This window comes from Bacillus rossius, chromosome 11 (genome assembly GCF_032445375.1).
Source record: "Bacillus rossius redtenbacheri isolate Brsri chromosome 11, Brsri_v3, whole genome shotgun sequence".
Lineage (NCBI taxonomy): Eukaryota > Metazoa > Arthropoda > Insecta > Phasmatodea > Bacillidae > Bacillus > Bacillus rossius.
Window position 1 is genome coordinate 33,030,192 of NC_086338.1, and position 225,769 is coordinate 33,255,960.

At 38.8% G+C, this 225,769-nt stretch overlaps 6 protein-coding genes and 1 long non-coding RNA gene across 22 annotated transcripts; 4 read left to right on the forward strand and 3 right to left on the reverse strand.

Annotated features, from left to right (window-relative positions):
* Positions 1 to 12,780: 12,780 nt before the first annotated feature.
* Positions 12,781 to 26,367, forward strand: LOC134536791 (pigment-dispersing hormone peptides). 2 transcript variants are annotated; one of them, XM_063376721.1, is made up of 4 exons: positions 12,781 to 12,821; positions 17,862 to 17,989; positions 20,459 to 20,616; positions 26,230 to 26,367. In XM_063376721.1, the coding sequence occupies exons 2-3, from the start codon at positions 17,864 to 17,866 to the stop codon at positions 20,597 to 20,599; spliced, it is 267 nt and encodes an 88-aa protein (XP_063232791.1). In that variant the 5' UTR covers positions 12,781 to 12,821; positions 17,862 to 17,863; the 3' UTR covers positions 20,600 to 20,616; positions 26,230 to 26,367. The 2 variants fall into 2 exon arrangements, with proteins under 2 accessions (XP_063232791.1, XP_063232790.1); XM_063376720.1 differs by lacking the exon at positions 12,781 to 12,821 and having other exon boundaries at positions 17,092 to 17,989.
* A 400-nt stretch (positions 26,368 to 26,767) lies between these two features.
* On the reverse strand, positions 26,768 to 69,511 carry LOC134536787 (cyclin-dependent kinase 11B-like). Of its 3 annotated transcripts, none has more exons than XM_063376706.1 (13): positions 69,204 to 69,511; positions 62,726 to 62,876; positions 61,796 to 61,905; positions 53,107 to 53,378; positions 44,625 to 44,894; positions 42,344 to 42,607; positions 40,555 to 40,867; positions 39,514 to 39,658; positions 35,530 to 35,674; positions 34,224 to 34,453; positions 31,327 to 31,443; positions 28,054 to 28,398; positions 26,768 to 27,100 (listed from the first exon to the last, which is right to left on the reverse strand). In XM_063376706.1, exons 1-13 carry the CDS (start codon positions 69,299 to 69,301, stop codon positions 27,002 to 27,004), a joined length of 2,559 nt encoding a protein of 852 aa, XP_063232776.1. In that variant the 5' UTR covers positions 69,302 to 69,511; the 3' UTR covers positions 26,768 to 27,001. The 3 variants fall into 3 exon arrangements, with proteins under 3 accessions (XP_063232776.1, XP_063232777.1, XP_063232774.1); XM_063376707.1 differs by having other exon boundaries at positions 44,625 to 44,843; positions 62,726 to 62,879; positions 69,204 to 69,505; XM_063376704.1 differs by having other exon boundaries at positions 62,726 to 62,879; positions 69,204 to 69,505.
* Positions 69,512 to 89,446: 19,935 nt separating this feature from the next.
* On the reverse strand, positions 89,447 to 110,355 carry LOC134536786 (uncharacterized). 2 transcript variants are annotated; one of them, XM_063376703.1, is made up of 4 exons: positions 110,195 to 110,355; positions 107,130 to 107,319; positions 105,785 to 105,997; positions 89,447 to 100,139 (listed from the first exon to the last, which is right to left on the reverse strand). In XM_063376703.1, exons 2-4 carry the CDS (start codon positions 107,314 to 107,316, stop codon positions 97,846 to 97,848), a joined length of 2,694 nt encoding a protein of 897 aa, XP_063232773.1. In that variant the 5' UTR covers positions 107,317 to 107,319; positions 110,195 to 110,355; the 3' UTR covers positions 89,447 to 97,845. The 2 variants fall into 2 exon arrangements, with proteins under 2 accessions (XP_063232773.1, XP_063232772.1); XM_063376702.1 differs by having other exon boundaries at positions 107,130 to 107,336; positions 110,195 to 110,330.
* Positions 110,356 to 110,596: 241 nt separating this feature from the next.
* On the forward strand, positions 110,597 to 195,514 carry LOC134536789 (protein tramtrack, beta isoform-like). Of its 11 annotated transcripts, none has more exons than XM_063376710.1 (7): positions 110,597 to 110,824; positions 121,663 to 121,868; positions 123,244 to 123,447; positions 124,915 to 125,344; positions 128,648 to 128,710; positions 159,633 to 159,764; positions 176,937 to 179,017. In XM_063376710.1, the coding sequence occupies exons 2-7, from the start codon at positions 121,683 to 121,685 to the stop codon at positions 177,152 to 177,154; spliced, it is 1,233 nt and encodes a 410-aa protein (XP_063232780.1). In that variant the 5' UTR covers positions 110,597 to 110,824; positions 121,663 to 121,682; the 3' UTR covers positions 177,155 to 179,017. The 11 variants fall into 11 exon arrangements, 9 of the variants coding, with proteins under 9 accessions (XP_063232780.1, XP_063232784.1, XP_063232788.1 ...); XR_010075879.1 differs by lacking the exon at positions 176,937 to 179,017 and adding an exon at positions 182,449 to 182,529 and having other exon boundaries at positions 110,621 to 110,824; positions 159,633 to 159,873; XR_010075878.1 differs by having other exon boundaries at positions 110,621 to 110,824; positions 159,633 to 159,873; positions 176,937 to 177,023.
* Positions 195,515 to 197,866: 2,352 nt separating this feature from the next.
* On the forward strand, positions 197,867 to 205,916 carry LOC134536788 (damage-control phosphatase ARMT1-like). Of its 2 annotated transcripts, XM_063376708.1 has the most exons (6): positions 197,867 to 198,149; positions 199,784 to 199,889; positions 202,133 to 202,368; positions 202,731 to 202,893; positions 203,579 to 203,750; positions 204,752 to 205,916. In XM_063376708.1, exons 1-6 carry the CDS (start codon positions 198,007 to 198,009, stop codon positions 205,333 to 205,335), a joined length of 1,404 nt encoding a protein of 467 aa, XP_063232778.1. In that variant the 5' UTR covers positions 197,867 to 198,006; the 3' UTR covers positions 205,336 to 205,916. The 2 variants fall into 2 exon arrangements, with proteins under 2 accessions (XP_063232778.1, XP_063232779.1); XM_063376709.1 differs by lacking the exons at positions 202,731 to 202,893; positions 204,752 to 205,916.
* Positions 205,917 to 209,037: 3,121 nt separating this feature from the next.
* Positions 209,038 to 219,767, forward strand: LOC134536779 (damage-control phosphatase ARMT1-like). Its single transcript, XM_063376694.1, has 6 exons — positions 209,038 to 209,996; positions 212,048 to 212,153; positions 215,661 to 215,896; positions 216,238 to 216,400; positions 218,293 to 218,464; positions 218,980 to 219,767. Exons 1-6 carry the CDS (start codon positions 209,908 to 209,910, stop codon positions 219,564 to 219,566), a joined length of 1,353 nt encoding a protein of 450 aa, XP_063232764.1. The 5' UTR covers positions 209,038 to 209,907; the 3' UTR covers positions 219,567 to 219,767.
* A 3,423-nt stretch (positions 219,768 to 223,190) lies between these two features.
* On the reverse strand, positions 223,191 to 225,146 carry LOC134536780 (uncharacterized). The gene is made up of 2 exons (XR_010075877.1): positions 225,007 to 225,146; positions 223,191 to 224,713 (listed from the first exon to the last, which is right to left on the reverse strand). It is a non-coding gene; the product is annotated as an uncharacterized LOC134536780 (long non-coding RNA).
* Between the last annotated feature and the right edge of the window lie 623 nt (positions 225,147 to 225,769).

Sequence of the window (225,769 nt, forward strand, 5' to 3'; positions counted from 1 at the left end):
TAGAGAGATAGATAGAGAGATAGAGAGAGAGATAGAGAGTTTAGATAGAGAGATAGAGAGAGAGATAGAGAGATAGAGAGAGATAGAGAGAGAGATATAGAGATAGATGAGATAGATAGAGAGATAGATAGAGAGAGATATAGAGAGAGATAGATAGAGAGAGATAGATATAGAGAGATAGATATAGAGAGATAGATATAGAGAGATAGATATAGAGAGATAGATAGAGAGAGATAGATATAGAGAGATAGATATATAGAGAGATAGAGATATAGAGAGATAGAGATATAGAGAGATAGAGATTATAGAGAGATAGATATAGAGAGATAGAGAGTATAGAGAGATAGAGATAGAGAGATAGAGATATATAGAGAGATAGAGATATATATAGAGAGATAGAGATATATATAGAGAGATAGAGATATATTATAGAGAGATAGATATATAGAGAGATAGATATATATATAGAGATAGATATATATAGAGAGATATAGAGATAGATATAGAGAGATATAGAGATAGATATATATAGAGAGATATAGAGATAGATATATATAGAGAGATATAGAGATAGATATATATAGAGAGATATAGAGATAGATATATATAGAGAGATAGATAGATAGATATAGAGAGATAGATAGATAGATATAGAGAGATAGATAGATAGATATAGAGAGATAGATAGAATAGATATAGAGAGATAGATAGATTAGATATAGAGAGATAGATAGATAGATATAGAGAGATAGATAGATAGATATAGAGAGATAGATATAGAGAGAGAGATATAGAGAGAGAGAGATATAGAGAGAGACAGAGAGACCCGCGCCTAAGTGCTGCACTTCTCCGTCCTCGCGAAGCCAAAGTAGCCCTTCTCGCCCTTGCAGCAACAGGCTTCCTGCAGCGATTCAGCTGTGTTCCCGAGACCAGAAGTAAGAAGGCGACAATGGTGGCACGCCACACGCGCATTAAGTGCTCCATCGTCTCTAAGGCACCAATCTGATGTGTCGCGTTGCAGCTACGAAACTCGTAGGCGGCGAACCCTCAGTTTTGTTTCACACGGCAAACGTAAAAAAAATAAAAAATTTAAAAAAAAAATTTCTTCTAAAAACCAATTTGTAAAAAAAAAATTAAGTCTTGGACTATTTTTTTAAAGCTTGAAAAATTTTCAACGAACAGTAAAGCCAGACATGAGAGCTTTTTTTAATGAAATTTTATGTATTTTTTATATTTTAAGTAATTCAAATTTATTGAATATATTATTATTTTTTCGAAATGTTTTTTTATTATATTTCGTTTTAACTTGCCTTCGTGTTCGAACGGGAACCTCAGACTCGAATCACGCACGCACGGCTATACTAATGGAAACAAATTAAGCCACATCTCCCATTTACAGTATTGGTAAATTTTAAAGAATCAGTGAAAATTTATTACAATGCTGTATAATGTACCGGAGAGAAAATGAATAGCACCGATGGTTTCCCGACTCGTGCACGCAACGTACAACTGATGTACCCGTACTTCGCTACGGCAGTCTACAGGCAGATCACTCTTGCGCCGCTCATTATACATGCCCCTCCTTGTGGGTACGCCACTGCCGCGCGATGCCCGTTGCCATGGAGACGCAGAAGGCATGAAGAATGCAAAATCCTGTTCTCATGCAGACAAAATACCCACTGTTGCCTGGTTTTAACCACCCATGGGATCTAATTTTCGGAAAATGTCATCCTGCGTAACATAAGGAACATTATTGTGAGGTTTCAAGTCTGTAAAATATATATACTTGAAAAAAGGGCAATTTTTTATATTTAAAGTACCCGCAAAATTTCAACGGTGCTGAGGACTGCACTAACAATGAAATAGTCGTTGCCATAGAGACGAATGAAGCATCAACAAAGCAACAGCCGTTGCCATGGTGATTTCCTACCAAAAAACTGGAAATTTTGATATATTACGCCCCCCAAAACTCCCCTTGGGATCGGATTTCCGCAGAATCCGTTCTTAGTGAGCGTCTACATCACATAAATGAGTAACTATGATAAATTTCAAGTCAATCGGGTGTATAGTTTTAGAGATCTCGTGATGAGGTGAGTCAGTGAGTGGTATTTCGCTTAATAAATTTCTAGCGCCTGCGGCATTGTCAACACACACTTCGTACGTGTACTGCATGTTGTATCTAACCCCCTCCAACGCATTTGATTCTAAATTGGACTTTTAGTAAGGATACCTAATGTCACTGATAATATAATATAGCCTAAAACCTTCCTCGATTAAATGTACTATCCAACACTGCAAGAATTTTTCAAATCGGACCAGTGGTTCCTCAAGATTAGCGCGTTCAAACAAACAAACAAATTCTTCAGCTTTATAATATTAGTGTGTGAATATATATATATATATATATATATATATATATATATATATATATGCCCTAGCCCAACAATATTCAAATCGTCGATTTTGAGGGGTGTTAGGCCTCGCCATCTTAGATTTTTCAAATTTGTTTTTGCAATAATTATAATTTTTTAAATTTTTATCCGAATTTTTTAGCATTTCAAGGCCAAAATAGAATATCCCAAAACTTATATACCTTGTATGCAAAAATATATATATTTACTTACAGGCTCTAGTCTGTAAGCGCAGGAAATAACTTGCGGCTACAACTATAGTCAGTTCGCAAGTGTCGACTTCAACAAGAAGCCAAAGCTGATTCCCGTGTCACGTCAACCAAAATAAAAATAATAATTTAGCAAGGAAGCTCTACTGCTAGTAGTGTCCGAATACTTAAAAATTGACAGATGGCAAGGCTTGATCCCCTCGTAGTTTTCTCATCGCCGCGCCGTTGCCAAGGCGTGTCAGGAGGCGGGGCCAACCGCGGCGCCAGCTCACGGCGACAACTGGATCGTAAAGCAGGGGGCGGGGAGGAGGGGGGCAGGCGAAAGCGAGAAGCCAGGAAGACCTGTTTCGGTTTGTCCGTGGTCGGTTCGACCGCCCGTTGTCCGGCGCCGAGCAGTGCTAATGGACGCCGGCTCTCAACCGGAGTCAAGTTCAAGGTCGCGCCGACCGGGGCGACCCTCGCGGGGCGGGGTTGGCGTCAAAACTTGTTGTGCGCGGTGTTTGCGGCGGTCTCGACTGCGCCGCGGTGCGACGGGAAGCCTTCTTCTCACAGACGAGAGAGCCAAACGCCCGATCGTGTATCTTCGGTTGTTTTTTTTTGTTCATTGTAACTCATGATAACTAATGGTCAATTAGGTTAGGTTAGCTACATTATAAATACTTTAAAACATTGTGGACGGTTGATTTGGTTAGGATAGCTACATTAAAGATAATGTGAAATCATGTAAACTGTTTCCTAGCCCTGGATAGCTACACATTAAAAAGTTATTTTCCAAGCAACCATAAAATGATTTTACAGTAGTTTTAATGTAGCTATACTTACCTAATATATCCAACCATCCACAATGTTTAAAGTGTTTATAATGTAGCTACCCTATCCTAATCGTCCGCAAACTTTAATGCCACACCGGTTTATACAATGAGACAGGACGGGAGGGGGGGGGGGAGGGAAAGCGAGCATGAACTTCGGGGAACTTCGGGGAACTTCGGGAGTGGCTCTCTCGTCTGTGAAATGAAGGCTTCCCCGGTGCGGACGGGACATCGGCCGTGCAATCAGCAACCGCCGTGCGGCACGTTTCGCAAGCTCTGACACGGAGTACGTTGTTGACGGGGTGAATCGGAGTTCGAAACTGCACACTTTCATTTTTTAAATCGATTTTAAATATTCCAAAACGTCGCTCACACGTCTGGCAACAATAACGATTTTTTTTTTCATGTGCAACACCTTATCTCTCGGTGCACGGTGTACGATATAAGTGATTTCGTGAATGTAACGGAAATGTGTGAACGCGGTGCTGCCATCTCTGGAAGTCTCAGAAATCTCGTAAACATGGCGGACCCGCGTGATTCTTCCGTGTATATTGATTTCGTGAACACCTAAGGTGAAACTTTATAATAGTACGAACAACCTTTAATTATTATGCTACAATGTATAGTCATAAAAATAAATAACGAAAACTCAAAAAAATACGTTAGAATAGGGCCAACTTTTGACAACCCTTAGTTAACATTGAAGTATGACGATAGTGCAGCGTTCATCGTACCGTAGGGTATACACCGTTAGAGCTTCATTTTTACTAACAGTGACTAATCCCCGGGTGATATAACTGATTACTTCACGTAACCAGCTACATCTGTCATTATCATGACATCAGGTTCTAATGAATGAGTGTCCAAAGAAGATAGGACCTATGCCATTTAGAGCCTTATAAGTAAATACCCCAAGATGGCATGGCTTTAGCTTCCTTTATCACACTAAGCATGGTCGCTGAAAGTTTACGTGGCTAAAACCAACATCGCTATTTCCGAACAAAAGACTAATCGTGTGCAATAGATGGGAACAAGCTGTAATACTGAATCAGCAAGAAACACAACGTGGCAACATTCATTCTTGACTCACAACTAAACGCAATGGGAAAACTGCCAGATAAAACATTTACAACAGGACACATTTTATTAGGTAGAGAATTGGTCAAATTTAAAAAAATGTTGATAGGTAATATTTTCTAAACAATTTTTTGAATTTTTTTCCAGTGTTTAATGAATTCTAACGAAATAATAAGTATTTTAATAAAACATTTTATCGAAAATTAGATACAAAGCGGGGATTAGTATTTTTTGAGTTTTTTTTTTTTTGCTTTTATCGGAGCCGTATCGTTATATAGTTTTATATTTCTGTCTGCAAATCGAATGATTCGAGAGTCGGCATAGCTGCTCCGGCAGCGAATTCTAGCGGAAACTTCGTGTGATTCGGGTCCATAAGTGTTGCTGAAACATGCAATTTGCTTATATTTATCGGCATTATTTTGAAGTTTTTTACGTTAAATTTCGTGTCCGAATTTCGAATAAATGTTTATTTGCAACACGAGGAAAAATGAATTTGTTCGTTGCGGAGCACATCACTGAGAGACTCGCTCGCCTTTTTTTTATTTTGACGTGACAACGTCTAATAAATCGATGAACGCCGACTGCACGCACGAGAAAGGATGACTCATTGTCCGGTTACGCACATTGTCCCGTTACGCTCCTTGTACGCTTGCGCCGCATCTATCTCTCTTCCACTCGATTGGGACAACCATCGATTTGACTTTTTCGAGGCACATTAAACTTGAAACACTCCCATTCGTTTCCTACTTTTCCTATCATCGTCCTATCCTTAACAGAATAACACAGATTGGAAGAAGTTAAATAGCAAACATGTATAAAAGTTATAGTTAAAATAATCACTTCGTTAAAGTAATAAACATATTTGAATTAATGAGTGCGAATAAAAGTAAATTTATCAATTAAATTGTAGATTTAATTTCACTCCTTCTTTGTATTCAAACAAAATAGTGATAATTCAATAAAAATGATTCAATTTTATTCATAAAAGTATGCAATCATTTCATCAATGTTTTCTTATGACGTTATCACGTAAGATTTTCGTCCGTAAACCGACTTTACAGACAACCACTTTTTTTCTAATTGTAAGGCGAAGTCGCACGTGCGAGCGGCGGGCCTCGGGCATGTTCGGGACTGCTCGGCGGTCGGCGGGTCACGTGGCTTCCGGCGCGGAGGGCCGGGCGGGATAAGACGGCGCCTGTCACCGCCAGACCGCCTCCTCCTCCGACCGCGGCCACGTGACAGGGATCCCAGGGCCTCCATGTTGGAGACCTCTGACGTCACCAGCGCGACCGCGTCAGTTTGACAAGTTTGGATGACTTGAGTTCCCTTCAAATATTTCGCATGCAGGACGGGTTCCAAAATAATATTGGACGTTGGATGCAATCTGCCAATCGAAATCGGGCGTAGCGAAAACGGAAATGACGTTTCCGTCACACACAACGAATTTTTTTTAAAATAGCTAAGAATAAAGTGGTTGTATAAGTAAACTAACTAAAATAATTTTAATGTGAATGTCGTTGAGAAAAAAAAATATGTGTGAAAAGAAAATGACATTTCTATAACTTAAAAAAAATAATCATTTAATATTTATTTATTAAACTCGAACACTAATTTTAATGTAGAATTCTTAAGAATAATGCCAAGCGTGATAAATTTACTAAATGTATTTATTTTTAAAACCTAACTATTATTCTGTTTAACAAGATGGTGCTATTGTTTTCACACGGCTAACCGAACAACAGGAGTACCGAACGTGGCGCATGTAAACATCTGAACGCTGAACCTGGTACATTTGCCCCTAGACCGGGATTATCATAGCCTGCGTTTTTTGAGGTTATACTTCTTTGGGCGTGTTGAGAGAGTGAAATTTCCGTACGCTCCAGAAATGCAATGAAATAAGCTCGCATTACACAACGTAAATTTGCCAGGTTGAAAGTCCAATGCTCATGCATGCAGAAACTGCCATAGCCACGGGCCGAAGTCATCAAGATGGCGGACCAACGTGAGGCAACATTCACCCGTGAATACAAACTTTTGCAATCACATGGGGGAATTACTAAGCGTATTGGTGTACCGAAGTAAACTATATGGTAGTGAAACCATCCTAAATACATTTTGTAAAATATAATTGCCATTTCAATATGTAATCGCAACCTTAAAAAATACCTATAATTTATTGGCCAGAAAAATGTTTTTGGAACAAACTTACACTATCTCCCAGTATTACATACAGCCTTCATTCATTATAATGAACTCGATGTCCACGAAGTGTACAATCCAAATTAATTCATTCATTCATACTCATACAAATGATTAAATTATGTTCCCTCTAAAGTAGACACTTTGGAATTCAACAACAACTCATAAAAATGTAGGATTATAGACTCTCCTTTTCTTGTCATTTGTTACTACCTTTTCAATAATATGTATACACATACAAAATAGAATCTCGATTAACCGAGCTTAGATTAACCGAGGTCCTTATTAGTCGAGTCGACCTAAAGCGCCATTACCGGCTTCAGGGCCTAGAAAATATTCTAACTGTTGTCGAAAGCCTAATGTAAATTAACCTCAAAGATGTTGAACAAGTCATGTTAACTTAATGAAAGATGGGGAAAAAACATCACCCAGAAAAATTATATAAACGGGAAAATTAAAACCAAGATTCCGAGGTTGACTCGGTCCACACTCTTACGTATTTTTGAAAGTGGCATTTCACGGTAAAGCGATTACAATCACGTGAAAGGGCAGTGGGTTATAATTCGTACCCTAACACGTCATAGTGATTCACTGTTCACGAGCACTGAGTCGGCGCACGAAACGGTCCCATCACACTTCAGTTATTTTGAGAAAAAAACGCGCGCCATTAAGAACACGGGGGCGCTAAGGGCGACATTGGCTCGTGTGTCAGGCGTCTTACAGTCTCTACGCGCCAGGAACAGACCTGGCACGCAGTCTTCGCTTGTGTGACGCACCTCTACGGGACTGTCAGTGGCGACCCTGTAACTTAATGCTGGAATTTTATCGTTAAAAGCTCCGTGCGATTCTCTATTCCAATTAAAATACTAGGTTTATAATCTTTTACTTAGACGCGTTCGTGAAAATATATAAGTTTTATTCTTAATCATTGTCCAAAAAAAAATTACATGTTAAAGACGGAACCATGAAACGAAACTTATATAGACAAGTGCAATGGCTCTTAAATGCTCTTCGTAATCAGGCACTTTCAATAAATTCAGGGTGGTTTCTAAGTGACGCGTCAACACCTGGAGATCTGCACTTATTTTGGCGACACGGTCTTCACAAACACTATCTCAACACGCTGTCTCCGCCTGCGACCACATCGAAACGCAACCCATATCTACACGGCGGCGTGAAGGCACCCGGCTTGCCTACCCACCAGGCGCTACCCCGGCACGTAGCAGGCTGACCAGTCACGCCTCTAATACTACATGTCTGTGACCGCAACTGGCACACCGTTTAGCTGGGCCCGCTGAAAGACATTATCATTTATAATGCTGTGTGCAAGCAGTCTTTTGACGTGACAACGTCTAATAAATCGATGAACGCCGGCTGCACGCACGAAAAAGTGTCCCGCAACGCACATTGTCCCGTTACGCTGTGTCCCGATATGCTCATTGTACGCTTGCGCCGCATCTATCTCTCTTCCACTCGATTGGAACAACCATCGATTTGACTTTTTCGAGGCACATTAAACTTGAAACACTCCCATTCGTTTCCTACTTTTCCTATCATCGTCCTGTCCTTAACAGAATAACACAGATTGGAAGAAGTTAAATAGCAAACATGTATAAAATTTATAGTTAAAATAATCTCTTCGTTAAAGTTATAAACATATTTGAATTAATGAGTGCAAATAAAAGTACATTTATCAATTAAATTGTAGATTTCATTTCACTCCTTCTTTGTATCCATACAAAATAGTGATAATTTAATAAAAAAGATTCAATTTTATTCATAAAAGTATGCAATCATTTCATCAATGTTTTTTATGACGTTGTCACGTTAAACTATCGTCCGTAAACCGACTTTACAGACAACCAATTGTTTTTATTCATATATTTAGAATACGTTGTCAGGAACAATTAAGGGTGCTTTTTCATAGGTTAAACATTTCTGACTTTTTGAGTGGCTGAACTTTCATAAAATAAATATATATCGCATACTTTTTTTTTTGCATAATTAATTGGCAAAGTTGCATTCTGAACGTTGCTCGTCCAGACAACACCACTGCATGGCGGGCCGCACACTGTATTGTCGTCACTGCGCTAACGGGTCCAGTGTCAAGAATGTGTCGCCAGGCAAGGAACGGCGAAGAGTCTCAGGCGACGCTACGGAGTGCCGCCAGCCACCTCTGTTGATGTAATTTGTGAGGCGTTATTGGTCTTGGTTTAATTTAACAGGGTATAAATGGAGGCTCGAAAACCGCTCTGTGTGGGTTAAAAATATGCCGTAAATTGTCTGACGCGGGGCGGAAAATAAACTAACGAGATTTGGGATGCGGTCGTGAATACTTTCAGTAGTTTCCTATTGAGAAAATTATTTCAAACACAGCGCCTTTTGCCAATTTTACTATCTAAGTTTTTTGTAAATACAACAGGAATATTCATGTACATTAACACTACAATATAGTGTTTGCAGTAGTACTGGGTTCGGATTCTGTCCAATGAATTATGCTTTGTGTTGTCCCAGTACCTCTGATAATTAAGGTTGTTTGTAAACCGTTATCTGAATAGCTTTCCAATATGAATTGCGCATATTAATAATAGAACAAAAATAAAATTATTAATATTCAATTATCTTTACCATAGTTTAAAAAAACTTATGCTTGAATAAAACATCAATTAAATTATAAAATTATACACCAATACTCAGTATTATCTTGAAGAAAAAAAGTATTTAAATATGCAAAAATAAGCATAGCTATGTGTTGTACAAAGTTACATCTTTCTTGTAGTATTAAAATCAAGTTCTTGGCCACTTTTGTAAAAGTTCAGATTTTTCTTCTTCTATGCGGTATCACACGTCATGTTGGTTATTTCATTTTCTTATCATTGCTATAATCATTGAATATATATAATGTTCAATGCTATAATTGAAGCGGTTTACTTGAATTTGTTGTTGGGACACAAATTTTCCCACAAGATATTATCATATCATAAAAATGAACACTTGCGTGAATTTATTTACAGCTTAGGCCCATTATGCAAAGGCACGCAGACGGAGACGGAACCGTACGGACTAGCTCCGCAATGCTCAGCTCTTCCGTTTACGTTGCCCCGTGCGACCAATAGAAGCCGAGTACTTGGCTGCGGCGGTAGCCATCTTTGTTTATATTCTAAATACGTTAAAATTTGTTTGAAGTAAACATATCTAGTGTTATACTTTTAATTTGTGGTTTATTTTTATGTTTGTGAAATTCCGCCCGCGCTATGGTCTGAAGCATAATATTGTTACCAGTATAATGTGGGGAAAATGGGTTAGTAAAGGATAGCCTAGTTAAATTTGATTACCATTTTATTAATTACTAATATTTACATTACTAATTAATAATTGTACTTAGAAATGTCTGATCACCAATTACTTGCACTTAAAAATGTTTGTTCGCAAGTCACTCAATGTCTGTCAACTTCAGATTCCTCACTGTAGCTAGGGTCTACAGTGGTTCACCCTTTAACTCGCGCCTGTCCTCACACACAGTCTCGCGCCACTCGGTCGCACTCTCACGGTCCCGTCGCTACTCGTCGCGCCACTCTCGAGGGGGTCTCTCACACCCTATCCGCCGATATAGCATTTCCCTTTATTCGTGGAATTCTCCGAACTCTCGGAACTCTCGTGGAGGCAGTCGTCGCTGCTTTTATACTCTTGGCAGACTTTCTGGAACCGACTTGGGAAAAGGGGGGGGGGGGGTTGGAAGTCTCACGTCACTTTGGGCCCACCCGACGCCAGAAAAGTCCAGAAATGAGGTTTTTATTTGCGCCATTCCACGCGAGGGCCTTTGGAAACCCGCAGAATTCCCAGGCGACTAAAAGGGTCATTTTTTGCTTAAAATATTTTGTTCTTTGGCACATGATTTTAAATAAACTCATAACAACCATATATACATGTTTATAAGTGTTTTTTTTTCACTACCCAAGTCATTATTTAGGGTTTTTATTAACTTTAAGGCACTTTTTTACGGCAGTCCTACCATGTACTGAAAACATGAAATCACGTGGTGTACTGTTTTGGATTAACCGTTCGTAAGTAGCCTTCGTTCTAAAACTCTTTATTTTTATATTATTCGTAAATAAATAAAAACTAGGTTTTTCAAATAAAACTGAGTGTTTGAGACTATGCTAAAACTAACATAAAAAAATTTGTTTTTAAGTTTAAAAAAATAAATAAGGACTTGTTTAATAGAAAAGGCCTTTTAGAAACAATTAAACATGGGAGTATAGTGAATTTATTTAAGATAATGGGCAAAAAAACACCAAAAATTTTAAGTAAAATAATTTTGATACTATCCCCTTAAAGCCCGTTCTACGATGGCACGGAAACAGAGATGGATCTCCCTGAACATTTCACTATCGCGTCTCGCGTCTGCTGCTTCCACAATGCGCGGAAACGTAACAAATGGCAACCAACGAAATATTAATTTACTAATAAAATAATATTAAGATTTAAGATCAGAGCATGGTAAGAATTTACATATATAATAATAAAAAATAAACAACAAAGAAATAACAGAACCCTAGATATTCTTGTAATTGAAACCATTTTTAACGTATTTAGAACATAAACAAGCATGGCTACCACCGCAGCCAAATATTCGGCTTCTATTGGTCGCACGAAGAAACGTAAACGAAAGAGCTCAGCATTACCGAGCTAATACGTACGGGTCCGTTTACGTCTGCGTGCTGTTGCTGAAACTCTGTTCCGTGAGATTCTCCCCCCCTCCCCTAACCTAACTAAAACTAAGTGTATTTGTTTGGAATGAGTCTGGGTTAGGGAAGACTGTGTGAGTCTCAGGCCGAAGCCTATACGCCTAGTCATGCTGGGTTTCAACCATGCAGAGATGTTAGCATGCATCATGTGCTTTGTTTGGGGACTGGCCAGCCATCTCCTATCTTGAATCTAGAATATTACTAGTTAAATTGGGTCCACAGGTAAAAACGAGCATAGACACAGGGAAAACCCTGGGCTCATTCATGCGGGGTTAAATTATCGCAAGCATTTAAGTGCCCCGTCTACCCGGGAACACATACGGTGTGCAGAGCTTCAAGAAAAACAAGGCGATTTGAAAACTACTCAGCATATCCGAGTGGGGTCTGTTTACGAAGAGCATTACAGAGTTCGCCGGTTGCCGATGGGTAGTTTTGTTTCCTGATCAAGTTTTTAAACGGTATTTTTTTTTAGAAAGAGTTGAAAAGGCTAAAAGGCGTGTTTTCAGAGTAATTTTTAAAACAACCAGTACAGATTCTTGAAAGCCCTCCAGGGACTTGCATTACACCTTTACCTTCATTTCTCGGCCATGTAATGTTAACGGTCACCGCTCGACTTTCATCGTTCTACGCACGCCGATAAGACCACAGCCTTGCGTCGCGCTTGTCATCCCGCCTCGCCGACACAGATTCACCCCTGATCAGACGGGCGCCGCGAGCAGGCAGGTTCAGTGCAGGACCATGCTGGGGTCGGGAGCTCATTGGTGTCAGTGCGAAACTGGATTGGCACCCCTGCGTTCAGGCACGCTAGCGGGCACGCACGTGCAACAGGACAAGTGGCCATGGTCGCGGCTGGACCGGAGACGCTGTGTACTTGCTACCACGTCTGTACGTGAGTAAGGCGGGGGAAACATTACCTGCTGCTAACCCAGCGTCGGAAAGTGCTAGCCGGGCACTACAGTGGCTGTCAGTCAGCACGTGTGCTTTAAGACGGTGTTGAGCGCATATTAATACTACTCATCGTAAATTAGTTTACGTTGATTAATCGCGGGCAGGCACATCGGGTCTCTCGCTCCAGAAGAGACACGGTGGCAGGTCGCCTGTCTGTGGGATCCGTCTCCGTGTCATTGTAGAACGGGCCTAAGCGTAACGGGGAGGAGCGGTGGGAGAGGGTCCAAGAAGATGAGCCCGGTTACGGCACCGTCGCGTCGCATTGATTACCTGTCCGCGACAACGACGGCCGCCGCGGGCCCTCGCCCCAGGGGGGGAGGGGGGGGGGGGACCCTGACGGCGGCTTATAAAGCGCGCGCCCGGCACAATCGGCGCGCGGACCGACCCTTCTCGACGACGAAACACGCGGCGAAGCAACAGGTGAGTGGCGCCGCTGGGGCCGCCGCTAGACGGTATTGTCAATATCTGCACAAAGTTCACGTGCCCACCCTTCACGTGTACGACACTGATTCCAATTTTCATCAAAACATTCACCACAAACAATACAGTCGACATTTTCACCATTCGCTAAGTCCGACGAACCTTAAAAATGAAAGTTATGCTGTTTTCTTTTCTTCTTTACCATCGTAAACACGTTTGATTTAGATTTTGCTCCTTTTGAATGTCCTGGCTGATCTCTCTGTTCTTTTTCCAATTTTAGTTGTTTCTTCTTATTCTGAGCTTCTTCTTTTCTGATTTCTGTGTTTTTCTTTTCTATAAGTGCATATTTCATTGGAGTTGAGGTCAATATCTCACATCTTTCTGCCTTCCTCTTACGACTTGTCAGTCTTTTATCACTACACCATGGTAGAAGAGACAATTTTTGGAGGTTTTTCACAAACTCGGAACAGCTAACACTAAGATGTGAATGTGTGTGTAGTTTCAAAGAAGTCTCGACAATTGGTAGAACAGCTGATACTTCAGGCACCCTCGATGTATCAGGAGAAAGCACAGCAGACATCGGAACAGCAGCTGCAGCAGAAGTTCCAGCAAGCGATGAAATTGCAGCTGGGTTGCCAGGCACCCTTGATGGATCAGGAAAAGACACTGCAGATGTTTTAACTGCAACTGTTGCAGAAGTTCCAGTAGTTGGTAGAACAGCTAATAGGCCTACGTCAGTCGTCCTCGATGGCTGAGGAGATGTCATGGTAGAGGTTTGGACAGCAACTGCAGCTGAAGTTTCAGGTGTGATTGATTTCGAGTGGCTGAGTGATATGTTGGTTAACTCACTGCCCATGAAGTCCAAATCAGTGAATATTTGTGAATTCAAGTGATATATTCCTGTGCATCTGAAGCCATTTTCTGCTATTTCCAAGCGGCTGACTTGCCTGTATGCATCTGCGACCAATTTTGCGATGTCATATTCGTTTATCCTGAGTCCAAGATTGGCCCTCATCCACAAACTGCAAGCGACTTGGTAGGCACTCTTAAATGGTTTCATGAAGGTCCTGTCCAAGGGCTGAAGTTTGTGATTGGTATGTGGGGGGATACTTAGCATATGAACATGGTTTTCACGTGCATACATGATGACATCTAGTTCTTTGTAGCTGCTGTGCCCATCCAGGATATAATTTGCAGTAGGCTTTGTAAATGAAACAAAATGTTTCAGCCATGGCAAAAATGCTGGACCATTCATCCATCCGGTGGGGTTTGGGAAATTCCTACTTTCTGTAGGAGCACCAATTATTAGTCGATCATTTATTCTCTTTCGGGGGAATATAAAAAGAGGTGGTATGAAATGACCTATTACACTCATACAAAACATGAGTGTTACTGTGCGACCATTCTCCCCCGAAGTCATTTTCCCAACTTGGCGCTTTCCTTTAACTGAAATCACCATCTCATTTTCGTGAACTCATGTAACCCCTGTTTCATCTGCGTTATACATTTTAGATGGACGAAAAGAATAGTCTTCTTGCAGCTTCATAAGTTGATTGAAAAATCTTTCAACTTGGGGTTTGTTGAAACCTACTGATCGCATTAAGCTAGTTGATTGTGGTTTTCGATAACTTAGCTCGGGGTGTCGTTTCATGAAACCCATATAAAAATCTTTCCCCGCAACTTTACTTTCCCTGTTGAATCTATGAGGCAACTTCAAACTTTCTGCTAGTTCGTAGGCAAGCTTTAGGAATTCATGTCTCAATAATGGCATAAGTCGTGCATCCAAATCTTTCATATGCCTTACAAGCTCGTTTTCATACATCTCATCAAAAGTTACTTTGAAGCTTCCAAGCTGAGGTTTCATTTACACTTGCGATTTTGTTCTTACAGCCAAAATTTTTCTTCGTAAAGTGGTTTTAGAAAATTATGACGTTCTGCTGCTGCCTGAACCGCTATTTTGTTTTCCAAAACATCTTGCACAGATAATTTCATTTCATTTTCAGACCATTCTCCTCGCCTTTCTCCAGCGGACTTCTTAAATTTAGGCATCGTCCCTGTAATGAATTAGGCCTAAATGAAATCAGCATGGGATATGAATAAACTCTGCCCGATACAAAAATTTTAAATTTTCTAACTTTTTCTAACTGCAATTTACCGAAAATTAATGTCTTATAAAATTTGTCGCCGAAATACTGAATCATTCTGCATATTATTTTTAAGACTTAATAAACCTTCTGAACAAAAAAAAAACTCTTAGGGACAAAAGAAAAACGTAGCCTGTAGTAAACCAAAAGCAAGGTAAAGATTTTCTTAATTCGGAACAGCCTTAATTTCGAAATAAAATACAAATTGCGCTCATCATTTAATGGGGGTCAAGATTTTGATATTAACTATTTTTGGTATAACTTGCAACTCTAAAATGTGTTTACATGTCCACAAACTTTGCTTATGCACTGAAATTTTAATGGCCCATACTACCCGCACATAGCATGATCCCGACCGACATTACTGGAAGAAAAATAGCGCTTAACTTAAAGGAACGAAAATATCTCTTTAAAAGTCTGGGGATATTCCCTACACATAGTACACTACAATCACAAGTTAAAGTGATTGTTAAAATCCTTACCTCTTTCCACTCAGTTAATCTCAAAAGTTATTCAAAACAGCAGCTGAAACGAGTAAAAAACACAAAAAAAAAAGTTTCTTCTGACGTACAGCAATGACCACTACCAACAGTTCGCAAACAGTACACAGGTGTGGGCTCTGCATACACACCTCTGTACCGTGCTGTTATCTAGCGGCAAGTGTGTGAACTAATGACTCGGCCATACTACCCGCCACTCCCCTAATGACTCACCATAAGAACAAAACTTGTATTTACTAACATAGCTCTTAGGAATGTGTGTTGGATGTAAATTTTAATATTTTTATTTCATAGTGGCAGTTGTATTTTTTGCAAGTTTAGTTTTGACAAACAACATAAAATCCCAACTTTAAAAGCCTAAGTTGATAGACTGCACTACACTAAAGGGATCTCACGGTTCCTGAAGGCTCTGCTCACAACACGTGTTGGTTATTTCAATTCCTTGCATGGCTATTATTTGAGGGCTTTTCCTGTAAATTTATTACAATAGAGCTCTTGGAAATTATGTTTCATCTCTAATGTTCTCAACAGACATTTACTAAAGGCTATCTAACAGCTGTGAAATGCCACGCAAGTGTTCACAACAATTGCAAGAGAGTTATCAGAGTAAATTTACAGGAATGCCCTTTAATTAAAACTCATAAGAAACTGAAAAAATCATCCAGCCATGAGAGATCAAGCCACGTGAAATTTGGGCACGGTGGAGAATGTGTCATAAAAGGCATGGGCATATCTGTATTTGTAAATACCAGTACAAATGTATTTGCAAACGTATATATTCTATGAATAAAATATTAATATTTGGATATATGTACAAATACACAATATGAATATAAAAATTTGAATATTTGTACATACAGCAAAACCGCATTAATAAAATCCCCGTAAATACAGAACTCTCATTAATACCAAGTGTTTTCACAGTCACTAGAAATTACATTGGAGTTTTAGTGCTAAGTAATTTGTTTAATACTAATAAAACAAATGTAAAAAAACAATGTGGAGTTAAAACTAAAATTACATGATGCTATTGCTTTCGTCCAGTGTAAGTTGGAGGAAAAAGCTTAGAAATTACATATTCTTCTTGAAGTAGTTTCTAGACTGTTGCTTTTTTCTTATTTCTTAAATCCTATTAAAATGTATGTAGCCATCCTAAAATTGTATCTTACAATCCCTAAAAAAAAAAAAAGTACTTTCGGTGCTCTATAAAATTGCGTGCAAGTTTCCGTGGAGCATACAAAATTATGGTTCCTTAAGGTTTGTATTATTTAAGGTTACATGAATGTGAATATTTTATTCATGTGTTCGTAATCACTCATATTCAAGTACGAATATTCTCACAAAAATATGAATACTAATGTATTCATATTCACACTTGCAAATCAAAATATATATTCATATTCACACCTGTAAATACAAATATATTCGTACTGGCATTCACAGGTAATGATTAGAGACCCGTGAATTTTGCGGATTCATTTCGTGTTATGCTAAAATTCAAATAATTATACCTTAGGGGTCGTCCATTAATCACGTGATGTTTTTATAGCAAATTTTTAACCCCCCCTCCCCCCTAGTGATTTGTGGTGAGGTTTCAGACTAACGCCCCCCCCCCCCCCCCCCTCCAATAAATCACGTGTATTTTTTTGGTACAAAATATTTTTAAAAATTTCAGAATATTATCTTTAAATATAGGTATAATCTAATTTAATTCTGGAAAATTAAGCACAGTGATAAAAATGTCCAGACACACATTAAGGTTGCAGGTTTATTCTCACTGGCATAAAAATAATAAAGGAAAGGCTTATATGTGATTTACGCATGTATTCGGCGCCAAAATCACAGTCTTGCTGGCGACTGGCAAGCCGAGCCGGGTGGTTCATGTTGCGGCGGGCGGGGATATTGTTGCCTGGCTACGGCGAGTCAAGGTCACGCGTCACTTTTGGGTTTAGTAGAAATCGGGCAAAAAAATTAATACACGTGATATCTATCTACACCCCCTCCCCCTTGTGATATTTCGTGATTTTTCCCAACCCCCCCCCCCCCCCCCCTTTTCGAGCCTCACGTGATTAATGGACGATCCCTTAGTGCTGCTTCTGTCATTGATTCTCTGTTAATCTGGAGGACTGAAGGCCAATTAGAGAGCCTCACTCATAGACGTGTCGAATCACAGGCCACCCAGTCGAGACGACTCACAAGTCAACAGCCAATGAACAGTTGGCATTTGTCCGAGTGTGTAGAGGATATTGGAGTCTATCCTGGAGGTCATTGAATCCGCGAAATTCACGAGTCTCTAGTAATGATTTTTTTTTTGCAAATGCGTCGGTACTTGTCACGAATGCAAATGCGAGCGAGCACTAGAGCGAGGGAGAGCAGGCCTGTCCCTGTGTCCCCAGGCATGAAGCACACGGCCCTCCTCGTCCTGTGCGTGGTCTTCCTGAGGCTGCTGCACCAGTCCGCGGGCGTGCAGTACGGCGAGGACCGCGGTCTGGACGGAGAGTCTGCCTGGCAGCGCCGCAACACGGTCAGTGCAGTCACCGCCCCACACAGGGGCGTAGCCAGGGGGGGAGGGGGGGCAAGGGTATGTTGCCCCCCTTCCCTTCTGAAACTTTGAAGTGGGGGCAAACGGGGGGCAAAGAAAGTGCTGTGTGTAATCAATTTTTTGATAGTAAAACTGGCTTAAATAGCACCATTTTTCCACCTTTAAATACAAATTTTTTGCGGACCCCCCCCCCCCCCCCCTCACGCTTCAATAGGGGGAGATCGATGATTCTTTATAAAAAGGTATATTGCCCCCCCCCCCCCCCCCTTGGAAATAAAGTTGTTGCGCCCCTGGTTAAACCAGGATGCCTTCAAGTACTACTTGGTCAACCAATTACAGCGAGTTTTCATCATGTTTTCTTTAAAACGTTCTCACATACACAACCAACAAAATTAAACATAGATATAAAATTGAAGCATTCGCAGGAATGTGCCGATTTCCACGTTAAAGAGCCGTAAAAATGTTCGTAGATGATTTCCACATGATTCAAGTGGATTAGAGACAAGATTTTGTTGTTGTTATTGTTTTTATTTTTATAATAAGCTGTATCGTAATACTCACCCCACCAAAATTTGTATGCTGCATTTTTAAGATTAAATAATTTGTTAAAAAATTGGTTTAAAACAGAATAAAAATAAACAAGCGAGAATTTGTGGTTTGAAAGTGATTCATAAAGAGATGCACAAAAAAAAGTATTGTTAAATTATTTTTTTACGATTCATGCTCTTTGGTATATTTTTTTGTCAGGAAATAACGATATTCCTTGACTTTCAAACATAAAAAGATTACTTTTCTTAGAATTTGAATTAAGATTTGGATAAATTATCAATTTTTATTTCTAAGGAGTCATAACTGAAAGATGCCATTTTGGTTTCAACTTTTCTTGTCAACAATTTTTTAATATCATTTACTATTTCAAGTTTTGGTTCTTTTTGAGCATAGCACATCATTTTATGGAACGCCGTGTTATTAATAGTTATCAAAAACTACAAATAGGTAGTTCGTCCTGGGAAATAATAATTGGTGTTTAGCACAAGATTTTTTTTTTTTTTCAGAATAACTACAACTGTATAATACTGTCAATAGACATTAATTTATGGTCTTAGAAAAATCAACAAATAGTAAAATTTTAAAAAGTGAGAGAATCTTTCAGTACTCACTAGTGGTGTGTAACATCTAATATATAATATCACAAACTATGTATTTTAATACAATACTTATAAAATTATTGAATTTGTATGATATACTATATATTATTATTTCACAATGTATTTATAAAGTATTCCAAAAGCCACATGGCAATGAGTTGTGCTGTTCAAGACTACTGTTAGCGGAACAATCGGTAAACAGCTGTCTCTTCTTTCTCTTTCTCCCTCTTTTCAAATGCCGTGGAAATGTTTGCGCTCGCTAACAAGCTGCAGAAAAAGCGCCAAAACTTAATGGCACGCGCTCTCCCTACTTCCTGTTACACATTTCCGTCTCATTCACAAAATCACTCCCACTAAATGCTTATACCAAAAGCTTAGATGTTACACATCAAAAAATAAAAACACTAACACTATTATAAAACACCAAGAATACTTAAACACTCTTAAATGTGCAAAGTAGAGCTCCTTACTTGGGTACAGTCTATAAATGGTCTTTATTGTGGGGTGTTTAATCCTTAAAGTTGATAAATATACATATATACTATCACATAGTTGTTCTGATAAAACCATCAATATTAATATTACACTATTACTGTACCTAAAAATATACAATTAGAACATATCCCAAACACCACCAAAAGCTTTTAAGTCCTCTTATCTTCTAAGGTATTCGTTTTAGGGGAAAACTGAGAAATTTTTTTTCCCTTCAAAAAAAAAATATATATATTTCTGTTTTACAGGATGGCACTGTTGGTTGTGATAAATAAATATGTACATCACTTTTGAAATGGTTTTGGTTCCATTTGGTTTGCTGATATTCTTGAAGGCCCTTATACCCTTTTTGCTTCTGGGGTGCACTTTGGATAAGGAGTTATTTAAAAATCTTCGGTGGCAGTGATGTCGTGCTCACATATCGAAGGTTGTGGGTTTGGATCCAACATCCCATCAATGACTCAAAATTTATCAGCTCAGGTTGTGTAACCATGTGTTTCAGACGCCACTAAAATTTTGAAGGTCCAGTTCGCTGCGCTCTCAACCTTGCAACATAATCTCGGCCATCACATCACTATGATTAACCATGCGTCATCATCTTGGGAGGTACCTCAACTGTGCTTAACCACGACGAGACACTGTTAGATAAGTCCTGTTCCTATACAAGTTCCCAGACAGTCAGCGTAATCTCGGACGTCCCATCGTTATGCTTGCGTGACTAATCTTGGGTGTACAGAGGGAACTCGGCGGTCCTGTACCTCCGCTCAGCCGTGCGACGTGCTGATCACGGAGTTGTGACGCGGTGCCGCAGGTGACCAGAGAGCTGGCCAGCTGGATCCTGCAGCTGCTGCACCGAGGCGAGCCCTCGCTCTGCACGCAGAAGCGCAACTCCGAGCTCATCAACTCCCTGCTGGCCCTGCCCAAGGTGCTCAATGACGCGGGCAGGAAGTAGCACGGCCCCCCGCGCAGGTTCGTGAAGCTGCCCCCCGCACCAGGTGGGTCGGGTCTTGCGACGAGCTCGCCTGCCCGCCGGGGCTCCGCTGCACAGCGGCCCAACAGAGCGAGGGGGTTCAGGGTCCCGGCGTTGCGAGAGGAACAGGCGTGAACTTGAAAAAATATATCGATGGCTTAGAATGAAAACCTCGTATCTAAATTTTTGGACGAAAATACGTTTTTTTTATGTTTTTTTGGCTGGAAAACCTCGTATCTCGCACAACGTTTGGCTGAAAGAAATAAAATGTGCATCCTACTGCTTTCTATTACATAAAAGAATTGTACAACCATTACTTGAGGGGGGGGGGGGGGGGGGGGGGCGAAAGAAACTGTCTTTTGTCACCGCTGTAAAATTTGCATTTTATGAGATACAAGGTTTTCTATCTAAGCCATCGATATTATGGCATCAAGATATGAAAAGAATTTCAAATAAGGATTAGTCTCTCTGGTTGTTGGTGTAAAGCTGTTGACAATATAACTTTAAAAACAAAACGGGGTAGGAGGGGGAAAATGTGTATGGTAAAGTCAGCTTCAAGCCACTTCAACTGAATTCCAACAGACGTGGCTAAACAGCATGTAAACAGCTACTACTCCGATCAGATCAGGTAACATCATGTCGCTGGTTGCATGCTGGTGGGTTGGCTGTAGTGCAAGACAATAGTGCCCGAAACCTAATTAAATAACTTCAGCATTTAATAAAAATCAAAACATTTCCATTTTTATTCATACTCAAATCCACACCTCAAATCGGAAGAAAGTTTCAAGTAAGTAATCAAAAATATATCTAGTTTACATGATCAGTATCTACGTATAATAAAAATAATTAAAAAAATATCACGAACGTTACCTACCAGGCACAACAAACATTCTGAGCCCACTTCTTTACTTTATTTGTAACTTTGTGCTACACACACTTAGTTTCTTGGATCTATATTGAAAATTATATAATAACACTACCCTTGAATAATAGTATCACTACAGTTACAATTATAAAACAATAAGGTCTAGATGTTAGTGTTTAATTTTTGGATTTTCCTTCTTATTCCTTCCTCAAATATCAATCCATTCATATGCTAAAAAAATTTGATGGTATTTGAAGATATGAGAATTCAACCAGCCCATCCCCAATATTAACTCATTCACATTTCTTTTATCGTAATGTTTCAAACACCTGCCACTACTTATTTAACAATAAAATTTTTAATTACTATCTACAGTGAAACGCTGTTGAGACGTTTTTCAAGGGACTGTCGAGAAGAAACTTCTTAGCTGGGAAAACTTCTTACAAGGGAAAAGGAAACTATACTCTTTTTCATAGCTTACTATCAGTATAATTGAACAAATTTACAAATGGTATCAATTTCTTGTGAAAAATAGAGCCTAAGACTATATAACGAAACAAAGATTAAATTTCCTATTTGTGAAACTAATTCCTACTTGCATTTACGTATATTGAAAAATTAATGTTTACACAAAACAGTACAATATTACATGTTCTAAATTAATTTATTGAAAAAAGTGATCCAGTGTTGTTTGCTTGGAGTTCTTCTCAGTTTGCTTCATTATGAAATTTTCAATGAGCCAGACACTTTGCCAAATATTGTCTGGCACGTTTGCAGTTCCTTGAACGAAGTCCCGCAGCCCTTCCAGATGCACTAAGGCATCAGAACAGGTTGGTTTTGATGGTGCTCTTGGTTCACTTTCCTCATCCTCTTCATCTTCGTCATCACCTTCTACTGCAGTCACATCACTGTTGCTGCTGCTGCTTGCTATTGCTTCAGCACTCTGAGGCTCACAAGGCAGAACGTCACTGTCAGCTTCAACATAATCATCAAAACTACAAGTGATTTGTAGTTTGCTTTGCAAACTTTTCCATGCATTATTGCACGCACCCTCATCGCCACCATCACCCTCATCAGTTGGGGCTACAGTGTCACCTCCAAAGCCTGCCTTCTTGAAGCAGTTGGCAATAATGGTTGGGTCCAACGAATCCCAAGAAGCCGCAAGGAAATGCAGTGCATCTAATATAGACACTTTGTAGGGTGGAGAGTTGGGTGTGTTATGGTTCATTTTTGTTATTAGTCTGCACACCAGTCTCTTGCGATAATACTGCTTTAGGACCTTGATCACACCCTGATCCATGGGTTGCAGAACTGATGTGGAATTAGCAGGAAGAAACTGTATTCTCACATTCCTCAAGTTCGCCACATTCTTCGGATGGGCAGGGCGATGGTCCATAAACACAATTATCTTTCTGTTTTTTACTCCCATTTTGGCATCCAGGGAGTGCAAATATTGTTCAAAGATGCTGCAAGTCATCCATGCAGTTTTATTATTTGTGTACCTACATGGTAAAGTTTTCACCTTTTTAAAACATCGTGGATGTTTTGCCTTCCCAATTACAAAAAGTGGAAGCTTCTCGGACCCATCCATGTTGGCCCCCACAAGAACAGTCAACCTCTCCTTGCTCTGTTTACCCCCATGACAAGCCTCTCTTTTTAAAACAAATGTTTTGTCAGGCAGCATTTGAAAAAAGAGGCCGAACTCGTCAACATTGAAGATGTCCTTTGGTTCATACTCGGATAGAATTTGAGGCAATAATATTTTCCAGGCATCTATTGATTATTCACTCACACTCTCAGACTCTCCACTTATTGCTCGGTACACAATGCCAGTTATATTCATAAATCGGTCAAGCCAACCATTCGATGCTCTAAACTCAACATTAAGTGTCAAAGCAATCTGTTCTGCTTTTTCTTTTAAAATCACACCACTCAATGGGATGTTTTGTGCACGTTGTTGTTTAAACCATTCAAGCAATGGTTTTTCTATCTCGTCATATTTTCCACTCTTCCTCTTCTTACAGGTCGATGAAATATTGCCAGCCTCGGAACGAATTTCTTCTTGTTTGGCAACAATGGTATTAAGTGTTGATGGTGGTATTCCCAACTCCTTAGCGATCGCCACTCGTGGAACCTTGGGATTAGAATTAACTTTGTTTATAATGTCCAGCTTTTCTTTTAATGACAACGCTTTGCGTTTGATTGCAATCTTATTTAACGCCATTATTATGAAACTAAAACATATTTTGTATCACCTTCAAATAAAAAGAAAATTAAAATTTAAAAAAAACGTAACACTCGTGCAAGACGACGCTAACGTAATTAGCGGGAATCTGTGGCGGTAATACTACTCGGCAGTCGGCAATAGACAGAATCGCGTGTTGCAGCAATCGGCGAGGGGAAGCCTACAACTCACGTAGTTTCGGTTCCCTCAGAAGATTTCCGAAGTATTGCGTTTTGGTATTAAGCCGCTAAATCATAAGTTTCCAATGAAAACAAGCATGTTGTGACTGACCTAATCTAACCCTTTGATTTTTTTAATTTCGATATTTGAGAGAAATCCGAAGTTGCACGAACGTGGTAAGGAACTGAAACTATGAGTTGTAGGCTACCGATCGGCGAGTTACCCATATCGATAGTCGGCTACAGGCGCGCACTCTATTCGGCCATCAACCTAACCAAAAATGATGCCAACCGGCGAGCAATCGACGTCAATAATCGACTTCGTGCGCGCACTCTGTACGGGCATCAACCAAACTACCACGGTGGCAACCAGCGCTTGCTACATGTTAATTTTTATACGCGACTGGCGTTAAATGTGAAACGACTAAACGAGTCCTAAAGAGAATATACTTGTCAACCAATTACTTATTTTTAACTTAAAAAATATAACGGTGATTTCCCAATAAATAATGCATTTAAACTTAAAAAAAAGATTGTTTCATACGGGAAACTAATTTTACAAGGATCGTCTTACACGGAAAATAATAACCTACATCATATGGAGAAAATGGCGGGACCGAAGCATTTGATCGTATGAAACGGGAAATCGTATTGTGCGAGATCGTTTTAAACGAGTTTCACTGTACTTAATAAAACCATAACACTAGCTGAATGACAGACAACACACAGCCCAAACCGGTGGACCTAGAGATTTGAAATTTGAAAGAAATATTCCTCGAGTTCCCTAGGGGTGCACTAAGAAGGAATTTTTTTAAATACTATTCTTAAAGGGATGAAAAGAGGTGGTAAGGATTATATGAAATACCACTCAATGACCCACTCAACATGAATTCTCAGGAACTATAAGACCTACAGACTTTAAATTTGGCAAGTGTATGGCTTTTGCTACGTAGACATCCATTTAAAAAGGATTATACGAAAATCAGCTCAAGTAGGGACTTGGGGTCATTAAAAATTACAATTTACCTATTTTTCAATACTGTTGCATTGTTGGTGCTTTCTTCATCTCATTGGCAACAGCTGCTGCATTGTTAATACCTTCTACCTCTCCTGGTGACATATTTTACATTTTAATCACTTTACTCACTTTCAGATCTTAAATCAACCACCAAGACTTTACAACTTGGCAGGGACTTTTTTTATTTACATCAACTGAGTACTGGGTTTCCCTAAAATCGGCCTCCAAGGTGGGTTATCGGGGCTCTCAAACTCAAATTTCCCATTTTGCAAGTATATATCTTAAGGACTTTAAATTCAGCAAAGATGTTCTTTGTACACTAATCCCTCACTTAGCACATCTTCATAATGTGCGAATTCATTTAGCGCAATGTTAATTTTACTCCGCCAGTCATGAATAGCACATTTGTAAATTTCAGTTAGCAAGAAATTGCCACAGGCAAAAAAAAAAATGTCAGGCATGACGCCATGAAGTCTGTTTCAACTCGGTAAACAACAGATGTATCATGGCACACAGCTAGCCATACGAGGGAGAAAGAGATATGCGCGCGGTATGACTATGTTATTGGCTGTTGTACAAACATCAGCTATGGCAAGTTAAGTTGCGACTATGGAGTGTAAAGGACCAAATGTTTTTACGTCCGTGCTTATGCCGCAGTTCAGCTAGTTAATATGTATATGGATTAACTAGTACTATTACATCAACCTAAAGTTTTAGCACTAATGTGACAGTTAATTGGTTAAATTTCTTCAGCCTGCTAATTTTTGTTACATAGTTTTTTACAGAAGTTTATTCTTAACTAAACTCAGTTAAAAAAATTTTCTTGACAGATTGAAATAAACATGATTAAGTTTTTAACCAATTAAACCATATTTAGCTAACCTGCTATCCAGCATGCAATAACAAAGTTAAATATTCTATTTAATTCATAGCAAATTTTAATTTTTTGAATTTTTCATGCAGGTTTATGCTACAGTTATGCGTGAAATCTGCAATTTCTACAACACCCCCACAATAACTGCAAGTCAAAAAGTTTCTTTAACAAAGGATAAATCAGTTAAGTTACTTATGTTGAGAAATTAGTTTCCGAACAAAAAATGCTTAGTATAAATAAGAATGATGCAAGATAACCATGTATGATAATTACAATTAGATGATAATATATTGCACACAAAGGAAAATGTCAAATTTAGTATTCTTGCATCTAATGAAACAATTTATTTTCTGAAGTTACCACTCTTAAGGATATTGGTCAGCTAAGCATGATACAACTTAATTTATCAAGAGTAATTTGTGTGTGTATAATATTACTGTTTGTTGATCTAGGGAGAGGAATGATAACATGGTTGTGATATAATGGACTCAACACCTTGGCAAGATGATGGAGCAACGAACCAGGACTTACTACATTCAAATAATGTAAACAAGCAAATAAAAACTAAATAAAATAAACTGTTAAAAAGACTGGTACCACAGCTGATGAACTATTTGTCCACCTTTCATCCAACAATCCTCTTTTTCAGTAGAGTGTAGAAATGATGAAACATGAAAACCTCATGTCTATTTTTACCATAGCATGAACACACATTTATTGTATGGTAAATATAGTAATAATTACCCACATCCAAAAAAAATTAACCTACTCTTTATTTGTTAGAAGATACTGTTGTTATCATAACCTTACTGTTTCACAATGTGAATGTTTCACAGTGTCTCATTTTCAACAGAAACATAGCATTGGATGCCGATATTATACCAAGTCATGTAGTGGTGTTTTGGTAATTTTGACTTACTCTAAGTCTGAATTGCAGGGTTGATTTCATTTTATCCAATACAGATCAATATTTTTAATAAAACACCTTAATAAGAGTTATGTTTACTTTCTGCACTCAAAACCTGTAAACAAGACTTCCATACAATCTGTCATGCGAAATGAAAAATATCTGCGATTACAGATTTAAGATTTGGTCCTAACAAGGAATTACAAAAAAAAATGAGTTCAAAAAAAAAAAAACATGTCACCGACTTGGCACCGGAGAGAAGAGGTGTAGACCATAAACTAACTAAACATTTTTTTTTCTTCTTTGTTCACTGGACTTCAAAACTTGAGGCTGAATCCCGGACCCAGGGCCACTCTCCCCTTCTCGACGACGCCCATGTGGAAGCCCATGGAGCCCATGTCCTCGTCGGTGTCACCCTGAAACAGAAAGTCGTCGTTCCGACTGCTCGTGTGGCTTCATCGCGCTTCTTAAAACACATGCAATTATACACACACAACCTGTATCTCCACGTGCTACACTACAAACTGATCCAAGCACTAAAGGAACTTGAAAGTGTAGCCCTACACTCAGTGGCGTAGTCAGGATTTGTGTATGGGGGGTGTTAAGAAGCATGACCCCCCCCCCCCCCCCCCCCTGTATTAAAGCGGGGGGGTCCGGGGGTCCTCCCCCGGGAAAATTTGGATTTTAAGGTGTAAAATAGTGCTATTTTAGCAGTTTTCGGTACTTAAAATTAAATATTGTAATGGTAAAACTTTTATTAATTTTAATATGAAATATATTTGAGTGATGAAGAAATTAATTAAATATTTGGTGCTAAGGGGGGGGGGGGGGGGTGTTTGAACCCCTAACCCCCTCCTCCCCTGGCTACGCCCCTGCCTACACTGTAAAATGAAAAAACCATTTTTTTTCTCTTTGGGCTTAACATCTTGTGGACAGTGAAATTAAGGTTTGTATTAATGAGGTTTAACTACTAGCAGAACAAAACTGGTTTGTTTTTAATGTTAAGATTCTGAAAAAAGGCCACTCGGAAGACGTGCAGGAGATGGCGATATATAAATAACTTTTTTTCTTAATTGCAATACTGATTATAAGCTATTTTCAGCCTAGTTTTCCTAAGTTTTAATTAAATATTTCCCGAATTATTATTTTTTTTATAAAACCATAGTTAAACTCCTTATCAAACCATTATTCAGGGTTCCCTTATTGTCGTCACGGAGATTTCTGAGAAGTGATGCACGCCTTGCTGAGCGAGCAAACAGGGCGGGAGCCGGGGAAGCTGGGCGTCCGGCTCTGTCCGAGCCTGACCACTGCCAGAGGGGGTGGAGGGGTGGGGCCCGCTCTACAGGCGAGACCTGACGGGGACACGCACCAGCTGCTTGTACTCCGCTCCGCCCGGGGGCGGCTTGGGGCTGGCGGCCGCCGCCTTGCGGTGCCCCAGCTCGCTCTTGGCCGGCCACGTGGGGAACATGGCCGGGTCGATGGGCAGCGGGGCCTCCCGGAAGTACTCGTGCTTGAGCGCCTCCTCCGCCGTGACGCGCTGGCTCGGGTCGTACGTCAGGAAGCGGTTCATCAGCTCCATGCCCGTGTCCGTGATCATGGTGGAGCCGAAGCGCTGCCGCAGCTGGTTCACGGGGTAGGCCGAGAAGTTCATCCTCTGGACGGCCGGCAGCCTGTCGTAGCCGGGCCACACTCTCTCGTTGGGCGTGCCCAGGTCCTGCACGTCAACCCATAACCAGTCAAACATCATTCATTAAAACCTGCATAATAATACAAAGTGTTTTCACACTCCATAGAAATTACATAGCAATTATACTGCTAAGTAATGTGTTTTAACACAAAAGTATTCTTATGATGTAATACAAAGTTTTTTATTACATGTAGTATACAGGATGGATAGTACAAATATCCCAGAATAACGTAAAGAAACAACGTGCAGTTCAAAATAAAATAATACTGATGCCATTGCTTTGGTTCATTGTAGGTTGAAGAAATGAGCTTGGAAATGTTATTCTACCAAATTGATGGTAGTACCTAAATGTAATTTCTTGAACTAAGCTTTATTCACGTTATTAATCCTTTTAAGAATGATACATTAGAAAACATTTTTCTGAGCCATAGGTGAAGCCATTCTAAAATTATATTTTACCATCCCTAAAAAAAATACATTTGGTATAGTATAAAATAGTGTGAAAATTTTTACTAGTATTTGATTTTTATTTAGAAATTCTATAAAAATTGAGTTTAAATTTTGTAATAGTTTGGTTAATACAAACCTCAATATTGCATAGTGACAAAAGTACAGTCCCTTCAGGTTGGTGTTATCGAGGTTTCGCTGTATACTTTTCCCCCAAATCCAAATCCCAAATCTGACCTCTCATAAAAATCACACCCCTACTTTCCAAACTTGATTTTAGTATAAAATGTGCAACGATTATGCGATAAAACACGGTACTGAGTTTTCAAATGAAATCATAAATTGGTAATACTGATGGTTCTATTTTACTTATTCACTTGACAATAATAACTAACACTTAGAAAACATATATGATCTTAAATATATTCTAATTTTTGGTACATTAACATAAACATCAGAACCGTAAATAATTTCTCAAAAAAATTTTTCATTACTTGAGCTTAACTGGCTTTTTTAATAACTCAAAAAATTAATGAAGTAATGAAGTAAGGACTCAGTTTCACTCAACTCGAAGGTATGAATACTGAACTCAGCTTGAATAAACGACCCAAAAATATGCATACTCATCCATCTAAAATGGGTGATGAGAAGAGAGTTGAGCCGTAACAAAATGAATGGGTGGGGAAAACAGAAGTACCCCAAAAAAAGCCACGGGCTCACAGCAACGTCCGAGTTATGAGAAAAAGACAGTATAGTCTTGTCATGTCAAGTACTATGAACTCGACTTTCGAGTCGAGCTAAGCTTTAGCTACTCTCTCGACTCGGCTCGAGTTTTGAGGTCATGGCCCATCTCTATCACCCGCCATATCTCTTACGACCTTGATGCTGATGAGACTTAAGCCCTAATTCCTTCATTTACTCACTCATTCATTGCACAAGTTGTCAGGCAAGTGATCTGACAACTCGGCCTTCGTCGTACCCCGAAAATTTGAGCGTATAACTGGTTTCTGTTGTTTTCTTGTGTTATATGTAGGGGTGTGCGAGATCCCGACGCTTCGGGAAAAAAGTCAGGAAAATAGGCTTCCCGAAATGCCGGGTGGGAATTTTATTACTCCCGAATTTTTCGGGAAATTGTTTAAAAATTTACAAATGTTTACTAATCATGTGAAAATGTTTTCTATCAATTCAAACTGTTTTACAACAATATTTTTTATGGATTCGTACATTTTTGAAGGGTTTCCGTACTATTTAAACGCAACACATCTTTTAAACGTATGCCGATCGTAGCGACAGCTGTGGTGTGCAGTGAATTATGATAATCGTTTACACATATCTAATTGGAATATAAAAAACGTACATGGAGTACCTTAAATATTGTATGCGTTCATTAATATATTTCTTCAAGGGTACAAATTTGCAAGGTACGTGAATAGTCAGTTATATAACATTATTGCCGTCACCATCGAATACTTAACCTAAAACCACTGTATGTCCTTAGACACAAACAAAACACATGTGTAATCCAACCTTTTCGCCAAAGATATAAGAAATACTAGACTTGCATTTCATAACAAAGCGTAATTGTTCTCATTACTTGATAGCAGTGGCGATGTAGAGAACTGTATTGGCACTTTGAAAAATATGAAATCACGTAGTTTTACACCACTGCTCACGAGTATCTAAACATCTATGATTTTGCTTTGGGAGAAAAAAATAGTTGTTTACTGTTTAGTCTGGCGGGCTTTGTCGGCTGACATTACGTTATTAAGGCTTGTGCAAAGTATCTGTTCCTATTTTCGATGCCGTTGTATATTAAAACAAACTAGCAGCCTACAAATAATGGAGGTCGCAATGATCAGCTTGTTACTTGTAAACCTAAAAGTGTTTGGAAGTATTTTGAATGTCTGACAGACAGTAAATCCCTGGCAAATTGTGTCTCGTGTTAAAAATTTTTGAGATGCAAGCATGGTAGCACGTCTGGATTACTAAGACTTCTCAATAAACATCCCTCTATAAAAAAAGAATTTGAGGATGCTAAAAAATATGAAGTCGCCGCTGAAAAAAGGGCAAGTGAAGCAGACAAAAGAAATAGCAGCAAAAAAACAACTAACTTTGCAAGAAACGTTTAAATGACCATCTTCTCATATTGGAATTAAAAATTTGCTTTTTTTTTTTTTTTTTTTTTTTTTTAAATTTTCCTGATCCCGTCCCGTTTCCTGCGGGAATAATTTATTTTTCCCAAAAATTTCCCACAGTACAAAAACCTATTCCCACACACCCCTAGTTATATGTACTTTTTTTAATGGCCCTTTTATTTTATGGTCTGCACTAGTGTTATAAATGTTATCATGCATAGTAGGTATCTCTTTTATATTTATTTATTCTCAAAACATGTTCATTAGTAAATATAACAATATTGTTTTTTTGTACACGACAGAAATTTGTGTTATCTCTTGTGTTATTATACAATATCAATTTTTCAGGTCAGATCAGGTCTAGACCACATACCTTAAATATTCTGTTCAGCTGGTCCACTTCCGACTTTCCAGGAAACAGGGCCTCCATTGTAATGAATTCACCGAAGATGCACCCCACTGACCACATGTCTATGGGTGTAGAGTACTCCTAAAGAAGATAATAAAAAGGCCTATGTAAAACCAAAAATTTTAAAAATTTTAATTTGAATAGAAAAGTATACTATCATTCTCATTTGAGAACATACTCAACAAGAGCAATGAAGAACTAGCATACAATTGTTTTGATGTGCATGCACTATGGATATTGAAAACAACCAGCCATCTGTTACATTAGTGGAATTGTGCGTAGCAATCAATAAATTGGTAATATTGGCCACAGTTTCCATTGTACATTTTCTATTTTTACTAAAATTTATTTTTATGAAAATTGTTTGAAACAAATATTCAATGCAATTATGGACTGACAAAAATTACTTAAGGGGTTTTGTAAAACTGACATAGAGAAATCTTTGATATTTAAGCTTCAAACTGAATGTAGATGAATACTGGTTTTTCTGAAAAACATAGGAAGGTATTTTCCCTGAAATGTCAGGCGGAAAATACTTTTTCCTGTTTCCCGAATTTGCGGTAGTTTACATGTCAATGTGCTGAATTTGTTATTAAAAAACCATTTTTAAAGTAATCATTGCACTTTAATGTAAATTGATACATGCATGCAATTGAAAATGCACCTTTTTCAGTAGTTCAAACCCAACTATTAATGGTGGCATACAAACTTTCACAGACATGGTATAAACAAGCACTTTATTCAGCATTTGAAACATACAATAAATAATCAAAGTTATTCACTACTTTCGTGAAACAGTAGCGGAATGAATCTCATCCACAATTGAAAATACAGATACTCATAAGAACTTAAGGGACTTTCATTACACCCAGGGGCGCAACAAAAGGGTAATTTGCCCCCCCCCCCCCCCCCTTCTGAAACCTTGAACAGGGTGTCCAGCAATCGGGAAATTCCGGGAAGTATTGGAAATGTACTTGTTTGTGTAAATGCTCGGGATTGTGCGGGAATGTACGGAATATTTACGTGGAAAACGGGAAACTGGTGTATGGCAATGCACGATCGCTTATGCCCATGGGCTACCGTGCATAGACGCTATATAGGGACAACATGTTAAATGTGTAAGAAACAATAGTTTGTTTTTTTCATAACAAAAACACATATCAGAAAAATTATAAATAAAATAGTTTAGACCATAGACAATCTCAACAAAAAACACAGGATGTGATATGTTATGGACAAAATATGAACACATAAGTTGAAACGATGATAAAATCAATGATTGCAATCAATTTACCACCATGTTCAGATAATAATAATTTACATGCTTTATTTATCTATATAATTAAAAGTACCAGATCCAATGGACATTCGCTGTAAATGTATTTATAATACATATTTCCCAATGGGTACTTGGGCATCGCAAATCAAATAACTAAAATGAACACATTATTTTAGTTAAATTAAAGTGTTAATATGAGATCTTTCATCTCAACTGCATAAATTAGGCTTTTTTTTAACATAAGTCATTTATCATAAAATTGAATGAATTTATTTATTTCATGGTAATTTGTGGTTCAAGAAAATCCTGCCTAACTATATTTGGGCCAAGACAGTAAAAATTTTAATCACTAGATTACACAGTAAAAACTATAAAATTATTCTTTAGTAAAATTATAGAAATTATTAAAATTTGTAACCTCAAATAATTCCCGATTCAGTCATGTTTCACATTGTTATGACACACACACAGTGCACAGGTGAGCAGGCCTCCCTGCGACACAAGCGTCAACACAGGCGTCAGCACAACACCATCGTCAGCACAAAAACGTGGGACAATGCTTCGTCGCTAGGCCGGCCTTCGTTGAGAAAAGGGGGGAGGAATGATATTTTTTCAACACGGCCGCGGACCCAAAGTTTCAAATACTGCAGCCACGCCCAAAAAGGGAGCTTTTGGGGAGGCCAAGACGATGGAGCTAGTACGCGCTGCGGTGACTCTCGCAACAGCATTCGGCCTCGTCGAGAGGTCAGCCGTGACCACGACAGAAGAACAGCGAAGGTAAGAAGGACTCATAAACGGTGTGATAGCAAGGCACTTAGGTTCTTAATGTAAGTGCTAGGCAGTACTTGAGGGTGATGACTTCGGCTCATGTAAGTAATGTAATCAAAATCAGACAGTAAAGTTAATGTCAGGCCTCTATTTAAAGGTCTTTGATTCCCCTCGAGACCCCAGTGGAAAGAGAGGGCAATACCAACAAGGTCAAGGCAGCGATATAACAACCAAAATCCCGTTCCTGCCCAGCTCACATAAAAAGGTAATTAAAACAGCAGAAACATAAAAATATGTATTTTAATTTCATATTAACTAAAGCCTAGGTCAGATATTTTGGACTGACCATCATTTTTATGTCTCTGACTGAAAAATGGGTGCTATGTATTTGAAAATTGAAATCCATATCCATTAAGCTTTATAAGATATATTCTGCATCTAAACTTCCATCTAATATAAATCAGCTGTAATGTCGATCTAGATACCAAGGCATATGCTGAGATAAGAGTTTTACATGCTTAATACTTCAATGCAAAATTCAAAAACTTTTCACAAAAACCTTAAACTTAAAAACTACAGTTATATTTTCAGTTCATTAATAAAAAAAACACTAATTGCCAAGTCTCAGTTGTGAGCCTGAGTCTATTTGAATAATGCAGGTTTATAACACAGAGAATTTATGAAATTGGTCCAGTAGTTTCGAGTTTACTTCTCAAAAACAATCAAACACAACCACAAACAAACTCACTCTCTCTCACTTGGGTATAATGTAAGTATAGACTGCAGCAGAAAGTAAGGGACAACTTGAATTCACCTTGGAGCAGAGCAGCAGCTCCGGGGCGCGGTACCACAGGGTGACCACGACGGGGGTGTAGTGCTTGAGGGGCGAGCCGTACTCCCGCGCCAGCCCGAAGTCGCCCACCTTCAGGATGCCCTTGTGGCTGAGCAGCAGGTTCGAGGTCTTGAGGTCGCGGTGCAGGATCCAGTTGTCGTGGAGGTGGGCGACCGCACGCAGCAGCTGCTGCATCAGGCACTTCACCTCTCCTGCCACATGCCACACACGCAGGAGCCCGTCACTGCCACGTGCCACTCACAGAGCCCAGCCACTGTCACGTGCCACACACGCAGGATCCCGTCACTGCCACGTGCCACACATGCAGGAGTATCAGAAACATGGGTTTTATGGTACATACTGACAATAGCACAGTGATGTGCAAATTTTGCAACTGTAAAGTTTCATGGGATAGAAAAGATTTCATTGACAAACACCTAAAGTCGGCTAAGCATGTGGCATTGACAGCCAAAAAAAAAAAAAAAAAAAAAAAAAATTTGTAGTTGCAAACATCTATAGCGTGTCTGTTTTGTGTAACTGTTTTGGATTTAATTGGCTGTTATTATGCATATTAGCCTATTCCTAGTATACATGGATTGTTTATTAAATATGTAAACTATTATATTCGATAACTGCACAATTTAGTCAACATTTAAAATACCGGTAAAATTTCCATTGCATAACGAAAATACCGACTTTAAACCACCGCTTTTCTAGTTTGAAAGTACCGCTTTTTGCATACTGAAAACACCGAAATTTTCCAGGCCCTACACATACCACACATCCAGGGCTCCCATCACTGCTTCACACAGAGCCCCATTTACTGCCTTCCATTCTTTCCTGAGAAACACATCTACATTGCATGCACTACTACAAATCCACAAAATTATGATTTAGCATCAAACATCCATCAACCTCAAGGCTGTTAGAGACAGACACGTGTTAAAACATGGAGCCACGATGGATTCCAGTGGCGGGAGGAACAGGAGTACCAAAAGAAAACCCAAGAGCCCATAGCAATGCTGGCCACATGTTTCCTTTGCAGAAAAATTCCAACTTTGGCCCAGATCGCTTTGGTGAAAGGCGAGTGATCTGATAACTTGACCACATTTGCTCGGCCTGGAAGCTGTTTTGAATCCCCAGTCATTGATGATGGCATGAATAGGGCTGTCTATGTGAGATGGTGAATGTAGCTTGCAAAAACACCACAGAGAACAATACTAACAAGAACATCTACTGCCACACATGCACACCAAGTGAATGGAAACAGTGGACAGGGTCGACTCACCAGGAATGAAAACCTGCTTCTTGGACTTCATGGTCTCCATGAGAGACTTGAGGTCGTGCTCCACGTAGTCCATCACAATGTATATCTTGTCCATGTTGCTGCCCACCACTATCTCCCTCACAGTCACTATGTTGGCGTGCTGAGCCTGAAACACCATCAACACATCGATCACCCCTTCGCAGCATCACACTTACTGCACAAGGGATGAGCCAATAAAATCCTTGATCCTTAGTACATAGCACCAGGTGCATGATGACTTGAAGATCGGAAGATGTCCAGCTTTATCATCTGTGGTGCATCTGGGTCTTCCTTGGTTTTCCTCTCTTCCCCTCCATCATCAGTTTGTTGTGCCCTTATCTTGTTATTGCCTGTTTCCCTTTCTGGTGTAGCGGTAGGACGTACGCAGGCACAACTAGCCTGCCTGGCACTCATAAATAGGGCTGGAGTCCCTAGCATCTGTCTTGTTCTTTGTTGTGCCCTCATATTGTTATTGCTAGTTTCCCTTTCTGGTGTAGCGGTAGGACGTATGCAGGCACAACTAGCTTGCCTGGCACTCATAAATAGGGCTGGAGTCCCTAGCATCTGTCTTGTTCTGTTAATCTCATGTCAAGACATTTAATTCTACCTGCATCACTGATGTACTACTGCGGTAAGATGTGGCAATTCTTAAATGTTTGTAACTTGTGTAGAGGTTCGTGGTAGTCGAACCAGGTTAACATACTTTAAAACTCTTTAAGTTTTGTGAAATTCTCCTTTTTAGCTTTCATCTTCCAATTTTGTTCGGCTTTGGTGTTTTCTGTCTGCTGTAATTTTTGTGTGCCTTTAGCCTTGCCAAATCTTACTTCACGAGGTACAGCAACAATCGCCATACTTTCAAGTCATTTCAAAGACTTACTTTAGCGTGTAATTACACAATTTAGTGTCTTAGCTTTCACCCTAAGTTCCTTATAAAAGTAATAGATCTTGTGTGCTGGGAAACAGTAACCTTTTTTGCTATTCATGGTTTTACATAATTTTTATGTATCTGTTTGGTGCTGATTTATCTAGTTAATTTAATTTTTTTTTCTCACTGCGCTCTCTCACTTAAACTTTTCTTGTCTAGTTTCCATATGTTTTCCCAGTGCCTTGGGTGGAGGATACAGCAGTCACTTGTTAGGTCAGCAAGGCTCACACATTTCCCCACGCCTCTGAGCACGTCTTTGGATGTAATTTCTCTCATCCACCGTGACCCTGGACGAGACTCCTCCTTGGATATACTGTGCTTGTCAGCCTCCCCTGGATAACGATCTTGCTAGGATGTGGTATGAACTCTGCAATTTTAGTCAGGTGTGAAGATCTTGTTCGCCATTGCCAGGACACGTTTGGGAAGCCAGTTTCGCCAAGTTTCCACTATGCCAGCCGCTTCCCCGCACCCTTGGACGCCGTGTTTTTTCTCCCTGGCTTACCAGCCAATAAGAGGAGTTGCCCTCATCCCAACTTCCATAGATCCACACCCCCTCCTTTTTTTTCCCCGAGGTTCCTGCTGGTCGTTTTAACTATGCAAGCTGCCCCTTGACATATGTGAGTCTACATGCTACCACCATCCAGACTCCTGCTCTCTCTAGACTTGTATCTATCGGTCCGAGGCCAAAAAGTCAAACAAGTATTGAGGTGATACTAAGATGTAGTTCCCGCAGATCCGGGATAGTTTACCCTCTACATGAGGAGTACTATCGGAAATTGTTACGTAGTGTTGTAGAAACGTTAATTTCTGGTTGCTCGGCATGTGTTTCTTCCGCGCTCGCAGCTACTCTGACTCCAACATATGGCAATTGTTGGATTATTCCAAATTATGTGTGGAGTCCCAATTTACTACTTTCGAGTTCTTACTTTCTTGAAAACAAGTTGAGAACCTGCATTCACCTATCTTCTACCCTTCTTGAAATAACTTTAAAAACAGCATAATTTGGTTTTTCATGCAAATTTCATGCATTATATTTTGGGGTCCCCAAATATTGCAATTATACATCTATATTCATTTTATAAACTAATTTTCAAGATCCGGTTCTTCATACACATATATTAAAAATAAAATATTTTGAGGAACGGTAAGAGAATAAGTACAATGATAAACATAAATAAGCTTAGTAATCTTAAATGTTGCCAGTATTGAATTGTTGGACTTCCTACATTCACTCCAATGTATTTTCTATGAATATTTTTTCTCAAATCTTTCAAATACTAAAGATTTACCTAGTAGGATCCAAGAATTCCAAAGGCCCATCCCTAAAAACAATATATCATAAGAATTTATTCCCTTTGTCAGTACTATAACTAACAATAAATTGGTATTAATAATATCTAAGACAATAAAATAAATACTTTTTGAATTAAAGAAATACAAGTAAAAACAATAAAGTCTTACTATTTTATGAATTTCATTCATATTGAAATAAAACTCAGAACTATTAGCAAAATAATTAAGGAAACTACCACTTCAACATGGTGTCAAAATAGATGTTATTAGAGACGATGAGAGGTGATAAGTAGGGACCCCAGAAAATGGTAAATAAAACTGGCTCATTTCGGTGTAAAAAAATGACAAAAGCGGTGCAAAAAATCGGTGTAAAAATAAGCAAGCGGTGCTAAAAATCGGTGTAAAAATTTGGTGAGATACATTAAATTAAAATTGAAATTGGCAAACGAGGATTGTTTTGCTTCAAACATTTTTAAATTTCAATATTAAACATAAAATGCACTCAGTTGGCAAACACTAAAAAGTTTTTAGTGTTTCTAGTTTTCTTCTTGGTCTTGTCTCCTTTACAGCAACCCTGTGTTCCCCTAGCCTGTTCTATTCCATCTATTTCTAACCAAATAAAAAATAATAAAATTTTTTTAAAAATGCAATAAAAATACTTAACCACAGTACCTTGAACATATTTACCTATTTATTTAACCAGGTCCTCATGTTTGGGTCATCTGCTTTTTCCAAAGGTATGTTTGCCCCCACCATCATTTCAACAAAGTCAATTATAAATTGTTGTTTGTTTACAACTATAGACGTCTGTTTTGCAGTACCGGTAGTCGACGTTGATGCCGCACATAATTTTTTTTTACGAGTTGCGTTAGAAACGTGTTTTAGGCATGTGTCTCGACGCATCCAGTCCACACGATCGTTGCAAAACTTACACATTATTATCTTATCCTTAACATCAAATATATAAAATCCTTCCAGCTTCATCTCTCGTTCTCGATCGAAAACCGTAAATATTTTCGGCATCTTAACACAAAAATAAGCACTACTAACTAGATGCTTGGAAATTAATACCGAGTAACCGAGACGTCATTAAAAAAACACTACTGCATTACTGCAAGCTGCACCGTAAAAACATTTATGCCGTAGTGGCACGCACACGAAAAAATATTGTGTTCGGCCAGAATGAACTATTATGTAACCGTAAATATTGAGTTCGCTTCTGTGCGCTAGAATTTTTGAGAACTAATACCAACTACACGAAAATTGTGTTCGTAACGCTGCTACATAGCGGCAACGTAAATATACACGTTTGCCGCCATGTTGGAACTACAATCGATTTCGTTACGCGATAGCAATACAATCGATGGTAAGATTATTTACAGTATCCGACCAATGTAAACATTCTTGGTAACGGAAATTACGTGGATTTCGCGCAAAGTTTCGTGTTTTGTGAAAAAATAGCAGATTTCGTGAAAACGGTGAAATAGTGCCCAATTTCGCGGTATTTCGTGTATTTCGCGGTTCACCATTTTCTGGGGTCCCTAGTGATAAGTACCACAAGTAAACCAACCAGCTCAATGCAATGTTTGCCCAATTTCCCATTTGCAACAAATCTGGGTTCAACCCCACAGAGAAATGAACCCGATCGCCTTGGTGGGAGGAAAGTGGTCTGACCAATCTACAACCGCGACCCCTTACGCTGATAATGAAGGTAAGGAGAAAGATAAAACATGTTTGTGCACCCTCACCTTGAGTAAAGTGTTTATTTCCCGCAGCGAAGTAATGGGAAAGCCTTCCTTTTCCTTTTCCATCTTGAGCCTTTTCAGTGCAACAACTTCCTGTGTACGCAGGTCTTTGGCCCTGTACACCACACCGTAGGTACCCTCTTCGATCCTGCACAATGCAACACAATGTACCCTCAGTACACATTCAACATTTAAGACTTGCAAAAAGGAGCATGCATAGACCCGGAAATTTCTCGAGTTGTAATCCTTAAAATTCTTGGGTATGGTTGGGAAAATTCTTGAATAAAACATAAAAAATATATATATATATCTTTAGGGAAAAAAAAAGTGGATACCAAATAATCTTGCTTCTACGCAAGTTTAGTTCAGCCGTCCGAGCTGTCCACTTGCCGCCTTATCTCGCGCAGTACACTAACTCATGTCCACTACAATGCTTATTATTCATTTACTGGAACAAGTCTACTGGTTACAATATTAGCATTCCGTTAATAAACATTTTATCGTAAGCTATGTTAACATTATCCCGTCTGTCGGATGCTGCACACTAGACTGAATCAGCATCATATATATTGCATTTTTTTATTGCATTAAACAGTACTACATGTGTCCCTTTTAAGGTATTAACTTAAATAATTTTTCACATAACATATCATTGAGCATGGGACATTCTTCTATGGACACCCTGCGGTTGCCCGCCTCTATTGCACGTGTGTTAATAATAAAAATTTTACGTGCTCAATCTCGCGTTTGCCTCTGGATTAGTTATACTTGGTCGTTTCTTGCCTAGCCCGTTTCCAGGGTTTTTTTACATTCACGAGGGGGTGAGGGTACACTTGTGGAACACTTGAGTTCCATGTTCAGTTCTGTGCATTAAATGCTCACATTACTAACATTACTACATGTGTCCCTTTTAAGATATTAACTTAAGTAATTTTCACATGACATATCACTGAACATGGGGGACAACTCAGCCTGCGGTTGCCCGCCGACGAGACGCGCACACCACTGCCGCACGGCACTGGAGGGATGAGAGCGGACGCCCACCTGTTGAGGCACTGGAACTCGTCCACGCTGCGGCAGCCCTGCACGGCGGGCAGGTACGGCGGCAGCAGCGCCTGCTTCTCGCTCAGGAGAGCGTCCTGGGGCCGGGGCGGGCTCGGCGGACCCTGCTTCTTCACCATGTCCTCCTCCTCCTCCTCCTCCTCCTCCTCCTCCTCCTCCTCTTCCTCCGGCCCGTGACGGTCCTTCCTCGCGACGGCCAGGGGCGAGTTCTCCCCGCTGCGCTCCCCCGACACCGACCGCACGTGGCTGTGGAAGTGCTGCTCCTCCTCCGAGCGCGGTCCCGAGACATCCGTGTCTGCCGGCACGCACACACACCGCCGTCGATACCTTCTCCCCCTGCGCTGTCGCATCACAGACACAGCACAACCACTACGTCTACATCACATATTACTATTACAACAAGCAGTACAGATACGCAGCCACTCACTATCCAAATTTTGACGCCCTAAAATAAAGGTGCGACGATTATGCGATAAAAGAGGGTAATTGAAGGTTGTCTTACATTCAAGGACTACTTATTTTCGGGTGAATACAGTAGTACTTGCGCCTCAAAATGGTTGTATGGTTTGTTTACTACGGGTGTATTAAGCTTTGGAAAGTCAAAGTTAAATCTAAGACTAATTATCTTCAATTTCTTCTTGGAGAAAATCAAAAAAACTTTTAAGTGTCTAAAAATTCTTTTCTTAGGGCAGAATATATTCAAAGCTGGATTTAACGCCGTTATTTAGGGTTATACCTTATACATAACATCAGACGTGTTGATTACCTGCCAATTTTACCGGGAAGAGAACTTGTCAAGCAGATAAATCAGCTAAAACCAACTAAACTGTGTTCAGGATGAGGTGAGATATTTTTGGCAAGTGTTCATTTTTGTAGCTAGATATTCTTATAATATCAACAAAGTAAATTATATTTATTCAAAAATGGTAATTCTGGTGAAAATATTGAGCTGTCAAAGTCTGAATGCTTCCTGAAGTACTGGTCAAAAATTATCATGCCTTCATGAAGCGTGTGTGTCTTTGTTTCCCCTAAAAGTTAAATAAAAAAAATTCATAAATACTGGATACTATATTGCATGATAACAGGATGTTCCATAACTCAATGACGAACAGAGACCAGTTTATAGGCCAACTAATGATGGTTCTGATAAAAATAATTGTCACTGCACCAAATTTTAGATACTGAAACTACAAATTTCCATATTACATGAATTAATTTTTTTTGGTTACACAATCCAGAATAACCCTACTGTTAGTAACAATTCAAAATATAAAAAAAAAATGGTTATTTTTGGTGGGAAAAATTTTTTTGCATGATATTATTATTGAGCAAAAAATTTTTATCTGGTGACTTTGACTATTCATACTGTAAAAAAAATGTACTATGCTAACATGGCAAGTTATTTTCAATGATGGCTTATTTCAGCAAGCTTTAAAAATGATACAACACTGTCAACATACATTTTTATACACTTTTTTTTTGCAAAATTACCCAATTTCAAATTTATTTCCGTACTGTTACCACTATGATAATGATTCATTAAACATCATGAGATATACTCTGTAGAGTGTGTACCTTAGTGCCACTATTACCTGTGTAGTAGAGCTTAAAAGAAAAAAGAAACAAAAAAAAATTATGCTGACTACGCCACTCACAAATACTGTATTTTTTGCACTGCTCGACTCGACTGGACATCAGATATGCTACTTGTGCACCCCCACTACTGCCGGGCCTGAAAGCAGCCCGCGGTAGATCTCGCGCCGGCACCCACCTCTGTCGTCGTTCTCGGTGTCGGAGCTGCTGGAGCTCTCCTCCTCCTCCTCGTCGTCGTCATCGTCATCGTCCTCCTCCTCCTCCTCCGCCTCCTCCTCCTCCGCCTCCTCCTCCTCGTCCTCGCCCTCCTCCCCGGGGCTCGCCCCGTCGTCCTGCTGCTTGCCCTCGGTCTCCGGGTCCGCCTCGTCCATCTCCGACTCGCTGGACACCACCACCAGCTGGCTGGCCAGGCTGCCCTCCTCCGCATTGTCCTTCTTCTCCTCTGGGCACACCGCCGGCCACAGCCCGGTCACACTCCACACTCCGCCCGCCACCAGGGCCGGCGCGTCCACACAGGCGAACCAGGCAACCGCCCAGGGCGCCAAGTAGCTGGGGGTGGCGCAGCACGACACATAACAGCTCATACAATATGTTTAACGATTACTGAAACTAGACGAAAATGGGTTTTTTGTAACAGTTTGGAATGTTTATATTGATATAAGTAATTATTTTAAGTCCACGGTGACCTGTTTATGATTTGTAATAAGTAAAAAAGTAAAAAAAAAAAAAAACAGAAGCCTGCTTACATTTGGTTGTTGACAAAATCATAGGCTTACGTGATGTATTTTGAGGCAAGGAAAATTTTTTTTGGGGTGTCCGGCGGGTTGGGGGCATTAAGGTTTTTCGCCTAGGGCGCCAATTTACCTTGCACCGGCCCTGCCCGCCACTCATGCAAGGTTACTCCTTGAGCAGGAGCGATACTAACTATTAATCTCAAATATCTCTAATGAACATACTATTGCATTTGGATCACCTCGACTCCACCGCTAGAATCTGTTTACAGGTCTAAAGGGTTAGAAATAAAATAACACACAAGAAATAAACAAATATTAACTACGTACAATGTTGAAACCAGGGGGCTGTCACTAGACAGGGCCTACGATGCGTTTATTGTACACTAAGAATTCCGTCTATACCAACATCAGAATGTAATTCACGTACAGAGCTAAATTATAAATAATTATTTATTAATGTTACTTGTGAATGATCTGCGATTTTACTTTCTTAGTATAATTATTTTGACTCTTACAACTTTTTAGTGTTGAGGAAACCACTTAACAAATTTTTTTTTTTTTAAATAAAGATGTGAATCAGGTTGGAGTCCTTGATTTGTTTAATTCGCGCTCATTAAAAGATAGTTTTTTTCATATACCTAATGCATGTATTAAAAGTAATATATAGAATTCATTACTATTTAATAATTTGTAGCACTTAAATGTAAAGGAATCAGGAGACATCGGTAAATGTTTATGTTTAAATATAAACATCTATGTTAATTTTGTGTAACCATGTGTGTTTGAATGTATTAGTTGACTCTTGAACGCATTTTCCTATTTGTGCATTTGCATTGATTGTTGCTACCACTTAAAATAAAGACAATATGTGTGTATTGCATTAGTTGGGCATTAATGTAAATTAATATCACGATTTTATGAGCCAAAGATGGTTATATATTTTGAAACAACTAAGTTTACCTAACATTGTTTTAGAATACCAACGAACACCACTTTCCTTCTCTAATAAAATATTATAAAATCTTTAATTTTTATGTCATTGAATATCAAGACACTAAAATAAAAATTAGACAATATTTAATCAAAAGTATAAATGTATTATAATGCACTACATCCTGAACCCAAAGATTTCTAAGTTTTTTATTTTATTTTTTTAATGCTAAGGGGATCATAGATCCTGATATAGTTCGGGACAAAACTAAATTTCTTGGGTTTTATGCTTTGTGGTTGGTAGTGTGAGAATCAGTAGTGACTGATTTCAGAGGAAAAAATAAGGAATTATGTTTAACCTGGGAGTGAAATCTCTGTTAGATTCTACACACATTGGTTGAATCATCAAAAACTTTAAATGTTCATTTTCCAAATTACGTTTCCCTAATCAACACACATCACAATTATGTTTACTTGATCACATACTGAAAGTAAAACATACACTGCAGAATGGTACTAAGATTTCACAGTTGTTTAGAGTTAAATTTTCTAATTTACTACATTTCTTCCAATTTTTTTTATTTGTATCTTTTATCCTTAAATATAAAATATTTTGAATATCACAGATTGACGACATTTTAGTAGAAATCAAAAGACAGAATCTTAGGTCCGACTATTTTTTTTCGACTAAAATAATTCATTGTAGTTTATAACAGAATTTTTACTTGGTGGGGCGTGGTAAGTTAACTGGCACGAAGAGAGAACCTGCCGGGGAGACTTCAGACCGCAACTCACCAGCGTCCCGGGCGTCCTCCCTGTCCTTGGCCTCCATCTCGTCGTCCTCCTCCTCCCCCTCCTCCAGGCGCCTCTTCTTGCGCTCCTGGCTGCGGCTGCGCTCCCGCCGCTTCTGGATCTCCCGCAGCGTGCGCTCCTTCTCCTTCTCCAGGTAGTGCCGCTCCCGCCGGGCCTCCAGCTCCCGCCGGTACACCTCCTTCTGCCGCACCATCTCCCGGTCTGCGACCACACCACGCCCCGCTACAGACCGGCCGGGGAAATGGGGGCCTCCTGGAACAAGCCGCGAGTCCACGGCGACGTCTGCCGCGTCTCCCGCTTGCAGACAGTCCCGGCCCGACGCCGTTCAAACACTGCGGCCCCTCCTCGGACAAGAACTACCAAGCACAGAGGGTGCACACCTTGTGCCCAGTCGTTTCTACGAACATGGCCGCGAGCAAGCACGCCAGTGACTTTATAGTTGTAAAAGCGTAAAATAGAGTTCAAAGCAGTCTCCTCGGGTGGTTTCGTACAGTAACATGAAAACTGCCTTTCTTGGTCTTGTTTATGGGGAGCTGGTCATTATTTTTTTATCAAATAAATTAAGCATCCTGAAATTGTTAAAACTTTTTTTGTGCAAAAATTGAATTGCCAATACATTCAGTGTAGGTATTTAAAACACCCTACTATGCAAATTGCACCAGATAGGCAAACCCCATGACGAACATAATCTATAAAATAGACACAAAAATGTTACGATATTTAAGTGACAATTTCTTTAGTTTAGTGTAGCCTACATGTAATCTAGTGTTGTGTCAATACCAATTCTGGAACTAGTCGATTCCATTGATTTCAATGATTTTGGAATTGAAGCTGGTGGATTCTTCTCCTATTGCACAATCTTGAAATTTGGAGTGACTTGTTATTTTAATAGATGCATCAAACTTGATTAGTCATTACTTTAAATAAGGATTTTTGTCTAACTAATCAAATGATGATCCAGAATTCAGCCAATACTGCCCTAACCTACTGACACACCACTAATTGTGTGGTACCTAAATAATCGGGCAATAGCACATTAATCTGGCAATGCTGTATTAAGCAGGTGATACCCCACTAATGTGGTGATTTTCAAATAATCAAGCTAGTTAAATTAATCAGGATTTGACATTTTTTTATTTTCTGATTTACCAGTTTTTTTACAGATTGATCAGGATACTGAACCAATTTATCAGAAGTCTATATAATGATTTAATAAGAATTAAATTCAGTGAATGGGAAAATACTAATTTTTTTTTATGATTACGGCCAAGTTTTGCAGTAGCAAGTGTTATTAAAACATTACATGACATCTTATTAAGTGATATTACCACAAAATTCCATGATTCAGTTTATGTTTTAACAAATATTCACTATTTTTTTTATTCAATGGTTAAATACAATCTTGGCACAGAATAAAAATACAGAAAATTTATGTACGTGAAATTATTGTGTTCTGTCTTTGTCAGCTGTTAATTAATTGCAAAAGTTGTAAGTAAACAATAAACAACATTATAGACTTCCAATACATTTGTAAATTAGAAAAAAAGGTTTTTGTATCTGAGTATACAAATCAGGAATAGTTTGATAAGTTATTATTGTAAAGAGTATAGAATCATGGATTCAGAATTGAAATCAAAGAATTGAATCCTAAATTTGAGAATAGAAATCAGTAACGTAATAGACATATTTTGGAATCAACCCAAAACTAATATAAACATTAAATACTGTGCAACACATTGAAAACAATAAAACTAGAGCATGAGAAGGGAAGTTATACCCTCTTTTATCGCATAATCGTCACACGCGCTTCATCGTCGTTCCCACATTTTAGGGCGTCAAATTTTGGATTTAAAAAAACTCTCGTGTAAACGTCGCATTATGTTTTTGGTCCCACTATTAGATTCCGAGCGCTTTATGTAGTTATCTTTTCCGTATAAAACATGTATTTTAAAGTATAAATCTATATTTATTCGGACAACACCACTTACTTATTTAATTAACGGAAATATGAAGACGTTTGTTGACGTCTGATGTGTAAATTTTCTTTTAAAGACTTTTTAAACATTATAACCTTTTTCTGTTCGTCTGCATCGCCACGGTGTTCCACTTATAAACATGTAGCCAGCGCTATTTGGCATCATTCATGTTTGGTTATGTTGCTTCCCGTATAGAGCGCGCACACATAGTCGAATATCCATATTGATAGCTCGCCAATTGCATGCAACGCGCGCGCTCTGTTGAGTGCTGAGACAACTACATTTGATGGCCCGCACACCGTGGTGTGTACTATTACAATAGTTATACATTAGTTCAGGCTCGCATTCGGATCACAGATTTTATTTTTCTATTTAAACATTATAAAGTTTGAACTTGTCAACTTTATATAACAAGATGGAGGAACTAATTTAATGTATCATATTTTATAATTCCACTTCTGAGCACATTTCTTTATTTCTCTATGAACCATAAGTCAGTAATTATGTATTTATATCTTTTAATGTAAAACTTCTTTGCTCAAGGAATGAGATATTTTGTTTAACCAATAAGGAGGGTATTTTCAAAGTTCATGTTTAATATTATATGACTAAGAGTTTGTAAAACAATCTGGTATTGGTCGAAAAGGTATAACAAAAACTATTGCTGGAAAATAAAAGTTTGTTTGGAATTTTAAGTGAGAAAACGAAAAGGAAGGATTGATATAGGAACCTTCGGATAAGCTAGACGTGACATTTTATTACTGCAGAAATTGGAATTATGACTGTTAGAATACGTTGAAGAATGGCAAGAAATAATAGTAGACATTGATAATATTGATAATTTGGAGATATTTATTGAATTGAAGAAGAATTATTATTTGTAAGAAGATTATAAGAAACATCGAGGCGTTCCCAGGATGAAGATTATGAAACCCGACTACGAAGATTGGAATTAATATTGAGGCGTTGCCAGGAAGAAGAATGAAATCTGAATAATTGACTGTACGAGATCATCCGGAAACAGCGAGAGGCGTTCCCAGGACGAAGGTTTGGAATCGATGACAGGTGTTCCCAGGACGAAGACGAAGAATTACTACGAGGCGTTCCCAGGACGAAGACATGAAACAGCGGAAGGGCGTTTCAAGGATGAAGACGTGGAATCTTCGTTGCTGAGTTCCCGTACATCGAAGACAGACATCGTAATGCATAGTTCGTTACTACTGAACTATACTAACAGGTCGGTCAGATATTTCAGGGTGGCCACCCATTTGACATTTTGAAATTCCTGGTTTTTTCCAGGTTTTCTCAACTCACTGAAATTGCATGGCAACAAACTTGAAAATTATAAATCACAACAAACAATGGCTGTAAAATATTTTTAACGCCGTAAAATTATTGAACTACATAGGAATTATTACAATTAGGTATATACACTTAGAAGATAACAGGAAATGGACAACTTACTTGTTACTTTCTTTTCATTGAAATCTCATCTTCAATTAATGCAGCTGCTTTTGCTGCATCTGCTAGCAGTTTAGCCTTCTTGGCTTCCAATTCCTTAATTTCTAAGGCTTTCCTTTTCTTTTCTTGGATAGCAACTGACTCTTCATGCTTTTGTTTTCGCTTGATTTCTGAGAGTTCCACATATTTCGCATGAGCATTCCGGCACGAATGGATAAGACTTTTATCAATTAGAACTTTTCCTATGCCCCCTAAAATTGATACAGAATCATACACCTGTCTTAATGCTATCAGGCTCTCTTCATGTTGATTTTCAACAAGGCGTTCTGCATTTACTGAAAAGCCCCTTTCCACCGATGCATTTCCATGGGACATAATCAGCATCATTTTAACCAACAATGTAAGATTTGGTGAAAGCTTATCAACATCAACCACTTGCATCCAAAATTTATCCAACCTTACTTCATTTCTTCTGTACGATTTTACAGATTCCAGCAGATATGGTAACTTGCATAGCTCCCTAAATTCACTTTTTATTTTGTCTGCTAACAAACCAGCCATCCACCTCTTCTCAACAAGTGCTTCTAAAAGTTTTTGCATCCTGTGTTGAGCTAATGTGGGACTAGCACAAATTACTGCTGGATCCAAGCAGGATACATTCTTTGATAACCTAAATGAGAGAGGCGACTTAGAAAGAATCTTTTGTACAAATGATTTGTAGAATTTGACACAATAATGTTTGAAATGAAGAATATCTACTTCTTTCACATGTAATTTAGAGTTCTTTAATGCATCTTTTGTGGAAAATCCCAAGTCAACATTCTTTGCAAATATAAGATTGTCACTGAGTGTTAGATCTATCTTCGTGATATCTTTGTTCTCAATTATATCTCCTTTCACAAACCTTTCCATTACAGATTTGACCATCAAATGAAGAGCACTATACAGAAAAGGAGCCATTGGAGCTTCATTCTGAAATTCCTTAAGGAAAGGCTCCACTTCTGCTGCCATGGCACTAAAAAAAGCTAATTTAGGCCCAAGAAGTTTGTCATTTAAAAATTCAGAAACAATTCTGTAGCTTTCACAATCTGGAACTTTCTTTTGTTTGGTAACATTGCTAGTGTACAAAAGTAAGTCAGGTAGCATAGCCTGAGCCCTGGATGCCACTTTAGCATTTTCCACCCATCTAACTGAACAGAACTTGTGGGGGAATCTGGATGAGTTTGTGTAACTTATAAAATCTCCTCTCCTAGAAGGTGAATTTTTGAACAAATTGTACAATGCCCTTAAAAACTGAACCAACTTCCAGCCTGTAGATGTAACACCTGTCTTAAAAGCATTATGCACAGTGTGCAGACCACATGTTCCTAATTGAAGAAAGTAAGGAGCATCAACATTCCCTTCATGTAAAACATATTCAAGGTCTTTAACTACTTTAAGATTTACATTTGGCCCATCCATAGAAATTTGTATGGTTTTCTCAAGAAGCTGAGGAGGGACTAATTCTTGAATAGCTCCCAGAAGGTCACTGGCACAGGCCTTATTAAGGAAAGCAGAAGTGAAGTATCTACTAGTTACCTCATTGTTATCATCGTCCCAAAATTTGACATGAATGTCCATTTGCTGACGTTGGGAGATTTTATTAAAGCTTTCATCAAATGCCAAAACAACATGAGGACAACTATTTAACTTATTTTTTAGTTTTTCAGTGAAATAAGGAGCTATTCCATGTACTACTGTGTAAGCTAACTTTGTTCTCTGTATCTGCAATTTACTAGCTATGGTACTGTCAGCAAACATGATGGGTAGCAAAGATGCCAAACCAGCAGCACTCCTAAATGACAAATGAAACATAACACTTGCTAAACACCATAAAATCTCTGCCTTGGACGTTTCTTCGTTAACAAGAAAAGTTTTTAATGCCGGAACTACACTGCTTGAGCAAGGCAAATCTAAAGATGGTGTAAGTGTTACAACCGAAGATGTAGGCTTTAAATCATTTTTTTTCTTAACGAACTTTCCACCCACTCAAATTCATCTTTGTACTTATCACTGTACGTGGTAACGGAACACTTCGGCATATTAATTACACACTGTTGCAGATCACATAACCTTACTGTACAGAAAATAGTTATATTTACATCATAAAACAAATAGTTGTTACATCAAACTCTTTCTGTTGTTCACGTAAATATGATATATTCATCATAAAACAAATATATGCAAAATCAAACTCAAATGCGGCGATTTATATTAAACGATTACTGTAAACATAAGACGGACTTGAGCCACGCACAAAAATACTTCAATTGATAAATCCTCAAATGCTGCGCGTATGGACTTCTAAACATAATATTCCAACATCTCACACACTTCACTTGCGTAGAAAATCGTATAACCTTGTCCGAGCACTAAAACTGTACAACAAAGATGGCGAAGCGCGCGTGCGAACGAGGAAGCAAACAAGTCATGTGACTTGACTGTTGACTGCTAGAATGCATGCTGGGAGAAATATCGATCGATTGCTGTGCGCGTGCGTACCTGCGCAAGCAGACTCGTCACATTTTTTTTAATAGACATCGAAAACTGGTTACTCGCCATCATAATGCGTTATTTTAACTTACATTTAATAAGATAATTATTATTTGAAGAGTTTATACAACAAATGTATTGGAAAGCTAAGGTTATTTACTGCTGATGCGTATACATTTCATGATGAAAAATCCCGCACATACACGTTCCCGACTCTCTACGAAAATTCCTGGCTTTTTCAAGGTATTCCCGGTGCTCACGAAAATTCACGGCTATTTCACGGATTTCCCGATTTCCCGGTTGAGTGGCCACCCTGTATTTGTAAAGGAATTTTACAAAACTTACCAGCTTTGCAAAAACTAACACCCCGGAATAGTAACATCACGAGAAATCCGTTTTCAATACTCTTTAAACCAATACCATACTGTTTAAGTCTAGTGACAACTTGAGTTAAAGTTAAAAAGTTTGTATGTCAACTAATCTAATGAACTTACGAATTATTCCACGAGATACCCAGCTCTACCTACTGAATAGTCAGGACAATAAATAAATTTGAATAAATTTTGTATAATAAACATTCGCTGAGTGAAGACTTGCAATAAAACAGGTTCAAAGAGTTTGATACTATTTTACTGGTATTAAACAAATTATGAATATCTGTTGATAATTATGGAATGTCACTGAAAACTGATAACGATTATTTCCCGATCACATTGCGAATATTGTGTAATTCATACTCAAGTCGAAATATCTAAATATTTTTTTAATGTTTATTCAGTTTTACAACTTCTTAAAAGTTGTTGGCGCCCACAAATTAATATAAAATGATTAGTTCTTTTGCTTTTATTCTATAAACACATTAGAACGAGTCTAATTACTTTCGAGTCATTCAAAGTCAAATCGATTTATAATAAGAAATAAACGTTTTGATAGAGAAGGCCCGTTTAACATGAAGAAAGGTTATTAATTTAAATTGTTTGGCGTGCACTTGTATTCACTCCACTTTTTAATTAAACGTACTTTCCATGAATGGGTTTTGTTTTTATGAAAAACTTTACCAAACAAAAAAAATGTTTTTTTGCATAAACATCGCACCCCTACATTTCAAACTTGATTTTAGTATAAAATATGCGACGATTATGCGATAAAACATGGTAATTAGAACAGCTGAGCTTCAATCGAAGAAATAGGTTTGGTGCAAGAGGTGTAGTCATAGCTTGCATTACAACAAAATAAATTAAAATCTTGTATAATGTTGCATAACCCCATGAAAACCAACACACTTATTGGAAATGGTTAGGCTGCTAGTTGTTTAAGTAAAATATTTCTTTTTGCATGACTAAACAGTAAATATCTGTTTTGAGTGACAAAAGTATTGATGTTTATGCATTGTATGAACAACTTTATAGAGCAGTGATTTGGTACTATGAATTTCCTATGATAAGAGAAGAATAATTCAATGAGTTTTACAGGTCTTTCCTTAAATCAAACACTCAACCTAACATTAATTGCAAAAAAAAAGTTACCTTCAACATTGAAAAACTAGATCTCCTGTATTTAGTACTCAATATACATATGACATTTGTAGGTTCATGTGTCAGACCACATCTGGCTACGCCGAACTGACATGTAACAAATGGCGCTCAATGTGGATTTATACACCCCCTGGAAACATTTATAACTGGTGAAAAATTATCTGATTCATTAGTGATTAGTGATGCTGTTCACACCAAAGTGACAAAGTGCAAAGTTTACACAAAGTGGGATCTATATGAGTGTAAAAGAATTTCCCAATACGTTAAAAAAATAAAAAAAATTACAAAATTTTGGAAAACCTTGAACAATTTCGGCAACATGGAACATCCTACCCAATGTTAGGGGCTATTCATTAATTACATAAGGACGATTTTGGCCATTTTTGACAAACCTGACCTCCCCCCTCCCCAAACCACCAACCATGTAAGGTCATGTAAAGGTTTTTTAAACCCCCACTCCTTATCTGGACTGTTATGTAATTAATGAACGGCTCCTTAACTACTAAAGTTGGGAGCATGGGTTGGACCGAATGGTGCAAATGTTAATATAAAATGCAGGACATGCCACAGCAATTGGAGCCAAACAAACAGAGCATGACACACAGTCAGTGGCGTAGCCAGGATTTGTGTATGGGGGGGTGTTAAGAAGCATGCCCCCCCCCCCCCCGTATTAAAGTGGGGGGTCCGTTGGGTCCTCCCCCGGGAAAATTTGGATTTTAAGGTGTAAAATAGTGCTATTTTAGCAGTTTTCGGTACTTAAATTTAAATATTGTAATGGTAAAAATTTTATTAATTTTATTATGAAATTTGTTTGAGTGATGAATAAGAAATTAATTAAAGATTTGGTGCTAAGGGGGGTGGTTGGAACCCCTAAACCCCCCCCCCCCTGGCTACGTCCCTGCACACAGTTCAGGAAATGGGAAAGAGAAGCGAGCGCAGGCAGCCGGACGAGTCCCTGACCTGCCTCCAGGAGCCTCTCGCGACGCATCTCGCGCTCCACGCGCTCCGCCTTCTCCCGCGGGGTCTCCCTCACGGCGGCTGCCATGGCCGCAGCCTCCTCCTCCTCCCCCCGGCGCTCACGCTCCCGCTCGCGACGCTCGTGCTTGCCGCCCGCGCGACGCTTGTCCAGCAGCCGCTCCCGCAGGTCCTCCAGCATGCGCTCCCCTCCGCTCTTCTCCTTGGCCTTGGCCCGCGGGGGGAAGTCGTGCTCCCGCGGGCCCTCGTGCCGCTGCCTGCGACACCCGGCACGCCACGCGCTTCCGTCACTCGACCGTGTCCGCCCTCCCTCGCTCCCTGAGCGCACTCACAGGCACTCCACTTTTAAACTGTGTTACTGTAATATTAAACAAAACTCGAAACTAACATGCTTATCGATGCACGTCACCAAAAAATACTGTAATATTTACACACTGCGATGCACGATGCTTTCTGTACTGGATTCAGCAGTAACTATTTAAGTTTAATACATTGGTTTGATGAATATTAAAAAAAAAAAAAATTCTGCGCCGGCTCAGCTACTTACGTTAACGAGCATGAGACCACTTACTTTCAGACCACTGAGTGAGTAACAAAACCTCCTTATTGATATAGTCTGGAACACCAAATTTATAACAATTTACACCTTTTATAAAATAATCGTCACAATTTCAAATGAACACACAATTTTTATTTTCTTCGGTTTATCCTCCTCTCCATTTCATGTAATATCAACCGTTTTCTTTTTTTCTTGACCAAAGATATATCATGTGCCATAGAGCAAAATTTGTTTTTACATATCACAGTACTAATTTTATACAATAAACATAATTACAATTTTGATGCTCATTAACCAAAACAATTAACATAAAATACTCTGTGTGAGTGTAACAGTACGTTTCATTATACGAAAAAATAATTTGTAATATGCATCTCAAGGAACAAAAAAAATAATAATTCTGCACGTATTTTGCGTGTTCGAAAAATTTTACCAACTTCAGTAATAAAAAAAAATGAGCACCGTTCATTCTGCTCTTCGATCGGAAATCCGATGATCTTGGCCCAAGAACGATACTCGGATGATTCCTCTAAACGTTGCGCCGCACAGCTGGGACTGTATCGTTGTCATTTGCGTGAACTTTAGTCCGTATATGTATTTCCGATCTGCGACAACAGGTAGGGTTTATTTCTATTGGTGGGCTGGAACAATACGTGTTCCTAAAATTGACTGTGATACGTCTAGCCAATGATTAATGCTGTTTACACGAGATAGCAGCGTGTACGGCCGCTGCATCAATTTTAATAACACTGAAAACACAGCAAAGCAGCCTTAAATATTAATATATTTTTACTTTTGACTAAAAAAAGCCTCTATTTGATATGGAAAGTAATTATAACAAAATAAAAAGCCTTATTAAATCACTATGCAAACTAATAGGCTTTTAAAACAATTAAAATAGGGTAATTCACATAAGAAGTGGTTGTACTTTAGAATAATTAGCAGTTTTGACACCTGTTTTATGAATAATCTGAAATTTTGTAAATAAGGATATAATATTTGTGTCTGATTAAATTAAACTGCATAAAGTCTGTAAAAATTACGGACATGTCTGTGCACACGGGGTTGATCCGAGATCATTGTCCATGAACCACTCCGAGTGACAGTTTATTTGGAAGTTCCTAATGATATTCGTTGAGCTTTCAAAACACAATGGTGCAACAGAAAATGTGGTCAAACCATGATATAAACAGTTTTTGACAGTAGATCACGCTTGAACTCGAATGGTGCAAATGGCCATAAGAAATTAAAAATCCATACAATGAAACCATACATTTTGGTACAGAGTCTACAGAGTCATGCTACGTAAATTACATTAATTTAAGTTAGTATTATAAAGGGTAACATTTTATGTGTTGGATTTGTAAATAGTGCTTACCCTAGATTTATGTTAACTAATTCAAGTGTTGGACGCTTCAAAATTCAAATATGGCGCCATTTCGCTGCCATTAACTCAAGCGATCCTGGTGGCCATCAGGAAAGACTCAGTGGTTCGTCTGGTACCGGCGTCATCGGACGTCCGGCTATCGTTTTTGACTTTCATGTTATCTGGTAACAGTTTCAGTACGAAACATTTGGTCCTCCGGGCCGGATCAATCCGCTAACCGCGATTACTGAGCTATCGGGCTCAGTTCTAGTTACGTGGAGAGATTCGGAGTGTTTGTTTGCGTCGTTCATTGTACCGAGTCTCCTTTGTCCGTCGTTGCCCCGCCATAAAAACGTGAACGGGTTATCATCTTAATGTGCTATTAGCTTCCAGTGGAAGGGAAGATAACAACTGAGTGCGTAAGGGAAGATAAGAACTGAGTGCGTAAGGGAAGATAAAAATTGCCTTTATCACACTGACGGTGTTGGTGCTGACGAAGCCTTTTGTGTCGTGCCGCACTATTATTTCTTATCTTTCCACGGTAACCAGATACTGATAATGACCGGTCTGCTATAAGATTGCGTGTTTTCTAAGACTGGCGGTGAAAATGACTTTGAATTATTAAGTAGACCGTTAACATAGATTTTGCCAAGTCTTTGTTCGGCATTACTACACATATCGATACAAAATCGATTCGCAGGACATTGAAAATCGATTATTTAAACACTACTCGGTTTAGAATCGATTTTAGTTATAAAATCGATTTTATAAACACCACTCGGTTCAGAATCGATTTTTTGCTGAAAAATCGTTTACATTTAAATTTTTAGTTGGTGCTTCCATTTTTGACTGAGTGTACTTAAGTAGAATAAACACAACCATGACTGACAGTGTTTCAGCTCTGGAGCGACGTCTGGAGCGTGCCGAAAACCGATTACAGCGTGCCGCGGATCTGGCCAAAAGGGTTACTACAGACACTTCCAAGCAGTCATTATTCTTTGCAACCTGTCGGGACTTATCTCAGCTTCGTAATGGGTTTGAAGATGACCATTTGACTTATGAATTGGCATGCAAGGAGCAAGTTGATTTTGATGACACAAGGCATACAAGTAGGCTAAATCACTTCGACGATCTTTATTATGAAGTTAATGCAATCTGGGACACATTAGTGCAGGATTCTAAGAACCGGAACAAGGAAACACGTAATCAATGTGCAGCTGGGTCGTCACCCCGTCTGCCAGCTATTGATTTATCCCACTTTCAGGGTAATCCAACAGAATGGCTCAGCTTCTCAAATCTGTTTGAGGCTCTAGTTGTAGACAACAGAAGTCTCACCAATGTAGAGAGACTATCTTACCTAAAGTCATCTTTGTCTGGTGACGCGTTGGCAGTAATTCAGGCATTACCCTTGACTGATTCGAACTATAGTATTGCTTGGGAACTACTGTCTAAGAGGTACAGTAACAAGCGCTTGATTGTTTCATTGCACATTGAAGCAATTATGCAAATACCATCTGTGTCATTAGAGGCCCCAGCATCAGTGAATAAGATGATGTCTCTTCTGGCAGAGCACATTGCGGCATTACGAGTGCTGGATGTCAATGTTGAAAAATGGGACCCGCTGTTGCTGCATATCATTGAAGCTAAGCTGGATAAGGTTTTGCGTAACCAGTGGGAGCTGTTTATTAATGACAAGGGAGCAGAGTTACCCAAGCTTACCGAGTTTTTGTTATTTTTAGAGGGTTATCGCCGTGCAGCTGAGTCACAGCTAGTGACGTCTGGGAAAACCTTTAAGAGCAAGTCGTCTATTTATTCTAAGCCAGCTTCTAGATATGTGCAACATCAGTCATTCGCAGGAAACACTGTTTCCAAGTCAGTGAAGTGTGTCATATGCAGTGGACCTCACGAAATCTACCAGTGCCCCAAGTTCCTTGAGTCATCTCCAAAGGAAAGGTATCAGATGGTGAGGTCAGGAAACCTCTGTTTGAACTGCTTGCGAACGTCTCATCATGCAAGTGCATGCCTTTCGTCTTCTCATTGTCGGTCTTGTGACTCTCGACATCACACACTACTTCATTTTAGTGACATGCGACCACAGTCACCAGACCATGATGGTGTGAATGCGTTGTGTGCTTCATCTCCTGGACAATATTTGGCTGCATCCGAACTGCATAATCAAGATAGTCCATCTACGATTTTGCTGTCCACTGCACTCATAGAAATTCCAGTCAGCTCTGGCAGGACTCACACAGTTCGAGCACTCTTGGACTCTGCCAGCCAATCCAGCTTCATGACAGAAGGTTGTGTGAAGAGGCTAGGCTTAATACGTCGAAAGGCAGCTCTGCCAGTCTACGGTGTTTCCCAGGTACCAGTGCATGTCGCTAGGGGAGTAGTTGACTGTTTAGTGAAACCAGTTGGTCAGGAGGGTCCGCGATTGTCACTCACTGCCTTCATTTTGCCTAAGATCACTGGCTCACTGCCTACAACACAACTGAACCCTCATTCATGGGATCATCTTTCCCATTTGCAACTAGCTGACCCTCACTATGCACAGCCTGGGCCTATTGATGTGCTAATTGGGGCAGATCTGTTTCCCTATGTGCTGAGCGGACGCACACTAAGTCTCAGTACCCAGGTCCCTGTAGCGATTGACACTGTCTTTGGATGGGTAGTGATGGGGAGAGTACCCACATCTGCAGTATCGCTCAGTTGTGTATCACTTCATTCTATTACACCAACACTTGACGACACAGTTCGGCAGTTTTGGGAGGTGGAAGAGGTTATTGTACCCCCAAAGCCTTCCTCTGAGGACATTCGATGTGAACAGATCTTTCTCGAGACTTGCAGAAGAGATGAGAATGGTAGATATAGTGTGGCCTTACCTTTCAAGGAGCCTTCACCTCATTTTGAGGAATCACGTGTTCAAGCACTAAAACGTTTTCACTACCTTGAACGCAAGATGAACAAAAACCCTCATTTTAAGGCATCCTATGTAGAATTTATGTCAGATTACATTGACCAGGGTCATATGTCAATGGTTCAAGAACCCCAGTTGACTACACCGTCGTTTTATATTCCGCATCACGGAGTTTTGAAACCAGACAGTAGTACAACAAAGTTACGTGTGGTCGTTGATGCATCGGCCAAGGACAGCAAAGGAACTTCTCTGAATGATCAATTACTTACGGGACCCAAACTGCAGAGAGACATAGCTGACATTCTTCTCTCATTTCGAGATCATGCAGTTGCATTTACTGCTGACATACGACAGATGTACCGTCAGATTCTAGTTCAAGAGGAATTCCGCGACTGTCAACGAATTCTGTGGCGACCATCTGATGATGATCCAGTTTGTGAGTACAGGCTCAACACTGTTACCTATGGCGTGTCATCTGCACCCTACCTTGCTATCCGCACACTCCATCAACTGGCTGCAGATGAGAAAGATAGATTCCCTCGGGCATCATCAGTCCTCCTAAAAGACACGTATGTTGATGATGTTGTAACTGGAGCACCCAATGCACGTGAGGCTATCTCATTGCAAAGAGAGTTAATTGACCTCCTCAAGGCTGGTGGTTTTCAGTTGCGAAAATTTGCCAGTAATGATTTATCTCTGCTCTCTTGGCTTTCCGAAGACTTGGTGCAGGGCAGCAAGGCTCTCCCCTTGGACAACACTTGTGGACTTCCCACCGTCAAAATATTGGGTCTGCAGTGGCAATCTGAAGTGGATGCATTCGCTTACAATGTTCAACCTACTTCCTCGACAGCTACGAAGCGGAGCATACTGTCCGACTTGGCGCGAATATTTGACCCTCTAGGTTGGCTGTCACCTGTGGTCCTGCTTGCAAAATGCCTCATTCAGCACTTGTGGATTCGATGCATAGATTGGGATGACCCTCCTCCTGCCGACATCCTTGCAACGTGGCAGCGGTTCCAGCGAGAGCTTCCTAGTCTGGCTAGCATCACTATTTCAAGATTTGTCCCAGTGACCCAAAGAGAACTCTTACTAGAGATCCATGGATTCTCTGATAGTTCGGAGCAAGGTTATGCGGCAGTTGTTTATCTCAGAGCCACTTCACCTGATGGCTCAGTATCTGTATACCTTCTGGTTGGAAGGTCAAAGGTAGCCCCAATTAAAAGAGTGTCATTGCCTCGCCTGGAACTCTGTGGTGCTTTGCTGCTTGCTCGCACAATGCATAGAATCTTGCAAAATTATGGACCTCATGTGAACCTAGACCAAATATTTGCCTGGACAGACTCTACAGTTGTCCTCCACTGGATCCGTGGATCACCTCATAAATGGAAAACTTTTGTTGCAAATCGTGTCGGCCAAATCCATGACCTTGTCCCAGCAAAGCACTGGAATCATGTGTTGTCAGACAGCAACCCGGCTGATTGTGCCTCTAGGGGCTTGTTTCCAAGTGAGATAGCTGACCACTCGCTGTGGTGGACCGGTCCATCATGGCTGTATAAGCCACCAGAGGAATGGCCACAACTCACCGGCTTGATGGACAGCATGGACGAAACAGTGATGGAACAACGGATCTTTACCTTGCATAGTGTCAACCCTCTGGCAGACACTACGCTGCTGGAAAGGTTCTCATCTTTAAGCAAGGTCAAACGCATTACGGCCTATTGTCTCCGCTTTGTGCAACGTTTGCGCTTCAAGAAACTTCCCCCCCGTAGTCCACCAGATGCTAATGAGCTTAAAGATGCCATGATGGTATGGGTTCGTTTAGCCCAGGCTTCAGCATTCGCATCTGATATCAAAGCTCTGCAAGCTAACCAACCATATCGGGGTCCACTCTTCAAGCTGTCTCCCTTCTTGGATCCTGCTGGCATTCTCAGGGTGGGCGGACGTTTGGAACTATCAGACTTGGCTTACAACCAACGACATCCAATTCTACTGCCCAAACACCACAGATTGACAGACCTTGTAATTGACCACCTTCACATCCATCTGATGCACTGTGGTCCCACCATACTACAGTCTGCTGTGCAACGTGACTTCTGGATTGTAGGTGCTCGGGGCCTCATTCGTCAACGGCTGAAGAAGTGTACTTTATGCTTTCGAGTTCGCCCTGTGCCTCGAAACCCACCCATGGGTAATCTTCCAGTCGATCGTGTCACACAAGCCAAGCCATTTCTCAAGACAGGAGTCGACTATGCTGGACCCTTTAAAATCACCATGTCCCGACTGCGGAAGGCCCGCATCCAGGATGCCTACTTGTGCCTGTTTGTATGCTTTGCCACCAAGGCAATCCACTTGGAGCTGGCCTCTGATCTGACGACAGATGCTTTCATAGCTGCCTTTCGCCGTTTCTTGTCTCGTCGGGGGCGATGCTCTGACCTTCACAGCGATTGCGGGACTAACTTTGTCGGTGCCAGTCGCTTGTTGACTGGACTAAGAGCCTTCATGTCAAGCAAGGATACACATGACTCCTTTGCTCAGTCGCTGGTTGAACACCAAGTTACCTGGCATTTCAATCCCCCATCAGCACCACATTTTGGAGGCCTGTGGGAGGCAGGTGTAAAGTCTGTGAAGTCTCTCCTCATAAAGAGTGTAGGTGCTCAGGTACTCACTTATGAAGAATTATACACTCTCATGACACAAGTGGAGGCCATTCTCAACTCACGGCCTCTGTGTGCTCTCTCAAATAATCCAAACGACATGGCTGCTCTGACACCCAGTCATTTTCTAGTCTTGGGGCCTCCTGCACTAGTGCCCGAACCAGATTTGTCCCACCTCAAGCTAAATCGTTTGTCTCGATGGCAACTCATCCAGCAAGCGCATCAGTCATTCTGGAAGCGCTGGCACCAGGATTATCTACAACAGCTGCAGCAACGACCCAAGAGCCTAACTGACCAAGACATCCTCAGTGTTGGCACCTTGGTTCTCATCAAAGATCCGAATCTACCACCATTGTGCTGGAAGTTAGGCCGTATTGTGAAGACTTTTCCTGGCTCAGATGGTGTCGTGAGAGTGGCTGAGGTGAAGACCCAACAAGGCACCTTTCTACGGCCTGTGGTGAAGCTGTGCCCGTTGCCCGCCCAATAAATGTTTAAAATATGCATTTTGGTGGGCGGTATGTTGGATTTGTAAATAGTGCTTACCCTAGATTTATGTTAACTAATTCAAGTGTTGGACGCTTCAAAATTCAAATATGGCGCCATTTCGCTGCCATAAACTCAAGCGATCCTGGTGGCCATCAGGAAAGACTCAGTGGTTCGTCTGGTACCGGCGTCATCGGACGTCCGGCTATCGTTTTTGACTTTCATGTTATCTGGTAACAGTTTCAGTACGAAACATTATGTAATTTGAAATTAATCTTCTTTAAAAAAAATGCTTATTTCATGAGTTTGGTTGCATTTTGATGCTATATGGTGTATTGCCATGTTTCTGGTGTTATTTTGGTTTTATTGAAATTTCCCATAAAATACTGTCCGCAGCTCTTGTTTAACAAATTATTTGCCAACAGTTTTTGAGGCACCTAAACGTTGGCGGGAATGGTATTTTTTTTTTTTTAATTTTGGTGTCTCACAGAAAAATTTACCAAAAATATTTAGTTATTTCCCTGACTTTTCCAGGTATTTCCTGACCATTTTAATTTCCCTGTTTTCTATACGCTATAGCACCACTGCAATTGTAGTACATTTCCAATCTGAAATCCTTTCGGAAAAAATCCCTATCAAAAACTACAAACATCTTTCTGTAGAACCAAATGCAGGAATACAAAAACGAGTCTCACCGATGATGTCTCTTCTCTCTGAACCGTTCTTCCCTGTGTTCTCTGTGAGACCTGTGGTGGCTTTTCCTGTGAGAGATGGACGTGGCCTCAGACTTGATGCTGGGGTGGACCTGCAACACAACATTACAGCTTCCATAATTACAGTAGCGCGGAGGGAAAAAATTTCATAAATTGTGTTTACTGGAATATAACAAATCATCGATTTTAATATGTAGGCCTCTTCCAAGCCTTAGTTTCTCCAAACAAGTTTACATACGAGTTTAATATCATCTTCAATTAAAGTAACAGACTACTTTGCTGAATGTGAATGTTAATACTGCTGCATTACTATTCTACGTAATTAACTAAACTGCCTGGAAGGGTTCTGCACAGGTTGTACCGGTTGATCCTTTCCATTTATTTGGTTGATTCAACCTTAAATGAAGGGATGTTCTTTGATGCATAAATTATTATTAATTTCTCTTTTAGATAAACACACACAAACACACATGTACACAAACATACAGAGATAGTATATAATTTGAATCCATAATGATATAAATATTGAATATGATTGTGGAAAGAGCATAATAGACTAGAAACATTATGCCTAAGTTTTAAGACTGTCCAGTCTTGTTTTTGTTTCTGTAGTTTTCTATTCGCTGTAAATTGATAGAAGTTAGACCAACTACCAAAAATAGCTTGTCCTTTCTGTAAATTCACTGCTAACCTCTGTATATTATCTAACGTCGAGCCGTCTTAGGTACGACACAAGTGACGGGGAGAGTTACGATGATGGGATCCACGTTTGCATTTTCACGCAGCAGTCGTAACTCGCCCGTCGTACCGGATACGTGTCGTCGCCATGACGGTGGCGAGCAAGAGAACCACACTTGACCTGCAGGCGTTCCTACGAACACTCGCACTGGAAGCCAGCCAAACAGGACGTACATGTTCGCGGAGAGAATCCTTGTGGTGCTTGTCACGCTCCCTCTTGGCGGCTCCGCGGGAACCAGTCTTGTGGTGGTGCGCCACGGCTGCCTGCGGGGGTTTGATGTCTAGAGAGTCCGCCGTGTCCTCGGCATCTTCGTCCTCGGAAACACTGCTGCGACACACCCACACCTAGGTCAAACTCAGCCATGATTCTCTGTTTGACACCATTTTCTCACTAGCCTTGAGATGCCCAGCAGTCATCGGTGGCCATGATCAGAAAGGCATCACACTTGAGTGATCTGTGAAAAATTGTGACAGGGATCGTGTCCACAAAATTGTGATGATTGCGAGTTTGACGATGGTTTTGGGGTCTATGGACTATGAAACAAAAAAACTATATTGAAATTTTCTGAAAGTCGCACCATGATAACGACTACAATAGGTAATATTTATTTGAAATCTACCTACCTAAAACCTTTGAATATATATACTGTATAGAAGTCGCGAGTGGATAGGATTTTCTCTACGTTTTTCAGAAGCGTTTGATGAGCAGCTTGGGAACTTCACCGCTGCAGTGCGCTGCCGTAACGCCCTGTATCGTCTTAGTTGTTATTTACACGTTAGAGTGCAGCGCTGTCGCCTGCTGTCATTCCCCGCACCCCTCATCCATCATTCACTGCAGCTCAACGTCGTTCAACAGGAGGGGGAAGGGGTGTTTGAAGAGTTCGAAACTTGTCCGCTAGGGACCACCACAAGTCGATGCCCTAGAGATGGTGGCGATTGCAGCGGTGAATGAACCAACTACCTCAAACCATATTAGAAATTTTAACCTGGGCTGGCGACTTCTATACAGTTTATATATTCAAAGCTAAAACACAGAAAAGTGAATGCATTTTGTTTTACAATAGTACTTAAAACTTTGGACTACACTTAATGTGCCCAACACAATACAAAAAAAAAAAATTCCTTCATGTGCTGGGACCATATAGAACATCACATAAGAAAATAACATTATTTCAATCATTCTTAATGTCAGATTGTGAGTTTTAGTAGGTTTAATATTATATTTACTAAGTGGTCATATTTCTTACTGCAATTTTAGCTCTATTTTGAAATAAAAGGTCTTACTCTGACACATTCATAGCTTAGAAATTTAAAATGTGTCACTTGTTGGGTTTTTTCCACCCTTAGGTATACCTGTACATGTTATTTATATGAAGCAGGTATCAAATTAGTTAATAAGTATAAGCCAATCAGAGCTTCTTGAGAGCTTGAAACTGTTACACAAGCAGCAGATATTGGTTTTAATGCTCTTTCCCAACGTTGGCGAGACGAAGGGATGCCTTGTTTACTTTTGGCCAAGAATTACGTGAATAGGTGTGATTAAAATTTTAATAAATGAGAAATCTAAATGATACCAGTATTAATTATCAGTTTGTAGCAATTGGCTACACTGTCGGTCGGTATAGGTAGCGCTCCCATCGTCTTCCTCCCCTTTTCCCCCTCCACCCTATAGTCTCCTTCCCTCCCTCCATCCCCACTCCCATCTACTCCCTCCATCCCCGCCGCGATTTTAGCGCGCCTAGTGGCGTAGTTTCAGAGGCCTATATAAACTCCAGAGTTTGCATGTTTTGCCACTGTCTGCTTGCTCTTCGGAGTGATCGACAGTCCGTCGGGCATTAGGCGATGTTAGGCTTAAACACGGTGAATCTATGCTAGTGGTAATATCGATGGGTCTTGCTCGCCGTCGTTACGTTTCGGAAGGTTATTATGTCTGAATGCGATCAGATGGTAGTAGGTTCAGTTACGGTTACCTACCGTGTCGCTTCGTTGTTATTTTTTGCAAACTTGAATACTAGATGTTTGAATTTCTCTCTTTTATGGCACTCGCGTCGCGCTCAGTAAGGCTGACTTACATCAAACGCTTGTCGGTAGTAGATGCGCCAGAGTTCGTGTTTCCGTGCTTATGATTGTAGCTTCATATACGTCACTGCCCGACGTACTTCCGTCTTATATATTTCAAGTCAGTACTAGGTTTAATGATATAGTTGTAGAATGGGCGTTTGGGCCATTTAAAGTTGTATAGCTCTGAAACCTATATATATATATATATATATATATATATATAGACATATACATATACATACATATACATATACATATATACATATACATACATACATATGTATATATATATGTATGTATATATATGTATATATATCTTATGTCGTTATTTCATAAAATCACGATAGGTATAAGAATATACTGACGTAAGCTGAAAGAATACGTTGTACCTTATATCATGTTTGTCATGAATAGCCAGCTGTTTAATACAGTTCAGAGGTCTTGCGCAAGTAACGTTCACCCAATTGGATAAAGTTGTGTGTATTTGATTTTTTCTGCACTATTATTTCAGCAGACTATTATCTTATGTTTTATACGAATGTTATGCTCGTAATCTAAACTGCGTATTATGTAAATTATTTGTATGTCATACCCTCTTTTTTTAACAGTAAGACTTCACGTGTATATGCAGTTGATTGCATATTCATCGGACTATGAAAATCTCGGAAATGAATCACGAAAACTACGTTATCATATTGTAAACACTTAAGTGAACGATTTAAGGCGATTGAAATATAGAAATATACAAAAATGTATAATGCAAAGAATTCTATGTTGGTGGCCATGTGCCAAATTGACTCATGAATAATTTATTATGCACGGAATTGTTACTACAGCCCAATTGGTATATTGAGCTATTGTGTGTGCAGCTATTATCATTAGTATTATTATTATTTATGTCCCTTATCTAAAAGTGTACTTTTATATATATACGCCTGTTTTCTATAATAAAATGTTATTTTTGGTAACTTTGGATTTAATTCAAAACCTTACTGCGCCTTAAATAAGGGTAATAGAACCCTTTATTTTTCCTCTTGTTTCACTCTGTATTGCAGTTAGGGATAGGTAGGGACAATCAATTCCCCCCCCCCCCCCCCCGGCTGCAAGTTAATATAAAGTAAATGAATGTACGATTTTGTTTGTGTGTTACCGTTTTCCAATTTATAAATTCTCATAGTTATGGCCGATCAGCCAGAGATTGAGTGAGTAGCATGAATGTGTCACTTGCCTGTAGTGATAATTCATAACTCTTTTGTGAAATGGCAGGTGAAACTAATCATATGTGATTCAGTGAAACAAACTTAAATCACAATTTTTAATTCTGGTAACCTCTAAACAATGACATAGAAGATTCATAAGCCAAATTCACAACAACCTGAGAACATAACGAAACCCAAGCTAATAACAGCATGGTGGGGCGACAAGAGAAGTTCTGGAACTGAATAGACCCACAGGGAGACATTAAAAATATCTTACTTATTTTTGTTTGACTCCTATCTGCTTACTGTTCATCCGTCATCAATTGTAAATGTTGAAAATGGCAACTGATTGGAACTAAGTGCGATAAACAGAACAAAATCTATTTTATATGAAATAAAAACTATGTTATTTGCCAAAGGGAGCATTGAATTTTTGCAGGTGGATTTGTTAACTGTAAAAACAAAAATAATGTACTTTATTTTTTACTTTTTTACACAACTGCTATAATGTAGATTCTGAACAATTGTAATAATTTTTTTTCACATTCTAATATAATTATCTTAATATCTGAATGTTTTTTTAATATAGCAAAGGTGAAAAGGATACGCCTAATTTTTTATGAGAAAGGATTTCGCACAAATATAAATGTATAAATTATTAAATTTTTTACATATTGAAAGAAAATATTTTTTTTTATTATGCATTTGACGTGTGCTCATATTTAACTGATAAAACTATTACACGAAGCCGCAACATCACATAGTTACTTACTCCAGCATAAAGGAATAATGATTTATTTCATTAAAATTTGTTTACAATGCTGACACGTGCGTACCGTCAAATTAGCGTTTTGTTGTGAATTCTAGCCATTCTCGTCTAGTTCTCCCGTTCTAGTTTCATTCCCGGGTATCGTGAATGAGGCTTTATACTGAAGTATGTATAATATATAATATAATTAAATGTAAATCTGCAAGTAGGCACATCCCTTCTCATTCCCGCTTATTTTTATTATTATTATTATTACTTAACCTGCAATTGGGCTTTCACCCGGTGGCAAGAACTCCCACTCACTCCCCTCTCCCCCCCCCCTCCATCAGCTTTCTCCTCAGCTCCCTCCCATCCCTGACCTCCACCATTTCCTCCCCCAGCCCATTCCACTCCCTCCCCGTCCTCACCAGGAAGGTGTTCCGCCCTCTCTCTGTCCGCCTCCACACCCTCTGGAGCTTACATCTGTGGTCTCTTCGTCCTCTGTACTCCCCTCTATGTACTTTGCTTCCCAATTGCCCCCATCCCCCTTCCCCCTTCAGCACCTTGAACATCCTGACCAACCTTTCCACTCTTCTTCTCCTCTGTAACGTTTCCCACCCCAACTCCTTAATCATTTCCGTTGGGCTATGCAGTTTCCCATCCTGCCCCTCCCTCCTTCTCCACATTCCCATCACCCACCTAGCCGCTCTGCGCTGCACCCCTTCCAGCTCCTTCACCTCAGTCACCAGGTAGGGGTCCCAGACCGCCGCCGCATACTCCAACATTGGCCTGACCAATGTGGAGTATGCCTTCTCCTTTGTCCTCCTCCCAGCTCCCTGCAGGGTCCTACCAAGCAACCCCAGCGCCTGCCTTCCCCTCCTGACCACCCCCTCTATGTGCTCCGCCCATCCTAGGTCATTTTTCAGTGTCACCCCCAGGTACTTATATCCTGCTGCCTCTCTTATCTCCTGCCCCTTCCAGTAATATACATTTCGTGTGACTTTCCTCCTCTTTGTAAATCTGACAACTTTTGTCTTACCAACATTCAAGGACATTCCATTTTTCTCCGTCCATTGCTCCAACCTTATCAAGTCCTCTGTTAAACATCCCCCTTCCCCCACAACCTCATACACTACACAGTCATCTGCAAATAGCCTCCATCTGGCTTTCATGCCCTCCCCCAGATCGTTTATCATAATTGTGAACAACAGAGGCCCCAGCACACTCCCCTGTGGCACCCCCGACGTCACTTCCCCCTCCTCGGAGCTTTCCTCACCCACTCTCACTCTTTGTCTTCTATTCCTCAGGAAATCACCCACCCAGTTTACCACCCTTCCATCCCTCACCAGCAACTCAACCTTTTCCATTAACCTCCTATGGGGGACCTTATCAAACGCCTTTTCAAAATCTATAAAGATTGCATCTATCTGCTTCCCCCCGTCCACCGCTTCCACCAGGTCTTCCAACAGCCCAGCCATCTGGGTCTCGCATGAGAACCCCATCCTGAATCCATGCTGCCTGTTATCCACCCACCCCAGATCTTCCATTTCCCCCTTTACGTACCTTCCTACCAACCTCTCCATCACTTTTCCTACACAGGACGTCAAACTGACCGGCCTGTAACTTCCTGGCTCCGCCTTATCATTTCCCCCCTTGTAGATGGGAACTACCACTGCCTCCTTCCATTCCATTGGTAGTTTCCCCTCCTCCAGAGACTGCTTGAAAACCTCCAACAGGTACTTCCCAATCTCCCTATCACCCAACTTCAAATGACTATTCCCTATACCATCTGGCCCAGCTGCCTTTCTCCCTTTCAACCTCCTGATCACCTTAATTACATCTGTCAGTCGCAGCTCAAAGGCCTTCCTGCCCATTAAACTGTCGTCCTCTTTACCCTCCCATGCCTCCCCCTTTGTAAATACTGCCAGATATTGCTCCTGCAGTAAGTCTGCCTTTTCCCTGTCCTCTGTATATTCCTGCCCCCCTCCTCCTCTGAGAACCCCTATTCCCTCCTCACCCTTCACTCTTCTTATGTATCTGTAGAGCTCCGCCCCATTTACCGTCCCCCCTTCCCCCATCAGCTGTTCCATGTAAGCATCCCTTGCTTCCCGCGATTTCCTCCCTAGTTCCTTCCCAAGCGCCTTCATTTCCGCCTCTATCTCCTCTCCCCCAAGCTTCCTTGCCCTCGCATGCAGCCTCCTACATTTCCTTTTCAACACTTTCAACTCCCTTCCATAGTAGGGAGGGTCACCTCCTTGGCCTACCCTCCTCTGAGGTACAAAACGTGTAGCCATCTGCAGCAGAATATTTCTTAAGGCAGCCCATCTACCTTCGAGGTCCTCTATATCTACCCATCTACTGTATTCCCCCTTCAGGAATGCCTCTGCCCCCACTCTATCAGCCTTACCCCAACAGTTTACCACGTTTCCCCTCCTTACCCTTTTCTCCCTCCAGCCCACGTCTAACTCCACTACTGGGATCCTGTGATCACTGATGCCCTCCATTACCACACTTCCCCTGACCGCCTCCATTGGTCTCACAAGTACCACATCCAACAGGTTCCCGTCATCCTGCTCTCCTCTCCTGGCACCTTTTCTGGTGCTTTCAGTCACCTAGTTCACTATAAATTATTATGCTGCCTTACGGAAAAGTTGACGGATCTTTAGATAGCTGTATCGGTGAATGTTTTGTAGGGCTCTTCACTAATTCCCCGTCTTCACTTATCTGTTCTTCAGTTTCCATTTCATGTAGATAATAAAATTACACTTGGCTTGAAACACCACAAATTATAAAAGTAGCAAGAACTTGTCATAACTTTGATCGATTTGCCACAACAAAAATTTACAGATCTAACATCAGCCTTTAAATCGTTGCAATATCAGTACATTTAATTGCGGTTAATATTTTGAACTGTGTTGTGACACAAACTGATGAAGAACAACACATGAAGGCTAATACAAAATCGCGGGTACCGTAGAGTTGGTAGTAGGGTAGAGGGCAAAATAATTATGTATTACTTAGGGCGGTATTCCAAGACATTTGAGTAAGGCAACGAATATTAACTGCATAGTTGGGCAACTGCCGTACCCTAACTCTCGGGTCATATTCCAAAACTTTGACGCCGATCGCCAAAGCACCTCTATGTCGCATAGACCGCTATTCCTCATCAACGTCTCGCAAAAGCGTGTGCACCGAACGCGCTCGTGCGCGCAACAAAGTGTAGTTCGTGCAACGAGGCGAACGCCATGCAACGAGTGCTACACCGGTAGAAGTATCCGGCCAGGTGTGGCATATCCCTCCGCTGCACTACAACAAATTAATTTATGTATATTTTTCCACAGGGTTTTATTAAACATTATTTTTCATCAATTAATATGCAGTCCTGTCAAAATTATGTCTCACTGTGCGTTTTGTCCCGAACCTGGCCGGTTCAGTTTCCCGCGAAATTAACACGTTTCCGCGGGAGGGCTAGCGGGGGAGGGGGGTCGCGCGCGGCGACACAGGCAGTGTCCTTCAGGAGCTCCGACAGGCCGGCAGCCTGCGCGCAACGCGGAACCATCAACCTTTGCTTTCACCGACATGTAATTTCAATAGTTTAATATTTTCATAATCGTTTACGTACAGTTCCACGACCGGCCTCAATCTACCATGAGGTATTTCACTTAATTAAATCAGTGCTCCAAGATGAGTGTTCTACATAATACGTAAGTACTGTGGGGAGTCTTCGAAACTTTATGTCGGCGCTTCACGCCCAACTTAGCTTACCAGCTACTTAGTTTTGGCCCGCACGGGGCAGCCAGAAGGCAACACGTGCCACCGAACGTACTAACGAATCAGTCCCTGGGACACATCTAGGTATCACGTAGAGTCGCCGGAGACACGGGCCTACGTGCCACTAGCCCAGTTTATTAAGTGTTATGTAGGAGTGAAATGTTTGCTCATCAAAGTGTAATCTGTCATGTTAGAGTTTAGGTATCTCCGCTGCACGGTATCATGCCACCGAATGTACAAACGAATCAGTCCCTGGGACACATCTAGGTATCATGTAGAGTCGCCGGAGACACGGGCCTACGTGCCGCTAGCCCAGTTTATTAAGTGTTAGGTAATAGTGAAGTGTATTGTTCGTCAAAATATCGTTCGTCATTTTAGAGTGTATTTTTGTAACTGTCGTATCACGTGTACAAGTCTGCCCCTCACGCGCATTAAAATCGTGAGCCGCCACTGAGGAAGTGAGCTGCGCGTGTGACTAGTCGCGTCGGGAAAACCATTACCGCCAGAACGGGCAGCACCCTGTATAGGGCTGCGCCGTAATAAATTCATCAAATATATTCCAGAAACTTTGTGTTATTCTTCAGGCGTCCCGAGTGGCCATAACAGCTCGGGGGGCCCTACTGCATTAACCCCTACCTCTAGCCACAAGGCCGAACCTTCCCTGAGATCTCGAACCCAAGCTAAAATCATGTAAAAATCATAGGAGGTAGCGGGGACGGCGTCAAAATGGTGCCCGACTAATGTGGCTTTCTTTTTTAAATAACTTTCAAATCTTCTAAATTCACAGTGCTTCAAAATTAGTGTACCAGTAAGGGCTTGTGTAGGAACAAAGGAATCGCACGGAAACGGTTGCGACGCGCAGACAACCAAAAAAGCGGGCACCTGGCGATAGGCGCGCGTCGAGTTACGTGCCAGGCGCGATAAAGGCGCTCATCAAATAACACGCCAGGCGCGATAACGGCTGTGGGAACGGAAGTCAGCGCGCCTCACACAGGGATCGGGTGGTGCAGCTGCGTAGCTGCTACGCGCATGAACATGAGCCAAGACGGAGCCGTGAGCATAGACATAGAAGGGGTATGCCATGCATGCCTTCTGCCAGACTTGCTGGTAAATCATGCCGCGGCGGGAACTTTCACCACCTGTACCTGCGACACAGAGAAGAAGCCCAAAACGGACATTGACGACGGAAAACCAGGGCCGACATTTACATTTAAGTGCGGGGCGAGGGGGTGTCATCGGTGGCCCGATGAGGTGGCGTTCTGCCATCAGTGCGGCACCGTGAGGCACCGCTCGTGCACCGAGGCCCAGGAGTTCCTCAACTTTAGGAATGGGCTGTTCATGTGCCGTGCGTGCGAGCTCGCGCTGGACAGACCGTCAGCGATGCCGGCGCCTCCTATCACATCGCGCCCCGGCGGCACTCCCAAACTACCGGAGTTCGGAGGGCAGGAGCATGAGGATCCCGCAAAGTTCCTACGGACATGCCGGGACAGGCTGGAACGATACGCGGTTCCTACAGATGAGTGGACGGAGAAGGTGTGCGATCAGCTGAGGGGGTGTGCTCTTGACTGGTGGGCCACAGCCGGAGAATACGGCATGGAGTATGGCGACTTCGCTAATGGACTGGAGGAACGTTTCAACGACGCCCGTATGTGGGCCCGGTGTCAACAATCACTGTTCTGCCGGCCTCAGGAAGCGGGGTAAAGCGCGGAAGCCTTCATCAGGTCCAAGGCGCGGCTCCACCGACGGCTGGTGGAAGGAGAGGACGACAGCAGCATGCTAGGGAAAGTCGTCCAGCTGATGCTGCCCGAACTGCGGCCATTCCTTAGGGCCGCCACCGACAGGGGACTGGAGACGTTCGTGCGGTTGGCCAACAAGGCGTAGCGCCACGTGCAAATCGTTCCACACGGCCGCGAGCCGTCTACCCGACGGACAGGAGCGTCACCACCGACGTTAACGGCACCCGAGGACTCCAGGGCTCTGGTACCGTATATGGCGCCAGTGCCGAGGAAACAGGGGGAGCAGCCGTCCCGACGCGCCACAACCAGGGAAACCACCGGGACACCAAACCAGAGGGCCCCGCGCTGTAAGTACTGCCGCGAGGAGCGGTACCACTGGCACGACGTCTGTCCCACGCAGGCAGCTGTTTGGCAAGCCCTGCGGGGCGGGCGGTCCCACATCGGGAAATGCCTGCTAGGGGGTAGTGCCATGGCTGGCCACTGTCCCTGGAACCCTAGCCCGGCCTCCACTGTTACCCTGGTGCGCCCCGTCAGGACGGATGGGCGCCGCTCACCTGACTCGTCAGCGGCCCGCACCCGCCGTCGGCGAGCCGCACCGGACACCAGGTGGCCTCGGCGACACCGGCAGCACCTGCGGAGTCTGCTGACACACCGGCACGCCCCGTCAGGACGGACGGGCGTGGCTCACCCGACTCGTCAGCGGCCCGCACCGGGTCGTCGGCGAGCCGCACCGGAACCAGGTGGCCCCGACGACAACGGCATAACCTGTGGCGTCTGCTGACACACCGGCACACCCTATCATGATGGACGGGCACAGCCCAACTGACTCGTCAACGGCCCGCACCGGGTCGTCGGCGAGCCGCACCGTACACCAGGTTGGCCCGGCGACACCGGCAGCACCTGCGGTGTCCGCTGACCCACCGGCACGCCCCGTCAGGACGGACGGGCGCGGCTCACCCGACTCGTCAGCGTCCCGCACCGGGTCGTCGGCGAGCCGCACCGGACACCAGGTGGCCCCGGCAACACCGGCAGCACCTGCGGACCGCCTAACGGCAGCGGCAGCAGCCCTGGAGCAGTGCGGTGAGTCGTTCCAATTAAGGCAGTTGGGACCTGGGGCTGGTCATTTACTCAGGATGTCCGTCAGGATGGATGGACAGCCAGTGCATGCCCTTGTCGACATGGCCGAAAGCCACACGTACGTGTCGGCTCAGTGCTTGAGCGTACGGGACATTGTCTCAGGTGCGGAGGAGGTACATTTAGCGACGAAGGGGGCAACAGCTTGTATTGTCGGTCGCACGAACATCATCCTCTCCATCAGCGATCATGTCAGCCACACAACAGCACTAGTAGTGGATGGGCTACGGGAGACGCTAATCCTAGGACTGCCTTAGCTAGCGCAGGAGGACGTCACTGTGGTGGTCAGGGAGGGGAGACTACACGTTGGCCATCACGAGCGGCGCACGGTTTACAGCCAGGGCTATCGGCCACCTGCCGAACAGGGGACACCCATCACGCTCGCGGACCTGAGGAATGGTGTACCCGCTGCCCATGTAGAGCTCATAAACAGTGTCCTGTCCCAACAGCCATAGGTGTTTGCGGCGACGGACATGCTCCGCCGTACCACAGCCACGGAACACACCATCCCCACCCGACCTCACCAACCCCAATTAGTAAAGCTGTACGGGTTCGGACCCACTGAGAGGCACGTCATCCAGACCCAGATCACAGAAATGCTACGCGATGTAGTCATCGAGCCCAGTGAGTCACCATACAACTGCCAGATAGTCATGGCGAACAAAAAAGATGGCTCCATGCGTTTTTGTGTTAATTTCAAACCAGTCAATTCAGTAACCATACCTGCCCCACCACCACTTTTCAACATAACGGATGCTTTGGCAGGGCTGGGCGATGCCCGCATCTTCACGTCCCTGGACCTCAAGTCCGGGTACTGGCAAGTGCCCGTATATCCAAAGGACCGCCCGAAGACCGCGTTCACTGCCCCGGACGACCGACATTTCCAGTTCTCTGCCATGCCATTCGGGCTGATGGACGCCCCCGCGAACTTCCAGGCTGTTTGATCGTGTATATATGTAATTAATGAAATTCAGTGTGTGACTTTTATGGTTCAGTGCGGTATGGTGCTCTGCAAGAAAACTATACTTAAGACTTCCTAGCTATTGATTCACACTAGTGCGTAGACGAGGACATTTCCTGTGTTTTAAATCTCCCGCCCTCACTGCATTCACTGTGTGAGTTGGCAACACATCCGGCTACCAAGTTTCTACAGTTGGTGTCCCTGGCGGCAGGCGGATGTAACCAGTCGTCATCATGGAGTCTGGCCGGTAAGACGTCGTTTCGGGTACACTCGGTACCAATCTGTTTTGCCGTACATGTGATGTTGGTCATCGGTGTAATACAGTCCATTTTTTCGTATGACCAAACATTTTGGTCCTCCGGGCCGGATATTTCCAGTGTTTTTCGTATCGTGCGCAAGTTATTGTGGTGCGTTTTATCGTTTGCCACGCGGGCATTTATTTGTATTATCGGCCCGCTGTTTCGTTAAATTCCGCTTCGTGTAAAGTTGTTTGGTATTCCACGCCGTCTACCGTTCAGATTCTCTGTTATGCTGTGTTAGTGAGGCTAATAATTTGCCGGTGCGTGTCTCGTGAATGAATTAACCTAACAAAGTGCGCGAGTGAGCACGTGTTTTCGAAATGTTGTTCGCATTCGCGGACATCTTGTTAAACATTGCCTAGTAGATTTTCGCCGATTTATTGCCTCGTGGATTGGTTTACTGTACTTAACCTCAATTATGGCTGGTGCTCAGGCGGCAGCATTGCGGTTACGTCTCGCAGAAGGTCGTATGAAACGTGCAAGCGATCTCTCAATTGCCTCGGCAAGTGATGTTTCAAAGGTGAAGTTATTGTTAGCTACCGTCCGGGATTTGCCTGCCGTGAAAACGTCGTATGATGCAGACTACATCACAGTGGAAGCAGCATCGGCTGACCTCGAGGATTATAATGCAGAACTGCACCTGCAGCGTATGATGACGTTTGAAGAGCAATACTACAGTGTGATGGCCGCTGTAGACGCTGTGGACAGTAAACCAGACCTGCTGGAGACCTCCGCTAGCGAGACTTCAAATGGCCGTAAGTTGAATGTTGCTTTGCCGAAGATTCATCTTCCTCATTTTGATGGTACTCCCCAGAAGTGGCCTAATTTTGCAAATTTATTTACGACACTTGTCACGGAGAACTCTCGGTTGTCCTCTGTTGAAAGGTTGGCATATTTAAAGGGTGCTGTCTCTGGTGAACCTCTTGGCATAATTCAGCCTTTAGAATTGTCAGAAGCAAACTTCGAAGTTGCATGGGACTTGCTTGTAAAGAGATATGATAACAAAAGGTTGATTGTGTCCGCTCATGTAGAGGCCCTGTTTAATGCACCTTCAGCATCTGTCGAAACCCCCAAGTCACTTCGCCAGCTACTTAATGTCATCTCAGAAAACCTTGCTGCTTTGAAGGCACTGGGAGCTCCAGTGGAGCATTGGGACATGATCCTTTTACCGATACTGTCAAGGCGGTTGGATCCCAAGTTGCAAGGAGAGTGGGAACTTAGTTTGAGCCATGAGTTTCCTAAACTTGAAAATTTTGAAGCATTCCTTGAAAAACACTGTAGGGCCCAGGAGTTGGTTGGTTCGTCTCGCTCCAAGCCTGTGCGGCCACAGTTACTGAACCAAAGGCCGCAGTCCTCTTCTATGCCTAAGAATCATAATTCATCCAGCTTTGTTGTCAATTCATATATATCACAGTGTTGTTTGTGCAACTCATCACATACCTTGCACCAGTGTCCTGAGTTCGGATGTATGACTCCCAGTGATCGCTTTGAAATAGTAAAGAAACATAGATTGTGTTTGAACTGTCTAGGAAAGTCTCACCAGTCAAAAAACTGCCCATCTACATCATGTCGCACTTGTGGTAAGAAACATCATACCCTGTTACACTTTGTACAGAAGACTTGTTCTGACAAAAATGACGTGTCGGCCACCTCATCACCAGATCAGTGTGTGTCTACTCTTCCAACAGTTATGTCAGCAGTTACTAACTCAGAACACACCATTCTGCTATCAACAGTTCAAGTTGCGGTTTTGGACTCTGCAGGGAATGCATGTACAGTTAGGGCCCTGTTGGATTCCGCTAGCCAAGCTAGTTTCATTTCAGAGAAGTGCATGCAGAGGCTACGTTTACCTCGTATTAAGGCGCACCTCCCAGTCACTGGCTTGTCAAGCACACCTGTCAATATCGCTCGAGCCTTTGCCTCCATTGTTATTGCTCCTGTTGGTGGGGTTGGGCCTCAATATGCCTTGGATGTCTTCGTCTTGCCTCGGATAACTGCGGATCTGCCTTGTGTAAAGTTGTCACCTGAAGTTAGCAGGGCAGTGTCTAACCTGAAACTTGCAGATCCTACGTTTGACACACCTGGCCCTGTCGATTTGCTCATCGGCGCTGACCTTTTTCCCCAACTGCTCACTGGAGGCAAGCTCAGTGGCCCACCTATGGCTCTTGACTCTGTATTCGGTTGGGTTTTAATGGGAAGGGTGCCCTCTGAGCCACCTCAGTGCTCTAAGTCATTTTGTGTTTCACTTTTCACATCATTCCCTCCGTTAGAGGACACCATGAGAAGATTCTGGGAGTTGGAAGAATTTCCGGCCACAAGGCATTGTTCTCCTGATGATGACATCTGTGAAAGGACATTCGTTGACAGCCATACCCGGAATGGCGAGGGTCGTTATACTGTGTGTCTGCCATTTCGTGCCTCGCAGCCGGAATTAGGTACCTCTCGTTCTCAAGCGGTTCGTCGTTTGATTGGGCTCGAAAGACGTCTCAGAGGAGACCCTCAACTGCGGAGCATGTATTTTGAGTTCATGACGGATTATCTGACAGCTGGGCATATGGAAAAGATTCCCCCCGAACAGGTGCATTCGAAACAGGCATACTACATACCGCATCACTCTGTCGTAAAACCAGAGAGCTCAACAACCAAATTACGTGTAGTCTTTGATGCGTCTGCAAAAACGTCCAATGGATTATCCCTGAACGACAACTTGCTGACTGGCCCAAAGTTGCAACGTGATATTGTTGAAATTTTGTCCAACTTCCGACTGCACATGGTTGCCTTTACAGCAGACATAAAACAGATGTACCGCCAAATCGGTGTTTGTATTGAGCATCAAGAGTACCAGCGTATTGTGTGGAGATTTGCTGACACAGACCCTATTGAAGATCATTGGCTGAAGACAGTAACGTTTGGTGTGTCTGCAGCTCCTTACTTGGCCCTTCGCACGTTGAAACAACTAGCTTGTGATGAATCTGTGGCATTTCCTTTGGCGTCTAAAGTTTTGCAGGCAGACATCTATGTTGATGACATCGTGACAGGCTCACAGTCTGTCAGCTCTGCATTGGAAATCCAGCGCGAATTGATTTCATGCCTTGAACGAGGTGGGTTCAGACTGCGAAAGTTTTTGAGTAATCACCCAGCTTTACTTGACTGGTTGCCAGCTGAAGATTTGGAAGTGCCACAGTTGTTTTGTCTTGACCCGGATAGTCAGTTGGCTGTAAAGGTGTTAGGGCTTCAGTGGAACCCAGTCTCTGACATGTTTGTGTACAAGATTAAGAGTAGCTCCATTCGTGCCACCAAACGCACCATATTGTCTACAGTTGCAAAAATCTTTGATCCTCTTGGCTGGCTTAGTCCGCTGTTAATGGTAGCTAAGCATCTGCTGCAAGTCCTGTGGTTGAAAACTGTTGACTGGGATAGTGATCTTCCTGAAGATCTGGCACATCGCTGGAACCTATTTCACAAGGATCTACCCCTGTTGTCATCCATAATGATTCCCAGATGTATAAGAGGGTCAAACTGTTGCCGTTACGAGTTGCATGGTTTTTCAGACAGCTCTGAGCTTGGCTACGCAGCAGTCGTCTACCTGCGTGTTCTTGGCCCTGATGAAGTTAAGATCCATCTGTTGATGGCGAAGTCAAAGGTAGCACCTCTAAAGGTTCAGTCACTCCCAAGATTGGAACTGTGTGGTGCCCTACTCCTTGCCCGGTTACTCAGCCATATCACTCAGAGTTATACAGAAAACATCACTGTGTCCTCGGTGACAGCCTGGACTGATTCGCAGGTAGTGTTGGCATGGGTAAGGTCATCTCCTCACAATTTGAAAACGTTTGTAGCGAATCGAGTGAGCGAACTTCAGAACCTCACTGATGCTGCCTGGTGGAGGCATGTACCGTCAGCGGAAAATCCAGCAGACTGTGCTTCACGAGGTCTACTACCAGCGCAGCTTCTGGAACATCACTTGTGGTGGACAGGCCCGGTGTGGCTGAAAGAGTCTGTTCACCACTGGCCTTCAAGCTCTCCAGGTGCTACTGAAGTGGATCCAGTCCTGCTGGAACAGAAGTCTGTGACCTTCACTACTGTTGCTTCAGGTCTGTCAATTTCTTATTTGCTGCTCCGTGTCAGTCGGTTGATCAAGCTGTTGAGAATCACTTCATTCATCTTTCGTTTCGTATTCAACTGTCGCACCTCCAGACAGAGCCGGATCGTTGATGAGTTTACCCAAAAGGACATGAACAAGGCATTGGAATTTTGGTTATTGTTTGTTCAGGCAAGTTTCTTTAGTAATGATATCATGGCTCTCAAGAAACAGCGTCGCCCTAGTCCTCAGCTTCGAAAGTTGGCCCCCTTCCTTGATGAGCATGGGCTGATAAGGGTGGGCGGCCGGCTGTCTGAGTCAAAGCTTCCCTTTGAGCAAAAGCATCCTGTGTTGTTGCCCAAGTCTAGTGCGTTGACTGACCTCCTTATTACCCACTACCACGAAAAGAATAACCATCCTGGTGTGCAGACGCTTAGAGGCATCCTCAGGGAACAATTTTGGATTCTCGGAGACAAGGATGCCATCACTCGTCGCCTGCGCCACTGTTTCCGTTGCTTCAGACAGAGACCGGCAACTTGGCAACCCCCTATGGGTAATCTTCCTGCTATGAGGGTACAACAAGTCAAGCCATTCGCTCATACCGGGGTGGATTATGCTGGTCCCGTTTTGATCAAAGCGGCTAAAGTCCGGCGGGCACCTGTGGTTAAGGCTTTTCTTTGTATATTCGTATGTTGTGCAACAAAGGCGGTGCATATAGAGTTGGCCTCAGATCTTTCCATTGATGTCTTCCTGGCAGCATATCGCAGGTTCATAGCCAGGCGAGGTAGATCCTCAGACATTTACTCTGACTGTGGTACCAATTTTGTCGGTGCTAATAATCATCTGAAAGAATTGGCCGAACTGTTGTCTTCTGCTGCACACCAACAAACCGTTGCAAACTCTATGTCCCAGTTCGGTGTTCGCTGGCACTTCAATCCCCCTGCGGCTCCTCACTTTGGAGGTCTCTGGGAGGCTGGAGTTAAATCCTTCAAGACACATTTACGACGAGTGATTGGGGAACAGGTACTGACTTTTGAAGAGATGTACACTGTCTTAGTACAGATCGAAGCCACCCTCAATTCAAGACCATTGTGCCCTGTGAGTAGCGATCCTAACGACCTTAATGCGCTAACCCCTGGCCATTTTCTTACTTTGGAGCCTTTAGTTGCCTTACCTGAACCTGATCTGAGAGATGTTCCACTTAATCGTCTACAGAGATGGCAACTAGTCGAGCGTCTCCAGCAGGACTTGTGGCATCGTTGGCATCGTGACTACCTCCATACCCTGCAGCAACGTCAGAAGTGGCATGAGCCGGGAAATGGTCCTGCTCTCGACCAGCTCGTACTGCTTAAAGAAGAAAGACTCCCACCCCTTCAGTGGCGTCTGGGGCGTGTCACGGAACTGCACCCTGGAAGGGACGGAGTGGTGAGAGTCGCTACTGTGCGCACGTCTAGCGGGCCAATCAAGCGTGCATTGGTAAAATTGTGCCCACTCCCATACATGTGTTGAAATGTATTATTTCAAGGTGGGCGGAAATGTTTGATCGTGTATATATGTAATTAATGAAATTCAGTGTGTGACTTTTATGGTTCAGTGCGGTATGGTGCTCTGCAAGAAAACTATACTTAAGACTTCCTAGCTATTGATTCACACTAGTGCGTAGACGAGGACATTTCCTGTGTTTTAAATCTCCCGCCCTCACTGCATTCACTGTGTGAGTTGGCAACACATCCGGCTACCAAGTTTCTACAGTTGGTGTCCCTGGCGGCAGGCGGATGTAACCAGTCGTCATCATGGAGTCTGGCCGGTAAGACGTCGTTTCGGGTACACTCGGTACCAATCTGTTTTGCCGTACATGTGATGTTGGTCATCGGTGTAATACAGTCCATTTTTTCGTATGACCAAACATTTTGACACAGGCCATGATGGTGCGTGTGTTAGACGAGTACGCGGGCGAGTTCTCCGCCGCATACTTGGATGATGTCATCATTTCGTCACGGTCGTGTGAGGACCACGCCTGGCACCTCGGCCTGGTCCTTGAGCTGCTGGCCAGACACGGCCTCACGTGCGGGCCCCCCCCCCAGAAATGCCACGTGGGCGCGGCTGAGCTGGAGTACTTGGGGCACATAGTGGACGCGGAGGGTTGCTGCCCCCTGCCAAAGCACCTGAAACTTATTGAGTCCAAACCTGCCCCATGAACCTGCAAGCATCTGCAGAAGTTGATGGGCCTTCTCAACTGGCTGCGCTCATTCATTCCGCATTTTGCCAGCATCACAGCCTCGATGACGGACTTGCTGTCACCCAAGCTCCGGTTTCAGTGGACCAGCGAGGCGGACGCCGCACTGGACACGGTAAAACGGCAGTTCCGCGAGTGCCACCAGCTCGCCTGTCTGCAGCCTGACCTTCCCCTGTTCCTTCAGACAGACGCCAGTCAGGAAGGGATGGGGGCCGTCCTGTACCAGGTGGGGGACAAAGGAGTGAGCCGGGTGGTGGAGTACGCCAGCGCCAAGTTCGGCCAGCTCAAACAGCGGTACAATGTGAATGAGCAGGAGTGCATGGCCGTCATTTGGGCTATGCGCCGCTACCGCCACCATCTGGAGGGCCACCGGTTCACGCTGCGGACGGACAGCCAGTGTCTCCGCTGGCTGGACTCCGCCCAGGGCCGCAAGTCGAAGTTCACGAGGTGGGCGCTGATGCTCCAGAACTTCGACTTCGTGGTCGAGCACGTCCCTGGACGGGACAACCAGATTGCCGACAAGCTGTCGCGCCATCCCTACCCACACAACACCTTTCAGGATGACCAGGACTGGGAGGGGCCGCCAGAGGGAGTCGCGTCGCCAGTCACTCTGGGGGAGGCGCCCGCCACCTTGTTTCACATCCCATGGGCCCCCGACCATCCCGCCATCTTGCCTGTGGAGACCCTGAGCGAATTAAAGGAATTCGTGAAACAGGCCCAGTGGACAGATGACCCCACACAGGTCGAGGTGCGGTCATGTGGAGAGCAGACTCACCCCTACCACAGGTGCATAGACGGGGTGTTGGAGACCCAAGTACCAGGGGTCATGGACGCCTGGCGCATTCATGTGCCGCTCTTGGCTGGCGTCCGTCTGGACGAAGATAGGTTCGTCTGGGTCCAGGTGCGATAGGGTGTGGCACTCTGAATCGCTGCTTGACCTCGGTCAGGGCCTGCTCGGCGGCGGTCGTCCACCGGAACTTTGACTTGGGTAATAGGAGGTCGGTCATGTGTGCTGTGATAGTGGCGAAATGGGGTATGAACGATCGCAACCAGTTGAGCAGCCATATCAGTTTCTGGAGCTGCTTCCTGGTGCGGGGTGCCTGTTTGCTGTCGATAAAGGTCGAGCTGGGCGGGAATGGGCCGGCATCCCTCGGCGCTGACAATATGCCCGAAGAATTCCAGCTCAGCGGCACCGATGTGACACTTGGGCAGCGAAGCGTGAGTCCGTGTGTGGCAAGCAGTTCAAGGACCAGTGCGAGATGGTGGGCATGGTCCTCCCACATCCGTGACCAGATGATCACGTCGTCCAGGTACACGGTGGCAAACTCGCCGATGTACCCGTCTAGGACATGGACCATCATGGTCTGGAACATCGCAGGGGCGTCCATAAGTCCGAACTGCATCGCACAGAACTGGAAGCGCTGCCCATCGGGGGCCGTGAATGCTCTCTTGGGGCGGTCCTCGGGACGTACTGGGACTTGCCAGTACCCCGACTTGAGTTCGAGAGACGAAAAGATGCAGGCATCCCCCAGCCCGGTGAATGCCTCAGTGATGTTAATGAGGGGTGGTGGATCTGGGATGATAATGTTGTTGACAGGCTTGAAGTTAATGCAAAAACGGAGAGATCCATCCTTTTTGAGCCATGACGATCCGGCAGTTGTATGGGGATTCTGTTGGCTCGATGACGCCATCCTCTAACATCTCTGATAGCAGGCCGCTCGCGAGGTCCAAACCCTAAAGGGCTTCTCGAAAGGGGGCAGGTGTGGTATGGTTGGTATGCAATGTTCTGTGATAGTGGTGCGGCGCAGTAGGTCCGCGGCGGAAAACACCTGGGGCTGCTGCCCCAAGACCGCATCAAATATGGGCAGATGTACGGGGGGTACACCATGGCGGAGGTCCACCAGCTTGGAGGGGTGGTGCCGACGCGAGGTAAGCGTTGCTCGCCGGTGACCTGGGGCAGGCTGCGAATGGGTGAGGAAGGCCACCCCCACCTGCACCAGGTGGGTGAGATAGCAGCTGAGTGGCCCCCGCAGCAGTATGTGGGGGCGGCGCCGACGCCAGGTGGGCGGCGTCGCTCGCCGGTGACCTAAGGCAGGCCGCGAACGGGTAAGGCGAGCAGCCCCACCAGCACCAAGTGGGTAGGTCGACAGCTGGGTGGCCCCTGCAGTAGCGTGCGGGGGCTGCGCCGATGCAGGTGGCTGGCATCAAATGCCGGCGACCTGGGGCAGGCCGTGAACGGGTGAGGCGAGCCGCCCCCAACTGCGCCAGGTGGGTGAGGCGACGGCTGGGTGGCCCCTGCAGTAGCTTGCGGGGGCCGCGTCGACGTTTTGTGGGCGGCGTCGCTCGGCGGCGACCTGGGGCAGGCCGCGAACGGGTGAGGCGAGCTGCCACCACCCGCGCCATGTGGGTGAGACAGCAACTGGGTGGCCCTCGCAGCAGCGTGCGGGGGCGGTGATGATGCCAGGTGGGCAGCGTCGCTCGCCGGCAACCTGGGGCAGGCCGCGAATGGTTGAGGTGGGTCACCCCCACCCGCGCCAGGTGGGTGAGACGGCAGCTGCATGGCCCCCACAGTAGCGTGCGGGAGTGGTGCCGACGCCAGGTGGGCGGCATCGTTCGCCGGCGACCTGGGGCAGGCCTGGAACATCGCGAAAAGGTGAGGCGGGCCCCCTACAGCTGTGATAGGTGGGCGGGGCGGCGGCTGGGTGGTCCTGCAGCACCGGGGATCGTCTTTCGGCGGAGCTGGGCTGTTAATTGGGGGGTGGTGGCCAGCTGCGTCACCGCCCCCTAGACGGAGTTTCCCGGGATTTTCACCTCGCCCCCTGCGTTCGCCAGACTGCCTCGCGGGTCGGGCACACTGTGTGCCAGTGGTACTGCTCTGTCGCGCAGTAGCGGCAGCGGGTTGGCCTTCTGTCCTGGGCGCCCTGTATTCCCCCGCGGTGGTCTTCCGACACATCTGTACCGCTCCACGGTGAGGCAGGCTTGGTAGGGGCATCCCATCCCCCATCGTGGATGGGTCGGTGGGCCGGTAGGTTCCCCTCGGCGGCAGCAGGCCCGTGTACGGCAGTACGGCACGTTCGTCCTCTGTACGCGCCGCCCCCTTGTAGGACGGGGCTGACCGGGGCATCGCGACGCCCTTGTGTGCTGCGAGCTGATTTGAGGTCATGCTGTACGGCTCGTGCTCGTGCGAGAAAAATGTCCAGCCCGCGAGTCACTGCTTCGCGCAAGAATGGGCGAATTTCGGGGGACACTAGCTCCACTATGAAGGGAAGTATGTCGCTAGTTTCACCCCCGGGTGTTAGGCGGAGGTATAGTCTGAGCTTGTTATAAACAAACGTCTACACCGCCTCCCCGTCCCCTTGGCAACGGCTGAACATCTCACTCCGACATGTGTTCAGGGCTCGGGTGTCATTGAAGCGCGCCTCCAGCTGGCGGGTGAAGTCCTCCCAGTCTGCGTCGTAGCTGCCCGCCTGGACCCACAACTCGCGCACCTCTCCGCGCAGCTGCACGCTCGCACCTTCCGCCCTCTCTTCCCACAGTATCTGGTGCCACACGAGGCTCGCCTTGCATGCTTGCAAAAACACGCGCGGATCCTCGTGGTTGAGGCCCGCGAACTCCGGGAGGGTAATAGGCCTGTTGGGGGGGCGGGACTCTGTAGCTAGCTGACCCCCTGGGTGCCCACGTGCGCGTCGCTCGCACCCCCCACACAGAATAAGTCCGTCCCGGAAATTTACGAATTCCAGCGCGTCTGCGCATGCGCTGTGTTTAATTGTTCCGCACTGCTGGCATCTCGCTATCTCGCCTCGATAACCGGGACAGTGGACAGCGGCGCACTGGGGACCCGCTTGGGTTCTGGGCTGCTCCTCCGTCTTGACGCGTACCGTTTCGCAGGTGCAGTACAGGTGGGGGTACTCACCGGTGCTGTAGCTGGTGGTGTGCGGCTTGCCGCACCCGGCGCATTAGCTCTCCATGGTGATGGCTATGTCCAGCCTCTTGTCCATGGGCGATCTGCGGCTGTCCGACCCGAGCGTCTGGTTGAAACGTCGGTGGCGGGCGCGTGCAGATCCGGGGGTGCGCCCCCTTGCGCTTACGACCGAGCGGTCTTGCCCGCACACACGCGCCTCGCGGTTGTTTACGCGGCCGCGACTTGTTACGTACTCATTTGTCCTCGGCGCGCGATTTGTCGGGGCAGTGTACTCTCTCGCGAGGGGTTTGGCGGGAGGGGGTGAGCGAACGATCTGCACGCGGGAGGGGGTGGTGTGGAACCTTGGAATGCGGGAGGGAGTGAGCTAACGATCTTAGGGCGGGAGGGGGGTGGTGTGGCCTGATTACCCCGGCGCGTCCCATTCCGTGGCGCCTGCACGTATGCGCGCACTTTCTCTCCCCCTTGTGCTGTCCCTACGCGTAACTCTTCCAGATTTTCTGCGATTCGGATGGTGTTCGCGGCGTTGTTATGTTGCCCCACGTTGGGCACCAGTTGACGCCTTCTGCCTTCTGCCGAGGTGATGTTAAGGTGTGGCTGTGCTTTTGGGCACCAACTAGCAATATTACCTACGTGCTAGTGCGTAGCCGAGACTCTTGACTCAGGGCGTGACGTCGCCACGTGGCGGGCAGGCAGTAAGGGTCGTTCCGACAGTTACCCCCGGCTGTTTTAGCCACCTGGGTCGCTATGATACGGACGTTGTAACAGATACGCGGAGGCTCAATTTAAAGTGTTTTATTATCAGGCACGCTATACATGCGCTGCGTCGTGCATGGCCCGCTTACTGGGAGCCGCGCTCTACAGGCCACGTTTCTGATGGGTTGAAAACTCACGCAATTCCGGTAGAGATGGCAAGGGCGGAGGTCGAGAGGCTCCGCGGGCGACTCGCGACTAGTCTCCTTGGAGGGCGGTGATTAACTGGAGATGGCTGTGACGTCCGCACGACTCCCCAGCCTCGCTCCCGCGAAAACGTGTCGTGTGCAAAAGTAATCCGGGGCCATGCACGCCGCCTGATCGCGCTAAAGTCCAGAATTACAAATAATATTTAAACATAGCCATTACTCAATTAATATTGTTTTTAAGAGTGCTGAAAGTTAATTTCAAAGTCCAGATAATCAGGTCACCTAACAGTACTCCCTCGGTCGACAGTCGATTAGGCGGGGCAGCTTATGTTCGAGGCGTTGCACCACCCTGCACCCAGGTGCGTTCACGTCGCACACGCTCGGGGCGATGCGCCATAGCGGTCTGTGCGGATTCGAGTAGCACTAATGGTTGGCGTCAATATTATGCGGGGCAGTTCATACGAAACGGGCCGACTCCCGCGACCAATAACTTTTTATTAAACACCACGTGCACAGGCACTGGCAACAATGACGCATAGACATTGCAACTAATTTAACTGCAAACTGCGGTCCACATAAGTGGACCCAAAGGCTGCCACATTAGCAATTTTCGGAATTGGCCGCCTCCAATCGACCTCCCCCTTAAGCTCGACTGGTGTGAGGGCTTAAGATTAGTGATAGTGCATCAGAGCACTCAGTGTTAATTTAATGTAATTTCATAGGGTAATTCAATGTACACCGTGTAAGTGTAAACTGTAATTGTAACTGTTCGAACCGATTAAACGTCCACTCCGCACACTCCGTGCCACCGACAGTACTGAACCGAATTTGTGTCTGTTGTTGTGCGAGTCTCCCTAACACAGCCAGGAATCAGCATGTTATGCTCTGCAGGGCCTGTGACATGTTAGCAGCCAGGGATTCCTCCAACCGCAACCATCGCCGAAGGTCCTAGCGGGCTACGCAGGGGCATTCGCACCCACCGACCCAACTTTTGGTTAGACACAGAGCTAGCCTGGCGCCCTCCCGGACACATTTTCATTAAGAACTAGTTTTCCCGCTAGGAACCACGCCCGATCTCGAACATGAGAACCCGGACGACGGCAACTTGGAGTATAGTACAAGTGAATTAGAAGGTAAAAAAAATTAAGACATTTGATTTTCATATGAAGGTAGGCTTATTGATACTAAATTGTAACGAGAGTTATGATTGTTCACCGCATATACATGGTCACAGCATAAGTGACTTCTGTTTTTTCAAAAAGGGACAAAAGCAATCTTAAGGGAACTCAACAGCTGGACATTCGATTGGAACCTTCAGTCAGAATCAGAACAGGAATATATAGTACACAGTTTTTGACAAACAATATGGTATATTTGAATAATTCTTGGTGAATAGTGAGCTGACTCAAGACTAATACTTTATTAATAACAATAACTTACACGAGTATTGAATGACAATAGATAAAGAAAGACGAATAATAATCTTCAAATGAATGTTACTGAGTTTTCGTACTACATAAGTTACTTATAGAAGATTAACTGGTAATGCAAATTCAATACCAGCGACTGATTGAAGAGTAGCTCGGAAAAATCTTGAAGTTACAACTATCTAAAACTATGAACAGTGATTGAATGAGGAATACAGGAGGCTGTTGTACAACATCGTTGAGAAATGTTGACTAAGGTTCCCGGAATGAATTTAGATCTGGCTCAGTAAAACACTTAGCTTTACTCAAATACAGGAACACCATCTCTATCTTTGGATCGGAGAAAGAACTGACAATATTTTCTCATTAAGCAGACGGTAGTCCAGAACTAAACAGTATTTCACTGGATTCTTTCTAACGACTAGAAATCAAGAGTGAGTGTGGACTAGTGTTTGAACTTTCAAATTACAACATTCAGAAAATTTCTTAAACCAATAGATATTGAAAGGCACATTATCAGAGACAAATATGGACTACAAAACAAGAAACTTTATGATTATTTCAATTGATGATTTATTTGCAAGTAGTTTTACTTCCAACAATTTTGAATAGAAATTGATGACAACTAATAATTTTCCCCTGAAAACTATAAGATATCCATCTGCACAGGAGACAAACACTTGTCAGGTATTAAATGTTTCAACAGTGGTTCCTTAGTGTTGCATCTTTGGTAGGGGTTAACTAACATTACAGCTATCACCAAACGTTTCAATGTCCTGGGACATATTGCGCCGCTCATTAGCTGGTTTTTCGGCACAATACATTTTATTTAGATTAAAAATATTTAAAGAGAACTTGGATAGGGCTTTGTCAAGTTCTATTAAAAAAAAAGATTCACTTTCCAGCACTGACTTTCCTCTGACCACTTTCCCAGGCCGTGGTAGCAGTATTTCATGATTACCTGCACATCTGCACATGCACTAGGCTCCTGGGCAAGTCGCAGTGTCCAGTAATCCTTTACAGATGTCATGTCCGGTTGACACCGGCATTGTAATCCAAGACATTTCTGCTCCACGCACTGTGCTGATGCACACATCCTGCTGTTCCCAGTGCACCCACCAACCTCTCTGTTGTTCTCAGAACCCGGTGCTGTGCTAAGACAGATGTCCTTCTCTTGTCCCCTCGCCTTCAGTCAGCCAAGCATCCTGGCACCTTAACACCTTCCTCCTCTTCCCCTCCGGGGATGACAAGTTTATGGCATACTCGTCACACTTCCTCTGCTCAATACCTGGTGGCCATTTTTTAAATACCTTCTCCAGTCCAATGTCTGCTTCTGAACTATGGCCAATTAAATTCTTAAACCCTCTCTAGTTTCCTAAGTTCGCCATGCAACATCACATTATAGGCCATGGCCATTTTATTTCCCCTTTCTTTTCATGCATACCAAAGGTAGTTCTACCTCAAGTGTTTTATTTCCCTTACTACACCTTTAACTATGCACTGCAACTATTCTTTGAGAAGTATCTTTTGGTGCGCGAGTTTGAGCAGACTTAACCCTATATAAGGTTTTTTTTTTTTTTTTTTTAAAGTTTGATTAAGGTCTGTGTCATGCAGTTGCATCATAGGGGAAGTGATCCCCTTTCTCTCTTTATTTCTTAAAATGTAGTATCAGCCAATTCTATCATTCAAGTTTTTCTGCTTTTCTTCCAGGTGTTATTCACCACTGCCCAGTATGCTTTGTATTCATTGCTACCCACTGCATATGGTGAGATTTCATTTTAATTTTGACAGTCATTTAGTTTTTATTTTTCCTGCCACAATTGAGTTATTACTCCCAATTTACTCACTACGCATGCCTATTATCTATGAATAGTGTAGTTTCAACTTTGCTACTTTGTTGAGCCACAGTCACCCACAACTATACTCTGATGGAGAAATATTGAACTTAACATATTTACACACTCGTGGCCTCGTAACTACAATAAGATGTGTGATTTAGTTAATCAAATAATAATGGGGATAGCACATGTCCACCCCCAAGAAACAACCATGCAAGTGCACGAGAGCGCAAATACACTGTGTCTTTTCTATTTTTCCCTGCCGTCTCCTCGGTTCCCCCACCCTGTACCTAACTATTTCCCTCCCCTCCTGGTTCCCCTACCACATATCTAGCTATTTGCCATCAGGCGATCGGCATAATTGTTAATCCCTCAGCAAAGAAGTATCACTTCAAAAATTTCTAAAATAAATAAATATATAATAATATTATTGAAAGAACAACACATTCTTCCTTTAATGGAAAAACAACAGTTACATGAATGGCATACAATAAGATTTTTATCTACAGAGGCCACCATAGAAGTTTCTCTAATAGAATAAACATTATTACATACAACATAGATGTGAAATAAAAGCAAACCTGACAACTTGGAACATTCTTAATAGTAATGTGATATAAACACTTCATAAACTAATTAAAGAACTTCCATGCCCTGACATGATGGACAATACATTCAAGATCACTAATCAAATCAAAAACCTTTATTTTCTTCAGACTGTAAATACAAAATAATCTATTCCTAACGCCCATTATCTGCAAGTCGCACACACAAAAAAAAAAATATCAAGCACTAGAGATGTTTTAGCAGGTTCATGCTAAAATGAACATTACAAGCTCTGCTTGGGATCTATTTTCAGTATCTATGAGCCACATTTCTAAATAGCATTGTCATGAGCCTAGTGACCCATAACATGGGTGTAGCCAGGAATTTTGGTAGAGCCCGAAGGAAGCTGTAAAAATAATTTTTTTAAAGACATTTCTGTGGGATGAGAAGGGGTTGGACGAGTATACAATACCCCTCGGACAAAAAATTATTTTTTTTATAGTTGATGCTTTAAAACATATTTTTAGACTACCTGAGGAACATCAAGTGCTTTATTCAAAACACAGAATTCTGAAACAAAAAGTACCACTTATGAAAGGTTGTCCTTACAATACCAATGCTTAAGATTATGTCCTAATACTTGATACATTCTAATTTTGCATATTATGTGGCCATAAATTGAGCCATACATTATTCATTTTAAGCGGGTTAATGAGTTGCTTCAGAAGGGGGGCCCATGCCCCTCCCTGACTACGCCCTTGACCTGAATGCATGCATAGAAACTGTTTCGTTGGTGGAAATATCACACAAAACTCAGATGATAAAGCTGCTGATGTGAATATGTGTATACCAGAGAGTAAACACGTTCTTTCATTCCTAGTTTACGGGCAGTGATTTTATTCATTGGTTGGTATCAAAAGTTTTCCAGGTATGCCCGAGCTGGATTTTATCAACCCCTACCTCTAATACAACTCTGGCATGAAAACCTAAATAAATATTCCCGAAAACACAGACTACGAATGTTAATCTTATTACCTCTACCATCAATAAATTGCTTTAAAGGCCTATCACAGCATGTGACATCTGTAGCATGAAAAGGTAAAGTTAAGATGCCTGAAAGCCAAGAGAATCTTAACAAAGAATGAATGTTGTCATGGAAATGTTCCTATGATTTGAAGTACAATGATATTTCAAATGTTCAATATGGCAAAGTAATTTACTACATACATATTAAGATAACACTATTCACCCATGTCAGAGTAATTTAACATAATTCTCAGATCAGCATACTACACAAACATTTGTTTAACACTAAACAACAGTAAACACCATGCTTTGGATTTATGAAAATTAGAGGTAGGCAACCAATTTTGATATGTTGAAATTTATAGTTAGTTTTTATATGATTTATTCAGAGCACATTTTTATATGATTTATTCACACACATAGCTGAAAGTAATGTTTTTAAAAAATATTTATGAGCATGCCAATTTGAAAAATAATGCTTTACTTTCTGTACAGATCATCTAATAATCACTTGGAAAATTAATTTCATTTTTTTTCTTTGTAAACTTTTTTGAACAAAATTTTCCTTTATTAATCATAAAATAAATGATTGAAATCATTTAAGGTAATATGACAGTCTAACTTGTATTTGAAGTGATCAAAAACTTTTCAAAAACAACCTTTTTCTCAGGACATGAACGAATCAGTAGACAGCTTGCTGTGCACAGCTACCAACTTGTCAATTAACCAATATTAACACCCACATCTACAATGGCAGATGCCAAAGATTTTCCAGCTAGACACACACATACCATACACGTATGACATGTGCTGACTGATTGGATTTCAAGTGCAATAATTTCTCTTCTAACTTCCTTGGGGGGAAGGGGGGGGGGAAGGTTACCTGATTGGTAGAGACCGGAAAAATTCGCGGATTCCTTTCGAGACAGGCTGGAATCCAAACTCGTTTAGCTTAATGCTGCGTCAGTGATTGGACCGCAATTTGCCTGAAGGACTCTGAGCCAATGGCAAACACTCAACAAAATAAGTATCGAATCATAAGAATCGCAGTAAACAGGTGTCCCGAGTCGGTAGCCAATGACCAGGTGATAGTTGCCAGAGTACATAGAGAATTGTGGAGTCTATCCTAGTGGTCACTGAAACCGCGAATTTTTCCAGTCCCTACTGATTGGCAACCAAACACCAGCCACAAGAATATAAACAGAAAAAATACACCACTGCCACAAACCACTTTTATCAAGCTGTAACCAATAAAAACTGATTTACCACTTACCATAATGAATATTGATTCGGAAGTAAATACAACCCCTAAAGACATCAAATCTCAACACACAAGCAGGTTTTTAGGTGATTGCTTGAAACATGAATACATGACAAAATGACTGAACAAATTTGTCTTTCAAACTTCAGCATTGCGCGTTTAACTGACACTCATATTTATCACTTTGCATGCATCTAAAGATAATTTTTTTTTGTCAGTTTACATATTTATCACAACAGCATATTTTAAATTAGATGATGTAATTACAAATACTAAATGTATTTTTATGATAGTTGGCAATTAAAAAAATATTTACTGACCTGCATTCTAATCTACCAGTAGCAAAAAAACTATTAATGTCTTGCAATACAGAATAGGAAGTATTGATACAATTGCTAGTAGCAACACTTAAAAATAATGTAACTGAAAAAATCACACAACGTAATATTCATATAAGCTCTACTTTTGTTACTGCAAAAATGATACAAATTTGGTAACTACTTGTGGAACTTTGCTTTAGCTGAGAAGTGGAAGGATAATTTTATTTATTTTACCATAAAAAAAAGGCTTAACACACCAGTCTATTTCCTGATCAAAAATTCAATTCTGTGGGACAGCACCAAAAAGAAAGTTGAAAGTTCCATAAAAATTTAGAAAACCATAATATGAGGGGTGAAGATGAAAAAAATACGAGACAATCTCATAAATATAATCTTAACATTAACTTGAAGCTCAATCAGATGCATGACTGTTTTACCTGGCATCAATCTCCTTATGGAGGTGCATGAAAAATAACTCCAATAACTGAAGATGACAAATCAAGGTAAACCCTGCCATAAATCCATAACTATTATTGAGGTTGTGAACATTTCAAGTAATTTCAGTGTACACTTTCATCTGAAGACAAATTCCCAACGTCTTAAAAATGTTTGGCAAGTTTCTGTCGTACATAAAGTTTTTTTTTTTAGTGAACGATCAATTAAAATAAACTGCTAGGCCATAAAATCAAAGTAACAGTCATTTCCTTCTGCATAAGCATATGTACAGAACAGGAAGAAAAATACAAAAAAAATTACTTTTAACAATATTTCTGTGTTGTCATTTTGCTTAATTTCATGGCAGTATAAAAATATTAAGCATTCCTTGTTATTCACCCACACGTATGAATCTGCTTGATTTTAGCTTTGAATATATATACTGTATAGAAGTCGCGAGTGGATAGGATTTACTCTACGTTTTTCAGAAGCGTATGAGGAGCAGCTTGGGAACTTCACCGCTGCAGTGCGCTGCCGTAACGCCCTGTATCGTCTTAGTTGTTATTTATACGTTAGAGCGCAGCACTGTCGCCCGCTGTCATTCCCCGCACCCCTCATCCATCATTCACTGCAGCTTGAGGTCGTTCAACGGGAGGGGGAAGGGGTGTTTGAAGAGTTGGACACTTGTCCGCTAGGGACCACCACAAGTCGATGCCCTAGAGATGGTGGCGATTGCGGCGGTGAATTAACCAACTACCTCAAAACCGTATTAGAATTTTTAACCTGGGCTGGCGACTTCTATACAGTATATATATTCAAAGATTTTAGTCCACACATTAGCATTGCTGGTAATTTCGAAAGATGGTTAATCTATATTTTTTGAACTAAACCGATAATTATTGCTTAGCTTCTGGGTTGAATAGGTAACTCTACCCTGATGATGGCAACTGCAATGTCAACCAAAACATCTGTGATATATTCGCCTTGGATGCGGCTACAACCCAGAAGCCAAGCAACTTCAGACAATGGCCGCGAAAGCTTACGATCTTTATTAAACCAATATTCCATTACAACAAAATTACCATCATACACAAATTGTTTTGAACGTTATCGGAATAAACCAATAAAGCACTCATCATAAAAGAAGTTCCACATGCTACACACACAGATATTGATGTTTGACGACTTCATCATCCAGGTGATTTGATACTTTTTTCAAAATAAATTACCAATATTAGATTATTTTTATTCATTACCAATGTAAAATTATTTTTATTTAATCTCATAACTTTTTAACATTGCTTTTAATAAAATTTTAAAGTTTAACAAATATATATTTTTCAAATTTTTATCTTAATAATATATACATTTACATAACACACAAGGATATAATGTTAACACACACTTAATTAGAAGTTTCTGCTAAGTATGATGAATGGCCTTACACTTTGCTAAACTTGACTTAATATTGAACCGGTCCACCAAATTTGTTGATTCTTTCTGTATTAATTGAAAAAAAAAAAAGAAAAAAAAATGCCACATATATCTAATGATAACTCATTTTTACACATGAGTGATCAAAATAACATAAACAGCATGGTTTGAATAACTGATGGATGGATATAAATCTATTACACCAATCCCTCACTTAGCACGACTAATTCGTTCCTAAAAATGTTCGTGTTAATCGAAATCGCGTATTCTGAAGCATTAGTCCCCATAAATATAAGGCTAAATTATTTAATGTGTTCCAAGATGTGTAGGGAAGTAATCTTTACATAATATAAATGCGCAGAATAATACTTGAAAATGCATATGTCATATCATTTATCTTTTTAAGCCTACCACCGAATACGTTAGATAAAGAAAACATGGCACAGTGTAACGGGAGATAAGTGGTAACATATTTACCGTCAGTCAGCAGGTTGGCTTGCCCGCCCAGGCGTGACCTTCAACACGCGCGCGCGTCTGTCTGCCTGCTGTTGCAAGCAGCTGGATCCCTTGTTATTACGTTTAAAACTTAACAAAATTAAAACACTTTTATGAAATTAAGAACTGGTTTTATATAACTTTAAAACACACAGCCATATGTAAACATTTAATTTGTTATGCACACCTCTTATAAAAGCGGCTATGTAAACAAATCAGTTAACAGATAAACAGATTTAGATTTTCCCTAGAGCACAAACATAACATTAAAATACGGGTACACTCCTACACTCCCTATTTAACGCGGTTGTCGGGGGACATAACTTTTACCCGCGTTGTTGCATAACCGCGATGTTTCGATGTGACCAAGGTCAAAAGGCATAAAACACCGCCTGTGTTCTAATAGGTCGGCAAGCACGCACAGTATAGACGGCCCGCCTTTGTGCGGACTTTGCATCCGCAGTTTCCACTAAACACGGGTGAAAAAATAAAAATAATAAATTTTAAAGATAAATATTAAATGTTGAATTGTTTTTATTTTTCCGTGTGCCGCGCACAGTTTGTCGCACGGCCTACGAGCGCGCCACACGCCGCCATACACATGTGCGGCACACAAGCTGCTGCTGCCAGTCTCGTGGTGTTAGCCACAGTATCTGCTTCGTCAGTGTCCGTAACAAAGTAAGTGCAGTGTGTGCGGTTACACACAATTCTGTGGTCAAAGTCTTCTAAAAAGAAAGGCCGTAGTGATACTTCAAACCGAATATGAATCGCAAAGTACCGAGTTTGATTGACAAAATAAAAATTCTAGATTTACTTACAGATAGCTTGTCTTTTGTAGAAGCAGGCCGCAAATACAGGAAAAAAACGATTCTAGCATTCGTACAATAAAAAATAAAGAATCGTCTATCGTGTCAAGTGGTTAAACTTTATTATCCATGCTTACAGCAAATTATAAATGGTCACATGTGGGAAACAAAAATTGCGCCAATTTAATTTTAGCGCAATCAGTGACGCCGTATTAAAAACCGTGTTAAACTTTGTCTTAACTTATTTCACCAAACGCTGTGTCGAGTTGCTGAGTGTGTGTGGCTCGGATCGGCAAGTGTTATATTCCCCAGCCTCTGTTTAAAGGTCGGGAGACCGCTACACATAAACATTTCCAGGACTTGTTTACTACCTCACGGCAAAAGTGGTACAGTATGGTTCACGTAAATATTGGACCACTGGGAATTCCTGGGCAAAAATTAAAAATACGCTAGCCGATTTACTTTACTATTTAATGTTAAAACATTATACCAAAGTAAAAAGATGAACTTGTATAATACAATGAATTACCCAATAATATTACGTCTGTAGGTTTAAGTTGTAACAAAACATTTATATACAGATGTCCAGTAAAGTACCAATTAAGATTCTGGAGTGGAATTTTAAACACCGGACTACCTGATTTTGCCTTGTACGCAGCGACGCTGCTCAGTCAAGTGACTCATGCTCTGCCTGTGTGCTGCGTGAACACATTCCCTCCCCCACTCCCCCTGGTGTTTCTGCCCGCTCTAATCTCTACCTCTCTCCATGTTCTCGGCTAGCCTCTCCCTACCCAGCGCTTGCCGACAACCAAGCCTATCCAACATCAATCCCTAGCCGAGTCACGCTGGACAATGTCGCTGGATGGTGGGCTTTATCAGGTCCCCTGTCCGATGCTTCATTTGTGAGATAAAGCGACGTTAAGAACTAGTGTTTCAGAAAATATCACTGGGCTGGATTGGACCATAATTTGAAAACCCTACAAGATAGAGGAATAATGTACGGAGATATCTTGTTTAGAATTTTACTGCGGACATTTTCTACGCCTAGGCTTTTTTCTGCCCGATGCTTAGTTTGTTAGTTACAACGCAAAATTATCCTAATCGGCTGTCAACCATTTATTCCATTATTATTATTCATTTCTGACTGGGGGACATGGTTTGACCCGCGATATACCCGATTCTGCGATCAATCGGGGCGCGATATACCGGGAGTTTACTGTATGTACAATATGTACATATACAAAACATAAAAGTTAGTTAAATATTTTCTGGGGTGAAATTAACACTATCATCTTGCTTTTTTTTTAAAAACGTGTCCAATTTCATCTGCTTTGGTTTCTGTACGGTACGGCCTGGTCTGCAGCCGGGCATCAACGGTAGGGCCTGGTCTGCGGCCGGGCATCAACAGTACGGCCCGGTGTTTGTTTATCTGCGTGCGCATCTCTTTCCCCTCGCATTCCAAACCACTCTTCCCCCCTCGAATTCCATACCTGACGTCGCGTCGTTTCCGAGATTTTTTTTAGCCTGTGGCGATTTCGTGCTAACTGAAATTTACAGACGTGCTATTCGAGACTAGGGCAGTAAAATTTACATCGTGCTAACTGAATTCGCATTAATTGAAGACGTGCTATGCGAGGGATTGGTGTACGCATATTTTATGAGTTGTTCCCTGTGAGATTCTTTTTATCATGATGAGTAAACTATTCTTTCAGCCAATCAAGAAACAAAAATTTTTAAATATTGCATCAGGTACTATGGGTATGGCATTACAAACCACCTTTAAACCAATCAAACCAATTTTATTTAGAATCCAAACAAAGTTGACAGTAGCAGTAATACTGGGGAAAAAAACCATCTTACCTGCCAGAATAAATTCTAATAAGCTCGCACCAGGGGTGCCAATTAACACCACCAGCCCTATCTCCCAGCTTCTCTTAACACCATCCCGATTTGGGTATTCTCTAAGCAACGTTGTTAACAAATCACAAGTAAAAGAGAGCTGTTTTGGCAAGCTAGTGGCAAGTTAATCCCACCTCCATCCCAGTCATTTTGAGGACAGTAAGTTGTGTGATAAATTGACAATGTAAAGTGAATTGCTCTGAAAATATTTAACAGTAGCATGGCTACTGACAATTAATGCAGAGATAGTCACCTTAAAAAGTAAGCGAATAGATTTCCAGATCAGGAAAAAATTTACACTTAAGTTTTATACAAACAGCCTCATGGATTCAAAAAAAGACACAGCTCTACACTTGTTTGCATGTTAAGTCACATCTTAGAAGATGAAAATCTAAAGCCATTCTCTAAATGATTTAGCACCAACTCCAGGCATAAGTGAAAATATTTGTTTAGAATCTGACAGTGTCAGCGATAAGCATGTGATTATTCTGAATATTTAGAAAAGAGCAATACATATGGTAGTTTTCAATTTAAGGAAAGTGGACGTTAATTTAAAACGACAAAATTGTATGCATTTTGTGACTTTTACAACACCACAATTCCCGCTGATGTAAAAATATCCCTAAAAGCGTGCACATCCTCCCAAAACATTTGTGTGCAATCCCATTTTGGTAACAAGCCTTAGGGGAGGACATTCTCCCAGCATGATACACCTTGAATACAAATTCTGTCAGGTAAGAAGCTACTACTAAATTAACACCATTCAGACATAGTGAAATTTATGTTGATTGTACTGATAGTAATTCATCTTCTGCTTAAATTCTTTGACAGTATTCTTCAGCCACTTTCCCGTCTTGGCAAATGGAGCAGATGGAATTTTTTTCGACCAAAACTTTGGTCTGAAATACTCATGCTGCTTGTTGTCATCATCCTCCTCGTCTTCGTCTTCGTCGTCGTCATTGTCAAAATGATCGTAGCTGTACTTGTTCTGGCCCTGCTCCGAACGCTTCATGCCGAGACACCAGTCCGACTGGGGGTTCAACCGGCAGTTATCGCGCCTCTGTGCTCTCTCGAAGAACCAGCCGGTGCGCTCGTGGTCCGTGTCCCTCCTCAGCTTGCGAGCCCTGGCGCGCTCAAACAGCCAGTCGCTCTTCTGGCCGTTCCTGCGCGACTCCGCACGTCCCTGCGACATCCTCAGCATCCAAATCCCAGACACGTTGCTGCTGTCTTTCCAACCAGCTGCCACCTTCCTGGCCAGCGTCCACTTTTCAGCCGGATCCTCGCGGTGCCCTTTCTCGCTTTCCAGTTTGCAATGCGGGGAACATTTCGTGCTGTGGTGCCGGAGTTTATCGAACGCTCCTTTCGAGCCCTTCCGAAAATCACGGGTTGCCGACTCGGGCGTATCCGTAGCATACCCGTAACTATCCGGACCCAAACCCTTGCCTTCAAATTTATTGTCAAGAGCACTTCCTTCACTTTTCTCACGTGTGGCTTCGTAATTACCATCATCACCCTTGTCAAATTTAATTTGGGTCTGTTTCTTTTCTCTGGTCTTTCCCAAACTTGGATGTGTCTGTTCCACACTGTTTACACTTCCAAGAATAGTGGGACCCATGTTTTCACTTGAAAATTTGATACTGTGTATGTTTTCATCTTTTCTGCAGCCTTGAAAGAGATTATTGTTAAGCCAACCAAACATATCTGTGTTTTGATGTTGGTACTGATCCTTCAAAGCACACCACTTTTCCTGTACTTTCGACTTCAGTTTCAACAGTCGATGATGTATTTTCTCTGTAGTCTTCATGCTCCAAAAACTTACATCTTTCTGTATACGTTCCATAGTTTCTTTCATTTTGTTGACAGACATTTTCATATTTTTCAAAAACTTTGGTGACTCATTAGTGACAATAGTTTCGTCCAACTCTACTATACTTTGCTTCAAACTGGTTAGCAAATCCACAACTGAAAATAATTTTTTATCTCCCTGGCTATATAAATGCTGAAAAGTGTCATAAAATCTTTTCAGCCAAGGTAATTGATCAGGAATTTTATTTTCTGATTCTGCAGTCGCTTCACCGTGATGAACAGTAAAATGAGCATCACTCTCACCAACAAACTGCTGCAATACCTCCTCCTCTCTTCTAACATTCAAATCATCACAATCTGGATCAGTTATTTCATCACTACCCACAGTAGTTTCATAATCTGAATCAACTTGGATGAAACTGTCATCCAAAGCATCTTTCACTATAACTACTGTCTTGCTGGTTTTGTCCAAGACATTTTTCTGTGTGTCTTCTTTCGCAGAAACTCTGTCTTGCCATTTTTGGAGTAATAATTCTTCTTGTGGCATACTTGTATCTTGGCTTAAAACTACAGCCATAGGAGTTCCATCTGAATCTTCTTCTGAAAATTTTCCATACAAATTTTGGTCGTCAGTGTGTTTCAACTCTGTTTTTTCTCCTCCACGATCTTTGAAATCAAATTTAACACCATCTTTTTGCCCTTCTTCAGTATCACTATATGAATCAGCATTAATAATTATGTTTTGAACCACATTTTCTAAATTCACAACTTCACTCATAACACTACCTTTAGAATCTTGGTGTAACAATTTTTCTTGCAGTAATGTTGTAGCTCCTTCTAAATGGGTATGTTCCATGCTGTTTTCACATTCCCTTGCTACTGCTTCACCCCCACTTCTTTCAATACAAATTCTTTTTTCAGAATCATCACAAGACATTTCAACCTTCTTCCTGGTATCTGTTTTTGAATCATCATTGTTATGGTTTTGGTTACAAAAGTTATTTATAGGTTTCTGGTCACTAAAACATTCTTCTTCAGAAACTTTATGATCTTTACTAAGAACACTATCTTTAAGCATTTTGTCATTGTTTTGAGTATGAACTATACCTTTGGCTTTCAAAAAATTACTTATTAAAGGTTCATGATATGAACTTAGGTCAAGTTTGGAGTTCTTTGGGAAGGTGCGATCGATAGGAACCAGAGGAATATCTGGCATGTTATTAGGTAATGATGGGCAGTTCTCTTGAGATCCTGAAAAAAATAAAATAAAATTAAGACAAATTACTCACAATGGTAGGTGTATTTATGAACTGCTAACAGTGATAGGATAAATACAAAATAAAACAGTAAACTAGTGCGTAATTAATAAGAATTGTCTCATTAGAGCTTTATAATTAAACATGATGTCATATCAATGAATAAGGTAGCTGAAAATATTTGCAGTCAAAAATGAGCAATTACTATCTAACCCAAAACTGTAGGGCTTTTATATAAAAGGAACCAAGCAACTTTTTTTTAAAGTTACTTACACTAAGTCATAAGAAACCTGTAACGTTTGTTTATATACAGAACCACACTTCCTGTATCTTGTGCTTCCATCTGCAATGCACTGAACCAACCGCCATCTAGCTAGATTTAATTTTAATACAACCGCACATAAATTTAAAACATGTTTTCTCGGTTTTATGCTTAGTTTTCTTGGTTTCCAATTATGGTTTACCTGTGATAAATTGTGAATTCCTCAAGTGAAAAGCACCACACTGTTAAGAAATATAACGATGAGAAGCTGAGAACCGTGGTGGCACTTGCAGTACTAGCACATTGCTGAAAATTACCTCAAAGTGTTAGTTGCATAATCATAATAATAATAATAATCTAAAAAGATAAAGAGATGTGATTTACATCAAACTCATCAACTCTTAGGTTACATATAGCAGGCTGTGACCAATGGGGTTTTGACTAATAGCTCACGATTTGAGTTTAAAGCCCTTTCCTCACCAAGTAAGCACTACGCCTCGATGATCATGGCCACCAAGGACCCATAACGGCCAGAGAGGAGTATTTAAATGTCATTCCAGAGGATGGATTCATTTATCCTGACTTATGACTTGTTGACCATCCATTGTTTTTGACAGACTAATACAACACGATCAACTAAGGGATGTTGGGGAAGGATTTTGCCCATGGTAATTAATCATCTCTATATTTGGCGGGCGTGATTTCAGGAAACCATGGTAAACAGAACTCAAGGTAGATGGACATGGATTTAAACCTGCAACTATGAAAACTATGCAGTGGTTTGACACTTGCTTCAGACAATTTCTCCGAGTTTTCCCTATTTGTAAAGTTCCATTGCTAGGGACACCATTATATGGTGAATTGCGATAAAATCAAAATAACACCGAAACGACTTACTACACCATTTTACACAGACATTTAACAAAAATCACGAAATCAATCAGCAATTTGTCAAAACTTAACTCAAATTATATAAAAAAAATTATCTTTAATCATTGTTAAAATGTTGAATGTAATTTATGTAACATGAATTTTGTACCAGAATGTTTGACCTAAATTTATTGGAATTAAATTATAAATTGTTTGCTCTTTCAAGGTTTATATTAATAACACGTTTTTACATTAATGATGACACATGTTTCAAACACACAAATATTTACCCATTTATTTTTATTTTTCAGAATACAGTACACTCCCGATTATCCCCAAAATTAAGTGGCAGGGCCGCCGCGGATAGTGAAAATCGCGGATAATCAGCAAAAGAGCCGAAAATGGGAAAAAAAAATGGAAACAATAATTTCAACTTAAAAATCTAAAAATTTATGTACAGTAAAAGTTACAAATAACAGTAAAAAATTTTAAATGATAATAAAATTATAGTATTTTACTGAATAATTAACATACAATACATTTCAGTAATGTAAACTTAAAAGTGCTCGGTACTTACTTCGTAACAAGGATACAGTACTGTACGTACTCAGAGACTTCATTAGACACTGCGTGAGTTTCGAGAAGGCCTGTGGCATTTACTGTATACTGCACACAATACAATCGTCAGTAGAGTTCAAATTTGCTCACTTGTAATAAAATACAGATTTACATACGTGCTGTATTTTTTCGTAGCATGTGCGGATAATAGAGAGTTTACTGTAGTTCTGTTCTAGACATGCTGATTATTATTATTATTAATATTACTACTAATGATTTTACTGTATATGTGCATCAGGTGCTAATCAAATAAGACTACTTTGGTGAAATACGATATGTATTGAGACTTAGTTTTGAGTATTTAGGTAGTCATAAGTTGGTAGCTAGTGTGTGCATATGTGGCAACATTGCAAACAAATTTTTGTGATGTGTATTTTCTTAAAGACCTGTATTAATTTCGCCAAAAGAAAAAGTTTAACCACAAATATAAGATACACTTCACTGAAGAAACTTATTTGCTTGTAATAGGTAAATGGCAATACCATTACCTAGTGCTTATAAGCAGTTTTTTTTAACCCTACAGCGCTGTCCAGCAGGCTTAGCAGAGGCTGTACTGATTGACCATGCATCTTGTCGCTTAGAGACAACACTGCCTAAATGACATTTTTTTTAAATTAGTTTTTTTGTTTCTCCATGGAAAATCCAACAGCATGTGCTGCTTTGGTCTTTTTTCTAACACTGGCTATCATTCAGTTCCAGCATGACACATACAGTTGTCAAGCTCTCCTGAAAAATTTGCGTTTTGTCACATAGGAGGTTTTGTTTCTTAAGCGACGAGTTATTTGGCTGTTAAACCTACGTAGGGAGAGTTAGTTTTTTTTACATGTTAAGTGCTTGGTGTCTGTCGGAAATAATTACGAGTCATTCGCTTACATCGTGTGTTTGAGATCATTATCATTTTTTATATGACTGTTTACTAAACACACAAATTATTTTTGGAACCCTACAAGCCTTTTATTTTAACCTTTTCCCCCCCTGCCTTACACTATTTCAACAATATTTCCTCAAGTACACAATAATACCATCAAAATAGCCACAAAATACACATAAATTGGGTAAACTCTTAGTAAAGCTGAAAATGTACTATTTATCTTGAACATTCTGATGCTATACGTAAAATGAATGCAAAACTATAATTAAAATATTTTTATTACAGACAAGCAACCCTCGTTTCCCCCCAGAATTCGCACGGATGTGATCAACTAATGTGGCGTCATTTAGATTAACAAGTAAGTGCTTATAAAGATGAAGTTCTCATAAGTGAGCGGTGTTTGAAAATTTAATTTACAGATAAAAAAAAGTATGTAGGATGCGCTAACAGCACCTAAATTCTAACTAACTACGTACTTTCAATTATACATTAGGCAGGTATAACAGCTAAACCAACAAAGATAATCAGGTACCTATTAAATAATATTATGCTAAAAAGCATGATATGATGAATCACATATGATCTAAATTAAATGCTTAAGGTAACTAACATAAATTAACTGGATAATGATTAATACTATGTCAGTAAAAAATTATTACTGTGAGTCATTCTTAGAACATACATATGCTATTGTGGACTATTCTGTAGGCCTTTTTAAGACCCACAATTTTGAAGTACATTAATTTTATGTAAGGTAAGTGCTCCGGTACTCGTCACTGCTCCAATGGTCGTCACTAGCAACTTCAAATGTAAATAATAGAGAAGTAGCTCAATATATCGCCAACTTAAATATTGACAAAAATTTGGTCGACGTTCTAGCTGAAATTACCACAATAGTTTTCGGAACAAACACTATTTTCAATCAAAAAAAGTCCGTGCATCAAAAGTTCATAGAGCAGTGAAGATAAATAGGGGAATTCCTATACTAAAACACTAAGGACGTAAGTGCACATTTTTACTTCTAATTCTGTAATTTTTCATGTTTATTCGTGATGTTTTGTGCTGAATGTGTTAGTTAAATGTTCTTGAAGAGGTGAAAGTGTTTATTTAAAAAAATTCGTTTTCTTTGTATGATTTAGTTAGGGTGACGAAAACTGGATCAATAAAAACCTTGTATTGCTAGTGTTCGTCATACCTGACGAGCACTGGTACATTTAATATTTTATTTAAAGTTGTGCTAAGTTACACCCTAGAGTTCTTAAATAATATTGGTTCTTTGTTGTTGATAGACAAAGTACATTATTATGATCAGATCCAGTAGTCGTCACCTATGACGACTTCCGATGCATGTGTATGACGACTTCTGGGTCGGAAATTACTTTACTTTATTGATTGCAGAAATTGTGTAGGCATTGTTGTTTACATTAATTTAGGGGTCATTCGATATATATATTGACATTTATAAGTAAATTAAACATTGTCATGTGTCTCGTTCTTTAATTACAGGGCAAAATGCCAAAACGGAAAATACTGTTGTATGAAGAGTCAGCCATGGAAGCTGCTCTTAAAGATGTAGCGAATGGTATGAGTATAAAACGAGCAGAGGAAAAAAAATAGTGTGCCAAGAAACACATTGTCCAATAAACACAAAGGCAAATCGCCCTTGGGTAGGAAGATGGGCCCCGATTCATTTTTAAATTTTACTGCTGATACCGCATAACATGCTATGTTATGTTGCAGCAACGAATCGAGTCGTATTGCGTACGCGGACAGTATGACGTCGCGTAAATAATAATAAATAGAATATAAACAATTAACAATATTTGATAATTAAACAGTTTTTGTTAACCAAGAAACAATTAAATCTCATTAGAGCGGCTTTATTATATCTCTTTTAAGATAAGAACAAAAAAAAACGTGAAAATACGCGATAGTGAAAAACAAAAACACACATATTTCTGATTTGTAAAAAAATACTTTGTTACGTTGTTTCTGTTCCAATCTCAAACTTTGTCTACACACATAATACCTTTAATAAACAGTAAAAAAACTTAGACGAGGAATTTCCAAATTATACTTTACTTAAGAAACAAACATCGTTCTTTGTAACGTAAATTCATCGAATATGCGCGCGCATGCGTAAAATATACGAGAAATGCGAGTAACAAAATGCAGCCGTGTGTAACGTTTCGTTACTCGTTACTAGACGGCGCACCCGTTACTCAGTAACGAATACATACGGTTTGCTGCAGCTCTATATATATTTTCATGAAAGTTGTGCTGTCTCTCTTTGTTCCGTGAGTGCTGTAAGTAAATTCAAAATTTAATGAGGATTATTCATTATATTACTAAACGATCTTTATGAATTGCCATTTTGATGTTTAAAATATAGTACCAAATAAAATTTGAAGCCCAAATAGTACAATACTATCATTCTGGATCCATGAATTAAAACTAATGCAGCCGAAATCGCACATGACGACTACTGGCACAAACATGTGACGAACACTGACAAACACGAAAATTTGCATGACGACTACTGGCTCGAAATCACACTTTTTTCAAAATTATAAATCTACAAAAATAATTTGTTTTTATCGAAGAGTGTTGGATAGCATTGTAGAGTAAAGTTTGAGGTTAAAAACAAACATGTAGGGGCAGTAATACACCTATGAGGTTATGTACACAATTTTTTTTTCTAAAACTCTTCTTAGCATGACGACTACTGGTACATTTACCTTATCAGTCTTGTATGTGTCAGCATAACTTTTAAAATTTAATATGAATGTATTATGTACATAAACCTTTCAGAAGAAATTCTCTAAATGATGTTGAAAGCTGCAGTAGTTTAGAAGAAGTAAGGGAACAGACAGATAAGATAGAAGAGAATAGCGACTTTGTTTTATGATATTTAATGATTCTGCCAGATAGGTCAATGCCTGGTAAGTGATGATCATAATAAACCGTATCATAACCGAATGATAAATAATAAAGTAAAACAAAACCAAAGGAAACTCACCAATGAAGTGGCCGATCCCCAAGCCTGCTACAGCTGCTACTGCAACCACGACGATGAAATTAAGTCTAGCATTGAGGAGGCCATTACGACGGTGCACATACGTTTGTAACTTGCTTGTATTCCACTCAATGCTATCTGCAGCAGCATTTTCCATTACCATACTGCTGCAATTACTTATTACAGAGAAGCAATCATTATCAACATCTGGAACACCTATAAGAAAAAAATATATTAGCATTCAAGAGTTGAATATTTTTTCAACACACATTTTGCAACCAAATTTTTACAATTTTCTTTTAGTTTGATTATAGGCCGACCTTATGTATATAAAAAAAAACTGTGGAAATTTATTTATAACCAAAACGTAGGTCATTGTTCTCCTATGATGATGCAAAATGGATTTATTAAACATATTGCAACGTTTGTGTCTATGATACTGCGTCTCAATGTACTTTTTAATGGGCATTAACTATGTTCTTCCAATACATAAATTCTGCCATTAGTGACATTCCAGTTTCAGATAGCATGGATGCCAGTTATAGACCACAGAGAAGAAAAATTTCATACATGCCTATGATGTTTCAAAATAATCTGAATGTGTAAGTAAGGTCACTGAATATTTCTGATATACATCTGAAACATTACCTCTAAGCAGGCTTCAACGGTGTTAAATTAGAAAAATTCAAATTCTGCATTTAATTTATTTTTGTATAGCATAAGATGTATCAAAGTTTATGCCATTTTATTTCAAAATTTTGCAAAATTTCCAATTGTTATTTTAGTTAAAAATTTGTATTTGTAAAGATGAATTTGGCCCTACATAACTACCTGTCTCATTAGATGGCAAAATAAGTGTATATTTTGGTCACTGATAATGTTACATGATTAATTTTATACTAATTGCATTGTAAGCTTATTCTTGTATTTATAAATTCATTTTACAATACATGCACATAATATTAATATTTTTAATGCGTATATATGTAAGTAAATATAGGTGCATTTATGCACAAACATTGCCAAAACTCGCATAAAGATGTGATCTTATTAAACATACCTAACCATATCCACTGAGGCCTACATAATTATTAATTTACTGCAAATAAACCATATCAAGGCACTGATCAACTAATCTAGTGCCTGGCAATACTAACATGAACACTGTGGGGTGTGGGCGTAATTTACTCTGTAGTGCAAACCACGCTTAAGACACTCTACAGCATTAGTTTAGGTACATCAGCATACTGAACTGCAATCACATCATTTAATAAAATTCTGGCACATGCCAGCTTACATTTTATAAATTTCATCCTCACAGCATAAAAGAGTAAATACGTAAACTTACTTTCAATAAACTGCTTTCGTTCGTCATCTTCTTCCTGAATAATTTCCAGCGACTCACCGTCGCTGGCATTGCAGTTGACGCTCTCGTTATCGGAGACGTCCTTTGCAGAGCCACTTTCGCTCGGGACAGCTGCGTCCACCATCGACCAGCCATCGGACACGTCAGAGTCGCTGTCCTTCATGTCCATTTTCTGCCAGCCACACCTTACTTTAAACAATGATCACCTAACTATCAATTGCAAGCATAACATGAGCATACGAGAAGATCTGATTTATGGAGTTGTTTCCCACTGAGACAGGGTCAAACTGGATAAGATGGGGCTGATACAATATGGCTGCCCTACCTGTGTGACAGACAGACAAGTATATTGATCTCAATTTTATTACAAACTATGTAGATCTGCTTCCTGGATCACAAGTGAAGCATACATGGAGGCCACTCTGTCAACCTTGAGCATAGTTAACATGGCGCTAATTAGGTATACATACAATTGATAGGAAATTGTTTAGGGTACTCTAATATTTAAAACACAAATAATAATGCTGTGAAAATAGACATTTATTTGCTAGTTCCTGTCCATGTCTTCAATGGAATCTAAGAATGAATAAATGGGTTTATGATAGATAATATATGATACATTACCCTATTGGAAAATTTCTATACAAATGTCAACATTCTAATGCTAACACTAGGATCCAAACTGAGTTGAGAGTTTAGATTTGCAAAAGTGTACAAAAAGTATGCAAAAGGATAAGAAAGAATATCAATGTTTACAATAGTTTTGGAAAATATGCAAAATCATTTCCTGCTAATGCCATCTGGGTAAATATGTAGTGTACAGATTAGCGCCAAAAAAAATCGTACAAATATAAAATAACTTTCATTATATGCTCTTTTACGTCCTCTTTTCATAACTGCCTGCGGAGATAAAAAATTCCAATTACTTTTGGAGATATCGCCGTTCTTATTTTGCAATACAAGCCCTATGTAATCATTCAACAGACGCCATTTTATATTTTGCCGTGTGTGCGTGAATGCCTAAATAACATAAATTTTCCATTAGGTAAGGTTAGTTACATTATAAATACTTCAAAATAAACGGAAATTAAAAATAATATCAATTAATTTTACTTGTATAGTTTTAAGTATTTATAATGTAACTGACCTGATCTAAAAAAACGGGACAAAGGTAGATTAGGTCAGGTCAGCTAAAGTATAAATACTTTGAAACTGAACGGACATTAAATATAATAAAACTTAATTTTAATGGTTGTTTAGTTTTTAAGTATTTATAATGTAGCTGACCTGACCTAACAAACCGGAAAAAAGGATGAACAGTAGGAACTCACGTAATTTTCTTTTTACGTGATGTAGTCGTTCAACTACGTCGCGAAAAAAAAAAAATCATACTTGTAAACAAGCAACAATGGTGAACGCGGGAAGCCTACGATTCACTCATCCTTCTGGACATACCCGAATACTCACGTTGGCAAGCCTTCTTTCAACAGACGAGAAGTAAACGCCCGACCGTGCATCTTTGGTTTTTTTTTTGTTTATTGTAAATCAATATGCAACTAATGAAAACTAATGGTCAATTAGGTTATGTTAGCTACATTATAAATACTTTAAAACATTGTGGATGGTTGATTTGGTTAGGATAGCTACATTAAAAATACTGTGAAATCATGTAAATGGTTTCCTAGTGCTGGATAGCTACATATTAAAAATTTATTTGCTAAGCAACCATAAAATGATTTTACAGTTTTTTTAATGTAGCTATACTTACCTAATATAACCAACCATCCACAATGTTTTAAAGTATTTTTAATTACTTCTTGCTAATTTTAAAAAAAGAAGGCTTGCCAACGTGAGTATTCGGGTATGTCCAGAAGGATGAGTGAATCGTAGGCTTCCCGCTGAACGCCGCATCAGTGCACAGCATGAAAATTAAAAAATTCCATATCTCCTAACGTATTTGGAATTTCTGATCTCCGCCTGGTTTAATGAAAAGAGGAAGTTAAAGAGCACAGAATAAAGGTATTTTTGGAATTTTAAATTTTTTTTTTTAAACAAATAGTGCCCAAATATGAAAATTAAAAAATTCGATATCTCCTAAAGTATTTGGAATTTCTTATCTCCGCAGGCGGTTATGAAAAGAGGACGTAAATGAGCATATAATGAAAGTTATTTTATATTTGTACGATTTTTTTTGGCGCTAATCCGTACACTACATACTTATTTACCGTCATCTGTAACTGGCTGTAAAAATATTTCAATTCAATTTTTTAACCCGCACCATTGAGCAATATATATATATATATTACATACATTATCTCCGTTACCAAATCACTTCCGTTACCCTCTGATTCTGATATTACTCTACCAGCTGTAAAAAAATTTCACTTCAAAAACCTGAAAACTATGTTTTTGGGAGGTGCAAATGATTGTTTCAGTTTGATTAGATATACAGCAAGGGACGTTCATATTTTTTTGGAAGATGAGGAAATAACACACAACACAGTTTTATCAAACTGTTCCAGAAACAGGAAACTAATATATGAATTTCCTTTTCATGATACAAGTCTAAGTGTTGTGCTGTCATTTCATCAACGGTTTACAGAATGAAATGGAAAACAATTGCTATTTTTATAAAAAATATTACTGTTTTTCAGTGATGTACGTAAATCTGTATTAGATACAAATAATTGATTTTTAGACGTGTTTGATTTCAATGTGTAATAAAACTCACGTCAAATGTATGAAAATAAAAATATAAATAAAAGAATAACTGCACAGAAATTCACAAACGTCATGATTCAGTATCACCTGGAGTAAAAGTTGTCAGGAATTTCCGCGACTTCAAAATTACTTAGCAATGAAATTAATTACCAAATAAATAAAAAGTTTACCTTTACCTAAACTCATAAGCAATAACTACTAAGTAATTTAAAATGCGGAAACAAATTGCAGCTCTAATAACACAAAAATTAATATTTTTCTTTACAAGAGTATCCACTTCACTATCATCTATCAGTGCTAGATTAAGTTTACAAAAAATAGCATACCTGATCGTTATCACTTATTACACGATTAAAAGTCTTTTCATTTATATCTGCAAAACTTCAATCATCTCAAACAATTTTCTTGTAGTAATAATAACCAAAATACTAATAGAAACAACTTCAAAATTAAACGCAATAAAAATTAAAATCCTATTGGATTTACGAAACAGCAATAATATTGTGAAAAATAAAGGCACAACATAAAAAGGTAAATGATTCTTTTTAAATATTTCTAATAGATTTAAATACTCTAGAAAACCAAGTGATTTAGAATTGTTGCAGCAAGAAAATTTTGACAAATATTTTGGCCAATTATTTTCAATTATTAGTATATTTGATTGCAAGCGCTACATGATGCATGCTGGTAAAAAAATATTATTGTTATGTTGCTAGTAATGTTTGTTTACACAGAAATCTATGCAGTTTACGTTTGTGTATGTATTTTTTTTATAAACTGCGTATTTATTTTATTTTTTATGTTAAAAAGCAGAACGTTTGGTATTGTTCTGTAAAAAAAATTTTTTGTTGAAGAAACATGCAATAAATTTACCGTTGAATTATATTAGAGTAATTCTCTATTTGTCAGTGTTTGTTAGTAAAATTCAAGCCCGAAGTTCAGCAGTACCTTTAGAGGTAAAAATAAAAACAACAAAAAACAACTGATTTCATAAAAGTAACGAGGGAGTATTCGCATTTCTTTAAAGAATTTGCTGTTGAATGGCTTGCCTGACTTATTGTATAACAGAAGCAGCCGAAGATAAGTTAAAAGCTGACGTACCCTGTCCTAGTTGTCATTCAATCTGTGGAATGCTAGGTTTTCTTGAATGAATGAATGAATATGTTTAAAGTGTCGTTGACTTCGAGGTCACTAGAGACGACGAGGAATGATGAAATGGGTGGGGGAAACGTAGTTACTACGAGAAAACCCAATGGTTCACAGTAACGTCCGCCACGTATCCCACTTCCGAAAAATCCTGGTTCGATCGCTCGCGTATTGTCTTGGTGGAAGGAAAGTGATCTGACCATTTTACCACCGTTACCCCTTACGTTGCGTTGCTTGATTAACCTTCTTAGGTAGGTACATTTTTCATTTTTAATTTTTAAATAAAATCATTAGTGGGGAGGTCTATGAATACCAGGGAAATAATGGGGGAGAAATCATTAAAAAAGGAAAATATTATAGTTAAAAGAGTCTATTAATTTTTTTAACGTAAATCTGCCTGATTGAAGTAGTTAAAAGAATGGTGAAATTTTCAAAATAAGTTTATTAAACATGAGATTGATGCAAGTTAGGAGTAATTTAGATCCTGATACCATAACAATATTGATATTACCATCATGGCAGTGCTCACATCATTACCACCCCTATATTTTTACAAAACAAGCATGGAAATACGGAGATTTTGGGTGGGGAATGTTCGTGTGTGTGGTTTGCTCAAAAGTTAATTCTGAAAGAAAGCCACTTTTCTGAAGGAATAAAAAAAATATAAAATGTTTTTTTTTAAATTCCTTAAATGATTGTGAATTATTTCCTAAGAGGGCGTTGTGTTGTTTAAAATAGTTTACAGTTTTAATAAGTGGTTAGGTATTAGTTCAATATTACAACTTTTGTAGAAAATTAATTTAAAACTTTTTAATGCATTTAATTACTTCCTAACACATTTTCTAATAATTCTGTAAAATAACTTAGCATTGAAACAAGTGGTTCCCCCTAGTAAACATTTTTAGTACAAGTTAGGTTGAGGGAGGCACATGTGAAAAAATATGTTCGGGTTAACGTTTGGCGTAAATTTATTGTAAATATATAATGGTCTAAATTTATGATGTGCTTTAGAAGCGTAGCTAAGACTGTTTTCGATGAGAAATCTTGCCATGATTGTCATCGCTGTAACTTGATCCTGTGTTTCTCCAAAGTTCCTTACGAATACAGCATAAACAACATTGTTTTCAATCTTAGTCAGTAGTTATGTTATGGCCAGGGTGAAAACTGTTTTTACCCTAATTTGTTTCGTGGAAATGTCTTGTGCATCACAATCACTAACACTACTGTCGTCAGATGAATAAACCTCGGAATACCTTACCTTCGAACCTTTACATACAGGAGATTTTAAGGCAGCAAGTGGTATTCTACCTATATTATAATGTGAACAGTCAATTCCAGGAGAGCATTCTGTGCAACTTAGTCGGTTGGCTTGTAAGAAGTCGGATCCTTTCTTCCAAGTTACTGAATGTAGTTTTCCAGTACCCTTAAATGTAGGAATACGTTCTGGTATGATGTTGTATACTTCATGAATCTCTTCATTTGAAACCACAAGCACTTTTACACCTTTGCAATTGTCAGTAAGTTGGTGAACAAGTTTGTTTAAATTAGGAATGTCCACACCCCGTGCAACTAAATTGTCTGCAGTTCTCTTCAAGCAACCACCAACTCCATCTGTGGCCCCCTTTCCATGTCCGCTCTCACTGTAGTGCCAACACATCTCCTCAACTCCAAATTCTTCTGACAAGCATTTACCAAACAACTGAAACATATTTCTGTTCTTGTACTGTGTGAATGGTCCATCGCTGAGCAAATGAACTGTTGTTAAATGTGGAACTCTCGACTTTATATTTTCAATAACTGGATGGAGATGTGCTACAATAGCAGCTGGATCATGGCGATTACGTTCTGACAATGTAACAAATGAGACAGGTTTGGTGATTACACCAGGATGGCAATACAATACTGAAGTATGCAATGTCACTTGAGGTTTGGATCCTCCAAAGTGGGCAGATTGAATCTCTTGGGCATATTTACATGTATAATTTTCTGAAAAGTCTATGTGAAATAGGATTTCAGTTTTGGCTAAATTTTTCTTGATGGGATCTATGGCTGCAAACTGATGCTGAATATTTGAAATATGCTGTATATATTTATAAATATGACTGTCGAAAACAGTTACTTCTTTGAGCATTCAATTGATTCCTAAACTGTCTTTTGACATAATTTGACTTTTCCTTTAATTTCAGTGGGAATTTTCTTGTTGTTCCATGTTTCATATGTGACTGGCCCCTCTACATAATCATTGAACCGCACCTTTTTGCAGCAAATTGAACTAACCAGCTCCTGTGGTGTTTTTTCATTTATGATTTGTAATGAATTAATATTCCTCACAATTAATGACATGTTCTCATGAGTTTTACACTAACAAGTTTCTCGAGACTTTGCATCAGGGAAAAGGATCCAGAATGGGCGTAAATGACAAAACACAGAATAGCTCATGTTTTTTATGTTCAGGGTACTCATTTTGAAACCTTCTGTGCAAGTTGTACAATCAGTCATTGAGGTAACGCTTCTGTCTCTTATCCTTGTTTTTGGTAATTGTCTCTTTCTTACCGGCACACATTCTACTACATTTATCATGGTCCAAGAACTGCACAACATCATTTCTGGCAATCTGGACTCTCACATGTACTGGTTTCCTGAATACATACATAATCTGCAGAGCAAATTTTTTATGACGTCAAAGACTTTATGTACGTTAGATATTTGTACTTTTTAACAATTCTTCCCGTTAGTAGTGACATTGTTTTTCTTTTCTTTCTAATTGATGTTTGTCGTATAAAGTTTTCTTTTAACTGAGTTGAAATGACTTCTCCAAAAAGTAACTTCTTGTAAATATTTTTGTTATCTTTTTTTATTTACTGACTGATCCTTAAGAGTGCGAAGGAGATAATATTTTCTCACGCGCGGTCAGTTGAAGTGGTTCGTTTTTTCCTCGTAGGATAAAGGAAACTTTACACCTTGCAAACGTGCTTTGTAATGCCTGCCCCGGTGTTTTTTATTTATTTTTAGCTTTTCAGGTGATAAAATGTGCTAAAACAGAAATGCAGTTATATTTATTGAAGGATGTTCATTACAACCTACGTATCTAGTGGTGAAAAATTTGTGTTCTACAAAATCTTCAGACGCAGTGCAAGTTATTCAAGAATAAGAAAATTTGATTATTGGAGGTTCAAAACTCTGAATCCATCTACGAGAAAAGTATGGTACACAGGTTTTCGTCTTGTATTTTCGCCAGGAATATTCTGCCAGAATTTGTCAGTATGTTTTAGATACACGTTGTATATAGAATACATTAGAAAGTTTACATATATATATATATTTATATGGAATACAGTAGAAAGTTTACACATACAATATAGGTATATAATACATTACTAACTTTAAAAATGTATATAGAATACTTTAGAAAGTTGACATTCCGTGTTCGGCCCTTGCAAGAATCGAAGTTCTACAAATCACATCCACAAAATAATAAGTAATGTGTGCAGAAAATATAAAAGATTATGGAGTACCTATATTTTAAGAAAATGATATGAAATGAATTTACAGTAGGATAGGTCCATGGGTGTCTATAAGGGTGGGGATTTTTGGCTCATTTGGGTATGTAGTAAAGTTCAAGGTCACATAGTCGTGTATGTATTAATAAAATGTCACGAAAATGAAATATTGTCAGTAACATTAAATTTGGGGGAAATACAATATTTCAAAAATGTTACGTGTTATGGGGTCAAAAGGTCAGGGTCTATTGGCGTAGTGAAGCATGTCTGTAATGGTGTAGGTGAAGCACCTTTATTGACTCAGTTTGCATGAGTCATTTTAGGCAGTCTCGGTTTTTCGCCAATAGAGCTCAAAATCCTCCATGTTGGTTAGCTAAGTATTAATAATGGTTCTTAAATTTCATTAAGATATTCGTGGTACCGAATTGCTTCGAAGCTGTAGGTTTTAACAAGTCTTTGAGCGATAAAATACATAAACTTTCAAATTATTTTCCACCAATAAGTTTTTTTTTTTAAATTTACTATATAAAGTATGTCAAGATTTATTTTGAAATAAAGCATAGTCTTAGTAGAAAACAACATATGATACCATAAATTAACGATTAATTGTTAAAGCTGGAATAGTACCTTAGTAGCCATTGCAATTTGTTTTCTATTCATCTGTTCATGCGTATTTATGAAATTTTTAGACACGTGAGATTTTTTACAATGTTCTCCAGTATCAGTCGCGGTGAAAATTACGATTATTGTAATGTACTCGCACAAAACAGAACAAGAGCACATAAAAGCTTCACCACCAAAAGTAGCACACATTAAATAATTGAAGCTATAGCAGCTCGTAAGATTCGTTTGCCGTGCCCAAAAGTTTGAAATACTCCTCACTTACAAATAAGTGTATTTATGTTACACCGCGTACTGATACAAACATTTCGGGACCAATAACATTTTACGATGTAATTATAATATTCTATTAAACTGTACTCCTCCCCCGTGTATCCGGCATCCAGTTATCCGGAACTACAGTTGAGGAAAACATCTGCTAGCCCGTACAACCTCACAACACGATGCCCTCCTTCCTTTCCTTTTTTCCCTCCGTCAAACCCATAACACCCATTCAATTGCCTTTTATGGTAGACGCGGTAGTTGCTTACAGCGCTACACCTTATCTTTCAGGTCGCACGTCGACCTCGGCCGGCCGCTAGTGCTAGATAGTGAATTGGCAATGCAGTTGTGCCCAGGGCCGGCGCGTCTATACAGGCGAACTAGGCAACCGCCTAGGGCGCCAAATAGCTGGGGGCGGCGCAGCACGACACACAACAGCTTATATAATATGTTTAAAGATTATTGAAACTAGATGAAAATGGGTTTTTGTAACACTTTGGAATGTTTATATTGATATAAGTAATTATTTAAAGTCCACGGTGACCTGTTTATGATTTGTAATAAGTAAAAAATTAAAAAAAAAACACAATCCTGCTTACATTTGATTGTTGACAAAATCTTAGGCTTACGTGATGTATTTTGAGGCAAGGAAATTTTTTTTTGGGGTGTCCGGCGGGGGGGGGGGGGATGGCAGGCATTAAGGTTTTTCGCCTAGGGCGCCAATTTACCTTGCACCGGCCCTGGTTGTGCTGTATATATTTTGGACGTTTAGTATTTGTTTATACTGTGTTATGTGATGTCCAGATGTAACAATAGAAAATATGTAATGACCAAAAAGAGTCCTGGATAGCCGTTTTTAAATCCTCTGAAATCATGTTTTTAATAGACGCGATATATAATTGCTATGCTACACTTATTTGATAACTTTCCATTCACGTGTGACATTTCAAGAGTAGTACAGTTAGAACACCCCTCAACCGTAATTCCCACAAGCGAAACTCCCGATATCCGGAACTAATTTTCCAAAAAAATTAAAACATTACAAAACCTCTCCAAAACATTTCCGCACTGGAACGAGGCGTTTTTGCTTTTGCCTGACTGTACATGTAGGCGAACGCGCGCACGTCTGTCAGAGAGCTAATTATAGCCTGTCTTTCCCACGCATTGCGTAAATACACCGCTGGTTTTCACGTCGGACGTGAATTACTATAAAGATGTTTATGCTATAAGTAGTTTTATTGATTCACTATGTCAAGTAAACGGAAAATTCCGGCCGGCCCGAGAGTCTGTACACTGACTCCCACTATACACGCTGACACACGTGATAGCGAGTAACATTTACTTCCAATGTGTGATGCTTTCAGTTTGTAGACAATAATTTAGTGTACAAATATGTATTATGTAAATATTTATACTTAAATATATGGTTAAACAGTATACATTTATCTGTATTTTCTATCTATGTGTTTTTAAACAAGATGCTTGAAGTGTTATTCTTGTGTATGTGAAATGTAAACTGTACGTGGCAGTGACTATACACTCTCCAGGAAGTGTGAATCACTAGCATGTCAACACAGAAGTAACACAACACTGCAGCTGCAGTCCTACTACCTCCCCCGAACCCTCTTCATCATCCTCTTCGCTCACGCACGCACCCACCCACAGCGATAAGAAACACCCGCTTGCCAGCTTGCTAGAATGAAGGTTATGCAACCAGCCCGGAGTTTTACGACCCGGTACGTTTTGAAAACTGTACTTGTAGATCTACATATTTTTTATTGTATGGTTTTATAACTGTGGAAAATATTAACAGTAGAACTTTGGCTATACATATAAGTTAATATGTGCAGCATGTAAAGGCCTTTTTATTTGCCTCCATACCGCAACTCTCCTTACCCGGAATTTTCCCATAACCGGAATAGACCTCCCCCCAGTGATTCCGGTTGAGGAATGCTCTACTGTATTGCATAAGGCTGTACGAACGTTCGAAATTTCTAACTCGAACCGAACTTTGAAATAGTTCGGTTCAAGTTCGTGTCAACAAATTTGGGTTCAAGTTCGTTTTTTGTGACAACACTAGAACTTGTTAGTTTCCGCATTTTAATAGTACTAGAACCACGATTTTACGTATGCTCACGGCAAGGGCGCCCATATGGTAGTTTGTAAGGGGGGCCAGACTATAAAATAGTTTGTAAGGGGAGGGGGCATACCTTCAAAAATTGACAAAAAGTGTCAAAAATTACAATTTGCCAAAAATCCTCAAAAACCCGTACATTTTTTCCTCTTCCTGAAAGCTGGGGGAGGGGGCCACGACCCTACCCTGCCCATGGATATGGGCGCCCTTGGCTCACGGTTCCAAGGATGGCATTCGTAAAATCGCTGCCTTTGTAAAATCGGGGCTGGCCCATTTGCCCCCCCCCCCCCTTCTCAGTATTTTATTTCTTTAACTTTTCAAACTAAATATATTTGGTATTACTTGTGTGTATTTTGTCATTATAAACAAGATATCATTAAATATTAACGACTATTACTGCAACGAGGGGAAAAAAAAAACCTCCGGCTGCAGCGTGAACGTGGAATGCGCACTGGCCCGCCCCACCAGCCCGGCGCCGCCCGCCCTCTCCCCGCTATCTTCCCACGCTGCGGCCAGTCTCGGATGCTACAGTCTCTGCTCTGCTGTTATTTGAAATATTCAGATACATGGAAAGTGTTATAAAATCGTTTTAAAGATTTTGGAATCAAAAACAAACTAATATCATCAATTTAAAAATAAGTTACCTAACTTTTATTTTTCCGCCTTGCAGAAAGAAGCAGGTTTCCTTTGTCACTACTATTTTTAAAACGCGTCTTATTGCCACCAATTGCAGCGTTTCCCACCTATTTCAATTTAAAAACGTGGATTCTTGGTAGCGCGATACAACAAAACAAGTAGTGACGACCTCCGACATGTGCGACATCTGTTATGTGTTACTGCAATGAACCTCTGCGTGCGGAGTGCCCGACATCTGTGTGTGGACGCTGAACTACGATGAGAAAAATTCGTTCTTCGTCTACCGATTACAAAGGTTACTGCGGAACAGATTTTTCAGCTGGTATTGCTTCTAAATGCATCCTGCTGTTTCTAACTCATGCACACATATGTGTTGTAAAATATTATTATTTTGTTTCCCATTTCCAATCAAATTATACTAGCATTCGTCTACTAAACTTCGCCGTTTTTAGGAATAATTAGTTAATAAAATAAGACGCATACCGGAATTTCGAGTAATAACATTTTTAAGATCCATCCTTACTCTGTAAATAATATTTTACCAAAATCCAATTTATGTCATGGTATTTCAGAATCTGCTCCGCCACAAACGTCGTTTTTTCTGTTCGGAACCACATGTATCGCGCACTCTTAAGAAGAGCATTTACTTTCTTTCTTGGTGTATCTTCAGCTTTGGTAGATTTTTGTTTCAGTCTTTGAATCCTCTTCTTGTATTTGTCTATACTTCTTTGAAGTTGCCTATTTTTTTCGTTCATACATTTAATTTCTTTCAGCATCTTCTTCCTGTGTTTATTTGCCCTTTTTCTACCACTTTCAACCCTGCTAGTGTTCTTACTCTTAATGTTTTCAGTACCTGGACTGTTCTTAAGTTCTGAAATATTTGTACATTGTGGAACATTTTCTTCTGCAAACTCTTCTGAAATTGTTCTCTTTTCTTTTGCTTGGCGATATTTTCTTGCTTTTTCTTTCCATACTTTTCTGGTAGCTCTTTGTTCTCTGCTATTCATTTCAGTGATGTTTTTTATTTCACCACTTTCCTTCCTTTTATGATACGTTTCTCTTTCCTTCTGCTTTTCTTTAGCGTGCAGTTCTGGACAGTCTCATATTTTTTGTCTTACTTAATTTCTTCTGCTCCCATCTTTTTTTCTTTTTTTTTATCAGAACCAGGTTTTTTCTTTTATAATTGTCCATTTTTCCTGTAAACAACTACAAATAATGTAAAATGTACATTATGGCTTTATTTTTAGTTTCAACGCTACAAAACAACCTTACAAATAGCTGCATGATATTCTGAGTTAGGCACCGTAGAACGGTAACTTGAATCACGTGGAGACACGCGAGACATTAATTTATATATATTAGTTTTTGTGTCGAAGGAACTGAACATTGAAAACAAAGTTGCGGAATGTTTTGAGGAAAAAAAATGCCTACAAATTGACCATGTTTTACAGTAACATTTATATCTTGTAATTTTTTTTACACAAATTGTACTTAAGGCTGCATTGCAGCTAGTGAAAGTGAGAAAATCTTGGGATCTCCTCCCAATGCATTTTTATGGTGAGGAGACCTCAAGATTTTCTCTCTTCGGCTCTCCAATCCAGCCTAATTCTGGCTGACTTTTAAATCAAACAGAATGAGTTATTTTTTAATACAGTATTTGTGAGAAGATCTAGGTGCATTACAAATTCACAACCAAAATGTTTTCCTTTTTTAAAAATAAACTGATACCCCCACGCTTACAAGAATGTGTTGATTGACATGTTAATGTGTTAATGTTATTAATAAAAACAAATGCTACAAAAAAGTTTAAATTTTTTGTTAAATAATAGGCCTTTGTTTATTTTTGTCTCTTCCGTAGACAATGTGTTCCTCTCCGTGGACAGCAAGTGTCCATTTTATTTCTTAGCTATTAATTTTAAGGTTAGTAAACTTAGTAAACAGTTGGTAAAATTCAACCAAAAAATAACTTGCCAAGTGAAGAAAACTATGACAAATATCCTTTTCTTTTCGTATTACAGTGGTCACGGAGGAGACACATTCATCTCAACACAAAACATCCATCAAACTTTACTGAATGATCTTGACACAATGGTCACATTTACTATTCAAACAGCAGTGATATCACAAAATGGTTACTTTGACATTCCATTTTCCTTAAAACGAAATATATTGTAGCACTAGAGTGGCTATACTGTGAACCAGTTATCTATCATAAATAAAATTTAATTTTTTTTTGGCTGGACATAGAAATGTCACTCTAATTTTACTTGTTATATTAAGTTAATACCAATATATAGATAACATTTTATTCATTTTTAAATGTTAAGGGACGTCAAATAATCCCTTTCATTGAGAATGACCCGGGTAATAATTTATTATTTATCACTTACATACAGTCTGCTTAATTAGAAGAGATGTGAGTTGAAACAGTAATATCAACTCTACCCAATTTTCTGCCCCCTTGTTTTTAAATTTGAAAAAAAAAAAAAAATGTTAACCATTAAAAATATTTTTTTCAAAATCTACTCATGTTTTCATACAATGTCAGACAGAAATACAAAAATTCTAAAAACTCTTAATTGTATGACTAGTTATTCTAAGTAGCTAGCATTTTACAGTTATTTTTTTTTCTTTAAATGTACTGAACAAATTTTAAGTTTTCAACTCATTTATTACAGTAATATCTCGACTTATGCTACTCAGTCTTACTCAAATCCATAGTTACACATTTTTGAAATCTTCTTGTCGATTGTTTGTCTTTTATTTTAATGTCTCGCGACTCCTGATTCTTTAATCCGTCCATGCTATTGTAAAGGTGCTACGTGGAAATATTGCTTGAGAAGAAAAATATCTTTGATCTGTCAGAATGACTTTGTTAGATTTAATGAAACCTACGTAAAAATAACATCGGCTTACGGTTTTGCAATTCTTAATAATATAATTTGTTGTATTGGTTAATATTTTATCACACATTTTTTTTTCTTCAAAATTATTGTTTTCTTTACTCTCCGGTCCCAACTAAACATAATTTGTATGTATGCAAAATTGGACCTCAACGTACACAAATTCGACTTAATCAGTTATCACTTGGTCCCACTTATTGCGTTATTTTAGGGTATTGCTGTATTAGTTTTGTTCAAGCACTTTTTATGGTATGACAAATTACCATATTTTTATTTGCATAATATAATATAGTATATTATAAATATATAAATAAATTTAAATATTAAATATTTTAAAATTCATCACTAGGTAGTTACCAAATGCATAATGATAGCTGGGCAACCACCTCCGTATGTAAAAAAGAAAGGAAAGAAGCGATGCACTGAACACTAATTTTAGAATGCCCAGCGATAATGTTACACATTTTTCGTTAGCATCGAAAGAATAGGAATAAAAACTTACTTGGCTCTACATTTGAAAAGCTGGCCCTTTTTCTTTTTACAGGACTACTTTACAAACTAGTAAACTAAATGGAATTTGTTTTTTGTTTCAGTTGTTGTTGCAGTCTCAACTATGAGTAGTGACCAGCAGTTCTCTCTTTGTTGGAATGATTATGTGAAGCATGTGAAAAATGCTTTCGACAAGTTGCGATGTGATGGAGATTTGGTCGATGTGACACTGAGCTGTGAAGGGAAACGTATCCGTGCTCACAAAATGCTTCTTTCCGCTTGTAGCACATACTTTAAGGATCTCTTTAAGGTAAGATCACCCCCAAAAATACTTTTTATATTTATTTTGCTGCTATAATATTGCACATGTTGCTGGCGGGAGGTTGAAACAGCCAATGGGAAGGTAGACTCTGATGGTTGAAGGGGGGAAACGGGGCAAAAAGGGGCGAGGTGCATCTGGCTCTTTGGACGGCATAGCCTGGATTGTCGACAAATTTAAAATATATTTAAATGTAGAAATTTTTATGTAGTTTGTAGTATGTGGTTTTTTTTAAGTATTCTTGGCAAGGAGAAGGTATATAAAAGCGGTCAATATATGATACATCAACAAGAAATATAGGAAGGAATTTTGGCTTCCATCTTTGCATATGGATATTTTTTATTAATTTTAAATTTTGTATTTATAAGACAGTGACAAAAAGTAATATTCAAAATCAAAATTATGTCAGCACTAGAAAGAAATTAAAGCTAGGTACCCCATAAATCTTATTAATCTTATTTTTTTTTTACCATGTACTGGGCTACTGCTAAAATGTACTGTAAATTTAGATGCTTCAAAACATGGGATCTTGTTTCGATATATAAATTGTTATATATGCAAAGTTTAAGTAATTTTATATATTTATATAAAATATTTAATGATGGGTGCAACAACCATTAAGATAAAAATGATTCCTACAATATCTTAATTTTTTTTACGACAAAAGTGGTTAAAATGTATAACTAAAAATCTGGGCTGTAATGATGAGTTAAAGTTCACATGGAGGTCATTGAAATGAATCAGGTGAAACATGATAGAGCAGTATGGTAATAGACCGTTTGGGGGGGGGGGGGGGGGGGACGAAAGCACTAGAGCACCCCGAAAAAACCCACAGTCTCACAGCAGCATCTGCTTGACTTCTCATTTGTAATAAGTCCACATTTTAGTTTTTTCGAAATCAACCCCTGGATCACCCTGGTGGACTGTAGTGGAATAGTTACAGTTTTTGATAAATTTTTATTTGGTAGAGTGAGGAATAAAGTTTATTTGTGAGTGACTGCTATTCTGTTGATTGGTCCATTTTGTACTGTTTCCTTGTTCTTATCTTCCAAGTAGTTAGGCAGTGAAATTATTTTTACATTCAAAAGTTGATAGACTAATTAATATAGGCCTATATGGAGGGGGGGGGGGGGGGGGAAGAGAGGGGTGTTTACAGGAAAATAAAATTTTCAAAAAAATTTTTTTTACACGTTTCTTTTATTTAGATTAATTAAAAATGTGTCAAAATGTTGCTTAGCAACATTTTAGCTTATTTTGAATTAATATAAAAGTTGTGGACAAAGAATTTGAAAATTTTTTCACAGCTGATTAACCCCATCCTAGTTTTTTGTGTAGTGGGTTCTGACAGAGGTTATCGATCTAACAGGAGAATCCGTGCCAGCACCCGGTGATAATCTTCAGGAACGTGAAGTTCGAGGACCTGTCGGCACTCGTGGACTTCATGTACCAAGGAGAAGTGAACGTCAGCCAAGACCAGCTGTCGTCGTTCCTCACCACGGCGGAGATGCTGGCGGTTCAGGGGCTGTCCGGCGGTGGCGGCGGGAAGCCTGGGACTGCCGAGGACAACCAGGTGTTGATTCTGTGCCTCGAGTTTATTTGGTTTGTTTTAGAATATTTTTATGTACCTACACCAGAAATCTCAAGAATTAACAAGAAAGATGAACACATAATGCACAGAAAAACAAGCCAGGATCAGCGAATGTCAAATGTATGAATGCGTAGACAGTGTGTTCCGTGAAAGGATTTAGTCGGAAAATACATCACGCCACAAACACAATGGGCTGTTGACAAATCAGTTTTAACAAGAACAGAAAATATAAACAACCACCTTGGACAGCACAGTGACAAGACATACAATCATACAAAAACAGAAAATCTGGACACCATGACTACAGCGATGCACAGGTGAACCCAGTTATGATGCTAAACAGACATTCTGGTCAACACAACGATGACAGCACAGATGAACACAGTAAGCATCCCAAGACAAACAATTGCAATGCTTCAGGAACTGACATCTGTTCCTTTCATTAGACACATCAGACTGGACCCTGGACCTTGGAAAAACATGGGTTTATATGTGTTTGACCACCTTTCCTGTCACAGTCAGTGATAGGCAAGCACTCACCTGATTGTTCGCTTAATTTAAGAGCTTATGTTGTTAGCTGTTTCTTGCCGCGAGTGTTTTAATTCTAGACAAACCGTGAAAACCAGCAGTGGTGTATGTTCATAAAAATGTTCTAAAACAATCTTTTCCATAGCAAGAATTGTTCAAATAACTTTGTTGTGTGTTGATGATGCTTATTTTCAGTGATGTCTCACCATACATTGGAATTCAAATTGAGTGCCAAGAATAATAGATCGAAATACCTGCTTCTAAACTTTATGGGCAATTAACTATTGAAAGTTAATGGAAATAGAAGGATGCCATCTTGGTTATAACAGTTTTTAGTTCATAACATTTTTTATTTATAACATATAAAATTATTGAATTTAGTAAGGCATCTAACCATTAAAATACAGGATGTTTTATTAGGAAAGTACAGAAACTGAAAGAGTGGTTACGAAAGACATGGAAAAGGAAATAAACCGTAGTGCTGCTGGAAGTCATGAAAGTTTAATAGTATAATTGTATAATATATTTTCTGAGTCTTAAAATAATAATTGTGTAAGGGCAATTTGTTAATTTGCTACGTATGGTGATTGATAAAAAATGATGTTGCATTCAAAATCTCGCGGGTGCATGGGAAAAAGGGGATATGTCAAAATGTCTGTAAATTACTTATCCCCTTTTTCACGCATGAAAACTGTCAGTTTGTGATGTAACTCCAAAAGTTCAGTGCCATAGAATAACACTCAATGGTGCTAGACTTAACCCATTTGGACCATTTTGTAGAGCTTGTTCTCCTTTATTCCATACCATAAAAAAAAACATTTTTGCCAACATTTGACACATCCCCTTATTCCCGCGATCTGTTTTCACACTGGTTTTGCATTGTAAGTATTAATGTGTGGACATGGTTGCTTCACTTCGCAGGCAGAGGAGATACCACCTGCAGCAGGGATTGAGCCACGCGCACGCGAGGCTGGCGCTGGCGTTGCTCCGCCCGTCCCGCACTTGTCGGAGACGCGCGGCTGCGAGTCTCCTCCCGCCAGCAAGCGCCGCAAGTGGGGCGGCGACAGGGAGCCACCGCACCTCGACCTGAAGCGAGGCTCGGAGCCCGCGGAGACGGTGGTCCCCGAGCTGCTGGCGGGCGTGAAGCTGGAGAGAGCAGACTACGACGAAGGCAGCCACGACGGAGGGGGCTACGCGGACTCCCGCTCGGACATGAAAGCGGCGGCCGAGGCGGACCGGGACCAGCTGGCCGCCGTCAACCGGTTGCTGGGCCGAGACTTGGAGATGTACGGCACCAACTCTCAGGACTCGATTCGGCAGCAACCGCCCGACAATATGGCTCTGGACATCAGTAAGTGGATGAACAGATCTCAGTTCCCGAAATGTCGCAGTTGTGTTCATCTGTGCTGTTGTGGTCGTGTTGTCAGAGTACCTGCTCAATTCCATCTGCATTGCTTTATTGTTGGTATGTTGTCTAGATTATGGGTTTATTATCATAGTTGGGTTCCTCTGTCTGTCACTGTGTTGTCCAAAGTTGTTGTTTGTCCGTATTTACTGTTTATTTGTGTCATCACCAGCGAAGTGTGTTCGTCTATGATGTGATATTGTGTGACCGATTCCTTTCATGGAATTCTCTGTGCTGTCTTTACATTTAACATTTGACATGGGCTTGTTGTTAAGTCCGGCTTTACTATATTATATGTCTTCTCAAAATTTACCTGGCCAGATGTAGCAAAAAAACTCCATGTAAATAAACCTAAAACATTACAAAAATCCTGTGGAAATTTTATCCCGAGAAAATCTTCTGTGATCCCGAAATTATTCCATACTTTCGAGATCCCGCATAGTCGTATTTGTAAACAACTGAATATTTGTTTTTTCGAAGTGTTAGTATTCAAAATAGAATCGAATACGATTAATAAAATATTCATTTTGATATTCAAATATTCGCACAGGCCTACTTAAAAGTAGTAAGATTATTAACCAGAAAACCCATTAAAATGTTGCTTCTTTTTAATATTCATAGAAATGGTGGAAAATTATAAACTGACTACGCAGGAAACATCTTTGGGAACTTCTTTATTGGGTTTCACTGTGTATATATAGTTAAAGGTGGTTCTGTCGAAAGATTTTACTGTTCCAACTAAAGGCATGGTACTATTATGTTACCCAAAAACCTAACATAAAAACAAATATATGTAATTGCAAAATACCATAGAATAATTTAAAAGCCAACCAATTTTTAATTAAAATGTGATTTTTTTTTAATTTTAAATACCAGCCAATTTGAAAATAGAGACAAAATGAGCTGTTATTTACATTTTAGACCATAGTTCTATACATAATTTGGTTGTTAGTAGCGACCACATAAACTTCATAAAACACAGTTAAGGAACTGTACAAACACATGTACTGCAAATTTCTTCTGTTTGTAACTTCTGTTTACATTTGTTTTTCGAGTCGCAACATCTATTTTTTCATAGACAAATTCAGCAAGTAAGCGGCTACTGTGTCATATGGTGGTAGATTGATCGTGATTGCAACTATCGTGGTCACTTCTTTTAATATTCTTGGAAAAATAGTGCCTGTGTTTTCTGTTGAGTTCCTCGGTGTAATTATTTATTACATTTTTTTTTTTGCTACTGGAACATGTGAGGAAACAAATAAAAATAATTAAGTAAGTGTTTGTTTTTAATATGTCAAAAATAGTCTGTGATATCAATCATTCATACTTTGAAAATTTGTGTGTTTAAAATAGTGAGTAGTATAATTCTTGTATTTGATCCATGAATGTTTTTATGCTATTGTTATTTGTTGTTTCTCAATCGTCCTGAAAAACGCTGTGTAGTAACATAATGTGCACAATATATTACAAATTACAGTATTTCAAATGTAGCAAACCTAACCTAAAAAACTGTTTTACACTATTTTACAATATTTTAAATTAGCTGACCTAACCAACCATTCAAACAGTAAACTACTCAGATATTGCAACAGAACCATTAATGATAAATAGAAGCATTTAAAAATACCATTTTCATAATTTTTAATATGCTTTTTTACACTTTAGCTACTCAAATAACATACCATAGTATAACATTACCACTTAGCCAAATATAAAATATAGTACAATAACCAAGTAATGCTGTTTAGAATATTCAAATATACTAACAAAAAAGTATATACCGTATTTACTCGTGTATAGCGCGCCCTCGTGTATAGTGCGCACCACGATTTTTGCAACAAATTCCAAAGAAAAAAAAATTGAAATTTTTTTTCCCCATAAATAAATTTTACTAACATTTTGTGGTACCTGATAATTTAAATTGATGTGTGGTGATGCGTCAGGAAAATACTTAAACTCTGCTGTGTAGACGGAAGATAATGAAGCGCTGTATTGTCACAACTGGTAGGTGTCCGGGAGGGAGGGAGGCGTGCCGCGCTACGTTGCTAAGCTGGCGCGGAGAACTAGATGACTCACCGGTCGCTGCTGGGACGAGGAATGGAGGAAGCGAAGAAACTTGCCGGGGGGGGGGGGGGGGGGGGAACTGGTGACAACATTCTCTCTCTCACTCTTTTTTTACTAGCTTCTGAGCTGGCTTTCTGTAAAGGGGGGAGGTCTAAAAATAAACAAGAGACCATGATGTGCGAGCGTGTGCTGTGAGCGTGTGTGTGTGCGAGAGACCAGGTTGTGAGTCTGTGTGTGAAACAGAGGCCTTGTTGCTTGTGCGTATGTGTGGGGGCTGGCCAGAAACGTCATCCGTCACCCGGCAGTTAACGACTTCCACTCCTCCCCGCCAACCCCCCCCCCCCCCCACCCCCAAATTTTATTTTTCCGTGTATAGCGCGCATCCTTATTTTTTTCCTTTACTTGAGGGGTAAAAGGGCGCGCTATACACGAGTATATACGGTAATTATTTACTTAAAATTTTTGACAAATGTGAGAAAATATTATCTGAAATTTTTTTATGAACTACCAATGCAGTAAAAATGAAGTGCATAATTAAGCTGCATTTTCTAAAAAAAAAAAAAAAAAATCGATACTTTTTTTTTTTGTGTGGTTCTTACACACTTCTGTAATCAGCAATGAATTCATTGTTTCATGCATAGCACCTAAACAAATTTAATCAATTAACTGACTAATAAAATGTGTTTTATCCATATTATCAAATGATAATTTGCTAGTTATGCTTATGAGTAAAATCTTGTACAACTAAGCCTAAATTGTTTTACCTTTTAAAACATGAGTAATACTTTTTTTGAACAAAATTTAATTTAATTACCATAAAAAAAGTATAATCATATGGTATGAAATGTTAATTATAAACCCATTCATGACTTTTATAATTACTTGAGATGATACATAGATATTTTGTTGCCAAAATTTCAATATTATGTCTTGTATTCATCATGACCATAAGTTGGTTTTGAAAGGCTGTCAAATTGTCAATTCTCAGAAAATATAATATGTTTGAGTATTGAAGCTATATATAGAAAATAAATTTTAATCCAGAATTTTATTTGCCTGTGATATATCCACTTAGATCTAATAACTATTATAGTTTTTATGAATTTGGTTTGATTTTCAGGTTGTAGAGTTTTGAAATGTTTTGAATTACAATAATTTTCAAATTGGATTGGGTTTTGATTATAGATCAAATGTTGCTGAAGCCTGGCCCATCTTCTGGTGATAACCTATCCCAGGATTCTTTGCAGGGTGAGTTTTACAAGTTTTTTTTTAAAATGACACTTTGCTTGAACTGTGGTGTTTCTTTCCTTGTGCTGTTCTTGCCTGTGAAGTTATGGTTGATCAATTATACTGTGATTAAGGAAGCCCTTCTGAAAAAAAAATCAAAAATGTTTTTCTTTAGTTACATAAGTGCAATTGAACTCAAATTTAGCTTGGTTCAAGTGTCTTGTCGCTTCCACTTATGGCTCGCAACTAGGCTGCAATCTTTTAGTCTGGGACTTTTTTTTTGCTGCGGGTGCTCCAAAAATCATTCTGAAGCTCCCAATTCTAGCCATTCACAAGTTAAAAAAACACATTCTCTTTAGAAAAATAAATCAACTATACAGGTAAGAACAGTTTCTTTACTACTTTTTAACAGGATGCTACTGAGAAATCATGAGCAGTTTTTAAGAAACGAACAACCAAGGAAGAACATCACTTCTTTGAGTTATATACGCTTTACTTTCGCCATGGAAATTACGCAACAATATATAGTGTGTCTGCAGATAAGTCTTGATACTCACAAAAAAGTAAGGAAACCGAAGTACTGGTCACAAAAGTTACGAAAAAGTAATACACTTGAAAGACTGGTCACAAAAGTCTCGAAAGCCACGTAAAAGTAAAGAAACTGAAGGTTTGGGCACGAGAGTCTCGAAAGTCGTGAAAAAGTGGAAATTGAAACTGAAGGGCTGGTCACGAAAGTCTCGAAAAAGTAAGTAAACTGAAGGACTGGCCACAAAAGTGTTAAAAGGCATGAAAAAGTAATAAAATTGAAGGACTGGGCACAAAATTCTCGAAAGTCATGAAAAGTAAGGAAACTAAAGGGCTGGTCTCGAAAGTCACAAAAAAGGTTAGGAAACTGAAGGACTAGTCACGAAAGTCTTGAGAGACATGAAAAAATAGGGAAAGTAAAGGACTGGTCATGAAAGTTGAAACCCGCCTTCCGGTCAAATTGGAAGGGAGGTCCCGTCCCCGACTCACCCTGGGTAACTATCAATACAAATACAGGGAAAACCAAAAAAAGGTAATTCACTCCAAAAAGTCGCACCCGGGCGGTCGAGCAATGAAAGGCAGAAAAACTACGAACGTATACAGCAAGACTTTGGCTCATTTCAACAATCAAACAGATTAAGGCTAATCAAAATTTTATTATTAATATCATTTTCAAATGATCCAAAATACCTATATACATAATCAGAAAATACAAATACTATAAAAATACTATATAATAAAAACAATTAATTATAAAAGTTCCAAAAAGAGTCCTACTGGGAGCCGGATTTATACACGTGCACGATCATGAATATTTGCACGTCTTGCTTCCAAGAATCAAACAGCTGATAACCGTGACCTTCAGAAAATGCGTAGATATAGTTCAGTCAAATGCGCCATGCAAAATATCACTCAGTCGCAATGAGGCGGCTGCACTAAAAATGTTTTTTTAGTTCTGAGGGCAAATCTCGCAGGTAAACATAATTTAAATAATAAATCTCTTCAGGGCATAGCAGCAATTTCTACACTCCACATTTATCATAGTTCAGCAAAGTAGCATTGACCCATTTTATAGAACGGGAAGGTCTAATCCATAAGCTTGCACAGTTATACGCAGTTCATATAAAAGTTCGCCTCGCAAAACTATGCTTCTTTTTAATAATAAATTTTGATCCACAACCCGCTACTGCCAAAGCTGTGTGTCGCCTCTTTACCTTAGCGTAGATTTCGAATATCTTGCCACTGAAGACGCCTCAGGGTAAGGCAACGCCCCATCTCAGCAGGCCCCGGCGAGGACTGGCCGGTGCGAAGTCGAAAAGCCGTTTTTCTTGCCTCGCGACACACGTCCGGTCGCGGCGACTCCAAAAAACCAACAGACCGCGGCCCACAGTTCAGTCTGGGCTCACCGGCACTCGAGCGCTCATGACGTCATTGGCGAAACGAACCCGCGCTCCCAGTAGCCAGCCATGAAAACTCAATCGATATATATATATATATTGAAAAACAATAAAACTAGAATACACCAAATCAGAATAAAACTATAAAAGGAAAAAATGACAATAATTAAATAATTAACCAAAAAAACATTAAATAAATTTTACAAAAAGAAATCCTTTAAAATGGAAATAATTCGTAAAGTCAATAATAACTAAAATAAATAAATAACATAAATGTGGCCTGGGGGCCACAAAGTTACAAAAAATACCTATCTAAATTAGGAGCATAATGCTGGAAGTCAAGAAACTTTAATTTCCAGCAGCGATTTGCTAACTCACAGTTAAGTTTTTGACGTCATACTTCAGTTTATAGTCGCACGTGGAAATTATATCAGAAAATGTTTTAGCTTTCTAACTTCAAATCAGTACTTTCCTGTGAACTGTAAAACATTGTGTATTACATTTGCTCATGTTTAATTTTAGTTATATATAAAATTGTCAAAATCACCCTTAGATAAAAAATTTGTAGGAAAATTTTTTTTATAAGGTTACGAAAGAGTCCTGAAATTGGTTCACAAGATATGATATTTATTCCTCTGTTAATCATTTTGATATTTGATATAGTTACAGGAAAAAGCTAAACAAATTCTCAGAGTGCTCAATTATCTGTGAATAGATTGAAGATTTAAAAAATAAATAATTAATTCAACAATGCTACTCATTGTTACGTTTTCGTTTATTGTTAATTTTGGTTTTGCAGAGAGAAACATTTTGCTATCTTTAATTGAAATGTTTTTATATTTTTTCTTGTACATCACATTGAAAGTGAGTTTCATAAACCAAAATCAAGGCATACATATTCCTTTGTGTGCTTTCACAGTAAGCTAGTGTGGGATTGAGTTACCTTTTCTTAATATCATTGAGGTTGGTTGAAAGTCATTGGTGTTGTTACATTGTGTTTTAGCTGTAGTTATAATGTACACACAACATCCAGTGATATAAATTTGGTTCTTTATCAATTTGGACTTTTTGTGACATTATTCCATCAGCCGATTCATGTTATTTTACTTTTTTGTAGTTGATAATACCTTTGTTTATGTAGCTTTGGTGATATGTGATTTACAGGTAGTAATTATTAATTCCGTTGGTTCTAAAATTTGTACTAAAATTATTATCCACCGTAAAATGTTGGATGCTATGTATCAAAAATAAAAGTAGAAGTATTTGACATTAATTTATATTGCTGAACTTGCAGTTGCGCTATTAAATACATATTATTTTATTTAACATGACATTCTATTAAAACTATAGCTAACATAGTTCACTTTATTTTGGTACACATTTACTGTTTAATATAATTTGCAAATTTGCAATATAATTTCAGTACTAGTTTTTACAATTGAAACCAAGTAGAAATATACTCTTTTTGTGGGGACAGTGGGAAGTCTATGTTACATTTGTTTACAGTGTTAGAAATAATAAATTAATCAAAGTTAAATTATTTTAATTGCTAGTGTTCTCAACACCTTAATTTATCTGTGAGATGAAAATGTTTGAGTTTTGTCTTTCACTTTTTGTAGCATATAATTATGTTTACTGTAATTTAATTTATGCTGCAGGTAACAGCTATTTTTCGTAAAAATAAGAAGCTGATGTAGATACAAAAAAATAAAATACACTACTTGACTGAATTAAATTTAAAAAAAAAAACTTAATCAAAAATAATGGATACGATGGTACTTGTACTATTTTGCTATTTAGAAAGTGATTTTACATACTTGATCAGCCAGGGGGTTCAGATCAAGGTTAGTATAAGGGGAGGTTGCCACAGATGTGCGCGCATATTTCTGCGCAGGCAGCGAAGTGACGTCACGTGCAGTCCACCGCCTCGACCTTGCTCCCGTCCCGTCCCCCAGTCAAGACGCGCGCGCTTTCACAAATTTATCTTTCCGTCCCGACAAAACTGGACACACTGTCATAGAGGCGATCTCATGACACGCGTACTTCTAGTTTCATCTTCATGTGCATGACGAATTCAGCTACTTTATGTGTACCTCGCGTGTGTGTTTAGAGTTTTATTTCCTAGCCTGATAAACGTCAACTTGTGCAGTGTTTGGCGTTTGAACGAATATTTTATAACATTAATGCAGCTTCAATACTAGTTTGCTGTGTGGTAAAATGCCCGGTACTGGGTGTGCTCTAGCTGTTTGTAAAAATCGTCGTGAAAAAAAACAAAAAATTTCATATACCACAGATTTCCAAAAGAAATTGTGTTCAAAAGCCAATGGGTGCAACGCTGCAAACGACAAGATAAATTCAATCCTGATACATCTTATGTTTGTTCAGATAATTTTATGGTCGAGGACTATGAAAGAGATCTACAGGCTGAACTGTTAAAAACTGAACCGAAGAAAGTTTTGAAGAAATCTGCTGTACCATCTCTAAAATTGTTGTCTAAGGATCATATTCACCGGGAGGATACAAATTCTGTAGAACGTAATTCTCGGTACAATTCAAGACAAAACAAAAAAGGTCAACAGAGCTTGTTCTTTATTTCAACGAATTTCTTCCGGAGGACCATAAATATATTAAAAGTCTGATTTAGTGAATACAAATATGACAACGAAACGATAGCCAAATACAAAACAAACGACCCGACTGCATGCGGCCCGCCATCTTGCCGAACTGTTTATACGACACGCTAAAGGGGCACAAGTAACACTTCACACAACAAGGACATAAGTCACAAAGTCCGAACATTCCGCCCCCGTTGTTAGCTCCAGGTAACAAACACAAAGGTATATACAGCAAGGAAAATAAAGCAATTTGTTACAGATTACATGATCTTGTTGAATTCTGTCCTAGATCATAACCATTGTCCACTGGCAAAGGGCACAGCTTAATCAGCGGACGTTGCAAGACTCTTGTAGCAGTCCGGATAGTAGCCACCCGGGTAATTCGGTCTGGTCCTGGGTGAAGAGCTTCAATTCGAGCGAGACCCCATTTGAGTGGAGGGGTGTGCTCATCTTTGATCACGACCAAATCTCCAATCTTGGGCTGACCACCTGGCTGTGTCCATTTGCTTCTCTGCTGGAGCGAGTACAAATATTCCTTTCTCCAGCGTTTCCAGAAATCTTGAATTATACGTTGGACCAGCTGCCAGCGATTTAATCGGTTAATGTTGAGGTGGGTGATGTCAGGTTCGGGTAATGATGTTATGGGCTGTAGAATCAAAAAATGAGCAGGTGTTAAGACATCAAGTTCTGACGGGTCTGAGCTGATCTCACAAAGAGGACGAGAGTTTAAGACCCCTTCGATGCGAATCAGGATGGTCGAGAGCTCTTCATAAGAAAGGATCTGTAAGCCAATGACTTTAGTTAAGTGGTTTTTAACAGACTTCATGCCAGCCTCCCATAACCCGTCAAAGTGCGGTGCTGCTGGGGGGTTGAAATGCCATGCAATTCCTTCCTGACTCAGCTTATTGATCACTTCAGTGTTATGGGTTGTCTGTCTTACAAACTGGTAGAGTACTTTGAGTTCTCGATGAGCTCCAACAAAATTAGTTCCACAATCACTGTAAACGTGGGCTGGCCTTCCCCTTCGAGAGATGAAGCGAGAAAATGCTGCCAAGAACAAACTGGTTGAGAGATCAGAAACCAATTCCAAATGTAGGGCTTTGGTGGCAAGACAAACAAACAAGCATAAGTATGCTTTTGTGGACTTGCAAAACAGTCTGAGCTAGGGTTCCACTGTACACCAAGAACTTTCACCACAGCTGGCTGTTCTTTGTCAAAAGACATAGATGCTGGGGATTGTAGCTGGTCTGGGGACAGCCATTCAAGCACTTCACTATGAGTGCTGGCAAACTTCCTGAGATGGAAGCCACTAAACGGGCCTTCTCTATCAAACGTTTATTTATTATTATAAATCAATTTGACTTTGAATGACTCGAAAGTAATTAGACTAGTTCTAATGTATTTATAGAATAAAAGCAAAAGAACTAATCATTTTATATTAATTTATGGGTGCCAACAACTTTTAAGAAGTTGTAAAACTGAGTAAACATTAAAATACTTAGCTATTTAGACTTGATTATGAATGACACAATATTCGCAACGTGATCGGGAAATAACCGTTATCAGTTTTCAGTGACATTCCATAATTATCAACAGATATTCATAATTTGTTTAATACCAGTAAAATAGTATCAAACTCTTTGAACCTGTTTTATTGCAAGTCTTCACTTAGCTAATGTTTACAATACAAAATTTATTCTAATTAATTTATTGTCCTGACTATTCAATAGGTAGAGCTGGGTATTTCGTGGAAAAATTCGTAAGTTCATTAGATTAGTTGACATACAAACTTTTTTACTTTAACTCAAGTTTTCACTAGACTTAAACAGTATGGTATTGGTTTAAAGAGTATTGAAAACGGATTTCTCGTGATGTTACTATTCCGGTGTGTTAGTTTTTGCAAAGCTGGTAAGTTTTGTAAAATTCCTTTACAAATATCTGACCGACCTGTTAGTATAGTTCAGTAGTAACGAACTATGCATTATGATGTCTGTCTTCGATGTACGGGAACTCAGCAACAAGGATTCCACGTCTTCATCCTTGAAACGCCCTTCAGCTGTTTCATGTCTTCGTCCTGGGAACGCCTCGTAGTGATTCTTCGTCTTCGTCCTGGGAACGCCTATCGTCGATTCCAAACCTTCGTCCTGGAAACGCCTCTCGTTGTTCGTCTTCGTCCTGGGAACGCCTCTCGTTGTTCGTCTTCGTCCTGGGAACGCCTCTTGTTAGTTGTCTTCGTCCTGGGAATGCCTCTTGCTGTTTCTGGATGATCTCGTACAGTCAATTATGCAGAATATTTCATTCTTCGTCCTGGGAACGCCTCAATATTACTTCAAATCTTCGTAGTCGGGTTTCATAATCTTCATCCTGGGAACGCCTCGATGTTTCTTATAATCTTCTTACAAATAATAATTATTCTTCAATTCAATAAATATCTCCAAATTATCAATATTATTAATGTCTACTATTATTTCTTGCCATTCTTCAAAGTATTCTAACAGTCTTAATTTCAATTTCTGCAGTAATAAAATGTCACGTCTAGCTTATCCGATGGTTCCTATATCAATCCTCCCTTTTCGTTTTCACTTCAAATTCCAAACCAACTTTTATTTTCCAGCAATAGTTTTTGTTATACCCTTTCGACCAATACCAGATTGTTTTACAAACTCTTAGTCATATAATATTAAACATGAACTTTTAAAATACCCTCCTTATTGGTAAAACAACATATCTCATTCCTTGAGCAAAGAAATTTTACATTAAAAGATATAAAAACAAAATTACTGACTTATGGTTCATAGAGAAATAAATAAATGTGCTCAGAAGTGAAATTATTAATATGATACATTAATTTAGTTCCTCCATCTTGTTATATAAAGTTGACAAGTTCAACCTTTATAGAATGCCCCTCCGAAGAATGTCTACACTGTGTATGGTGACACTATACACTGGAGGTATTCTTCCAATAACACTAATACATTATGGACAAAATTACACTTTAACACATATCATAGTTAAATATATACAATAATTACATACAATCAACACTCAAATAACGAAACAACAAAACAATTCTCCATTTAATATGTACATGTTTTCTATTTTAAATATAGTTAAACAATTGTATCATATTTTTGTTTTGTTTTGTACTCAGTACATACATTAACCTTTCACGTTATACAAATATTATGCATTCATATCATCAGTGCGTGTGTAAATAAAACAAATTTTCAAATAAACGATTACCTTGCCCCTCCAAACTTTAATTAATGGGATGCTTGTCAATCACGATGAAAATTTAACTCTTTATCATGTTAGGGTCTTTATAAATTCTTAATTGTGTTACATTGTAATGACCTATTATTTTCCCTGTGTCAATATCTGCTAATTCGTAACATTTTTCTCTTATAACCTTAGTTATGCGATACGGACCTTCATATAATAAGAAAAGTTTCTTTGTAACCAATTCCCAAAATTGACTGCTGTAATTAGTTCTCTTTAGTACTAAGTCGCCGCAAGATAAATTAATTTTGTTTGCAGATTTCAGTCCTCTTCTGCGCGCGTCGGCGGCAGCTATTAAACGAGCTTTTACCATGTCTTGAATTTCTTTCAGTGTTCCTTCCAGATACTTTTTCTCGTTACTAGGTAGTCCTGCAGTAGGTCTAGACAATATCACTTCAGGAATTAGAGTAGATCTCTGTCCAGTAAGTATTTCATGCGGTGTCAACCCTGATGAACTATGCACAGTATGGTTGATCACGCATTCAATGAAAGGAATTTTATTCCTCCAACCAATATGTGATTCGTGGCAAAACGACCTCAGCATGTTCCCTAACGTTCTCATTACGCGCTCTGCTGGGTTTCCTTGAGGATGTCTTATAGAAGATGTGGTAGGAATAACATTTAATTTCCTCAAACCTTCCTGCCAAATTTTTCCTGTAAATTGTGTTCCTCGGTCTGACAAAACGGCACTCGGTTGTCCAATTTCATTTATGAATTGTTTGACTTTTGAATATACAATTTTACCGGTGGCGTGAACGATTGGATATAACTTAGTATATTTTGAAAATATATCCATCGTGACAAATATGTATGTTACTTTGGCTGCAGAACTCGGTAGTGGTCCAAACAAATCTACGGACACTAACTTCAATGGTGCTTCGGGAATGATAGATTGTAATTCGCCTACCATTGTCTTGTGTGAACACTTGGTTCTCTGACATAGATCACAGTAAGATGTGACCTTGGCGACAGTTTTCTGTAAGTTTGGCCAAAATATTTGTCTACTCAAAGACTCTGCTAATTTTTTTGATCCGATGTGTCCCCAAATTTCATGAGTTTCTCGAATTAATTGTAATATTACTTGCTTAGGTATAACAGGTTTCCATTCGTCTTCAAATTTCCTTTTTTTGTGATTTTTATAAAACAGAATACCATCCTCCGAAATACAATATTTCAAATGTATTTTGTGAGTTATTTCGGTATCTTGTAGCTTACTCGTTACTAATTTACAAAAATCATCTTCACCTTGTAATGTTACTAAATTTCTGACAATGTTTGTGAGCAATTTATTCTGCTAGCATATTCGCTACTATATATTCCTTCGTGCAATTCTCGTGTGATGGTACATCGGAAGATAAATCTGGTATTCTGCTAAGGTAATCAGCAACCAAATTTTCCTTACCCTTAATATGTTGGATGTGTATGTCGAATTCTTGCATGAGTAAACTCCATCGAGTTAATCGACTGCCAAAAATTTTTTCAGTTTTTAAACATGTCAGTGCTTGGTGATCGGTTAGTAATTTAATTCGTTCGCCTAAGAGTAAGTCTCGAAATTTTTGTAAAGACCAAATGATGGCTAAAGTCTCCTTTTCGGTGACAGTGTAGTTTCTTTCAGCGCTGTTTAACGTTCTACTGGCCATAGCTACCGTCTTTTCTACTCCGGTTGCGTCCAATTGCGCTAATTTCGTACCCAAAGCATAATCAGAAGCATCTGTATATAATAGGAATTCTCTTCCTTGTACCGGATGGTATATAACTTTTTCTTTAAGAATTATGGATATCAAATCTTCAAATGCTGTCTGTTCGGTTGTTTCCCATCTCCACACTCTATCCTTCTTCAACAAGCTAAATAGTGGTAACGCCACCTGTGCGATTCGGTTATCATAGTTTCGATAGAATCCGATAACTCCTAGGAACGTTCTTAGTTGATTTACATTTTTCGGAACAGGAAACTTTGTTATGGCGTGTAGCTTATCTGACGAGGTTTTAATGCCATCTGGAGTAAGTATATGACCTAAGAATGGTAACTCCTGCCTACAAAACACGGACTTAGATAGTTTAACAGTCATGCCTGCTTCCTCCAAGCGAGACAAAACTAAGTGGATGTGTTCCAGGTGTTCTTCAAAACTGGTAGATGTAATCAGTATATCGTCCACATAGGCTCGTGCGAAACTTCTACATGCTGGACCTAGTGTTTCATCTAAACATCGAGTGAATTCCGCAACAGCATTACAAAGTCCGAATGGCATCACTTGAAAAACATATTGGTAGTTCTTGAATAGAAAAGAAGTATACTTTTGAGAATTTTCTTGAAGTGGAATTTGCCAGTAGCCCGCAGATAAATCTAAGGTAGTAAGAAATTTTACGCCTTGATATAGTCGTAGTATATCACTCGTAGCATGTGGACTCTCTCGATCTCGTTACGTAATTTTATTAACCTCTCTAGCATCTAAACATAATCTAACAGTTCCGTCCTTCTTTCTAACACAAATGATTGGGTTTGCGTAAGGGCTAGCTGCTCTATTTATGACTTTCCAATCCAACATTAACTATAAGTACTTCTCAGCTTCTTCTAAATATTTGGCCGGAATGGGATATGATTTCTTGTGAAAGGGCTCTCCCTCCTTAATTTCAATTTTAGCTTGATATAATTTATTTAATCCGGGTTTGTCAGAAAAAGTTTCCCTATGTAATAATAAGACCTCAAATAAACATCCTTTTAATTTTTCGTCATCTAATGCGATACCTACGGTAGCATTCTTCAAATCTGCTTCTGAAGCTATTAAATCATTAGTGATAATACAACATATTTGTGCTTCCCTTCTTTCCTTCTTTAATGTGCATAAACAATGATCAGTAAATTGCCAATTTTCCGCAGTGGTTGATGACAATCCGTCGTCATTAGTAGTAACTAGCCATCCTCCAAAATCTAATATAACTTTGAATTTAGTTAGAAAATCAGTACCTAGAATAATGGGTTTCGCTAATCCTTTCACAATTAGTACTGGTACTAACTTAGTTTTTCCAAGTCCATTCACTTCTAGTAATGTCTGTTTGTTGATGATCGGGCTAAATTTAGTCGTCACACCTATGATTTTTAAGTTTGGTACTGGCAGAATAGGTAATTTTACTCCTGTACTTTCAATCATTTCGACGCAGTCAGAACTGATGCAAGAAATTTCAGCCCCGCTGTCTAATAATACCGGAACTTTTACTCCGTTTATCATTAAAGTGATTTCAGGACATAAAGCTTCTTTGTCGTTAATCGCGGTTTCTTCACTCGTTTCATCGCTTAAAAATTCCCTGTCGTTGTTATTTAACATTATTGTGTGTAATTGTTTAGTATTCCTTCCCATTGACATATTCACCGTTTTCCCGCTATAGTTATTTTTGACTCCATTCTCTAGTTTTGGGTTAGACGTTCGGAGTCTATCCTCTCTAACCCTACTTAGTTTAACGGTTGTGTATGTTGGTTAGCCTCTTGTGAATGCCATGTCGCGTTTGAATTAAACTCCCGGTTGTTAAAACCCATTACATTACTTCCTCCTTGTACGTTCTGATGTGTTGAATTTTCAAACATAATTTTCGGGTTTGGTATCCACTCTGGTGTTTTACTTACATTACATGCGAATTGATCTCTTGGTTTGTTTCCTTGTGTCTGAAATCTAGTATTTGTCTGTTCCTGTGACGTATTTTCAACTGTATGCACATCTTGTGTCATCTGTGTCATAGCCCCTCCTGCGTTCTGTGTGTTTTTACTATAGTCGTCATTTCTTCTCCAATTTCCCTTCATTTGTTGTCTTGAAAAATTATATTTCCTATCTGATTCCTGATAATTATTCTTATTATAATTCTGGTTACCATATTTCCAAAAATTCCTCCTATTGTATTGGTTTCTGTCATACCAATTTCGTTTATAATTATTGAATCCCAATGTGTTAACCCACGGTGGTCTCTGTTCTCCTGATTTTCAAATTTTCTTTGGTGCCAATTTGAATACAGAGGTACATTCGGTTTAATATTATTACGATTTTCATTTGGTTCCTTACGTTCGTATGTTTCCCTGTTTGCCGTCGTTCTATCTAGCTTTTCAAGTTTGTCATACACTAATAGTTGCTCCTTGAATTCTACAATATTTGAAAATTGTCTACCCGCAAACTGTAATAGATATTTAATAGGTAGTTGTGATAATATTAGTGCAACGAACTCCGCATCCTCCATTCTGCAATCTAAATACCTGGTTCGTTCGTACATTTCACTAACATGTGCTTCTAAACTTTTATTTTTCTTGTCGAATTTTTCTGCATGTAACTGGATTCTGAGATTACTCTGAACCCTAGTATTCCAAAATTGTTGTGTGAATAATTTCCTAAATATTTCATACTCAGTAACAGTATCTTGTAACATTTCCCACCAAAAGAAAGCTGTATTCTTTAAACAATGACTCACACATTTCAACTTATCTGCTTCGTGTAGTGCGAAAGTTTTACAATATTCTTCAAATGCTCTCAAGAATCGCATGGGGTTTTCCGTGCTAATCCCGGAGTAAGTTGGTATACTGTCTAACCATTTCTTAGCTGGATGATGTAAAGCTAATATCGGATCTGTTATAGCTGTTTGAACGATGCTATTATTCATATCCGAACCTCGAATAATTCCTGCGGAATTAGTTAAATTAATAGTTTCCGGTATTGTAGTTTGTGAATGTACTACATCTACTTCTCTATGATTTCTGACGGTATTTCGCAACTGCATTTCCTTTTCTATTTCACCGATTCTTCCTTCTACTCCCTCAAATCTCACTTCATTACGTCTTTTGGTTATGTCTATCTTTTCCTCGACTATATTTACCGCTATATTTTGACATCTACTTTCACATTCTTTCATTTTTTCGTCTACTTTCTCTTCTACTTTACATAGATCCCCTTCTATTCCTTCTAACCTATCACATACTATAGAAAATTTTCTTTCTGTGTCAGTTACCATTTTGCTCATGGCTTTATTAATCTGCCTAATATTTTCTAATAGTTCCTGATTTTCCTGTTTACGTTTCTCCTCCGCTTCTCGTTCTTTTTGTTCCCGTTTCTCCTCATCTTCGCGTTTTTCCTGTCTACGTTTCTCCTCCGCTTCGCGCATTTCCTGTCTACGTTTCTCCTCCGCTTCGCGTTCTTTTTGTTCCCGTTTCTCCTCATCTTCGCGTTTTTCCTGTCTACGTTTCTCCTCCGCTTCGCGCATGAACCTAAATGTTAATTCCATTCCTGACGTGGTAGTTTCCCTTATTCTCGTATCTACTTCGCCTGTTTGCGGTGTTGGTACGTCGCCCTGTCTGATGTTTATGTCTATTTCAGTTTGATCTGTGTTTTCAGATGGATCTGTTTCTGATGTAGCCCTTGAGTTATTTCCCCTTAAGAAATAAGTGTTCCGGTTTTCTTCTGACATCATGTATGTGGGATCTCTAAACTTGAGTTAAAACGGGCCTTCTCTATCAAACGTTTATTTATTATTATAAATCAATTTGACTTTGAACGACTCGAAAGTAATTAGACTAGTTCTAATGTATTTATAGAATAAAAGCATAATAACTAATCATTTTATATTAATTTATGGGCGCCAACAACTTTTAAGAAGTTGTAAAACTGAGTAAACATTAAAATATTTAGCTATTTAGACTTGATTATGAATGACACAATATTCGCAACGTGATCGGGAAATAACCGTTATCAGTTTTCAGTGACATTTCATAATTATCAACAGATATTTATAATTTGTTTAATACCAGTAAAATAGTATCAAACTCTTTGAACCTGTTTTATTGCAAGTCTTCACTTAGCTAATGTTTACTATACAAAATTTATTCTAATTAATTTATTGTCCTGACTATTCAATAGGTAGAGCTGGGTATTTTGTGGAAAAATTCGTAAGTTCATTAGATTAGTTGACATACAAACTTTTTTACTTTAACTCAAGTTTTCACTAGACTTAAACAGTATGGTATTGGTTTAAAGAGTATTGAAAACGGATTTCTCGTGATGTTACTATTCCGGTGTGTTAGTTTTTGCAAAGCTGGTAAGTTTTGTAAAATTCCTTTACAAATATCTGACCGACCTGTTAGTATAGTTCAGTAGTAACGAACTATGCATTACGATGTCTGTCTTCGATGTACGGGAACTCAGCAACAAGGATTCCACGTCTTCATCCTTGAAACGCCCTTCAGCTGTTTCATGTCTTCGTCCTGGGAACGCCTCGTAGTGATTCTTCGTCTTCGTCCTGGGAACGCCTATCGTCGATTCCAAACCTTCGTCCTGGAAACGCCTCTCGTTGTTCGTCTTCGTCCTGGGAACGCCTCTTGTTAGTTGTCTTCGTCCTGGGAACGCCTCTCGCTGTTTCTGGATGATCTCGTACAGTCAATTATGCAGAATATTTCATTCTTTGTCCTGGGAACGCCTCATTATTACTTCAAATCTTCGTAGTCGGGTTTCATAATCTTCATCCTGGGAACGCCTCGATGTTTCTTATAATCTTCTTACAAATAATAATTATTCTTCAATTCAATAAATATCTCCAAATTATCAATATTATTAATGTCTACTATTATTTCTTGCCATTCTTCAAAGTATTCTAACAGTCTTAATTTCAATTTCTGCAGTAATAAAATGTCACGTCTAGCTTATCCGATGGTTCCTATATCAAACCTCCCTTTTCGTTTTCACTTCAAATTCCAAACCAACTTTTATTTTCCAGCAATAGTTTTTGTTATACCCTTTCGACCAATACCAGATTGTTTTACAAACTCTTAGTCATATAATATTAAGCATGAACTTTTAAAATACCCTCCTTATTAGTAAAACAAAATATCTCATTCCTTGAGCAAAGAAGTTTTACATTAAAAGATATAAAAACAAAATTACTGACTTATGGTTCATAGAGAAATAAAGAAATGTGCTCAGAAGTGAAATTATAAATATGATACATTAATTTAGTTCCTCCATCTTGTTATATAAAGTTGACAAGTTCAACCTTTATACCACCAGCTGCCAACAAAGCAATAAGTTCCTTTTGAAGAGCAATGGCTTCTTCAACACTATTGGCCCCTGTGACAACATCATCCGCATAGAAATCAGACTTCAAAACATGAGCTGCTTGAGGGAAGTTACATTGCTCATCTTGGGCCAGCTGATGCAAGGTGCGAATTGCTAGATAAGGAGCAGATGAAACTCCGTAAGTAACAGTCTGCAAACGATAGTCCACTATAGGATCAATTGGAGAACAACGCCACACAATTCGCTGGTAGTCTTGATGCTCCTTGTCCACCATTATTTGCCGATACATTTGTTTGATGTCTGCAGTGAATACAACTTTGTGTACACGAACCCGAAGCAGAATTTCTCGAACATCTGTCTGTAATTTGGGTCCGGTCATCAGCATGTCATTTAGACTCGCGTCTCGCTGGGTCTTAGCAGAAGCATTGAAGACAACGCGCAGCTTGGTGGTGGTGCTTTCTGCCTTGATAACTCCATGATGAGGAAGATAATAGGCTGACTCAACATCATGCAATGGGTTGGCAATTACCTCCATGTGACCACTCTGCAAGTAGTCCTCCATGAAGGCCTGGTACTCGGTACGCAGTCTAGGTTGCTTGACCAGACGGCGCTCCAAGGCCTCTAGACAGCGAACAGCGGGTGCTCTTGAGTCTCCAAGTATTGGTTTAGGTGAATGGAATGGAAGGGAAACCATGTAACGTCCAGAAGGTTCTCGATGGTGAGTGGTTTTAAAGAAAGCCTCACAGGCTTCATCTTCTGGCGATAGATGTGCACAAGTGGGGAAGTCTTCTATTTCCCAAAACCTTTCAACCACAGTTTCCAGAGATGGCGGAGGGCACATAGTCGATACGAAGAGAGTTACACTATGGTTGGTAGGTACAATGGGACTGGGCACTTTACCCACCTGAATCTGCAGCAACAAAACCTACACCAGCTGTTGCATTGGCTACAGCTCAGAGACCTGGTCAATCAAAACCCAGAAACGTGTTATTATCCACTGCCTTGGTGGATGTACAAGACAGTGTCGGTAGTTACCAGAATTTTCGAGCAGTCTTAGACTCAGCCAGTCAGTCGAGCTTCATAACTGAACATTGTGCCCAGCTTTTGGGGTTGACTCGTCAGAAGGCGTTCTTACCAATTTATGGACTATCACAAGCTCCCTTACACACGGCAAAGGGATTAGTTAAATGCTGCATTAAACCAGTTGGCAAAACAAACCCACAACTGCCACTTGCTGCATATGTTGTACCGAAAATAACTGCAGATTTGCCCACATTTCCTGTACATTCTGACATGTGGGATCATGTACTTCATTTGAATTTGGCTGAGGACCAAATGTTCTTTATTTCAACGAATTTCTTCCGGAGGACCATAAATATATTAAAAGTCTGGTTTAGTGAATACAAATATGACAACGAAACGATAGCCAAATACAAAACAAACGACCCGACTGCATGCGGCCCGCCATCTTGCCGAACTGTTTATACGACACGCTAAAGGGGCGCAAGTAACACTTCACACAACAAGGACATAAGTCACAAAGTCCGAACAGAGCTGATAAAAGAACCGCAAGAAATAAGTGTAATTGAATCTAGCAGCCTCAGTGCTAGAAATAAGGTAGAAAATAAAGAAGAAAATCTGAAAAAAGAAAATGAAATTCTGAAACATAAAATATTACTTTTAGAAAATAAACTTCTCTCAGACGCCAAAAATATTAAAAAATTAAAGAAAGAAAATAATAACCTGAAGAGAAAGAATGTAAAAGATTCTAAAGAATCAAAAAAAGTTTCCAAGTGCTGTCGTCGTTGTTTACGAAAAACCAAATAGGGTTGCTTCTTGGAATAAGGAAACATGTGAGGTGGACTAATGAAGAAATATCTTTGGCGTTCACATTAAGGTACCTAAGTAAACGTTGCTATCTTTTTCTGAAGAAAAAAATAAATATCCCTTTGCCAGGTATATCCACGCTTCAGAGGTGGGCATCATCTTTGGAAATGCGTGAGGGCCTACTTCAGCACATGTTTCAGTATCTTGAAGTTGCCGGATCAAAACTGATTGATAAAGAACGCATAGCAGTCCTGCAATTTGACGAAGTTAAAGTAAAGAGAACTCTGGAATACGATGTGAAAAAAGATGAAGTTGTCTGACCTTTTTCATACATGCAAGTTGTAATGGCTCGAGGCTTGTTTTCTAAATGGAAACAGCCACTTTACATAAATTTTGACACAAAAATGACGAAAGATATTCTTCTGTCAGTTATTGATAAGCTTCGTGGTGCAGGATACGTGGTGAAAGCCATAGTAAGTGATCTTGGGGGAGGAAATGTAGGCCTATGGAAGGAAATGGGAATTAGTACAGACAAGACATTTTTTAACCACCCTAGTGCAGAAACCGAGAAAATTTATGTGTTTGCTGATCCGCCACATCTTTTGAAACTCGTCAGGAATTGGTTTTTGGATACAGGGTTCAATTTACCTGGTAACATACACATTAATAAAGGACCAGTCGAAGCCCTTATAAATGCAGAAGAATCCTCAGATCTCAAAATATGCCACAAACTAACAAAGACACATATATCGGTGGAAAAAACGCAGCGGCAGAATGTAAGGAAAGCAAGTGAATTATTGTCACGAACCACTGCTATCGCTTTGAAAACTAAAATGCCCGGAATGGACAAGAATGTGGCACAAGCAACTGCAGACTATATTCTCCTGTGTGACCAATGGTTTGACACCATGAACTGTTATATACCCCGTAATATTGGCGAACCATCCCGAAAAGCATACGGCCAAGAATTAACTGCTCAAGACGAAATTTTAAACAAAATGATTAAAACAATAAGTAAATTGCAATGCTGTGGGAAAAAAACTATGCAACTTTTCCAGAAAGGTGTCATTGTGTCTACGAAATCATTACAGCTTCTTTACAGAGATCTAAAACTGACACATGGTATTAGTTACATATTGACCCATCGTATTAATCAAGACATTATTGAAAATTTGTTTTCGCAGATCCGCACCCGTGGAGGATTAAACGATCATCCCACGCCTTTAGATGCACTATACCGCCTGAGGATGATAATTTTAGGAAAAACCCAAGGTGTGCTACGGACGAACACAAATACGACCGCTGCTTAAGATGACAAGGAATTTGTGGCAAGCAAAGTGCAACTTAGCGGTCTTTTTGATTCAGTAAGTGAAACTGAAAAATCAAAAACAAATTTTCTTAAAGAAGAAGGCAAGTCTGAAGGAAACGTAACTGCGGATGATATCATTACAACACAAACAGAATTTAAATTTTCTACTGATTTAGAAGAAAATGCTTTTGATTACCTTTGTGGTTGGGAGGCAAAAAAAAACTCAAATCAGAGTTCTCCTACTTAGAAAGTAGCAATGAGGCGAATACTCTAATACCAACTGAATCATCGTGGGTCAAGCATCTGTCTTATGGGAGATTGTGTATACCGTCTGAACTATGGTTACGTCAAGCAAAGCAGCTTGAGTGTGAATTCCAAAATTATCATGGTAAAGAACTTCTAAAAGGCCCAGGCGTCGTGACGAAATTGGTGGATAAGATTGCTCCTTATTCCAAAGAAAATTATCAGAGCCTTTGTTTTTCAAAGAACATTCATAAGGATGAAGTGTCTTTCAGAAGAATCCCGAAAATCTACCAAGAGAACTTCTGGTGCCATGTCAGACGACGGGAGGAAAAAAATTAAAAAATACAAAAAAATTGTTACATGAAGTACTTAGGCATTTAAGACCTGAATTTGTATGCTGCATTAAATAGTTGACTTCTAAAGTGACATTCGGAATATTTCATTAGGTCTAATTTTGATCAGGATGACCGAATTTTTATTTATATGGTGCATTATCAACTAAACAATTTTTTTAAGTTACACATGTGTTAAAGCAATCTCTCAAAAACTTAATGCTAAATGAATTTTTTTTAAATTTTAATTTTTTATTTTCCAAGAGTAAAGAAATAATCCGACATCGGAAACTACGGACGATCAATGAGCTAACCAAATATGCAACGGTTGCAATGTTTGGTGAGTACCGAGATATTTTATTGTTTCCACATATGCTTTTTTTTTGTGTATTTTCTGCAAGGTAATCACAATCATCAGTGATGTGAAATGGTTTTTTATGTACATAATAATTTTTGTGCTTATCATATTAATGGAATCTGTTTTTCACGTGTTAACTTTAATACGTTTTTTTTGGGGGGGGGGGGATAATATTTATAATAATGGCAGCCATATCAGTATTAGACCGAGTATAAATATAATGGAACAATTATGGAAGGGTCGTTGTAATAGTGTTAACAACGTGTTCGATCTATACGCGACACTTGCTGCTGTGGCCGGACGCGGCGGACAGATAACGGGCAGGCCGGCAGCTGCGGGACTGCTAGTAACGTCACCCACCCTCGGCCGGCTGGCTACACAGCGCTTACGGGACCGAGGCAACCTCCCTCTACTAACCTTGGGTTCAGACTTCATATGATGTTATTGGGGCAAATAAAATTTAGTAAATGAGACACAACAATAATTTATATTAAGTATTTAACCAATATATGAATATATATATTTTTTTCATTTGTGGATTATTGCCGGTATCATATTTTGATTATGATATAAATTTATGATGTAAAACAATTACATTTTTGCTTTTACCTTTTTTTACCATCATTAGATAACAAGGAAAAAACACTTATTAAGTAATGAAGTTATAGCGATGATGTAAATATGCCTTTTTTTAACTAAAAAAAAATAATAAATGTTATATAAGAAAACTTCAAAAAATTTTATTTTATGGTGTCAAAGTAATATAAATCAAGTGAGTCTAAAAGGGTTTTCATTACACACAGCTCCAAGGTAAGTTTCAATACATTGTTTTCATTTGTAGTATGTAATTGTAACAGAAACACCACTGTTCAAGCCCCTGATGTATACTTAATTAATAAAGTGCAGCATGGATATGAATATGAAATTGCATGTAATTTAATACTACTGTTTGTAAAAAAAAATTAAGTTCTTGTGTTTATATAATTTACCACAGATTGATTGAGACCTGAATGGTATTTTATACTTTCTCAGAACATTTATTAGTTATGACTGCTAAGATTTTAACACTGCTGCTGTTTTATTATTAACGGCTGAATCTAACAAACATTCATCTCAAAGATATATTCTACCTACCAGTTAATTTACTGACTGTAAAATTCTAACCTCTATGTGCTGATTATGTCAGGATTATTTTTGTGGTGCTGAGTGTGTGTGTATAACTGTTTCTGACAAATTAAATTAATTATGGATGAAGAAATTGGTGGAAAGTCTCTTGCAGCATTAAATGAAAATGTTAATTCTTCCAGTTTGTATTTTATATGCATCTACTAGTTACCTCCTCCATGCCAAAATTATTAATCTGTGATAACTGTTGTTTTTATATGTATACACCATATATTAATGCAGAGGCGGCTCTAAGGCTAGGTAAGCCTGTGAAAAATATGGATATGAATTGGGAAATTAAGAATTTAATGTAATTGCATGTAATTTAAAGTGCTGGTCACAATACCCTTTGATTACAATTCAGTTTTCATGATTTCATGTCAGAAAAACTTTCTATTGCCTCGTATGATGATGGAAAATTTCTAAAACAGTCTCGAGCAAATTTATCAAGAAGGAACAGAAAAAAAATTTTAAAAATAAATTTGCACAAACATTATTAACTTTTCTCTGGGGTATATTCCATATCCGTCAGGTAAAGGCACCTGTCCAAAATATTAGGGCCTCACAAGAGTAAAAGGGCCCAGGGCCCCACAAAGTCTAGGGCCGCCACTGTATTTATGATGGATGGCTGTTTCAACAGCTCCACGTAACCATAATTGTCATTCTGCCATTTTAAATTATAGCTAGTGATAGGTCAAAACCCAATCTTCATGAATCCGAATCTCGAATTAGAATTTCAGAGAGTACCTTGAACATACCCCTCGAATTCATCTCTAGGAGTCAAGGGTCCAAAATAAAATAACTTAAAATAAATTTAAAAAAGAACATTGACTATGGTGTTGAAACATTCTATCCTTTAAATGGTTGTTTAATAAACCAAGCTAGAGGTTATCAGTGTTGAATTTTTTAATTTACTTTATTTCCATTAATATTTTTTTCCTTTTCCTCAAATATTGAATCCTTCAAATACTAAGGATTTGATGATTTCATTGGCCCATCCGTAATAATAACTACCCAAAAAATAGGCTAAATATCAGTGTGAAGGTAAGCACGGGTCTTTAAAATATCATTTACATTTTTACAAGTTTGACCGAGTGAGGTGGCATAGTGGTTAAACGTAGGACTTATTGGGTAGGACCTGGCTCCATTCATCCTGGTATCTGTTTTCCGTGGTTTCTTGAGATCACTCCAGACAAACAGACACATGCTGGGATCGTTTCTGCCATAGGCCATGGCTGACTGGGAATATTGCATGTTTAACACTGGTCAAAAAATATAAATTAAGAAAATAAGTACAGCATTCATCCCAAAATCTGATGATTGTCGCCAAAAATGCTGAAACTAAAAGTGGGGTTACCATTATAGGTGATCGCAAACTTTATCTTGCCATTGGCAACGGCTCAGTTGAAAAACTACACACTCTTAGTGCGTCACTTATGCCACTTTAGTCCTGAACCTATAGACAGGTGTGACAGATGAGTGGCTAACACTTGGAAAGCGGTATGAAGGAAAGGGTGCAAATGGAAAATGGAGTCTGTCTAGGGTTCCTTCTGCTTCTCTTCACTGTAGCTGCTGGCCCTTCCTGTTTCACCCTCGTAGGCAATCACTACATTCTTTGATTTCTGAAGGATTGCTTTGAACTAGTCATAAAACACAATTTTTTATCTTCTAACTACAGCTTGGTGTTTCAAAAGGCAGTGTAAATCATTCTACATATAAAAGTGGCACCAAAAAAGGTCTACTTGTGTTACGTACTTGTATTGTACTTGAATTGTGATTTCCACTCTATAAAGTCTTTTTCATAAACTTATAGTAAAAATGTTTAGGGTTGTATTATATTCAGAAAGGGTAAATATGGTAATCTATGGGGTGGTGAAGAATGCATTGTGTGTGTGTGTGTGTGTGTGTGTGTGTGTGTGTATAACCCCAACCTTGTATGTGTAGGCGAGTGAGCGAGTGTTGAGATTTATACACCATTCCCTAATAGACTCTGCTCTTCACTAAGAAACACCTGCATTATGGGTAAATAAAATATACTCATGCAAATAATTATAGTTTGGGCACCGTATAGTTAAAGTTAATTCTGAACACCTTATCGAGTATCTGTCTATTCTGAGGTTACGTAAATAATAAATTACTTGAAGTTAAATGTATTTTGTTGAAAAACCAAAACTAAACCCTACAACGTGACAACTTCCTGAACAGAATCGTAGTAGCTACAGCAATTATGTTGGTCTCAACTTCTTTACGAACCAGTAACACATTAAACAAACAGAACTCATAATTGAGGGCATTCAAAATGTATGTTTGAGTACTGCTTCGCAGTCTCGTGTATGACTCTACGTTAAATACAATTAAATATATAAGTTGACTAGAGCAAAACAAATGACTCTAAACTTTATAGCCAACTTGGTTGCACTCGGTTCTAGCTCTGGCAGATAACATCATAAATAAGAGATTCTATTAAAATTCTACATGAACGACTGAGCGTTTCGTAGGACAAAGCAATAATTATCTTTAACAATGGTCTGTAAGGTTAATGAGTGCAGGCAAAACAAGTGTGATTTCAGAATTGTTAGCATGCTCAGTTATGCTGCTACATATATCTTGAATGCCTTAGCTACCAACACTAAAACTACTAAACTAAGTACTACACATGGAACACTTACTTAAATTCTAAGTCACAATACCTTGAGTTGAACATTGTAAGAACATAAAAACCCTTGAAACATACAATGCTGCCGATCAAATAATTCTTGCAATGTGAGATACAGAGGCAGTCAATCTAAACTCCTCCGTAGGGAAACTTCAATATATTCCAAAGCATTTTTGGTCTTCGACAGTTCTCGGGATGCCGATCCTTCGTGTCTTGGTTCGGACGTAGATCAGGCTCGTGCAATCAGGAACATTTGCGACGTATTCTATTCCCAGATGAATAAGAGCACCTCTTCTTATAGCTAGGCGCTAAATAATTGTACTTCCACCAATTTCATACACTTAACACATATTAGTTCAAGAAAATAGCGCCTCTTCATTTAACTTTGCACTTGTAACACAGTTCATGAAATATTATCACTCCAACGTACAATAACTTTTAAATGTTGCATATTTCGTAGAAATATGAGTGCGTACGAACAAATACAGTTTATATCAACTTCCTCCAGCTACTTACTGGGACGAAAGTAAAGTCCATGTTGAGACGTCTTGAAATGGTGCGATATTAAAAAAAATATCCGCACAACTATAACACCACGAGTTCAGCTTGCTATTTAACTCATAGCAGCGAATCATTTCAATCAATTAGCGGTGTAAAACAACCAAAATTACACAAGACTATGAATTTCATGTCTGTCACCTCAGAATAATTCCAAGATTCCCCTTCTAGAACATTTTTAATCGTAACTATGTACAAACAAAATATGTATCTTTCCAACTTATTTCCATAGCACAAGCGAAAATAAAATGTTTTAAATTATATTGCTGTGAACTGTCCATGGATTACAAAAGTTTCTCAGCGCTAATGAAATAATCAAAAGCATAGCATAAAGTCGAAGATTAATAATTGAAAATGTAAAACAAATTAATGAGAATTTCTAATAAGGTTTTACCTTATAGTAATATGTTACATTTGTGTCATAACACTGTGAGCACTTGTAACATACTTTTTTTTAGATGGCATTATGTCATTCTGCTTCTGTTGGCCATAAGGAAACTTAGTTAATTGCTGTAGGCATTTAGACCAGTATTGTCTGATTTGTGTACTTGTCTGTTGAGCTGCAGTCGTAACACAGAGCAGAGGCGTAACGGTGGATCTTGATGCTGCCCACGTAGTGCATTAAGATCCCTGAGTGAGCTCGTACCTAGCAGATACCTGTTTAATTAAGAAGTCGATATGAGCTTAGTGATCATCACTTGAGGATTTGAAATTGCCATCGTTTGTGACGAAGTTAATGGATTTACTGCGGAAAATAACTTCATTGTTACTTAATGGAATCGTTAGCGCGTATGGAAGCTTGCGCTCATCTGCGGATAAACATAAAGGCATGTAGTGTGCTGAAAATGGAAGATGCAAGAAAATGAAGTGGGTCAACAACAAGAAAAATTACACTTGAACTTTGTCACTCAGGAAATTAAAGGTAAGGAATTTTTATTTTTTTATTTTTTACTTATTTTCCTTTGGTGAAGTGCTGCTGTTGAAGACATTTGTAGGAATTTATTTTGTAAGGGTTAGTTAAATATATAAGTAGTGGTTGAGACTCATTCATGCTTGGTTTTTATACTGTTTTATTTTTTGTAACCCCTTTGTGAACACAGAACCAACTGTGTCTCAGTGATACACTGAAGCATCAGAAAGGCTGCAAGTGAGTATGCAAAAACACAAAAAAAAACTCAGAAATGAATTCAATTTATAAACATAGTAAATCTAATTAATATGATGTATATGTTTTCCTCAGTATTTGAGGAACAGTTACAAACATGCAGGAAGCTCAGAAGCGGAGAGGGAGGGTGAAAGGGGAAGGAGGGGAGAAAAAAGGAGGGGAGGAACAAGGAGACCAATCGAGTGGAAGGAAGGGGGAGGGAAAGCAAACGTGCGCGGACAGTATAAGCTGACCGCTGCACATGCAGCTTTAGTTTTGCACATCTGAAGGAAATGGCCTGCAACTGCATGAAACTAAAGTAACGTTATATACCATTAACATTTTTTTTTTTATATAAATGAGTGGCCATGAAAAAACATGAATGTCAAAATTACCAACGAAAGAGACTGTGGCACTACGTCTTTAGCTTTTTCTGTAAAAAAATTTATATATAAATGTAAAATTTTAACTTATCTGTCTCTTCTATACGAACTTCACCAAGTAAAAAAGTGGAAAATGAAGAGCATAAGTATAACTTAAAATGATCAAGTTATTATCTCAGTCAGTAGACAAAGATCAAGAATGTTGCTCTTCTGATCAGGTCTCAATAACTATAATGTTGTTTGTAAAAAAAAAAATAATTATGAAGTTAACTTGTTCAGCTTTGCCATTTTTCGACTTGGTGACTTTTGGCAGTATACCAAGGATATAAGTACTGTGATTAATATCAATTAATAAAAAACATGATTTCTAAGGGGCCTTGGGTACCTCATCTGACAGAACAAAGTTTTACTTAATGCCAAAGTTTAGTAATAGGAAAGGAATAAGTAGTAATGTTAAGTAAATGAATATTAAAGAACAGTACAGACAACAGGCAAACAGCTGTGTGCAGCAAACAAGTACACTAACAAGCAAGAGCCAAATATTTCATTGATACATCTGTCCGCACATTTTTGCAGTTATAACAGTCTTTTTTTTTTAACGTACATACATTGTCACCTCCAGGTGCTGTCCTCAGGATTGGGAATAGATGGTGCCGGTTCGCCAGTTCACTTTAATGGCAGGAGGCCATGCGTGAACTCATGGCAGAACAAAAAAAAAAAAAACTTGAAAAACTCCACGACTGCCTGCGATGCTACGATGAAAACCCAACATCTGAGTCACCAAAGATTTACTACATGCTAAGTGATTCACTGCATGGCCTAACTCGGGCGGTAATTGCGTGGGGCGCATCACTTTGTGACGTGGTGTATGCTGGCACAGTGACAGTGATACAGAGAGTAAAAATAACCTAACACTTTGACCAAACTTACATTGGCACACCTGTTAAGATTTTTGTAATGGCTTGTTCCTTTATTTGTGTTACATACATTATACAAAGCTTTTTTTTTTCTAATTTAATTTTATTACTTATTTATTTTACTAATATTTTATATTTGTTTATAATTCTGGCAGTTGATGTGAGTAGATGTAACTATGCATTGAGTTGAGATACTGTACCAATAGCCTTCTTTGCACTACAGTCCATGTGGTAGTTTTTGCACCATGCAACAGAAAGTAAGATTTGACTTTTAACTTTAATGGATAAAACTCGGCAAAAGTTTTCAGCTAAAATAAACGACAAACCTTCACCACAAGAGGTGTGTGCACATATACTTTTGTCAACAGAAGAAACTCAAGTTTCTTTTTAAATGTTGTCAGAAGACTCAAATCATCATTACTGGACTGCATCTACTTACCTTCTTGTTGTTATGCATAATCAGCAGATATGTTAGTACCAGGTTAGCGAATAACTGATAAAGTTGAGTAGACTTAGGTGTGTTTCAGATTGTATGGTTTAGCTCTACCATGTTTATAGTTAACCTTTGGTGTCCTCATCGAAGCATTTCGTGGCAATGGCACGCACCACAAACAACCTTTTGCCATGGATGGCCAACATTGTGTCCACAAGCCTGCTCTCATCAGTCTGGTGGTGCAAGATAACATTAGATAGCAATTTTTAATTTATGTACAATAATTATCAGTGTTTTTGGTTTAACAGTAACAGATTTTGATTTTAAGTTATTAATATCTTTAGTTTCAGGTAGGTTCATTTGTCACACTTGGCTTGGAGAAAAGTATAACGGGCTCTTAACCTAGAATAAAGTAGCTTGAGTGATGGAAAAAGAAAATGTGTGGTGCATGTATAACAAGCAATTATAAAGTGTTATTAAGTTATAAATAAATTATTAAATTTATAATTTTGTGAATATCGGCCTATAGAGAATGTTTAACAGATCCCATCTACTCTCATTGTTATATTGTTGCTCTTGTAGAAAAATTTAGTTCAGAATATTAACTTCAATTGTTATTTTACAGGAAATTATGATGATTTTCTTTTATGAATAAAAGAATTTGAAGTAAAGTTTTCATGATTTATTCATCCATAATGAAAGTGCACAATGGCGACCATATTTTTTTATGATACAATTCCAAGTTCTTTCTCATCAAGTTAAAGTTCGCTGATCTAAAAACCAATTTAATAATCAATGGTGCCAAAAAACAGAAAGGGAAATGAGGTATGAAATATGACACTGTGGTTGTTGGCAACTCACTGTACATTTGACGTACTCAACCGTCAAAAAATTCCTAATGATGTCTCAAAAGTTTTACAACTCAATATAGCCCAGACTACAGCTGTATAAAAGGTATCTTCAACTACATCAAAATTATTTTTGGTGAGCACACATCTGCAGCATAACCAATTAGTGCATCAGCAAACAATGTATTAACATGGCTGACCCTCGTCCTCTAAGAAGGAGTTCACCTACGTATTTAACCTAACAACCAATCACAAAACTGTTACATGATGCAGCTTTTTCCGTCTCTTTCATAAACCGATAAAGTTAATGGAAGCATAAAAAGGCAATCATTCCCATTTTGTTATTTAGGGTAGGTCGATTCAAAAATGTGCTGCTTCAAATTCCAGTTCAGTTTTCATATTTGTGATTTGAGTCTTTGATTTAGATTCCAATCAGTCAGATTCTATACTCTTTAAATTTAAAATAATGCTTTAATGCTTGTCAAATTATTTCTGATTTTTATACTTATCCAAATTTCAAATTGTGCTATATGGGATAAGTCAACCAAATTCAATTCCATTGAAATCAGTTCAATCAACATATCCAGAATTGGAATCGACCCAGTGCTACTATTTTTATTTTGTTAGTCATACTAAGATGACTCTACTTCGGGCTAGACAAATCAGGTGAGTCCACAGATAAACTGGCAGTATAGGAATTCGTAGTACCAACAAATAAATTACCATTAGCGTACGATTTTCATTTGATACCTAATTCTTTCTTCAATGACTTAATATATTAGTATCCATATTACCTGAAATAATACTTCACTGTCATTGACTGCCAGTGCTATATATATAGCGAAACTTAGTCGGTATATAAATTTATGTGTTAAAGGGCGCCTTGAAACTACTGACTTATAAATCAGACAAACCGAAAAGGATTCATTCGTGCAATTAGTATTTAATCTCGTTTACTCATCACAGTAATTACCATATAGTTGAAACTATTAATTTATATTTCCATTATAATTTAATATTACTGTGAGAGTCATAACTTCCTTTAGTACGCAAGAGTAAAGCCTTTCCTAAATAATAGTATTTACTCAACTGTTTTGTGGGTTTAGTATTGTCTAAAATCACGTCAGCAGTTTACCGACTAAACTAGTGTCTCGGAGAGCATGAGTGATAAACTAGGACTCCTGGATTTTTCCTGGATTTGGGTAGAGACTGGATTCGAACTGAAAAGAGGGTTCAAAACTACGGCGAATTCGTCGTCTCGTTCTTCCGCGACTGTACGTCCTTCTGGCTCTGGAAAGTGGTAAAATCAGAAACGGATGGACCTCACCAACAGTCTGTTCACTGAAGAAACTGCAGTCACATCTATAGACAGCGGGATGTCGTCCCGGCAAAGACTCGTCCTTCAGATGTTCGGGATCGGCATCGCCAAACGCTAGGAACGTCTGGTAGTTTTCCTCTGGAGCTCTTCCGAAGATTTTAAATGTCTTTCTCGTGCATAATCCCCAACAAACGAAACGACCGACGTGGTTGTGTAGTTTACTTGAAGTTCGGAAATTTCCCTAATTCCGTCACTAAAAGTGCAGAAGTTTCTATTCACTCGTCGTTGTCAGCTAAATAACGAACTCCGCGGTTGTCCCGGATCAATTTATAGATAGTATTACGGGTGAAAATAGTGATTCGACCCAAATACATGTCTATTCCCTTCGTAGATCTTTCCTAAAAAGCCTCGAATCATCAAACATTCTAAAACAACAGCCAAATTATTTTGACAACCATTGATGTTAAAACTTTCATGAAACAAAACCAGTAAGGAAAAGAAGAAGATAACAACGCTAAATTTGAAATATCAAAATTTATAAATGCCATAGAAGACATGAATGACTAATCAATACTTCCAAAACTGTTTCCCCTCCTTAAACCATAAAATAAATAAAATGTAGGCTTGACTCGCACGTCTTCCAGAACTATAACTCCCGTACATAATTTGTTACATTAATTATATCAAGTTAGTTATCTATAAACGAATTGAGCGTTTATAATGTCTTTCCATATCCAATGATCTCGTTGACGATAAGATCAAAAATAACCCTTGTGCCTTGTGTAATGTGACAGGGTTGTCGAACACATCACGCTGTGTCACTTGACATTTTCTTGTAGCATCCCTTCAATTTGTGTTGGAAGCAAGCTTTTGGCTGCGTGAGAAACTTAGCGGACATTGCTAAACTGGTGGGTTATCGTCGTCGGGTACTCCCATTCCCTCGTACATGGGTCAGCACAACACACTTGTCGCTCACATGCCAGTTGCTTAATACCGTAAGCAGTGGTTCGCACATGGCAGCTTTTGTGTTGTGGATGGCATGCATGTAATATAATGGATTGCACAGCACTATGGGGGTAACTGTGAAAAACTGTATCGTCTGAAAGGGGCCTTTAATTCTCATTCCTTGCTGGCAAGCAAAGGGTTACAGATTAAATAACTTAACAACAGCTCATCTGGTTAGTTGGAAAATTATTTTACAGTAGGTCATCTAGGTGCGAGTTATCCGGTTTTCAGGTTAACGGTGCCATATTTAACTTCCACAAACCATAAACACAAAATAATTTTTGACTTTTTGACATTACAACATCTAATAAATCGATGAACGCCGGCTGCACGCACGAAAACGGATGACTCATGTCCCGTTACACGCATTGTCTCGTTGCTCTCATTGTACGCTTGCGCCGCATCTATCTCTCTTCCACTCTATTGGAACAACCATCAATTTGACTTTTTCGAGGCACATTAAACTTGAAACACTCCCATTTGTTTCCTACTTTTCCTATCATCGTCCTATCCTTAACTGAATAACACAGAGTGGAAGAAGTTAATTAACAAACATGTATAAAAGTTATAGTTAAAATAATCTCTTCGTTAAAGTAATAAACATATTTGAATTAATGAGTGCAAATAAAAGTAAATTCATCAATTAAATTGTAGATTTCATTTCACTCCTTTGTATCCATACAAAATAGTGATAATTCAATAAAAATTATTCAATTTTATTCATAAAAGTGTGCAATCATTTAATCAATGTTTTGTTATGACGTTGGCACGTTAAACTATCGTCCGTAAACCGACTTTACAGACAACCTTTTTTTTTTTTTTTTTTTTTGTGATCTATTGATGTGACAAGAGCATTTTATGCTATGATTCAAGATGACAAATGCTGTCAAACATAATACTTACATAGTTGGTAAGTGTTAGTATGCATAATGAACTGTGTAACTGCTAGGGAAAATTATAAAAACATCCCTGTAAGCTGCGTGTGCTTGTGTTCCACAGTGATAACTGGTCTCCGTAGTTTCAACGCAGTAGTCGCAACACAGCGGTATTTTTTTTTCTGTTGTAATCTTCAGAAAGTAGTGTCTAATAATAAATACAATCTTGTAGTGTAGTACTCGACATTCAACAAAAATTAAAAATTACAGACCAGCTAGACGTAAAATATGGCTATGTTTCAGTGATATGTGCTGCATCTTTTTCTGTAAATTATGTCCAACACTTAGGTACCGATTTGTAAAACCTTATATAATGTTTGTGTAGATAGTCAGGAAAAAAAATTTTAACATAAGTTTTTTTTTCCCCAAAAATTGCTTTAACTATGATGTTTTTTTGATTATCCTTGGACCGATCGCCAGTCATTACCCCAGATAATTGGGAGTTTACTATATTTTAAAAAGTGAATTAATGATCCTGGTAGTTCTTATATACCATTATGATTACAAAAATTTGCATGTATACTAGCCTGAAACTAGCCCTAACAGAAAAAGGTGAGTGTGATATCTGTATAAGAGATTTAACATATTATTCTTGAACAGCTAATTGGGTTCCTTTGCTGGCAGCGTCTGTTCAAAGTACACTGACGTGTGTTTCAGCGAAACAGCTGCCGAAGCAGTTTTTCTGCCAGCTGTGTGGCAAAGGTTTCAAGCACCCTCATTCCCTGAAGTTGCACCGTAAGTTGCACACCGGGGAGACGAGCTGCCCGGTGTGTCACGTTGTTATGAGCCGTACGTATGAACTTCGCAAGCACATGTGGGTTCGACACAACATTTCGGCGTAGTTGAAACCAATTAACGCGGCTGATATGTCCGTACATTGCTCTTTTATTTCAAACAGGTAAGAACAACACTGAAAATTCTTCTTGAGAGCTGTGTAACTCAGTTTAAGTTTTCTGCGCATGAATTCTTTTATTGTTTTTTTTTTTAATTTTCTCGACATTAGTGATTTTTTTATAATTTTTGTAATTAATAATTTTTATAACTTTCTGATTAAAATAAACACATATTTACCATCTTATTAACTTCATTAACATGGTAGTGTAGTTACACAAAGCCTAGCTTATATTTGACTAACACTTATTTAAATTATTATTGGCACATTAAAAGTCTGGTATATGTTCATTTCACACTATTAATCAAGATTGACTTAAAAGTGTACCATAGTAGTTTGTGTAGTAAACACTTTATTTTATAGTAAAATACTAATTTTGTTTGTTCACTGCTTCAACCTAGTTCATTCTTTGTTTTCAGTGTGATGTCATTGTTCATTGAAGGGTTTTGATGTAGCTTCCGTGATTATCATCAAATCAATTCTTTCAAATACCAAATACTAATAATAGTTTTATTGTGACCATGTTTAATTTTGATACTAGCTCTACTTGTTGATAAAGTAACATTTGTACAACTAGCATTATCTGATAACTCATTTATTTATGCTGTGCTATGTATTACTCAGGATGTGAGAATGACAATGACAAAATAAATAACAGATTAATGTGACTTTTTGAAGTGAAACTTCTTAACATATGTTGGGATTAAGTTGAGCGATGACATCATCGCAGGGTTACGTAAGTGTGGGTAACAAAGTAACGGATATTGCTTGAAGATGCAGGGTTTAATTGGACGGCGGGGGGAAGGTAGCAGAACACTGAATAAAGTAGGAATTAGGACATTTGGAAAACTCTTTTTTGTCACCATGCTTGTTACAATTGTGAACATTCATTATGTACTTTATTAATTAATTTCATCATTCACGTGAGTTATTGAATATTTTCAAGTGAAATATTTTGTAGCCGTAACACAAGAGGTTTTTAGCCGCGTGTTTGTTACAATTGCTAACCTTCATTGTGTACTTAATTGTTTAGTTTTATCATTAAAGTAAATTATTGAATATTTTGAAGTGAAACTGTGCTACAGCCTGTAACACATATGGCAGTAGTAGCACTGCCTGCAGTGCTATCAGTATGCTGAAGTAGAACTACAGTAAAAATAGAGCTGTGTGCCGGAAATTAGGCATTTCGACACCATTTTAAATTAATTTTGGAAATTTTATTTTTCTAATTTTATTCGGTTACAAGGGGGCGATTTACTTTTTGTTAGGCCGGTGTACGCCTCGTGTTTAAACTTTGTGCCAGTAGTCTGAAGCACCTTTCCCAGAGACGTATCTGATATTTTGCAGATCTAATACTTGGCTGGCAACCAGCTTAAAATTTCTCTCGCCTGCAGTCACGTCCCGAGTTTGTAATATTATTTCTCTTCATGACCAAAACTGCATAGAGCAGCTTCTGGGCTGCAAGCTGCTACTTCTCAGAGACCTGCTGAGAGTAGTAAGTCTTGTCACGAATGGGTATCCCATGGACGGTTGTTCCCAGCTTCGTTGCGCCTTTTGTTTCCCCCACCCTTCCCCCTTAGTTCTGAGAAATCCAGGAGCAGTGACCTGACATGAACTTAGCCAAGACGATGGCCTATTTCAAGGACCTTCTCCCTGGTCCTAAAGAGACCTCCGCGACACCTAGCGGCAGAAAAAAGCAACTTCACCCATGGTGGCCAGCGAGCTGAGACTACGCTCGTGACACCTGGCGGCGAGTCAGTTCACCACCTCCGTTCGTTCCCCTTTACGTCGCCAGAGCACAGCGCCGCTACGCCTTATGGCCCTATGCTTCATCCTCGCGACCTGTAGAAGTCGATTGTTTGTTGCTTCCTGTACCTGCCGGTAGAGACCGCAGCAGTCGCTCTTTGGCGCGAACTACTGAAGTCGTGCGTACAACCACTCGGGCACCTTCGGAAATTTTCGGCCTAGAACCGAACCTTCCCCCTCCTTTGACCTAGGGCCTCACCGCCCGATTTAATTAGGAGCTTTGTCCGCCATTGCGGCACTCAGTCCTCTGACCTCGGCTACTGACCACGTCTTCTCGGCGTCCTCTGCGCTATGAGGCTTTTCGCGGGAATTGCTAATTCGTGTGCAGAAGAGATGTAGTCAGTTGCTCTAAGGGATGTGATCCCATTTGTTCAGGCGTCGGTCAGTAGTAGTAATTAGTTCAAGTCATGTCTTTAATTTTAAAGTTTTAGTATTTTTTTTATTTTTTTCTAAATTTGTGGTTTTGTTCGCGCATCCGCGACTTCTCGGTCCGCGGCATCCTGATGTCGGCGCGAGACACCTAGTGAGCTCCGAACTCTACACCCTGTTTGGTGAGTAATCCGGCCTTTTCCCCCACATTCCCGTTTGTTGGCCTTTTGCGCCGACGGTGTATGACTGTCTGGAAGCAGGTCTAATTCGTTTTGAATTTGACTTGGGTTTCAGACAGGGTCGAAGTGCTGGAGAGGCAAATTGCTTCCAGCTCGTGGTCCTGCACCTCCACTGCGGGTCACGTTAGAAGAGATGTTTCCGCGACCCGACGTTATCTTTTGAAGACCCGGGTGGTAATGTAAAATCAACACCCCCCCCCCCCCCCTTTTCTTGCTACGAACTACATTAATCGAATGAATAGCCTACCAGCGAACAGTGCTTTCCTCAAGAACATGTAGAATGAATAAAACTAATTATCGATGTAATCATTGGACGAATCAAATTTTGGTGTGATACTTATAAATTTTTGTTTATGTAATTGTTTGTTGTTAAAGTTGAGTATGTGTTGTTATAATAATATCGGGCCGGCCCATTCTCGAAAAACTTAAATATATTGTTAATATCATTAAATGGGAAACTTACAAATGCCAAATCAAATGGAAAACAGAATTCATTATTTACATTTTTAAATAAAACAGGGAACCTATAGACTAAGCTACTTGTGTAGTGTTAATTTATTGATGATATACCTTCTTCCCTTAAACGATCCAACAGCTCCCAAGTTGCTTGTGTCAGGGAGTTCCAAATTGTCTTGTTCTCCACCTCGTGCCACCTCTGGTCAATAACTTAATTTTTCTTATTATTCTTACCCATTAAGTTTCCAAGGCTCTTTTTAATTAATTTAAAATAATTTAATTTTGAGGCACGAGGGGCATTACAATTGGTAGCAGAGCATGGTTTGGTCTTTAGGCATACCCAAATCGAGTAGGCATACCTAAAAGAAATAAAGAAATATTATAAAAAAATTTTAATTAACTGTTTGTGATAGATATTTTGTATTTTTAATATTGTAAACTGATCGCTGGTACACCCTGTAATTATATTGAGCTTAAAATTTTAAAATTTATATTGAGTTTTAAAGTCCCGTGCGGACTTAGTTAGCGTGCAGCGCGAGACGTCGCACAGCGGCCCACAGCTGTCCCTCCCGCGGCGCGTCCTGAGACGTGACATACACAAGGTCACAGACACCCCTCCCCCCTTTCTCCTCGCCCGATGGCCGAGGGCCACGGCGTCTGTTGACAGCTGTAATCTTGCCACGCGTGCGTGATAGCACGCAGCCTTCTACTCCCCCCTCTTCACCCCGTCCTTCACCTGGGAGGACATTTCCCTTTCCGTCAGCGGGAATGCAAAATATTATAAGTACGCGACCCACTGATTATGCAGAGTCAGGGCGCAACCAAATAGTTTAAGTGTCAATTTAAGTTTAAGTTAAGAGTGTTTGGTGCATTGCATGTCAACCTAGAGTAAAAGTTTTTAAAATAAGTTAAACATAATCACTCCGGAGTATCTCCTTAAGGACGAGATAATTTATGAGCTCACACTCCGGGGACAACCTACCTCAGGAGATGTCCAAGAGCTCAGGAAACGACTCAGAGCCGTTTGCCAGAAACAAGTACAGCCAGTTGCCTGGAATGTACATTTGGACCCGCTAGAGGAGTTCAATATTGTCTGTGGTAAATTCCAAGACATAAGCGCTTATGCTAATGATGTGCACAACGAAACAAACAAAACGAACATATTAAGAATCATCACACGACTTAACCACGTTGCCACTAGATTCCACAACCTGTCCATTTTATCAGGAGGTAAATTGAATGGTGTCTACACCAAAGAAATTGACAAATGCCGATAACAAATACCTGACCTCACACATAAGTTGAGTGCATAACTCATCACCATACAGGACCCACTCTTCGAGAGCATTACTGACGTAATTCCCATCCCTCAGGAACAAATGCCTGGTACAAGTACACAGCCTGAAGCAACATCGACAGAAATACCGGGACTACAGACAAAGGTCACTCTGGTATCTCCATTACCAGTATCGCCCCCGCCTCCGCCTTCATCGCCGCCACCTGTTTCCTTTACATCAATCTCGTTTCCTGCAATCACTACGATTGGCCACCCATCCACCCACATATGGTTTCCCTCCGCCTCTATCGCGAGGCCGGTACCCCAGCCAGTCACCAAGGTCACCTACACTCGGCCTATTCCAGAAGTCATTGCGCACCCCTCTCACCTCACCCAACCAATGTACCTCCCACCAAACATGGCGGGAATGTTTAACCCATACCTCCAGTTCCAGTCAGCATTCTCATCCTTCCAGACCACCCCAGAACTCCACACTCCATCTGCGGCCGTTGGCACGCAAATCTCACCCCTACCTCAGGTAAGTGCGTGTAGCACCGCGACTTCTCTTGCACAGTCCACCGCCATGACAGCCATTCCCCAACCAGACCCACAAATTCCCCAAGTCAGCCCTTCAACCTCGTACCTCCCTCTGGCACCTGCAGCACCCCTCCCTCCACACAACCCTAATCCTGCACCAAATCACCCCCCACCACCACCGGGCCAAGGTCAAACAACCCACTTCTACAATAAAATCGCCCACCCAGCAGAAAGGCTACTCACCAATCTCCCGGAAACTAATGGATTGGATCCTAAAAAACTGATTGAGTTTTTGCGACAGTTACTGAAACTACACCAAAAATGCAACCTACCAGACAAAGAACTGTTTGAGATAGTTTTTCCCCTTACTCACCCACCTCTCAGCGAACGAACCTCATTGGCAATAGAAAATAACCTAACCTTTGATCAGTACCATGCTGAAATATTAGATTTTTTTATTCCAGCGCGCATGCTCACAAACCTGCGACTAGATTGGTACAACAGACTTCAACAGAAAGACAAACCACTAAGCAAATACATTGCTGACATTAAGGAAGCCACTCGAGTCCTTCGATTAGGCACCTCAGAGTGCGAAATCGTTTCCAATATCCTAGATGGAATTAGCCCTGCAGAGCGATCGCGAGCAGTTTTTCAGAGCAGACCACATACATTTGCGGAGCTGGACCGTTTGTGTATACATGCCACTAATGTAGAATTCGCCGACTACCAAAGGAATCGTTACCCGAGTTCCCTTGATCGACACCCCATTCTGTCAGTATCACAACCTCAACAGAGAAAAGAAAACATGAACACAATTCACAAAACAAAACAAAATGATTACAGTCACCATCAGAGTGGATATAATCAGAACCAGCAACAGATGCCATTTTGTAAATTTTGTAAAAGAACCGGGCATGTGATTGAACAATGCCGCACTAAGTACAGACAGAAAACTTATTACAACAACAATCCCAACAACAACAACAACAACAACAACCAAAAAAACGAGTAACAAGGTGGCCAGAAAGCAATCCTTCTGTGCCACCCAAACAAAAATCATCCTCAGATAATTTCTGCAATACAGTCACTACTCCACATGCACCTAGTAGATACAATAACAGATTTAATTACCACCCAAAGATTAGTCACGACATACAAAAACAAAAATACACAAAAAATTCAAATAGGTCACAAAAATCAAACAAGTCTCGTAGAAGGAAAAAACGAAAAATGTACACAAACTCAAATAAGGTAAAAAATTCTACCGACCCTAGGACACATTGCGAAAATTGCATAAATCCTAACAATTCAGGCAAGAGGACATGTCATAATATCTTCGCAGGTATACCAACAGTATTACCTTATGCGAGCACTTTAATTGGTAAACACAAAATTCCAGGACTGATTGATACAGGCTCAGTCCGAAGTTTTATTTCAGCAAATCTTTTTCATGTTTTACAAAAGGAGAAATTGGTTCAGGAAACTAAACCAGTAAAAATACAATGTTTCACCGCATCAGAACAACCACTAAAGGTTAACCAAGTAGTCGTCATTAAAGTTATAATTGATTTATTTACCTGGATGTTTCCATTTTTAGTTTCACAGGATTTAGCTACTGATCTAATTTTTGGATCGGATTTCATTTCTAAAACAGGCTGAGTAATTGATCAGCAAGCAAGAAATTTCATGTTCAAATTTAATAAATCTGTTGTTATCCCATTTGTTTCACCTCAAATCCAGCATCAGAGTAATGTAAATGCAACACATACCGAAGCTGAGGATGAATGTGAGTTATCCCTGACACACCTCCACAAATCGCAAAGAAAAGCAGTGGAAAATCTATGCCATAACTTCCCAGATGTCTTGACAAAGAAACTAGGTCGCACTCACTTAGTGCAATATGATATAAAACTTTTGGATAAATCCCCAGTCAGATGTCACCCATATCAATTATTGGGTCCCAAAATGGAAATCATGCGCGAACACATACAAGACCTATTGGACAAGGATGTAATTGAACCATCGACTTCCAGTTTTTCCTCTCCAGCATTTTTGGTCCCCAAAGGTCAAGGTCACCGCTTAGTTGTGGATTTTCGAAAAATTAACAAACAAATAGACATAGAAATGGTACCATTACCTGATTTGAATTCAGCTTGCCATTGGTTTAGCAAAGCCAAATATTTCAGCGTTTTGGATCTTAATTCGGCTTACCATCAAATACCATTAACACCAAAATCAAAACACATCACCGGCTTTTGCGTGCCCTGGAATTTGTATCAATATAAAGTAGTTCCATTTGGACTAGCCACAGGCGCACAGGTACTGACTCGCCTCTTAGACCAAGTTTTTGGCGATTTAAAATTTAAATTTGTATTTAATTACCTGGATGACGTTGTGTATTCCGAATCTTTTGAAGACCACCTAGCTCATTTGTCTGAAGTTCTCACACGGCTGCGTAAAGCAGGACTGACAGTAAACACAAAGAAGGTTAAATTCGCAGTTTCTGAAATTTCTTTCCTAGGACACATAATTTCCAGTAGAGGAGTAACAATTGACCCAAGCCGCACTCAAGCCATCGCAGATTTCCAACCTCCAAAAGATCCAAAAGGAATTTCTAAATTTATTGGAATGGCTAATTTCTATGCCAAATTCATCCCAAATTTTGCAGAACATGCAGCCCCTTTAAATGCTCTTCGGAAGAAAAACACATCGTTCAATTGGGGTCCTGAACAAGACAAAGCTTTTAGTTATTTGAAACAAGCTATAGCCAGCCCACCTGTTCTTCGAATGGCGGATTTCACTAAACCATTCATACTACAGACAGATGCATCGAGTGTCGCCATGGGCGCAGTACTATCACAAGAGTTTGATGGCCCCAGGCAACCAATAGCTTTCGCCTCTCGCACCCTAACTCATCAAGAGAAAAAATCGTCCTCAGTTTATGAACTCGAGTGCCTAGCAGTTGTATTCGGAATCGACAAGTTTCGGCAATACCTTGAACACAGAGAATTTTTATTAGAGACCGACAATCAGGCTCTTGCTTGGCTTTTGGCTCACCCCAAGCAACTAGGAAAACTAAGCAGGTGGATAGCAAAAATTTCCTCACTTAAATTCACTATTCAACATATCAGAGGTACGCAGAATATTGTTGCAGATGCTCTTTTTCGAATGTTCGAGAATCCCTCCAAACCTAATCTTCAGGAGGAACCACCAGTTTCATGTAATACTCTACTCACGGATTTCCCTTTAGCGTTTTCAGACTTACAGTGTCACCAAAATTTAGATCCTTACATTTCAGATATTATTCAGCAAATAAAATCAGGTACACCGCCAAAATTCTGCAAGATTTCAAAAGGTCTCCTGTATCGACGAACAGCACAATGCAAAACTTACAGAATAGCTCTTCCTCAGAATTTAAGAAACATGGTTTTTAAATATTACCACAGCTCACCCATTGGAGCACACCTAGGCACATACAAAACAATTGACGGCATGCACCGCCATTTTATTTGGGATGGAATGCATAAAGACATTGCTGAGAAAGTAAAATTATGTAAATTATGCACCTTGAGTAAACCAGCACAGAAAACACAGTTTGGATTTTTAACATCAGATGTGGCCGAAAGGCCTATGCAAAAATTATTTATAGATTTTGTTGGCCCCTTCCCCCGTTCTAAAACTGGACACACCATGCTTCTCGTAGCTATTGATGCATTTTCTAAATTTGTATGGCTCGTTCCCCTCCGGCGAGCCACCGCAGAAACCACAATACAAGCATTGCAAAATAACATTTTTAAAATATCAGGCTTACCTTCAATAATTGTGTCAGATAACGCATCACTATTTACATCCAGACTTTTCAAGAATATGTGCTTTTCCCATGGTATTCAACATGTAACCACTTCTCCCTATTATCCACAGCCTTCACATGTGGAGCGTTTCAATAGGAACCTCCGATCCGCTTTAATAGCATATCATGCGAACTCGCAGGATAAATAGGATACTAATTTGGTCTGGTTACAAATGGCTTTCAACTATGCCCGACATGAGGGACACAAAACCACACCATTTGAAATCATGTTCATGTATAAACCCAATAATCCACCTTCTAATCTCTGGTCACTACAAGAGCTTCTCCCAGATAATCCTCGCAACATAAAAGAGGTCTGGAGAAGAGCTCAGCATAACCTGAACTTAGTCCATGCGGCAAGCAGGCAGAGATACAATAAGAAACGTTCGCCTAATCCATATAGGGTAGGTGATATGGTGTTGTGCAGATCACACCCACTAAGTAAGGCGATCAACAAGCGATCAGCCAAACTTGCTTATCGCTGGAATGGCCCGTGGCAAATCCAGCGCTTTCTAACCCCAGTAATGGTCTCACTAGCCGACCCAAGTTCTGGTGCGTACATAACGCGCGCGCACATTTCACATCTAAAGAAGGTGCACCCCAACTTAAATTAGGTGCAGCTCTCTACTCCTATTCGAGGAGTCTTAAACAAAGCTTCGGCATGCCATCTGCAACACGCAGTGTTGACAGATATAAAAATCCTAGGTTCTATTTATAAGTAATAAATAAATCCATGGTACTAGTTCGTAAGAGTGTTTACATTTCAGATGTTTAGTATTAAGAATGTTGTAGGATAAGATATTATTTATAAGTGGCGCCACTTAGTCTGTAAAATACACTTAGTACATAAGAGCACTTAATACATAAGAACATTTAGCCCATAAGATCCACTTAGCATGTAAAATCCAACTTAACATATAAGAGAGATGTAAATTAGTACATAAGATAAATATGTAACTTAGATCGTAAGAGAATGATGATACCTAGTTCTAAAGTTATGTGTAAACAATCAATGATCATGTCACTTAGTTTTTAAAGTTGTTTTGTATGGTCATGTTACCTAGTAAGTTCATCAGGTATTGTAAGTAGTTTAACTAAGTCGATTCTGGTACAGGGTAAGTATGCCAGATTTCAATCATTTCATCTTCAGTGTTGGTTGCTTACCCTGGCTCCACCTTTCAGTGGGGGAGTATGTGCCGGAAATTAGGCATTTCGACACCCTTTTAAATTTTTACTATAATTTTAAATTAATTTTGGAAATTTTATTTTTCTAATTTTATTTGGTTACAAGGGGGCGATTTACTTTTTGTTAGGCCGGTGTACGCCTCGTGTTTAAACTTTGTGCGAGAGGTCTGAAGCACCTTTCCCAGAGATGTATATGATATTTTGCAGATCTAATACTTGGCTGGCAACCAGCTTAAAATTTCTCTCGCCTGCAGTCACGTCCCGAGTTTGTAATATTATTTCTCTTCATGACCAAAACTGCATAGAGCAGCTTCTGGGCTGCAAGTTACTACTTCTCAGAGACCTGCTGAGAGTAGTAAGTCTTGTCACGAATGGGTATCCCATGGACGGTTGTTCCCAGCTTCGTTGCGCCTTTTGTTTCCCCCACCCTTCCCCCTTAGTTCTGAGAAATCCAGGAGCAGTGACCTGACATGAACTTAGCCAAGACGATGGCCTATTTCAAGGACCTTCTCCCTGGTCCTAAAGAGACCTCCGCGACACCTAGCGGCAGAAAAAAGCAACTTCACCCATGGTGGCCAGCGAGCTGAGACTACGCTCGTGACACCTGGCGGCGAGTCAGTTCACCACCTCCGTTCGTTCCCCTTTACGTCGCCAGAGCACAGCGCCGCTACGCCTTATGGCCCTATGCTTCATCCTCGCGACCTGTAGAAGTCGATTGTTTGTTGCTTCCTGTACCTGCCGGTAGAGACCGCAGCAGTCGCTCTTTGGCGCGAACTACTGAAGTCGTGCGTACAACCACTCGGGCACCTTCGGAAATTTTCGGCCTAGAACCGAACCTTCCCCCTCCTTTGACCTAGGGCCTCACCGCCCGATTTAATTAGGAGCTTTGTCCGCCATTGCGGCACTCAGTCCTCTGACCTCGGCTACTGACCACGTCTTCTCGGCGTCCTCTGCGCTATGAGGCTTTTCGCGGGAATTGCTAATTCGTGTGCAGAAGAGATGTAGTCAGTTGCTCTAAGGGATGTGATCCCATTTGTTCAGGCGTCGGTCAGTAGTAGTAATTAGTTCAAGTCATGTCTCTAATTTTAAAGTTTTAATATTTTTTTTTATTTTTTTTCTAAATTTGTGGTTTTGTTCGCGCATCCGCGACTTCTCGGTCCGCGGCATCCTGATGTCGGCGCGAGACACCTAGTGAGCTCCGAACTCTACACCCTGTTTGGTGAGTAATCCGGCCTTTTCCCCCACATTCCCGTTTGTTGGCCTTTTGCGCCGACGGTGTATGACTGTCTGGAAGCAGGTCTAATTCGTTTTGAATTTGACTTGGGTTTCAGACAGAGTCGAAGTGCTGGAGAGGCAAATTGCTTCCAGCTCGTGGTCCTGCACCTCCACTGCGGGTCACACGTTAGAAGAGATGTTTCCGCGACCCGACGTTATCTTTTGAAGACCCGGGTGGTAATGTAAAATCAACACCCCCCCCCCCCCCCCCCTTTTCTTGCTACGAACTACATTAATCGAATGAATAGCCTACCAGCGAACAGTGCTTTCCTCAAGAACATGTAGAATGAATAAAACTAATTATCGATGTAATCATTGGACGAATCAAATTTTGGTGTGATACTTATAAATTTTTGTTTATGTAATTGTTTGTTGTTAAAGTTGAGTATGTGTTGTTATAATAATATCGGGCCGGCCCATTCTCAAAAAACTTAAATATATTGTTAATATCATTAAATGGGAAACTTACAAATGCCAAATCAAATGGAAAACAGAATTCATTATTTACATTTTTAAATAAAACAGGGAACCTATAGACTAAGCTACTTGTGTAGTGTTAATTTATTGATGATATACCTTCTTCCCTTAAACGATCCAACAGCTCCCAAGTTGCTTGTGTCAGGGAGTTCCAAATTGTCTTGTTCTGCACCTCGTGCCACCTCTGGTCAATAACTTTATTTTTCTTATTATTCTTACCCATTAAGTTTCCAAGGCTCTTTTTAATTAATTTAAAATAATTTAATTTTGAGGCACGAGGGGCGTTACAGCTGTTTAAGTTTAAACCGACTTCATGCGACTAAAGCTATGAGATATAGTTAGTGAGGCAAATGCGTAATTTGTTGCAAATTGGATTTGCACAGATCACTGATCATTTTGCATTTTGCAGAAATTTCATTTGAACACAAATTCAACATACTAGTTACCCGGTTTACGCAGTAGTTGGCCACTTAAATAGAAATAGCTATCAGTTTCTTTTGTTTCTGTCTGTATTTGAAATAATGCATTCAAAAATATTCAAAACAGATGCCAGTGAGTATATTTATATGTTAGCTGTTAAAATCATATTTACTATAATTTTTCTTTTTTCAGAAGTATTTTGATTCTGTGGTGTGCTAAACCCTTAAATTTGATTAAAATAAATAATAATAAAACATATGTTTATGTCTACAAGGAAAAAATCTCCCTTTCGGCACAGCCTACAGACGTAGATAGATTTCGAAGTACCTACTTATTCTGGAATTGTTCTGTTAGCTTCTATATACTTCTGGAACATTTTAAAAACTGAATGTACATTTTTTCATATTCCATGCAATGAAAATTTTTTGAATGTCTTTAACCGAATGCATCAAGCATTGACTAGCTTAGAATGATGTTTCATATTATGCCTACCAAGGTAATATTGAATTTTTTTGATCATCAAACACCTTTTTAAACCTGTTGCACTAATATGTGGGTGTATAATAATTTGCTTTGGACCAAGGCTTAAGATAATATCAATACGCTTGAAAATAAATTCAAACTAATTTGATAGTGAATATAAATATTTTTAATTTTTATATACTGTAATAGTTTGTCTCATTGAAAATTGTTTCAGCCAATAGTGTAAGATAATATTTAGGTTATTACAATAAATTATAATGGATTTGATAATCCACCTAATAAAAAATGTATGATTATTTTTGTCTTTCAGCCATTGCAGTACTGGTTGGTTACATAAAAATATACCTTAGATAAAAGCATTAGACAAAAATTGGAAGATTTACAAACAATTTTAATGGATTCAATAGTGTGCCTACCAATGGAGTTGTGAATTTTTTTGTCTTTCAAGCCTTGTTTTTTTTTTTTTTTTCCACCACTTGCTATAATTGTTAGTCATATAAAAAATGATTTCAAATGAAGATTGTAGATAGTATTTTAAGGTTTTAAAATAAATAAAAATGTATTTGATAGTGTATTTGGTGAGGAATTTTGATTTTTTTTTTTTTTTTTTTTTTTCATTTTTAACCTCTTTTTTTTCATCCCCTTGCTGTAATGGTTCATTTTATCAGATATTGTTTCAGACAAAAGATTTAGACAAAAATTAGAAGCTTTACGACAATCTGAATGAATTTGATAACCTAGTAAGGGGGTTATAAATATTTTTGTTCTCCAACCCTTGTTTTTTCCACCCCTTGCAGTTATGGTTGATTTTATCAAAAATGTATTGAGACAAAAAATTTGTTATGACTCCTTTGAGTTATAATATATTCAAAAGGATGCGATATTCGTCATGTTATGGGATTAATAGCAATATTTATGTTGCTACGTCTCTTCTCTTCTCGCACCGAGCCCTCTTGGGTGAGAGCCAGGTATCCTGTAGAGAAGGTCAAGCTGGTTTTGCGGCAGGATTCGCAGTTGGCTGGATGCACGGATGATTATGGTTGGGCAGTCTTCTTGGAGGGGCGGCGCAAGGGTTGCGGACGCGTCCGTCTCCGGGCTGGAACGGTATTGGAGAGGGCTGTTGGAAGATCCCTGGATGTCCTGGTCTGCTTCATTCCTGGATGCTGTGGAGAGCCGGCGATGTGTGACAGGGGAGCCGGGAAGTGCCGATAGAGACGCAGGATACTTCGTATGCGTCTCTGGCTGGGTTCCTGGTCTCTCGAAGGAGGTTCGAGGGGGCTGGTGGTCTGTTCAGGAGCATGTGTCCTCGGAGGGCTGGGTATGGGTGAGAGCGGAGGTGGAATGAGGTGATAGGGGCGTAAGAGGTGATGGAGCTGATGCTGGTTGAGCTCTTCCCCTTCTTGCCTCTTGATGGTGGTTGTGCTGATACTTGGAAGGGCGGTCTGCAAGAGTTTGCAGAGTCCCCTCGGCAGAGGGAAGCCGTAGCGCAGATCCGGGCAGTTCTGGCGTCGGACGAGCTCCTCCAGGGTTGGTGGTGGTCCGGGTATCCGCACCAGGGGTGGAAATAACCCCGGCGGAGGCTTCACGGAGGTGACCTGAAGCTTCCTCTGTGAGGGGTGAGGGATGGGGCTAGGCTATTCATTGAAAAATTTCGGTATCTTTACAAGGAAAATTTTAATTGACCTGAATGTCCAAACAGTTCAATTGGTCGCCTGCGTCGGCTTTCACAACATACACTGAATTTATACACGTACACCCTATCGTCAAGGAAGGGGGGGGGGGGGGGACAAATTCTCTAGGCCGAGATAGGTCCTCGGATGGCCTGGCTCGCGAAGGAGGGGTGCGAGCTGCAGAAAACGGATAGCCAGTTGTTCTGCTGCTCCCCCTATGATCGTCCTATGGTCATTGGGCGGATTCCAGCCTCACTGGCCGTCGGGCTGATCAACTGGCTTTCAGGTGGATGACCTCGCCTTTATATAGGGAGAAATGCGCGGGAACGAAGAAAGGAAGGGAGGGGCGAACTATCTCCTCTTTGGAAGGGCTGAGATGCGCGCGCATAACTCTCGCCGAAATTTCCCTGCCCTGGTGGTGGAAGTATAAACTAGATATTAATAATTAAAAAGAAAAGATAAATCTGGCATAATTATATGTACATACATATATATTCAATCCTATGTATTAAAAAGTATTTAAACTTTCTTTCACAACTTAATTATATACTTTTATAAAATATAAATATAGTTGGTAGATCGCCGGTCACAAGATGGCGTCCCAATGTACATGTTCAGCTGTGGCGAAAGAAAAATATACATTTGTATACATAACTCGTTCATATTTACAATTATATTCTGAAGTACATTAATATGTGTGGTTATAACAACGTAAAAAATAAAGGGCGAAGATGGTTCGTTGCTTTAATGAATTATTCTATTGTTCGTCGCTTTGTTTATAACCTACGACGTCACACAGATTCCTCGCCGCATATTACGTGAGTAGGCCTACTGCCGAAATACCTTTTTCCCCTGAATTGCTTCTGAACTTATTAAAACTCGTTTTGGGTTTAATTATAATGTAAAGTAACGTGATATTTAATATAGAGAGGGCGGGCAAGCGTCAAATGTTTTTTCAAAAAAAAAATTTCCCATTTCTACCCCCTTAGTGGCATTATGCTCATTAACAAACTCAACTGATATTTTCCATTACTTTATTTTATGTATCAGTTTGGAAGTGATTCATGCAAAATTACGCCATTTATCATATCCATAAAATGGTGATATATATTGTTACGAACGCAGGTAGGACCGCAATGCGCACCAGGTTCGTAGCTGGCTGGCGACCCTGCCAGGCCACAGGTGTCATGCGCAGTGTCTCGTGCAGCCCACTGCCTGGCCGGATTACAAGGGTCGTCGCAAACACCCTTCTACCTCCGCTCCCCGCACATCATCCTGCCTCGGAGCTGTTATCTATCGCTGAGCTGCCTCGGGAATCCCGCAGGCCGCTGCATGAATGAGCAATGCTATTCTCGACGCTTCGGGCGTCGGGTCGGCGCGGGATGACGTGACTCGTCACAGCTGCTCTCATCAGTTCTAGAGGGGCGCCACAGTCTACTTAAGCAGGGACGCCGGCCTCAAGGTGACAGAGTCTCACTACGGTGAGGACCAGTGAGTGCAGCAGGAGTTCGGCGAGAGTTTAGCGACAGGTGCCACATGAGTCCCACCATGAGTTCTGTTTCCGAGCGAGTCCCGCAACAGTTCTGCAGTTCCGAGAGTTCCGCTAGCGAGGGAAAGTGCGACATTGGAAGAGGGTGAGAGACCCCCTTCGAGAGTGGTGCGACGCAGTGTGACGTGATCGAGAGTGCGACAGTGGCATGAGACTGTGTGTGTGAGGAAAGGTGCGAGGTAAGGGGCAAACCACTGTTGAGCCTAGAGGAGCGCTAACTGTGGAACTTGACAGACATTGTGTGACCTGAGAATAAACATTTAAGTGCGAGTAATTGGTGATTAGGCATTTTTAAGTAAGAATATTTATTATTGATGTAAATATTAGTAATCAGTTTCAATTAAACTGAAATAAAACTTAATTGTGCTATCCCTTACAAACCATTTTCCCCCACATTAAATTCCAACCTCGCTAATTCTATATAAACAGCCCTCTTTTCCGCTCACACCGATACGTCTGTCAAAACCAATCTGTTAAATATTTCCAAAATTCCCTTTGTGTTAGCATCTACTAAAAGGTCTCGACCATTTGGCCCCAGGACCACACACCGACTAACTACCGTGGCCAAGGGTGCTCATGTGACGTAATTTATAACCAATCACAAAAATACACATAAAAATATGAGCCAATCACAGGCACATAATATGAGCCTCTCCACCAAAATCATGAGTCTCCCATGCACAAGCACTGTCTGTCTCTCTCTCTCTCACACGTATATAACTAATAAAACCATTGCATCACCAAAAAAATACCTGAAATCCTATAAAAATGTAACTACACAAATAAGAAAACAGGTAAAAATAACTTTAAATGGGTTTTAACCATAAAACAAGCATTTAGTCAGAAACACACACAAATAATTTAAAAAATAAATAAATAAAAAAAGGAAAATATGGTCATGAAACCTGTGGCTAACACAAAATACTTCTCAAAAAGAATAATTGGCTGCTATTTATTTGATTTAAGAATACCTCACCAAGTACTGAATAAAAACAGAAAACATAATAAATCATTAATAAAACTGTTTAAAACGTGGAGAGGGCAGTAGTCTGGGTTGCTTCAGACTTAAGTGAGCCGTTTTCTGCAAATCGAATGATTCAATAGTCGACGTAGCTGCTCTGGCAGCGAATTCTAGCTGCAAGTGCGGAAGCTATGTGTGATTTGCGTCAAGAAAGGTAGTTGAAAACATAATTTCCATGTATTTATCACGCTCTGCATTAATTTAAAGAATACTGCGTTAAATTTTGTGTCAGAGTTTCATATTACAGGTGTGTTTGGAACACGAAAACACATGAATTTGCTCGTTACAGAGCATTACTGGCGAGTACTACATGGCTCACGTTATTTTTTTTTTTTAAATAATGATTCTAGTGTGTGCTGATTTCCGTTAGTAAATATTGCTTAATTTTCATTTTAGCAGTGATATTGATTTTGGTTGCTGTTTTTATTTTTGACGCGGCAGTGCATTCCGTTGCAGGTGCCAGCATGTTGAGAAGGAGGCGGATGGTGAATGTTGAGATGCCAGAGCTGTTCTGCTGCGGAGCTTGCACCAAGGTGTTCAAGCACCCGGAGTCTCTGAGGCTGCACCGCAAGATGCACACGGGGGAAACTCAGTGCAGCGTCTGCAACGCCGTCATGAGTCGCCGGCACGAGCTGCGCAAGCACATGCTCAAACGACACAACTTTATCATTTGAAGTCACCTCTACTCCTGACAGCATTTATTCTGAAAATGTAATATTTTGTACTTAAACTCTTTTTGTGTGTACACAAAAGACATTATTTTATCTAATTTTTTTTTTCTTAATGGTTTTCCAGAAAATAATTTTACCTACATAGTAGTTGACAAAACGAAATGTTATTTACATGTATTTAAAGTTTATTTTTGTGGGTTCTCAGAATTTCAGCCTGTAACATAACGTGTATGCATTACGAGGGTGATTGGACTCACATATGTTAATTCACATAGAACACATTATGTGCACTAAAGTCTGAAAACCACTGTAACCATTCCATATGTGAATCTGCCATTATATTTAATAAATCATAGAGAATGTTATTTTAGATTTTTAGCCAGGAAGTAGATGTTTTTTTACATTTTTCAATCTCTTTCTCTCTGGAAATTGTTGGTATTTTTAAGAAACATTTTGGAGATAATTAATTATTGAAGTAGAAATTTTAGACTAAATAAAAAGAATTCTGTATGTGTTAAATTATGTTTATGGTACTTAAAAAATTTTTAATGTTATTTTGATGCAACAATATAACTTAAAAGTGTTAAGTGGTAAAATGAAATGCAAATATATTTTTGTTCAAAGATGTTTACTTTCCATTAAAAAGTGAAATAAAATGTATGGTTTGCATTTGTGATGTAAAAAATTATATTTAGTTCAGTTATAGATATGTGACATACAGTGTTTATATTTTATTTCTGCCAAATTTTTGTGCAGTCTTAAGTTAGTCTTAAGTTAGTGGTGAATTAATATTGTAAGCATTGCAAGCAGTGCTGATAATTTGCAAAGCCAACAATGACTAAAAATTTCACTGTAGACCTGTAGCTTGGGAACAAAAATAATGATAATTCTCTTTTTTATGGCCACATAGATGTTTTGACCCTATATTTGTTGAGAGCACAGTTTGAAACAGTGCTTTTGTTGATGAAGTAAATATTTTTGTGATAACTTGAAATATTTTATGTAATTACAGTCACACGTTATATTATTTGAGAATTTTTAAAATACGAAGAAAATCACTGATTAGTTTGGTTTTTGCTATTTAGGGTTAAATATTAAAAGATTAATACTTAATAGTCTGCTTCAGCATTAGAAATAAATTTTTACTGTAGTTTAAGCTGATGGGAGATTGGTAGGTGGTCTTAATATAGGCACATTTTAAGATGGTTCAGAATCTATTTTTTATGCACTGGTGTACCTTTATTTGAAGAATTATATGTGTATCTGAATTTTTTTTATATATAAAGCTTCTTGTGAAAGAAACGTAGATACAGTCACTATATATGTGATAGTTTTTGTAGCTCAAGAATGTTTTCCTTATACGTACTTAATTTTTAAAAGAGATGAAAATATATTTTTGTTTGTCACAGGTTCTGCTTCTAAACTCAAAATTTTCTGTAAGACATGTATTCTCCATAAAATGTTTTCTTGGTGACCAATATTTTGGAGACTGATCAAAGTATAGTTCGAAGGCTCGGATTGTCTAATACGTTTGGTTGTTAAACCGTGATTGATTGGCTGATTGCTCTTTACTAGGTCAGTGGAAGTTCTTTGGAACTGCTTTTAAATGTTTTTTTTTATTATGTGATTGGATTTTATTCCCACTTGTTACCTGGATAATTATGTTTTTACTGTTCCTGGGATATTTAAATCCATACTTCGGTATATGTACTTAATGAAAATTAATATTTTCTTATAGTTACTTTATGTAACATTTTTTAATGCCTTATATTAATAGGTACTTAACAATATTACATTTCTAGCAGCACCTAAAGAAAATGTAAAATAATTTTTGAAATAAAATAAAGGGGTTTTAAGCTTTCAAAATGGGGAAAAAAACTTACAGAGCAAGTGTTTTGATGCAGGTATAATTTGGAATTACATGTGAAAAAACTTGTGAGTCTTATCCGACGAATGAGTACATTTTTTTGTTAGTCGTTGGTTTTTAACATTTCACAAACAAATTGTCAATTTTTCGTAAGCTCCTCGTACTAAGAAAGTTACTTCTATAGAACTATTTAATCATGGTTAATGGAGGCGAGAAAACCAGACAGAGCATTTCTACAAATTGAACAGCTTGTAAATTTAAAAAAAAATGTAAAGCTATCTAATTTTAAATCTTGTGCTGCCTGTGCTCGTGCAGTAATGCTTGTAATTGCTAGTCGCAGTCGCTCCCTCGTTGATTTCACTGTCTTGGCACTGCCCTTTAGTTTACAGCTTATTTCATGATGTAAGAAGAAATCAGTGTTTGATTAAACGTGCTGTTTATCCACGGCAGGCATCCTCTTCATGTTGTAATTTGATGTACTGTGCTGTGAAACCTTTATTTCGTTGTTGTTGAAATAATCATAATTTGAAACTGCACACGTTACTGCTAAGTGTAGGTGCTCTATTTTTCATTGCAGTTTTGTCTCTTGTGGGCATAACATGGATAAACACAGAAGTTATGGTATTAATTTGCATTCTGTACAAACCTTCTGTGGTAATTTCTGGAACATATTACTTGCTGGTATTAGGTTGTTGCTGTCATACAAAGAATCTTTATCAGACACATGTAATGGAGTAGGAAAAAAAAATTTTTTTATTAATTTTTTCCTCAAGTTTGTTAAATATAAGCTAATTGGAACCATCTTGTATTCACCACCGTTGATTGTAAGTAAAGGCATTTTTTTAAGTAATAATACATAGGTTTGATATGTGTTTAAATTATATAAATGATCACAGCATGGCAAAGACAACTAATAAAAAACAGTTTCACCTTATTGTGGTTGTTATGCATTAAATGTATTTGTATGTAAATCCTCGGAAGTTACAGAATACGCTGGCTATGTATATAATGTAAATGTAATTTTACATTATACATTAAACTTAATAATTATTTAGAGTTACACTTATGTAACTTATTCATGGAAATTTTGTCTAAAATGGTAATACAATCATTTTAATTTGCAAAATATTTATATAATACTTTATTTTACATTCCAATAAACCAGATCAGTGTTCCTACATAATTGTTATTAATTGTAATTTTTTTAAGTTATCTATGAAATGTTTCATCATATTTACATAAAAAAAAACCTTTTTTGTATGGAAAGTGAAAGTGAATTTTAAAATAAAAACTGGTATGTTTCTTTACAGCAGATTTAAAGATTTGACTGTTTATCACTTTAGATTTTTATTTTACTGTTAGTTTTATAGCTTTATATCATTGTAATTAAGTTATCACTATTATTTGTTTTTTGTATCTTTAAAAACCACACAGTTTATATGTAAACTACATATTAAGATATGACATACTTTTGTATGTAATAAATAGGGTATTTTATAAACATCTGTTGTGTGTTTTTATGACTACCAAATATACGGAGAAAGTAAATAAAAATTTTTAGTACCCAATATGTTTTTGTTAATGTATATTCTTGAAGCAGCAACCTGAATCACTAGTTTGATTTAATTGTTGTGCATTTCACACAACAGCAGTCAGGTCATAAAGCAAAATGGTAAGAAAATAGTATCGGATAATAAAATGTAGGGTGGGCAAAGCTAGATATTTAATATCAAAATGTAGCCAAAGCAAAAATAGCAAAAAAGATTCTTTGAACTATATTTTAAAAAAATTTAGCTACGTATCTATCTTCCTAAAGAGATAAGCGTAAGAAATAAAAATTATTATAAGCTTATGTAGAATTAAAAATGACTTTAAAGTGTCGCACAAAGCAAAAAATTCTCATTTCTACTTAGTGTATATCTTGAACGCACGACAGTACTGTTAATTCAAAAAAATATACATATTTTTTTTATTTCCTAAGCAAATACATTCTACATAGATCATAGGAATTAATACTACCTTAGCTAGCTAAAAAATAAAAAGTTTATTTTTTTTAATACTGAATAAAATTTTATTTTGCAACTAAGGTTGAATATTAAAAATATTCAATTTTATTATATTTTCAAAGTTTTGCCCACCCCTAATGATTATTCTTGAGTATTAAGTAGAGAATCTTAAGTAGCAAGGTGTGGCTAATGTGCCATACAGCTGAAGTTAAACTTGTGATTAACAAATGTAAAAAAAGTTATATGTATTAATTTGTAATTTCACCTAAGTTTCAGCTTGTAACTCAATGCAGTTTAGTGTGCCATTATTACAGCATAACTCAGTCACATGGGGGATATTGTATGATCTTTTTTTACATTCATCTTTTATTTCCCATTTTTGTGGTCCACAAAATATTTTCTTGCCATTGTACACTCCTCTAATCCAGTGCCTGGGTTAGGCACCACCCCTTCCTAATCCATCCTTGTTCTATATGCCTAATTACATTTATGCATATAATTCATTTATATTCTTAATAACCTGTATCTAATTACTAGACAAGATTTTATGGTTTTATTTTTATGTAAATTTAATTTTTCTAAACATATTTTTTTTTTTTAAATTCTAGCTTAAATTACAGAATATTTCTCCTTTTTTTTTAATTATACACTGTCCGTACTTAGGTGACTTAAAAATTAAGTGTATATAATGTAAAATTTTGATCTCTGTAGATAAAATTACTGGAGCAAGAATCATTTTAAATACAAAGTCATTTTTCCAGTAGCTCGTATAGAGCAACCTTTACTCCCATGGTTTTATTCCTTAGTTATTATCTAGTATCACCTGGAGGTGATTTTTAAGTAATGTAATACTTGTGAAACTCTGTCCGAAATGCTAGGATATAATTTATTTAATTTTGACTGGATCATGACTGTATATTATATTTTAACATGTTATTAAACTACTACTAATTTTGTTGTAGATATTAAAACATGGAATGTTATATGAGTCAGATTTTAGCTATTTAACAAGTGACACTATCAGTGTAGTAAATAAATTTATTCAGTACGTGTCAGCCTATCAAATAAATTATCATTTCACCTTTCTTGCCAGATGCGCATGAATGTCTTTTTCAGCACGCAAGTAGCTGAAAGAAAATTTTTGCTCGTATGACAACTTGAACAAAAGCTGATTTTCTAAACCATACCACAAACCTTTTTTTTAAAAAACCTAATTGTATGGAAGGTTTTTGGGCTGTGACACAGGGCAAGATTATAGTTGGAGAATATCACTGAAACGTTATTGTGGCATAATTTTCTCAGCGTAACTGCTAATTGTAATACTTATGTGTTGTGTCTGGTGGGTGGACACGGGTATGTTGGTTGGTGGTGGCTGGGCTGTTTGCGCGAGGCTTCCTGCAAGCACGTGGTGGTTGTTTGCGTAGGCAGTGCGAGCTGGCTGTGTGGGGTAGATATGGCCGCGTCCCCGCCCGTCTGTTGTAAGACAGCTGAGGACGGACGGCAGTTTGTGTGCAAGATTTGCGGTAAAGTGTTCAGGCGCCAGAACTCGTGTTACGATCACATGGCGCTGCACCAGGGCTCGACGCGTTGCGCCATTTGCCAGCTGGTGCTCAGCCGTAAGGGCAACATGAGACGCCACATGAAGATCGTTCACGGCATCGCCGTAGATGCTGAAATCGTGCTGTAAACATTTGTGATGGTGTGTTGCTTACAAAAATACGATCTTTCTGTACTGTGTGTGTTTTGAGTCGATGGTTGTTACATTTTCCTTGGCAATATTTAATGTAGCATTGGATCTGAATCTTATCAAATTAAAAAATACTGTTTGTTTTAAGAAGAAAAAATAATGCTCTATGTTATTTCTAATAAAGAAGAAAACATTGTATGACTATCTCTGTTGTGTTCCTAGTGTTAGTTATAGAAACGAATCACTGATTCAAGTTTAAATATGTTACAAGCTAGCTACATAAAGGTACATTACAAGTCTTTCATGGATACATTTGGTTGGAAAAGTATATTGTTCAGAGCTATGGTAAATAAGCAATGATATGATGAAAAGAATTTAAAAAAAATAATAATAAGTTTATGGAAGACTGCAGTGATTTATTACATAAAGAAAAAAAAATATTTGTATGTCTTTTTCATATTTCAATTGAAACGGCAAAATAAAGATTCATTTTGAAGAATGGACCTTTTATCCACCTTAATTCAGCACATTGGAGGGTTATGTCTAGTGTTTGTATGTCACACAGCATCACACACACAACATTGCACACACAAAATGGCACTGGCATACAGCATAGGGGAAAGTGAGGGCTTATAAAGGCCTTGAGGCAATAAGGATTGGTATTTACACGTAGTGAAATATTTTTTCACAGCTACATTTACAATAATTTGTATCTGTTTGTGCCAAAATTACCGTTGTCCCACATGATGCATACATAGAAAACTTATTCTTGTACATACTTGTTTGAAAAATCTCTGTAATGGTTTTCCAATCTATAATATAAATATTTATCCTGTCCTTAGTTTTTTCAGAAGTCTTATTTTCAAATTAATGAGTTTAGACTCTTTTTATTTCTAAGTTAAAATCGAAGTAGAATTGAAAATGGTAGCTGTTACCTCCAAATGAAGTTGTTGGTAAATATGAACAGTTTTATTGGGTTTTTGAGGACCTGTGGAGTAAGGTGGTGCACTGATGAGACACTGGACTCGTTTTCCACGTGACTTGGGTTCGAATCCTGATCTGGCCATGCTTATTTTGTTTCCCAGGATTCTCCCGAAATACTCCAGGCAAATGATGGGATGATTCCTCACTGTAGGTCGTGGCTGATCCCGTCCAAAGTTTCCTGGAACTGTGTTGTTGAGTTTACCTATTTCTGATGACCTTGCCGTCGATGAAACGTAAAGCCCAAGTAAAAAAAAAAATGAGCGTATTAGCTACTTGTATGATTATTTATTTTTAAGTTTTCTCATCTGTGATGTTTGTTTGCTGTTGGTTTTCACAACCCAGCCCCCGTGCCGTGGCCGGGATGGAAGAACGCGCTGAAGTCGTGCATCGTCCACAAACTGGGGCACGCGTGCGACTTCTGCGGCAAGACGTTCAAACACGTCGGCTCGCTGTCGATGCACCGCCGCATGCACCGGGGACACACCCAGTGCCCCGTTTGCCTCAAAGTGTTCAGTCGAGCCTACTACATGAAGATCCACATGCAAGCCCTCCACAAAGTTCCGTTGTAACTCCTCGGTCGTCACGGGCTGCGATTGCATGGATGTGTTTCTCTGTACCTGTTTGAATGTAGCAGTTGTGTCGTGAGCAATCGTAGGTATTATTGAGTCTTGAAGTGGTGCACGCTAGCAACTAGATACGTAGGAAGCAGTCTAGTATCATGAGTGTCACTTCATAGAGTGTCCCTCAGCAAGCACTCGACCTAAGAGCTTAGTGTTTCTTTAACGCAAAACTCACAGTCATTTGTGATTTTTATTGAGATTGACCTTTTTAATCCTCATACCCTTGAATACCATAGAATCTTATGATTTTGAAAGGCAAAGATTATAAGATAAATATTGAAAGAAATGAATTGCATCCAAAAAATTAAACACTGACAACTATAAAGTTCACTATGTCTTTTTGTGTTTTTCTTCTTAGCTATTCTATTAATGATCCCACATTTTTATGATGTATATTGTTTTGGGAAACTTACTTCATGAAATGAACATTTAAAGGTCTTTATCTTTTGACTCTAGATACCTTGATTTGGATTCCAAGGGTATTTTCAAGGTAGTTTTGTGATTCAAATTTGAGATTCCTTTTGAGATAATTGGGTTTTGACCAATGACTAGGTCTTTTATTCAGAAAATTTTTCTGCCAGTTTAGAGGATAATCACATAGCAAGTGTTCTTGGATGATTTTAATCCACTCTTTAACAGTTTTAGCATTGTTCCAAGAGATGTAAACAGTTCCAAGGTCTGCCTAGAATGTTTCTGAATGTTCCCTCAATTGGTGTTAATCATAAAGTAGGATTTGAATGATAGTCAAGGGAGGCAAAAAGTGTTTGTCATTTAGTACAGTTTTTAAACTGAAATTGAACCTAGTGTACAAATGACTATCTGTATGATAAAAATTTAATTTACTAATTAATACTTTTTTTATACATAACTGGTATTCTGAACACCAAGTTACTAAGTTTCAGACATATAAATTAACTTTGATTTGTCTTAAAAATTGTCTATTTCAATATGTTTGAAATAAAATATACGATTCATTTAAAATTTCAATAATATTTCCCAATTGAACAATTAACATAAACTTTCTTTACACCAAAGAAAAAAAATCTTTGATTGATAGCAGTGGCGTAGCCAGGATTTGTGTATCCCCCCCCCCCCCCCCCTCCGTATTAAAGCGGGTGGTCCGGGGGTCCTCCCCCGGGAAAATTTGGATATTAAGGTGTAAAATAGTGCTATTTTAGCAGTTTTCGGTACTTAAATTTAAATATTGTAATGGTAAAAATTTTATTAATTTTAATATGAAATTTGTTTGAGTGATGAATAAGAAATTAATTAAAGATTTGGTGCTAAGGGGGGGGGGGGGTTAAACCCCTAAACTCCCCCCCTGGCTACGCCCCTGATTGATAGTTTAAAACCACGAAAGTTTAATGGAATATTGAACTAATCAAAATATTTGTCGGGGCACAAAACATGATAAATCAATTACCGTATTTACTCGCATATAGGTCGCGGCAATTTTACCAGATTTGATGGGGAAAAAATGAAGTGCGACCTATATGTGAAGAAAATTTTTTTTTAATTTTTGAGGAATATTTTTGCAATATTTTGCTTTAAAATGCGAAGAAGTTTATATAGGTATAGGCAAATTTATTTACAATGTACACATACAGCGAAACCCCTTATTTACGTTACCGTTATTTACGTTTTCCCGTTATTTGCACTATATTCTTCAGGTCCCGTTTAGTTTCCATTTAGTCAAATACAATACTTTCACGCAAATTACGACTCAAAAATCGAATCCATCCCGCTATTTACGTCACGTAACAACCATAAACAACCAGAAAATACCGTGGGTACTTTAAGAGTAGATAAAATTAGCTAGTAGGCCTAAAAACACTGAAAACATTGTGAAAAACGTAACGTCTATAGTCGGCAATGAACATTTTAAATCGCAAAATACACATATTTTATAACATGAAACGTTGCTTTTATTTCTAAACATGTAATAATTTAAGCCTATGCATGTTAAAGTCCGAGTAATTATAGCAGGAGACAATCTAAAATGCACGAGGGAAAAACGTAAACTCACGAATGTATAAACGTGGCTGATTGTTAAGTTCTGATACAGTATTTATGTCACAACTTAGCCGAAATACTGGTACGAGACAAACTTCACAAGATAAAATGAGTGGAGTCTTGGTAACTGTTTTATACGTATTTTATAATTTCGGAAGTATTGTACAGTTGACGCATATTTTTTTAAACTAACAATTTATTTCTGGGAATCGTAATTAATATATTATTGGTATCAAGACATCAAGATGGACGTAAACTTGAACACGTCACGGCAGCGAGAAAACTGGTGCGTATACCAATAAACTGGTATTAGAACTGGACAAAACTGGTACACGGGAGGTGGAGCTTCTATTTTTTTCCGCTAAGCTCGCATCTATTGGCTGGCTGCTGATGGGAGGTCACGAGTCTGGGCGGAGCGTTGAGTGAGTTATACTGCGCATGCGCAGCTCAGTGAACAAAGAGAGCCAGCAGGCGCGCCGTAACAGCAGCTAATCGAGTACAATGACCTTTCGCCGCGCACGGCACGGCGCACGGCGCATGGCGCGGTAATGAATTACCGGTGCGACCTATATGGGGGAAATCTTAAATACCAAATTCAAGACCTCAAATTATGGGTGCGACCTATCTGCGATGGCGACATATATGCGAGTAAATACGGTACATCTGTCATGTAACCTAGTTCAACAAGAATTCAATACTTTACCACAAATACTCTTGTACTTGTTAGCTTTCAATTGGTTGTAAAAATAAAATAGTTTAGGTTTCATCAAAGCTGATGTAATAAAAATTACTTATTCTCAAAGAAATCAAATATATCTTAACCAGCTTGAAATCTGATATGAATTGAACAACTAAAGTTATTCTTAAACACTCAAAAAACACTTGGATTTAAGTACAAGAACATCTGAATAAGTATTTAACTAAGCAACACAAAAACAGGATAATTAAAATGTGGAACTAAAATAATTTATATTTAAGAAGAATGCAACCAATTGTATGCCTAAACAAATTTACATTTGCACTTTCAAACTATTTTGTACATACCCTTTTTGTTGTACTCTACTTACATATGCTGATAAGATGATGCTACCAAGTCTTTGCTCTATTCTCGAGAATTGGTGCAATTTCCCATCGTAGCTCATACGTGGTTATATGGACACAAAGACTGCCAGTTCTGTTGTACGTTGTCAAAGTATGCTGATGAATCACTGTCATCAATGTCTTTGCGAACTTGCCAAGAAAGGTTGTTGATTCTAGTAGTAGATCGCTTGTAATTCTTTGTACACGATGTATGCAGGTTCCGTAAACCTTCGTTGAACTAATTCACCATCCGAATATGACAATTGGCTAATGAGGTCTCGAAAACTCACTTGTGTTCCAGTTTCATTGGTTCTACTGAAGTTCTTCCATAACACATGGTAGTATAACAAAACTTATCTATTTCACAGAATTCTTAAGAAATATTGTCTTTTGTAGACAAATTTTGAATGTAAATAGTACTTTGACAACTATTGCCAACGTTCTTTGACCTTTTAAACGTAGAATTCATAAATTGAATAAACTTGACGATATTGTTTTGATAAATAACCACAAAATTTTTATTTTCTTCAAGGTTTTAAATATTCATAATCAAAATATAGTAATATTACTTCAAAACTATTAAATATTTCACAACTAAAAATTCTGTTCCATTCAAAAAGCTCATATTTTCTGGAGCAATATCGAAACATGACTGGCCTTAACAATTGTCTATCAGTCATCAGTTACAGTGGAAAAAAAAATAGTTAACAAAAGGCATTCTGCTTAATTTATATTACAAATTATAATTTTGGGCTCTGTATTAAAAATAAATGCATTAAAAAATATACTTGAACCTTCTGTGATAAATCTTAGTCCTTTTTTTAGTAATAAAAAACATCCACTAAAATAAAATATAATGTAAAAAATATATAATCACTTACTTTACTTAGCTTGTCAACAAAATTGTTAAATCACATATATACTTTTTTGCCAAGATGTTAAACATAGTTTATTTGATTAAAATCATAGATAAAATCAAATTTGCAAAGAGTACTTTGGAAAATAATAAAACCATATTTATATCATAGTCAAATGAATAAAGGAAGAATAATCCTTACACTATCAAATAAGTTTCTGAAAACTACAATAAAATTTTACCAACTTGTTTAACATTCAGGTTTACTTAAACTTATGTAATACATACACACTCCTTTTTTTTAATATGATATCCAAGGGTGTCGCCAGCCGATAGCCTAGGGAGGGGGGGGGGGGAGCAAGTTGTGGGAAAAGTATGTATTTTTTTACATTTGGCTACACTTTTTTGAATCTCTAGGGCTCTGGGGGGGGGGGCAACTCCCCCCCCCCCCCCCCCAACCCCCCTGGCGATGCCCTTGGTGATATCTAGTTTAGTTTATGTACATATATCAGATCTTATGAAGTCCAAAACTTGTGCTGTGGACTGTTGTATTATTCCACCTGAAAATCTAATTTTACAGCCGGTTATTTTAATTTTTTTAATTAATTAGTTTTTCAAATTATATTGTAAAGGTGAAAGTTTTATTTCTTTTAAGGAACTACTTAAAGAAAGGTGAGTTTTATGCCAGATTGACAATTGTAAGTGTAAGGTTTTGCTTTTGCAGTGTATTTATTATTTGTCATTCATAAATGTACTGTTTTATAAATGTTTGTGATTTTTCTACCAAGTTTACTGCTGGGAATGTTAATGTGTCATTTTTGTACGTAATGTACGTAGAATATTTGGTTTCATTGAGTTCATTTGGTTACATGTTTTTCTACGGCACTGATTATAATAGAGTAAATTAAATTTTTAATTATGAATTTGCTATATAGAAATATTTCCTGTCATTTTTTTCCTTCTGACACGCTATCAGACTATGATTTTTGCTCTGGCTGTCAACTATGTTTGTGTTATTGAAATTTCTGTATTTTAATTTTGCTTCCCGTAAAATAAGGCACATAAATCACTGTTGTAAATAGTAAGGAGCGTGTTATATTATTAAATTAAATATCCTGGTTTTGTGCTGCAGAATATAAATGTTTTCTTGGAACGCGTGTTTGGATATTGATCAATAATGTGTAGATTTATGGTCTCTGCATTATTTTTTACTAGCCCTAATCATTATAACATTGTTATAAATCAGAGTAAAGTATTCTGTTGGCAAAAGAGATATAAATTTGTGTGTGTGTATGTGTGGTGATATAATTAATAAATTTTAATTATATTGATCATTTGAAAGAAAATGGATGGTCTAGTGAATATGTATAAATTAATAGCTTCAATAAATCCTCTTATGGATTTTGAAGGTCCCATTGAAAACACTTTAACTCTTTCAAGGGGCGAACTCAGACAGCAGCAGCCTTTGTGGGCAAGAGGGTGGAGGGGGGAAACACTCTAAATGTTACAGAGTGAAACAATACTTTGTATGCTCATTTAACATTGTAAAGTAATATCCCTTACTTTCATTTACATGAAAAAAATGTGTTTTTAATCTTTTCAAAATATGATTTGATATTTTGGTTTAAGTATTTTTCAGAATTGATTAATTAAATAAAGTCTGCTCCCTCTCATCCACCCCGGATACACCCTTGACTCTTTCTGCTAGGAGCTGGGAGACTTAACGCATCTGAACTCACCTTCAAAAAATTATATTTGGTTCTGTTTTCCTAGGTTGTTGTTTATAAGTAGGATTCTTGTAAAAGAATATATGTACTTGTTAAAATAATAAGTATTTTAGAAGCATCAAAAATTTTCTCAAGCTTACATGAAAGCCAATCTTCCTTAAAAAATTTAAGTTAAGTTGTATTTTTCAATTAATTGTTAAATGTTTCTATTCTAAATATCTTGGCAGACAATACTCATATATGTTGGACATAACTTATAGAGCGATAGTGCGATAGTACATTTATGACTTTTACGAAACACCAAAAATCTCCATTATGTTCCATTCCACAGTGCTAAATTCTGGGGCATAAACCAGTTAATCAAACAGTTAAAAGGGCCTGGTAATTTCCATCCATACTGAAAATTGCCAGAGATCTGTAAACATGACTTTAGCTCATCCAAGTTACTAAATGTGCAAAAAAAAATTTGTATTTTGATCTTAAAACAAATTTTGTTATATTATATTTTCTAAAACATAACCATTACATTAAGTGGTATTGTTTTGTGTGTGTCTATAACAGAAAATAGCTGCCTGGTGTGTAATATTAAAGATCAAAGTATGAAAGATATTATATACAGAATGTGAAAACATAAGAATAGAGCTTCTCATGCATGTTAATTTGTATGTACTAGTCATGACATTGTATATAAGTTTATCTTGTGTACATCATTAGTGCGATTAAATTTTTAGCAAAAAGCTCTCTGTTTAGATTTTTTTTTTTAATTTTATAAATTACTGTCCAAGCAATATTTGACTAAACAGTAATGAATAAAATTTTGTAAATGATTTTAAAAAAATACAAGAAAACTTAATTTTGTTATTTACTGACAATTTTATGGTGTGGTCAGAAATTTTACTGTGACATTTATTGCAGTGTGTAATTTTAATAGAAGCCCGTGCACATAGCACTTGGCAAACAGTGTACTGCCTGCCTCCTGTGAATAGTCATTGTTCTGTTCTCTTTGTCATTGGGTTGAGGGGGGGGGGGGGGGGGGCGCTTACCATACTAACTTAATAAGCCTTGAATTGTTGGGGTTTGGAACTTCGGTGGTAGGGAAGGAATGGGGTACATTTGATTTATTCTAGATAGCCTTGTGATGTTTATCCTTCACTGTTTGGCATGAAGACTACATATAAACTCTACTTCTTACAGCATTTTTTGTCCTGGAACATCAGCGTTTTCTGTGTGCACAGTCCATGAACCAGATACAGATAATGCTGTCTGTTCCGGAAAAGGGTTAAGCTCAAGTAGATCTACTGAAAACATTCATTACAACCGTTTATTCAGTTTGAGACCTAATTGGTAGCTAATTGGTAGCTTTGTAGCATAATCTGTGGTTTGAGAACTAACTTTAAAAAATTGGAACAGTTTATACATCTGGGCTCTGTTTTCACCATGATGCAATTCTTGTTACTATCAGTTGTAAAAAAAATAAAAGCTAGTTTACTCACAAAAATTGTGACCAAGAAATAAAATTTTAAGTTTTATGTGTCAAGTGTAGTTAATACATTTTTTACTAACAATTTTTGGCTATTTAAAAAAAAATATGTATTTTAAATTACTTTCCCAGAAATGTTTATATGAAAACCTTATTGTCAATATAATACTGAATAATTTAGAAATAAGGCAAGAATTATTAATGTTATATAACTACTGAATATTTAATGGGATGGTTAGAAATTTTACCCAGCCATCTTTATAAATTTAGTATATCATAGAAGCACATGAACATAGCACTTGTAACTAACACGATTTGACAATTTAACCTCATTTAATTGCTTTATTGGTAAAAGTTATTATGAATCTAATTTGCTTATTTTTTCCCTCCATTTTACCTCATAAGAAGATCTAGAACACAACATATTTCTAGGAGAATTATTAGTAAACTTGTAAATTTAACTTACCAAACATGTTAGTTGGGTAGAAAATTAGTAATAACAAAAAGTTTCAGCTACAAATTTTCAAGCTACAAGTGTCTATAAGCCAAGTTTTTTTAGTAGCCTTCAAGAAAATCACTTGTAAATTTAAGAAAACTACATTAAATTTTACAAAAATGCTGCGGTGAAACAATTGTAACTGGATATTTTCACTAATATGTAAATTTTTACTTTTTATTTACAAACATTACTGTTGTTAGATTTTGATTTTAAAAAAAAACACTGTATGTGGTGTGTTTGGCTGAAAAAAATCTGTACTGTAATAAACTGATGACAGTATTCAAATAAGGCATGTTATCAGCCAGCTGTCTCAAACCAGACCTGCACCTACGTACCTATAAAACCTGTTGGCGTATTTAGGCTTCCGATTAATTCTCTTAACCTGTATGCATCAGTGTCTGTGTTGGTTAGCCCAGCTGTCACTACCCATTTGCAACGTGACGTGATGTCTTCGGACTTATCGCCACTGACTTTGTCTACCATGGGTTCAACTCCCAGCAGACTCGAGCTACTGATAGTGCCATGTTGGATCATTGCATTTCCATGTTATTATTTCCCGAATAAACTTTGGGTTTTGTTTTTGGTAGAACATTTGTTTGTCAGATAAATGCTACATGTTTGCTGTTTGTAAAGAAAGCAGGCAAATGTTCATAATCATAATTTTTGCCCAACTAATTGTGTCATGGTCACTTAAAAGATGTTTATTTTCTGGGTTTTCATAGCTAGGCAACACAAACAAAATAGCTTCTACTGTCTGATTTTTTAGAATTATCTCTACATAAAAATGTGAACTAAAAAAGAATTGACGTGCCAGATGAAGCCAAGTCTCGGGTACCCCGACTACCCAGGCACTCACGATGTGCAAAGCCGCAGAAGAAACCACGTTGTTTGATAACTGATCAAGATATCAGAGTAGCTTTCATTTACGAAAAAGAATACGCTAGGGCGAATGAGTAGTTTTGCTTCCATATTTTGTTTTTAAATTTTTTTTTTTTTTTAGAATAGTGAAAATGTCTAAAACGTGTGTTTTCAGAGTAACGTCTAGGCATGAAACACACGGCACAGATTCTTGAAAGCACTCAAGGGCCTTGGATTAAACCTTTATCTTAATTTCGGCACATGACGCAGGTTACCACTCATAGCTCATAGTTGCTCTGTGCACGACGTGAGGACTGTGCGCCAGTTCAGAGGAGTTACCGCGCTAGAAGCACCAGCGAGTGTCGCACTTATCATCCCATATCACTGACACAGACACACCCCTGACTGGGCGGACCCTTTAAGGCTCAGTCACAAAAGCCAGAGGTCTACTGCTTGAATCTACACCAATTTATTTTGAATGAGAACATGTGAGAAGTGAACTTTAAAAGGCGATTAGATGAAACCTGTTCACAAAATTCTTTTGGGGTTTGCATTTTTTTTTTTTTTTTTCAGAAAGAAATTTTTTTTCACAGTGCATGTTGTTTTGTTAAGTTTTTTTCTTTTGTTTTTCAAACAGCTGGTCTTGATTTTTTTTATAAAGTAGGTTGTAATTCTGTGAACATCCTCAAACAGTTTGGTTTGTTCCACAGACGTGAAAGACATCATCACGGCGGACGACTACAGTCTGATGTACTCTCCGTCTAGGGAGCTGTCTCTGGACGCGGAGGGCCTGGCGAGCCACAAGTGCCCGATGTGCGACAGTTCCTTCCCGCAGCTCTTCCAGATGACGGAGCACCTCTACAGCTCGCACAGCACGAGCATCAGCCTGCTCAAGTATTACCTGCTCAACAGGTAGTCGAGAGCACTGGAGCTGGCCCTGTGCAAGCTAGAGAAGAAACACAGTGAGAGGTCTTTAGTAAGGCACGTTCGGGATCACGACGGTTCCGGATCAGCAATTTCGCCAAATTATCAAGCGTAAATGTAACAATGTTGCAATGGGAAAAATACAGGTCGGGAAAGATAGCCCAAATGTATTAATTATAATTTATTTACCAACTAGTATTTATATCTTCTCCTAAATTATAAAAATCTGAATGGCTGTCCACAAACTAATCACACTTTAATAAGTCCAATGTTTTCTCCCCCCACTGGAGCTTGGCTCAACGGTGGCTCTCTCTATTTTTTCGTCTCTTACTGGGGAACCTCAGTCCCATCACACTGCTTCGCAATATTCACTCATCCGCCATGCCAACGTTCCAGTTGCTTCGATATTCACGCGTGAAGCGTGTCGCTCACTGTCCACTGTCACTCGTGAAGTATGGGGTAGGGGGTCACCCACCCTCTTCACGTCACTCTTGTATCCCTCCAAAGATTCACCAGTATTACCAGCACACACTCTCTCGCCGCAGGTTGGCCGTGCCTTGTATACTTGCCTGCGTTACCCATGGATAGTGTCGCATCAGACCCCCCCGACAACACCAGAAGCTGCGAGAACAGTGGCGTCCTAGTTACGCCACTAAACATGATGGTGCTCTGAGAACCTGCAGAGCCCTCCAGATGAACAGCAAAGGGCCCGGACTCCGTGCGAAGGCAGAAGGGGAGGTGATTGTCAGAAAGTGCCCCGCTAATGGTAGGTCCTTGTAGTTGTGAGGGGAGGGAGGGGTGCTGCCTTTGTCACACCCGCTCCAGGCAGGCAGAATCTGGGTTTTCCCTAGGAGTCCCCCAGACACAGACATGCACGCCAGTCTGGCTGGCCGCACCTCATTGCTAGCAGCTTCGTGACAATAAATTTAACTGAAATACCAGAAAATGAAAACTGTAGAGTACAACAGTATTTTAAACAAGTTGTAATAATCTGCTCTGTGGCCAGGAAAAAAGACAAGTGAGTGGGCAGCACAATGATGCGACTTGTCTGTCAGTGAACAAACACCAAAATCAATTGGAAAACAAACTTAACATGCCAGACTACAGAATGTGCCAAACCTAACAATGCCGGATTAAAGACTTGTCACTGTAGTTTTGTACACACGAGTGTTTAAAAATGCCATAAAATCATCTTGAAAAGAAATGTTGTTTTAAATTGTTTTCTAGTAGTTTTATTTTACTGGAATACTTGGGACACAAAATAAATTTTTATGTTTTATTTTGAGTAGATGCTTAGCAAGTATAGGGCATATGATTATTGTGTGGGCTAATATATACACAGGTTGTTCCCATGTTGTAAAGTCAGGGAAATTCCCCAGTGATAGTAATTAGTGTGGAAAATGTCATTTCTACCATCACTCACACTGTGAAGGCATTTTTTTCATGTGGTTTTTTTAGTGCATAATTATACACACTTTAAAATGGTGTATGCAAAGTTCAGATTGAATTATTACGAAATAAATAAAGTGGGCTAGCTATGTAGATGTTGAAGGCTGAATTTTATTAATTTTGTTCAGAAAATTGCAAAACAAAAATTACTTATAAAAAATTTGTCAGGTAAATTTTAAAGTTTGGCCAGGGAAAATTGGAGATATTTTATTAGAGATTTGTGTGGGCATCCTGTAGATCACTAGGTGGTTTGTGTTCACTGCAAAATCAAGGCTTATTTTTAATATTTAGTCATCAACCTAGGAGACCAAAATTATAATGTACTTTTGTAATACTTTTTATCAGCTGTGGTTAAAGACAGTAGTGAACTTTTAAGAAATGCTTTCATTGTAACTATGTTTTCATCGTTCTTGTTTAAGATACATTGGGGTTTCAAGTGATTAATACACATTTAGTTAGGGGTCTACACAGAATTTTATTTTGAAGAGGGGGGGGGGGGGGGGTGTGATAGAACCACTTTGCCCACTGAATTGCATTCAATTTCTTTCCTTTTGTTTTTGGGAATGATAGATTGTTTAGAATATAAGGTTAGAGGCAGGGGCGCAACAACGGGGGGGGGGGGGGGGGGGGGCAAGGGTATTTTGCCCCCCCCCCCCCCCTCTGAAACCTTGAAATGGGGGCAAAGAAAGTGCTGTGCAATCAATTTTTTAGATAATAAAACTGCTTAAATAGCACCATTTTCCACCTTGAAATACAAATTTTTCCGGGGGAGGACCCCGGACCCCGCTTCAATAGGGGGAATCGATGATTCTTTATAAAAAGGTATTTTGCCCCCCCCCCCCCCCCCTTTGGAAATTTAGTTGTTGCGCCCCTGGTTGGAGGGAATATATCTCCTTGACCCGCCTTCCCCCTCCGTGTATGGCCTGCATTTAGCATAATGTGTGTCTTGGTCTCTGTAATGTCATTTTAAGAACTTGTGAATTGGCTAGTTTTATTGGTTATCCATTTTTTTTTCATGTTAATTTATTTTTTTATTTTTATTTTTTTTACATTTCTGTGTTTAATCTTAAATGGTTGATGTGTTGATATTTTTACTTAGAATGCCTTCTTATGAAGCTTGAGATAAGTGACAATGGGGCCTTTTATCTGGTTGATGGTTGAGGGATTTAGGAATCACTAGAACCTGTGTGGAATAGATTTGATACTGCCTCTTGGGTTTGCCACTGAAATGTATTACATATAAGGAAACAGGGATTTTTCACATAGAGTGGTTATATGACTGTATATAAATCTTTAACTTGTGAAATACTTTAATAGTTTAATGCTAATGTTTGTTATTTTTAATGGGTCCATCCCTATTGTATGGTTATACATACTAAATAAATATATCTGTTTTATACAATTTTTTTTCTTTTTATTTCAGTGTTTTTATATGTATATAATTCACTCTCCTGGGGTCATTTATATACATGAACTGTACGTGCAAATCCTTCATAAACATGTATGCTGGTGCATTTACACAAACTAAACTTTTACACAACACATGCTGAATTTTCCTTAGAAATGTACATTATACCTAAAATTATAGTGCCTAAAGCATAAAAGGTATGTGCTACATCAAAAACAATCACAGATGCAAACTATTATCTGCATGTTTTAAATTTTTGTGCATGAAGCAACACAAGTGCTGACTCTTGTTTTATAAAAACAGTATGGAGTAAAACACGTTTATAAGTTGCCCCCCTCGACTGGACTTCCGTGTAATTTCATGCATTTTATTCTATGGTCCCAGAGTGCTAAATAAAGCAATATAAATTTCTCTCTCTTTACATTTCTTGTCATTTTAAAAGTGTAAAAAGGGGTGTTTTCACGTAAGGTTAAATACGGGGTTTGCCACATAGTTAAGGTGGTTGCCCTGCGCGGTGCTGTAATTCAGCTGAAATTTGCATATACATATGACTATGGTCACAAAATTCTAAATAAAAGTTCCAAAAAGTGAAAAAGGTTGATTATAAAATGTGGCGCCCGGACCAGAGCTACGAAATTCTCTCTTCGACCATTAATTTGGTATTTTTGGAGCCATTGCCCGACACGCCACCTCTCACTAATGAGGCTGCATGCATCTGCGCACCACCCGAAGGGGAAGTGGCAGGCGCGTGGCCTCACCGACCAATCACAAAAATATATGGAAAAATATTGGCCAATACTGGCGCATGGCGCCAGCAACTCCAGAGTCTTTTTCTCATAGTTCCAGAACTCTGTCTCTCTCTCTAATTATTACGCAACTGAAAATTTTTTGTAACTGCAGTGTTTTGAAAGTTGGTATATGTTTTAAAACTCAAGCCAAGCAGTATGAATTTATAATCCATTTTGTCTCAATCCCGCTGTTTGGTAGTGCATTTAAATTGTGCCTGAAAGTACGGCAGAATATAAATACAGGCATAACTGCTAATTTTTGTATTTCTATAATATATGTAGTTTTTGGATCAAATGTCTAAAATGTCAGAAAAATTTTTTCTCAAAACACAATAATAATTATCTTGATTAAATTGAAAAAAAAATTACTGTGTATATTATAAAATCTTTAAGCTAATAAAAGATTCTGCTTAATTTTTATTTTAATTTTTTCTTTAGGTGGTCACAGTATGCATACAGATTAAACATTACTTCATGAGGTTATCATGGTCAGTAGTTTATCAGGGGTCACGTCACAACACAGCGAATGAGCTCCGTTAGAACTCGCGCCATGCTGCTCTAAGCTGGGTGGTGCTGTGATTCCCTCGAAGAAGCAAACAAGCCGAGGCGATGACCGTCCTGCACCTAGTGGGCGTGGCACTGCGCCTCTTGGCACACAAGGAGTCCGTGTCGTCGGTAGCACACGCCGGCATCGAAGGCACGATAAACACAGCCACACCAGAGGGCGTGCACTTCTCCTCAAAGTATATCAAGTAAGTAGGTACCAGCCATGCTATCCACAGCTCAAATTAGTCATCGGAGTGTATACATCACTAGCTTTCGTTAATTGGTAGGTATTTTTATAACACAGCTTTTATCAAATTAATTTTGATGACTTCACTGAACAATAATTTGTTTATTTGTTCATTTGATAGGGTTTAACTACACACGGTTATGCCAAGAAGTTTGATACTTCGGGACCTTCAAGATTGTAGTAGGCTCCGAACCAGTTGGGTACCGAATCAGTGTGTTGGGATGAAGCCCATGACTGTAACATCATGAACATTATGCATTAGCGAATACAGGCATCAAAGGGAATTTGTACACCATAGTTCAGGACCTCAAAAGAAATCTTAGTGATAATCACTGTTGTATTAAACTTAGTTTTTTTGTTCATCTACACACAAAGTCCCTTCAATTACAACATTTCTTGCCAAATATAGAATTTGTGTTTTGCCAATGTCTCAACGTATTGGTTTGTAGCAATCCTCCAGAAATATTGGCACACCTTAAGTTAGATAGTATAGGAATTGCCATTGAAGAATTTGCAATACCCACTGGAAAAACTTCTGACATTTCTTAAATTTGTACTTGCTGCAAGGTTTCTGCAGACAGGTAAAAAAAAGGTGTCTTAAAAACCTGGAAAACACAGGGAAATTGTCATAATGATAGTTCCCAAACTGGATTGTTAGTTTTTAATACTAGTGTGTTTCTTCCATGTCTTAAAACCAGTCTGTACTTTAATCACAAATTTATGTGTGGTTAAAAACCCATCTCTTATCATTATTAATTAAATGTAAGTACAACTTATGAATCAACTGTGTATTGATTTAATGATGTAAAGCACAATCAAATGTCAATAGTCATTCACCTGGTCACAATCAATAATGCTTTGTTTCAAAGTTTGACAAATAAGAGTGGTTTACTACAGACTGTCATAATTGGTTGCATAGCATGGACGGAAACTGTGTGTGGGGAAAAGATTTTATGTCAATTAGACATGATAAAGGTGGTCAAACTGTGTTCAGATATTGCAAAATTGGTTAATGAGACAGGGAGTAAGTGGTTGGACTGGGAAACCAGGTAAACTCAGGGAAACTGCGTAGAGTAAGAGAGTGGACCACCTGCCAAAAGGGGGCAACTATCCAGGGCCCCAAGCCGATCCGTGTAATTTTCATTATCCTGACTTGTCTAGTTCAAAGTCCTATGAAATATTGGGTGAAACATTGTCTTTTTGCCATAGTTACTAGAATATGTAACAGTTCTTCTATTTTTATCCTGCAAATTATAAAACAATTATGTGAATCTTTCGTCACAATATCATAACTTACACAATTGTCAAGGAAACTTTTATTGTGCCATGCCTTTCCTGTTTTTTTTTTTTACGCTTAGAGCTGTGCATAGTGTTACTCAGTGATATTTGAGGAGATATCTTTACCTCAGTGACTGTACATAAGGCAACAATGTGTGTTCTCTTCTTTTTTTTGTGTGTTTGTTTGTTGGATTAAGCATTGAGAAGCCTGTGTCAGTGCCATTATTAAATTAAGAACTTTAACATAATGGTACAAAATAAAAACAAAATTACTAATTTTATAAAAAAATGAACTAAATTATTTTAAATTTTCAGGAGTGCTGCACATTATGTTGTGAACGAAACATTTACCACAGTGCTTGCTAATTTTGCTGAGGATTTACGTCAGAACAACATAACAATTATTAGAAAATATGGGCAGGTAAGCAATGTAATAATTAATAAGTTAATGTTTTTAACTACTTATAACTGCTTACAGTGGAATAAATTTTAAAAGTGCCTTGCATCATTGATTAAATAAGATTTTACTCTTTAATTCTGGAAGTGACAAAAAAAAAACAAATTTGTGACTGGCTGGTGGTGTTAGCCTTCTTTAATGGATGTAATTAATGGGTAAGCGGTTCATTTGCGTTTAACCAATTACTAGCCTGTACAAAATTTGACATGCTTGTTACCAGTAAGGCAATTTCTCTTTGTGCTCTGACATTAAACTTTGCATCCTGAAAGGGATTCTGATACACAACCTATTACTGCAATGACATCTCATTTTATGAAAACAAAGAGGAGGGTGTATTCAGCCGGCCTCTGGCTTCATTCACAGGAACACCTGCTACCCATAAACCATAAACCCATGGCTGTCCTCTGTTCCCTGCATGAAAAGGCTGAGAGAGAAGACAAGAAACCTACTGAAAGCATTTCTTCAGTGATCGTTGCATAAAGTGTTAGCAAACGTACACTCGCTGTCTGGTACAGTTAAGATTGTCTGCACAAAGCCATTCTCCAACAACAGGCCTCTCTGCTCTGGTTTCTCTGTTTTATAACAACATTAGAGTTTTTTTGTAAATTACCATAGTTGCTCGGTTTTCATTTAAGCCTGATTAATGGTTAGGAATCTATGAACTTCAGGGATGTCTTTTGCCTTGACAGTGCTTGTGTGATTAGCGTGTTTGGAACTGACGGTCGCAGACTGTCAGTTCAGCGAGCCACAGTGCTGAGGGGAAGTAGCGCGTGCGGGGAGTAGGGGAAACGCGACTTCGCGGGAATGCAGTGACAAACTGCATGACAGCTGAACAGAAAGACTGGTGTCTCAGGCTTTGAACCGAATGGTCCTTTTGAATACATAGGGGAGGGAAAATAAATTGCCTTTGTGAGTGTCTCGTGCAACATGCACGTGTTGTATGTCTGTAAATGTTTTGAAACCTCATCATTATGGACATTCACTTACTGCTCAGGTGCCAATGAAACTTGGAACGATTGTGTCATAGTCGATGCTGTGGGATGCAGCGTTGCGTATCTGTGGCTTAGAGAGCAAGCAAGGTATTAAACATTGCTGTAATTATGAGGATTGGGGATTTATGCATCTAGACTCCCTTATGCTGGCCAGTTAAACTACCAGCGAACTGTGCCCAGCCCGCAAATCAATCATCATCGTAACTGCAGTGCCAACGTAAAAAAACTTAATTACGTAGGTATATCAGTAAACTGGGCCGCAACATAGAAAATGCAGCTGCTCTAAGTCTAGTCAACTTTGTTATGCGCTACTGTTGTGTTAGCAAGTTGGACGTATGGAAGTAACATCCTTTAAGTCGAGAAAAGAGTAAATTAAATTGTGCATAGTACGACTGTTAGGAATAAATAAATATAAAAATTTTTTAGTGGCCCCATAGTATTACTCAAGCTGCATAATGTGTAAAATTCTTTTAATGTATGGGTTTCTAGTGTAGCTATATAAATACACACATGACTCCCATTTGTTTCTTTGAAGTCAATGCATGGCCCAGTGACTCAGTGTAACATGTTTCAAGAGGGTCTTAATTTTAGTCACTCAGCCAGCAATGAAACTGCTGAATAAGCCACGCCTCAACCTATTAAACTTCAGCACCAGATAATGCAGTAAATTTTCCTGTCTGCCTGTTTTTTTTTTTTTGCACAAAATGTGTTTTTTTATATCCTGAAATGTTTATTTGCTTTTTAGCTCTTCTCTAATTACTGTGCAAGGCTTATAATTTTATTTATTTTTTTTTTTTTCGAAATTCGTTGTGGTTATTTTTGGAGACCGCAGTTGAAGGGGATCAGCATAAGTGGGTTCAACTGCATGGGTGAGGAGCTAGGGGTCCCAGAATTAAAAAGCCTCTCTCTGAGGGGGCCCGCTTGAACTTGTAAAATCATAACTGTGAAATGAGAATGATACAATGTTATCTCGCTGGCTTCCCCTGAGAATCCTATAGATTTTCGCCCATGGTATACCGAAACCGGTTGTATCAGGCTACTACTACAAGCACTTGACATTCCTCATAGAACTCTGTATTTGCAATATGTACATTTCGTGAATCTATTGCTGACCCCGCCACCGATTACTTATTGCCATAGTCTCAAATTATTAAAGTACTCGTAATAAATATTAAAAACTGTGCATGGTGTTACATCACATGACTGGTGTTCCAGGATGCAGAAAGAGACATAGAAGTTGCCCTCGTCTCTTTGTCGCAGCTGGCAAACGAGATCAAGTCCAACGAGCCGTTCAAACCACTGGTTTCAAATCGAAGTGATGTTGCCTTGTGGAATTCATTTCTGAATGAACAAACCAAGAAAGATGGAACTGCTGTGAAGTGGTATTCTGGGACGTTCCTTTATACGCAGTGCTATTTGTATCGCAGAGTTAAACAAATTTTTGAATTAAGGTAATATTATTGTAATTGCAATAAAACATGTGTCTATTTTTTTTATTCGGAAACTTGTTCCAAATGTGAGAGTGGCTGATGTTGCATCTGTCACGTGGCAGAGGTTTGGATTATATTCCCTCAATTCAAGCGGTTTAAGAAATGTTTCCTACAGACTTCCATGTATAGTATCAAGTTAGTCCACTTTGTTGTATATCTGACAACTTTATGAATTTTTGCTACAATTTATTTGAATTGAGAATATGAAAACACTTGTCGTAATACGTTGTCAGTTGGAATAAGGCTGTGTTTTAAGGTGACTTTTGATCCAAAGTTGGCATGAGTGACCATTGACAATTACTAAACAAAAAAATTTTTTACAGCAAAACTTTGCAGAATTTTGACTTCTGTCAAAAAAGGAAAGAAACTAGTCTGATTCAGTCGATGGGCTCATGTACTCTCTTTGCAAATTACCTCATTGACAAGCTGAGTGAATCGAATCTCACATCAGAGGAATTAGGGAAGGAAGCCATCAGGTTAATCAAGGTGCATTATAGTTAACGTACATCTAATTAGCCTTAAGTACTATATAATGGATGTCACATAGTTTATTGAGATTGTAATTTTTAGGACTTTTAAGTTTTAAAGCTTTAAATGCATGTGCTCAGGCTTAGTATTTATCGTACTGTATTGCCTTTAGGTAAATTGATTGTATTTAAGTACTACTTAGGCAATTTATTTGTAAATGACAAAAAAAATTTTGATTACATACCTTAACATCATAAACTTTTAAGTAGGTCTGATTTACAAAGAACACCCTAGAAGGATGTAAAGTCGTCATGTTCGTCTAAGTCTATCAAACTATCACCTTGTAGAGACCTTTTCTTCTACTGATAGTTACAGTGTGTGTTAGCACATGCGCACATACCATATCCCTCACTACAAGTTTAAAGTAAGGATTGAAGATATTAAGAGTTTTTAATGATTGTGTCAATAAAGAAAGTTCTGCTAAAATTGGTAACAGTAAGTAGGTTCAATAAATTAGAAAAGTTTGTTTTAATTTATATTATGTATTATTCAATCATAACCTTTTATGATAGATACATAAATTAAATTTGCACCTAAGATTTATATTTACCTCTATTTAATATCAAATTTAATCCAGCAAGGTAGTGTTTGAATTTATGTTAAGAAAACAAAATTTTTAACTTTTCACTTCATTTTCCCGCAGCTCAGCATGTGGAGTAACCGCTTTGACATGTCGATTACTCTAGGACTGGCCACTTCTTCGAAAGATAACCCAATGGAATTGGTAGATCGTTTGGAAGAATTTATCATGGTTGATGACACAGAGGCAGTTTTGAAGGAATTAATTGAGTCCAAGAACAGAAATACTTCAATTGGTTAGTGCTTACATCATATTCTTTAGTATATGTTCAAACATATTATGTACCAACAGAATAAATATGTTTTGAAACTTAAAAATTTGCTGATAATTAATATTTATCGGTCTTCGCTAAAGATAGTTGTGTGAGAATGTTTGTAATCTAAAACAATTGAGTGAACAGTGCATTTTTAAACAGTCCTACATAATATATCTTCAGATATATAGGTCTGCAGTGTTAATTTATTGGGATAGCAGAGAAAATGGTTTAAGTTAAAAAGCTATCATTAGTAAATAATCGAATTTACTTTAAAGAGATAGTCCTAAGCAACTTAAAATCTATATTAGTCATAAAAAATAAATGCTACAATATTTTAGTTTTTTCTGTATAATGTACATTCACTTCACTCAGAAATAACATATGCAAACTTAAAAAACATAAACCTGGTTGGACCGGAGAATAAAATTGGTAATGTTCTTATAGGCTAACATAAAAGATTAACATTCAACATACTAATAAGCTTATATAAATAAATATAATAAATATATAACACAAATAAATTAATACCCTGATGTATCCATGTAAACACTCATTCAACAAAAAGTACACTTTCATTAATTATTTTTTTGAAAATCACTTCAATTCTGTTTATACTTAGCTTAATATACTATACAATATTTTTAAAAAAAAGGGGGGGGGGGGGATATTAATTTGGTTTTAATTAGGGAAAAAATATTATTTTGATTCTAATTTGTAAAATTAAGTTTATACATGAAGTTTTTGTAAACAACAGCTTCAAAGAACTCATTTACAGCATAAGAAAACTGTTTTCAGTGTATTGAGGAAAAATTCACTGTGAAAGATATTTAGAACCCTAATTATATTTTACTCTCTACTTCTAGAGAAGCAAAAGACATTACATTAGTATGTCTCCCCTTAATTTTCTTTGAAGAAATAAATTTTCAGTTATAAATCTGTGTTGTATGTAAAGTATTTGTATTTATTTTTATTTGTTTCAGACTTTGTGAATGACAATGCTGGCTATGAACTGTTTGCGGATCTCTGCCTGGCAGATTTCTTACTGACTTCTGGATTTGCCTGCACGATACGTTTCCACGTGAAAGCTTTTTCATGGTACGTCTCTGATACCACAACGGAGGACATTGTACAGACAGTGGATATCCTCTCAGAAATGGGTTCGCACTCAGCAAGTCTACCTGAACTGTCAAAAAGATGGAAGAGTTACTTGGACTCTGGTCGCTGGGAAATACACACGAGTGATTTCTGGACGTTGCCACACGCGTATTTCGTAATGCCCAAAATCGACCCCGTTCTGTACAGAAAACTGTCCCAATCATCACTTTTGATTTTCAAAGGTGATTTGAACTATCGTAAGCTTATGGCAGGTTTCCATTGGCCATCGACGGAGGGTTTCACCACAGCTTTACAAGGTTTCCAACCAACCAGTCTAGTGTCGTTGCGAACGATAAAATCAGATGTTATATGTGGCTTACAGCCTGGTCAAGTTGAGAGTGTTTCAGCTACGAATTTTGCGTGGAACGTTTGTGGAGATTACGGATTAGTGCAGTACTCTGGAAACTAGATCAGGTACGTCTCAAGTGCAGCTCCAAAAATTCTTGGGGGGGTCCATAGTTGGGTGTACTTAAATACTTAAAACTAAAAATACTTAAATTCATTTTTTAAACTTTTCTCTTGTCAAAAGTTTTATGAAACTGTTACAGTTCTGTAATTGGGACCATGAATTTGTAAACACTCCAAGGCCAAACTCAGGCTTATTTAATGTCCTGTTTTTCAACTGGATCCTTTCTTTGTAAGATAGCCCTGCCCGAGAAGTCTTTCTGGAGCCACCCTTGGTACATCTAGTCGTTATCTCACATCTGTAGGGTGGTTAAAATGGTGCATAAGAGCTGTTAATACACTGTGAGTTAAATCACATTAAATAATACTCAGTAAAATTTCTTACATTAAATGGGAAACACCAAGATTTTATACAAGAATGTCAATGATTAAATGAAGACACCTGTATTATTACAATAATGTTAGTGAATTGATTGTGATACTTAAACAAACCTACAAATTGTGTTTATTTTATGTTTATGCTACAGAATATTTATGGTTTGGATTGTAAATTTGAGCATTAAAAATACTACCTCATAAACAGCAGATAAGCTTCAATGTAAATCAATCATTGCACCTATCCCTCACTTAGCACGACTAATGCATTCCTAAAAATGTTTGTGTTATCCGCAATCGCGTATTCTGAAGCATTGGTCTCCATAAATAGCAAGGTTTACTTAATGTGTTCTAAAATGTGTAGGGAAATATTCTTTATGTAATATAAATGTGTAGAACAACAGTCAATGATAAACATGTCACACCATTTGTCATTATAAGCTTACCATGAAATACTTTGTATGACAAATATGACACCCTGTAACGGTAGATAATTATTGTCAGTCGGCTGTTTGACTTGTCTGCCCAGGCGTGACCTTCAACTCATGTCAGGTACCTTTCTGTGAACTTTCCAAACCATCCTTTACTGGCAGTGAAACCAATATTACTTTCAGGATATTACATTTTAATTTTTCAAAAATTGAAGATTTATTTGTGTATCAACGCTTGGTTCACATCAATCCTGTCAGGCCTATGATTTTATTTTTCATTGCACCATTTATTTAACAACCTTTTCCATGTAAATCATCTGTTCATTTCTGTTCTGGTATCAAATGTCAAATATATTCCTGCAAGTACAACCAACAGTATCAGTTGCCTTTAAATATTGTGAACATTAATACACATAAAGAATCAAAGTAAATAATATTAAAATACTTGAATTATGAAAAAATACACAAATTAGCATCAATGATGGCAACTAATTAAAAAATAATGTATATAGAACAATCATTATCAAACAATAACTCAGTATTAAGTTTCTTTCAAGTTAAGCACTGTAAATTGAAAACAATTGTAATTTAAAAATTCTCTACTGTGTTGACGAACTGTATCTGTCTATACCCCCACAGCGTAGACACAATAGATATAGATATAAATTATGACACAAAAGTTTCCACACCCGATATTCTGTGCTTTAAGAATAAGAAAACAGTCAGCTTACGAGTCCTAAAAATGCTGCGCGGCTCCTCAGTGAATCCCCAAGTACTTGGACGGAGATCACCATGCCACTGTACCAAAGGATCCTGTCAGCTGAGTGCCAAGGCTGACAATATTCTTCATATTTAGGCTGCCTGTTCACTCTTTTGTGACATTGTGCCACCGGCAAAAAACCAGCAACACATAAATACCCTCAGCAGAATATTCCATATACACTTGTACAATACAATTACTTAAGATACTACATATTTTCCAAAAATCATTATTTTATAATGCCGAGCTTCATTTGTACTCTGCTGGTCTTCGGTTATGCTAGTGTCCGTCTTTACGTTATTTGAAACATTAATATAAAATAAATAATTGACTGACTGCTGAAAGGTGAACACAGCACTCTGGTAAAGAATAAACATTATTACAATTGCTGATTTATAATTATGTAAGTGGGTGGCACTATTTATTTACTGCACTCCTCCCCCTTGTCGCAGTGTGGGGGCGTGCTTGTCAGACAGAACTTGCACACAGCATCAATGGCTGGAGGGAAGGGGAACTGGTGTTGGCAGGTTACACCGGCTCATGAGAGGGGCATAGGCCCTGGTCCGCGTCAACATAGTGACTTGTGCTAACGTTCACTAAAAAAAAATACATTAAAAATGTTTAAATCATCTTTAAAAATGAATTTTTTTAAGCAAATAACTGGGTATGACAAAGAAGGTTCCTTCGCCCATCTCAACATTTTATCAATTGCCTGGAGTAATTTCAGGAAATCATGGAAAACCAAAATAAGTATGGCTGAACCCAGGTCCTCCAGAATGCAAATATTTTACTATTGCCCCACCTGCTCGGTTGCTGCTTCATTTACATAGGTACATAAAATGTTATCTAAATCTTCAGAAAATAGCATTATCTAGGCTCTTGGGGCAAATAAAATTTTTTAAAAAAATCTAGGCCTTTTTTTGTTCAACAATACTCTATTTTCAGTGCAAAAAAATTGTTCATTTGATGGCATCCACAGTTAAAATATCTGTTAGAAAAATCTCCATCAGGTTAGGTTGAATACCTACAGTTTTAATAATCTGCTAATCATGCAATATTTTTTCAGTTTTTTTTTAATTTTTTTTTTATTTTTGTTATATCCTTTTATTAAGATATGGTTAATGGTTCACCTGTTTAAGGCTTGACTAGGATAGGGTAGGCTGAATGCAGAAGCATATGCAGAACTTCGTTTCAGGGAAACTACTTTCAAATTCTTTTCATTTGATGGATGTGACCCCATGCAATAAAACCATTATGAATTAGGTCAGATACTGAAATAGAGACAATATAGGAAACTGGGGAGAAATACTTGAGACAAGTGATGCCCGCGAACTTGGCATTGTGGAGTGTATCTACGTTTTAAAAGTGTGTAAAACTAGTTCACTTTAGTGGCATTTAGCAGTGTGGAGTGTAAAATAGCTTCAAAGCAATGCAGTAAATTGCATCGTGCTTCACCAACACTGATTTGTGAGTTTTTCCATTATTACAGTTCATTTGTAATTATCTAAGCACTATTGATAACTGCTGAAAAAAAAATCACTGTCTTTAACTCAAAATGAAAGAACATATTCATGATCTGGTATACATCTTAGGTTGGCATCATTTGCTACATAAAAAAAAATAGTTTTATTTCAACACCTATAAAAAGGAGATTGGTAGCTTAGCTTCTTAAATTTAATAGCTTCACCTTGCTCACTGCATGCATGCAGGTCATTAGACTCGTGAAAATGTTCATTTAAGCATGACCCAATTGCAGTTCAGGTAAGCTAAATTTCATAAATGTTAAACATTAGTAACATTCTCTAATTCACCCATTTATGGCTCACTGTCAGTAAGCAGTGGTTGCCTGCAATTCACCTGAGTAGGCTAGGTTGGCAATATGTATTTTTTGTTTCTTACATTTTTTCATGGGTTATATTAGATTACCAAGCAAAATTTACTAAATTTTAAAACACCACCTTCATTTGAACCATTGCACGGGAAGTCACTATTAAATGGATTGTTGCAATTTACCTAGTAATTTTAATAAAGTTCAATGGGTTCCATCAAACAAAATTTCCCTGAACCGATATTTTTTAATTGCTTGAACATGACGTTACTAGGTATATGTATTCAGTTAATTGACAAGTAACTAGAGCTGTAGCAAACCGTATGTATTCGTTACTGAGTAACGGGTGCGGCATCTAGTAACGAGTAACGAAACGTTACACACGAATGCATTTCGTTACTCGCATCTTTCGTATGTTTCACGCATGCGCGCGCGTATTCGTTACAAAGAACGATGTTTGTTTATTAATAAAAGTATGATTTGGAAATTCGTCGTCCAAGTTTTTTACTGTTTATTAAAGGTATTGTGTGTGTAGACAAAGTTTTAGATTCGAACAGAAACAACGTAAGAAAGTATTTTTTACAAATTATAAATATGTATGTTTTTGTTTTTTATAATCGCGTATTTTCACGTTTTATGTTCTTATCTTAAAAGATATATTATAATAAAGCCGCTCTAATGAGAGTTAATTGTTTCTTGGTTAACAAAAGCTGTTAATTATCAAATATTTTTAATTGTTTATATTCTATTTATTTTTATTTACGCGACGTCATACTGTACGCGTACGAAATACGACTCGATTCGATGCTGTTACATAACATAGCATGTGCCATGTCATGCGGTATCAGAAGTAACGAGTAACGATACGAAAGTAACGAGTAACGATACGAAAGTAACGAGTACTAATTGTTATAGTAACGAATACATACGGGTACACATTTTTTCGTTACTTTTACACCTCTACAAGTAACAGGGCGCCAATAATAAAAGGGGAGGATGTTTATCTGTGTACGAGATCGACTTGCTCGTTGCCAACGTAAACCTGACAGTAATAATTGAGCCTTGAAACATAACGCACGTGACACGTGACGAGCACCAAATTTGCTCGTGAACGCTTTTCTTATATTTGTGTCGTGCTGAGACCATGTGTCCTTGATCGGTGCTGAGTGAACATCAATAAACATGGACCCGGCGTGCACTAGTGAAGAAATTGAAGATTTAATCAACACTTCTACACCTATCCGTGTTCCTTTTTCAGCAAAATACAAACAGTAAGTACATTTTCATAGTTACATTTTATATTTGCTTAGTAAAGTTTTCCGCTGATGGGCGTTTGTTTCGGTTAGTTTCTTGTAACCTTAAAGCATGTAGCCGGTGCAGTACTTCTACTCAAATGCACAAAAAAGGTTTGCTAAAGCACGGTTTCGAAGTAGTGACTTTGTGAATTAATTATAATGGAGTATCTTCATTAAATAGTAAATTATATTGAAGACTACTTAACACTTTTGTTCTGTGATGGTCATCAAATAAAAAACTAGAAAAATATAGGAATTCTTGGCATAACCTATAAGCAGATAAATACTTGTCGGATTCAAAATCAATAGGATTAAAATGCCCTTAATATCTCCTCGAGATGAGACAAAAAATGTGTTTTTCTTTGACGAATTTGTTAAAAGAGATGTACAATGTTGGGGCCATGATGTTGGCATTACTCTTCCTGCGCGCGTTGTCTATCTCACTTTTAGTCTATGGTATTTTGTCAACCGGATGTTTCGTAAACATCAAGAGAATAGCGCGCGAAGCTTAATTTCGTTTAGTATATTCCAACTAATTTCATTTTTTTAAATCGACTTTTGACCGTAATTTCTGTATGAAATTTGACTTAAAAACAGCTTATTTAAAAATCTCCTAACTGACCATGTGTGCAAGTAAAAAAAAATGTGACTTCAACTTTAAATGGATTATTTGCCAATATAACTTCAAAAATATGTAATGGCTGATGCAGTTTGTGCATTTTTGATTTTATAAAATATCATAGCACTTTGTATAACAGAGTTTCAATGCAGTGTTTGATATTTATAACTAGTGTGTCTAAATATATTGTGTAGAATTACTACATTATTATTATTATTTTAACAATAATGCATATCTTATGGATTACCATTTTGACATGGGCCTTCTTTGTTGGGGTCCAGCCCATTGCTCATCTTCCCCTGTGACATCAACTTTGCAGTGTACTAGTGTTAATTTAGCTAAGAGCTACTTAGTAAACAGAATAAGTGTAATATGTTTTGTGCTGTATTTAGTAATTATTATTAACAATCAGTCTTTCATATTTTATTTTATTTAGCGGAAGACCTGCCTAAGTGCCTATACTATTATTGTTTCCATAAACGGCATAACTAATAATTATTTCCTTAGGGAGTTTTATTGTTTGTTTGGAGAACGCTCATGTAATTGTGCAAGGAACGAAAGTAAATCAGTACCAGTCAACAGTCACATAATCACTATTTGCACCTGTGTGGTTAAGGTGTGTGTGAAGCCTTAATATCACCCTTGGCAAGTAGGTAGTTAGTGCAACAAGGAGCAACAACACAAACATCCTCGTCCAATGGTGGTACATAATTCACTGACCTGTGCGTGAGACCAGGAATGGAACACTAGGCCACACACTGGAGATTCATCAAGGCTCTGCTAAATTATCCTCAAAACCTGAGATAAGGCTGTTCACATTGCTCCCAGCTGTTGGCATGTGAAGTAACATAAACAATTCACCTCAACCGCAGGCTTGTGTTAAGTCTCCCATGGAAGATGCTCAGTGAATGGGCAGATACATGTAAGGGCCCAGACAAAGCGATGTAAGTACTGTCTCGCAAGGCAGAGTGGTACAGACCCATTGTGTGTTGAAAAAGCATTGACTTGTTTTGTCAAAATTAAATGTGTTTCGATAAGTGTTTGCAATTCAATATATTTATGTTATATTGCTAGATTGATTGATGATACGAGGGAAATTGTTTGGTTGGAGAGGGAAAACAAGAAAATTTCAGGGTAATTGTCTAGAGTAGGAGTGAGGAGAAGGAAGCAGTTAATACATTATTATTATTATTATTATTTAAAACCTTGGCATTTAGTTTATTCTTGCCTGTCCTTTACACACTGAAATTATGAAACAATGTGCACACTTTAAATCCTTGACAAGGTTCTGTTAGGTCCCACCTTTACTTAAGCTAGATATTTTAAGGTAATATGCAATAAGGTCAAGTTATACAATAAAATTTTGTTTATAATTTGGTTGAAATTAAAAGTGTTCTTAAATTTTCAGGAGTTTTGCATATGCTACTCTAAAGGAACGTATTCCAGCGATTCTAAATAATTTTGCTGAGGGTTTGTGTAAGGACAAGAATGATCTCGTAAAAAAGTTTGGGCAGGTAAGCAAAAATTGTTTGGATTTATCATTTTTATACAACTATATTTATTAATTTTAATTTTTTTTTTCTATGGGCTTAAGCTCACATGCAGAAACTGTACCACTAGTTTCATGGGACAAGACAGGGGGTAGATGATTGAATACTTTTATTTCAGTTATATAGTAAAGTAAGGATTTCTAGCAGTGATGAAACCAGGAAGCTTAAATAAACAATACATATTGAATGAACAGTGGATACATAACAAATACCCAGTATCTGGCATTAAACTGTGTATACATAACAGATAAAGGAAAGATATTAAACAGTGGATACGTACACACTATATAAGCAACATATTATTGTAATAATTCATGATACACAATAGTTGACGCCGACCGCCAATGCTCCTCTGTCGCATAGACCGCTATGCCTCATCAACGTCTCGTAAAAACGTGTGCATCGAACGCGCTCGTGCGCGCAGCAAAGTGCAGTGCGTGCGACGAGGCGAACACCATGCAACGAGTGCTGCGCCGGCGGAAGGATCCGGCCGGGTGTGGCATGTCCCTCCGCCGCACTACAACAAATTATTTTAATTATGTTTTCCACAGGTTTTATTAAACATTATTTTCCATTAATTAATAATTAAGTTTTTGCAAAATCATGTTTCACTGTGCGATTTGTCCCGAACATGGCCGGTTCAGTTTCCCGCGAAATTCACACGTTTCCGCGGGAGGGCTGGCGGGGGAGGGGGGTCATGCGCGGCGACACCGTCAGTGTCCTTCGAGAGCTCACCCAGGCCGGCAGCCTGCGCGCAACGCGGAACCTTCAACCTTTGCATTCACCGACATGTAGTTTTCAATAGTGTAATTTCTTTTCAACCTTTTTGTACTGTTCCGCGGTCGGCCTAACTTTACCATGAGGTACTTAACTTAATTTAATCAGTGCTCCGAGATGAGTGTTCTACGTCATACGTAAGTACTGTGGGGAGATTATGTGGTTTTACGTCGGCGCTTCACGTCCAACCTAGCCTATCGGCTACTTAGTTTTGGCCCGCACGGGGCAGCCAGCAGGCGACACGTGCCATCAAACTTAATAACGACTCAGTCCCTGGGACACACCTAGACACCACGTAGAGTCGCCGGAGACACGGGCCTACGTGTTGCTAGCCCAGTTTATCAAGTGTAATGTATTAGTGGAATAGTTGTTCGCCTAAGTGTTATCGATCATGTCAGGGCTTATGTATCACCGTCGTACGGCATTGCGCCATCAAACTTAATAACGACTCAGTCCCTGGGACACACCTAGACACCACGTAGAGTCGCCGGAGACACGGGCCTACGTGCTGCTAGCCCAGTTTATTTAGAGTTAGGTAATAGTGTAGTGTATTATGCGTCAAGATATCGTGTGCCATGTCAGAGTGTATTTTTTGTAACTATCGCATCACGTGTACGAGTTAGCCCCTCACGCACATATAAATCGTGAGCCGCCACTGAGGAAGTGAGCTGCGCGTGTGACTAGTCGCGTCGGGAAAACCGTTACGGCCAGAGCGGGCAGCACCATGTATTGGGCTGTGCTGTATTAAATTCACCAACTATCTTCAGAAGCTTTGTGTTATTATTCAGGCATCCCGAGCGGCCATAACAGCTCGGGGGGCCCTACTGCGTTGACCCCTACCTCTAGCCACAAGGCCGAACCCTCCCTGAGAACACGAACCGAACAAAAATTACGTTTAAATAATCAGAGGTAGCGGGGACGGCGTCATAGTCTACTTTAACCTAGGAATGTTGGATGGTTAAGGAACAGAGTACCGTGTAGTCATATAAATGTTATTACACCATTAGTGTTTTTGGCTCTTAATTTTTTTATGTAAATGTCGTTACAATCTACTTCTCAGATGCATTTCCCAGAGATGAGTTTTTAATATAATTTTTAAATACACCTAGATTTGTGATGGATTGCAAGCACTGTAGAATTTTGTTAGATTTTTGATGACAATATACATACGTAAGTTATATTATATTAGACCAAAATTTTTGTGTTTCACTGCTGCTAGGTCCAAGCTGTTGTTTTTCTGTCGGTTGTAGGTATGTACCATCGACCTAGTTACTGTGTAGTCATTTGACTTTTCACTATATATTTCGTTTGATTTTTTACTAGCACAAAGAACTTTTTTCAAAAGACATAGTAAGGTGAATGAAGCATGTGAGTAAAAGCATATAAATCAGTTGGTGTCAATTTAGGTACCTACCTAGAGAATATATTTCTACCGCTCTATTTTGTAGAATTTGCAGCCTTTTTAACCTGTTACTGTTGCACTGTGTCCATATCACATTTAGATAAGTTAAATTACTTGTGAAAACACACACACACACAACAAAACTGGTGGTGGCTATGCTATAATTTTTTCAATTTTTCTGGTGAAGGGCCTCCATATAAGTAAATATGTAGTCCAGGGCTCTGAAAAGTATAGAACCATCACTACTGCTGGTTCACAAGTGTATAAATAAAAACTGCTGAAGTTATTAAAATACAAATATACACATTCATTTGCTTGCACCCAAGTTTCTGATACACATATCTTCAGTGCCTAAACACTGCAGAAGTAACATGTATACAGTCAATTTTATCTTTATTGGACCTAGCATTTAGATAGAGCACTTTTAGATATTTTTTTTTTTTTAGAGGATGTCTCGCCATAAGAATTAATTAATTCTCTTATTTTGTTAACTGGTGGTGCACACAGGTTTCTTTTTTTCTTTTGCATTCATTGGTCATGTGTGGCTGGTTTTCTTTTTGGTGCAAGATCCTCTGACTGGATCTTGAATATTTTCGTGGTCTCATTTAAATGCACAAATTTTGTAAGAAATTTTGGCGTTAACAGTAGGTCTTAAAAATAATGTAATTGATGTTATATTCCTAACTATCTGGCAAGGCAAACACAACTTGCCTGGTCCTAGATCTCCGCCATTACACTGACCCTGGCGCCCTTCTGCACATTATCAAATATCGTAATAGGACAATACTTGACACAATAACAAAACATAATACTACTCAAGTCAACAGCTCAACAAATCAAATTTGAAGAAAGCCAATAATTGATAGCTATTTATGACATACTGTTACCAGCCAGCAGAAAATAAACTGAGTATCCAGTAAGTCTGATAAGTTTATATATAGCCTACTGGTAGGTGTAAAATAGGACTCTTAATTTACCTACTAAGGTTTTTATTACAATGTAGTCTTCAATTCTTCACTCAAATAGTCCATACTTTTAATATGTTCTTTGTGAAGGAAGGTGTTGAATTGTCAATTTTATATTTCTTTAATTTACCTGTAATTATGTATATTTTACAAAACATCATTTAGTCAGCAGTTAATATTACTGTATTTTTAATGAATGCATTTTTTTTGTAACTGTTAAGATATATATGAGGAATTATATGTACTTGATCTAACCACAAGCGATTAACTCTGACACTGTGCATTTCAAGACTACTAATGTTTTCTATAGTGTGGATGATTTTCCAGGAAGCAGAAAGAGACTTGCAGGCGGTATTAAAGTCATTGTCAACTCTAGGAAATGAAATCAACCTCAACAAGCCGTTGATACCATTAACAACATCCCGTAGTGATGTTCCCTTGTGGAATAAACTCTTGGAAGACCAAGCGAAGAAAGAAGGAGGTGATTTGAAGTGGTACTCCACAGTATTCCTTTACTGGGAATGCTACTTGTATCGCAGACTGAAGCAAATCTTCGAGTTAAGGTAATTTCCATAGATCATTTAAAAACAACGTAAATGTACAACACACATGTATGCATGGTCACAATTAAAAAGTGTGTGTGAAAGTTTGAAACCTATCCTGTTGGTGTGGTGTTTTCAAGTAACTTATTTACTGTAACTTTGTCTACTACAGAAAGGGGTACATGTAATATTGATTGGGTGACTATTTTGTATTTGTTGGAAATGTAATAGCTTAAGTGGCTCTAAAATTTAATGATGGCATTAATGAAATAATTTTTTTCTGTCTTGAGTTTATACTAAAAATTTAACTGGTAATTCTTTAGACTTCTGTAGTTTTACACTGCAATTGGTTTATTTTTCAGTGAAAACTTGCAGAACTTTGACTATTTCCAAAAAGTGAAAGAATCAAGCCTGATTAATACATTGGATTCATGTGCTCTCTTCGCAAGTTACCTCATCAAGAAGCTGAATAAAGCTGATCTTTTGCCAGAAGAAGTCAAGAAAGAGGCCATCAGGTTGATGAAGGTATATAATTGTTTAATGTAATCCTGTTGTACCACCAAATTCATCTAGAGATTTCTTCGATATTTGGTACATGTGCTTGCTCAGTGTGTAGTGAAGCGCACAATCAGAGGTCATGCAGATCAGTTCCCAGTAAGACCTCGTGTTATGCTCAGATGCTGAATCACTCAGTGCTCATATCAGTCATGCTACAGAGGTCAACATCTTAGTGATCACCACAGCCGCAGGTTGAACGCTGTACTGTATACAAATGATTGGCTTGTGTGGAGGTGGATGATTTTGAAAGAAAATGTCACTAAAGTATATCTGTATTAAATTAATATTTAATTCTCAATCACTGTCTAGGTGTTATTCAAATTATTGTCCCAGTACTTTTCTCTCTCTCTCTTTTTTTTTTTTTTTTTCATATGATCGCAACTCTGAATATTTCATTCATTCAATTTTCTTTTCAGAAAAAATTCTATCATAAACTATCTTTTCATACTCGAATTGCTACAATCTCATATTTTATTCAATCTAAAATGAAAGAACTATTGTTGAATTTTGTTTTTTAAAAATATATAATTTAAAAAAAAGTTATACATTTCGTAATTTAAAAAAATTAATACAAAAAATTTTAATGTTCAAAATTAGTTGGTTTTTCATCCAACACAAATGTATATATGTTCATCACTGCAAAAGATTTCGGCCACCTTTGAATTGTTACATTAACTTTCATTTCACGCAGACTTTCTTGCTTAATAAAGTTTAATATAATTACTGTTCAGTGAATATTTTCCAAGAAATTTAAGAAGCGGTAAATGCCTTTCTATAGTTGTATTGCATGACTTGACTCCTCTGTATATAACGACCACACAGAGTTCCATGTTGATGTTCCGATAGTGCTGACGCTGCTGACTCGAGCTGCCGAACACCACATCCTGTGCGAGACTGAAACAAGGGCACATGCAGGGAGGCGGTACATCACCCCCTCTCCCTCTTCTTTTTCCCTCTTCAAAATCCTAAAAATAACCTAACATTCCCACCATAAAAAAAGAATTTGAATGCAAACAGTGGGCAAAGTGGTTCTAACTCCTTCCTTCCCCCCCCCCCCCCCACCCTTACTGTCAAGAAATTAAATTCTGCGTATGCTCCTGGGCTAATGAAACCAACACCTACTGGGGCTGTGGAAGTTGTACAGTGTCATTGGCACGCCATTTAATTACTGTGATCTATTAAGTACACTTTTAGGTCAGCAGGTTAGGATTGCTTTAAATATGCACCAGAGGGGCCGAGTTGAGTTTCAAAGATTTTTTTCAATGCATGAGTTTACCCTGATAGTAGTACGAAATTACAAGTTTATTGTTAATATACAAGTTATGCAATATGTATACGCAGTTCACATTTACAGTTATGACCATAGAAATGGTTGTTCTTTAAATTTGTTTTAATTGTGGGATTTAAAAAAAAAACTGTACATAAAATAATGGGGAGGGGGCAGAACTAAATAATTTGCTCCCGGACTCTAAGTTTCTCTGAACGGTCTTGACAGTGCCTATGTTAAGGAACCATTTCACCCTGTGTTTGGAGTGGTTTTGGTAAATTCAAATCCAGATCCTTTAAAATAGGACCAGTGTCTCTGCTGAGCCACTTGTCTCTGTACATATCACGAATCTGAGCGGAGCCATTCCAGGTATTGAGTGTGATTCACTGCACTGTGTAAACTGAGTTCTGCCATATTACAAGGGAGGGCTCTTGACAACATGATGAATGCTGTGAATCATCATACCGAAAATTTCTGCCAACTGACCTAAAGACTGATAAAAGTCATTTCATGTTTCACTTCATCCATATTAACATCCTGTTTCTGTTTTCAAGTTTAAGTTAGCCTCGCTGAATACTTTGTTTTCTTGCAGCTGAACTTGTGGGGCAATCGCTTTGACATGTCCATTTCTCTCGGCGTTGCTTCTTCGTCCTCCGACAACCCAATGGAATTAGTAGATAGCTTGGAAGAGTTTATTTTGGTTGATGATACAGAAAAGATTTGGAACAAACTGGCAGAAATCAGGAATGCTAACAAAACTATTGGTAAGTTATGAAATCAAATTATTTTATGTATTGTGCTTGTACATACGTACGTATACACTTTATTCATCTCTATAGTATTATTTAAATATAGCAAATTGCTTTGGTAGTTATTTCTGACATAGATAGCATCTATTTGGATATAATATTTTTGTTATTAAAAATTATTATGATTAATGACTTCTCAGATACTAATGTAGATGGATTTATAGGATCTGTTCATATATGAATGGTATAGACTATTTTTAAAATATGTGCTGTAATAATTTTAAATACTGTAGGTGTGGTTTTACTGGGTGACTAACACAAATATTGATACACACAAAAAAAATATCAATACTTAATTTTGAGTTAACTGAATTCAAGATATTATTATAAAATATTTTAATCTAGTGTTTGAATAATTTTTTTTTTTCCTGAATTTCCCTTGCATTTAGATATGGATATAAAATTTAAAAATAAATAACTTTTTATTTTAACATTTAACAAATTTAAGTAACATAAATTATATGTTTCAGACTTTGTGAACGACAATTCTGGCTACGAGATATTTGCAGATCTCTGCCTGGCAGATTTCTTACTGACTTTTGGATTTGCCTCCAAGATACGTTTCAATTTGAAATCTATTCCCTGGTATGTATCCGATGCATTGGAAGATGATGTGAAGTGGACCGTGGATATTCTCTCGGAAATGGGCTCACATTCAGCAAGTCTGCCTGAACTGTCGAAAAGATGGAAAAGTTACTTGGACTCTGATCGCTTGGAGCTAACCAAGAGTGATTTCTGGACGTTGCCGTACGAATACTGCATGATGCAAAAAATTGACCCGAAACTGCACGAAAAACTTTCAGCATCGTCTCTATTGTTCTTCAAGGGTGACTTGAACTACCGCAAGCTTTTGGCAGACTTGAATTGGCCATCCACGGAAAGTTTCAGCACAGCTTTGCAAGGTTTCCAGCCGACCTGTCTGGTTGCGGTGCGGACAATCAAAGCAGAGGTCGTATGTGGCCTAAAGCCTGGGGTGGCTGAGGCTCTGTCTGCGAAAAATCCTAAATGGAATACCACGGGAGATTATGGATTAGTGCAGTACTCTGGGAAATCATAGCATCACAGCTTTGGAGATGTGATCGTTATTTAGTGTAAATTGTGTATTGTAAATGAAACACTTTTATGTAAAACAAAAAATAGTTTTGAAGGAAAGTCCATGAAATATTTCTACAGGTAAATCAATTGCTATACAAGAATGTGTTACATTGTTAAAGTGTTTTGATAGTGGTGTTATTAGTAAAGTTTCTGAGCTAGAAAACTTAACTTTGTTTGTCTGACACGTTACCTGGTGAGTTTCATTGATGTTTGTTGTCTATCTTGGTTTGAAATTAGGATTTTTTAAATGGTGATTTGAAAAATAAATTTGGAAAAAAGGTTCTACATATGGGTACCTTCAAGGACAGATATATCAATAAGCAAGAGGAACCACTATTGTTCGGTGAAATGAGTCATTGTGTCTTTAGAAAAAAAAAGTTATGTAATTCTGAAGTATGCATTTATATACATATAAGTTATGTAATTACATGTAAGTGAAAAAAGGCACAGGTTTAAACATAAGCATGCATGTGAGACTCGCACATGCAATTTGCATGTTTTATTGAAAAGTAATGTAATCACGAATGTGACAGGAAAACTTGAAACACTGTCAAACAATGATGATAGTGCCAGGAATAGCAAAACAGTCTGATCAACCGAAATGAATATTGTTAGCCGAATCACATTATGTGACTGTTGGTGTCAGATAACTGCCGGATCTGAAAAAGAAAACAAATTTTGTGTTGCATTAATTTACAAATAGTAGAAATGATATTTAATAAAAATTAATGCATTAAATTGTACAAGCCATTCACCATTCTAAGCTAATTATTTTCCTGTGTAACTTATTTGGCTGGTGCTTTGTTTAACAAGTTAACTATCTCCATGGCCAACTCTACCAGTGACATTTTTTCCAGGTGTTGGGAAAATTTGAGTTTGCAATATTTTACTTGGTACATACTTAATAAAATACATGTTTCAGTAAAGTCAGTCCATAAATTATTTAGCAAAAAAAAATTGCCCAAAAAATTTCAGACAGCTTTGCACTGCTTGCAAAAATTAGGAATGCGTATAGATAACAACTGTTGCCTTAGTACACGCTCAAAAGGAAACTAGCATAGCATTCTATGAGAATGTGACTGTTGCAGGGAAAATAATTAAATTGCATTCAATCAGTGCGTGATCCATTTAATCAGTGTTGTGTTCACTGGGGAACAATAAGAGGAAGTAAACCTTTTATTTCTACTGCAAGCAACCTAGAAATTGGGCGGAGAGTAGCACAAAGGCATTCTCTGTGTTGCCTTCCACTGCTAGCGGCTTAGAGGGAGAGAAGCAAGTTTTAAAGTCATGTCAACATCGACAGCGCCTGAGACTGTTAAGAGGCGATGAGGTGAGAATGGAGCATCAATGTGGTGGGAAACGGGATTACCCCTGAGAAATATTACTAGCTCACATCATCTATGTTTTCCACTTACGAAAAACATGGGTTTGATGATCAATTTTAACAGTAAATTTTAAAACTAACGTCGAGAGCAGCCGATAAAAGAGCTTATCTGCGATGGTGTGACATTTTTTGCACTTTGCCATCCGGTATGCCACTTTGAAAGATGCTAGCAGTGCGTTGTTATAATAGTAACTGATAGTTGATGAGTGAACACTTTTTTTTTATTTTGTAAATCTTGCAATTTCCTGTTAAAAATTTGCTAGAATTTTTAAACAGAGCACACAATGCTGTCTTTATTCATAGTTTACTTCTCCTGAAGTCAAGCCAAAGTCAAATAGCTGATCGTATTTGCGATATTTCCGCTTTTATGCTCGCCCGCCACTTGTCAATGCTTGATCTCTCTCACATCGACTTGCTTATTTAATAAAAATCTTTCCTTTTGCTACTGTCTTTTTATGCAAACACAAAGCAACACGATTAACACAAAGCACCCAACATTCGCTGTGTTCGGAAATGAGATTTCCGTCAGCTCATAGGTCGGCACTCCTAATTAACTAACAGCACACATAAACACCGTAAACCAGCTGATCATAGATCACGTTCTTTTATAACACATTTTGGAGGCTCCATCCAGGCCATCTACCCAGATTAGCTGCTATACAATATTTACGTCTACTATTAGTTAAGTAGGGGTTCAAACCTACTAGCTGATGTGAAATCTCATTTCTAAATACAACCCGAGCATGAGTACTGGTGAACGCAGCGAGCGATGCATGCAGCAAAATTTAAATTGTTTATTCTTTATTGTGAATGTAAGTAAGTTTAGTTTCCGAAGAAGAGAAAACAGGTGCGCCTCGCAGCACCACTGTTCCTTCTAAACGGCATCCCAGAGCGCTGTGGCCAACACTTTGGGAACCCCTGTCCTAGACTTGAAATTTAGCAGTGGTGTTCCTTATATTACATAGCGATCAACTGAGGATGTAGTTTTCCGAAAATCAGCTCCCAAAGGTGACTTAGTCCGAGTAACGTCAGGTAATTCAGCTAGTATGTAATAAAATAGTTTGTACATAAAAAAAAACTGCCTCTAATAATAAAATACAGCACTGAAAAATAATAAAGCAGTAATTGCAAATACTGAAAAACTATTTTGTGTTTTTGTTTATATATAATCTTCCAAAAATTTAAAAAAATATATAGAAAAAAAAATCTGTCATCCTTAACAATATAGATCATTGTAGAAATATCTCATGTTTATTAATAAATTCACAAATCTTTTGATATTTATTTTTTAAAGTTTTCAAATCTGAATTTTTATTTTTCTGCAGTTTTAACTGAAAATGTCCCCCCCCCCCCCTCCTCCTCATCAGTTTGCTGAAATAAGCTTACACACTTAATACTTCTCTACCTGCAGCTTGCGACCCCTGTTTAAAATAATGGCAATTTCCTAGAGGTGCTCCAATAAAAAAAAAAAAAAGATCCAGAAATTATTATTTTTTTTTACTTCTGTCCTGAAAAATGTAGTTTAGTATTTTTAATGTTGCTAACCTTACTACCCTAACATTGACAACAATAGTATTTTTAATGCAGATTGCAATATCCAACCCATCGTTCACACCATTTTACAGTGTTTGAAATAAGACTTGTCTAATTCAACCAGCAATTCATATGATTTAACAGTATTTTAATGTAACTAACCAAACTAAACATACCATTCAAATGGTTTTACAGTATTGTAGCTACCTTAACATAACCCAAGGGGCGAAAAAGATGCAATGAATACTGTCAGCTGGGGTGACTTAGGCTCATTTTTCACTGCCTTTGTCTGATAAACTGCATAAATCAATGAATAGCTAAAAATTATTACATTAATATATTTTTTTATGTAATAGAAGAGATTCCAATGAACAATTTGACATCACAATGAAAAACATAAAAAATTTCCTCACCTTTTTAAATAATTTGTAAAAAAAGTTGGACAATCTCACCTCAACATGGGATAACTTTGTCTCAGCATGATTTAGCTTGAATATACACCAGTGGGACAATCTCACCCTTATTTTAACACTGCTTGGAAGCACAAAAGCCTTTTTTGAGGTGTTGTGATGGTTGTCGGCATAGATAAGGGAGGGGGTTGTCGGGTTAAAAATTTAGAGTTTGATTGGGTTATGGGGAGGGGGAAGGAAGGAACACAACACAATTAGCTTCTTTACTATGAACAAAATTTATTTCTATTGTAAACTTGGATTGAACACATTAACAAAAGAAGAATATTATCTAACATATTAACAAAACAAATTTAATATAATTTATTATTAAACATAAAACTCAACTCTGGAACTACGAACAGTGTTTCTTTTGACAGAAACGTGCCTGTAGGTTCGATTTTCTTCACAATATGCTCCCATTCATACGTCCAGATGTCACGTTTCTGAGGCCAATGCCAGTAATTCTTCCCCTGCTCCATGCAATCTACTGTTGGACCAGCTTCAGTGATGTCAACAATCTTTCCTGGATATTGTGAGTTGTATGTAATAATGACAAAATCGTTGCTGCTGCACACAGATTTCAGAGATTCGCGGTTATAATGATTACGGAGTCATCACCTGAGTTGGAAAATGTCTCTAGATTGCTATCTGAATCATTGACGACAATATCCTCATGATTTCCATCAATGTCTGAAGACGATTCTTCATGAAATGTTGGGGTCTTCTGTCGTTGATTATGTTTGCATGTCTTCAGTTTAGGTGGTTCATTAACTGATGACTGGGCAACATCCCCTACACTAATGCTCCTTCCTGCAGGAACATTTAGTTTCTTCCTTTTCTGCCTAGGTGCATCACCACCTATCACCCTGTTCCTATGAGCAGTAAGTGATGCCATGAAAGCTTCTCCAATGAGAGAAGAATTTTCCTCTTCATTTGGTAACCGTGCCAATATTACATCTTTTCAACAGGAACAATGCCGCACTTCCTGAATCCTGAAACTAAATTTTCTTCTTTGTTCTGTTCAATCTGCTCCATCAATGACTTCAGGAGACTGGACAGTTTATCCTTTGGAATATTTGGGAATTTTGACCCTTCAGCAGAGTCACGCCAAGACGATAAAAGTGATCAAGCTCTTTTCAATGGTGCACAGAAACTTACACCCAATGGCTGGAGAAAGTGGATTGCATTAGGCGGCAGACAAATGAACTTGATTCTTTTTTCCTGGCAAATTTGCAACACTTGTGTGCTAATGTGAGAGGAAAAGTTGTCTCCAATGAGAGCAATTTCTCCTTGTAAATGACGCACGCTGAGGAGAAACAGACTACAAAACCAGTCCTCAAACACAACAGCATCAAACCCCCACTTTTTGTGCAGTTGTATCTGGCTCCTGGTGGACCATTCACGATCCTGGTGTGTTATCTTTAAATTTTTTCACTGTCACACTTTTACGCTGTAGATAATTACTCACAGTCCATCGAAAATCACTTTCATTGACTGGAAAACCAAACTCTGACAACTTTATTAGATGGTCAACAAATGACTGTTCCTCCAGTTCATTAAAAACTCTTTGACCACCTGGTGTCTTGGTGTGAACATTCTTCAGTTTTTTGATGCTGTCCGTTGGCTAAATCTCTTCTGTACAACATCATCTATGGCTCTGTCTAATGTTTTTTTTGTCATAATTTTTATAGAGCCGGCCACCCACTACACGACAATACTTGCGTGCCATAGCGACAAAGTCTGTGAACAGACAATAAAAACATCTACATGTAGTACTGGTACAATTAGTAAGGTAGATATGTGCCACCTAACCTAACCTACAAAATGTGCTGCCTACCCATACAAACAAGTCATTTACAATTTGTTTGAATGAAACATTCTGACTAGGTATCTGTTTTGAGACAAAAGTAACCCCTGACTGCAGGTAAAAATGCTATTTGATATTTCCAAAAATGTATTTTATAAAACAATGAAAACACTTTCTATATATTTTCTTAAAGTAGAGATATTACGGTAAAAAGTTAACTACTTACCAGTTTTCTCAATAAATTCTAACAAACTCCTGCAATATAAAGTTTTCCTCACCAAAATATAAACAATAACATAACTGCAGTAGTGCATACCAACTGTATAAATATTGCATTCGCCCATTATTTTTTTATTCATACTACCAACTCTACCTAGTGGAATCCATGATTGCCATCTTGTTTCTTCGTACTGGTAAAGGACATAACATCAAGTAAATGTTTTTTCAAGTAGTGGGACAAAGTCAACACAGGGTAGACAAAGTCACCCCTGTAGAGATACGTGTGTAGGCCTTCAAATAGATCTGTGCAGTATGTAGGCCCCACCTCTATGGAGACTAAAATACATAACACGTTGGGCTGTGTTGAACTGTGAAAAATCGATATTATTTATGTGGCTCTCCAATGGTATGTGATGTTCTGTAAGCCACAGTTAAGTATTAATTGAATAAAGGTACAAATATACATAGACATACACTAGGGCAAATGAAATTATAAATGACATAACACAACACTCATAAATAAAATATATAGTTATTTATTGAGACTAAAAATGAGTTCAAAATTTACCCTTTCTAATTATATTTATTTAGTTACTAATTATATTCAAAACCTAACTGGTACTTGGCATCACAGATCACACATGAATTTCAACCATCAGGAGTTATGATGCGCACATTTAGAGCAGTTGCTTAGGGACCGCCTCAGCCGAGGACTCACCTCCCTCAACACCCAATTCCTTGCACACGGCATCGGACTAAACCACACTAAA

Bases quoted from the DNA above. Each gene is read 5' to 3' on its own strand.
- LOC134536791 (XM_063376720.1), top strand. From the start codon at position 17,765: ATGATTTTTTTTTTGCAAATGCGTCGGTACTTGTCACGAATGCAAATG. The intron at 17,990-20,458 runs GTCAGTGCAGTC...GCGGTGCCGCAG, and splicing joins CCTGGCAGCGCCGCAACACG to GTGACCAGAGAGCTGGCCAG.
- LOC134536787 (XM_063376704.1), bottom strand. From the start codon at position 69,301: ATGGAAACTGAAGAACAGATAAGTGAAGACGGGGAATTAGTGAAGAGC. The intron at 34,454-35,529 runs GTGAGTCGACCC...GGCATGTGGCAG, and splicing joins GAAGCAGGTTTTCATTCCTG to GAGAGGTGAAGTGCCTGATG. The intron at 28,399-31,326 runs GTATGTGGTCTA...GTTGACGTGCAG, and splicing joins AGCTGAACAGAATATTTAAG to GACCTGGGCACGCCCAACGA.
- LOC134536786 (XM_063376703.1), bottom strand. From the start codon at position 107,316: ATGGACATGAAGGACAGCGACTCTGACGTGTCCGATGGCTGGTCGATG. The intron at 105,998-107,129 runs GTAAGTTTACGT...TTTTTCTTATAG, and splicing joins ACGAAAGCAGTTTATTGAAA to GTGTTCCAGATGTTGATAAT. The intron at 100,140-105,784 runs GTGAGTTTCCTT...TATTTTTTTCAG, and splicing joins GGGGATCGGCCACTTCATTG to GATCTCAAGAGAACTGCCCA.
- LOC134536789 (XM_063376710.1), top strand. From the start codon at position 121,683: ATGAGTAGTGACCAGCAGTTCTCTCTTTGTTGGAATGATTATGTGAAG. The intron at 121,869-123,243 runs GTAAGATCACCC...TCGATCTAACAG, and splicing joins ACTTTAAGGATCTCTTTAAG to GAGAATCCGTGCCAGCACCC. The intron at 128,711-159,632 runs GTGAGTTTTACA...CGTGTGTTTCAG, and splicing joins ATCCCAGGATTCTTTGCAGG to CGAAACAGCTGCCGAAGCAG.
- LOC134536788 (XM_063376708.1), top strand. From the start codon at position 198,007: ATGACCGTCCTGCACCTAGTGGGCGTGGCACTGCGCCTCTTGGCACAC. The intron at 202,894-203,578 runs GTGCATTATAGT...ATTTTCCCGCAG, and splicing joins AAGCCATCAGGTTAATCAAG to CTCAGCATGTGGAGTAACCG. The intron at 203,751-204,751 runs GTTAGTGCTTAC...TATTTGTTTCAG, and splicing joins GAACAGAAATACTTCAATTG to ACTTTGTGAATGACAATGCT.
- LOC134536779 (XM_063376694.1), top strand. From the start codon at position 209,908: ATGGACCCGGCGTGCACTAGTGAAGAAATTGAAGATTTAATCAACACT. The intron at 215,897-216,237 runs GTAATTTCCATA...TTTATTTTTCAG, and splicing joins AAGCAAATCTTCGAGTTAAG to TGAAAACTTGCAGAACTTTG. The intron at 216,401-218,292 runs GTATATAATTGT...GTTTTCTTGCAG, and splicing joins AGGCCATCAGGTTGATGAAG to CTGAACTTGTGGGGCAATCG.